The following is a 288,358-nucleotide window of genomic DNA, read 5'->3' as shown; positions in this document are numbered from 1 at the left end:
TCTGTGGATAAGCTGTTGGAACTCACACAGTACATTATAGATTGTTATTGTTTGTCCTTTGTTTTCAAAGGGGACCAATGACATCTCTGGTGATGCCTTGACTCGTGTGTGAATTGGATTTAGGTGAGGTAGAACCGCACCAAGTTGTCAGCCTCCCTCTCTCTTCCTATGTCATCGAAGTCCAGCGGCAGGACAAAAGTCAGGATGACTGGCAATGGCTGGGGATGCAGTGGGTGACCTTGGCATCTTTGATGGCCTCCCAAGTTCTAAGCGTTCCATGGTGCCTGCTGTTGGAACAAATTGTTCTCATCTGCCCATTCTGCCAGGGGAAGTCTTCACATGTTTGAGGTCATAACCCCTCCCAACTCACCAACAGGTTTGAAGCCTCTTGGTTACTCTCAATCTGATTTAGCCCATCTGCCAAGATGGTTTTATCAGCGTATAGCCACCACTCATGCTACAGCTTCTTGGAGCCACAGGTGAGAATTGGGTAAGAGGTGGACACCAAAGGTGGACGAGCAGCCCAGAAAAGAGCTTGGCAAGCCCTCGCACCATCGGGGCCCTCCCTGAACACTCCATACACCCCAAATTATAGATAGCGTTCAGAAGCCAAAATGTCCTTGTATGAGGGACTATGTCATTCTGTTTTATGCACTCGTATCCTATGGAAGACTCATAGGATTTTTGGTTACTTGTTTAGCTTTAAAAAAATAGAACTTGTAGGGGTAGTTAGGTGGCACAGTTGGATAGAGCACTGGCCCTGGAGTCAGGAGGACCTGAGTTCAAATCCAACCTCAGACACGCGACACTTACTGGTTGTGTGACTTGGGCAAGTCACTTAACCCCATTGCCTAGCCCCTCCGCCCTGAAAAAAAGTATCTTTAATATTATCCTGGGTTTGTATTTAAACCATGAAAGTGCCCTAAGCTTCCTATTCATCTAGGTGGTGAAGTAGATAGAGCGGCAGATGTAAAGCAAGCAACACTTGAGTTCAAATTCCACCTCAGACACTTAAGACCCTGAGCAAGACCCTTAACCTCTTTCTCAGCCTAGTTTTCTCATATGTAAAATGGGTACAATAACAGCACCTACTGCAAGGGGTTGTTATGAAGATTAAATGAAGATATAGATAGATAGATAGACAGATAGATAGATAGATAGATAGATAGATAGATATACATACACATATATACACACACATAAAAAATATATACACGTATATGTCTATTTTATGTACAAGCACATATATATTTAGAAAACCAGCATATGCATGCACAGTATGTGCATATGTTAAATATGTATATAGGCTAGAAAAGCACCATATGTATATGTGTACATACACACATATATAGTGCATACATACATATATACATATGGTACTTTTCTAACCTTAAATATGAGCTATTGTTATTATTACTATTATTATCTGTGATAATGAATGGAACTGTTTTCATGAAACAGCCAAAACACCATTTCCCATGACTGCTGTCCCTTTAGTTATTAAGTTCAAGAAGACTGGTCCTGGTGCTTCTATGATGTCTCCACCCTCAGATCAGTTCATTGTCAACAGCCAATAAATATTCATTAAGCACCTACTATGTTCCAGGAGGGCAGTTAGGTGGCACAGTGGATAGAGTGCAGGGCCTAGGGTCAGGAAGACTCATCTCTGTGAGTTCAAATCCGGTTGCAGACACTTACTAGCTGTGTGACCCTGGGCAAGTCACTTAACCCTGCTTCTTGCCTCACTTTGTAAAATGAGCTGGAGAAGGAAATGGTAAACTACTGCAGTATCTTTGCCAAGAAAACCCCAAATGAGGTCATGAAGAGCTGGACACAACTGAAAATGGTTACAGGCACTGTGCCAAGCACTGGAGATTTTTAAAAAAAGAAAGAGAAGAGAGAGAGAGGTAAAAAGCCAATCCCTGCCCTCAAGGAACTTATATTCTAATGGGGAAGACAACCCGCAAACAAATATGTGCAGACAAACTAGTCATGGTATAAACAGGAGATGAGAGAGGGAAGGCTCTGGATTTAAGGGGGGCTGGGAAAGGCTTCCTGTCAAAGGTAGGGTTTTAGCTGGGACTTAAAGGAAGCCAGGGGAGCCAGGAGGAGGGCATGAGGAGATCAGAACTACCTGGTTCCAAGGCGCCACGTGAGAACTCAGTGGTGGGCTGGGACATAGAACTGAACAACGTAAGACTTACTGACTGGTGGGTTTCTTTTCTTTTTTTAAATTTAAAAAAAAATTTTTTTTTTTAGTGGCGGGTTTCTTTTCCAGAAACGTCAGAGGCCACATTTCTGATTTGATTTTTTTCTACCCATTCATAAACTAAGACAAACAGCATTGTCCAAAAGCCCATCAAAAATATTAACAAAGCCAGACTCTACCTCTGGGAACTTAATAACTGTGTGGATTGTTCGGGAAGATGTTGCCACGGCCTGAAATGTGGCTTGGTGAGATATCTTTTCCCCTCACACTTCAGAAAAGCCAGATGCCCAGGCTATCTCTGAGACATATTGAAAAATACTAGGAGGGAAGAAAAAGTTTCATGTTATCAGGGATTATATAGACTAGTAGCGAAAAAAAAAATCCCAAGAAACCAAAGCACACTAAAGCTATGGGGGTGCCTACTTTTCGAATACTGTCTCAAGCATCAGTGGAAGCCTTCCCCAGTCTATCTTCATCTGGATGGCTGGTTTCTTGTTTACCTGGCCCACAGCCGCCTGAGCTTCTGTTTTGTAATTGTTACAATCCATGCCCCATCTCAGCCTGGCCTAGGAGACAAGGAAATAACAACACCCTTAGCTGTGTTGGTGGGAATCTTCATTTTTTAAGATTCAGCAAGAGCCCAACCCCTCTGTCCAGCCTTTCTACCCCAAAGTGATCTTTTTCCCAAGTATTTAAAACATTGAATGGAGTTTTCATTATGCATTTATTATATACTTGGTGAGAAATAAGGTGGAGGACAGTCAATCACTCAATAAACATCTATTAAGGGTCTATTTTGGGCCAGGCATTGAGCTAAACACTGGGGATACAAATACAAAAAGAAAGATAGTTCCTTCCCTCAAGGAGTTTACAGTCTAATAGGGGAAGACAACGCACAAAAGGGAATTAAAAAGTTGGGGGGCAAGGTTGCAAAGGAGTGCAGCTGGTTGGAAAATGAAGAGATGGCTGGCCTGAACCCCACCCCCCCTCAAATGGAGGCTTTGGAGCTCACAGCTCCAACCCTCCAATCAGAGAGCAGAGGTGAGGGTGAGTGCCAAGGCTGATTCAATCTTCCAGGATAATGAGGTTTCCCAATGAGGAGCTCCTGTGGACATGAGGGAGAGTCCAAAGAAGTCCACAGTAGCGTAGCCAAGTGAGAAACAAGGACAGTGTGTCATATTGAAAAGAGCACGTGACTTTGTGTTGGGAGAAACCTGGCTTTAGTGGCTCCTAGCTGTGCCGTCATGAGTGAGTCACAAACTCTCTGAGTCTTGCTTTCCTCATCTTTCAAATGGAGATAATAATGCTTCTACTACACCACAGGGTCGTTGTGAGAATCAGTTTTGGTCTGGACGTGTGATTCTGTTGGTGAATCATGGAGCTTGGAGTGAAGAAACCCCTGGGATGGGAATTGGCAACTATTGCCTGGGGCATTTAGAGTTGAAATTCCTTTCCCAGAGTCACACAGCCAGAATGTGACCATTGCAAGACTTGACCAGCTCTTCCTGATTCGGAGGAGGAGGAGGAGGAGGAAGAGGAAGAAGACAAGGAGGAGAGAATGCACGCGATCTTGCCTTGCAGACTTAAAGAAATATATACACATATATACACATATGTATATACGTATATATTTTTAATTGCTATTTTATACACATGTGACATATATGTATGTGTGTGTGTGTATATATATATGTATATATATATATACATATATATATACACATATATAGGTTAGTTCATTTTGAAAACAACATTTAATTTATTACATACTTTTACAAAAGCAAGTTGTATAGGGGATGGTAGCACACATCTGTGACCCCAGCTACCAAAGGGGTTAAGGCTAGTAGATCTCTTGTGCTCAGGAGTTCTGAGTTGCATCTGGCTAAGCCAAATGGGAGTCTATTCTAAGTCTGGCATTAATATGGTGACTCTCCATGAGAGGGGCCACTAGGTTGCCTAAGGAGAAGCAAACCAGCCCAGGTCAGAAACCGAACAGGTCAAAGCTTCCGTGTCTACAGAGAAAGGCTGGACTTGAGAGCAGCCCTAGCACTTTCAGCCTGGGCAAGACAGGGAGAACTAGTCTTTAAAAAATGAAAAATAGGGCAGCTAGGTAATTGCAGTGGATAGAGCACCAGCCCCTGGAGTTAGGAGGACCTGAGTTCAAATCTAGCCTCAGACATTTACTACTAGCTAGCTGTATGACCCTGCAAGTCACTTAACCCCTATTGCCTCTAAAATAAAAAAAAAAAATACATACAATTCGGGGCAGCTAGGTGGCGCAGTGGATAGAGCACTGGCCCTGAGTTCAAATCCAGCCTCAAACCAAACACTTGACACTTACTAGCTGTGTGACCCTGGCAAGCCACTTAACCCCAAATGCCTAAAAAATTTTTAAAAAAAATTTTTTTTTTTAAATCGTAGGTCTTGTGATGACTGCTCAAGCATTCTCTTGGCCCTCATGACTGAGGCTAGCACTGCCTGTGTCTCCATGCATCGAAGAGGATCGGTCCCTGAGCCAGGAAGAGCCGGCCACTTAGTAAACTTTAAAGAAACAGACAAATTCCATTCTCACCCTCTCCTTGCTCTCTCCGGAGTGGCGGGACATGGAACACCAATGACGTGGGAAGAGACAAGCTGCTAATCTCCCAGTCAGTGCTGACTGCTTTGTGGGAGGCATTCCTTATGGCTGCTACAGCAGATGACCACAGATAGGAGAGTGAGCCCAGATCTTGGCGCGGTTAGCAAGGTGTTCCAGGGGATAGAGCGCTGGGCCTGGAGTCAGGAAGACCTGAATTCAAATCTGCCCCAGGACACTTACTAGCTGGGTGACCCTAGGCAATTCACTTCATTGCTGTCTGCCTCAGTTTCCTCATCTGTAAAATGAGGACAATAACAGCACCCACCTCCCAGGGTTGTTGTGAGAACGAAATGGGATGAGAACTGCTGTTTGTCCTTCTTTTTCTAAGAGGAACAATGACTTCATGGGGTGATATCTTGACTTACTCGTGTATTGGATTTAAGTGAGGCAGAGATGTACAAAATTATCAGCCTTGTTCTCTCTTCCAGAGTTATCAAAGTCCAGTAGAAAACAGACCATGATTGTAAAGCACTTAACACAATGTCTGGCACATGGTACATGCTATATAAATGTCAGGAGGAAGAAGAAGGACGAGGAGGAGGAAGAGGAGGAGGAAGAGGAGGAGGAGGAGGAAGAGGAAGAGGAGGAAAACAACGATGATGATGACAATGACAACATGGACCTTGAGGAAGATGTTCAGAAAGTACAGGACCAAGGTGAAAGTCAAAGGCCTACTCAACAGTTGCAGCTGTACAAAATGTTCCATGTTTTAATATTTTAAATATCAATTTCCTGGGAGAGTAAATAGGAGTTAGAGGTTATTGCATCATGTTTTAAATCTGTATCAATACATTCTTGTGAGTCTTTTTTGGGTATTAAGCATTCCTTTTGTATTGCAGGGGAAAAAATAGCTGTCCCATACTTGATCTGCCTTGCACATTGACTACCTTTCTACTCCCTTTCAGGAGACCCTAGATATCAGCCAAACCGAATTTTTAAGTGATTTTTCTCAGTTGTCTGTGATAACAGGGCAGAGAGTATGAGAAAAAGAGCCTGAGCCCTCTTTTCAGAGGTCCTACTCTACCAGAACTGAACCTTGTTTTCTTCAACCCACATCTGGGGAGCCTTTAGTGGGAGAGGGTAAACATTCCAACCTTTCTGAGCCAAGGTGATCTCTCGTTTTAAATCCAAAGGGTTTTTTCCCTTTCTATTACATTATAAAAACGTGTTGATTGACTAGTCAATCTCTCCCCTCCTTCAATTTCCAGCTACTTGTTCCATAGAATCATGAAATTTTAGGTCAATATCAGGAAAAATGCTGTCACACTTTGAACTGTTCCAAATTTGAAATAACTGTGTTGAGAGGCAAAGGCTTCCCCACTATTGGAGATTTTTCAGCAGAGGATGAATAGAGCTATTTTTTTTTTAAGGATAATGGAGATGTATCAGGCAGCGGATGGGTTAGATGACCCCTAAAGTACCTTCTAAATCCAAGCTTCTGATGATCCTATGAATGTCAGATATGGATGGACACTTCACCATGATGTACAGCAGGACATGGTGGGTAAAGGAAGCACTTGGAGTCAGGAGGACCTGAATGCAACTTTCCATGTGACTCTGACAAAATGGGTCATCATTCAATCTCCCCAAGCCTTGGTGTCCCCATAAATAATATGTGGAAGATACCTTGCAATCCTTCATGCACTCCTTAAGTGGCAAATATGACTGCTTATTTTTACATTTCTCTTTGTTGTTCAGTCATTTTTTCAGTTGTGTCCAACTCTTTGTGACCTCATTTGGGGTTTTCTTGGCAGAGGTACTGTAGTGGGTTGCCATTTTCTTTTCCAGCTCATTTTACAGGTGAGGAAACTGAGGCAAACAAGGTTAAGTGACTAGCCCAGGGTCACACAGCTAGTAAGGTTCTGAGGTTGGATTTGAACTCAGGAAGATGAATCTTCCTCACTCTGGGCACTGCTGTGCCTATCCAGCTGCACGGCCTAGCTGACCAAGTGTTTATTTAGAGCTTGCTATATGCCAGGCATACTTTGCCAGTTGGGATAAGGACAGAGAATTTGTTTTGTGATTTTATTGGCATAGGGAACTCCCAGATGAGAGAGCTCTCTCTATCAATACAAGGTGGCACCTTTTCTGCAACTCATATAGGTTAAGTGACTGGCCAACATCATATAGCCAGTAAGCGTCAGAGGAGACATCTGAACCCAGATCATCCTGCCTTCGAGACTTGCTCTCTACTATGCTACATTGCCTGTCTAACCTTATCAATACAAAGACAAAAATGAAACATTCCCAAGCCTCAGCCTAGTGCTTTTCCCACTACACCACCTTTTGAATGACCAATCCCTGCAGCTTGATCCACAGGACTGGGATTGCCATGTTCAGAGGTTGTCACTAAAATCTAAAGACATCCTTATCCAGCAGGGAAGTATCTTATTATCTGTGATGAACTTGTTCCTAAAAGAGTGGCAATAGATAAATGTCATAGGTGTTAAAGAGGTGGATGACCTGAGAGGATAGGGTGTTAACAGGGTCAATATGTATACTAGTCACCAAGGATGATGGCGAATGTTGGCATGGAGGAGACCAAGAGTCAGGGACCGAAGTCACTGAAAAATGTGTGAGTGACTTGAAGATCAATATTCTTTTCTTTTCTTTTTTAAGTTAAATTATTGTTTAAAGTTAATCCCAAAAAGATAGAAGAGAGAGGAAAAGGACCTATATGTATAAAAAAAATTCTAGCAATTCTTTTGTAGCCACAAATAACTAGAAACTAAGAGCATTCACACCCATTGGGGAATGGCCAAACAAATTAAGGCATGTGAATGTAATGAATACTGTCATGCTATAAGAAATGATGATGGCAATGGTTTTGGAGAAACCAGGGAAGATTTTTATGAACAGATGCAAAGTGAAATGAACAGAACCATGAGAATTCTTTATATTAATAGTTTTCTTAATAGAAATAATTATCTCTTTATATTTGTTGGTGCTTACCAGGTTTCACAAAATCCCAGAATTTGAGAGTTGAAAGGGACCTTAAGTGGCTATCTAATCCACACATACACAGGAAAGGAATCTCCCCTACAACATACCTGATGAGTGGTCCTGCAGCCTTCATTTGAAGATCTCCAAGGAGACGAAGCCTTGAGATCTCCCGCTCAGGACATTAGGATCCACCAGGAGGTCTCCAAGCCACCATTTCTCCTCCCCATCCTGACTCCAAGACTTTATTGTCAGCTTCCTTGAGCCTTGGAAAACTACCAAATTGCTACCATCATCTTACCTTGGTTTTTAGGGGTAATACAGTGGCATCAGCACAGACTTCCCACTTTTCATTGGTCAGCGGAACCACCACTAGCCGCATGTTGCCTTTGCTTCTGTTAGAATTAATGTAGCCTGTTACTTGAAAACCTCGCTCCTTGTTGTCAGTCTGAATCGCTTGAGCGATTGCTGTCATTGTTCGGGGTAATGTGTCTCCAAGGAATGTGGGCTGGAAGAAAAAAGGAAAACAACAAATCCTTAATCATGGACACATTTTAACTTATTGCTTTCGTTATGAAGTGCTAGGCGTTGCACTTAGAAGACAGTAGGATCAAAACCAAGGGATGCATTGTTGCATCACAGATATTCAGGGTAGTGAACAGAATGTAAGCCACGGAATCAAGAAGACCTGAGTTTGAACCTCACCTTACTAACTCTGTGATGTTGTGTAAGTCATTTAACCTCTCTGGGCCTCAGTTTACTCATCTGTAAAATGGAACACCAACCTCATAGGGTTGTTGTGATGATCAAATGAGATAATTCACGTGAAATGTTTTGCAAAGCTGAGAGCACTGTATAAATATTAGCCAATTTATGAAGTAGATTGGGGTAGTCAAAGCATGGTCCGTGGAAGAAAAATTATCCAGGACAGCATGAGCAATGGATTACCAACATGGGCTAAGAATATATTATTTATTCCCCTCCCCTGCTCAAGAAACTTCCATAGCTATCTCTTACTTCTAGGATCCTCTGTTGGTCATTCAAAGTCCTTTCCAACATGGCTGCCAGCTGTGTTTCCAGGCTTATTGTGCAATACTGTCCTTCACAGACTCTACAATCCAGCCAAACTAACCTTCCTTCTGTCCTTCATAAACAGCATTATATCTCCCTTTACAGTAAACAGTGTGGTGCAATGGAGAGAGCAAAGGATTTGAAGTCAGAGGAACTGGGTTCAAATCCCATCCTTACAACTATTCAGGTAGTTTTGGACAAGTTATCTCATTTTTCCAACCTTCAGTTCCCTTGTCTCTAAAATGAGGGGTTGGACTAGTCCCTTCAGCATTAAATTTTTAAAAAATTAAGTACCTTCTATGTCCTGGACACTGTGCTAAGCATTTTACAAAATATCATCTCATTTGATCCTCATAACAACCCTGGGAGATAGGTGCTATTAGTAGTAGTAGTATTCCCATTTTACAGATGAGGAAACTGAGGCAGTTAAACGAGTTGCCCAGGATCACACAGCTAGCCAGTGCCTGAGGCTGGATTTGAATGCAAGTCTTCCTGTCTCCAAGTCTAGGGCTCTATCCACTACACTACCTTGCTGCCATAGATTTATGATGCTATGGTTCCCATCTCCATGCTTTAGTACAGACTGTCCTCTCTACCTGGAATTCACTTCCTCCTTAAGCGAATCTCTTAGAATCCTGTTTCCGCCAATGTTCAGTCAGATGCCACCTCCCTGACGCTTGTGTTAATCCCTCCAGTTTATAGCGCCTGAATCCTTTGCCTTGCGTGATTTTGTAGCTAGGAAGTCGTGCAGATGCAATCTCCTCTGATAGAAGGGAAGCTCCCTGAGGACAGCTCCTATTGTACTGATCCTGTGGATTCATTCTGTGGTTGCTTTTGGTTTGTTTTGTGGTTTTTTTTTTTTTTGACTTGGAAGTAGCAATGAGAAGCAGAGAGAGCACGAAGGTGAAATCAAGTGACTTGGGTTAGAATCCTCTGCCAGTTAATCTCCATATAACCAGGACAGGCCACTCAGTAGCTCCACCCTGACCTATGGAAGCAGACTGCACCCCTCCCCCTGAAAAAAAGGGATGTGTAGAAGACCAAGATCAGGGAGCCTTTGGGGACTCTAGTGGTGGTGGAGGGAAGGGGGAGAGAGAGCGTGTCTGTGTGAGGGGTGAGGCAGGGGGAGACCTTAACTGAACAAAGGATAGAGGAGACCATGAAAGATAAAAGGGATGACTTTGACTACAAAATGTGAAAAGCTTTGGCAAGAATGTAATCCATGAAGAGGGAATTAGCAGAGGAGTGGTAGAGTGGGAAAACAACTGCATTAAATCTCACCGATAAAAGTCTGATATATAAAATATACAAAGCATTGATTCAAATATATACACATATTGTATATCTATATATATATATATATGCCACCAATAGTTATATCTCCAATATTACAAGTAAAAATTGTCAAAAGAAGAATTGTAATCTATTAATAATTACGTGAAAATATTCTCCAAATTACTAGTAGTAAGAGAATGAGATAACATGCAAATTGCTTTGAAAAATTAGCATACTATAGAAATGCTAACTATTAATATGAACATAGACAAAAGTAAAGATACCAATTTCTCCAAATGTTCCCGTTCATAAAGGACATTGTACTAATTGTACACAGCCCTGGAATACTACCAAGTGTTCCATGGAAATCCACTGCCATTTGCAAGAGAACATCCACACTAGAAAAATAAAGTGGATGGAAAAAAAAAACCTCATATCCTTCAGATTATGGGATGCAATTGAATAGGAATCCTATTGAGTTAATCCATCAGTATATACCTGAACACCAACACAGGATAGCAGAGAAAGTGTGGCACTTAGAAGAGTTGAGAGGATGCAGTGGAAATCGAGAACAGAAGAGGGTAAAGGCTATGGGAGGAAAGTTATGAGTTTATTACGGTGGAGAGGAAGGAAAGGTACAGTCAGTCATAACTGGTGTGACCAGTACATGGCCTTTGCTGAATGGAGGGATTCTTAGGCAAGGAAATCTGTGGGATAGGGGTGGTGGGTAGGTGGGTGGGGAAGCTGCCCTGCCCAACAGTAGTGCTGAGAGGACTTAATACCAAAAGACCTTAGGGAATAGTGCTGGGGCATCTTGAGGAGAAATCCCATCCCCTGGGGAAGTTATGGTGTAGGGCAAGGCCCACATGGCTCTGAGATAATCCTGACTCTGGTCACTAAAAGAATTGGAGGGTGAGATTGTTGAGCCTCTGTCAGTTATATTTGAAAGAATAGAGAAAACAAGAAAGATGACTGTATTGAGAGGAGGTCTGTTTTGAGGATCAAGTGAGGGAGAAGTGTATGGAGGGTGCTATATCAATTTCAGCTCATTATTATTATTCTCATTACCCAGATGTCAGGAGAATAATGCTTCTCAAAGAAAAACAAAAAAGATTTTGGCCTTTTCCACCCTGGGTGGGTATCTAGACACTCACTTCTCTTCATGCTGGCATCGACAATCCACTTCAAAGAAACAGTTTCTGTTAGAGAAGTACAGTTTTGGGAAGAAAAGAAGCATATCAAAGATTTGGGGATAAAAGAGAGGAAAAAAAATCAATGTTTCTATGTCCTGCTGACTCGGTAGTTGCTTCTATGGGTGACCACCACCAAGGTTCAGGCAGGTGTTGAGTACATTCTAAAGACACAGGCAATGCTTCATGAATACCTTGGGAGGTATGTAAGAAAGTTTGGTAGGATTTCAGCAACCAATTAATGATAGGTATCTTAATTAGCACATCCTACTCAAAGACGTGCTTTATTCGGATTTTCTTCTACCTATATCCATTTCAGATTAGAAACAACTTACTTGACTCATCATTTATATATATATTATATATATATATATATATATACACACACAATATTATATACACATGCATATGTATATACACATACATGTAATGTGTATATATGTGCTCATACATAATTGATGGGACAAATGAGGTGAGATGTACTTGTATACACATATGTATATGCATATAGTATATATACACATATGTGTACAGATGCATGTATATAGACATGTACATGTGTGTATATATTAATGTTGACAACTAGGTAGCCCATTAGATAGAGTACCAGGCCTGGAATCAGAAAGACCTGAGTTCAAATCTGGCCTCAGATACTTACTAGCTATGTCATACCGGGCAAGTCACTTCACCTTGTTTCAATTAGTTTTCTCGTCTGTAAAATGAGATGGAGAAGGAAATACCAAACCACTCCAGTATCTTTGCTGAGACAATGCCAAAGGGGTCATGAATAGTTGGACACAACAGAAAAATGATTGAACAACAAACAAAAATGTACTGACAGCTGTGTATAAATAGAGCCCTGTATAAATGTTTTTAATTGTCTTAATTCCACCAGCCCATAGGCTATATGAACAGCTTAGAGAATCTCATGATATGTCTACAGGGCTCAAGGGGAACATGGAACAAGGCAGGAAATTTATTTCCTCTGCTTATGATATTCAGAGGAATCCCAAGTATTCCATTCAGCTCCTTACATTACCCACAGATCAAAAAAGTATATAAATACCTTGTCCATTTCTTCCAGTTCTTCAAATGTGCCTCTTTCCTCTGATGATGACTTCTCCGCTTCAAAATGTACTAGCTGCACCATCTTTGCTGGAGCCTCACAACCTGTCTGAACGGCCACTTGTACTTTCTGAATTCCTGGTTCTGTCAGAAGAAAAATGGTGTGAAAATTCCTATTCTTATCAGGCTTTGTTTATTAATTTTAAGATTTGGTGAGTACAGTGGGAAAAGAGACATAGGTTGTAGACTAAAAGTCCTAAGTCTCACAGTCATAGAATCTCACAGCTGGAAGTGACCTTAGAAACCATCTATTCCAACCGTGCCTGAATAAGAAATTTATATCTAAATCTAAGGCAACTGGAAAAAAAATGACCTCTAAGATTCCTTCTATCTCCAAATCTATCTCTGATCTCCTTCCAAAATGCCAGAGAAGTAGTACCAGATTTCAAAATATATTAAAGAGTTGTAATCATAAAAAAAAAAATTCTGGTGCTGGATGAGAAATAGAGAGGATGATCAGTGGAATAAATTGGGTACACAATATATGGAAGTGAATGAACACAGTAACCTAGTGTTTGATAAAACCAAAGATACCAGCTATAGGGCAAGAACTCATCATTTGACAAAAATTGCCAAGAAAACTGGAAAGCAGTTTGGCAGAAACTAGGCATAGACCAACATCTCACATTGTATACTAAGATAAACTCAAAATGGATACATGATTTCGACATAAAGGGTGATATAAGCAAATAAAGAAGTATAGGAGAAATTCCTATCAGATCTTTGACAGAGGAAGAGTTCTTGGCCAGACAAGAAGCAGAGGGGTCCCTGGTAGGTAAAATGGATAATTTTGATTACATAAAATTTAAAAGTTTTTTTTTTACATAAATAAAAGCAATGCAGCCAAAATTAGAAAAGTAAGAAATTGGGGGAATATTTTTTTACAGAAAGCTTCTCTGATAAAGGTCTTATTTCTCGAATTGAGAATTAAATTTGTAAAAATAAGAGTCACTACCCAACTGATAATTGGTCAGAGGATATAAATAGGTAGTAGTCAGAGGAAGAAATCAAAGTTATCAATGGGTCATATGAAAAATGCATTAAATCACTAACAATTAGAGAAATGCAAATTAAGACAACTGAGATACCACCTCACACCCCCAAGATTAGCTAAAATAACAGGAAAGAAAAGTGACAAATTCTGTAGGGGATGTGGGAAAATAGGTATGCTAACATATTGTTGGTGGAGTTGTGAACTGATCCAACCATTCTAGAAAACAATTTGGAACTCTGCCCAAAGGGATTTAAAACTGTGCATACTTATCCTTTGTTTTGGGTTTTTTGTTTGGTTGGTTTTTTTGGTGAGGCAATTGGGGTTAAGTGACTTGCCCAGGGTATCAAGTGTCTGAGGCCAAATTTGAACCCAGGTCCTCTTGACTCCAAGGCCAGAGCTCTATCCACTGTGCCAGCTAGCTGCCCCTATGCTTATTCTTTGATCCAGCAATAGGATTACTAGGTCTATGTCCCAAAGAGATCAAAGAAAAAGAAAAAGGACCTATATTTATAGCAGCTATTGTGGTGACAAAGAATTGGAAACTGAGGGGATGCCCATCAATTGGGGAATGGATGAACAAGTTATGATATATGAATGTGATAGACCATTATTATATTATAAGAAATGATGAAGGGCATAGTTTCAGAAAAATCTGGAAATATTTGTATGAACTGATGCAAAGTGAAATGAGCAGAACCAGAAACACAATGTACATATAGTAACAGCAACAGTGTGAAGAAAATCAACTATGAAAGAGTAACTTTGAGCAATATAATGCTCCACCACAACTCCAAAGGACACATGATGTAAAATGCTATTCACCTCCAGACAGAGAACTGATCGACTCAGAGTGCAGATTGAAGAATATTTTTTCTTTCCTTTTTTTATTTTGCCTTTTTTCAGTACACAGCTAATGTGCAAATACATTTTATATGACTTTATATGCATAATGGGCATTGTATTTCTTGTCTTCTCAATATGTGGGGAGGATTGGAAAGAGAGAGAGAATTTGGCACTAAAAATTAAAATTAAAAACAAACTAATACCAGAGAACTGGTTGTCCTGCTTCAGCACAATGACCTTCAATGAGAGGAAATTTATTACCCAGTGGTATGGTGGATAGAGCTTGGGACTTGGAGTCAGGAAGACCTGAGTTCAAATCTAGCCTCAGATACTTACTAGCTGTGTGTCTTGAGCAAGTCACTAACTTCTCTGTGTCTTGGTTTCCTCATCTATAAAATGGAGATAATAATAATGATGATGATGATGATAATGATTGGTGCCTACCTCACAGAGTTGTTGTGAGGGTCAAATGAGATAACATATGTAAAGTACTTTGCAAATCTTAAAAGGGCTTTCTAAATGCTATTATTATTACTATTATTATTTCTGAGACAAGCCAATTCTACTTTTGTATGACTCTGAATTTTAGGAAATTTTCTCTTAACTTTAGCCAGTATCTACCTCTTTTCAATTTATTCAACTTATTGCTCTTAGCTCTGCCTGCAGAACAATTCACCTTCTCTTTCACATGGCAATCCCTTTAGCTACTCAAAAATGACAATCATATCTGCTCCAAATCTCCGCTTCTCTCAGATAACAGCCCCAGTTCTTTGCCCTTTGACCTATACCGAATTATGGCATTAGTGAAAAATGAGCTTTTCCTTTTTTGCACATAAGTTATTTGGGGGGTTTATACCATGTTTACCTGGTCGAGCAGTCACTATGATAAAATGCTCCCCGATGACATGATAGAGGGGAACAGGCTTGATGTATGCGGCTGAGATGCTTACATACAAAATACAAAGTCGGAAACCTAAGGTGCTCATATTGTAACACACTGTTTTTAAAGCAGGGATGATTTCTCCACTTGAGTTCCCTGCAGAAATATCTAAAGCTGGTGTCACCTGTTAAAGAAGAAGATATTTAATTTCAGAGCTGGTAAAGCTTTGGTATCCTAGACAGGAACCCAATATGTCCCTGTTCAAAAGGCACAAGCATTGAACAGCTCCAGCATAACAAGGAAGTGTGTGTGTGAGCAGGACGCTAAAGAGAAGGAACAGCTTTGCGAACATAAAATGTAAGCATATGGCCGTAAGACTTGTGGGTTGGGGCCAGTATTTCCAAAACGTGCAACATTCTCAAGTGCCTCATTCTCATTATAACTGTATATCTACATACGATTAAATACAGTATTTTATCATTGGAGGAAACTCTAGAGTTCCTATAGGCTAACTACTACGCAAAGAAGAACCCTGTCTATGATATCCCTGACATGTGGTCAGCCAGCTCAAATACCTCCAGTGGAAAGAAACTTAGTACTTTTTGAGGCAGCTAGGTGGCTCGGTAGACAAGCGCCAGGCCTGGAGTCAGGAATTCTAAGTTCAAATCCTGCCTCAGACGCTTATTAGCTGTGTGATCCTGAGCAAGTCCTTTAACCCTGTTCACCTCAGTTTCCTCATCTGTAAACTGACCTGGAGAAGCAAATGGCAAACCACTGCAGTATCTTTTTGCCAAGAAAACCCCAAATGGGGTCATGAAGAGTCAGACACAACTGACCTATTCTATCACTGGGTAGCTGGAATTATTGGGAAATTACTCTTTATATTCAGTTTAAATGTTCCTTTCTGCAAAGGTACCCATTGCTCCTATTTCTGTCATTTGGACGAATCAAAATGTTTTTTGTCATCTGCAGGCTCCAGACCAGGGTGTGCTGGGAAATTAACTTGTTAACAAGTTAACCAAGTCATTGAATGGGTGTTGCCTCAGACAAACTGAGGCCAGGGAATGACCTTCATGTAGAAAGGCCAAGGTCACCCACTGCATCCCGGGCCATCACCAGTCGTCCTGACCTTCGTCTTGCCACTGGATTTGGATGACTCTGGAGGAGAGAGTGAGGATGGACCACCTTGGCATCTTCCATGTCTGACCGAGCTCTAAGAGCTCCCCGGCACCTGCTTCAGCCACCTTCCTGGCCATCGGATCAAGCTGTTCTCATCTGCCCATTCTGCGAGGGAGTGGGGGAAGGTCTTCATGTGCTTGAGGTAGATATCCCCCTCACTCACCTCTGGATGACCACTTACCAGGAGGCTATGGATGGGATTCTTGTTCAGCTATAAGATGGATCCATCTACAAGGATCCATGGCGTCACCGATGGAGAGCCAGCTGTGGATTCAGAAAGATCTGGATTCAACTCCCATCTCTTGACATATATCGGCTATGGGACTCAAGGGAAGTATCTGCCTTGGGTTCGAATTCTGCCTCAGATATTTACTAACTCTGTGACCTTGGACAAGTCACCTAACCTCTCCAAGTCTCAGTTTCCTAATCTGTAAGATAAGGATAATAATAGTACCTAAACCCTATAGACTTTCCTCATGTGGTCTAAGCATTTTGTCTGATAATTCATCTCCTACCTCAGTGTCTTTGTACAGGCCATCCTCCCTTTCTTTGTGCTCTTTTCTCCTCCATCTCATAGAACTCCAAGTCCCTCCAAAACTCAGTTCAGTCGCCACCCCCATAAGGGGCCTTTCCCAATTTCCCCAGCTGTTAGTGCTCCCCCTCCAACCTCTACCCCAAATAACAATGCATTTATTTTGAACATATTGTTTATTGTTATTATTCTGTTGTGTCTGACTCTTTGTGACCCCAGTTGGGGTTTTATTTCTTCTTTTTTTTTTTTTTTTGCTTTTTCATGAGGCAATCAGGGTTAAGTGACTTGCCTAGGGTCACACAGCTAGTAAGTGTTATGCGTCTGAGACCGCATTTGAACTCAGGTCCTCCTGACTCCAGGACCAGTGCTCTATCCACTGTGCCACCTAGCTGCCCCCTATTTGGGGTTTTCTTGGCAAAGATACTGGAGGGGTTTGCCATTCCCTTCTCTGGCTCATTTTACAGATGAGGAAACTGAGGCCAGATGTAGCCCATTCCACTTGGGGATACCTCTTATGGTTGGGAAACGTTTCCTCAGATCAAACCTGCTGCCTCTTTGCAGTGTCTATCTATTTACTCCTAGATGTTACTCCTGGGTTTTGGGGGCCTCAGGACATTGTGGATTCTTGCTCTGATTAAAAGACAAAAAGAACAAAAATACCAGGATTTCTGCCAAATTCACATTACCCTTTTCATCCTCTGGCATCCTTCTGATGCTGTTGTAGAGCTGAATGGATCTTGGTGTGAGTCCTGGAAGCAAAACCCGACCACTGGAGTCATTGTAGCAGATGATGGAGCTCCGATGTTTCTAGTTATTCCATTTGTCTTGGAACTACAGGGAGAATGATTTGGGTCATTAAAATTCTCTGTATATCAGTAATCCATTCAGCTATTCAACGTTCAAAGGGCACCTACTATGTGCAGGGCTGAAGGTACCCTTTTATGGGGTTTTCAGGATTGGTTACTTTTTTTCTGGGTTATAATTCCTGAATATGTCAAATGGGACTAAAACCACACATCAAATTAAGACTCCATTACTATAAGACACTTAAAAAAAGAAAAGAAGAAACCTCAGGATATAATGGATACGTAATACTGTCACTCAAATCACACCTCCCTGTATGTTTGAAAAATGCTCTACTATCCCTGTGCTGTTGAATCCTTATACTAGGGTTGTAATGTAAAGGGCAGTGAGGAGGAGAATGGGGAGTATTCTGGGAGAAATTATTGGTTTTGTCATTCAGTCATTTCTGTCATGTCTAACTCTTCGTGACCCCATTTGGGGTTTTCTTGGCAAAGATACTGGAGTGGTTTGCCATTTCCCTTCTCCAGCTCATTTTACAGGAAACTGAGGCAAACAGCATTAAGTCACTTGCTCAGGGTCACACAGCTAGTAAGTGTCTGAGGCCAGATTTGAACTCATGAAGATGAATCTTCCAGCTTCCAAGCTCCATGCTCTATCTACTGTGTCACCTAGCTGCCCTTACTGCTGAGTAGACCTTGTCTATAAATCTTTTCCTGAAACAGAAATCTTCACAGAAAGTGCAGTTCCCAATTTCTAAAGACTCCATAGAAAGTACAAAGTTTCACATCTCTATGGAGTTCTGTGCCACACATAAAGCCTCACGGTCACCTGTCATGTTTAAGAGTTTGTTAAATATTTGCCTTTATTTCCTTTTAAAGTTTTCTCCTTAAAAAGAGAAAGATTGCTGGAGAAGACAGCATTCCATGCAGAGGGTGCAGAGCAGAACATTCTGAGAAAATCCTGACAAGATGAGAGGATTAAAAAAATCATCTTTTATTTCAGATGATTCATCTGTATAGAAAAAAAAAGACTCCATGTGGTTTTTATTTTGTAAAATCAGTCATTTAAATGAAGTCAGAATGGCTGTTGTCTAGCATCCCAGCAGAAAGCTCTCATATTTGGTTTTGTTTTGGGTTTTTTTAAAAATAGTTTTGTATATTCGTGCACTGTCTCCTTCTCCCAGGGGCTAATGAGAACCAACAATTGAGTCCTCCCTGTTGAGCTCCTAAAGCAGGCAAATGTTGTCTCACGAGGGACACATATCAGTGTTTACAGACTTACACAGCACAGTAAAAATGGGCTCCCATAGCCACCTCTGATACTTTAACAAGAAAAACTGGTACAAAAATTGCTAAGGCATGAAAGAAATTTCACTTTTTATGATCCACACACTGGATGGGAAATCATTTTCCATCTAATAGAGGCAATTTTCCCCCCAGAAAAGTATAAAATCTGGGTATCCACAATGTTAAATGTAGGCAGAAAAATGTTGACACCTAACACATTCCAATTGCTCAGCTCTTAACATGCTATATGTCTGTGTGTTTTAAAAGGAAAGTATATTCCATAGCATCTGCCCACACTTGTGCTTTCATCCTAACGGCCTCCTTTTCCCAAGGTTTATTTACATAAATCAATTCTCTGCAAACAGAGAAGTTTTTAAATGGATTCCGGCTGCCAAAATGAGCAGAGAAGACCAAAGCAATGTGCCGAGAGGCTTGAAAATGGACGAGAAGTTTGGTGCTGTTCATAAAATGCATTCATTTTGATGCCTGATTACATCGCAACATGTCTCGTTTCCATCTGGCATTATATGGGCAGCCAGTAATTTGTGCTGAAAGAGACCTAAGGGAGCAGTGAGTATGTTACCTTATGGGGATGTTGGTCTAATGTGTTCAGGCTGGGGTACTTCTGCCTGATTCAATTCTGGTAAATCTGTTTTTCCATTTCCCTTGTAAGCAACTAGGCAGTGGAAAGAGCCTTGGGTCTGCAGTCAGGAAGACCTCAGTTCAAATCTAACCTCAGATACTTACTAGCAGTGTGGCCATGGGCAAGTCACTTAACCTCTGTTTGCCTCGGTTTCCTCAACTATAACATGGGGATAAAACAGCATCTACGTCACAGGATCATCGTGAGGATTAAATGAGATGGTAATCATACCGGCATATCGTAGGTGTCAGACATATGAATGGTTATTTCCTTCCTTTCCACCAGCACCTTTCCATCAGCTTCTCTCTCAGGGTAGGACTTCACCTTTCCCTCCCTATTAGGAAGCTCTTGAAAACACAGCCAACCAGTCAGTGGTTCTGAGAGTTTAGCAATCAATTAAGATGAAGGATTGAAAAGGAAGGTCAGTGGGTGGAAAGAGTCCAAGAGCTGCTCTAGAAGACTTCATTAAATCAATAACCATCCAGGCTTCAGTTTTGCTCCTAATTCATAGAGGGGTTTGGAATTGTTAGACGCCGGCCTCAATTGTTTTTCAATATCTTGTTTCTATCTCAGTTTCTATATTTCAGCCTTTCCCGGAATTGCCCAAGTGAAATGGTTACTAAACTAGACAGGGTGAAATCTACACATACTGTGGTAATAGGATACTACTGACTCAGTCTGTCTAGATGATGAAAATTCATGGACGTTTCAAAAAACTAAATTACGTATATAATTGTCTCAGGCTCCCTCTCCAGTCTCTCACAGTGGGCTCAGATGGATTTTGATTGTTGTCCCTAACAATGACTATCCACTAGTGTTAGCTGTCACTGTATACCTGGCATTGAATGCACTAAGTGCAGGGAATAGAAAGAAAAAGGGAAAGCCCTCAAGAGACTTACATTCTCAGCATGTCGATAACCAGATAGATGCAAGATAGATACGATGTCAAAGAGAATCTCACACGGAGTGTGCTAGCCGGGGGGGGGGGGGGAGGGATGGGAAAGACCTTTTGCAGACAGTGGGACTTAAAAGATAAATCTTCAAGGAAGCCAGGGAAGCCAGGAGTCAGAGCGAGGAGCGGGGCATTCCAGGCATGAGGGACAGCTGATTAGAAAAGCATGAAGACAAGAGATGGAGTGTTCAAGGAACAGAAAGTTGGCAAAGCTAGATTGTACAGTGTGTGGAAAGGTGCAAATTGTTAAAATACCAGAATAGTGGGAAGGGGCAAGATTGTGAAGGGCTTTAAATGCTAAAAAAAAAACCTTTCATATTCGATCCTGGAGGTGTTAAGGAGTCACTAGAATTTATTGAGTATTGTGGCAAAACGATCACTAAAATGGAGAAGCCTGAGGAAGAAAGACCCATTAGGAGGCTATTGTAACAGTCCTGATGAGGCAGTAGGGTGGTAGTTGTGAGTGGAGAAGAGATTTATATGACAGATTTCGTGAGGGTAGAAAGGACAAGATTTAACAAGAAATCGAACACGTAGGGTGAGTGAGTGAACAGGTGAAGGGAACACTGAGGTGGTAAGCCTGGGTGACTGGGGGAGTGAGGCGATCCTTATGAGAAATATGAAAGTTAATAAGAGGGAAGAGTTTGGGGAAAAAGACACTGAGTTCTGATTTGGACAGAGGTTGAGTTTGAACTGCCTTTGGGACATCCAGTTGGGGATGTCCAAATGACAACTGGTGATGTGGGATCATAGGTCAGAAGGGAGAGTAGGGCTGAATATGCAGATGAAGGAATCATCTGTATAGTGATGAGACCTGAACCGTGTGACCTGTTGAGGTCACTTAAGTGAGAGAATATGAGGGAAAAGAGAAGAGGGCTCAGGGCAGGGCCTTGGAGGACAGCCACAGTTAGGATGTATCATTTTTTTTTTTTTGATTGCCTGAGATGTCTATTATAGAGGATAGGAACTTAAACTTGACATAACTGATACACAGAATTCCAAGATCAGGGAATGCCCTCTACCAGTGCATCCCCAACCCCCTCCAAGAAAAACTCATCACCAGGAAACTCATCATCACAGAGGTTGCATCCCACTTTGGTACTCATGCCTCATCAGTACCCTCAGTTGCCTCTGCCCCTCTGATTGGAGGACTCCTCCCAAAGCCTCCATCTAAGGAGGGCTCAGAAACCAAACCGACTCTTCATTTCCTCTCAGCTGCACTCCTTGGATTCACCTCCACAAGTGTCAAGCCCTTCTCCCCGCCTTCCCTTTCCACCTTCTTCCCTTTCTAGCTTTTTGTGTGTTGTCTTCCCCACATTAGATTGTAATCTCCTTGAGGTCAGGGACTGTCTTCTTGCTTGTATTTGTAGCCCCAGCTTGTAGCACAGAGCCTGGCACATAATAGGTGCTTAATAAATGTTTGCTGTATTGTATAGTAAGTACCTTTGCAACCTAGAGAACTGTCTAGATCATTGAGAGATTAAGTGACTTGCCCAGGGTCTCATTGTATGTGTTAGAAATAAAACTTGAGGGACAGCTAGGTGGTGCAGTGGATAGAGTACCAGCCCTGGAGTCAGGAGGACCTGAGTTCAAATTCGGCCTCAGACACATAATACTTACTAGCTGTGTGACCTTGGGCAAGTCACTTAACCCCATTGCCTAGCCAAAAAACAAAAACAAAAAAAACAAGAAATAAAACTTGAGCCCATGTCTACATGGCTTGGAGGTCACCTCTCTATCTACTATGGCACATTGCCTCTCATACATTACATATAGTTGTATATATGAACATATATATATATATATATATATATATATATGTGTGTGTGTGTGTGTGTGTATAAATATTTGTTTATAGATATAAACTTACCTTATGTAGGCAAGTTCAGTGTCATGAATAAATGGTGGAAATACAAATTTGAAAGATTGTGCCTTAAAATTAAGTGAAGTCATATCCAAAGGGATATCTGCTTGCATTCTTGCATAAACTTCAGTTACAGCTTATAAAAGATGTGTGTTAACTCCCATAATAGCAATCACATGTTTTTCAGTGCTAAGAAAGAAAATAAGACATTCAGGTCACAATATTGGTTATGCCATGACAAAGACTTCCAGCTTCGTATCCAGTGAAAGGGGGCATAGGTATTTACCTCAGGCTTGTATTTAGGTGCATTTCAATGCTCATATTGAATAAGTCCACTAATCTAAAATTTGCAGAAGACAAGGCGAGATCTGAGATCGAACTGTCATAAAGAAAGGCAAAGCAGTGATTTATTGTTATAAAGACCCCCGTGGACATGCTGCATTTTTTTCCCATTGATCTTACCATTTCCATCTAGGCTTGTCACAGATCTGAAATAGAAACTTCTTTCTATGGGCAGCCCAAAGGAGGTTGGCATGATGGTATGGATTTCTGAGAAAAGGAGAGGTTTTACCCAACAATTACTGTAGCCACTTTGAAGACCGTCAAGGATCTTTTGATTATCTGGAGTCTCCCCTCAGATTGCCCAAATGCCTGTAATCATAAAAATGGCCTGTCTAAAATAAGTCCATCTGGAAGATTGAACTCTCATCATGATCACATCAAGAAGAAATGTGGCCAGTAGTTCTAAAAATCACTATCAATCCATAATGAAGAGATGTGATAGACCTGGGTCCATAATGAGACACACATTTTTGGACCTGGCCACCACGGAAATTTGTTTTATTGGACTATTCATATCTGTCACAGAGGTTTTTTTGTTTTTTTCTTTCAATGAAGAAGGAGTGGAAGAGAAAATATAGTTTTGTTCATTGTAAAAAGTTAAATTTAAAGAGAACTATATATATGTATATTATATTATATTTTATAACATGAACCTAACCTATATTGCATTTTTGTCCTTAACAGGATAGAATACAGACTTGTAATTTCATTGGCATAAGCAAAGACTCAGTGAGGAAACTTCCTGACAATGTATTTCAGCGTCTTGCCTGTACTTATGCTTCTCGAGAGCTGCCCAGAGCACTGATGGGGCTAAGTCACTTGGTTAAGTTGTGGGACCCTGGAAAAGTCAGTTCTCTAGGCCTATAATAATAATACAAAATATTATATATGTTATATTATATATAGTAATGATATATTATACAATAATATAAATAATAATCTATTATATAATATAAAATATAAAAATAATATATTGTAGCATATATATAACCTATATCAAATTGCTTACCACTTTAGGAAGAAGGGAGAGGAAGGAGAGAGAGAGAAAAATTTGGAAATCAAAATTTAGTAAAAATGAATGTTAAAAATTCTATTAATATGTAATTGTAAAAAATAAAATACTATTAAAGAAAAATAAGGGGCAGCTAGGTGGCCCAGTGGATAGAGCACTGGCCCTGAAGTCAGGAGGACCTGAGTTCAAATCTGGCCTCAGACCAAACACTTGACACTTACTAGCTGTGTGACCCTGGGCAAGTCACTTAACCCCAATTGACTAAAAAAAAAAAGAAAGAAAAAGAAAAAGAATAATATCATAGATGATCACAGATTTAAAGATGGAAGGGACTTTATAGGCCATCTGGTACTTTCCCCCATAATAACAGGAGCTTACTTTCATAAAGCCCTTTAAAGTTTATAAAGAACTGTATTTATATTATTCCTCTGAATAGTTCACCCTTCCATTTGTACAACTGAAATTCTATCTACTCGTACAGTTGAAAAACAATGACTAGATTGTTATCATTCATTAAACCAACATCTATATATTGATACTCATGACCCTTTTGTACTTTGTATGTATCTACCTAAACTTCCCCACTTGTGGCCAACTCCTTACAATACCTTTTGTACTCATGCACAAAAACACACACTCACAAGTTTGCCAAAGAACAGCCCCTGCCATGCGATGTTGGAGGGAAAATATTTGTACTGCTTGGTTTGGGAGAGGCCAAGGTAGATACAGAACAGTGGTTCCCAAATGTTTTAGTGTTAGGACCTCTCTACATTCTTAAAAATTATTGAGCCCACACCCAAGAGCTTTAGTTTGTGTGCTTTATATCTGTTGGCATTTGCCATATTAGAAATTAAAACATCTCGGTGTTATTATGAAAATGATTATGACTTCACAGACCCCCTGAAATTATCTCAGGGACCCCCAAGAGTCCCCCCCAAAAAATATCTTGAGAACCAATGATAGGAAAGAGTGGAGTAACCCCTTACACCCTGAGGTAGCTCATTCCACTTTGGCTACCCAGTAGCAGTATCTGTGCCCAACGAACCTGAATTACCATCTGGATTTCGTGTTTGTCAAATTCATACCAAAAAATCTCTTGTCCAAATAACTTCAAATACAGAGAAATACGTGATTTATCAGAAGGGATCGCCTTCCAGTCTGGAAGCTAGGAGAAAAGAAAAGGCCAGTAAGGATAACACCCCCAAAATATGGACCAAACCAAATAAAATGGCCCAGGCCTTTTACCATTTTTATGAAATCCTTGATATCATCTACTCTATATGAGTCACTTCTGGACAGGTCTTTCTTCAGGATCCTAGCCAGCATTTCTTGAGTGTGCATTTCAAACCGTAACCAGAAGGGGAAAGACACATTTACCAAAACTTAAATGGTTCGACCTACCTTGAAAAATCCAAGACCAAATAGGGAGACATTATTTACCTCCAAGATATCTGCAGTGTTTCCAAGGAAGTTTGCCTTTAATGCAATAATAATCTCAGGTGGTAATGTGCTGCCTGCTTTATTTAATGAATAGTATTTTAAGGCAAATCCTGCCATTAGCAATTCTGGAGAAGAAGAAAATCGTGCTGTTCAGCAAAGCTCAGTTAGCTTTTAAAAAACAGTAGATACCATGTGGATCTATCGGCTAATTGCCGAATATGATGGAGGCAGAATAAAATGAGAAATGCCAGAAATCACACACACACACACACACACACACACACACACACACACACACGCACACACACACAAAGTGAATCTGATGCCATGAAACCATCAGAGGGAGAACACCCCACATATCTGTTCCATTGATGGGCAAAGTTACAAACCCTTCATTCATTACCTGTCAATTATCACATTTTTCCAGTGCTGCCAGCTAGATTACTTACATATTTTCAGGTCCTGTAACATTGACTGGTGAGTTACATTAATGAGATATCAGTCAATGGGAGGAGCCAAAGGGAATGGAGAGTAAATGAGCTCTCTTTTGCTATCAGTTTAGGGGAAACTGAGGGTCATACAAGGGTCATACAATGGTCATACAACAGGATTTTGTCAGAGCCTGAATTACATTGAGATGCTTTCACAAAGCCTTGTAAATACACTTCCATGTTCTGGCTTTATGCCTTTAATATTAATGTATTCTTTGCTTTTCTTTACTTGTTCGAGTCAAATTTTGTGGGGATGTGCTGAAAGTCTTTAAATTCTGAGATGAGCTTTGTGGAATCTCTCTGCCAGGATTTGCAGCAGAGGGCCAGTTTGTTGGTTTGATGTTTTGTAATTGTAAATTCATTCTGCAGTGAGAGAACGTGGCATATGGGAAATTACGCTTCCTGGGATGAATGAATCGACTTCAGCGTTTCCCCCTGGAAACAATTCCATTCAGTGTCTGGAACGCTGCATGACTCCTCTCCATTCCTGCCGGGGCAATGTTTACCTAAAGCTTACACAGCCAGAGAGAGGCATGGTTTTGGAAATGCTCAACGAGGTTCTCTGGAAATCTATTCCATAAAGGAATTGGATTTTTCTTGCTATCTATTTGAAGTCAATATCTCTTTGTAAAAATCAATCTAATGTTAAATGGTGAAATGGAACCAGGGTTCTAGTCACTCAACCCCCAAGAATGGGGGAACACAGATGAAGGGAGCTTGAGCCAATGGCAGAGAAGAAAGACTCCCTGACCCCCCCCTCAGGGTACCGGAGGGGGCGGGGTGGGGGGAGAAATAAAGTGAAATAAGTATGGCTCTGACAGAATGGGGTCAGAACAACCATGCTACACACACACACACACACACACACACACACACACACACATGTATGTATGTATATATACATGTCTCCCTCATTAGAATGGAAACCCCTTGCAGTCAGGCACTGTTTCCCATTTGTCATGATAGCTATCCCCAGAGCCAGCACCACGTGGGCACAAAGTAGCCCAAGGATGGACTTGCTAATTGATTATTTCCCCATGACCACCCTCCAGATTCTTGAACACAAGAAAGGATTTCCAATTCAGTGCAAAGTAGGAATGTGATGCACTTAACCGTTTTATTAATCTCACATGGGCAGACCCATTTTAAAACAAGAACAACAGCAACATGAATGCGCTACAATAACTGACTTGGAGGTTCACGCCAGGTTATTTCCTTCACAACAACCCTATGAGACAGGTGCTAAGACAGTCTGATCACCCCGTAGAGGAACCAAGAATTTTCTTCCCAAATGAATTTAGTGCTTGCCACCCCCAGGAAGGTTTATCTTGGAGTGCACAGGGGCCCTTACCTGAGAAGCTGTCCCAGTAATAGCTTCTACTGAGTCTAAAGCTAAAGTTGCTTTTATGAGGCATGGGCTTCAGCATTCTAAGAGCAAGTCTACAGGCCAAAGCCCTGAGAAAAAATCAGCAAAAATCAAACATCTGTGGTCATTGCTCCATAAAATCTTCCCCCTAGAAAGATTATCTTCACCACAATGCTCTAGCTGTCTTCTCACGGGAGGAAGATCCTCTTTACCCTGTGGACACCCCTCCCTCGCCACCCCTTCTGAAGAGCCAGTTCTTTCTGGGGCCTTATCCTCCGGCCCTATTCAGTGGTCTTCTCCTATTAGAATGCAAGTTCTAGGAGGGCAGGGACAGTCTTTCATTTTACTTCCATTTGTATTTCCTGTGCTTATCACAGTGACTGACACGTAGTAAGCACTTAATAAATGCTGTTGATTTGTTGACTCAATTACCCCATTTGGGGAAATCTCTTACAGTGACCGATGTTCTGGAGCTGAGCTTCTCCCCCAAGACTTCATTTGGGAGTAGATGAAGCTGGCCACTTGCAAGCTTCGTTCCTTAAGCATGGCATTGGCCATGGTTGCCAATACTGGGACCCCTGGGATCGTTTCAAATATCACCAGAGAAAGAACAATTCGAACTTGAGGAGGGACATTGGGTTTGAGGAAGGCATGAATAACCATTTCTTGAACTTGTGAAAAGAGGGAGACATTTCATAGAGCCTCTAAGTTTTTAATGTTTCTTTGCTACTTCATTATTATGAATGACCCTGCCCCTCTTCCATGAGTGAGCTGGGCTCTGCTTAAATGCAAAGCATTCTTTATTTTTTAAAAACATTTTAAAATTAATTTATTTTCAATTGGCAACAATCACTTCCATATGCTTCTGAGTTTTAAATTTTTCTCCTTCTCTCTCCCTACCTCCCTCCCCAAGATGGGATGCAATCTGATATAGGCTATACATATATATTCCTATTAAACATTTTCACATTAGTGATGTTGTAAGGAAGAATTAGAACCAATAGGAGGAACCAGCCAGGAAGAGGAAACAAAACACAACAGAAGAAAAAAATAGCAAATAGTATGCTTCGATCTGCATTCAAATTCCATAGGTCTTTCTTTGGATGTGGATAGCATTTTCCATCATGAGGCCCTTGGAGATGTCCTAGATCCTTGTATTGCTGAGAAGGGTTAAGTCTATCAATACTAGTCATTGCACAATGTGGCTGTTACTGTGTACAACATTTTCCTGGTTCTGCTCATTTCACTCAGCATCAGACCACACAAGTCTTTCCAGGTTTTTCTGAAGTCTACTGCTCATCATTTCTTATAGCACAATAGTATTCCATTATATTCATATACCACAACTTGTTCAGCCATTCCCCGATTGATGGGCATCCCTTCAATTTCCAATTCTTTGCCACCACAAAAAGAGCTGCTATAAATATTTTTGTACATGTAAGTCCTTTTCCCATTTGTATGATCTCTAGAAGTGCTATTGCTGGGTCAAAGGGTATAAATGCAAAGCGTTCTTAGCATATGGCTTATATCAAAGCTGATTGCCTCATCTTTCCTGCTCACATGGAAACATTGTCATTTTTTTTCTCTGACAATGATAGTAAAATGAATACCCTAATTGAGTGTCTTTGATTAATTGAGAATCTGCATATTTGATTAAATTCAATCCAACAAATATATATTATATATGATAGAGCCCAATCTAACAATATGTACATATAAAATATATGTTATATTTGTGTGAACACATCACATATATATTGTTATTTGTTTTCAAAGAGTACCAATGATATCATGGGGTGACATCTTGACTTTCCTGTAAATTGGATTTAAGTGAGGCAGGGTTACATAAAGTTATCAGCATCACTCTCTCTTTCAGAATCATCGAAAGCCAGTGGCAGGATGAAAGTCAAGACAACCGTCCATGGTCTGGGATGCAGTGGATGAGCTTGGTGTTTTCCATGTCTGACCAAGCTCTAAGCACTCCACAGCTCGGGCTTAGACTGCCTCCATGGCTGTTAGAACAAATCGTTCTCATCTGTCCACTCCACCAGAGAAATGTATATATGTGTGTGTGTGTGTGTGTGTGTGTGTGTGTGTGTGTGTGTGTGTGTGTGTGTGTGTGTGTATGTGTATATATACCCCTATACCTGGAGATAAGGATAGAGACTGTGGTCTCACACATAGAAGGAATTCCTCAGGTGAGGAAACTCTTGCCAATACAGGTAGTCACCTTGTCTTCCAACCACACAGAGTCTCAGCAAGTTGCTTATAGCACTAAGAGGTTAAATGACTTACTTGGGCCCAGGGTCATTCAGCCAAAATAAGACCAAGACAAATGCAAACGAAAACAAATCCCCTGCCTTCTAGGAGTTTACAATCTACTGGGGACCGACAACAAACCTCATTGACTTCTGGGGGATCAATGGAGATTATGTATGTACCTGAAGCTCTCTATCAATATTAGCCAGTAGTAGCAGCAGCAGATAAACAGATCACTTTTAAGGGCAGGGAATGGTCATAGCTGGTGGCAACGAGAAAGACTTCCTGTAGAAGGTGGCACCTGTAGTGAGCCTTAAAGGAAACCAGGGAGTCCTGGAGGCAGGAGTGAGGAGGGAGTGCATTCTAGGCAAAGCAGGGATGGACGCCTCTGGCAAGACAGGCAGACAATGGAATGACATATTCAGGAAACAATAAATACGCCAGCATCCATGAAGAGGAGTCATCTATTGACAAACACTTATCAAGCACCTATATGTGCCAGGCACTACGCTAAGAGCTGGGGACGTGAAAAGAGGCAAAAGACAGTCGCTGCCCTCAAGGAGCTTACAATCTAATGAGGAAGACAGCATAGAAACAAAGATGTACAAAGCAAGTTATCTACAGGATTTAAGAACACTGGTCTCATGAATTAGAACTATAAACCAAATATTCCACTGGAATTGTGATCTCAGAAGGGCAGACATTCTCTCCAGGGAAGTTGATCAGAACCCACCACGCCTCCCCACTCTTCATGTCCTCCCATAAGTCCCCTCCAGGGGTTCCAACCCAAAGTTCTGGGGCCCTTCCTCCCTTTATCTCACGTGGCAAGGATACTAGTAGAACAAACAGGCTGTCTACACCTTGTTTCCACCATAAGAGCAGCTGCGATCTGATTTCTGATGGGAAGATCAGAAGTACCAGATGAATACCCAGGCAGGAATTTCTTGATCTGCTTTAGACTGGCTGGGTGTCCTGCATTTCCTATGGACTTCAGGGCCAGAATCATGCCTTCTTCATCACCCTTGTGCGATGCTTCAGCTAACAAATCACGAAGGGGCTGGAGAAAGAGAATTCAAAGCCCAGAAAAGTGAACAATGATGCTGTGCTCACACCACAGCAGAAACCTCGTGCTAAGTTAGCTAATACCGGCTCCATTTTTCAACTCGAAACCAGGAAGATGAAATAGGATGACCAGGCATAATGGTGGATCCACTGAAATCAAAGAAATCCATAATTTCTTAATCTAATTCTACAGAATTTAAGTGCCTGGTTAGAAATTTCTCTTTTTGTAGTTGTTAATTTTTTTCAATTTTTATTTCCAGTACCAAATTCCCTCTCTCCCACTACCCCTCCCCCACCCATTAAGAAGGCAAGAAATACACTACTCATTAGACATAAGAAAAGTCTATCTTCTCCTACCAAGGGACAAGAAAAAGTTAATATACCATAAAGGGGGTCAGAAAAAGGAGAAAACTATTTGGAAACTAACAGTTATCTTTATAGACCTAACTAGGAATTTCTATATTGAGATCAGTGGTACAAAGCACATCTCTTGTTCAGTGGGGGTTGGGGGAGAACAATACATTGTCTGCTGTTGGAGGGTGGGGTGGGTACAATATAGCTAAATGACAAAAGAGGAGCTCAACACAGCTAGCCATTTGTTAGCTGACAATTTTAATCAGTTTTTCTTGCTAACGAGGCTGAAGTGTCCTGTAAATTCAGTAACCTGAAGCAAAGCCCTGGTTGCCACAACCTAGTTAGGGTCTTGCTTCCATGGTGGCCCAGTGGATGGAGGGGTTGTCTTGGAGTCAAAAAAGACCCAAGTTAAAATCCTGCCTCAGACCCATATTGAGTGATCTTGGTCAAGGCACTTGAGCTTTCTGAGACTTAATTTCCTCGTCTGTAAAATGGGAATAATTAGCTCTGTAACTCTGGACAAGTCACTGAGATTCTATTGTCCTTCATTTTTTTGTCTGTAAAATGAGGAGGTTAGACTTTATGATATCCAAGGTCTCTTCTCACTCTAAATCTATGGTCTTATGGCATAACCCAATTGGGCCAATTCATTCAAACAATTAGCTAATTCAATGGCAAAAATTATTTGTCAGACAGATGCTTGAATGGAACGCTAGTCTAAACAAAATAGTCTTCTAGTGACCTCCTGGGCACATGTTGAATTGAATGAGATAATAATTGTGAAGTGCTTAACACAGTGCCTGGCACAAAGTAGGCCCTATGTAAATGTTGGTTGTTATTATTATTAGGAGAATCCTCATAAACATTCCACAAGGATATTTCCATTGGTAGCATGGAAGAAATTTTTTAAAAATTGTTCTGATTTAATTGAGATCATTTTTATTACTTATTCTGACAAGGGGAGAACTGGACCATGGACAAGCAACAAGGTCTAACAGATGTTCACCAACCAAGCAGAATATGGCTTAACTAATTTATTCTTTTTTCACTGGGTTAAGAAGACAAAGGTAAATTGGAGTTGGTACAGACTTGAAAGAGAAATGGGGAGGGGAAAGGGGAGTACAGCCAGGAAAGGGAAATACAAAATTAGGAGATTCACAAAGGTATACAGTTAGCAGGGCAGTGATGAAATTGTGATGGGAACTTTCTAGGAATAAGTATTGTGAGGTAAGTAGATGCTTTGCATTATCCTGCTTAGAGAGAGCAGGAGAGCAACATTCCTATGGGAATGCATTTCCCAAGTTTCTCCCTCAGCTACCTCGTCTACCCAGAGGCCTTTGCAGGAATGCCAGGCTCTCCAGGCCCACAACAAAGTAAGGCAAGCTTAGGGTTCTAGCTCCACAACAGCATATGGGGAGGTTAAATGAGACATTCGAATAGAGTGGAAGAGAGAAAAGTCAAGAGACTTACCTGGAGAGGTGATTCTGAGCAGTTCATTGACTTAGCACAATGCTTATAAACCAGTGACCCATAGGCAAGAAACCCAGTGATGCGGAGGATATCCCATGGATGTGACTGGGTATTTTTCAGTATCAACTAGAAAGAAAATATTTTGTTTCTGGCAGCATTGATCCCCAGGAAAGGAAACACATAACCAATTATATTGTGTGATTTTTTAAAATAAAAATACAGGAGTAGTCCTATTGGTATAATGGAAATCTGATCCTAGAGAATCTAACTTCCTTCCAATCTTTTACTCTCGGGCTTTGAGTCACCAAATTCTATATCATTCTCAGCATGCTATTTGTTGTCAGGGGGGTTTTAAAACAGCCTGATACTTCTGTGAATGTAAATGGGTATTTCAAAACAGGATTGTGGCTTTTATTTCATTGGAAGACAGTTTGCCTAATCTCATCTCAAGGAGATCTAATATTCAAAGTATTATCCTAGTGGTAAGAAATCTTTCTTATAGGAGGACTGGATTGTAGATTCCTTGAGGGCAGGGACTATGTTTATTTGTATTTGTATCACCAGGACTTAACACGGTGTTGGCACATAGTAAGCAGTTAATGAATGTTCATTAACTGTTCTATTTTATTCACTAGTCTAATAAAGGGGCATCTAGGTAGAAGTGGATAGAGTGCTGGGCCTGGAGTCAGGAAGGCCTAAGTACAAATCTGGCCTCAGACACTTACTAGTTATGTGACCGTGCACATATCAACTACCCTTGTTTGCCTCAGTTTCTTCTTCTGTAAAATGAACTGGAGAAGGAAATTACAAGCCATTCCAATATCTTTGCCAAGAGAACCCCAAATGGGATCACAAAGAATCAGACTCAATAACAATATCTCTTCCCTTAACTAGTTTAAAGACAGAGATTTCACTTAATTAAAAGAGAGATATCAGGCCTGATCTTCAAGACATCCTGAAGCATTATGGATGTAACTAATGCAAAGGTTGTTTCTTCTCAGGAAGACATTGTGGTGCTTCCAAAAAAAATGTTTTCCCCAGAAATGGGGCTCAAGTCAGCTTCCTGAGTCTTGGATAGAAGGGTGAGAAACTCAAGCACTTTAGGGTCTTATCTGAGGGCAGAAGAAACCTTTGAGCCTTTTTCAAACATTTGCAATCTTTCTAAGGGAAAGGAACATGGAAATAGGACAGAGGAAAAATAAAAGCAATACCTTGGCTTCATCAACAGCTTCCTGCGTCGTGGTACAGAAATGCAGAGTCAAAAGCACAGACTGAAAAGTCTCCCAAGCATTGAGTTCCTGCTGGTCAGTTTTAAGCCTTAGAAACTTCATGGCCTGTAGACTGGCCACAGCAGGGATGATATCTAAAAACAAGCTCCTGAAAGTGATCTGAAAGAAAATGTTCAAGTTCTCAAAGGGAGGAACTTTAAAAAAAAAATGAATGAAGTTTGCGAGTTTTGCTACCTGTAAAATGTTTGGTCAGTGTACTTTTTCCACACTGACTCTATGGTGATAACATCAGCCATTTGGAAGAGCTGGACTAGTTGAAAGAATTTTGAGGACATTTCACCAGGAATCAAGTTTTCCCTGTGGACTGCCAAATACTCCATTACTTCTGCTATCTTAAAAACAAGGAGAACATCTGCTGTGGTGAGTCATTCGACTCCATGCAATTAGGCAAATACGTATTAAGTACTTACGGTATGCAACTGGTCAGTCAGTTATTAAGAACCTACTATGTGCAGGCCCTGTGCTAAACATGGAGGCGGGGGGAGACAGAGAAAGGCAAGGCGGTCGCAGCTCTTGCTCACAGTCTAGTAAAGGAGATAACGTGCAAATAACTCTGTACAGACAAGCTATGGATAAGATAAATTGGAAATAATCAATGGAAGGAAATCAAGCAGAATTAAAGGGAAGGAGGAAGGGTTTCTTACAGAAAGTAGAATTTTAGTTGGGACTTAAAGGAAGCCAGAAAAATCAGCAGGCAGAGATGAACAAGTATTACAGGCGTGGAAGAAAACCAGTGAAAATGCAGAGAAGGAAAATGGAATGTCTCCTGTGAGGAACGGCAAGGAGGCCAGTCGCTCTGGATTACAGAATTGGGGGTAGAGGAGGAGAGGGTTAAGGTATAAGAAGGCTGGAAAGGGAGGGAGGTTCCAGGTTGTGAAGAACTTTAAACACCAAACAAGATTTTCTATTTGATCCTGGAGGCAACAGGAAATCACTAGAGTTTATTGAATGAAGGGAGTGGTGTGGTCAGAGCTGTGGATCATTTTGGTGGCTGAGTATAGGATGGACTAGAATGCGGAGAGATTTGAGGCAGGAAGACCCCCCAGCAGCTATTGCAATAGTCCAGGCATAGGAGCCCGCACCAGGGGGGTAACTGTGAAAGAGGGAAAAGCAGGGAGAATACGTGAGAGATATTGCAAAGGCCACATTGGCAACAGATTGGACACGAGGGGTGAAAGAGAATGAGGAAGGGAGGATAGTGCCTAGGTCATTCTTCTGGGTAGTTGGGAGGACCGTGTTACCCACAGTAATAAGGAAGTTAAGAAGAGGGGAGAGTTTGGGGAGACAGATAATTAGTTCAGTTTTAGACATATTGAGTTCAAGATGTCTACAGGATGCCCAGTTCAAGAAGTCCAACAGGCAAACAATGCTGGAAGTCAGGAGAAAGGTTAGGACTAGGTAAGTGCTGAGTAATCGAGAATCATCAGCATAGAGATGATAATTAAATGCGTGGGAACTGATAAGATCACCAAGTGAAGTAATATACGGGGAGAAGAGAAGAGGGCTCAGGGGTCCTATGGGACACCCACGGTTAGTGAGGAGACTGAGAAGGAGCTGTCAGACAGGTAAGACAGAGTAGGGTCACCAAAACCCAGAGAGAAAAGAGTATCAAGGAGAAGAGGGTGATCAATAGTGTCCAAGGCTGCAGAGAGGTCAAGGAGCATGAGAATGGAGAAAAGGCCACTGGATTTGACAATTAAGTGATAACTGGCAACTTTGGAGAAAGCAGTTTGATTTGAATAATGAGGTCAGAAGCCTGACCATGGAAAGATAAGAAGAGAGAGAGGAATGAAAATGGAGACACTTACTGTGGATGTCCTTCCCAAGGAATTTAGCGACAAAAGAGAGAAGAGCTATGAGATGATGGCTAGGGAGCATAGATGGATCAAATAAAGAGTTTTATGAGGAGAGGGGAGACACAGGCATGTTTGTAAGGCAGTAGGGAAACAGCCAATAGACTGGGAAAGATTAAAGTTAAATGAGAGTATAGGGATGATAGAGGGGGTAATCTGTTGAAGAAGACAGAGGGGATGGTGTCAGTTGGGTATATAAAAGGGTTTGCTTTGCCAAGGAGAAGAGTCTCCTACTGAAAGAAAGATTTGGAGAAAGAGACTGTAAGCCAGGCATGGAATTCAGTGGGGAAAGAGGGAAGGAGGGAGGGAGGGAAGGAAGGAAGGAAGAAAAGAAGGAAGGAAGGAAGGAAGGAAGGAAGGAAGGAAGGAAGGAAGGAAGAAAAAGAAAGAAGGAAGGAAAGGAAGAAAGGAAGGAAAAGAAAGAAGGAAGGAAGAGAAAGAAAGAGAGGAGAAAGGAAAGGAAAGGAAGAGAAGGGAAGGGAAGGGAAGGGAAGGGAAGGGAAGGGAAGGGAAGGAAGGGAAGGGAGGGAAGGGAAGGGAAGGAAGGGAAGGGAAGGGGAGGGAAGGGAAGGGAAGGGGAGGGAAGGGGAAGGGAAGGGAAGGGAAGGGAAGGGAAGGAATCACCTGGTAATATTGGTGTATTGGATAGAGTACAGGCCTGGGAGTCAGAAAGATCTGGGTTTTAATCCTGCCTCAAACACTTTCATGCTGTCTGACTCTGAGTTAACCTCTTGCTCCACTTCAGTTTCCTCATCTGTAAAATGGGGGGAATAACAGCCTCATCCCACAGGTCTGGTGTGAGGATCAAATGAGATAATATATGTAAAGCACTTTGCAAACCTTACCTTTCTATATAAAAATTAGCCGTTATTAACTTTAAACTATTTTTTCCCCTTTGATAGGAAGCCTTTATTTACTTGGCATCCATTGGCTTATACATCCAGACCAGGAAGAGGCCCTAGAGACATTGAGTCCAACACCCTCATTTTTTTTGGGTGAAGCAATTGGGGTTAAGTGACTTGCCCAGGGTCACACAGCTAGTAAGTATTATGTATCTGAGTCTGGATTTGAATTCAGGTCCTCCTGAATCCAGCACCGGTGCTCTATCCACTGTGCCACCTAGCTGTCCCTCAGACACCCTCATTTTACAGGTGAAGAAACTGAAACTGAGGCTTGCCCAGGGTCACCCGGCTAGCATAAGTCAAAATTTGAACTCAGGTCTTCAGGCCCAGCACTCTATCCACAGCACCACGAGCTCTTCCCTTTTCATATCTCTAAGGTTTAAATCAGTGAGCACTGTGTCCTGAACATTCTGAAGGTTCTTAAGTCAGTCCCTCTGTATTCTAATCCAATCCTGTCCAATCCACTTCACTCTAAAACAAACCACTGAGCACTGATTAAGTGCCTACTGTGTGCCCCAAAGCAATGGGACAAATACAAGAGACAGACGAGAAAGAAAGGGAGGAAAACCAACCCACGTCCAGAGGACATTGACCAGAAGTTTTTCTTTACCTGACTCTCTATATTTTGGATTTTGAACAGGTGAACAGGCATTTGAAGCAATTCGCTGCCAAAATGGTAGAAAAGGTTTCCCTGATTCTGAAATCTGGTCTCTTGGTTTTCTGAGGAAGCTTTCTGCATATAGATTAGTTCTAGCTTCTGCCTGTAAAGAGTCCCCGTGAATAAGACTTCTAAAAAATTTATTTATTTATTTTCAGTTTTCAACATTCACTTCCATAAGCTTTTGAATTTTAAATTTTCTCCCCTTCCCTCTCCAAGACAGCATGCAATCTGATATAGCCTCTACATATACATTCCTACTAAACATATTTTCACATTAGTGATGTTGTAAGGAAGAATTAGAACCAATAGGAGGAACCACAAGAAAGAGAAAACAAAACAAACAGAAGTAAAAAAAGAGCAAACAGTATGCTTCGACCTGCATTCAGACTCCATAGTTTTTTCTCTGGATGTGGGTAGCATTCACGCATGAGAATTTTAAAATTCACCAAGCAAAGAAAAGAAAGTTTCAGCCAGGTACAAGACCTTCAGGAGAGGCAACAAGTCATAGAAAGGAACAAATATGGAAGCTCAGATAAAAAGCACTGGGTTATAAGGGAAAGAAAATGTCATGTTTCTCTCCATCTTTGTGAAAAAAACGTCCTGATTTGTATACGTGAAAGGACCATATCTACGGATGGAAATCAAATTCTTCATGCTTAAGAAATTCCATATCAGGGGTTGGTGGCACAGTGGGTAGGGCGCTGGCCTCGGAGTCAGGAAGACCTGAATTCAAAACCTTCCCTAACCACTTACTAGCTGTGTGAGCCTGGGCAAGGTGCTTATTCACCCTTTTCAGTCCCAGTTTCCACACCTGTCAAATGGCACCTTCCTCCAGCAGTCATTGTGAAGACCACAGAAGATAACATACAGCACTCGGCAGATCTTAACCTGCTATTTTGTTGTTCAGTCGTTTTTCAATCGTGTCCAACTCTTCATGACCTCATCTGGGGTTCTCTTGGCAGAGGTAATGGAGTGGCTTGCCACTTCCACCTCCCGCTTATTTTTACAGAGAAGGAACTGAGGCAAAGAGAGTTAAGTGACTTGCTCAGGGTCACACAGCTAGGAAGTGTCCAAGGCTGGATTTGAACTCAGGAAGATGAGTCTTCCTGACTCCAGGCCCTGCCCTCTATCCACTGTACCACCTAGCTGCTTAACATGCTATATAGGTGCTGGCTATTATTATTATTATTAAACTTAATTAAACTCAACAAGCATTTATTAAGTACCTACTATGTGCTGAGAACTTCCCTAGGGGCTCAGCATAGGGATATGGATATGGATAAAGATAGAGATGGAGACTGGGCACCTGGAAGGCACAGTGACCAGAGCTTTGGGCCTGGAGTCAAGATGGTTTGACTTCAAATCCAGCCTCAGGCATTTACTCTCTGTGTGACCTTGGGCAAGTCACTTAACTTCTGTTTGCCTCAGTTTCCTCATCTACAAAATGGGGATAGTAAGAGTGTCTACTTCCCAGGTTTTGTTGTGAGGATTAAATGACATAATCGTAAAGCTCTTAGTATAGCACCTGGAACACTGTAAATGTTATATCAGTGTTAGCTGCAGTCATCATCATATGACATCATCATCATCATTATTTTAGGGAGTACTCAGGAGAGGAAACTCCCTCCATTTTCTCTACAACTTGTCATCTTAACAAGTTTCCCAAAGCTCTGAGGGGCTCACTTAGCCTCTATGAAACAGTCCCTGCCCTTGAAGAGCTTACATTCTATTGGCATCCTCGATGTGCACCTGGCAATTTAGTCATGGGTAAGTAAGACCCTCCTGCATAAAGATTCACAAAAGCTACGTGACATGGACATTTCTGAGGTCCTTTCAAGCTCTGGAACCTCAGATTCTATGTAATGTACACGTATCTATACTGGTGTATGCCTACATCTATGCCTGCATCCATATTGGTGTCTGCGTATCTATATGGATGTGAGTATGGTTTCTCCTTGTTGCTTACTCTGTCTTTTGAAGTGATGATCCTTCTGCCTTGGACACAGAGGAAGATGAATAGATTAAAATGTCTGCTAATGTGAATTATCATTGATGGAGTTCCAATTTGTTTCAAACTGGTCATCAAAATAAGCCTCAATAACTACTATGTTGCCACTTTAAGAAGAATCCAGAGTATCATACCATACTTGAGCCACTGCTTCTCCTCCAGTCAACTCATGAAAAGAGGTAAATTGATGTATTTCCTACGCCTCAGCATAAATAATCAAAGGCTGCCCTTTTGAAGTTTTTATCTTGTAAGTGGAAGTAGAGGTGGATCGGGAGTTTCTGTCGGGCTGCAATGAGAGGACAATGAGGAAAATACCACTGCTGAATTAATTTTTGTTATTTAAATACAAGCATTTGGGCAGATCAGATTCCTCATCTGTCTAATCTCTGGAGTTATATAGAACTATTCATGACATCGTTTCTATTCTTTAATACATGAAGGGTGCTCCTTTGACCATTCCCTACGATGGTATCTCCTGGGGTCTCAAAGAGGCAGCATCCAGACAATAGCGATCTTTCTGGATCACTAGAAAATCCCCTAGTGATTGCTATGGATTAGTTTTTAATTGATTAGGCTTCAGTTGGATCAGCCAGGAAGACCAATAGGAAAGAACCAATATGGCACCTGGAGTGAGGAAGACCTGAGTTCAAATCTAGCTGCAGACCCTTCCAAGCTATATGACCCTGAGCAAATCACTTAATCTTTCTCAGGCTCACTCTCCTCATCTATAAAGTGAAAATAAAATAGCACTTACATCCCAGGGTTCTTGTGAGAATGGAATGAGTTAACATTTGTAAAGTGCTTTGCAAATCTTAAGGCACTAGATAAAGGCTAGCTATTATTATGTGGATCATTTCAGCTTAAGTCATAAGTCATTTGGCCAGGCACTGAGTAGACTCTAAGTGATTAAGCTCAGAACGAGCTGAGATTAGTAAGGAAAGCTAAGAACAACAAAGCAATGTTTGTTTGGGGGTTTAGCTGTATTGATGGAAAGGGAAAAGATCAACTAAGAGAAAGGATTACTTCTTGAGGTGAATGTAAGAATGATATCGAGGGACAGATTGAAAGCCATTGGCTTAACTTTTTATTTTTCTTGTGTTCTTTCAGACAAAGAGAATAATCCTTCGTCTGGAAAAGATCAGAACCAAAATAGCTAAATCCAGGTTGAGCTGAGAAACAAGGAGTGGCCAACTGGCTCTGCTGAGTTCAGATCATCTGGCCCATGTGAATTACCATCTAAACTCACCAAAGAGTTAGGTACTGATTGCTGAGTCAGCATCAATGATCTTGGAAAGACTATAGAGACAGGTACTGCCAGACTGGAGAAAAGAAGAAGGTCATACAATTTTTGAATATGGTAGAGTTTGCAAGTTCATCCTAATTCAACTCAACAAATGTTTACTAAGCAACCATCAGGTGCTGTGCTAGACACTGGAGATACAAAGATTAAAAACTGTTCCCCCAATCTCCAAAGATGAGGATTGCTCCTGCCTTCAAGAAGCTTACATCTTGCTGGAGGAGACATTATTTATACAGATAATAGGGGAAAAGAAGGTATTTTGAGAAAGGACAGAGAACTGTGAGCTGGCAGTCCACATTAACGATTCCATATGAGAAGCAGCTTGGTGGTGCAGTGGATAGAGCACTGTTCCTCGAGTCAGAAGGACCTGAGTTCAAATCTAGCCTCAGACACTTATTAGCTGTGTGACCCTGGGCAAGTCACTTAACCCCAATTGCCTCCCAAAAATAAAGACTCTACATCATTCTGTGATAAAATATCTGTGTTCTCATCTCTCTACTAGATTTTGCATCTCCATGATGCAGTGGCCATGTTTTATTGTCTTGTTTAAATTTTGCATCTTTCCTACTGCCTAAGACAGAAGGATGCTATATAGCTTCACCATTCAAAAGATGGAGGAAGCAATGAGGTGAAATTTTATCCCAGATGTAATTCTTTCGAACAGGGAGGCACTAGTTGCTGGCATGGGAAAGATGGCAAACTTTCAGGGAAGTGGTACTCCTCTCTGTGGTTTATGATGGAAGAGAGGAAAGCTGTTCATAATCTGACATATGCCATAGATTGTGAGAGAGTAGATTCAAAGGATTCAGAAGAAAGATAGCTAGAATCCCATGGGCTTAAAATTCTACAAGAGAATTCAGCCCTGGGGGGAGAGGAAACCTTTGAGAATGAAATTCTAAGTGGGAAGATAGGGGTATACAAGAACATAAAGGATCCAAGATCCCCTTCACCCCCAAATACTCCATTGGGACATAGAGATTTATCATTCTTCTAGATATAAAAAGAATCACCCCTAGACTCCCCCACTCAACCCAGGAATTCACAGAAGGATACCCAGACTCCTGCAGCGATCCTGGGATGGACAAGCTGGAGTAAGTGGAGAATAAAGAGCAGAGGGCAAAGTGGGAAGCAGCCCCCAGAGCCTCTGATACAGTCTCAGAGTTCCCTGTCTGCACAGCAGAGCCCAGGTCCAACCCAGGAAGAGCCTTCAGCAGATGGCGGAAGGAGAATGACTTTGGGGCATTCTAGGGAGGTCCAGGGTAGCACTATCTGCCTGAACCAAACAGCAGAAGCCCAGCCCAAGCCTACCTGAGTCCAGCTCTAGAGAAAGCAGCCTCAGGCATTTCAGATAGATGGCTCTGATACAGCACACCCAGCGTGAGCCAACCCAGCCCTATTGGTAGCAGAGAAAACAGCCTCAAGGGTATTTCATGCCTGGTCCATCTGGCACCAGTGGTCTGAACCCATAGAGTCCATAGGGGAAATCCAGCTCAAATAGTCCCTGAAACCTGTCATGGGACCCAGCATTGAAGGAACAACTGAGCCCAACAGCAGGGAGGAAGAACCATAGCCTGAGCCCACAGGAAATAGATGAATACTTGCAAAAATGCAAAATACTCATCTTAACAAAAGAAGTACTAGACTATTTAAATAATACAATATAAAGGGAAAAAAAGAACAGAAAAGAAATTGAACCAACCATAAATGAATTCTCAAAGAAAAAACTCCAGGACCAAGTGGATTAGCAAGGGAATTCTATCAAACATTTAAAGAACAATTAGTTTTAGTACCATATAAACTGTTTGCAATAATAAGAAAAAAAGAAGGCACCCTTCCAATCTCTTTGTAAAATATAAATATAGTCTTGATACCCAAACCAAGAAGAGACAAAGCAGAAAAAAACCCTACAGACCAATACCCCTAATGAATTTTTGTTGTTCGGTTGTTTTTCAGTCATTTTTGACTCTTTGTGACACCATCTGGGGTTTTCTTGGCAAAGATACTGGAGTGGTTTACCATTTTTTTCTTCAGCTCATTTTACAAACGAGGAACTGAGACAAACAGGATTAAGTGACTTGCCCACGGTCACACAGATAAGTAAGTGTCTGAGACTGATTTGAACTCATGACAATAAGTCTTTCTGATTCCAAGTCCAGTGCTCTATCCACTGAACCATCTAGCTGCCTCCTAATGAATACTGATCTAAAACTTTTAAATAAAATAATAGCAAGCAGACTAAAATAATATTATACAACAGGCTTTCTAAGTATCAGAGAGATTATATACTATTAGCAGGTTGGATTTATGCCAATAATGAAGGATTGGTACCACACAAGGAAGATTATAAATATATTAAATCATGTTAATAATGTAAATAATAAAAAACATGATTATATGAATAGATGCTTAAAAAAGCTTTTGACAAAATTCAACACTCATTTCTATTAAAACTTTAGAAAGCATGGGAATAAATCGACTTTTCCTTAATATAAAAAATAGTATTTTTTCTAAATCTAGGAGCAATTATGCTATGGAGAAAAATTAGAGGTCTTTCTAATCAGATCAGGGTGAAGCAAGGATGTCCATTATTAACATTAGTGTTTAATAAAGTACTAGAAATGTTAGCTATAGCAGTAAGACAAGAAAAAGAGGGATCAATTACTGGAAAAGATTAGGCATACACCATATACAAGAAAACAAGCACAGGAACAGTGTTTGATAAGCTCAAAGATCACAGTTACTAGGGGAAAGACTCACTATTTGATAAAAACTGCCAGAAAAACTGGACAGCAATCTGGCAGAAATTAGGTTTGGACTGTCACCTTACACCACACATGAAGATAAGCTCCACATTGATAAATGACCTAGATATAAAAGGTCACATTAGAAAAAAAAAATTTGAGAGCAAGGGAGAAATTCCTTTTCACTCTGTAAAGAGGGGAACAGTTCATAACTAAAAAAGTGATAGGGAAGCTCATACAAGATAAAATGGATTATCTTGATTATATAAAATTAAAAGGTAGAAAGCAAGCAATCTAATGTTATAAAATTTAGAAGGGAAACCAATAACTTGGAAAAAAATCTTTCCAAAAATTTCTCTCATTTCCAAGATAGATAAGGAATTGATTCAAATTTATAAAACTAATAGCTATTAACCAATAGATAATTGGTCAAAGGATATGAATAATTTTCAAAAGAACATATTAAAAGCTATCAACAAAAATGTGGGAAAATGTTTCAAATTGTTAATAATCAGATAAATACGAATTAAAGCAACTTTGAGGTTCTATCTCACACTTATCAGACTGGCAAAGATGACAGAAGAGGAATATGACAAATATTGGGAGGCTGTGGGAAAACAGGTTCACTCAGGTACTGTTAGTGGAGCTGAGAATTGTTCCAGTCATTCTTAAAGGCAATTTGGAACTATGTCCAGGCAGTTACCAAAATAAGCACACCCTGTGTTCCTACTATATCACTAATAGGCCTATACTAAACCTTCCCCCAAAAAAATCAAAGAAAGAAGAAAAGGATCTATGCATACAAAAATATTTATAGCATCTATTATTGTGGTAGCCAAATTGGAAACCAAGGAAGTGCTATTGGGGAATGGCTAGAAAAATTTCAGTATGTGATTGTAACAGAATATTGCCATAAAAGTAATGAAATGGTCAGTTTCTAAGGAAACTGGGAAAAATTCTATGAATTGATGCAAAGTGAGCAGAAATAGAACAATGATAACAGCATTGTAGACAAAAGCAACCTTTTGAAATACTTTAGAATTCTGATGAACACGATGAAAACTTGCAAGTCAAAAAGAACGAAGATGAAACATTCCATTTATCTCCTGAGACAGAAGTGATGAATCTAAAATGTGTAAAGAGACATGTATTTCTGGACATGACAACTATGGAAATTTGTTTTGATGGACTCTGCAGCTATAGACTGAGGGTTTTATTTTTCAATTATTTGTTTTTAAATTTGTTCAATGAGGGTGAAGAGGTAGGATTAATTTTGAAAATGCTTGTTAGATGTAAAATGGATAATTTCAATTACATTAAATTTGTATACAAATAAAACCAATGTAGCCAAGATTAGAAGGAAATCAGAAAGTTGGGAAGAGGGGAATTTTTATAGATAGTTTCTTGGATAAAGGCCTCATATCAAATATATACAGAACTTTAATAAATTTATAAGAAAGAGTCATTCTCCAATTGATAAATTGTCAAAGGATATGAACGGGCAGTTTTTGGAAGAAGAAATCAAAGCTCTATGTAGTCACATGAAAAAAATTCTCTAAATCATTATTGATTAGAGGAATGCAAATTTAAAACTCTGAGATACCATTTCACACCTATCAGATTGGCTAAAATGATAGAAGGGGAAAATGACAAATGTTGGAGGCAACGTGGAAAAATTGGGACACTAATATAAACTGCTGGTGGAGCTGTGAGCTGATCTGCCCATTTTAGAGAGAAATATGGAATTATGCTCAAAGACATAAAACTGTGTATGACCCAGGAATACCACTATTAGGTCTATTTCCCAAGGTGATCAGAAAAAAAGGAAAAGAACTTATATGTTCTAAAATATTTTTAGCAGCTCTCTTTGTGGTGACAAAGAACTGGAAATTGAGGGGATGCCCATCAGTTGGGGAACGGCTGAGTAAGTTGTGGTATATGATTGTGATGGAATATTACTGTGCTGTAAGAAATGAATAGCAGGTTGATTTTAGAAAAACTTGGAAAAACCTGCATGAAATAATGAAGAATGAAATTAGCAGAATCAAGAGAACACTGTGTACAGTGACAGGAATGTTATTCCAAGAGTAACTATGAATGACTACACTATTCTGGGTAATATGAATATTCAAATCAACTACAAAGGACCTATGAAGATACCATCCACATCCAGAGAAATAACTGATACATGGAAGTATAGACTGTATGGTTTTTCTCTCTCACATACACATACACATACACATACACACATGTGTTTGTATGAAATGTTGGCCTTCTCTAGTTGGGAGGGAGGGAAGAAAACAACTTGGAACTCAAAATGAAGTAGAAAAATAGAAGAAATATTTTTAAAAAAGGTTTCTTAGTTGAAAAAAAGAATTGACATTCTAAAAGACCCAAAAGGAAACCATTCAAATGAGAACTAAAAAGTAGAATGTTTGAAGAGATCAATTGATAGAAAGGAATCTTACCAACCAACTTAGATTGAACAGGAGTAGGTAACAAAGGATGAATATGTGTGGTCTGATCTTGCAGAAATAGTGTCATAAGAAATTAACATGATAGAATATAAGCTCCTTGAGGGCAGGGGCTATTTCATTTTTGTCTTTATATCCCTATGGACTACCATAGTTCCTGGTATACAGTAGCCAATTCATAAATGCTTGCTGATTGCTTGAGGTTGATTGCAGCAACAAAGAACATTGGTCTAATAAAAGTAAGTGGCTCAGATTATGGCAGGATCAGGAAGCCAAAAGTTGAATTTATTTGAGGAAAGCTATTTCAGTTGTACCTGCACAAGAAAGGGAAAGTGAAGGACTGTACAATTACCTCGTGATTTGTATCCTTATAGAGAGAAAGTCTGATAATTCGTCTCCCAAACCTGCACTTCCTTTATTAATTATATCTACTTCCTATTCACTGTAATACAATGTGTAATGATAGGATTCATTTCTTTCATCTATCTTGTTGATTAATTCAGGAAATCACATTTTTAATATAGCTAATGGTCTTAAGGTCATTCATGGAGATGGTTGGAAAAAATACTGCATTTACCATGCTGTAGTCAATACTGGGTACAATATCGGTCTAGATTCTTCCCTAAATAAATATATTAGAAAGAATGTCGGCCCGAAAAATGCGGTTGTCCAAATTGTTACGAATTCTATTTCACATCATACATAAAGCAAGACTAATTCTTCTAGGTCTTGGTTTATTCAATTCACTTAAGTTGATGTTAATTAGGCTCCACCTATGTGCGAGGGACTGTACTAGGTGACAGCTATATAAAGACCACAGTCCTGCATTCAAGGAGCTTACAAATGAGATAATACACAGAAAGTGATTCACAAACCTCAAAATAATATATAAATGTGAGCTATTGTTATTATTAAATATAAATTTTATTGAGAAGATAATGGTTACTTTATTCTGCTACTGACATAGGCCATGATGAACCAGGATGACTGAATTTCTCATCCCTAGACCACTTCCCTGTAATCGGATAGCAAGACTTTGGCTTTCTTTCCCACATCACCGGCATCTAACTATTTGTCCCTGGTCCTGAGAATTGGTAAAGATCGATTAGAAACTTAAACATTATAAGTTCACAGAATTAGAATTGGAAGGGACTTTAAAAGAGCCACTTCACCCAACTCTGCCCTTTTACGCATGAGGAACGGTGACCTAGACAGGTTCCATTAACTTCCTCTTACCGGTTTACATTCCTTGCATTTGACGGCATAAGCAAATCCAGTATGCATCTGGACACTTTCCTTACAGTCATTCAAATCTTTTGACTTAGTGACATGGGCCAAGTTGTATTTTTTGTCTTCTTTAATAAAGTACGTTGTATTACAGCGACCACTAATTCCAATCTGCCAAAATGAGAAAAATGGAAAAGATGATCAGCTTGAACTAAACACACAATAAAACACCCAGATTTAGAAGAGGAAGGAATCTTAGAGATCACATAGTTCAATCCTTTTACTCACTCAATTCACCTAATAAGCATTTATTAAGCACCTGCTATGTACCAGCCAGTTGTGCTAAGCACTGGGGATACAAAGAAAGGCAGAAACACAGTGCCTGCCTTGAAGGAACTCATATTCTAATGGGGGAGACAAAATACAGTTATTATGGATATAAGATATTAATAAAAAATAAAAGGAAGGTCATCTTGAAGGCACTAGCATGGGGAGAGAGGGGGGAGAGCAGAAAGATCTACAGAAGGTGGGTTGGATTCATTCTTGAAGATCCATTGCAAGTCATTGTGCTCATTAGGGGCAGGTAGGTGGCGCCATAGTGCATAGAGCACTGGGCTTGGAATCCGGAAGACTCGCCTTCATGAGTTCAAATCCAGCCTCAGACACTTAATAGCTGTGTGACCGTGGGCAAGTCACTTAGCCCCATTTGCCTCAGTTTCCTCATCTGTAAAATTAGCTGGAGAAGGAAATGACAAACCACTGCAGTATCTCTGCCAAGAAGACCCAAAATAGGGTCACAAAGAATCTGATGAGACTGAAACAACTGAATAACAACAAAGTAGAGACTGGATGACCACTTCTCAAGTATGTTATAGTAAGCTTCCTTTCAAGCACGAGTTAAACCAGATGGCCACTGAGGTCCCTTCCACCTCTCAAATGCTCTGACTCTATAATTTTGCTGGAGGCAGAATTAGAACCCTGGTCTTCTGACTTTAAGCCAATGACTTAATGTATTGTCATTTTTGTGGAATCAAAATGTCTCTTATTTCAGAAAACTATGAAATGATAAGATTTAGAGCTGGAAGAAACCTTAGAAGCCACTGGCTTCAAACCTCTCTTTCCCCCCCCCCCTTTTTCTTGTTTCGTTTTTTAATTCTGAAGATCTGGGGGGGAAGCATTTCAATTTATACAGGTGACCACCCAAAGAAGATTTTGTGTGAAACACAGGACCCAGGGGATCTTAGGGTGAAACCAAGCAGGTGAATCACCATTCTACATCACATGCTTTTGTTCAGAAGTATTTAACAAATTCTATGTTACTTTAAAAACTGTTCTGCTTGCCTGTGTTTCCTTTTGAACTTTCTTCTGCTCTCTCTTGCATATTTTTAGAAATGCTTCCATGTTCCCCCCAACCACCTTATCTTTTTTTTTTGCATTATTATTGCTGATTCTAATCAATTTGGGCAATTTCCATTTATAATTTAGATAATGTATAATTTTTTGAAATGTAGTCCCCAGGTTTTCCAGAAATCTAGTAATTCTTAAATTCTCTCTCTCTGACTCTGTTTTCCAGATCAGTTTTTTATATTACTATCTTACATTTTCTTCTATGTTTTTCAGTCTTTTGATTTTGTTCTGATATATCTTACTATCTCAGGGAATCATTGATTTCTGTTTATCTATTCACATTTTCAGAGCAGCTAAGTGGCACAGTGGAGAGAGTGCCTGGGATTAGGAAGACTTGAGTTCAAATCTGACCTCAGATATTTACTAGCTGTGTGACCCTGGACAAGTCACTTAACTGTTTGGCTCAGTTTCCTCATCTGTAAAATGAGCTGGGGAAGGAAATGGCAAACCACTCCAGTATCTTTGTCAAGAAATTCCCTCTGCCCCCAAAAAGGTGGTCACAAAGAGTAGTTTTGAGACATCTATCACTTGGATAAGGTTTTCTCTTCTAAGCTATTTAGTCTCCTTCTAATTTTTTCCACCAGAGTTATTTCATTTTTCTCTCATTGCATTTCCTCTAGGGATTCTAGTAGTCCTTATGGATAACCAACTTTGCTTTTTTCTTGGAGTCCCTACTGGAAGTGGTTATGCACAATAGCTTTTTACACCAATTGGTGTCCTAATCATCATTTGAACTTTAGCTCTTAAATTGGGGCTTCATGCCATGGCCTGGCTCCGCCAACTGCTAGCCTTTTGGGTGGGGTAATTGGCCCTGCTTAGGTTTATCCTGGATCACCTTTATTCCTATGGTGACCGCTGCCTCTCATGGTTAGTTCTCTCCCCCTATCTTTGAGATTCAGTGATTAATGTTCAGAGTGCTCTTTGGCAACCCAAGAGAGAGGGTTAGGGATCTCAGAGCTCCTGAGTGCCGAGGCTGTCCCAGTCCTGACACTACCATGCTTATACCGTTCCCTGCTGTCCCCTGGGCTCACAAGGTCCCAAGCCTGAGACTTTTGGGTCTCTCTGGGAATCTCAGAGTTTCTGGGGATCTCTCCAGGGAGTGCTCTGCTCTTGCTGCTTGGTTACAAAGAACCCTTCAGGCTATACGTGTCTCTGGTCTCACTGGGAGGGCATTAGCTTATTTACCTGTCTTGGCCCTGGCTGTGGGCTTCTGGTTAGCTTTTCGTGTAGCAGTAGTAGAAGACAGAAGAAGTCCCTTACTGTAACTTCCTAATGGATTTCTTTTTTTTCTTTCTTTTCTTTTTTTTTTTTAGGCAATTGGGGTTAAGTGACTTGTCCAGGGTCACACACCTAGTAAGTGCCAAGTGTTTGGTCTGAGGCCAGATTTGAACTCAGGTCCTCCTGACTTCAGGGCCGGTGCTCTATCCATTGCACCACCTAGCTGCCCCCTCCTAATGGATTTCCTGATCAATATTTGGTCGGGTAAAAATTCAAGATTTTTGTTAGGGTTGGAATATGGGAACTCATCAACCTACCTCTCTTTAGGTACTCATCTTGGCCAGAAATCAAACCCACACCACTTCCACCCCCTCTTCAGTTTACACCAAAAAGGAAAATGAGGCACGTAGAGATTAAGTGATTTACCCAGAGTCACACAGCTAGTAAGTTTCAGAGGTGGAATTAGAACCCAAGTCTTTCTGACCCCACATTCAGGGCCCTATCCATTATGCCACAATATTTCTCAGTTAGGAAATGCCATGATTTAACTGCTTCCAAGCCCAGTTTTTGGTATTATTTAAAAATAAAAGTCTAACACTATTCACACCAAGAAATCACCTGGGATTTCATAGGCTCAGTATGTGCTACCTTTGCCATTGGCGTGGAAAAGAGGATGAAGTGAACTTCTGGCCAATTCCAGGGGAAAAAAGGAACAGGGGCCCTTGTTTTTGTAATTAATTCCCTGATTTGCCCTAGGGGTTGGCAATGTGTTTGAGAAGATCTGGCTACCCAGCGACAGCCCGCCTACAGATATGTGGATAATAGCCCACATTTACAAAGTGATCTGAAGCTGGCAAAGCACTTTACAGATATTATTTCATCCTCATGACAGCCCAAGAATGCTGATCGATACAATGGCAGAGGACCACTGATGGAGGGTGCTGACCACTGCCTGACAGCAAAGTGTTGGGCTCAGGGGGGAAAATGAAATATGCATTTGAGGATATGACAAGGGTCACACCTGTTTGCTTGATTATGCATATTTATTTATAAGAGTTTTGTTTGTCTTTAAAATGGAGGAGAGGGAGGAAAAGGAAAAAAAATAAATTTTTGTTAATTGAAAGAAATTTAATTTAAAAGTATTTGTCATAAAGACTGGATCTCTGGGAGTTGAGAGAATTACCAGGAGGAAATCCCTGCAATGTTCAAAATAAGACAAATCAATTCAAATATATTTTTTAGAAGTTCAAAAAAAAGATCTGGCTTCAGTTAGGCCACAAGTTCTGCTATTTGGACAATGCACTCACCTTGGGCAAGCCATAGGTGTTTTGTGCCTTTTTGATAGTCACTTCCAACACGTTCAGGATACCTTTATAGATACTCAGAGCATTCTCTGACACTGATTCTGGAGTGTATATATCTCCAACGTGGCCCTCGCTGTATTAGAACTTGACAGACTGGGTAAGCTGGGATGCCAGGACCTCTGTGAGCTTTGGCGAGTAGACAAATGTATCTTTTGGCCATTCACCAGTATAGTCAGCCACAATAGCTGAGCCAATCTGGAAAATAGAGCGTGTTTGTGGGACTCCTTGTCCTGGAAAGGTTTTAGAATATCAGAACATTTGCCAAGGGTATTTGCTCATATTCTATCTCCCTCCCACCCACACACGCACCCCCCCTTTTTTTTCTCCAAGAATGTGTCTTCCTGTCTCATCCAGGCTGGAAGTGAAGGGGCTACTCACAGGCTGTCTCTCACTGATCTGCACAGAACCTTTGACCTGCTGTGTTTTAGACCTAGTCTGGTTTGTCTCTTCTTAGACAACATGGTAATGTCCCATTCTTCCCCCATTCCCAGGGAATTAACATTCCCATGTTAATGCTGAGATTGGCATAAATTTAAACTAAGAATTTAGCCACAGACCTCCTGAACTCAAGAGATCCACCCACCTCAGCCTCCCTGGCAACAAGGGTGACAAGCCTGAGCCACTGTTCCTGGCTTGCAACCACTATTCCTCTGCTAAACAATTCCGTTTAGAGATTGGTAAACGTGAAAAGGAAAAAAGAGAGGAAGAGAAGAAGGAAAGAAGAAAGGAAGGAGAGGTAAGGAATAGAGGGAGGGAAGAGAAAAAGAAGGAAGGAAGGAAAGAAGCAAGCAAGGAAGAAAGGAAGCATAAAGGTATTCACTAGATTACCAAAGATGTAGTAGCCACCAGTGACCAGCAGAAGGTGCTCTAGTTTTAGCCTGAGTATCATCATCATCATTGAAGAAAAGCCAAGGAATTCAGACCCTCCAAAATAGTCCCAACTACCAGCAGGTTTAGACTAGTTCTCCACCACCAGAAGAAGAAGAAGAAGAAGAAAGAAGAAGAAGAAGAAGAAGAAGAAGAAGAAGAAGAGAAGAAGAAGAAGAAGAAGAAGAAGAAGAAGAAGAAGAAGATCATCCTGAGTTTCTGGGTGATGGAAAAATCCAAATGGTTCTGGGTGATGGAAAAATCCAAATGGCCTGAATTTTATCCATCAGTTTCTGAGGTTGATTGTCCTTCTACTCAAAATGGACCTTAACGTTTCACCTTCATGTCTCTTTACTCCCAATCTCATCATACAAGGATGCTTCAAGATCATATGTCCCATATTAGTCATTTTGTACAAGAAAACAAAGAAAAGAATGAAAGAAAGACAATGACTAACGTGGAAATGTTTTACATGATTGCACGTGTATAACCTATATCTGATTGCTTATTGTCTGAGGGAGGGGGAAGGGGAAGGATGGAGAGACAAAATTTGGAAATCAAAACTTTAAAAAATAGTTTTAACATGTAATTGGGGAAATATCATATATGTTTTAAATGATATTAATACTTTAAAATATTTTAATAAACTGTAAACATGCCTGGGAAAGTTTTTTTTAAAATGATGACATACCCCTTACAAAAGTGTAAATGGAAACAACCACAAAAACAATAAAAACCAAACTCATTCAGACTATAATTATAATGACCTGAAGAGGAGTTAAGAAAATTCACTTCTCTCTCCATCTCTGTCTCTGTCTCTCTCTGTGTCTCTCTGTCTCTCTGTCTCTCTCTCTATCTCTCTCTCTCTCTCTCTCTCTGTTTCTCTCTCTCTGTCTCTCTCTGTCTCTGTCTCTCTCTCTCTCTCTCTCTCTCTCTCTCTCTCTCTCTCTCTGTTTCTCTCTCTCTCTGTCTCTCTCTCTGTCTCTCTTCTTCCCAGAAGTAACTATGGGTGTGGAATATTGCATACACAATCAGGCTTAATGAATTATTGATTAGTTTAGCTGAAATGCAGAGGCAGAGAGCAAGAGAAAAGTTTTGCCTAAGGGACATTGGAGGGGGGCATCCTTCTTTCATAACATTTCATTCCTCTTATATTTCTTTCTCCCTTCCCTTGTTTCATCCCACCAATGCATGCCCAGCTACTCTCTGTCTCTTGCAGCCTATGAATACGACTGAAAGCACTGAGTTGGACATTTCCATTTAATCTCTTTGCTGAGTCATTCATACAGGACTCAGGCAGGTCTGGCCTCTGACCTGAAAGGCCACATGATCTAAAACAGGAGTCCATGGACCTCCAAAGGGTGAGTGGACAGATTTCAGGGGTTCTGTGAACTTGAATAGGGAAAAATGACTTCTTTATCTTTACTAACCAGTAACTGAAATGAAGCATTTTCTTCTATTACTAATTTTCTAGGAGGAGTCCCTAGATTTATCAGAATGCCAAAAGGGTACGTGATGCAGAAAAAGTTAGAAACCCTCATCTAAAGGAGATAGAACAGACCATTCCAAGCTCACATTCCTATCGCACTCCCACTACCCTGTGGGCTACAATTATTAAGCACTTGAGAAAACAGAGGTCAGCAGGTTACACTTTGTCTGGCTCATAGTTTTATGTGTCTCAGAGAGGATTTGAACCCAGCACTTGCCTACTCTGTATATATACACATATATGTGTTTCTCTGTTGCTGAAGCAAATTCTGACAGTGTTCCTTAAATTTCAGTGCCCTGAGGCTAAACCCTGGTTGTGTGTCCTAGTTTTGGTTCCATAAATCAACCAAGCCTTCTGATTGCCTCTAGAACTGGAGCTGAATGAATCTTCTAGACTTGAGAGGACCTTGGGCATGTACTGAACTGGCCTCCAGGGCAGGAGGGATGGAACTAGAGTGGACTATTTTTCCTTTTTCATTTGACATTTGTAAACCACTACTCCATCCCAATCCATTTCTCATGACTCAAAAAGTCTATACAATTTAATTAACTAAGCTCTTAGATACTTAAGTGGATCTGTGATCTCATTGATTTGGCTATTTTTTCCAACAATTCAGAGTGCAGTCCATCTTTATGGATTACCATAATCAAATAATTCAGCACCAGGTGTTCAATCTACTGGTAATTTTACCTTATTGCCTAGGGCCTCCTTGAAACTTTTCCAGTGTGGTAGAACCTGCCAATCTTTTTTTTTTTAATTTTCAAGGGTTTTGGGGGGGGTTTTGGAGGAGAGGGGGTTGGAATGAAGTTAGGGTGAATCTATTGCCAGTGATAGCAGAGTGTTAAAATTAAGTAATATACATCACCAGAAAATATTAATATCAGTACTATTAATTACCAATTAATTACAATTATATATTAATATCTATATTTAGTGGAGAATGCATTTCTTTGCAGAATTATGAAGACAGAATGTCTAATGTGTATGTATCATTTGAAATCATATGTCTTAAGAAATAATGACCAGAAATTAACTGTGAAGTTAGTCAAACTCAACTAATTCTGCTATTTCTTCCTGATTGTTTCCTGTTTATAGAATGAATTGACTAAATAATCTCAAACTTAGAGAATTTTAGAATGTAGAACTGATCTGGTAATGAATAGCTGTGCACTTAAAATCATGCTCTATTGTCTCCCTGAGCACAAAGCAAAAGAAACAGCTCAAGTTCAAAGTTAGCTTGACTTGAGAATTATCTGCCGAGCGTGTCAAATAGAATTTAGGAGACTGTATCCATCATCATCATCATCATCATCATCACCACCATCATCATCATCATTATCATTATCATCACCATCATCATCATCATCACCATCATCATCATCATCATCATCATCATCACCATCATCATCATCATCATCATCATCATCATCACCATCATCACCATCACCATCATCATCATCACCATCACCATCACCATCATCATCATCATCATCACCATCATCATCATCATCATCAACATCACCATCATCATCATCAACATCACCATCATCATCATCATCATCATCACCATCACCATCATCATCATCATCATCATCACCATCACCATCACATCATCATCATCATCATCATCATCATCATCACCATCACCATCACCATCACCATCATCATCATCATCATCACCATCATCATCATCATCATCATCATCATCACCATCATCACCATCATCATCACCATCATCATCATCATCATCACCACCATCATCTCCATCAACAACAACAGTAACACTGGCAATAACAATGATGATGGCAATGCTGATGATGCTGCATTCTATACAAGTAAGCAAAACATAAGAGAGAAACTTGAGTATTGCTTCAAGCCTTGAAAAACGTCTTCCTTCTAGCAAGGTAAAATCAACTTTCCAATTGGATATGTTTTCTTACCTTCATAACTGGGAATTTGAGTTTTTTACCACTGACTTCAACTTCACTTTTCAGGCTTACCCCAGCTCTTCCCAATCCCTTTTCAGGTAGTCCACTTAAAAGGATGCTTTCATAGTTGTAGATATACTTCTTACCCACTTGGAAGTTGGGTTCTGAAAAAATAAAATACAGTTCTGTCATTGGGATAAAGTTCAGTTCTACTTACTACAACTGGAGTAACATCTTTAAGGAATGGACATTCTCTTATTCCTCATAACAAAGAAAGAAACATTTATTAAGAACCTACTATGTGCTGGGCACTGTGCTAGGTACTTAGCTGTTAAAAAAAAAACAGGGCTCATTTTTAATATTCTGCGCATCTTGCCATTGTAATCCCATTCGAATATTCAAATTCTACTACACCTTCTACTTTATTGAGCAGCTAGGTGGCGTCATAGTGCATAGAGCGAAGGGCCTGAAGTCAAGAAGACTCATGTTCCTGAGTTCAAATACGGCCTCAGACATTTATTAGCTCTGTGACCTTGAGCAAGTCACTGAACCCTGTTTGTCTCAGTTTCTTCATCTGTAAAACAAGCTGAAGAAGGAAATGGTAAGCCACTCCAGTATCTTTGCCAAGAAAACCCCAGATGGGGTCATGAAGAGTCAGACACCACTGAACAACTACTTTATTATGATTTAGAATGGAGCTGTAATTCTAATTGAGATAGGAATAATACTTACCATAATTAACTTGTTGACTCCATGAAAGCCCTGAAAGACAGGAAATACTGCAATTCAGTGAAAATAAAAGGAATCATTTATTTGCTAGAACATGTTAGGGAATGACTTACTAAGTGTAATGTACATGCCATGTCAGTTTCAGCTTCTTAGAAATTCCATATTCTATTCTAGTGAACAATTCAAAATAGCCTTTCAAATTAAATTCTTAGCACTCTGACATTTTTCTTAGAGCGGTATTAGGTCTCCATCGATAATACTGAAGCTTATATTGAGGGATGAGTCTAGCTTGCATTTTATCCAAAAAAAAGTTCATATGACAGTGGGTTAGGGTGGGTTTAGAGATGACCACACTTACCAGAAGGAATGAAGAGAAAGAACAGAATCCAATTCCTCATCATGAAGGTACAGTTATTGGGAAGGTCGGTCAGTGTCCCAAGCTGTCTTTTAAATAGACTTTCAGTCGCATGACCATTTTGGAATTTAAATGTGATGAATAAGCATATTTTTAGGGCCAGTATTGATTTGTTCCTTAACAGACCTCTCTCCCCGGTGGGACAATAGGTGTTTGCTGTTATCTCAAATGAGATAATATTTGTTAAGTGCTTTGGAAACTTTAAAGTGTTATGTAAATGTTAGCTATTATCATTTAGCTTTATTATTATTAATATTAATTATTATATTATTAATTAAATATTATTGTTTATATCTTTCTTTTCCTGAATGTGAAATGTTTGGTCAGTTTTTCCTTTTGCATTAAAAATAGTTATCCATCCATAGTCATCTGTTATTGAAAAATGTAAAACTATTTTATTGTTTTTTAAATAATAAACAATATTTTCTCTCACTTTATGGGTAAAAAGATGTCTTAAGTGACCTCCTAAAAGTGACACAATTATAGCAGGAATATCAATAACAGGGATGAGAAAGAATACTTTTTAAAAATAAGCCCCATTCTCATTTATCTTATACCCATACGTAGTACCGTTTCATCAAACAATGTTGTAATACTCAAAACTTTACCAAATGGCTATGGAAATCAAGGGGAGCTATAATTTAATTTATTTTCAGATTACAGTGTGGCTGAGGGGAGTAGGAGTCAGAAGACCTCTGCCACCGACTAGCTCTGTGACTTTGGGCAAATTAAGTTCATTCACATCTCTGAGCCTCCGTTTCTTAAATAATAAACAAGAACAAAATATATACCAAGCAAATACAATTTGGGGAGCACTCTCGTCTGGGAGGATTAGGAATGGCCTCGCGAAGGAAGTGGTATTTGAGGTAAGTTCTGAAGAAAGATTCTAAGAGGAGAGAATCCGTTAGAATATGGAGAACTGACCTAAAGTTATGGGTATGAGAGATAGAGCACCATGTTGGAACAATGGCAAGACGGTCAGTTTTCCTGGACTTTAGAGTTTATGAAATGTCTTTCACTGAATCATCATCTATGTTGTGTGTGTGTCCCGTCCCCCCCCCCCGAAATGTGGTTATAACCCGAGGTTCTCTCCCTGGACCTCTTCTTTCTCTACAATTTCTTACTTGGTGACCACATGAGCTCCCACTGGGTTATAATCTCTATGCAGCTAATTCTCAGACCTATATATCCACTCTTAGTCTCTGCATCCAGCCCTGCATCACCAACTGCCAATGGGACATTTCCATCGGGATGACCTGTAGGCATCTCAAACTCAACATATCCCAAACAGAACATACTCTTATTTTCTCACACATTCCCCCCTTTTGTGCACATTCCTGTTTCTGTTGAGAGCCTCACCATCCTCCCAGTTCCCTAGGCTTACAACCTTGGCATGAGTTCATCTCATGTATCCAATCAGCTGCCAAGACTTTTAAAAAATGATTATACATTATTTTATATTCTTTTTCAATTATAAGCTTCACATAATAGACATTCATAGTTTCATGTACAGTCTTTTTTTCCCCTATTCTTTTTTTTTGCCAAGATTTTTTAATGAAATCTTGACAATAGCTCTCCTGTCTCCATATCTCCCCTGGCATGGTGGGCCATGAGATCACCTCTCATCGTAGCCTCCTAATTGCCCCATCCTCTACACAGCTGTCAAGCTAATTTTCCCAAAACACAGCATTTCTGCTCAATGAACTCCAGTGCCTCCCTGTTAACTCCAGGATCAAATATAAGAGAAGCCTTTCCTAACCCCCTTGTTAGTGTTTAATTCTTTCCCTAAACATCCTATAGCTATTTAGCTGTTTACATTTTGTTTCCTGCCCCCTGTCCACTCTAACTTCCATGAAGGCAGGGCCTGATGTTTTGTCTTTCTCCCCAGCACCTAGCATAGTGCCTTGTATATTCAATAAAATAAATGTTTGTTGAATTAAACTGATGGTCATTTCTCTTTAGAGATAGATTTAGATAATAATTGTACTGATGACTGTTGAAATTCAGCAGAAGGTATTACGTCCTCCTCTCTGTGTCCCTAGTAACCAAATTACAGTGTACAAATGGCACTTTTATATTCTTAATATGCTGCTTAAGGACTAGGAAGGGATTAGTAAAATTGCTCCCAGGCAACCATAATATAATTTCATCTTACCATCACACAGCCAGAGCCTGTAGAAGACATTTGCTTTTATTTCCACATTCTACTGAATTGGGACGACAGTGTCTTCCAGTCATATCATTGATTGAATCTGTGGCATTAGAAAATCCCTGGTTGATTCATCCCTGAGCTGTAAATCTTCAGCTCCAAGAATTCTGTATTTGTAAATGAAAAAATAAAAACTAGATTTACAATTCTCTATGCTGTCTTTAAGGCAAGGATCCAAGCTCTGGAGAGGACCCAAATGCTCTTTGTCTTGATAAAGGGTCGGGCATTTCAAATTATTGTTGTGAAGGGGAAAGAGAGTCACAATATATTTGTACAAAAGAGTAGCTTTGTTCCCAGTGGTCTCCTCATTGCCTCTCTAATCTCTGGAACCGCTCATTACCAGCAACATTAAGCTGTGATGGTGGAGATGCTGGTGGCAGGTGTCCATCTACTCCAGGATTGGGACAGAATATAGTGCATATAATGGGATGAGAATGAGTTTTTTTGGATGAATTTTTAGAAACGGTGCTTACTGATGCTTTTTGGTTTTACATCACAGTAAACACAATGATTTTCCCCTTAACCATATCCACCGCTTTCCTATTGAGTCCACTGAGAGGTAGCTAGATGGTACAGCAGGTTCAGTGCTGGACCTGGATTGAGGAAGGCCTGAGTTTGGATACTTATTAGCTTCAAGACCCTTAATCTGTCTGCCTCAGTTTCCTCAACTATAAAATGGGGATAATAATAGCACCTACTTCCCAGGGTTGTTTGTGAGGACCAAATGAGACATTTGTAAAGCACTTAGCACATTGTAGGCACTTGATAAATGGTTTTTTCCCTTCCTTCCTTCCTTCCTTCTTCCTTCCTTGTAACAACAAAGATATTTAAGTCAATAGATGCAGCAACTATCTTGGACACACATCCAAAGTCTTCAAGTTTCTCCTGAAAGGAGGAAAACATGTTTCCTTATCAGCTCCTCAGCAGTGACGCTATTGGTTACCATTCAACCATACCTAGATTTTAACTTATTTTTTAGACCTGTGACTTGCCATAGTTATATGAATAGAAGACTAGGCATCACCATGACCACTATCAAAGTTGGAGTAATGATGGACTGGCTTGGAGCTTCCTTTGGGACTTGCCTGGAGTGACTAGTGATAGAGAACAGTCAACACAAGTATCGTCAACAGCCACCAACTCTGACTAACTTCCAGCTGGGACTGTCTGTCATGTTGCTGTTCAGTCATTTTTCAGTCATGGCCAACTCTGTGTGACCCATTTGGGACAAAGATACCAGACTGGTTTGCCATTTTCTTCTCCAGCTTATTTTACAGATGAGGAAACTGAGGCAAACAGGGTTAAATGACTTGCCCAGGGTCACCCAGCTAGTGAGGCCAGGTTTGAACTCAGGAAGATGACTCCAAGCTCAGTGCCCTATGCACTATGGCACCACCTAGCTGCCCCTTTCTGTCGTATGCCACTAGAACAATGTAAATCAGGTACATGTTAAGTTCACACCAGTTTGTGGTCAGGGTTCAGTGTTATCAAGAGTTGAGCTTGCCATGGGACAAAATGAACTTTGTAGACACAAAAGTAGCTTTTACTGATCCTTTAGAGTTTGTGAAGGATGAAATAGAAAAATGTAATCATGCCGTTAGTATTTTCTTATCCTGTAGTGATATTCTGGGTTTCCTTTCATTCAAGTGGCACAAAGGGAATCGACCCGCTTGATACCCTCCTCCCTGCTCTCTCTCTGTCTATCATCTTGTTCTCTTCCTAACCCAGCCTTCAAAGTATGCCAAAAAATCTTTTACAGTCTGGTCATGCTATTGCCCTCTAACCTTCAGTGGCTCCCCATCATCTTGAGGACAAAATATACACTCCTTAGCTAGGTCCTTGAGATCTTCTACAATCTGCCTGCAACCTGTGCTTTGTTGGGTTTCCTGGCACCCCTTTCTATTAAGTGGTTTACCTTCTATTGCTTCTCTATGTTTTGTAAATTAATATTGTTCATTTTATTACAACAGATCTAATCTCTACCTATTGCTTCTTTTCCCTTTATACTCTGATAATATCCCTTCAACCACATACCCCCATTCTCCAGCCTTATTCCACAGGCAGCTAGATGGTGTAATGTGTTAAGTGCTCAACTTCAAGTTGGGAACACCTGAGTTGAAATTCTCCCTCAGATACTCACTCGTTGTGTGACCTGGGGTAAGTCACTTTTTTAGCCTCATCTGTAAAATGGAAGTAATGAGAGAGACAGAGACAGAGACAGAGAGAAAGAGAGACAGAGACAGAGAGCCAGACAGAGAGCCAGAGAGAGAGAGAGAAAGCACTCAGTCCTGAGGCAGCCCATTTTCTTTGGAGACTAGGTCTAAGAGGAATGAAGTTTTCTCTTGCATCAAACATTCACCAACTCCAAGAATTCCATGATTGTAAGAGGAATCTGCTTCTTTGCAATCAGATTGTAAGCTCTTTGACAGCAGGGTCTATCATGTTTTATTTTGGGTCACAGTGCTTTACATATAAAAAGCGTTTGCTAATTGTCTTGCTAAATTGAATTAAATTGTATCTGAGCCAATTTTATATCGAAGCAACGTTGTGCTATGATAGAAAAAACACTGGAACGATAGTCACCAGATCCAGCTTCTTGCCCTCTAGTTCTGCCAAGAACTAGTTAGTGGGGCTTTTGAGAAAAGCAATGAACACTGGACCTGAAGGTCCTCTTCTGTTAAGGAGAGGTTTGGCCCAGACTCCTGCTCTAGGAATAGGAATCAACTCATCACCATTATTCCTAGAAAGGACATGTCAATCAATTGCCCTACTCCAGCTACCATTTTCCCTATTAGACTATAAGCTTCTTGAAGGCAGGAATTATCGTTTGTTTTTTAATTTTTATATTCATCTCTTAGCACAGTGCCTGGTACCTAGCAAGCACTTAATCATACTTTTTCATTCATTCATTCAAAGGTCCCTCCTAACTTTGAATTTCTACGACATGGAATTTGTCTATATAGATTTTAGAACAAGAAGGGACCTTGGAAGTCATTGAGTCAAATGTTCATGTCTTACAGATGAAGAAACTGAGGGAGGTCTGGAGAGGTGAAGTGACTTGCTTATCATCACTTAGCAAATGTCCTATGAGTAATTCAATCCCAGATCTTCTTGACTCAAAGTCTATAGGAAATATTTTAAGGCACACTATGGAATCAGCTTTGAGTTGTATAAGTTGCTAAGGTGATCTCTTACAAAATTGCTGGTATAATGAAAGAAAGATTGTTGTCTCCAACATTGGCTGAATTTATTCAATAATCATGTGTCAGAAATAAATGTGAAAAAAGGGAACAGCTAGGTGGCGCAGTGGATAGAGCTCCGACCGTGAAGTCAGGAGGACCTGAGTTCAAATCCGGCCTCAGACACTTGACACTTACTAGCTATGTGACCCTGGGCAAGTCACTTAACCCTGATTGCCTCACCAAAAAGAAAAAAAAAAGGAATGTATATTAGTACTATTGTAATAGGGGTGGTGGGGAAGAGGGTTGTTAAGTAGAAATCAGCATGCTTGGCTGATGCAATCTGCCACAGGGAAGAGCCTGCTTCTGGAGGGGCATAGTGACATGCAATGTGGTCAACTTGCAGAGATTTTGAGCATGCACAGACATTCTGTAACTGGTTCCAATCTGCTAAGCATATGATGAAGAGAAGCTTTTTTGGTTGGGTGTGTCTGGAACTGGAGTGTATTCAAAAGCTCAGCCCAGATCTACTGTATGCCTTCCTGTCTGGATGAGTTCTGGTGAGAAAAGAGAGACAATCCTACAGCTCCAAGGTAGATGATTGTACTCTCCCTCTCCAAGGCTGACATGGGACTTGTAAATATGGGCCTCTATTCTTTGTTTTCTTTCCTGTTTTAAGTGAAGGAAGTTGAAGGTGACCATGACCTCATGAGCTTCAAAAGGTCATGTGAAGGAACCAACATCATGTCCAGGAGGTGAGTTCATGCCGATTTGTGTGGCCAGCCAGTCCAATAAGGAGGTCTTTGATTTTGATGTGAATCATCAGCATAGAGATGATAATTGAATCCATGGGAGCTACTAGGATCTCTAAGTCAAATAACACACAAAGAGAAGAGGAGACAGTTCAGGAGAGAGCACTGTGAGACACCCATTGTTAGCGGGAGTGACCTGGGTGGAAATCCAGCAAAGTGGATGGTGAGATAAGGAGAGATGAGATAGGCAGGAGGAGAACCAAGAAAGTTCTGTGTCCTGAAAACAATAGAGGGGGAACTCATCGGAATGGGGGCCTGAGCCAACGACATTAGAAATATACGCTCCCCAAGCTCTCATTTTGTTCAATAATATTGAATTAGATTCTCCCCTTGATCAGAAGACCACCATAGGGATGTTAACAAAAACCATGCTCACATTTTCATTTCTCTGCCCTCTTCTGGATTCCCCCTGAGGAGGACAGACAGCCCGCCTTGCTCTGAGACAATGAGGACAGAGCCATTTATAGACATTCATATAGTTTGGTGGTGGTGGTGATTCTTATTCTTGTTGCTTTGGGGTTGGGGTAGAATTCAGAACTTAGATTTCAGCAATATAAAGATCTCAAGGAATGAAAAATGCCTCAGCCGATGCAGATCAGCAATTCAGGAGCATTTTGTAGTCTTGGGAAGTTGCTAGTGAAGATTAGGGGCTTGCCTGTGACCACACAGTCAGTAGAACTCAGAAGAAGGACTCAAACCTAGTTCTTCCTAAATCCGGTGCCGGCCCTCTATCCCTCTTCTTCCTAAAGAGAAGGGTGGCCATATGTTATATTTCAGCAAAAATAAATGGCATATCTAAATATAATTAACTAAAGCGAGCAAGAACATTCATCTCTTGGCAGGTAATGTCTTTTCTGCTCTACGTGCTTCATAGTAGCCGTGATTTATTAATAAGAAACTAATCAACAAATGAGCTACAAGTATAGATTAAAAATGAACTTGGAGCTGACATACTTTCACTGACATGACCAGGGCATGGTGACATCAGGTCAGAAGGAAGATAAGATAATGAGCTGAACTTCCATAGTAAGGATGTAAATACTTTTCTGTCAACACAACTAGAGCCTTGACTTTACCCTAGAAAAAGTCAAAATCACATGGTCTTCTAGAAGCATGGTTCACTGTAACAATGGGACTGATGGCTTGTGGAACATAATTATTTCTGTCCTCTGGGAGCCATAATCCTGGTTGGGAGATGGGGGCACCCACTCTAAGATGCCTCAGAGGATCCAGTAGAGAAAAGGGAAGATGGACCTGGAGTTAACATGCACATGGTGGTCTTCTGATCAAGGGGAGAATCTAATTCAACATCATTGGAACAAAGTAAATTTAGGTGTTTTACCTTATCTTTCTTTTTATATGAAGCAATTGGAGTTAAGTGACTTGCCAGAGTCACACAGCTAGTAAGCGTTATGTGTACAAGGCCAGCTGGTGCTGTATCCACTACACTTTACCTTATCTTTCATATTTTCTTTAAAACTTTATATCTGTATTTTATATTTTTGCATTTGTATATTTGTAATTTGTATATTTAAATTGTAGTTTAATATTTTCTTTCTTAAAAAAAGCTTTTAAAAGAAATACAATTAAAGAGAGCCTAAAGTAGCTTCTTAAAACAGAATTGCAGAATTCAGGTAACTTAAGTAACTAAATCAATTCAAAAGGTTTTTTTCTGCCAAAGAGAAAGTGTGTGTGTGTGTGTGTGTGTGTGTGTGTGTATATGTATATGTGTGTATATGTATATATATAAAATTATTCCTCTTTCCTCTTCATTAGGCACTGCTATGTTCCAGACACACTGGCCTGCTGGCTGGCCCCTGTATGCAACATTCCATCTCTCATTTCCAAGCCTTGGCAAGTTTTCCTCCATATCTGGAATATTCTCCCCACCCATCTCTGCCATTCAGAACCCCCACCTCTGTTAAAAGCTCTGATTAAGGATGATCTCCTACCTAAGGCCTTTCCTTGTGTCTGAAACTGTTGGAGCTCCCCTATCCCTCTAATATAATATTATATAATATGGCATGATACAATATGATGTGACATGATATGATATGATATGATATGATATGATATGATGTAATATAACATGACATGGCATGAGATGGTATGGTATGATGTGATATGACATGATATGATATTATAATATATAATAATATAATGTAATATAAGCATCATCCACTCAGAGCTAATTATGTCCACGTTGCTCTTCCTAGACCAATACGAATTGGTGGTGATTTTGAAGCCCACCTCTCAATATTGATTTGAAAAAAGGGTGCGGTGCAGTGATAAGAAATGAATCCATTTGACTGTACCAGTAAAGTACACGTAGGGATGCCTATCCCATGTTGCTATCTGCATAGTAAAATTAGCTCGATATGACACTGTCCTAAGGATGTGCCTGTGGGGAGTCACCACGAGTATTAATAGAATCTCAGCATATAAATCGAGATAGAAATATAATGCCCTGGAATGTGGAGAGACAGAATATTAGGAAGAGAGATAAAAATTATGGAAATTATGATTTTTAAAAGTATTTATTTTAACTGTTCTTTCTGGTGGTGTTTGTTGCAACAACTCCCCCTGCTTATCACAAGTTTTCCACCTTTTGGGAAAGGGAAGAGAATAAATAAACCTTTAACCTGCTTTCACTCTAGGCCAGAGAATGGCAAACAATGTCACCCCTGGCTACACTGGATGACACAGGTCAAGCTGGCCTCCTGAACGTTTGCTTTCAACTGAGGTCAGGGGTAGAAACATTTCTTTCAGTTTAATTTTTATTTGATTTGTTTTGTTGTTGTGATTATCTAATAATATTGTAAAATGGGAAGCTTAAGTAATTGATGGTCCAACTCACAGAAAGTTTGATTGTAGACAGAGCCAAGATGGTGGAGTAAAGGCAGAGACTCACCTGAGCTCTTCTTCAAACCCCTCCAAATACCTTTAAATAATGACTCTGAATAAATCTTAGAGCAGTAGAACCCACAAAAAGACGAGGTGAAACAATTTTCCAGCCCAAGACAACTTGGAAGGTTGGCAGGAACGGTCCATTGAACCAGGGTAAGAGAGGGAGCACAGTCCAGGACAGGCCATGTAGAGCAGACCCAGCCCCAGCAAACCAGGAGCAGGCTTCGGGGTGACTGAGTCACTGGCAGCAGTGGTGGTTTCCAGACCTCTCAGCCCACAGACACCAAAGACAACTTAGAAGGTTAGGAGGAAAGGTCTGTTTCACTGGATAAGAGTGGAGCACGGTCTGCAGGCACCAGCATAGCCCTGGGCCCAGCAAACCAGGAGCAAGCCTTGGGAGTCACCAAATCAGCAGCTGCATCTTCAGCTTCCAGAGCTCTCAGCTCCCATAAGGGGAGTAAGCTCTCAGACCAGAGGGAATCAAACAACTGGTCAGAAGGAGATTACAGAGGTCTCTTTACTAGCACTGAGGGAGGACTCTGTTGCTTTGCCCAAACACAGATCTGGGTCCTAGTCCTGGGTGGCAGTCCCAGGGTGAGGAGGAGCACTAGCATAGCAGAGCTTGCGGCAGCAGAAGGGGGGACCCTCCTCACAATTCCAGTGCAGAAAAGAGTGCTTGTGGTCATTGACAGACCAGATCACAGGCCAGGAGAGTAGCAAATACCTCTCCTTATATCTTACCACATTGGAAGAACAGAAGACTTACAGGTCCCTAGAAGTATCCCTGAAAACAGCTGCACAAAACCTCTGAAGCTTGGGACAGTGTGTTCTCTACCCTGGAAGCAGAGTCCTACTTTAACAAAGAGTTAAAATTCAACTAATAGGCTGGGGAAATGAGCAAACAACAGAAAAAATATTCTAACCAAAGAAAGTTGCTATGGTGACAAGGAAGATCAAAACACACACTTAGAAGAAAATAACAAATTCAAAGCTCCTACATCCAAAGCCTCCAAGAAAAATATGAATTGGTCTCAAGCCATGGAAGAGCTGAAAAAGGATTTTGAAAATCAAGTAAGAGTGGTAGAGGAAAAATTGGGAAGAGAAATGAGAGTGATGCAAGAAAACCATGAAAAAAAGAGTCAATGGCGTGATAAAGGAGACACAAAAAATATTGAAGAAAATAACACCTTAAAAAGAAGACTATGCCAAATAGTAAAAGAACTGCAAAAGGCCAGTGAGGAGAAGAATGCTTTAAAAAATAGAATTGGCCGAATGGAAAAAGAGTACAAAAATTCGCTGAAGAAAAAAACTCCTTAAATAGTAGAATTGGCCAAATTGTACCAAGTGGTACAAAAGCTCACTGAAGAAAATAATTCCTTAAAAATCAGAATTGAGCAAATGGAAACTAATGACTTTATGTGAAATCAAGAAACAATAAAACAAAACCAAAAGAATGTAAAAATAGAAGACAATGTGAAATATCTCACTGGGAAAACAACTGACCTAGAAAAATAGATCCAGGAGAGATAATTTTAAAAACGATTGGACTGTCTGAAAGCCATGATCAAAAAAAAAAAGAGCCTAGACATCATCTTTCAAGAAATTATCAAGGGAAACTGCCCTGATATTCTAGAACCAGAGGGTAAAATAGAAACTGAAAGAATCCACCAGTCACCTCCTGAAAAAGATCCCAAAATGAAAACTCCCAGGTATTATAGCCAAATTCCAGAGCTCCCAGGTCAAGGAGAAAATATTGCAAACAGCCAGAAAGAAACAATTCAAGTATTGTGGAGCCACGGTCAGGGTAACATGAAATTTAGCAGATTCTACAATCAAAGATCAGAGGGGCTGGAATATGATATTCCAGAAGGCAAAGGATTACAACCAAGAATCACCTACCCAGCAAAACTGAGTATAATCTTTCAGAAGAAAAAATGGATATTCTGTGAAATAGAGGACTTTCAAGCATTCTTGATGAAAAGACCAGAGCTGAATAGAAAAATTTGGCTTTCTAATACAAGACTCAAGAAAAGTATAAAAAGGTAAACAGGAAAAGGAAATCATAAGGGACTTAATAATGTTTACATTCCTACATGGGAAGATGATGCTTGTAACTCATGAGAACTTTCTCATTATTAAGGCAGTTAGAAGAATTATATATAGACAGAGGGCACAGGTATGAGTTGAATATGAAAGAATGATATCTAAAAAAATAAAATTAAGGTGTGAGAGAGGGGAATGTACTGGGAGAAAGGGAAAGGAAGAGGTAGAATGGGGTAAATTATCTCACATAAAAGAGGTAAGAAAAAGCTTTTATAGTGGAGGGGAAGAGGGGGGAGGTGATGGGGAGTGAGTGAATCTTAATCTCATCAGAATTGGCTCAAAGAGGGAATAACATACACACTTAATTGGGTATAGAAATCTAACTTATCCTACAAGAAAATAGGAGGTAGGGGCAGCTAGGTGGCACAGAGGATAGAGCTCCAGCCTTGGAGTCAGGAGGACCTGAGTTCAAATCTGGCCTTAGACACTTGACACTTACTAGCTGTGTGACCCTGGGCAAGTCACTTAACCCCAATTGCCTCACCAAAAATAAAAAATAGGAGGTGAAGTAGATGAAAGAAGGGGGATTGATAGAAGGGAGGGCAATTTAGGGAGAGGTAGTCAGAAGTAAAACATGTTTGAGGATGGACAGGATGAAAGGAGAGAGAGAGAGAGAGAGAGAGAGAGAGAGAGAGAGAGAGAGAGAATAGAATAGAATAGAATAGAGTAGAGTAGAGTAGAATAGAATAGACTGGAGTGGAGTGGAGTGGAGTGGAGTGGAGTGGAATGGAGTGGAATGGAGTGGAATGGAATAGAATGGAATAGGATAGGATAGGGTAGGATAGGATAGGATAGAATAGATGAGTGGGGGGAAATAGTTAGCAATAGTAACTGTGCAAAAAATTTGAACGAAGTTTCTCTGACAAAGGCTTCATTTCTAAAATATATAGAGAACTGAGTCAAATTTATAAAAATAAGAGCTATTCCCCAATTGATAAGTCGTCAAAAGATATAATCAGTTTTTAGATGAAGTAATCAAAGCTATCTATAGCCACAGGAAAAAATGTTCTAAACCACTATTGATTGGAGAAATGCAAATTAGAACAATTCTGAGGTACTACCTCATACCTATTGGATTCGCTAATAGGACAGAAGAGGAAAATGATAAATGTTGGAGGGGATGTGGGAAAAATGAGACATTAATGTACTGTTGGAGGAGTTGTGAACTGATTCAACCATTCTGTAGAGCAATTTGGAACTATGCCCAAAAGCCTATAAAACCATGTGCCCTTTGACCTAACAATACCACTACTAGGTCTGTATCCCAAAAGAGATTTTTAAAAAAAAAGGGAAAGGGGCCTATATGTACAAAAATATTTATAGTAGCTCTATTCTGGTGGCAAAGAATTGGAAATCAAGAGGTTGCCCTTCAATTGAGGAATGGCTGAACAAATCGTGATATGTGATTATGATGGAATACTATTGTACTATAAGAAATGATGAGCAAGGTGCTCTCAGCAAAGCCTGGAAAGATTTGCATGAGCTGATGCAAAGTGACATGTACGGTGTACAAAGTAACAGCAATATTGTAAGATGATCAGCTGTGATTGACTTAGTTGTTTTCAGCAACACAATGATCCAAGGCAACTCTGAAGGACTTAGGACAAAAAATGCTATCCATCTCTAGAGAAAGAACTGATGGTGTCTGAATACAGACTGAAGCATACTTTTTTAACTTTATTTTTCTTGAGGTTTTTGTTTTCTTTCACAACTTGACCAATATGGAAATGTTTTGCATGACTACACATGTATAACCCTTATTGAATTGCTTGCCTTCTCAATGAGAGAGAGTTGGAAGGGAGGAAAGGAGAGAATTTGGTACTCAAAATCTTTAAAACAAATGTTAAAAAATTGTTTTTACGTGTAACTGGAGAAAAATAAAATACTAAATAAAGAAATAACATTTTAAAAGGAGAGAGTTTGTTCAATAATTGGTTTGATCAGAGACGCGGTGATAAGGGGGAAGTCAGGATCTGGATGTCAGTCCCTCTTCTGCTACTAACTGCCTGTGTGACCTTGGGAAAGTCACTTCCTATGCCTCAGTTTCCTCATCCGTGAAACGAGAGGGATTTACTAAATGCCTTCTGACATGCCTTCCAGCTCTTCATCCATGATCCTATACTCCTTTCAAGATGAGAAAAACTGAAGTAAACAGGGTGAAGTGACTTGCCCAGGGTCACACAGCTAGTGAGTGTTTGAGGTTGGATTTGAACTTAGGAAGATGAGTCTTCCTGACTCCAGGCCCAGCACTCTAGCCACTGTGCCATCTAGCTGCCCTTTCAAGAGCAAGCACTTAATAAATGCTTGTTGACTGACTTTTAAGGTTATTGATACTTTTGTTATCGTTGTGTTTCTAATTTTTGTAAAGGCAGATGGTGGACATCTATGTATGTGTCTCATCAATATCATATTGCTTGCTGTCTCAATGGGTGGGATAGGGACGGAAGGGAGGGAGAGAACTTGGAACACACAATTTTTAAAAATGAATGTTAAAGATGTTTTAAGTATAATTGGGAAATATTTAATAAAATAAATTTTAAATATATTTTTAAAAGTCTGTTTCTATTTCTAGTCCCATGAGGATAAAACATATATTTTTAAAACTCAATAAAATTTTGATTGATTAAAATGAAATATTTTAAATTCTAATTATCTATTCATAATTATCTAAGCCTAATTTGATGAGGCATTTTTTTAAATCATTCCTCCTTGGTCCTCATATTCAAATTCAATAAACATTAGCCCTCAGTGGTGGGATGACTGCACTTCCCATGGACTCACTGGGCTTTTTAAGAAGGCTTCTAAGGGCCAGCTAGGTGGCACAGTGGATAGAGAACCAGCCCTGGAGTTAGGAGGACCTGAATTCAAATCTGGCCTTAGACATTTGATACTTACTAGCTGTGTGACCTCAGACAGGTCACTTAACCCCAAAGGAGGAGGGTAACAGATGCTCTCCCTATGGCTGAGCTGTTTGCTGCTACGTTCAGGGAGGTAGGATTTCAGGGGTCAGATATTCACAGATAGGTCAGGTGGGTCAGAACTATCTACGAAGTTTGTTATGCACTTTTTGCCTATCTGGGTGGGGGAAAAAAGCAAGTTGGGTGGGTCATGTATTGACAGCAAATGATGAGAGACGGACAGATAGCTGCTCTTGGGGGTTGCTGCTCCCAGTGAATTTACTGTTGACTCCTTGAATGGAGGAAATGAATCCCAGGTCCAGGAGTCTCAATGTGCTCCACACATATACCTAGTTATTTTATACTTTAAGCTTGAGCTCACTGTCCCTAGAGACAGTGTTTGTACAGAGGAAAGAGTACCATTGTAACTGTTGTTATTATTCCCATTTCACAACTGAGGAAACTGAGGTAGATTGAGGTTAAGGGACTTGCCCAAAGACACACAGCTAACAAGTGTCTGAGGCTGGATTTGAATTCAATACTTCCTAATTCCTGGGACAGCTAGGTGGTACAGCAGATAGAGCACCGGCCCTGAAGTCAGGAGAACCTGAGTTCAAATCCAGCCTCAGACCAAACACTTGAAACTTACTAGCTGTGCAACCCTGGGCAAGTCACTTAACCCCAAATGCCTGAAAAACATAATAATAATAATAATAATAAAAAGACTTCCTAACTCAAGTCCCAGTGCTTTATCCACCATACCACCTCGCTGCCACCAACCAAAATAGCATAGAAGAGAAAAGAGGTCAGGATTGAGCCTCAGGGACACTGGCTGTTGCTGGGTGTGACCTACATGAAGATCCAGCAACGGGCTAACAAAAAGCAGTCAGATAATTAGGAGGAGAGGCAGGAGAGAGCAGCATCACAGACACAGAGAGAAAAGAGTATCAAGGAGAAGATGGTGCTGGACAGCGCCAACAACTGCAGAGAGGCCAAGAAAGAGGAGGATGGAGAAAAGGACATTGGCATTAACAATTAAAGAGATCACTGGTGACTTTAAAGGCACCAGTTTCAGAAAAATGATGAGGTTGTAAGCCAGATGAGTGGGAATGAAGACATGTGAAGATAATTTTGATACCCTTACTCAATTTAATTAGCATTTATTCAGTCCATTGTGATTTGATGGGGATCAGTAATTGTATTAGTGAGTTAAGCAGAATAGAATTAAGTATAAAGCAATTATATTAGTTAATTTTGTTAGGATAAGGCTTATGAATGATTAATCCACTATGCATTGATATTAATTGTATTTGATTTATCAGATAGATTCATATTGTTAGCTTAGGATGTAATAAGGATGTAATTACTGCATTACCTCTCTCTCCCCCCTCCCCCTGCCCTCCAAGCACAGTGCTGGTAGTAAGGATCATTTGCCTCTCCACCCCTACGAATCACTATCCCCCACTCTCAAATGACCCTTTGCTTCAAAACCACAACTTCCTTGGTCCTAGAAAACACTATTTCAACTCTCACTTGAGCCATGGAAAACACTGATAAAATGACAGGAAGAAAGCCCCTGCTGAGGTGGCCTGCAGTTGATAGCCTTTAGTTAATGATTTGAAGTTAATAACTTGTGAAAGTGGTTATGACTAATGGACATTGCCGTTAGCCAATCATGTGAGCCACTCTGCTTCTGAAGGTTAACCAATCATAGGAATTTCCACTATTCTGAAGGACCCTCCCAAGCCCTAGGAGACTTCTCAGAGACTTTCCTAAGTCTATAAAATCTCCATCCCTGAATATCAGCATCCTAGGCTATGAGGAAGGTCTTGGATTCAGTTGCTTAGGGATCACTTGTCTCCCTTAATAAATCAATTACAGCTCAGACCCCTGCCTCAGTGGTGTTTTTGTTGCTGATTGGAATTTTTTGGCCCCCAGACAGTGAGAGGAAGTGGAGGGACCCCTCATGGATTACCATCTCAAGTTGTTTACCCACAAAAAGGGCAGAAAAGACATGAAATGATAGCAGAGAAGATTGATGAATTAAAGGATTTCTGAGAATGGGGGAGAGATGGGCATGATTGTAGGCAGTAGGAAGGGAGCATGTAGATAGGGAGAGAATGAAGATCAATGAAAGAATGAGGATAATAGAGGAAGCAATCTTCTGGAAAAGACAGTATGGAATACAATCAAGGGTGCGGGTAGAGGGAAGAGAGCCACTTTATTGTGTGAGACAGAGGTGAAGACAGAGACAGGGACAGAAGGCATCTTGAGACGTGGGAGACGGGGAAGGAAAAGGATATTCTCCATTTTGTAAATAGCCCAAAGGACACAAGGCAACAGGGTTATGGTTACCCTAATAAAGCATCTGTAGCAAACACTGACCTTTCTACTTTGTAAAAATCTTAGCTACCTGCTTCCAGATCCTGGGTGATGTAATTCCTCAAAAGCTGCAGTTCACCTGATGCTGATGCCATGGTATCTCTTAGCACCTGTTAACAGCACCTGTTTTCTAGGGCTCCTCTTCTGGCCATCTCACCTGAAGATGACCTGCTAATGGCCTTCTTGGACACCTGTTGTGAAACCTCTTTACTAGAAAGAGGGTGAATAGTTTTGGTTCTTTTTTTTATTAACTCCCATGTGTGATGCTCTGGGCAACACTTCTTTCATTTGCTTAGGAAACACCATAACCACCATGGCAACCCCAAATCCTCCATATCTGCCCCTCTTCTCTGGTTCCCACCAGCACATAAGTAAGTCATTCCTGCTTTTCCTCTGGAAACTCAGAGGGACAACTCATTGGAGGTGTGAGATATAGAGAATTGTTTGAGTTCTCTGGGTTTGTGGTAATCAGACTTATAGGTCACTTGAGAGACGAAGAATCTGAGATATGTCTAAAGTCAAGGATGACCTGTATGCCAGGACACAACTGTGATTGGTCAGATTTTGTCTTTGGGAAGAAGGATTAGAAGAGTCAAATGAAGAAGACTTTTTTCTTCAATTCTGTTCAACTAATACTTATTTCTACATAGTGTGGTAGGTAGGGTATTGTATTTGGATTGATTTGTTTTTCAGTTGCTTTCAGTCATATCCAACTCTTCATGACCCCATCTGTCATTTTCTTGGCAAAGATACTGGAGTGGTTCATCATTTTCCTCCCCAGCTCATCTTACAGATGAGGAGACTGAGGAAAACAGAGCTAAGTGACTTGTCCAAGGTCACACAGCTAGTAAGTATCTGTGGCTGGATTTGAACTCAGGACTTCCTGACTGCAGGCCAAGCACTCTACTCACTGCACCACCTACCTGCCCATATGGGTTCAAATCCAGTTGTGTGACCCTGACTAAACATTTAACTCACTGAGCCTCTGTTTCCTTCTGTGTAAAAGGAGGCAGATGGACTCAATGGGCTCTAAGGTCCCTTCGAAGGGCCCCAAAGGGCCTTGGCTTCTTATGCAGCTGTCCTACCCAATGCATGAAGGGTGGCATTTACTGAAACATAGAATCAAAAAACTGGAAGGGTCCTTTTGGGACATCTACTCTAACCTCCTCCTTTTAAAGATGTGTAACCCCAAGTCCAATTGCTATGGGACTCTCCTTATTGGAGGAAATGAATGTCCTCCCCTGCATGAGAGGCAGGGCAGAGTTGGCAAGAGGCAAGAGAGCTCCAGCCTTCACCAACCGAGAGCCTCCTTTGGGGTCCTTTTCCAGACTCTCCAAGAAGAGCTTCCTTTGGAGTGCTCCTTAGCCACTGAGTCTTCCTCAAGCGGTTGGCTTCCAGCTTTGAAAGAGAAGGGGGAGGAGACCAACGCACTTCAGGTTTCTGAACGCTCTCCACTGTATCTTTATTCCCAGCTTGCTACTCTAGAGAGTTTAGGGAGTTTCCCCTTGGGTAAGGTCCAAGACCCTCTCTCCTGGTTGAGCTGAGTTCCCCAATTGCCAACGGGAGAGCTCCTTCACTCTGTGTTATCTAGCATATATCCTCCATATAAATGGATAAATGGTTTTCTTTGCTATTTATTATATGTTTTCATTATGGAACTGGTATTAGGTGGGATATATAGAGCTTTGGGTCCCCTCTTCCCCCCCACAATGACAAAGCGATCAAAAGGTAGCTCAAACTTGATCATATCTCCTAGACAAACAATATTGAAGGGAGCAGATAGATCTACTTCTAACCTGGTGCCCCTCTCTTTGAGGAGGGCATAGTGGCCTCTGCACCCACCCTTCTGCGTTCCCTCCTGGCAGGAATTGAAGTCTCCCTTGGAGAAGATGGGGAGAAAGAAGCTAATGAGGTCTCTTCTGCCCCCCTTTGAGCCACACACAATGACAATTCCCCACCCCATCTCTCATGAGTGGGGCTTCATGACACATGCAGGGCCCACACTCTCTCTTTCCTTACATAAGGAAACAGAAGAGCCCAGAGAAGGGAAATGTTCTGCCCAAATTCTTGCAAGCAGGAAGCACCAGAGGGAGGATCTGAATCCAGACACTGGCATCCCTGCTCTTTTATCTGTGGGAGCCGCCTCCCTCTGGGGCGCCCAATAGGAACACATGCAGGGAAAATCCAGAGAGCCCCTGAGAAGGTGAACTTCAGAATGTCTAGTCTTCTTTTAGCATACTCTGGCACCCAAGCGAACTAAGCCCGGTCCTGTTTTAGATGTATGCTGTTTTTAACTTTAAAACAAAACACAAACAAACAAAAAACTCTAGTGTCCTGGTCTGCATGCTCTATGTGACCATTTGATTGTGGGAGGTAGGCCAGGGTGTGTCATAGCTAAACTCCTAAACTTTTAATATATTTTCCCTAACATTTGACCTGTCTTTCTGGAGAGCCTATACAAACAGCTTCCAGGAAAGCAGCTAAGCACTCAGCTGCAGGAATGACCTTTCTCTCAGAGAATGCATTATTTTTGTACATTTTCTCTACTGACTCATTTGAATGAATCCACAGGAAATATGTTAAGTGGATGTTCACAGTCAACATCTGCCCCTGGACTCAGTCTTTTTTTTTTTAATTTTTTAGGCAATTGGGGTTAAGTGACTTGCCCAGGGTCACACAGCTAGTAAGTGTCAAGTGTTTGGTCTGAGGCTGGATTTGAACTCAGGTCCTCCTGACTTCAGTGCCAGTGCTCTATCCACTGTGCCACCTAGCTGCACCCCCTCCCCACCCAGTCTTATGCTGCATTAGAGAAGCTATCCCATGTCATCCTCATTAGCCCAAGGCTAATGAGGTCCAGATGCTCAGCCACATAACTCAGTCTTCTCTTGCATCTCCTAGTGCAGGCTCTGGTGCCCGAAACTGCTTGGCTAACAGAGGAAAAGGGAATTGGTGTGATAATGCCTTCCAGCTTCTCATCCTTGGGTAGAGACCTGCTCACAATCATGATCTGAGTACTACTTCTGCTCATGGGCTCACAGCTCCTTTGGGGTGGGGAATGGCTTCCCAGGTCCTAGCGCTAGGGCCTGCTCTCCAAGGTCTGCTACCCATTCCACAAACTACCTGGGACTAGGCTTGAGGCACCTGGACAGACAAGGGCATCAGTGCACGGCAGCCACCAGGGTTTGCCTGAATCTGCTTTGATGAAAGAGCCTGCTCTCTGCAGATGCTGCTGCTGCTGCTGCTGTCCTTACCCATGGCCTTGTTGCTGCCCCCTTCAAAGCCACAGGGATTCTTCGGGCACTAGTCTGGCTTCATCAGTTCTCCCAGGTGCCAGCAGGAGAGCAGAGTAGAACCACATGTGCCAATCTCTCCCAACCCAAAAACACGATCACTCTAGCCTTTCCCTGATATAGGACAGATGCTTCTCAGCAGAGCCCTCCCGCCAGTATATTGAAAAATGCCTCTCACGAGTTCATCTCTGCAGAGAACCAAGTAATGGCCATTTGCCCAATGATAGCCAAGCACTTCCGGGATTCGGGGCTCTCCAGTTTCTTAAATTCTGCCTGTCTTCTGGAGCCATACAAATGAGTAGATGGAAAAAAGTGGGTGGAGATGAGATTTGGATATTTTCCTGGCTTTTTCATATGCAAATGAACCACCAAAAACTTCACACTCTTTAAAAGGTGAGAAATGAGCAACTTATATTTGAAAGGGGTTTGCGGTTTACCAGGTAAAAATGTAGTCAGAATGGGATTCACTCTCACCGCTCACTTTCTATTACCAGCTCCTAATAACCTACAAATATGCCATGGTTTGAAAGGAAGGTACGCACGATTTCACATCTTTTCAAAGAACACTTCTATGGGCATCCCTCAGTTTCCAGTTCTTTGCTACGCAAAAATAAGAGAGAGAGAGAGAGAAAGAGAGAGAGAGAGAGAGAGAGAGACAGAGAGAGAGCGCAAGTTGCTGTAACTATTTGGGGGCTCATGGGTTTATTTTCCCCTTTTTCTTTGATTTCCTTGAGGTCCATTTTCCATGGCAGTTTTGCTGAGTCAAGAGTTACACAAAAGCTAGGGACTTTTTAGTTATAGTTCCAAATTACTGTCCAAAAAGATTGGTCCATTCACAGCTCCACCAACAAGACATTCATTATTGTAGGCATCTTCTCCAAACTTTTCCCACTTCCCCTGCTATTGTCCTTTTTTTGGCCACCTTTGCCAGTCTGATGGGTGGGAGATGGATAGAACCCCAGAGTTGTTTTAATTTCTATTTTCTAACTGTTAGCGGTTTGGAGTATTTTTTTTTCATGTGGCTGTTGTTAGCTTGAATTTCTTCTTTTGAAAAACTGTTTAAATGCTTTGTCCATTTATCTATTGGAGAATGATTCAGAGAGTGACTACCCTTCAGAATACCACGTCTGGTATTTTAGTTCACACCATATTCCAGGTCCTAGGCTAAGCCAAAAAGCCAAGGTCAAGTCTCAGTCTTCATCTAAAGATTAGTCTCAGGAGAAGTCTGAGCCCAGCCTCATCAGAGCTCATTGCCTGCTTCCAGGGGACTGGCCAAGGGAACAAAAGGTAGCCATATGTACATCTCCTAGAACTTCTGGATTTTGACTATTCAGTGTTCCATGCCTGCAGAAGGGGCAGCGTAGAGAGCTTAAGAGAGGAGAAATGCTGGTCTTCAGACTCTCCACTTTAAGAGAGAACACAAAGGGTTCTAGACTCTCTTCAGGTTCCTGAAGGGAGAAAAAGACTCGGGGAAAAAGCTAACATGGGGAGGAGCGCACATGTTGACCATGTCACTATCTCAGCCTACTAAACTAGAGGTTTCAAGGAATTTCTCATTGGGTGAAATCTGAGAATCTCTCTCTTAGTTGAACTGAGTTATCTCATTCTCAGTGGAAGAGCTCATTGACTCACTATTACCTGGTATATTCTCATATGTATACTCTGGTTTCTATTTTTCTATTGACTTGGTTAAATGGGTTTATTTGCTATTTGTTACATGTGTTCATTGTAGAACTGACATACAGTAGGAAGGAAAGAGAAGGGAATAAACATTTATATAGCACCTACTATGTGCCGGGGACTGTGCTAAGTGCTTTACAAATATTATCTCATTTGATCCTCACAACAACCCAGGAGGCAGGTGCTATTATTATCCCAATTTTATAGTAGAGGAAACTGAGACAGACAAAGGTTAAGTCACTTGCCCAGTGTCACACAGCAAATGTCTGAGGCTGGATTTGAACTCAAGTCTTCCTGGTGCTAGGTCTAGCACTCTATCCACTGCACTGAGTTACGCTCCTAGCTGTAGTAACACTTTATGCAAACAGTTACAATTAAAAATAGTGAGCATTAATATAGCACTTCAAGGTTTTCAAAGAACTTTACAAATATCTTATTTGATCCTCACAACAACCCCGGGGAGATAGATGCTGTTATTGTCCCCATTTTAAAGATAAGGAAACTGAGGCAGACAAAGCTCAAGTGACTTGCCTAGCATCACACAGCCAGTAAATGTCTGAGGCCAGATTTGAACACAGCTCTTTCTAACTACAGGTCCAGAGCTCCATCCACAACACCGCCTACCTATCTCTCAACACATTGATGGCATAATGTCAAATCTGACACAGAATTTCCATATCCAAGCCAGTATTCTTTATTCTTGAAATTTCAAGTATAAGACACACCAAACACCAGAACGCAATTCCTAGGGGCCCCATGTCCCTTCCCGCTGGTGGTAAAGGAGTAACAGATCTAGTCAGTTAAGAATAGGTTGGAGAATATGTCGGAATGTTAAGAATATGTTGGAGCCAGCTCCCTCCCAAATTGACATTCTGCTAACAACTGTGGGAAACTGCCTCATATCATTCTTGAGGATGAGGTGGCTAAAGAGATCCAGATGCTCAGTGATGTAGTTCACAGTCCTCTCCCTTAGCTCCTGGTTCAGCCTCTAGTCCCCATAGACTGCTTTGCTGACAGAGAGGTTAAGGCAGTTGTCATCAGGAATGATATAGAAGAATTCTCCTGTCTCAGAAACACATCCTGATTCTCTATTTCATCCATCGTCTCCTTGGGTTGACACCTGCTCCCAACCATCGTCTCTGTGCTGCTTCTGCTCAGGGGCATACAGCTCCTCATGGGAATCATGGCTACCTTCATCCCCACAATCTGTCATCACCACCACTACCTCTGAACAATAGATGACTTGCTGGCCTTGCTGCCTGGCCCCTGGCACCTTCCTGGAGTCCTACTATGGAATGGCCCAAGTTCAGATATAGGGGGATGAGGAAGAGACAGGAGTCGTCGAAAAAGAGAGAGGTAAAAAGAGAGGATGGAGGTATGGAACAGAGAGAAGGGAATGTGGGTGAGGAACAGATGTGCCATTGGAAAAAGACAGACAACAGCAACAGAAGATATAAATGCATGAGGGCTTATGTTTTATGGATAATATCCCAGGGGGTTTATTAAGAGTTTGTTTTGTTTTTAAAGGAAAGATATTAGGTTAGAAGCTAGTTCAGCCCCAGCACACTTGATGCGCATTTATGCAAATCTGCCACCCGATGGCAGAAATGTATTATCGCAAGATCATTAGGAGGGATTTTAATTTCTTTTATCATTCCTTTTTTTTTTTTACTCTAACTTTGGGCATCACCATTTAAAAAAAACAAACACCCGGATATACAGATATCTAAACAAGAATAAAATGCTTGTACATAACACTAGAAAATCTGCTTCTTATATTATTTTTGCCTTTTAAAAAGTGCACAAAATTTGACTTGATGGTGATGATGACAATCATTATTTGCATAGTGTTTTAACATTCACAAGGCACTTTAAAGTCAATAAACATTTATTAAGCGGTCAGCCAGTAAGCATTTAGTAAGTGCCTACCATGTACTAGGTACTATGCTAATCCCTAGGACTACAAATAAAGGCAAAAACAGTCCCTGACCTCAAGAGGCTCACATTCCATTTCAGGAGACAAAATGCAAACAAGTATGTATGGACAAGATATGTAACCGGGTAAATTGGGGATAATCTTAGGGGGCAGGGACTAGCATTAAGGGGACCTGGCAAAGGCTTCTTGCAGAAGATGGGATGCTGATTTTACATACAAATCATCTCATTTGTTCCTCACAGTAACTGTGTGAGGTAGGTGCTATTATTACCCCCATTTTACAGATGAGAAACTGAGGCAGAGGTTAAATGATTTACTTGCCCAGAATCACATAGCTAGTAAGTGTCTGAGGCAGGATTTGAACTTGTTTGTGTTAACATATGTAGAGGGAATCTATAGACTAACTGAAAAAGGTTAACTTCCCGAAGCAGAATGAATTGCATCATTTTTAGCATATATTTACACTGGAAAGAACTAATAATAATAATAGATAGCATTTTTGTAAAGCACCTGCTACATGCCAAGCATTGTGCTACGCACTGGATACTATCTCATTTGATCCTCACAACCCTGGGAGGTAGGTGCTATTATTATCCCCATTTTACAGTTGAGGAAACTGAGGCAGATGGAAGTTAAGTGACCTTCCCAAGTTCATATAGCTATGTCTGAGAGCAGATCTCAACTCAGGTCTTCCTGACTCTTCTATCCAGCCCAAGCAAGCTTTAGGTGTCTATGTGGAATAGAAACATTGATGTCCTGGTTCGCAAGCGTTGTGACCATTGGTCTGTAATGGTAGGCTACGGTGAGCCTGAAACCCTTAACCTTTTAGAAATGTTCTCTTAAACATGACTGTAAACTTTGGGTCTTCTGCTGAGGCTTCATTCACGGAGAGCTTACACAGACAGTTTCTTCCAGAAAGTACCACATTATCTTCAGGGCCCATGGACCCATTGGAAAAATGGGCTAACATGGTGGCTTCTTGAAGACTGAGGCACAGCCACAAGATGGCGATGTTCTCTTGTATAATGCTGAACCCTTTCAGACTGGCAAATTTGCAGGTTTTCAGTAGTAGGTAACATCATATCATATCATAACATAACATACTATAACACACCACAACACAATATAACATAACCTAACACAATATAACACAGTGTAACATAATGTGTGACATAATAACGAAGACAAAGGGTGCATACCATTCGGACTACATTTACAATTTACAGAGGGAGAGCTTCTTTCAAATTTAAGCAGATCATGTATACCTTGTAAAGGGTACAGCGCTTCCAGTAGGGTCATATTTACTATCCATGGCTATTTTAGCAGTCATAAATGCTATCAAGTCTGAACAGGTATCTGAAAAACAATATCTCATCAAATTTTAAATTATTTATATTATTTAACGTGTATCTGTCATACACCTGGAAATTAAGACTACAAGTTACAGGCAAGCTGCTGATCTGCTTAAGTGAAGAGGATGCCTTACTGGGAGTTCCCCATACTAATGAAATCTTGGGTCTAGATACTTCCCTCCAAAAATAATCATAAAAGTACTTCCTAATATTCACATATACACAGAACACCCAAGAGAAGAAAATATCAAGTTAAATAAATAATAAAAATTAATAATAAAAATCAAGTTAAAGTTTATCAAGTTAAAATTTTTTTAATACGAAGAAAAAGTTAATCCTGTGTTAGTAGAGGGCAAGGTAGCCAATTCTATTGTCTACCAAACATAAGAAACTGCTGCTGAGAAAAAAGGGTTATGTGTCATTCCCTCCCTGCTCTGCACTTTACTTAATTCACTGTTACAGGAGCCTTCTTGTAATTAGGATAATTAATCTCCCTGTTCTATACTCCTTGGCTCTTTAAACCCCCTTCCTGGCATCCCAGGGACAATGTCAGTTTTTGATTCAACCTCTGGGCCTCCCCAAAAAGGGAAGTGGGAGAAGAGGAACTCAGTATACAATATGAATTGGGTATGGGACAGGTAATTTATTCCTACAGAGGGAAAGATGCTAAGCATAAAAGAATCACAGCACACATTACCAGAATGATGAAAAAATTCAGTAAGGAACTTAACTGATAACTACAGTTACAATCCATTAGGAAACTAATAGTTAAAACCTCATCAGAACGCAGACCAGTTGACCAATATGGCCAGCTATTTATTTTACATTTCACCCAGGCTTGTTACTGTCTGATTGCTCATCTCTTGCGACAATGGCTGAATTCTCTGCTGCAGAAGCTTTCCCTGCATTCAGACGTTGTCAGTCTGGTGTATGTCACAGCCAATTATGCTCTCAGTCTTCCCAGGACCTTTGTGCCTTTTGGAACTCACTAAGTCAAGACCTAGAAAAATCTATTTGGTTGTCTACTCAAGAAAATAAGTTCCAAAGAGGTAAGCATAAACATAGCTAGGTTTGGATGACCTCTTTTGAACTTATTTTCTTGAGTAGATGACCAAACCAAGACTTGTAGCCATATTGAGGCTGGGCCAGCTACCTGTACCCATACCCTTACCCCACCTGGGTCTCAGGAGGCAGCTCAAAGCATTACTCATCCTCCTAGATTAAATGGAAGAGCCTGAGAAGGAAGGCCTTGAATTATTTTTTCGTATATCAACTGAGTTCTGGATCATCAGCCAATTAGGGGGCTTGTCTTCACTGCTATTGCAAGCCCCTAAATCAGATGTCGTCCAAAGTGGGCTCAACCCAAGTTTTCAGGAATGATGACTGAGCATGCTCTAAAGAGTCAGGGGGGGGACTACCCAATAATCTGATATTGTTTTCATTGTAAATCTCTTTTAGTTGACTAATTCATGCTCAGCAAATACAATGATAATCAATTCTAAGGCACAGCAAGTCTCCAAAGTGCCACTGTAGTATTATTTTTAAAAGAGAGAAAGACTGAGATTAAATTATGTTCATTGTAGGTTGGGTGTTAGGTACATATTTTCATATTCTTGGTTGGGGAGTAGGCAATCCTCATACGGAAGAGGCTAGAGAGGCTGCTTACAAAAAGACAGGGTTATGTGCAATGGTAGTTCTCTGCTCCCCAATTTGGAGCGTGAGCAGACATCAGTTTAACTGGTTAGTGGACTGGAACCAGTTACACGATGCCCGTGAACTCATCAAATCAGGCAGGAAGGCGCTTTCGTTACCAGTCATCAGGCCTTTCTGGAAGGAGGCTCCCCAGCCCCTATCACGTGTGGATTTCCCCAACCCCAATTAGACTCATTTTTGGAAAGTGACGAGCTATTGTTGTTGTTAATGTTGTTTGCCCTTAGTTTTTAGAGGACCAATGACATCACAGGGTGACGTCTTGACTTGTGAGTACATTGGGTTTAAGCGAGGCAGAGTTGCACAAAGTCGCTGGCCTCACTCCCTCTGTCATCAAAGTCCAGTGACGAGACAAAAGTCAAGATGACTGGTGATGGCCCAGAATGCAGTGGATAACCTCGGCGTCTTCAGTGTTTGACCCAGCTCTGTGCTCTCCACAGTGCCTGCTTCCGCCATTTTCACGGCCAGTGGAACGAATTCTTCTCATCTGCCCATTCTACTGGGGGAAGTCTTCACGTCTCTGAGGTAGACGTCCCCCTAACTCACCCACAAGTCTGAGGCCCATTAGTTACCCTCAACCTGGTTTAGCTCGTCTGCTAAGATTGTTTACCAGGGTGTGGCCACTGCATATGGTACAGCTTCTTGGAGCTACAGGCGAGAGTTTGGTGCCAAGTAGATACCAAAGGTGGATGGGCAGCCCTGAAAAGGGCTCAGCAAGTCCTCACACCAGAGGTGCTAGTTCTCCTTGAACACCACACACACACACACACACACATTGTAAACATGGCAACCAGAATGTTTGATTTGCCAAAATATCGCACTACATGGCCATGCTAGGTAATAGAGCTTACTGTAGTCTCCTTCTGAACCAGAAATTGCCAAAATTTCGAATAGTACAACATTCAAATATTTGTCTACTTACTACTTGCTTTTAGGAACACTCAATTCATGTATTTACTTACACTTGGAATATCAACCACTCAGGTTGTGAATATTCATTTCTGTTACTTTTCTGTGACCCAGAATCAGTTATTCAAACAATGCATTCTTTTAGAAATGGTGCGATGCTATGTAACATTTTCTTCAAGTGCAGGTGGCTGATATAACTACAGTTTGGTGAAGAGAAGAAATAAAATCCTAGCCCAATTTCCTGTGCATTGTTCAAGCATAGAACAGTCATGGAGCCCACCTGGGAATATCTAGACCAAGAAGGCTGAGTTCATAAAAAGATGCATTAACCTAGCCAGCTGTCTTTAATAGCTTGTGATGGTGCATTGGGAGAGGTTGAATTTTTTTTTTCCAGAAAGAAGCACTTTTTAAGAACAAGCCAGGCAAATTCCCATTCATTTTCTATTTATCTCAATGATTCATCCTGGGCATAAAATTATGGCAATTCTTTCTCCATCCCAGCCCCTCCCCCTTTTCTCCTCATTGCAATGAATTGAATGCTCTTGAAAACTTTGGCCTGAACGTTCCACTGTGAATCTATCCAGCTACATTACAAGTGCCACTCACCCAAATTTTAGCTAGGAGCTGCCAAGGCCTAGGGCAGAGATGGAAGCCCATGGTGGTGATGCATAAGTCTAGGATGGTATTGGCATAATTCCTAATGACAACATAAAATTCTATAGAGAAGCACCACCATGGAAAACTGCAACACATAGAAAAGTCAAGATTGATAAAGTCAGAACCTTCTGTGTGAGAAACATGCAGAAGCCAGCTACAACCGTGTCAACTCTTATTCTGTAGTAACTCCCTCTCACCTCCTGGATCAAATGCAAAATCTTCTGTTGCTCCAAGCCCTTCACAACCTGATTCCCTCCTACCTTTCCAGTCTTCTTAGACCTTTTTACTCCAATGTCCTCTCCGATCTGATGACGCTGGCCCCCTGGCTCTTCCTCACACAAGACGCTCCATCTCTTGGCTCTGGTCATCGTCACTGGCTGTCCCCTATGCATGGAATTCTCTCCCTCCTTATCTCCACCTCCTGGCTTCCTTCAAGTCCCAAATAAAAGCCCACCTTCTACATGAAACCTTTCCTGATCCTTCTTAATTCTAGTGCCATACCTCTGTTGAATATTTCCAATTTATCCTATGTATATCTTGTTTGTATGTGGTTGTTTGCATATTGTTTCTCCTTTTAGACTGAGAGCTCCATGAGGGCAGGGACATGTTCCCTTTCTTTGTAGCCTTAGCACTTAGCACAGTGCATAACACATAGAGCGTAATAATGTTTATTGACTGACTATCTACTAGTAGTGTAAATGGCCCTGGAAAGAGAATCAGAGGATCTGGCTTCATATTCTGGCCCTGCTGCTCACTGCGCAACCTTGGGCATTGTTTAACCACCTTGTACCTCATCTGTAAAATGGGGATAATATCCATATTAACCTACCTCATGGGTCTGTTGTAAGAATCAAATGAGATAAAAGAGGGAAAGCACTTTGTAAACCATAAAGAACTATGTGACAGTTATTATTACCAAATGAGAGAACATGTGCAGAATACTTTGCAAACCCTAAAGTGGCATATAAATATTAGCCACTTATTATTATCACTGCTAATATTATTAACTCAGGAATGATAAGGCCTCAACTTGTTCATTCAATCCATGGCCTTTTCATGAACATGGTCCCAATTCATTTCATGCAAATGTTCTTTCGAAAGAACATTTTTTAATCTCACCAGAATTTGAATGGCTTAGCAAAGCTTCCAAAATTTTATCTTAGTTGAGCAATTAATGTAGGGTTTTCTAGTCTAATTCAAGAGTAGATGATTTTTAAATACAACTAGATTTAACTGAATTACTTGCCTTTACTCTCGGAAAAGTCTCTTGTAAAGATAGCACTGATGAACTGGAAAAACATGTTTTGAATGATAGCCTCTGTGAACCAGTTCAAAATTATCCTTACTTCAAGGATGCTGTAGGTTTCTCTCACTGTAAAAAAACAAATCGCATCGGCTCAGAGAGGTTAACTAAGTAGCTTACAGTAAAACAGCATCCCATAACCAAAGTGCCAAGCTCACATCTCCCAGACCTTGGTTCCTGGTTCCGGCTACTCCTAAGTGCATAGAGCTGAGGGATCTAACAAAATCGCATATTAATTTGTCACTGCTCCTTTCGTGTGAGTGCCCCCAAAGAAATATATTTCCAAATACATTGTAGAAGGGAGAAGAATTGGCTTTTCAAAGAGAGCTAAAGGAAAAAAAAATCCTTGCCCTCTGAATATCTAAAACCCTCTCCCAGCTAGGAGTCTAATAAGCTAGTGACTTCAAAAGAAGCAATTTAACAAATTAAGAGTCAGGGTAGACCTTTAAAAAAAATAAAGCCAAAGTCTTATCTTGGCCCCACTTACGTCTGCCTCCAAGAAAGGATGTCTGCCAAAGGTCAAGGAGAGAAGGCCAAGCTGTATGTACCAGAATCTCAGGTGCTTAAGCTATTGAGAGGCTGAGCAGGGAAGATAGACAGAGGTGTGGCAGCCCTGGAAAGACATCTTTTTCATCTCTCACTGGAGCAGACAGGGTGCTCGCTGGCAGTTCTGTGGGGGCATGTTTAGGGTCTCATTAAATAACCAGAGGACTGGCTAGCTGGCATATGGGGGAGGTAGAAGTGGTTGACAGCTGGATTGAGTGCTATTGACATGGAAAGAGAGACAGAATCTGAGTGGCATGAGAGCAGAGGGTGAATAGGAAAAATGGTTCATATTTATATAACACTTAGAGATTTGCAGTGGGTGTAGCAGGGGGAGAGCAAATTGTGGAAATGATCTCAGAGAAAGATTCAGAGTGGGCAACTGAACTGTGGATATGTGGGCTTGGACTCACAGTGATATGTTTAGGAAGTGATTTGATTGAATAATAATAATAGCTTAATATTTATTAAGCACCTACTATGTGCCAAGCACTTTACAAATATTATTTCATCCTTACAACAGCCCTGGGAGGTAGGTGTTTCTATTATGCCCATTTTACAGATGAGGAAACTAAGGCAAGAGGAAGTCAGTAGGGGATTGATGGGAAGCTGTTTCAGTAGCTTGTCTTGAGTCATTCAGCTAAGAAGTGTCTGAGGAAGGATTGTGTCAGCTCTTCCTGACTCCAGGTCCTGAGCTCTATCCACTGTACCACCTACCTGCATAGGTAATTTGGGAAAATGACAGCATGTGAACACGGAGGCTTGGAGCTCTCAGCTACCATGCTTGCTCCAGAACCTCTTTCTTTGTACTGGCATTATAGTCATATGTGCATGGGGTGGGGAGACTCATGGCCTTGTTGCTAGTGTGTTCCTAATGGCATGTACCAGAATGGGGTTAGCAAAGACGACAAGTGAAAGAACGTATTTTTGTCTAGACTGAGCTAAACTCAGCACCGGGTTTCATTTCTAAAAGTATGTACCTGGTAGGACAGAGGAGTCCTAAGCATCCTAACACTGTCCTTTCTCTTTCTATTACTTTTCCTCCAATGCTAGTGGCTTATCACAAAGGTGCCCTCCTTGACCCTGGACTTCATGGTATCTGCCATACCGTGGATTTTTTTAAAGTATAGAGCTATAATTTCATCAGTGTGCAGAATTCTTGGTATGGAAATTTTTCCACAATCCAAATTCACCCCTTCTTTTTAAATTTGAAGTATCAATAAGCTCTCTGTTCAACCATTTTGATCTTTTCAGATTCATCTCATTTTTTCCTTGACAGCATCAGCTGTAACAATGTCGCTAGACTTGAGAGCTTTCTCTCCTGAGTCTAATTCTATTCATTCAATCAAATTCAATAAGCACCAGCTATGTACCAGGCACTGTGTCAGATACCAAGGATACTGGATACTAAGAACTGTAGATTCACATCGATCTCCTCAGATAATTCCTGGTTTTTCCCCTTTATCAGAACTATTTCTCTTTGTGCCTTCAGGATTTCATTCTTGAAAACTTCCCATCAATCCCTTACCAACTTCCCCTCACCTCAGTTTCCTCATCTATAAAACGGGCATAATAGAAGCACCTACCTCTCAGGGCTATTGTGAGGATGAAATAATATTTGTGAAGTGCTTGGCACACAGTAGGTGCTTAATAACTATTAGTTATCATTATTATTAAATCAAATCACTTCCTAAACATATCACTGTGAGCTCAAGCCCACGTATCCACAGTACAGTGGCCCACTCCAAATCTTTCTCTGATTTTTGTTCGTAGGATCCTACCTATCTATCCTTCTTCCCCCACTACAGCCTCTGTTCCAGGCAGTTGTTATCTTAGGATCGACAACTTGCTTGGTTCATCATTCTTCTGAAATTGACCTTGAAGAAGTTACTATTAGAAAATACAAAAAGAAAGAGCATCCATTAAGCAGTAATACACAAAAAAGAGTGCAGAAGGGGACACAAATAGACAGGACAGTTTTGTTACTATCTGGCTAAATTTAATAGACACTTAATAAACAAAGTGTATTTATATAACAGAAATTCGTGGTTTCATATAAAAATCTTTTTGCTGTTCTTTTTTTTGTAACTACTAGTCAATGAGCAACTGGGGTTAAGAGACTTGCCCAGGGTCATTAGCTGGGAAGTGTCTGAGGCAGGATTTGAACTCAGTTCTTCCTGATTCCAGACTCAACATTCTACCCACTGCCGTTGGCACATAGCAGGCACTTAATTAAATGCTTGTTGATTGGCTGACCCCTGTCTTGTTATAATTACATGAATTTCCAGCTTCCCACTGGCATCCTCTATTCTATCCCCTCAAAGGTAATCAATACACAAACGTCTCACAAAGCAGTTAGTTTCAATCAGAGTTCTTATATTATGAAAAATCAGGAAATAGAAATAGAGGGGAGAAAACAACACTATCTCTCCAGGACTAGGATTACCAGAATTGACAATTAGGTTTCAGAGTTTTCAGTCTCTCTCAGAGCAGGGAGAAAAATGCCTTGTCCCTTCTAGACACATGCCCTCTTTTATTTGCCGAAAAATCAAAAGAATTATTCTCTTTGGAAGAGATGGATACCAGAGCAGTATCAGTTACATTTGTATAATGGAATATTCGTGTTCATCGCTGATTGTGAAGTTGATAATGACAGATTTTTAAAAAGAAGTTCTCTTGAGTAGAGAAAGGAAAGGGATGCTGAACAGTTAGGAACCTCACAAAAGTTACAAAAAAAAGATGGGAAAAAATCACTCTAGAACTTTCAATAGCCAATCTAAGAGACTACAAATGGTTATGATCTACTTCCAAGAAAACTGTAACTTGAAGCTCAAGTAAAAAGGGTTATCATATTGGCTAGAAAGGTAGGAAGGGGTCAAGTTATGGAGCATCTTAAAAACCAATCAGGATTTTATAATTGATTGTGGAGGTGATAGGGAGTTGCCGGAATTGATTGAATGGGGTGGGGAGTGACATGGTCAGACTTATACTTTTGGAAGATCGGTTTTTTAGTTGAGCAAAGAATGGGCTAGAGTGGGGAGACACTTGAGTCAGATGGACCCACAAGCAGTCTATTGAGATAGGTTAGATGTGAGGTGTTGAATGCCTGCACCAGGATGGTGGTAATGGCAGAGGAGAGAAGAAGGCTTGTAGGAGAGATATTGAGAAGGTAGAAAGGACAGAACTTGTCAACTGACTGGATGGCGGAGGGAATGAGAGTGAGGAGTGAAGGAAGACACTTGGGTTGTGAGACTGAGGAAATGGGAGAATGGAGGTATCTTCCACAGTAAAAGAGAAGATAGGAAGAGGGTTAGGTTTGGGGGCAACACAGTTTAGTTTTGGACATGTTGAGTTTAAGATGTCCATGGGATTTCAGTTCAAGATGCCTGAGAAGCAGTTGGAGCTATGAAACTGGAGATCGGGACAGAGGTTAAGGTTAAACAAATAAATATTTATATGGCAAAGGTCATACTGAAAGCCAAATCCAGTGCATATGCCATGTAAGTTCTAGCAGGGTTTACCGAAAGATCCATTACACCTAATAGGATATTGGTTGGATAGTTAATATAGGAAATGTGAAAGCTGCCAAGGGCTCGTGAATGTTTTTAAGTGCAGGACATTCTCTTACAGATCTGTAACTTTCTTGGTTCTCTACCAACCACTGACATGCCAATACAAGCACCAATATCCATGTTAGAATCATAAGTATTTGGCAGTAATGCAATTAAAGACCAGATTACTCATGATGTTTTAGAGGGGGGAATGGTCTGCTTCTGATAGACTTTATTAGCAAAGTCTTGCTTCATAAAGATAGGCCTGGAAGATTTGGAAGTGCTAATTGATCAGAGTTTGGATTCATGAATAATCTTCTGTATTCGTGATTGGTCTTTGAAGCAAAACTCACAACCCTCAGTGTCCTCAGAAACGGATGACTATTTTTTTGGGAGGAAACCTTTAACTAGGCAGCTTCTTATAATTAACATAAGGATGGAACATATTCTGTGACCTTGGGAGGCTGCTGCTATTTCATGGTAAGGAATCTGCCCAGTTCAGGTACTAATAATTATTGTGAGAATAACTTTGAAGAAGCTACCATTACTTTAGGAGGGGAAGGGCTCCTCAACATCTTGAAAAAGTTGCAAATAGAAAAATGTTGAATTTTTAGCATGCAAAGTATGCTAAAGTATGTGTCAAAGGAAACTTAGATCTTAACGTGCAAACAAAAAGGACCAAGAAGGTCAATAACAAAAAGAAAGCTCGCACATACATCAAAATATTTATAGCATCCCTTTTTTGTGCGGTAGCAAAGGACTAGAGGTGGCTAACCAAATATAATTGTGCTGTAAGATACAATGGATAAGATGAATACAGAGAAGTATGGGAGGAATTACATGAGCTGATATAAAGTGAAATAAGCAGAACCAGACAATTCAATGACTATAATAGTGCAAATGGAAAAGGCAGTAATTGTCACAATAAAAATGATCTTCAAATTCAATGCCACAAAACTGCAATAACCAAGCTTGGCCACAAAGAAGAGATAGGAAAAGTTACCTCCTCTGTTTCTTTGAAGAGGTGGGAGCACTGCACTGCACATAATGCCAAACATTTTGGATAATTTGATTAGTTTTGCTGAACTTTTCCTTTTTTGCTCTTTTTAATTTTTTTTGTAATGGATTCTCTCTGGGAGGGGGGAGGGGAAGGTATGTGATAGGAAATATAGATGATCTTACAAACAGAAGCAGCTAGGTGGTGCAGTGGATAGAGTACCAGCTCTGGACTCAGGAGGACCTAAATTCCAATCTGCCTCAGACACTTACTAGTTGTGTGACCCTGGACAAGTCACTTAACCCTTTTTGCCTCAGTTTCCTCATCTGCAAAATGATCTGGAGAAGGGAATGACAAACCACTCCAGTATCTGTGCCAGGAAAACCCCAGATGGGATTACAAAGACTGAAGTGACACAAAAACAAAAGATATCAATAAAAATTATTTTTAAAACATATAAGGAAATTGGTTACAATAATCTATTCTTAATACAAATGGGATGCACATGCAGTTTCCATGTACAATGAGTGATAAAAAGCAAAGCCTTATTCTATAACTTAGTTTTACTTTTGCTAATAGGAATTACTTGGTAAGTAGAGCTCTCCCCCAACCCAGACCATACAGTAGATCCCAGAGGTTAAAATATAGCAACCAAATCAGTGACTTATTCTAGTTCAGAGAGTAAAAAGTAGTAGGTTTGATTCCAATTCTTCTGGTCCAAATCCACCAGGGCTTTCACACTTCTTAAGTTTTCTTTTAGTATGCAAACACCAGGGGCACATTAATCCATTAATACCTAATCAATTAGTCAATCAGAGATAAGAAAGTCTATCACCTCCAAGGACCCAAACACAAACAGAATTGACTTGACAGGCAGCTGGTAAATTTCAACAGGGGAGAGAAGAGATGGCTAGGGAAAAGCAGCATAGACCAAAGAGGGAAAAGAGGACTGTTTTGCGTCTCTCCCAGCCCTTCCCCCAGCCCCAACCCTGCCAGTAATCTATTCTTTGGTAGTTTCTGTAAATATCTATCCACCCATATAAATATAGGCTTCCAAATCTTCATTATACATTTTTGACACTAGAAAGTGACTGTAAGATAAATGCACATCACTCCTCAAGGTCATGTCCTCTTGGAAACAATTCCAGGAACATTAACTGAGAGTGTAATGAAATTGTACATTAAGCACATTTTAAATTGCCTGACAAATTCTTTGTCCGGTAAACCGTTCCTAAAGGAAATGCTCCACTTTTGGAAGCATCTGATAGGTGCTCCAGATGCACACCATTTCTGAATTGATGCGTTATATTACCAAGTCAGATGCCTCTTCTCCTGCTCCCCTCCCCATTCCATCTATTTCCTTCAGTTTGTAGGCAGATTTTGCTTAGCAGGTGGTCTATGGCTTGCAATTGACAATACTTGCCAGGTGTGGAATTTACACATAGCTCTAATTTAAATACTTAATTGCTCTCAAGGCTCTCAATTTACAACTCCTAACGCCCTCCTGGATGGGTACAAACCTCCTTGCCCATGATAGATTCTGAAGCTAAATGATCCAAATTGTCCCTCTGCGGGAAAGGGGCTCAATAATTTTATGCTCCTTGAAAGGGAGGGAATAAGCCTTTATTAAGCGCCGACTATGTACAGGCACTGTGCTAAGCATTTTACAAATGTTACCTCATTTGACTCTGGAAAGCTGAGAATGTGTTTGTTTGGAGGGAGAAGAATTTAACATTTGGAGCAAGGTTGATGGAGCTAAGCATATACCCTTTGTCCCTTTGGTGGGTGACTTGCTCTGGCCCCTTCCCAAAGGATATGGATGATCAGCAATTCCTTATTGCTTCCCATGTGTCCCTGTGCATGGGACTATGCCAAAGATGGCTGTTGATGGAGCCAGAAAGGGCTGCCCACTTAGGCTATGGTGCAAACTGATAAAAGAAAAAAAATTCCCCCAATCCCCCTCCCTCTTTGCTTCTTGTTGTTGTTGTTTTTAGGCAATTGGGTTAGTGACTTGCCCAGGGTCACACAGCTAGTAAGTGTCAAGTGCTTGTTCTGAGGCCGACTTCAGGTCCTCCTGACTTCAGGGCTGGTGCTCTATCCACTGCGCAACCTAGCTCCCCCCCCCCTTGCTGAGCCAATTTGGAGCTGAGCTGTATTACATTGTCAGGATGGACATACAGGACTGGCACAAATGGAATGTTTGAGGAGGAGGAAGAGTAAAGCTTGCATTTGGTAGTAATGGACTGAATGCAATGGTGGAACCTTGTAATACTTTCCTTTGCTCTCAGACAGCAACCCAGGGGTTTATTCATGTAAGGCACAGCTTTACTACTGGGAATCTTGAAAACCTTCCCTGCTGTGGGTGCATCCTTGTCTATCTCTCCTGGTATGCAGCCCCTTGGGAAGGTGGCCAATATGTGTCTGTTTTCTCTCCCACCAGAAATCTCATGCTGTAGCTATGCTTGGTACCTCCAAATAGGGTGGCAGTCAGTACTGGGTAGGTGATGTAAAAGAAAAGTCTTGCTGAGACAACATCTCTGCTATAGAATCCTGAGACCTATCCCACCAAGACTACAAGTAGTCTGAGAACCCCAAACAAAAATAGCAGGTTCTTAGGTAAGAAGGCGTTGTTCAAGATTGGAACCTGGAAGCCAACTTAGAGTGTTGTGTGTGCCTTGGAAAATGGCCCTTTAATGTCATTTCTATGTTGCTTCTGCCATTAACTAACCCGTCAACGTAGCTGTGGTGAAGCTGAAAGGCACTAGCTGGTTCAGAAAGGCTCTGGCTAATTTAACACTTAAGTAGTGGACAGCACCAAATGCTTCACTGCTGAAGTCATTGCACCCCAGGGCCAAGAGATCCAGTCAGACTGACCCACTTTGGTGCATCATGAAATTGTTCATAGTATGCAAATAAGATGCAGGCGAGCCTTTGGGGTGTGGGAAATCTACCTCTGTATCATCTGGGTTTCCAGAGAAGCCTCCCAGTTATAAACATGTCTTTGTGTCTCTTCCCAAGTGTAGCAACTCATAAGGATGACATGTAACTGTGTGTCTCTTCCCCAAGTGGCTGGCATATTGTGAACATCTTCAGGCTATCCACGAAATGACACAGAGATTGTCCTAAGGCTTGCCACAAATGATCCAGTAGAAGTTATGTGGTAGAATGGACACAGGTACTGCACTGGAAATGAGACAAACCCTGGGTTCAAATTCTGCCTCAGACACTATGTAGTCCTGAGTAAATCATTTAACCTCTCTGACCCTCAGTTTTCTCATCCATAAAAGGGAATAATAATAGCACTTATCTTACAGAGCTGTTTTAAGGATCAGAGGAAATAAATTATGTAAAACACTTTGTAAGTTATGTAAGCATAAGCCATTATTAATATGAATGTCTGAGTCTATGATGAGAAGGTTTTTCAGTGAGAGCTTTGGCTAAACATCTAATAGGGCATTTTTTGGAAATACTTCCCAGTCACCATACGGGCATATTTTGAGAACTCAAACATAATGTCCTGTGAAAATATTGATTGTGTTATCCTAAGAACTTGGTAGGATAAGATATTAAACCACTTTGCATTAAATATTACTGGCTTACCACTCTTTCTTTGGGTGTGAAGGCTGTTGGTCAACTGTGGTATGGTGGCAAAACCATTATTTGGGAATTAGAGGCCCTTGGTTCAAATTCCCGTTTAGCTATTTCCTGCCTCGTAAGATTTGTTTTGAGCAAATCACTTCATTTGTCTAGGTCCCAATTCTCTCATCTGTAAAATTGAGGTTAGACTAACTGATGTCTAAAGACATTTATGGTGACTAAGTGTTGGCGTGGAAAGATAGAGTGTTGGACCTGGGTTGAAATCTTGCATTAGGCCCTTAATAACTATTGGGTTCTAGACAAAGCACTTAATCTCTTAGCCTCAGTTTTCTTATCTGTAAAATGGGGATAATAATAGCACCTATTTGCTAGGGTTATTGTGAGAATCAGATGAGATAACACATATAAAGCACTTCATCAACCTTAAAGTATGATATAAATACCAGCTGTCATTATCATTATTGTACCTAATTCTCATTGAAGATCAAATGAGTTTCTATACATAAATACTTTCCAAACCTTAAAGTGCTATATAAATATCACCTATTATTGTTGTTATATTATTTAACACGGAGCAGAGATTTAGTAGGTAATTAATCTTGACCCTCAAGTATCAGAAGGGATGATATGTGGAAAGATTAGAATTGTTCTGCTTAAGCCAGAGAGCAGACCTAGAAACCAGAGATGTAAGCTCACTGGATAGAAAAATGTCCTAAAATTAGAAATGTTGAAAAGTAGAATGTGCTGACTCAGGAGTTAATGGGATTTCTCTCATTGAAGGCCTTCAAATGGAGGTTGAATTACCATTTATTGGGTACTTTGTAGAAAGGATTGATGTCTGGGTTCTAGGTTGAATGGGCTCATCTCTGAGGTCCTTTCCAACTCTGAGGTTTTGTTAAATCCTTCATTTCACAAAGTGGGAAACTGAGGCCCAGAGAGAGGCCAGGACTCAAGGCTCTTCCCCAGAACTGGATATTGCAGTTTGTAGGACCCTGGCATCCTAGAGGAAAAGAAAAAAAGAAACAAACATTTATTAAGTGCTTAGTATGTGCCAAGTACTATGCTAAGTGCTTTTACAAATATTAACTTATTTAATCCTCACAACAACCCTGGGAGGTAGGTACTATAATTATTTCCATTTTACAGATGAAGAAATTGAGGCCAACAGTGGTTTAAGTGACTAGCCCAGGGTCACCCAGTAGTAAGTGTCTAAGGCAAAATTTGAACTAAAGTGGCAGGGTGGGGGTGGGGGTGGGGGTGGGGAATCAGATACCTTGCTTGGGATACTCTCTATATTAATCTCCTGACTCCAAATCTTTGTAATTCTTCCCCATTCTTCCCAACTTTCTTATTTATTATTTATAAGCGACCCCCAAAATAATAATATTTATATAGCATTTTAAAATTTGCAAAGAAATATATATAAATTATTCTCATTTAAGTCCCACAACAAGCTGAAGTTGGTACTCTAATGTAGGGACTCTAGGAATTATTACCTTCATTTTACACATAAGGAAACTGAGGCTTAGTGATGAAGTAACTTACCTCACACTACAAAGCTCATTATACAGGGCTTTTCAGGTCTGATCACTACTCACAGACATCTCATTTGAGCCTCACAACAACTCTGTGAGGTAACTAGTACTAGTGGTATTATTCCCATTTTACAGGTGGGAAGCTAAATCTCAGAGAGGTTAAACCGCTTGCCCATGGTCACACAGTTAATGTGTTGGAAACAGGATTTGAACCCAGGTCTTTCTGACTCTTAAGTCTAGTGCTCTATCCTTTATGTCTCACTGCTTCATGAGCTACTTGTGAATTATTTCCACAATTTGGGATGCGATACTGCAGGTGAACTTACAGATGCCCTATTCTTTGTGCAAATCGCATAATACTATATTTATAGTATTATTTAGAGTATACAATATATAGTAATATATTGCATATATAGTATGTATATATATATATATATATATATAGTATGTATATATATATACAATATGTAGTATAGTAATATTTATGGTATACAATAGTACATTGTATCCCAAGCATCATTAAGAAAAGGGGGAAATTGTTTGGAGTTTCTAGTGGTTGCCAACTTCAGTTGCTAATGAGTCAGTCTGATTTATCTCTGGGTCTGCCTAAAAGAGATGGCCATGGTGGCCATGGTCCATGGCCAATATGGGGATTTATTCCGACTATGAATATTTGTTACAAGGGCTTTGTATTTCTTTTATTTTCCCCAAAGGGAGGGTGGGAAGCAAAAAACAGAGTAGGGGTAGGGTTGCTCTTCAAAGAAAAAAGAAAAAGAGGGTCATCCAAGTATATTTTTAATGACCCAAAGAGAGCAGAATTAAGGCGAGAAGGATTCACAGACAAGCAGGATGACTTTGAAAGTTACATGTTGAATTTATTACACATTCAAAAAGAAAAAAACAAACCTTACATAACAGCAGAAGCCCTGCCCTACACCAAGCCCTCTTAACTGTCCTGTTTCTGCCTCTAGCCCCACAGTTCCCCTGTCACCTGGGTTTACAACCTTGGTGTCATCCTTGGCTCTTCGGTCTTACTCATTCCCACCCTGTATCCAATAAGTTGTCAAGTCTTGTCAATTCTACCTCCTGTGTGGGTTCCTTTCCTTCTACTCACAGCCCTGCCACCCCCATCCAAGCTCCTCTTGTCCAGACTATTGCAACAGCCTCACAATTGTTTGTCCCGTATCCTATCTCTCCCCTCTCTGTTCCATCCTCCACAATGGTACTAATCTAAAGTTCAGGCGGCCTGCATCTCTCTCCTGCTCAGGAAGCTTCAGTGCTTACTTATTGTCTTGAGGATGAAATGCAAATGCTTTTGTCATTTCAGACCCTTTATAATCCGATTCTCTTTGCAGAGAGATTACACATCACTCCCCTCTATACACTCTATACTCAGTCAAACTGCCTGCTCGCTGCACTATACAACTCTACCTCCTCCCACTGTGTGCCTCTGTATCGGCTTTTAACTCTATCATCACCTCCATGTCTTGGAACTCCTAGCTCCATTTCAGGCTCAACTGAGGGCCACCTCATTTAAGAAGCCTTCCCTGAGCCCCGCCCCCACCATGGGGTGGTGCCCCTTCTCATGACTGTACTTTTTTTGTATGTTTACTTATCTGTAAAGATGTTCCCTGTCCCTGCTTTTCCATGCGGTAGAATGCAAACTCTTTGAGGCAAAAACTATCTCACTTTTGTATTTATGTCCCAAGCACCCAGCACAGTGCTTATTACGTGGTATTCACTTAATGAATACATATTGATTGACTGAGTGTGTGACCATGAGTAAGTCACTTAACCTTTCTACATACTCTGTGAAACTATATCCTAAATCATAGATGGGTTGCAATCTGCATTAGTGGGAGAAAGCTCACAGGAGGAGTTGCCACCTTGACAAAACCAAAATCCTTGAAATATGGCTGCCCTCTGTGAGTTCCAGGAGCAACAACTTAGCCAGTAGGGATCCTACTGACCACAGTGTGCCCACCACAACCCTTGTAGTCACCTGGCTCATTCTACAAGGATCAGTCTAGCTGGGGGTGGGGAACCTGCAGTGGGGAACCCACTTTAGACCAAGCTTATGCAAACTAAGATACTTGAGATGAGTGACCATGCCCTCCCTTGCACAGTACTAGGAGAGGTTCCTCCTAACACAAGCTCTGTTTTATGACACTTGGCAGAGACAAGGACCCCTCAACCCTAGATGGTCAATGTTTCTATGCTGGTCTCCAAAATCCTCCAGCAGGGGGCCTCTCCTCTGTAATAAATGGTGTCCATCCATGGGCTTTGAATCTAACATCTGCCAGAGCTGGAACATCTCCTTCACTTAACTGGTGGGGCAGTCTTAGAAACAGAGCTTGCAGTATGCTAGGTGTGGGGTGCAACACAAAAATATATCTAGGAGACTAGATAGCTCTACACAGGAAGAGGGTCAGGCTAGGGGGATGTGGGAGAAGGCTCATCTATCTGCCTCCAAAGCAAAGGAGTGGTTCTTGAGGGTTGCTGCATTGCTTCTCTGGTTCAAGGGCAGGACTACCCAGGCTTGGAGGCTGAGAGACCTCCAAGGGACAGTGTGCCATGCCAGAAGATCGGTGTGGTATAGCTAGGACAGTCTGTAGCAAAGATAATAGCTAGCGTTCCTCAATTTACAGATGAGGAGCTGAGAAAAGTGAAACGATTTACACACAGGCAAGATTTGAACTTTTGCCTTCTTGACTCTAAGAGCAGCATCTACAAACTGCACTACACCTTACCCAATGGGGAGCCAACAACATGAGGGGGGTCATCCAGGAATCAGGAATGTACCCTACCCTCAAGATCATGGATGAAAGCTAAAAGGGACCCAGGTCAAGGCCCCTTGGTTAGGTGGTTGGCCATCTAATCCAACCCCTTGTTTTACAGATGAGTAAACCGAAGCCCAGAGAAGCTAATCACCTTCTCCTCTGAAGGCATCTTGTGAAGGTCATCTAATCTTAGGATCCCGGATCTAAAGGTGAAAGAACTTTAGTAGCTAACCAGTCCAACCCCTCACTTTACAGATTGGCTGGGGTCACACAGCCAGGATTCCAACTCAAGTCCTGTGCCTCAGAGTCCAGCATGCTTTGCAATGCACCACTGCTTTCGTTGTCATCCCTGAGGTAGCCTCAAGGTCATCAACATCTGGTTGGAGTAGATCTGTTGCCTTCTTCTCTTCTACTCCCCCCACCCAGTTCCCAAGCATCATTTCCTGCCCTTGGCATTACCCACAGTCCTCAAAACTTAAGACACTCCAATTTCCTCCCCACCATCTCCCCTCACCCCACCCCCCTGCCATTGTTTCTCAAGCCCTCCCATGGACCTCCAGGCTTGTAGATTACCTAGGGCAATTCCCACATCTTCTTGGGCAAGACTGGGAGTGGAACATTCAAGCATGGAGGGAAGAAAGGGAAATTATCAGTCTCTGAGACTTGTAAAATGGGAAGAAGGAATTAAAATAGACATCTAAATGCCTGGCACATAGTAGGAGTCAAGCTTGTTGGCTTGACTTCACTCTAGGGTCCCACAAAAGACTCCTCAACCTTTTCTTTTCTTCTAGGAGAAGATGGATGCCCTGACCCTGTGACTGAACGCCTTTCAGAATCCTCATTAATTCTAATGCCTTCCTCCATTAATTATTTCCTGTTAATCCTGTATATAGCTTCTTTGAATTCAGGTCTTCCTGACTCCAGGCATTCTATCCACTGTGCCACCTAGCTGCCCCACGAAGGAGATACCCTCCACCCATTTTGCTTCTGGGACAGGAGAGCAGTTGTCCTTGGGCCCATGCATTCCCCTCCTGGGCAAGTAGGTGGTGCATATGATAGGGCAAGAAATCAAGAAGACCTGAGGTCAAATCCCACCTCAGACACCTTACTTGCTGTGTGACCTTAGGCAAGTTGCTTCACCCCATCTGCCTCAGTTTCCTCATCTGTAAAATAAGATGAAGAAGGAAATGGCAAACCACTCAGCATCTTTGCCAATGAAAACCCCAAAGGGGGACAAGAATCAGACACAACTGAAATGACCTGTATCTTATCTCTAGTCCCTAGAATCACAGCATTTAGAAATGGGATCTGAAGGAAGATGGAGACAAAGAGGGAGAACAATCCAAGCACGGAGGACTGCCAGTGAAAAGGATTTTACTGATGGACATTATTTACTGAGAAGCTTGATTAAGTATTAATTAGTTTCTCCCTTCAGATTAGGCCAAAGCCTTCAGACCAGGATGATTTTTAAGTGTCTTCTTAATATTTCTAAAAATAAAGGAGTGGGGCAGGACAGGGAGTTTGCTCTGTTTCCGTATAAGCTCCGTCTTTCTCAAAGCTGTTCAAGATCACATTAGGTTTTTTGGCTGCTCCTATCACACTGCTCCTTCATCTTGAGCTTGCAGTCCACTAAAATCCCCAGATCTTTTTCAAATAAGCTGCTGTCTAACTGGATCTACCTCCTCTTCCACTTGCAAAATGGATTTTTTTTTTGCACCTAATCGTAAGACTTTATGCCTGTGGCCTTTCGTCTTGTTAAGATTCAGCCTAATGTTCCCGCCTTGTCGAGAATTTTTTGGATCCTGGTTCTGCCACCCAGTATGTTCCCTATCTCTGCCAGCTTCCAGACATCTGCACATTTGATGAATGTGCCCTGTATTTTATCCAAGCCATTGATAAAAATGTTAATTAGCACAGATCCCTTGAGGATGCCCCAAGAGATCTCCTACCAAGCTAACATCAGAAAGCATTAACAATTGTTGTTTGATCATGGCAGAGGTAGAGATTGTGGGTGTATAACATCGCTTACACTATCAGACTGTCAATGTGTTGGCTGGTTTGGCTAAATTTCTTTCTCTTTTTTTTTAGTTTGTATTAGAAGGGCTCACTCTAGGGAGAGAAATATAGTCAGACATAAATAGTATCAATAATTGTCTTTGAAACAATTTTTCTTTATGTCCAGTTATTCAACCATTTCTGAATACATCTAATGACATTATCATCTAGTCCACTTTTCTCCCTATTTTCCTCTGCCTGGGTGACCACTGTTTCCATGCGTTCATGGACCTGGTTTTATGAACATCTGTACCCAAAAAAAAATCTTGGATCTGTCTTCCAATGTGTTGTCTGCCCCTACAACTACTAGAAGTAGCTAGCATTTATATATCACTTTAAGGTTTGCAAAGTGCTTTACAAATGTCTCGTTTTATCCTCACAACAGCCTTGGGAGGTAGCTGTTCTTATTATTCCCATTTTACCAATGATGAAACTGAGGCAGGCAAAGGTTAAGTGACTTGCCGGAGTCACCCATTTCAGGTCTTCCTTAGTCCAAATCTGGCACTATATCTGCTGTGCCACTTAGCTGTCTTTATTGGGTCTATGTCATCGACAGATCTAAAAAGAATGACATTTATGCTTTATCCAAATCATTGCTAAAGGTAATTAACCAGCATAGAGCCCAAGACAGACATCTAGGATGCCACCTTACAAGCTGTTGTTTTGTTGTATTTCAGCCGTGTCCAACTCTTTGTGACCCCTTTTAGAGTTTTCTTGGCAAAGATACTGGAGTGACTTCCCGCTTCCTTCTCCAGCTCACTTTACAGATGAGGAAACTGAGACAACCAGAGTTAAGTGACTTGTCCAGGGTCACACAGCTAGTGTCTGAGGTGGGATTTGAACTCAGGTCTTCCCTACTCCAGACCCTACAGACAGCCATCCAGATTGACATTAGACCATTAGTGACTGCTTAGATTCAGCCATTCAATTAAGTTACAAATTCATTCAACTATACTATTGTCCAGCCTATATCTTTCCATGGTATAATTTTTAGGGGCAATGAAAAAATCACCATACTTCATCTACCTTCCAATATTTCTTTGGCTTCTAGATAGGGCTGGAGGGTATATGTGTAATACCCTCCTCCCTCCCCCAGCAACAGTGTGATATAGTGTTATGTTTTGCATGACTTCATAATATAATAGACATCATAATTCTTATCTTCTCCAAGGTGAGAGAGAGGAAGAGAAGGGGAGAGAATTTGGAACAAATAAAATTGAATTAAACAATGTGATATAGTAAAAAGAATATTGGTCTTAAAGTCAGAAGATATGAATTTGTATCCCAGCTTCAATGCCCACTAGCTGTATGACTCTGAGCAAATCACTTTCTGAGCCTCAATTACTTTATTTGTAAAGTGGAAATGTGAGAAAAGAACTTCATAAACTTGAATAGACAGTATTTCCCTTCTCCAGCACATCCATCTTTGTGCATCCTAACAACTTCTAAATGGATATTCCTTTTTTAAAAATGTTTTATTCATTTTGAACTTAAACATAAAAAGAAGGGGAAAAGGCATTTCCATGTACACAGCACAATGCAAAAAGAGGATTCAGTATGAAACCATGAATCTCCACTTCACACTGTTTACTTGATTTAAAAAAAAACAACAACTACTACTACGGGCAGCTAGTGGTGCAGTGGATAGAGCACCAGTGCTGGAGTCAGAAGGACCTGAGTTCAAGTCTGGTCTCAGATACTTGACACTTACTAGCTGTGTGACCCTGGGCAAGTCACTTAACCCCATTGTCTAGCAAAAAAAACCCACTATGTAATAAATGCTACACATCATTTTCAAAACTACTCTGCTTTTCTGTGCTTCCTTGAGTTTTCTTTGGTTTTCTGCTGTGTATTTTTTCCTCCCTCCCTCCCCACCCCACACTAGGAAAGACTAGCATTAAACACAGGTGTGTATACATATGTAAAGCCATCAGTTCTTTCTCTGGAGATGAATAGCATCTTCCTTCATGGGCCCTTTTTAGTTGATTTGAGTACTTGTAATACTCAAAATAACTTAGTCATTCACAGTTGGTCTGCTAAGAATATTGCTGTTACTATATACAAAATTCTTTTGGTTCTATGCATTCCACTCTTTATTATTCCATGGAAATCTTTCTACATTTTCCTAAAATCAACCAGCTCATCATTCTTACAGCACAATAGTATTCTGTTACATTCACATATCACAACTTGTTCAGCCATTCCCCAATTGACAGGCCAATCTTCTCAATTTCCAATTCTTTGCCACCACAAAGATAGCTGCTATAAATATTTTAGAACACATAAGTTCTTTTCCCTTTTTCACCTGATAACCTTGGGAAACAGATCTAATAGTGGTATTGCTGGGCCAAAGGGTATACACAGTTTAATAACTCTTTGGACTGATTCCAGGTTGCTCTCCAAAATGGTTGGATCAGTTCACAGTTCCACTAACAGTGTATTAGTGCTCCAATTTTTCCATATCCCTTCCAACATTTGTTATTTTCCCCTTCTATCATTTTAATCAATCTGATAGGTGTAAAATTATATCTCAAAGTTGTTTTAATTTGCATTTGTCTATTCAATAATGATTAAATAAATCTAATGCATTTATCTAATCAATAAAGATTTATAGTGATTGATCAATAATGATTTTTTCATATATCTACATATAGTTTTGATTTTTTCATCAAAAAACTGTCCATATCCTTTGACCAACTGGGGAATGTTCCATATTCTTATAAATTTGATTGTGTTCTCTATATAGTTAAGATATGAGACCTTTATCTGAGAAGTAAATGGGTATTCTTAAAGCACAGGTCTGACCATTTCACTCTCTGCTGATGAAGCTCCGTTTGGCTCTCCATGGCCCTTAGGATGCAATACAAATTTATTTGTCATTTAAAGCCTTTCACGATTTGGTCCCAGCCTATTTGTCTAGGCCGCTTATACATCAATCCCCCTCACACATGCCATGTTCCAATCAAACTTGGTTCGCTTGCTGTTACCCACACATAACATTCCATCTCCCACCTCCAGGTTTTTGCACAGATTGCCTCCCATACCCGATGTGCTCTCCCTCCTCACATCTGCCTCTTGAAGCTCCTAGCTCCTATCAAGGTTCTACTCAAGTGCTACTTCCTTCAAGAGGCTTTTCCTGATTTCCTTTACTTTTTAGCAATCCCCAATCATCATTTATTTTATATACATGTGTTGCGTTTACATATATACATAAATAAGTATATCTAAAGGATGTACAGTGTGCTTGGGAGGACTAGCACCTCTTGTATGAGGGCTTGCTGAGCCCTTTTCAGGAACACTCATCCACTTTGGGTGTCCACCTGATTCACCCAACTCTTAGCTGTTGCTCCAAGAAGCTGCAGCATGTGCAGCAACCACACCCCAGTAAAAATCCTGTCAGCAGATGCACTAAACCAAGATGAAGGTGATTAATGGGCCTCTGACCTGTACATTAGTTAGGGGTATGTCTACCCCAAGCGTGTGAAGACTTCCCCTGGTGGGATGGTTGGAGGAGCACATTTTGTTCCAGTGGCTCAGTGGAGCACTCAGAGCTTGGTCAGACATTGAAGACACCAAGACGATCTACTGCATCCCAAGCCATTGCCAGTCGTCCTGACTTGTGTCTTGCCATTGGACTTCAATGACTCTGGAACAGAGAGAGCATAGCTTTAAGTTCCTTTGTGTAATTCTGCCTCACTTGAACCCAGTTTGCCTACAAGTCAAGACACCACCTTGGTCACCTTCGGAAATGAAGGACAAACCACAAATAGGTATGTGTGTATTCATACATGTAGAAAGAGCCAGACAGAGAGGTCTTGGGGTCCTTATCCCAACTTACATTCCAACTGATGAGCTTGGGCCCCCAAAACAAGGCTGACTAGCTTCATCTATCTGTCAGGATTCTAGGGTTGGATTCCAACACTGTTGGCTAAAGTCTTCATTCCAATGTGTTCCCCCCAATATCAACCCTGAGTTAGTTCTTTGATATCACTCAAACAATGCCAATTAATATCTCCTCTACATAATCAATACCATTATCATGCCAGTCTCATTTAACCAATTAACATCAATTAGCCTTTATAACAGGGATATTTACTGAAAGATACAACAAAACCAGAAGTATAAACACACACCCTCAACCTGAACAGGTACACACTCTTCCCTATAGCACCTCAGTGCCTAGGAGGAGTGAGCTCAAACTTGACATGGTCACTACAAAGCATTCTTCCCACCAAATTAACTTCTGGGTGTTTGGCATAGCTGGTATATGAAGCTGCTTGAAGAAATCATCCCTCACTTCAGAGTTTTGCTTCTCATCGTGCCCACAAATTCTGGCATGTACTCTAGTTCCTAGACATCTGATGACTCACTCTCCAAGCATTTCAAAGCTCACTAGGTTGCAGCCACATTCATTACTCCATCACTTAAGAGAAGGAAAGAAGAGACAACAAGGACAGAAGCAATGGTAGGGTCATGGGCTCACGGCCTGCCAGAGGGCCAAGAGTCCCACAGCAGCTCCTCCTCCTCGCTTGGACCAGCCAGTCAGGAAAGACAAGTTCACCTAGCCACCTAGCAAAATACCTGGAACACGGTAAGCACTTCATAAATGCTTCCTGATTAATTAATTGATTGATCTAAGCTTCTCATCTTTATTAATTTTCTCTGAGTACATTTCTAAATAGGGCAGTTAGATGGCACAGTGGACAAAGTGCCAGGCCTAGAGTCAGGAAGACTCATCTTCCTGAGTTCAAATCTGGCCTCAGATACTTATTAGCTGTGTGACCTTGGACAAGTCCCTTAACTCTCCTTGCCTTGGCTTCCTCATGTATAAAAAGAGCTAGAGAAGGAAATGGCAAACCACTCCAGTATCTTTGCCAAGAAAATCCCAAATCAGGTCATGATGAGTTGGACATGGCTGAAAATGGCTGAACAGCAGCAACAGAAATGTCTAAATCATTAAGTTCATCAAAGAAAACACCAAATGTAAAAATGATGTTAGTGAAATATTAATGAGAAGTATTGTAAAGGTTCATACTGTAGCCACAATCCCATTGAAGTGACCCTCCACACAACAACCCTGTGGTTATTGTATGTCTTATTATCCCTGTTTTATCACTAAGGAAACTAAGGCTCGGTGGGGTCAAGCAATTTGGTCATGGATGCAGTTAGTAATGGCAGCACAAAACCCAGAGCTCTTTATACCATCTCATGAGGCCTCCACAGAGAAAAATCTACATTCTGGTAGCATCTTTTTCTGGCCATAGGGGTCATCTTTTTCATCCATTTTCCTTTGAATGTACTAGCACTATTCTGCAGCTTTCTGGAGGGGAAAGAGGTGAGCATGACCTTGTGTTTTCCCCAGTCATTTGAGAATCAGACTTGATTAGATATCATTCCCACCCAGCACAGTGATTCAGCTCTCCGAGAGAATGGAATTCTAATGTCAATTTCTATTAATACCACTTTTCCATGACAGTTCCTTGTAGTCTAACGTGCTTTATCGACTAGATCAGTTGAAACTCACAAAATATATGATGGAATCTTTTAGGTTATGGAACAAGTTTATTGGGCCACCAAATGTCCAATATCCATTCACATGACAATGAACTGACGCGTGTGCTGGAATTGCCCTGGCTATTGGACAGTGTTTGCAACATTTAGCACAAGTTTTACTTGCTGATTGCATAATTTGTTTAACGTCTAGTTTAATCATTTTCAGGCTGGAGTCTTAGCTAAAATGCATGATTAGGCTAGACAGGGAACCAGAATCATAGCCACAAGTCATTTCTGGTATGTAAATACTGCAGCTTGATCTAGTCATTTAGCCCTGAACTACTTAGAGCTAGCACTTCATTCATGTGCAGAAAAAGTGTCCATAGGAATGAAATCTGAGGCGTTCTGCATGACCTAACACCATTCTCCCCTTTGTCACGACCAAGATTGTATCAGGCACACCCTTAAGAGGGGAAAGGATTCTAAGAGTACTTAATGAGAGGTGTGGCCAGCTGCTGAATTTGAAATAGAGACCAGGTACAGAATGGCAGCACCCTGATTCTGCCATGTTCCATATGTATGACAACAAAAGGAATGATGAGACATGTATGACAATTGTCTTCACAGATGATCAGTGCACTGATAAAGGGCACAAAATAGCAACATGAGGAAAGTGCTTAGTACAGTGTGTGCGACATAATCATGCTTCTCCAGTGTGTGCCAATGTCTTGCCCAGGTCCATCTCTCATTCCTGGCTAGTTCCGACTCTTAAGAATCTCAATCACTTACTAGCTGTGTGACCTTGGGCAAGTCACTCAACCCCAACTGCCTCACCAAAAAAAGAAAAAAAAATCTCAACTCTACACAGCCCCAGCACCTTTTTTTTGCCTCCACTATTCAGTTGTATCCCCAGACTTGCTGGATGGATGCCCTTCTACAAGGTAAAGGTGCCAAGTGTTCTGGGCTCAGGAGTGCAGGGCAGATAACGCAACCTGGGAAGCCAAGAGAAGTTAAGGCAAAGGTAAGCACCTCAAACCCAACTCATCCTCTTCACAATTCCATTTTGATTGGAGCCAATATTTCTTCTAGGTGGGGAATTGGAGTGGCAATGTTGAAAGAATGTGAAAATAAGACATCTAATTAAAGACACAAAGAGCACTTTGATGGTTCATATGGGATGTTTTTGTTTTTCATGACCTGGATTTGTACTTCTTTCCCTGTGAAATACCCATCATGTCTAGTGAAGTGAAAAATCACAAAGTATCCTCGCTTTGTTGGGGGGCTTCCACACAGATCTGGTACCATTACTGGGTGCCTCTCACATCAGTAGGCTGAGAAGTGATTTTTTTCAACCATTTTGTTTTTGTTGTTCAGTTATGTCAGACTCTTGGTGACCCCATGTGGGGTTTTCTCGTCAAAGATACTGGAGTGATTTGCCATTTCCTTCTCCAGCTCATTTTACAGATGAGGAAAATGAGGCAAACAGGGTGAAGTGACTTGTCCAGGTCTTCCTGGCTCCAGGCCTGGCATTTTTATCAACTGTGTCACCTAGCTACCACACTCTGGAGTTAAAGTATCACCTGAATAGTTCCCTGCACCTTCGCTCCATCACTGAGCTGTACTTTTTGGTAGATAAATATGATGATATAATAAAACTTGGAATAAAGATTTGAAGCAAAGCATGCTCATCTTAGGGTCTAAATTGAATAGGATCTTACACCCAGCACTTACTTTTTTATGTGATAAGTATAAAGTGAAGGAGCTGAAGAATGTAGTTCAATTGCCATCAGAGGAAGTTCATTGATTCTTTCTCTCCTTTTCTCTTTTCTTCTTTCACCTTCCTTCCTACCTTTCTTCTTTCTTTCCTTCTCTTCCTTCCTTCTTTTCTTTTTCTTCCCTCCCTTCTTCTTCCCTTTTTCTTTCTTTCTTTTTCTTTCTCTCTTTCTTCCTTCCTTCCTTCCTTTTCTTTCTTTCTTTCTTTCTTTCTTTCTTTCTTTCTTTCTTTCTTTCTTTCTTTCTTTCTTTCTTTCTTTCTTTCTTTCTTTCTTTCTTTCTTTGTTTCTGTCCTTGATTCCTTTCTTCCTGAGTCAATTTGTTGTTCAGCTGGGCTAGATCCTTATAGGACACATGATCACAGCTAGAAAGGTTGTTCTATTAGACCCCTCAACGGGGTCTTTCATCCACTCACCTGGGCTTGTTTCTTTGTGGCAGCTGCAGTCTCCACCACTTCCCAGTATGGGCTAAGCTGAAGCCCTCCACTGAGATAGCACTGTGCCCTTTCAGAAAGGTCAGGTACTTTTACCCAAGGATTGGCAGGCACTTCACCAGTGCTGTTTCTCCAGCAGGGCTCTTAGGCAGTGGAAGTTAGTGCAAATCAGCTACTCAAAGCCTCACATTGTATCCATCATTGCCAATTATGATATATAAACTTCCCAAAATTGGAAAAGGAAATACTATTATGCTCTCTCTGTCTTTGTGTCTGTCTGTCTGTCTCTCTCTCCACCTCTCTCTTACAAACACATACACATATATGTTGACTATAGTCATAATTTAAGGAAATGCTCAATTTTGTTTAGAGGTTAATGAACATAAAGATGTAATTTTTTTCATCCAAATTTATGGACTCCCTGAAATCTAGCCCTCAACCCCCTGGAAGTCTGTGTAACCTAGGTTAAGAACCCCTGGTCCAGAAGCAGTCCATCTTTATTGGGTGAGTTTTTCTGGAGGCCAGATCCAAGAAACATTGGAACCCTCCACCCTTTGAGGGTGCTGCTAATTCATGAAGGACACAGTTCCTGGAAGGTGGGACACCTAAGCCCCGTAGTCAGGGCCATAATAATTAAGCTGCTTCTAGCAGAAGCAAATACTTTGCCCTGAGATGGAAGAAAGGAGATGATCTGCCAATCAGATACAGATTGAGGGTAATACAAGATCGGTGTGTACTCACTGACACAAGGAGCATCCCTGGGCTAGCAGATGAGGAAGGACATTGGGGTTGGGACTGGAAGCCTCAACCTCCAGCAGTCACATCCCATCTGTGAACATTACCAAAATGCTAGCCGCTGCTGATGCCCCGGATACTGCCCATTCTTCTGAGGCCTGAACTGCTGCTACTTCTGGTGTCCTCAGTGCTGTCCACACTACAAGGCTGTGTCACCACCTACTCTGCTGGTGTCTATGCTTCTAGTGCCTGAGAGGGTACCCTCTCTGCTGGACCTGAGTCATTCTTGGTAACCACTGTAAGTGTTGGCTGGGCTGGCAAGCGTGAAAGCTTGTTTTAAACAATGTCCATAACTGTCAGGATGTTCTCCACCCACTTAACTAAGTGGCCTGGTCCCTGGATTCTCTTAGAGTTCATGTCCCATCCCTTGATCCTCATATGGGCCACTATCCAGTCTAAGGCCTCTTCCACTATGACCTCATTTGGCTCAATCAACATTGCATCATCAGTCTAATCATGGACATCAATGCCATGAGGAAATGGGGCTCCTGTCAGATCTCTGCCTACCAGACTGGGGCAGTTTAAAGGAAAGTTCAAATAGTCCTAGGGAAGGACCATGAAGGTATGCTATACTCCTTTACAGGTGAAAATAAATAGTTCCTAACTAGTCTTAGATAAACCAGTCAAGACAAAGGCATTGGCAAGATCAACAATCCTGTCTCACTCTTCCAGGATTTCAACTCACTGGAACACCACATTGACAGATCAGGAACAGCCATAACAGCTGCTATGACAACACTGCTCAGCTTCCTATAGGCCACTATACAGTTTCAGGTGCTACCTGACTTCCTCACTGGCTACAGAGGTTTGTTACAAGGGGAGCTGGTGTAGTGGAGGGTTCTGGCCACTGACATTTCCATCGCTAAAGAGAAGATTGATTTTGCTCCTTCTGGGACCAATATTGTTTGGTATGGGAGCCATGGATGGCTCTGGCAATCCCAAAGCTTTCTATCTGACCTTACTCATGACTTTACATAAAGGTTGTTGTACACACCTATGTAGATACCAACTCCTAAGGGCTCATGATGTCACTTCCCTTGGTGGTCTGCCTCCCAAAAGCTCCCATAGAAATTGGACCGTGTTTAATGACCTATCAGGATTCCCAGGATAATGGTAACCTGACTGCCAGTGTTTATAGTTCCTTATATCCAAATGAGGGAGGAGCTTTCAGGGATGTTAGGCTTAGTTGGGGTAGAAGGGTCCTTTTTGCTCTACCAGGTGACCCAGTTCAGTTTTACTCTCACCCTCCCCACTTAGTCTGATAATTAATCATTTCCTTATCAACCCCATATTTCAGGAAACACATCCCAAACTTCTTGTGGAAGAAGGTATTGTCACTTTCCCCCCACCAAATCAGGCAACGAGCCTCATCCCTTATTCCCAGAATGCCTACTTCCCCAGACAACTGTGTTTGTTAGGCCAGCACTTTGCTGCTCACATTTCCCAGTTGTTCTGGCCAGGCCGGTGTGGCAATACGCCATGGGAAGCCCATAGCTGATGCCTGCTGCTACTCCAGTGGAGCTCCACCTAAAAGCCGGCTCTAATTGCTCCTTATCCGCGCTAGTCATAGGGATAAGGCCAATCCACCAAACCCGACTGTTCTACACACTTCATCTCCACCCTTGCTGATCCCCATCGGAACTCCAGCTACAAAGGAAGCTCATCTTTATAGGGCCACATATGCGAAGCTCCCAATATTAACCACTCCAAAAGAGACAAAAACAATCCCCACCCAAAGCTGATTCAAGTGACTTTCCAAAAACCAATCTCTTGTAAGAAACCCAAACTGATGAAACCAGAGTGAGGGAGCTCTGCATTGGCCCCACCCTCACCAATTATTGCTCCAATGACTCACCAGCAATTTGCTTAAACTTCCCCCGCGACCTCCCAAGATTCTCAGCAGTGAAAGCCTTGCATTGTCCAACCTATCTGTGTGAAAGTCACCCCGAAGACAGGGTGGAATAAGCTAAACCTGAGACTCTCTTACTCCCAGAGTAGGTTCCCAGTGCTTATCTTCACTGCTATTCCCATTCTCTTCCTTTATAACTCTAAGCTCAGTGGAATTCAACCTTTTCTCCACCAAGACCTCTGGGTTGGAGGTTATCCATCCCTCCAGCATCCTTTGGTCCCCATTCCCATCAGCATCACCCCTTTCACTTGTGCTCCTTTTAAGTCTATATGTTGCACTTCTGTTTTCAAAGCACTGTCTTTAAAAACCAAAAGCAGATTCACATCTCTCTCTAGTTGGAGATAGCACACAAAGAATTTACTTTCATTTCTTTTATGCTAACAGCTCAGATTTTGTAAGATCATTGGTAAAAGCCAACAAACCTTAGCTCTTGCTGTCAACCTCCTTAGGTACACAAGAGGGACTAATCCTCCAGGGTCAGTGGGTGCCCCTTCCTCATCCCACTGAGAAGGCAGCACATGCTGCCCAAAGCTTGGGAGCCATGCCAGATTCCTGCAGCCAGCTATCCAATCCCCCCAAGGCTACCTTTCCTCTGTATCACCCTTTCTCCATTTCAACCCCAAGGTCAACTATGAGGTCATTCTGATCAGATGCTGGTAACTAATGCCAAAAGTTCTGGGAATGGAATGCAATGAGATTTTTGTGGACCATAAAATATTTAGCAAAGAGAAATTTACTTCACCAAAAAAGGGGAGTAATAAGGATACAAAATATGACTCAAGTGGATGTGGCTTGCTTCTGCTTCTGCATCTGTCATGGCAGCAATGTCCAATCAGAGAGCCATATTAACTGATAGGATCATTAATCCTGAGGAGCCCCAACTTCTCATAGGCTACTTTTTTATAGTAAGTGGCCAATAAGCTGCAGTAATAGTTCATGCCCTAATCATGCAGATCAATGAAATTCCAAACATAGCTTTCTCACTCCTTAAAAAAAACTTTGGCCCAACCTCCACATAAAACGAATGCCCACTCCTACCATACCCTTTTTTCTAGGTTCATTCTTAAAAAATTGTATCTGTTACTTTCTATAAACTTGCTTTTCCCTCTACTGATTCTCAAAGTTTTATGAGGTGGTGGTTGTTTAGTCATTTTCACTTGTGTCCAACTCTTTGTGGCCTCTTTTGGGCTTTTCTTGGCAAAGGTACTGAGTTTGCCATTTCCTTCTCCAGCTCATTTTACAGATGAGAAAACTGAGGCGAACAGGATTAAGTGACTTGCCCAGGGTTGCACAGCTAGTTAGTGTCTGAGGTGGGATTTGAATTCAGGTCTTCCTGATTCCAGGCCTGGTGCACTTTCCACTGTGCCACCTACCTGCCCTAGGTGGTACTGTTCATAATCTTCCTCCATCTTTCTCCATAAGATTTTACAAATGAATCCATAGCCTAAACCACTATTGCTCTTGGCTGCCATATTTCTCTTCTTGGAAAGATATCGAATGATTTCTGTCTGAGGCAGTTTCTAGGCTGTTTTGTTCTCTTTACTGGGATGACTGATTCACATCGGTTGAAATTCCTTAGGAAATGGTATGAATCTCTTCTGATGTCTGTTCTTTCATCCATTTCCCATTTTTTGGCATCTCAGGTCAGGTTGGAGGTTGCCTTAGTTATGTATTATATTGCTTTCTTATTTTCAATCTTTCTGCTAATTATTGATTCCGATATTTTCACTAACAAGTCAATTGTCTAACTGTAATAACTCTTCCCCTACCCCATTAGTATCTGGCTGTTTCCTATTTGTTAAAATATAATCCGTTTCATTTTTGGTGATGTTATTCAGTGCTTGCTATGTTCTGGCACTCCCAATTCTCTTCTTTAAGAATGTATTTATGATAGACAGGTATAAACTTCTGTATAGTCTACAAGCCTTTGACCACTCTTCTTTCTTACTCTTGAACCTTGTTTTCCAACATATTTTACATTATCTTCCTCTATGCCCCCTTTTTCATTCCAGTCACCTAGTATTAAAGTATATGTTGATTTAATTTGCAAGGCTTTTTATCACATGCTTTCATAGAATGTCTCTACTTCATTATCCCCTGCAGGAGATGTTGGCATGTAAGTTTATAGACCATCTTACAATACTGATCCTTAGCATCCTTTGCCATCTTTTCCTCCTCTCCATCATTGTCACTGAAGGAGTGGAAAGGGAAGCTATCCCCAGCACTTAGCACATGATAGGCACTTAATGGTTGGTTGGTTAGATATCTTCGAAGAGAACCAAAATGACATCACTATGTTGGGGTCAAGGTATTGTGGGTACAATTGTGGCTGATCACAATATGAGCTCAGAAGGCTCTACTGTGATTGAACACAATTAATAAATGTTTATTGATTGATTGATCATATAAGTATCATTTTGTATTTTCTGTTTTTTTTTCCCTTGGGTTACATGGTCAAACTACTGACCAGCCTAATGGTCATGAACCTTTCTGTGGCTAATTGGGCTAGTCCTGGGATTCAGTCTACTACCAGAATCAAACACAAACATGGCAAAAATGCTCCAGAGCCTGTTTTCTGTTGTTACGACGTGTAAGAGTCCAGGGTCACTGACCTCGATGCCACAATGTGACCTTTAACTAGAACTTTGTGGGGAAAAATTGAAAACACTTTTTGGAAAACTAAATTTTATGCTTTTGGTATGAAGAGTCTTTCTTTGTCTCCTTCACAGCTGTTAGCTAACAACACCACCTCTCTGTTCTTTGAAAAGAGGCTATAAGCAGCTATTTAAAGCTTAGCCTCCTCAGAACCAAAGAAATCATCTGCCTGTTTTCAGAGCCACTTGTAACATTATGAATCTGAGACTTCTAGTTTATCCACCTCTGTTTTCCACGTCATTTAAACTTATGTTTCTGGAAACACTGTCTTTTTAAATCTAGGACAAAACAGATGAAAGAGCTGACATTTTTGCATGAGAATCGGGTTAGTCAGCACATTTTTCATGTACAACGTGGTAAAACAGGTTGGCCATAAATCTCTTTCTTGGCCAAAACATTTTTATGACCCTAGAAGGATTTTTGGTGGGTTTTTTTAAAGGCTCCAATTTCAACTGCAAGCTACAAAGATTATTTGTAGAGCTGACAACTCCCTCGGCTCTGCACCAAAAACAGGAGGGAGACAGAGGGAGGAGAGAGAATGAGGGCACATCCTCAGCCAGAGAGGCTTAACGTCTAAGCCAGACATTCAGCTGTGAATCCCAATTTCCTTCTCTACCTCCCACCTCTCCTGAGCAAAGATGGCACCTGGTAGGTGTTTCAAAACTATTGTAGCTCCTAGGTTCCCAAAAATGTCACATCATTTTTAAGCCAGGATAAATGCCAATCTGTTCCCTTGAATTAGAGTAATTGGTTCCATGTACAAAAGATCGAGCAATTTTTTCTGTATTTAGAAACTAGTTATCACACGCTATCCTGTGGCAGAACTGTCTCCTGAGATATGTCATACAGGATGATTAACAGAAGGGTTTGAAGGGGCAGGATCAGGGAGAGGAAAGCCTGGATGATCTCTGAGGTTTCACAGTTCTATGATTTTATGGTAGGGCATGACTCACCTACCTCTCCCTAACCATGCCTCCTCCAACCCCTGCACTTTTCCCCACCCCCACCTTCTTCACTCCACCAATCCAACACTTTAGCAGGAAGGATGTTGATCAGCCTTCATTTCTGAAGAGGACCAATGACATCACAGGGTGATGTCTTGACTTATGCATAAATTAGGTTTAAGTGGCAGGAAGAAAGATAGAGAAAAAAGGAAAGATGGAGGAGTGGGCACCAAGAAGTTTAATGTACGAGGTGTCAAAGTTGCCCTGCATCATGAGTGGAGAACATATTTTTCTATCACAAGAACCAATGACCCATAAAATAAGAACAAAGACCACATAATTAAAAATGAAATTAATGCAGTGTTTTAAAGAGAGATATTCTGTTCACATGCTTTTAAAATTAAGAATGAAAAAACAGAAAATTCTACTGTTAATGTAATAAATAGAATATTATTACAAGTGTTGTAGTTATTTAATTAGCCCTTTGGTTTCTCATTCTTAATTTTATAGGATGGAAGTATTCATATGCTTTTAAAAATAACAAAAACAAACCAAAATGCTATCTAATAAATGTGATACTTGCAAATGATTCTCTCTAAAACTGAAATATTCAAAGGGATAGGGACTAGACCTGTGATTTCACTGGTGTAGGGAACTTCAGGGTAAGGAAACTCCCTCCATCAATGCAAATCAGTACCTTCTCTGCAACTTAGACCACTGAGATGTTAAATGACTTATTCAGGGTCACACATTCAGTATGGGACAGATTTTCAGGCTGGCTCCCCATTCACTATGCAACGCTTCCTCAAAGTGTTTACATGCTTTTAAAATTAAGAATAAGGAACAGAGAATTACGTTTTAAAATATAATACTAACTTTCCAATTCTTCCCTTTTTTTCAGCTTTTTCTCTTTTTTAATCTCACTCCATGAAAGTATAGGATGGCCTAGGTGATATTTCCAAAGTATATACATATATGTACACATACATATATATAAAGTATATTCTAAAGTATATACATATATGTATGTATATATACAATACATATGTATACATTATGTATCTAATATATAATATATACATATGTATGCATATGTATATATTATATGTGTACATATGTTTATATATTGTAAATACACACATACATAGTTCATACTTCCACACAAGTGGACATATATGTACATGTGTGTCATCTGTGTGTATATGTATAACCTTTGGCTTAAAGGACCATTCGCACAGAACTACCCTTATTGGTGGAGAGTGATTGCTCAGTCATCAATGTTCTGTGTCTGCATGAAGTGGGAAGTTGATCAGAACTTATGAGAAGAAAGATCCCATTCTTCTGGTTTCTAGCTTCCAGAAAGAAGACCCAAGTTCCAGACTCTCCCCCAGGACCTGAAGGGAGAGAAAGACTCTGGGAAGAAGTTGACCTGCAAAGTAGCCAGCAGCCTCAATCATGTTGGCTTCTTCCTGAGCAGTACTGAGCAATCAATATCCGCCAATGAGGACAGTCCTGTGCAGATGGCCTTTTTGGTCTCCCTGGTTCACCCAGGCTGGGAGTGTAGGGGTTATTTATAACCCAATACCACTCTGATCAGCATGGAAGCTTGACCCCTTTTTTTTTTTAGTGAGGCAATTGGGGTTAAGTGACTTGTCCAGAGTCACACAGCTAGGAAATAGGTGTCTGAGGCTGGATTTGAACTCAGGTACTCCTGACTCCAGGGCCAGTGCTCCATCCACTGCACCACCTAGCTACTCCCAACCCATTCTTTCTAACATATTCTAGCTCATCTCTTCCTAGGGCACCCAGTGACCTCTGCCTCTCCAGGGATCACCGTATTAATGCCAGTCCCGGTGCAGACACTTAATTGACTTTATCTATTGCATCTCAGAATTTCTAAACTCAAGATTTCCACCAGCCTCGATCTCTCCATAGCAGAGATTACAGGGTGTGTGCAACAATACCTGGCAGAATTATTTTTACTAAATATAATTTTCTATCCTTCATTCTTTTTTTTTTTTTTGGTGAGGAAATCGGGGTTAAGTGACTTGCCCAGGATCACACAGCTAGTAAGTATTAAGTGTCTGAGGCTGGATTTGAACTCAGGTCCGCCTGACTCCAAGGCCAGAGCTCTATTCACTGCGCCACCTAGCTGCCCCTTCTATCCTTCATTCTTAATTTTAAAAGTACATGAGTTGTGTGTCATAAAGAAGTATTCATATGCTTTTAAAATTAAGAATTCTATGTAATAAACATATTATTTCAATTGGTATTTTTAAAAACTCTAGTCTAATTCTTCTTATTCTTGTTTTAAAGACATATCAATACTTACATTCTACAGAATCATAGAATACTAAATTTGGAAAGGACTTAAGAGGTTATCTAGGTCAGCCCAATTTAAGCAGGAATCTCCACTCCAACATCCCCAGTAAGTGGTCTGGACATTTGGTGAGACAGAAAAGGGAAGAAGAGAGACACGTAGAAAGGAGAGGATTGGAGGACCACCTTGGGAAATGATGGAGTAAGGGGTTGCAAGAGTGTACTGATCTTCAGTATAGCTTTTCAAGAACAAAAATTGAAATTTCCCAAAGAAGCAACCCTCTAAAGAAAATTGGGGGTGGGGAGGAACAATTAAAAAGAAAGAACAAACTAAAGAATTCTTGCAAGATGGAAAAAATATATCAATTCAAAGAAACAAAAGCAAAAATTCAAAAGGGAAAAAAATTACTTAAATAACATCTACAGAACAAGTGTTAATGAAACTGTACTTTTAAAAAGATACAGATAAATTAATAATAAAAAGATGTAGCAGTATTGGAATGATACAATGAAAAGTTGTTCAACCACTCTAATTTTGCCCCCTTTACCCTACAATTGAATCATTGCCTAGAGGAATTTCCTGGTATCAATATTCCTGCTTATGCTTTAGGAAGTTTTGTCAAAAGATCCATAATTCTTTATCTTTTTTTTCAGCTCCAACCCCCAAGGCAGAATATAGCCCTGACCAAAACAAAATGAAACAAAACAAAACAAAACAAAACCTTAGCATCAGATCTATTTCTCCCTGTTTTTTTGATCTGAAATAATATATCATTTCAGAGCAAAAAAAAAAAAACAGAAGCAAAGCAATAATATGGACATGAATTATAACTATGTGACCATAATAGAATCTGAAAAAAATACACAAAATGGAAAAAAAAACTTTGGAAGGGGACATAGAAATAAACAGAACATTTTTGTTACTATTTTGCAAAAGATAGTACAAACAATTTTTAAAAAACTTTTCTAAACAAATTATTAATAACAGTCACTTATGGTTTGTGTACATTCTTTTTCATTTTTGTTTAAGGATTTGAATGTTTGTGTTAACGGTTGCTAAGTTTGTGACAAAAATAAGATACAAAAATGAAAGGTACAAGTGGACAGAAAGACAGCAATATCTGCTTGACAGGCAAAGATCTAAAAAATTTATGAATATTACTTTTGGAGGGAAGATATACAACTTCTAAAACATTAAAAATGTTAAACAGCAGAATTTGTTCTAAAAACTTTTCATTGCTATCTAAAGTTCAGAATATAAACATTTTATAAATCCCCTTTTCTTCCTTCAAAACAAAGTAAACCCTTAACTTCCTGTTATGGAAAATCGGGACTATCAGATAAGTGGTCAAAGGATATGAACAGGCAGTTTTCAAAGGAAAAAATCCAGGCTATCAACAACCATATGAAAAAATGCTCGAAATCACTCTAGTGTTAGGGAGTTAGTGGTGAGCGCTAGGCTGCATCCTGAGCAGAGCTAGTCACTTCCTCTCACTTGTCCCCATTCTTTTGTACCTTGGGTTACACCTTCCCAATCATTCCTTTGGCTTCTTGCCTGTGGAAGTGTTGTTTTCCTTTCAAACTGAGTGGTTAGAACAATGGGAAAGAAAGTGGCCACTGACCCACCTCCCAAAGACAGCCAACTCATCACTGTTTCTCCCCACCAATCCAACAAACTTGTTGACTCATTTGCCTAGAAAGTTCCAAGTCTAAGTTTTCTCCTTCTCTGGAAAATTTATAAAAATTGAAACAATAATTCTCTTGTTCTCTCTGAGCCCCCAGCCTGAAAATTAGTGCTCTGGCAAAACACTGGAAGTTTGAAATCTATCTCTCTCCCTTCCTGTGTTTTCCCTCTTTGCAGTGTTTGCACAACGATACATATGATACTGAAAGGACAAAAATAAACAGAAAGACAGTTAAGAAATGGAGATTCACTGGGTCTGCTCCCCATTCTTCATATGACAGACGGTCTCTGCCAGGAATAGATTTATTGGATGAAGTAGATTTCCAGTAGTTTCTTATTAGCTGCCACTGAAGTCAAAACTGACTGGAGAGCAACCAATGGGGTTTTTAGGCCTATCATTCAACAATTGCCATTGGCTCCAGAGAGGGCAGAAGGTTTTATAAATATTGGCTAGTCAACAAACAGGACTAAAGTAAGGTGTATGCAGAAAACACAGTGCAACCTGACACTAGGAGTAAAATACCAATAGGCAAAATCAGTAACTGATCCGTTGCTCATTTAGGAAAGAAAATTGAAGCCAAAGCTGTAGGAGTGATTGAATACATGTAGAGACACAGACAAGGGTATAACAACAACCAAAAATGACTCTAAGGCTGAGTTACGATGAGAAAAAGAGCACTGGATTTCAGGCCAGTGTAAATCCTACTTTCGACATTTCCTGGTTGTTTGACTTTGGGTCTTCATTCAACCCACCTTATTCGGAGTTATTTGAGTAGTAAAATGGAGATAATCGTATTTGCCTAACTTATAGAGTTGTTTTGACGAAATAATTTTGTGAACCTTAAAGTATGCCGTACAAGAGTGTTTGCACATAGTGGATGCTCAATGTTTATTGACTGACTGACTATATAAATATATTATTCCTACTTAGAAGTGGCCATCTAAAATTATAATAGCTATTTTTTCTTTTTTATAATAGGAACTTACTGATACATTCTGTTTTTTTAGTTGCTTAGATTTCCCCCTGTATCCCTCCTGTTCTCTCCTACCAGACAGCCATCCCTTACAGCAAAGAATTTAAAAAAGAAGAAGAAGAAGAAAAGAAGACAAGAAAGAAAATTCAGGAAAACTGATCAATACACACACAAAAAAAGTCTGACACATACAATGTTCCCTACCCACGGATCCTACCCCTGCAAAGGAGTGAAGGGATGTGTTGATCAGTCAATAAACATCCATTAAGCATATTCCGTATGCCAGGCCCAACGCTAAGGGCTAGGGAAACAAAGAAAGGTAAAAGACAGTGAGTGCCTGCCCTCAAGGAGCTCATAGTCCAATAGAGAAAATACGCAAACATATACAAACAGGCTATAGAGCAGACATATAGGAAATAACAGAGGGAAGGTGGTAGAATTAAGAGGAGTTGGGAAAGGCTTCCTATAGAAGGTAGGATCTTAGTTGGGATTTGAAGGACTCCAAGGAAGGTAGGAGCTGGAGATGAGGAGAGAGAGCATTGTAGATGTGGATGATGCCAGAGAAGATGCCTGGAGCTAAGAGACTGAATGTCTTCTTCTGTCTCTTATTTGGGGCCAAACTTGTTCTTTATCAATTTGTAACATTGTCCTTTCCATTTCAATTGCTGTCATTTCCTTTCTCCTCTTTCTTCCCTATATATCATGTCATGAAGTCTTTCCAACCTTCTCTGTATTTAACATGTTCATCCTAAGAGCTGGTATTTACATACCGCTTTAAATTTTGCAAAGAGTTGTACATATATCATCTCATTTGAGTTTCACCGCAACTCTGAGAAATTGGAATGAAAGGCATTATTACTCCCATTTCACAGAAGAGGAAACTGAGTCCCAGAGGTTTGGTGACTTGGCCAGAATCATGCTGCTAATAAATGTCAGGGGAGGGATTTGAACCTAAGTCTTCCAATGCTAGCACTCCTTCCCCTACACCACAATGTCTCTTTCACACACACACACACACACACACACACACACACACACACACCCCATATTCAGAGATTTAAAGAAGCTACAAAATCAGTCACAAAACAGATAGATTCATTAAATAATGACAGACCAGAGAGAAAAGACACGAGAAGGAAGATGTTTTGTTGGGAAGGCACCAGCTGCTTTTGCACTGCCTGGCCCACCAACCGACCTCTTCCATGACATTTTCAATCTCTATCATTTGGGAGAGAGTAGAATTCACAGGAGCTGAGAGACACTCAAAACAAGTATTTCCAGTTTTGGGACTTGGAAGGTCCTTCTGGAACGTCTGACAAGTTTCCAGGTCTCAGACTGAGCAGTCTGTTTTTTCCCCTGAAGGAGCATACAGAGCAGTTAAGTACAGAGAATGGTAAGACCAAGAACCAGCCCAGCAGGATGTCCACCCTTACCCAGAAGATGGGAAAGAACACATAGCAGTTCCAGGGTCATTCAAGGGCTTGGGCCTGCCTCAGGGGATCTGATTACATTTTTTTTTATTATTTTTAGGCAATTGGGGTTAAATGACTTGCCCAGGGTTACACAGCTGGTAAGTATCAAGTGTTTGGTCTGAGGCCGGATTTGAACTCAGGTTCTCCTGACTTCAGGGCCAGTGCTCTATCCACTATTCCACCCGGCTGCCCCTGATTACATATTATTGATACGAAACTTTTCAGAGCCTTAATTTTAATAATACCGTACTACCTAACCTGAGAGGTGAGACAGGGCAATCTTTCCTCCCAGTATCATTTCCAAACTGACTTCAAACCCCTGCAGAAAACCCATAAGCCAATATCACTACCTGGGGGTGAATCCCAAGTAAGTCAAAACTGGGCTTGCCTCAGACTTAAGGAGTAGTCCCAAGCCTGCCTCAATTGGAATGGTTATCTTTAGGGCTGGTTTTAAACCAAAGCATTTTCTAAAAGTGTAGACTAGGACTAGGACATAAGTTGGACAGCCAGTTAGCACAGTGGATAAAGTGTCAGGTCCGAGGTCAGGAAGACTCATCTTCATGAGTGCAATCTGGCCTCAGACACTTAAAAGCTGTGTGACCCTGGGCAAGTCACTTAACCCTGTTTGCCTCAGTTTCCTCATCTGTAAAATGAGCTGGAGAAGGAAATAGCAAACCACTCCAGTATCTCTGCCAAGAAAACCCTAAATGGGGTCACAAAGAATCACACACAACTGAAAAAAATGACTGAATAACAAAACGACATAGCTCACCAAAGCATTTGCCTTGTCATAGGTAAGGTGATAGGAAATAAGGAACTAACAAATCCACATAAATAAATAAGTATAAACACTGGTTTATACTTGAGCTTGTTTGCTAAGTCATCTGAGTTCTCAGGGAGGGTTAACACAGGCAAAGAAAGAGATGCATAGTTGCAAAAAAAAAAAAACGAAGAGACCTATAATAAGCCTTGAGATAAGAGATAAGACTTCCTTATCTCCCTACTTCTCTTCCAGAGTCAAATTTGGCTCCTCTAAGAAGCCTTTCCCATCACTCCTGCCACATTGATCCCTCCCTTTTCTGAACCTAAACAGCATTTAAATGCAGCAATCAATTCAGCACTTAATCATATTATAGCACTTCATCAGTATATTAATATTATCCTCTGCATTTTAGGGAATCTCTGCCAGAAACAATTTTATTTTATCTAACATTAGTCTAATATCCAAAGCTTTTTAGATTTGAAAGAGAAGTGTCCAAACTGGCATAGTCTATCTACCTCCCATCCCGCTAGGACATGTCTCCACTTCTGGACAATTTGAGGTAACATTTATAAGAACTTTGAACAACGAAAATGTCATAATATGGTAACAGTTTGTGTTAGCATTCCAGAACAGGTCACTACTCAATTTCTTCCTTGATCACTACCTCCACAAGGACTGTAAGTAAAGCTTTGCTTCCAGTGATCAATGTCACAATTCTAGATGAATAACAGATAGAGAAGGCACTTCCTGTGGCTAGGTCATAGGCCAACCACTTCAGGGAATGGGGAAGGATCTAAACAAGATGAAAGATAAAGCTTCATTATCAAATTTATCCTCTGTTTCAGGGACTTTAGCCTTGGTCCTTGACCTTACACACATTCTAAAGGGAAAGTCTGGAAACAGTTTTAGGTGAAAGAAAACATTGATTTCTTAATAGTACCAGTTGGACTAAAAAAGAGGTTTTAATATACTTCCACAATGTCCATCAAGAACTGTTTGAACGGCTGATCTGAATGAAGTACTGTGATAAATATTCTCGTAGTCAATGTCTCTTTCCTGTGTCAGTCCACTAATTAATGGCTAAGGCTAGAGCCTCTGAATGCTATGATTCAGGCTGGAGTCTAAGGAAAGACTAGAGTTAGAGGACTTCTCATCATGATCTACTGGTGGCTTAACTAGCTCTGGGCAGAACCCTGATTCCCCCCAGCTCTTCACACAAACACACAGACCCATATCTTCAAGTTAACTCCATTCTCCGAGGCATATAAATGACAAGACATGCCTTTCCTGTACCAGAGCTAGAACCAATCATCCTAGTCAAAAGTAAGACAAGTACAATTCACAACAGCGAAAGAGGAGCCAAAAACCAAACACCATGAGGATGGAGTTCCTTAGCACAGTCTTCAAAAATATTCTGCAGATCATGGCTGGCTAAACTCCAACTCTGAAAAGGCTAACGTAAATAATTCATTAAACAGCAAGGCATAGGGCTGGAATCATAATAGGGAGAGAGGAGGTTCCACCTATGTAGCAATGGCTGGGAGGAAAGGGATAGGAAGAGTAGGGAATGATAATCACCTCTTATATAGGAAGGGCGTGTGTGTGTGTGTGTGTGTGTGTGTGTGTGTGTGTGTGTGTGTGTGTCTATGTCTGTGTCTGTGTGTGTGTGTGTGTGTGTGTGTGTGAGAAAGTGCCAATTCAGCACCTTGGCCAGCAGCCTGCTAAGTGTCTTAGACTGGCAATGGAGGAGATTCATGATGGATAAAATATGTTTCCTACCATTAAAGACCTTGCAATTTAGCTGAAAAAACAAGACATACCCACATAAAAATAAAATGAAAAAATAGCAACAACAAAGTATCATGGCACTGGGACAAGAGCACAAAGCCTGGGGTAACAAGACATCTAGGTTCACATTCTAGCTGACAGTTGCTAGCTTTCAATGTGACCCAACAAACATTTATTAAGCACATTCTATGCCTTGTGTCCTCAATACTAGGGACACAGAAAATATCTCTGAACCTGTTTCCTAAATTGTAAGTTGGGGATAATAATATGTATTGTGAACCTCACAGGGTTTTTCATGAGATGAAGACTTTGCAAGTCTTTAAGTACTAAATAAATGTGAATTATTAGAAAGTAGCATATACTTATGAGTGATATAGACATTGATTGCTATGAGAGGCTGGAGTGGGGAAAGAGATCACTGCATGCTGGTATGGTCAAGGAACACTTCACAGAGAATGAAGGGTTTGAATTGGGTCTTGAAAAAATGGAAGATTTAGGGAGAAAGAATAGAGGATAATTCAGAAAAAGGACAAATATGTGCAAAGATAGCAAGGCCAGAATGAATAAGGAATATTAAGAAAAGAGTGTGGCTGGTATCACTTTTTTAGAAGACATTTAAGAAAGTAGTAGGATATAAGGTTGTAAGGGTATCGAAGAATCACAGAATTTCAGAATTGGAAGGGAACTCAGTATTCTTCTAGTGCCACTCATATAGAGTCCAAAAAGAATTCTTTCTACACATATCCAAGTCATCTAACCTTTCACAGAGGGGCAGCCAGGTGGCACAATGGATAGAGTTTCAGGCCTGGAGTCAGGAAGACTCATCTTCCTGAGTTCAACTCTGGTCTCAGATACTTACTAGTTGTGTGACCCTGGGCAAGTCACTTAACCCTGTTTGCCTCAGTTTCTTAGTCTGTAAAATGGGCTGGAGAAGGAAATGGCAAACCACTCCAGTATCTCTGCCAAGAAAATCCCAAATGGGATCACGAAGAGTTGGACATGACTGAAACCATTCAACAACAACCTTTCACTGAAGACCTCAAATGAGGAAGAACCCACTATCTCCTAGTAGGATGGGGTCAGATTCTGGAGGGCTACACAGTTTGGATTCTGTCCTGCAGGCAATTCAGAACCATTACAGGGTTTTAATTAAAGATGTGACATAGTCAATGAAACATTTTATTTTATTTTATTTTATTTTAGGCAATTGCAGTTAAGTGACTTGCCCAGGGTCACACAGCTAGCAAGGATGAAACATTTTAGAATGATGAATCTGGTGGTTGTGCACACAATGGATTGGAGAGGGGCCAATTAGGAGATGGTGTTAATAGTCTAAGCATGAAATGATAAGGCGTTGGCAAGCAAAAAGAAAGGGAGAAATGCTAGAAAACATTCTGAAGGAAGAATAGATGGGATTTGGTAACTAATTGGATTATAGGATCATAGAGTTGGAGCTGGAATAGATCAGGAGACCACTGATTCCAACCTCCTCATTTTTACTAGCTAGCATTTCCATAACACTTGAAGGTTTGCAATTATTTTACATGTTATGTTATTTGGTCTTCACAACAACCTGTGAATACAGTGCTATTATTATCCCCATTTTACAGATGAGGAAACTGAGGCTTACAGTGGTTAAGGGACTTGCCCAGGGTCATATAGTAACATAGTGAGTTGCTGAGGCACAATTTGACCCCGGTCCTTTCTGACTCCAAGTCCAGCACCCTAACCACTACACCAAGCTGCTTATTAAATTGGATATGGGGGAGGTTTGGGAAAGGAAGGAACCAAAGGTTTGAATCTGGAGGCCCAGGAGAGTGATAATGCCATTGACAGAAGTAGGATAATCAGAAGACAGAGCTGGTTTGGGGTGGGCAATACGGTAAATGGTTTTTCCAATACTCCAGCTCTAGGACCTAAACTTGATCCCTGCAAAGAAACTATAGATTAAAGATCATACTGATAGCATGAGCACAGGCAAGGAAGAAAATGTCAAAGCTGACAATTCTACTTCTAATATGGGCTTTTCATTAGACACATCTAAAGGCTATAACAATGAGATCTGACAAGAAGTCAACCCAAAAACATAGAAATGTTCAAGATCCTTTGAAAAATGGATTTACAACCCACTATTATTAATAACGACCTTTGCTCCATTGTGCCTTGAGATATTGGCTACTAATGGTATGAAGTCATCACAATTAGCAGGTCATCTAAAAACTAAGCTTCTATTGACGAAAACTGGGTTACTTACTAATAAGGCTTACATCTGTCCATTTAAAAAACTTTGAGATAGAATTTCTTGTAACCTGTTTAAAAAATGTTGAAATGAAGAGCTTCAGCAGGTTTTTTTTAGCTTGTGTCAAAAATGTAAAAATGCAACATCTTCCATTAATTTACAAATCAACTGATTCATCAGAGCAGGTGGAAGTTTACTGGCTAAATTTCAACAAAAACCTTGGCAAAATTGATGAACAGGATTGAAAAATGAATGTCTTGGGGCAGCTAGGTGGCGCAGTGGATAGAGCACTGTCCCTAAAGTGAGGAGGACCTGAGTTCAAATCCTGCCTCAGAGCAAAGCACTTGACACTTACTAGCTGTGTGACCCTGGGCAAGTCACTTAACCCCAATTGCCTAAAAAAAAGAAAAGAAAAAGAAGTGTCTTTATTTAGTAAAGGCCAGCCAATGATGTAACTCTTCTATTTCTGTGTGTATATATGTACGTGATATATGCACAAATATGTGTGTATATATATATATATATATATATATACACGTGTGTATGTATAGTATACCTGTATCTATATTTATTTACATGTATACATATATGTATATGTACATGTATTTTGTTATTTATAATTCTTAGCTATAAGAGACATTAAAACCAATTATCATAATAAATTGAATAAGGAACCAGATCTGTACATTATTTTATCACTATGTGAAGCCAAAATTTTCTAACGTAGCACAGGATAAGATTGTAGCTTTAGAGCTGGAAGGGACCTTAGAACTCTACTTGGCCAACCTTCTCATTTTGCACATGAGGAAACTAAGACTCAGGAAAGTGACCTAGGTGATAAGAGTTAGAGGTGGGATTTGAACCCAAGTCCTGACTCCTGAGCCACTGCTCTTACCACTGTACCATCTTGCCTTCCTACATTCCTATGGCAAATATTAGTAATAATAACAAATAGCATTTCATGGGAGCAAAAAAGATTATAACACTAACATGAACAATGAAAAAAGATTTTAATATTCTTCATTTCATCCTTTTTTATTTATTTTTATACAAGCCAACTTATAAATAAATAAATTTACATAGGTCAGGGTACATGCTCAAAAAATATTTTATTGATTGTCTTGCCAAAGACTTTCTTGCAGAATCTTCCTATGAGAACAAAGTAGCACCAACTTGGTATGGTTTCAGTATTGAACTGGGAATGAGTTGGGAAGACCTGAGTTCAAATCCTGACTCAGACACTTACTAGCTATGTGACCTTTGGGCAAATCACTTAACTTCTGTCTGCCTTAGTTCCCTCATTTGTAAAATGGGGATAATAATAGCACCTACCTCCCAGGGTTGTGATAAAATGAGATATTTGTAAAATGTCATATCAATACTAGTCATTATTATTGTTATATTATTGTTATTATTACCCCTCACTACATGAGTTCCAATCCCAACCCAGATACTAGCCAGTTGTGCACTGTCAATAACTAGCTAGTTTTATTGATAGGAGTTTAGAGACCTAAAAAAGGAAAAAGCACAGATACCTGGCTGTTCACTGCCTTGACTTACTTTTTGGTGCCCATCATATCCTGAATCCATACTGGCTACCCAGTCTTTGACCAGTTCCTTTGCTTCTCCTTTGGGATCTGTGCTCTCCAGCTTGACTGCTTGTCAAGTTTCTAATAAAGTGCTTTACAAAGGCTTTCCATATCTGTGTATGATTGACTTCTGTCTACTTGATCGACACAGTTTGATAACTATCACTTAACCTAGACCTTCAGCCTAATTCAACTTCCTTCCTGCTAAATTTCCACGCTCTGTCTCCATTGTCTATAATCTCAACATTCTGAGACTCTGCCTGGGAAACAATATTCATCTCTAACTCCTCAAGGCACTGTTGATTGAGAGGCAAAAGTATAAAACATGAAATTGGCAGTCTGGGCAGAAATCTCTCCAAAAATTCAGAAACCTGTCCCTTGCTTCTTCAGAAGTAAGAATATTTCCTCTAGTCTCTCAGTCCTAACTTTGGGAATTTCTATGGGGCAACTTGACTGTGAGAGGATGGTAGTTAAATAATACTGACAGATGTTGTAAGCATCCTGAAATGAATGATAAGATAAGAAAGAGGAGGTCCAACCAGTTGGGTCTGGGATATCAGAAATCTAGGGGACTGGCCAGATGAGATAAGATAGAATGCAGGCTGTACTGACCTGATTATAGGGAAGTTGGGGTGCTGAAGAGACAACAAGGTAGAGTTTATAGATATAAATTAATAGATTCAGAAACAGAAAATCAAGCCTGTAATTAAATATTTGCCTGAACTAAATAATATTAGATTTGTTTTCATCTAGATACAGGTATAATATAACTGGGAGTCAGTGAACAATTAAAAAGATCAAAATGGGAATGATCAGGACACAGAGACCAAACCAACCCTAAGGATCACGGAAGTTCCCGTTGGCAGACAAAGGCAATAGCAATAATGATAAGAATAGCATTTATATAGCATCTGCTATGTGCCAGGCACTGTAAATAAGCACTGTACAAATATCATCTCATTTGAGCCTCACAGTAACCCTGGGAGGCAGGTGCTATTATTGTCCCATTTTACAGACGAGGAAACTGAGGCAAACAGTTTACGTGACTTGCCCAAGGATATGCAACTAGCAAGTTTCTGAGGCCAAATCTGAACTCGGGTCTTCCTGACTCCAGGCCCAGCTGTCTATCCACTGCCACCTAGCTAGCTGCCCTTTGCGGAGAGACAATCAATATCTAATAAGGGGAGGAGGTAATGCAGGAGTAAGTATGAGGCAGAATGGCCTGACACATCAGCCAGCATTATATGAAGAATTCTGGCAGAAATCCAGAAAGGAAGTCAGCCTAAGTAGTGTTCAGGATCACCTCAAAGCCTCAGTGCAGGATTTGAGACTGTGGAAAAATAAGTCAAGACCCCAGTCCAAAATGAACTGGCTGGAGAATAAAGGCAAAGACTCAAGCATCATGGGATAAGATAGAAGCCCAGGTCCTGAAACGAATTCTGTATGACTTGGAAGGAGTAGTGCCACCCTCCAAGGAAAAGGAGAGAGAGAAAACATGCCAAGCTCTGTCCCACAAGCCAGACTGGCACCACACCCCACTCACCACCCCGGTTGGAGTATATGTGGACATGGCGTTTCCCCCAATCAAATGTAAACTCCTTGAGAGTGGAACTTTTTTCTTTGTGTAAGATGTATGAAAAACTAGCTTCTTGCAAAAATAAGTGACCAGGAATTATTATGATATTCCTACAGAAAAACTCCCATATATAAAGTGTATGTCCATGTAAGTTATATATGTCCATGTGAGTTATCTAAATATACATGCAATAAATATGTACACACATATATACATACACATACACACATATATATGTGTATGTATATATGTGTGTGTGTGTGTATACACTTATATATATACATACACATATTTGTAGCTTTCTCTGGTATCTTGCCCACCTCTCTACAAGGCAGACTGTGATCCCTGCCTTCAGAGGAACAGAAAGTATACCAGACTGGCCACTCTGTTCTCTAGACCCTGAGAGGGATACTGTACTAGAATTATACCTACAATGTATTTATATAATATAATAAATCATAAAAATATTAATATAATTGTTAATTTATTGTTTTATTATTGAAGTAACATTAATATAAATTATAGTAAATATATTTTGTTGTGTTATATTGTACTATATTAGTGTATTGTATTGTGTTATAACATATTATATTCCTCCCCTCAATATAACTGGCCAAGGGGACATAATTTTTAGGCTTAGAACAAAAGCTGCTTCCCTAACTTAGCTCACTTACCCTCACTAGTCTACTTCCTTCCCATGAAGTGCTGGTTACTCAAAAAGACAAATAATGAATAGCAAGTAAACACATTTAGCGAGGCAAAACTGAAAACAGAAACTGGAAAAGTTCTACAGAAAATATAGCAGAAAGTACACAAGTGTGAGCAAGATGATGTCTTAGCTCAACCAATCTCACTCAAGAGGAAATCCTCCACATTCTCTAGGGAGCTCGGCTGGGCATCAGAGTGTCCCCTAGGTGTCTGCAACTTCCAAATCCTTTTTCTTTTTTTTATACTTTCGTTCCATTATGCCTTTTTAAGCTCTCTCTTCTTTGACTGTGCTACAACCCTGGTGCAGACCCTTATCACCTCATGCCTTGACTATTTCAATAGCCTTTTGGTTGACATCCTGGACCATCACCAGCTGTCTCGACTTTTGTTTCGCCACTGGATTCCAATGACTCTGGAGAAGAGAGTGAGGCTGATGACTTTGCACAGCCCAGCCTCACTTAAATCCAATTCACGAGCAAGTTGAGTCATTGGTCCTCTTCAAGAATGAAGAACGAACAACAAGGCTTTTGTTGGTCTCCATGCAATAAGGCTTTCCCACTCCAGTTGATCCTCCACTCAGCTGTCAGATTAATCTTTGTAAAGTACAAGTCTGACAATGTTACTCCCTATTGGATAAATTCTGCTAGTTCATTCTCATTTCCAGGAGCAAACATAAAACCTCTGGCTGTTAAAGTCCTTCATAACCTTGGCCCCTTTTTCCAGTCTTCTTATACCCTATTCACCTCCACAGACTCCCGGATCCAGGGACTCTAGACTCCTTTCTGTTTCTCCCACAAGACACTCAATCTCCCAGCTCCAGGTGGTTTCTCTGGCTGTCTCCCATGCCTGGAACTCTTTCCTCTTCTCCACTTCCTGGCTTCCCTGGCTTCCTTCCAGTCCCAGCTAAAATTCCATCTTTTATGAGAAGCCTTTCCCAATCCCCCTTAATACTATTGTCTCCTCCCTTGTTGATCTTCTCAAATTTATCCTGATTATATTTGTACATCATTTTCTTTTTGTCTCCTCGGTTAGACTGTGAGCCCCTTGAGGGAAGAGACTGTCTTTTGCCTTTCAAAGTGTTTAGTAAAGTGCCTGGCACGTGTTAGATGCTTAATAAATGCTGATTGACTAATGTCTCTGAACCCAATTCTGCCCCTCCCATGGGCACACAACATTTCATCAGCATTGTCTCTACCAATCCAGACTCACACATATTCAATACACAAAACATCTCAGGCTTAGTTGGAATCCTAGGTTACACTGAAGTCCCCAGCACCCAGAACAAAATGAATACTTAACAAATGTGCATTCATTGATTTGTTAGGTAGAATCAGTCTCATTAATGGATCTGTGTGGACTCAGAGTTTTCTGGTACCAAGGATGTTATGCTGTTTAGTATTTTTATCAATGATTTAAATGAAGGCCTAGACACTTATCAAATATGTGTAAGACAAAAAGTAGCAGGAATAGTGCATTTGCATGCCAAATTCAAAAAAGTTATTCATCGAATGGAATGACAGACGGAATTTTCAATTCAATTCAATAAACATTTATTAAGAATCCTACTATGTGGCAGCCACTACACTAAGCACTGGGGATACAAATAAAAAGAGGTAATTTCTGTCCTCGTGGAGCTTGCCATCTAATGGGGAAAGATAACGTACAAAAGGCAGCTGAAACAAGTGAGGGGTGGACAGCAGAGGGTAACTGGCATGAGGGTATTGTGTTCCAGTGGAGTTGAAACCAAGCAGAGCTGCTGATGGAAAATGGAATTTACAGGAAGGTTGTGGGACCTCTATAAAGGAAGGCATTGGGAAGGAGTTAAATGCTGTGCCCTTCAGCCCTCTAATCAGAGGGAGGAAGCAACTGAGGGTGAGTTGAGAAGGTGTCTGAGTATCCAAACCTGAGTCAATTCGCATGGTTTCAGGTGATTTCAGGAGATCGGCTTATTGGGGGTGGGGGGTAGGGGGGGGGAGGCGGGTAATGTTATTCCCTGGAGTGGAAGCCAAGCAGAGCTGCTGATACAAAATGAAATAATCTAATAAGAAATTATGTAGGAGTAAATGTAACCTCCTAAAGCTAGGATCAAAAAATAAACTACACAAGTACAAGATAGGGGAGGTATGACTAGTTAACCTTCATTTAAACTATTTTGCAAAAGTGATCTGGGGGTCATAGCAGACTATAAGTTCAATATAAGTCAACAGTATAGTATCCAGAACAGAAAAGATGATGGTTCTTCTGTAGTTTGCTTTGGGCAGACCACACATGGAGTATCATCTTCAGTTCTGGGGTACCATGTTTCAAGGACAACATTCACAAAGTGGAATTTACCCGTTAGAGTTATTTAATCTGGGTCTTTGTTTCTGTCCTGGTCTCCCTCATCAGAGCATACTGGTGGAGGGACACCCTATTCTCAAGAATAGTAAATAAACAATTAACTTTCTGTTTCTGTTTGAAAAAACCTCTAAGTGTGTTTTTTAATTTGAGTGGCATCCCACACATAGGGAATCAGTGGAGTTTATTGAGTAGGGGTGTGACATGGTCAGACCTGTCCTTTAGGAAAATCACTTTGGAGAACACATAGGAGGTGGAGCCAAGATGGCAGAGTGAAAGCAGTGACTTGCTTGAGTTCTCCCCCAAACCCCTCCAAATACCTATAAAAAATGGCTCTAAACAAATTCTAAAGCAGCAGAACCCAGAAAAAGACAGAGTGAAGCAAATTTCCAGCCCAAGACACCCTAGATGGTTGACTAGAAAGGTATATCGCACTGTGCTGGCAGCAGAGCACAGAGTGGTGTGGGCACACAGGCTGCAGTGAACCTGGAGCAGGCCTCAGAGGACTGAATCTCGGGCAGCTGTGGCGACTTCTAGACCTCTCAACCCACAAACACCAAAGACAACTTAGAAGGTCAGTGGGAAAAGTCTGTTTCTGTGGTGAGAGAGGAGCTAGGTCAGAGCCACCTCCAGAGCACAGAGCACGGGTGCCAGGGTGATGGCTGTCTCCTGAGCTTCTGGCCCACAGACTGAGGGAGAATCGAGTGGCTGATCAGAGGGGGTTTTCAGGGATCTATTTGCCAGTGCTGAGGCAGGAATCTCTTGCTTTGCCCATGCTTGGATCTGGGTCACAGTTCTGGGTGGCAGTCCTGGGGTGAGGAGGAGTGCTGGCATGGTGGAACTTGTAGTGGCAGTGGAGAGGAAACCTTCCTCACAGTTCCAGGACAGAAAGGAGTGCTTGTGGTCACTAATAGACCACAGCACAGGCCAGGAGAGGAGTAAACATCTCGCCCCTTATCTTACCACCTTGCAAGAACTGAAAATTTACAGGTCCCTACAAGTATCTCTGAAAACAGCTGTATAAACCCCCGAAGCTTGGGACAGTACATTCTCCACATTGGAAGCAGACTCTTACCTTAACAAAGAGTTTAAAACTCAAGTAATTGGCTGGGATCATGAGCAAGCAGCACAAAAAGAGTCAGACTATATTATCTTACTTTGGTGACAAAAAAGATCAAAACATACAACCAGAAGAAGACAACAAAGTCAAAGCTCCTACATCCAAAGCCTCCAAGAAAAACATGAATCAGTCCCAGGCCTTGGAAGAGCTCAAAAGGGATTTTGAGAAGCAAGTAAGAGAAGTAGAGGAAAAACTGGGAAGAGAAATGAGAGTGATGCAAGAAAATCATGAAAAACAAGTCAAGCTTGCTAAAGGAGACCCAAAAAAATACTGAAGAAAATAACACCTTAAAAAATAGCCTAACCCAAATGGCAAAAGAGGTCCAAAAAGCCAATGAGGAGAAGAATGCCCTAAAAAAAAATTGGCCAAATGGAAAAGGAAGTCCAAAAGATTACTGAAGAAAATACTTCCTTAAAAATTAGAATAGAGCAATTGGAAGCTAGTGACTTTATGAGAAATCAAGACACTGTAAAACAAATCCAAAAGAATGAAAAATTAGAAAACAATGTGAAATATCTCATTGGAAAAACAACTGACCTGGAAAATAGATCCAGGAGAGAGAATTTAAAAATTATTGGACTATCTGAAAGCCATGATCAAAAAAAGAGCCTAGACATCATCTTTCAAGAAATTATCAAGGAAAACTGCCCTGATATATAGAACCAGAGGGCAAAATAGAAATTGAAAGAATCCACATCTCCTCCTGAAAGAGATCCCCAAAGGAAAACTCCTAGGAATATTGTAGCCAAATTCCAGAGTTCCCAGGTCAAGGAGAAAATATTACAAGCTGCCAGAAGAAACAATTCAAGTACTGTGGAAACACAATCAGGTTAACACAAGATTTAGCAGCTTCTACATTAAAGGACCGCAGGGCATGGAATATAATATTCCGGAGGGCAAAGGAGATAGGATTACAACCAAGAATCACCTACCCAGCAAAACTGAGTATAATCCTTCAGGGGAAAAAATGGTCATTCAGTGAAATAGAGGACTTTCAAGCATTCTTGATGAAAAGACCAGAGCTGAATAGAAAATTTGACTTTCAAACAAGACTCAAGTGGAACATGAAGAGGTAAACAGGAAAGAGAAATCATAAGAGACTTATTAAGGTTGAACTGTTTACATTCCTGCATGGAAAGATGATATTTATAACTCATGAGACCTTTGTCAGTATTAGGGTAGTTGGAGGGAAAATTATATGTATGTATGTAGATAGATAGATAGATAGATAGATAGATAGATAGATAGATAGATAGATAGATAGAGGGCACAGGGTGAGTTGAAGATTAAGGGGTCATATCTGGAGAATAAAATTAAGGGATGAGAGAGGATTATACTAGGAGAAGAAGAAAGGGAGGAGGTAGAAAGGGTAAATTATCTCACAAAAAAACAGAAAAGAAAAGGCTTACAGTGGAGGGGAAACAGGGGAAGGTGAGAGGGAATGAGTGAATCTTATTCTCATAGGATTTGGCTTAAGGAGGGAATAACATACACATTCAATTGGGTATGGAAATCTGTCTTACCCTACAGGAAAATAGGGGGGAAAGGGGACAAGAGAGCAGGGGGATGATAGAGAGGAGGGCAGATTGGGAAAGGGGTAATCAGAAGCAAATACTTCTGAGGAGGGACAGGGTCAAAAGAAAGAATAGAAAAAGGGCAGGATAGGATTAAGGGAAATAGAGTTAGTTTTTCACAACATTCTACTATGGAAGTGTTTTGCACAATTGCACATGTATAACCTATATTGAGTTGCTTGCCTTTTCAATGAGGGTGGATGGGGAGGGAGGAAGGGAGAAAATTTGGAACCCAAAGTTTTAAAAACACATGTTTAAAAAAATGTTTTCACATGCAACTGGGAAATAAGAAATACAGGAAATGGGATACAGAAGTCTATCCTGCTCTACAGGAAAATAGAAGGGGAAGGGGATGGGGGGGAGATAGAAGAGAGGGCGGACTAGGGGAAGGGGTATTCAGAATGCATGCCATCTTGAGGTGGGGGAGGGGTGAGATGGGGTGAAAATTTGGAACTCAAAACTTTGTGGAAGTAAATGTTGAAAACTAAAAATAAATAAATTTATATCCAAAAAAAAAAAAGGAAACTCACTTTGGTGGATGAATGGAGGATAGATCAGAGTGGGGAGATACCTGAGTGCAGGCATATCCACCAGCAGCTATTGCAACAGTCCAGGATGAGGAGATGAGGGTCTGCACCAGCAGGGTGGCAGTGTCAGAGGACAGAAGGGGGGCTTATTTGTGAGATGTTGCAAAGGTCAAATTGATGTCTTGGCAATAGATTGGATATGGGAGGTAAGAGATAGTGAGAAGTCAAGGATGATAGCAGGTTTTGAGCCTAGAAGACTGGGAGAATTGTGATTTCCTGAACAGTAATAGGGAAGTTTGAAAGGGGGAAGATGGAAAGTTTAAGGAGAAAGATAAGGAGTTTGGCTTTGGACATACTGAGTTTAGGTCGTCCATGGGACATTCAGTTCAAGATGTCTGAAAGGTACTTAGAGATGTAAGTCTGAAGATCAGCAGAGGCGTTAGGATTGAATAATTAGATTTGAGAATTATCAGCATATATAAGAAATGATGAACAGGCTGACTTCAGAAAAACCTGGAAAGACTCATATGGTCTGATGCTGAGTGAAGTGAGAAGAATCAAGAGGACTCTGTACACAGTAACAGCCACGTTATGTGATGACTAGTCTTGTTAAACTGAACCCTTCTCAGCATTACAAGGATCTAAGATATCTCCAGAGGCCTCGGATGGAAAATACTGTCTACATCCAAAGAAAGAACTATGGAAGTCAAATCGCTATCACTTATTTTTACCTTCTGTTGAGTTTTGTTTCATGTTTCTGATGGTTCCTCCTATTGGTTCTAATTTTTACTTACAACTTCACCAATGTGAAAATGTGTTTAATGGGAATGTAAATGTAAAGCCTACATCAGATTGTGTGCCGTCTTGGGGAGGGTGGGGGAGAAAAATTTTCAACTCAAAAGCATATGGAAGTGATTGTTGATAAATCAAAATAAATTTTAAAAAAGAAGAAAAAAGAGAATTATCAGCATAAAGATGGTGATTAAATCCATGGGAACTGATGAGATCACCAAATGAAGTGGTATAGAGGGAAAAGGGAAGAGGGTCTAGGACCCTGTGGTACACCAATGGTTAGTGGGCATTGGCTGGATGAAGATCCAGAAAAGGAGACTGAGAAGAAGCAGTCAGATAAGTAGGAGATGAACCAGGGGAAAGTAGAGTCCTGAAAATGAAGAAGGAAGTGAATATCAAGGAGAAGAGAGTGATGGGCAGTGTCAGAGGCTATAGAAAGGCCAGGAAGAATGAAGATTGAGAAAGAGATTATTGGTCACTTTGGAAGGAGTGTTTTCAGTTGAGCGATAAGATTAGAAGCCAGATTGTAAAGAGGGAGGAGAGGAAATGGAGACATTCATTGCAAATTACCTTCTCAAATAGTTTAGCCACAAAGGGCAGAAGAGATGTGGGATGGTAGTTAGCAGGGATGGAAGGATCAAGTGAGGGTTTTTTTGATGATAGGGAGGAAATGGGTATGATTGTAGGCAGTAAGGAAGTGGGCAGTAGACAGGGAGAGATTAAAGACAAATGACAGAGTGAGAATGTTAGAGGGGACAATCTGCTGGAGGTGTAGTCAGATTGAGTAGCAGCAGTGAAGGTACAGTTGAAGCTATGTAACATAAATTTGAAGTGGAGTGAGAATGTTGTTTTTTTTAAATTTTCTCTACTTTTGTTCAGCAGCACATGTGTAGGAGTGAAGGTGGTACATGGTGGGAGTGATCCAAGTCTGAGGCTTGGCAGGGTAAGATGATATGATAAGGGGGCCTGGAACTCGAAAGAAGAGGACTGGTTGACCAAGGGGTCAAGCTGAGAAACAGAGTGGTTTATGTAGGCGAGATGGCCCAGGAGAGAACTGAGGGGTCAAGGAATTGGAGGTCATAGCATGGACGAAAAGTAGGGTTTGGTATCGGAAGGGAGAGGGAGAGATTGGAAAGCCAACAGACTGAAGTCAGAATTTCAACCAGGATGGCAAGAGATCTAGAAACCACCATGCCAAAAAAGAATCAGGGGAAAGAGATGGATGAGCAGAAATTTGGGGGAGGAGGAATGTCTGAGAGGACAGCTAAGCTATTTTTAATTACTTAAAAAGCTGTCACTGTTATACCGAGAAATGAGCGAGTTGACCACCCAAGCTAATTTTAAATTGTGGACTTCATTAGCGCGCGGCTGCCAGGGATATTCACATCCAAATCAAGCAGCCCCCATCAGGGGTTGAGCTAGGGTTTATATAGGGAGTATACAGGACAGGGAGGGGGATGGATCTTTGAAGTCTGGCTGGTCAAGGACACCCTTCTCCCTCTGTGTAGATATGATAATGCTCTGCAAACTTTCCTGAGCAGCCAGATAAGGGTCTTGCTAAGGAATTTGGAGTTTTCCAGAGATATGATCTGAGGGCTAGGACCTGAGCAGCCAGATAAGGATCTTGCTGAGGCCCATGCATGAATACTGCTAGGCACAGCGTCCTTGGGCTGGGGAGTGGTTGTTAGAGATAGTGTTTCTGAGACTAGGGAGGCATTTTGGGGCAAAAGTATAAGCACAAGCACCCAAGCACCCTATCATTACAGGTCAGGGATCACACAAACCAGACCAGGTGTCCTGGTTTCTGGTATAAACATAATTATCTAAAGCCATTGTATTGCAAGTTTTCTTATCCATTTGCTTTGGAGGTATGGGCTGTGCTTAAGCCATGCAGGAGTACATTTTACTATTGTTTAGATTTAGGAGGAAAGAGGTCTGGGGCAAGATTAAGCAGCAACTTCTGCTTTCCATTGCCTAAAGGGCCCTACTACCTAAATGGTAAAATAATGTTCTGCATTACATCACCTGGATGAGGATTTACCCTTGCTCTGTTTTTCCCTACCTATGTGACCTTCAGCAAAATACTTCCCCTTTCAAAGACTCAGTTTCCTGGTTGGTGTCTCTAAAGCTATGCTCTTCTTTTTTTAATTTTTTTTCCTTTTTTTTTGGCTAGGCAATGGGGTTAAGTGACTTGCCCAGGGTCACAAAGCTAGTAAGTGTTATGTGTCTAAGGTCAGATTTGAACTCAGGTCCTCCTGAATTCAGGGCTGGTGCTCTATCCACTGCACCACCTAGCTGACCCAAGCTATACTCTTTTGAAGGCTGGAAAGTAAGCAATACGTTTTCCAAAGATTTTCATCTAGGATGCCGCTTGTTGGGGATGGTTTTTTGTGGTTGCTGTTGTTGTTTTTTTGGTGATGTTGGTGAGAGACTTTTTAAGGTACCAAATGAGCTTTTTTTAGGAAAAGGACAGCCTCCGCGGCTACCTTCAACTTTGAAATTTTGTGGTTCTGATTAGGAAGTTTGGGATGGAGTTTTGATATCTAAAGGAGTAAGTTTCCCTGTCCACTAATTCTTGATGAAGAAGTCATTATTATAGCAAGCTTTTTTGGAAAATCCTGCTAAAGATGTCAAGTAACACTTTCAATAATGACAGCCTTAAACACGTACAATCTTCCAGTATTACATTATGGATACCTATTTATTTTCAGAAACCAGTCAGGAAACCCAGAAAATAAGAAATGCATGCCTATTACTCCAAAGACATTCGCCTGAGTCTGCTCTCCCCAGGTACATCTGTACCCTTGTTCCATTGACTGCATTGGTCTTCCGTTAGTTCAAATCGGATCTTGCTGGAGATTACCAGTAAGGAAACATCTGGATCCTCTAAGATCTAGGCTGGCACTTGAGAAAAATAGTTGTTTCCTGGTTTCAGATAGTCATTCTGATGTTCAGGAGAATCAGGAAATGCTCAGAGCTCTGACTCCTGGGGGAAAAGAATGAGCATCCAATGATCAGCACCTTTTGTGATGCTGCCAACACATTTTTTTCTGGGCTGTGTTTATACCACTTGGCTACACTGTAGAAAGTACTCACAGACCCATGTGTGCAGGGTGTGGGGGGAAAGAGCTAAAACCGTTCTGATGGGAGCTGCCCTCATAATAGCATATCGGCAGACATTCTCAACAATCCCATGAGACCATAGCTGAATCCTAGCCCCAGAGCAAGTTCATGACCCGTTTGATTACGTTCAGAACCTACCCCAACAAGTAACTGCCACGGGGAGAGGATTCACACAGCGTTCTTCTCCGACAAACAGGCTGCAAGCTGCTTTGAATTCTCTATAGAAAGCAAGCCTTTTGCTTCACCTTCTATTAGGGAAATTTCCAGATTAATAGCGTTATGCTTCCAGTAGGGCTAAATTCCGGTACCAAACTGTTAAAAAAAAAAACTATTCCTTTCCTTGGTGACTGTGCTACCATGATGAAGAACAGCTTTTCTTTAGGGTATGTACAAATAAGGAGGGAAGGCATGAAAATTATGTCATTCAATATTCTGTTTTTCAGACTCTGAATCTGCTTTGAGCTAAAGGCATTTTTGTACCCTTCTCGTAACACTCCATCCCTCACTCTTTATCTTCCCTGCAGTTATCTCATCAGGAACAACAGTGATGAGCTGGAGAGTGCCTAAAGGAGGAAAGACCAGAATGATGAAGTGCCTAAAGATTATGGCATATGACGATCAAAGGAACTGAGGGTGTAGAGCCTGGAGAGAAGATTTGGGTGAAGGGAGAGCTCAAGTCAACAAGCATTAACTGTATTGTCAATAAGCATTCATTAAGCTCCTATTAAGTGCCAGGCTCTGTGCTAAGTGCTGAGGATACAAAGAAAGGCAAAAAACAGTTCCTGCCCTCAAGGAGCTCACCATCTAATGGAGGAGACAATGTGCAAACAATTATAGGCATATAAGATGCATAAGGATAAAGCGGAGATAATGTCAGAGAAAAGGCACTACCATTAAAGGAGATGGGGAAAGGCTTCCTTTCAAGTATTTAAAGGGTTGTCGAGTGAAAGGAGAATTAAATCGTTCTGCTTGGCCCAGATAGCAGAAATAGAAGTAAAGTTAGGAAGTTGCAGATTCAGCTTGATGCAAAGAAAATTTTCCTAACACTTCAGAGCTATTCCAAAACGGAATGGGCTGCCTTCAGAGGTAGCAGTTTCACCACCATCACCACCACCACCTCTGATGGTGTTCAAGCAAAGGGTGGATGACCTCTTAACTAGGTATATTTTGATGGGTAAGTTGAGGTAAGTGTTGAACTAGATCAACGTTGGGTTCTTAACCCTTTCTGTGACATGGAGCCTTTTGGCAATCCAGTGACACCTCTGGACCCCTTCTTAGAATCATATTTTTTCTTTTAAACATTCATCATTGAAAGAAATGCAAAATTTCAGCTACAGGTTAGTAAAAATGAATATGTAATTTTTATCCCATCCAATTTTATCAACAATCTACCCCACCCTCCTATTCCTTAAATCCAACCCCAGGTTAAGAATCCCTGCACTAGAGAGATTCTGAGAGCCTTCCCCACTCTAAGATCCTATCATATAGAACAATAAATAGTCATTTCCTTGGATTTGTCTTTCTGTTCTTCCATTTTTATCTCTTCACATTTCACCTATTCAATCATTCAACCAGACCTAAAACCCACCTGTATTTCATCTCTTGCCAACTGGATCTGCTCAGTTGCTTTGGCAGAGGACCCTCTAGGTCCTCAAGTGCAGCTGCAGGTTCCCCACCCCTTGCCTAAGCAAAGAAGGGGAAGCATTGATCAGATACACTAAAGAATTCAGGAGAAGTCTGGTACCCTGTGAGTAGCATCTATGATGACTCTTGACTATGAAAGGATGGAAAAGAAAGGGGTTTTATTTGGAGTGCTTTGGTGTATTGGTTTAATTAGAAATATTTTATGCTAAAGCTCTAGGGTTTTAAATGACTTTCTCTTTCCAAGTGCTTCTCTAAGCTACCTGTTGATCATTTTCCTATGGGGTAGACACAAATATCACTTGAAAAATTTGAGTGACCTGTTGAGATATTTGAGCCAGTTGAATTGGTAACTAAAATATTTTAGCAATTCAGGAGTATGCATAGAGGTTCATGAGGAATTAAGGAATTTCAGATGGGATCAGTTTGAAGGCATAGGTCTTACAGGAAGACACAAATGGAATTCTTGCACTTTGGCAATAATGAAAGGGCTTGGGGAAGTATTCACCATAACTGGGTCCCAATACATATAGTAATATGACCCACTATAGGCCTGAAATTCATCATAACATAGACCCAGTGCTAGTTCTAGCCAAGGGACATAGGTATGACTGGAGGAGTGTCTTGGTGCCCTGACTGCCTAAATATAGACCTTCCTTGACATTTTCACCACTGAAGTTGCTTGTCTTCAGAAAGTTACTGTTAAAATACATATTCCTAACATACATTAACACCTATGAACACATGACCATGGATTAATGAATCAGATTTATCACCTATAACCTTGAAATATAGATTTCCAGAGCCCCTATGGGATGAGGCACAATTTTGAAGGAGTCAGGAATAGAACAGAGAATAAGGAGATAGTCCTCAGTGTAAGGGGTGGGTGGGGAGGGTACCAGAAAAAGAAGCCTGAATGGGTCCATTTGGGGCCCCACTAAAGATTTATAGTTCCGAGAAGGACAGGGAAAACTACCTACAATAAGTACTCATTGCAGGAACCCCAAGGATAGTTCTGTAACAAAGCTTCAGTGTATTCTTTCACAGTTTTATGTGGCATCTCACAGTAAGGCAATTCACCTAAACCCGAACTAAAACAAGATTTAATCCCTCCTCCCTGTTACCTTTCAAGTCAGTACAATACCCCTCCTAGGCTCATTTCCCTAAACCAGACTAACACTAGAAGGTTGGGTCCCCAGATGAGTACTTGCTGCTACTCTCCAGGTTCTAGCAGGTAACCTTGTGGGTAGCTATCCTCTACACATTATAGTTCCTAAGCCCCCACTAGTATGTTTCCTCTTAACAATCAGCCAGTAGACAGTTCTTGGCAAAAGCTTTTACTCAAACAGCATAGCAAGGATAGTAGTTGCAAAGTATTCCCTCCAAAAATCTATGGCATACTCTCCCACCAATATTCACAGAGTCCATGAGAGGAAGAGTGACATGAACTTAAAGCATGACGGTAGTGAAGCACACATAGAGGGAACGCACGCGGCCAAGGCAATTTACCACTCTGGAAATGCAGGACTTCCTTTCTACTGAAGGTAGGTCCTCATGAAGTACAACGGGGAGGGATGGCACTGAGGAGGAACAAGTCATTCCCTTGCTCAGCTGGGTTGGCTCTTCACAGAGTGATGTCAGAGCCAGATGGACCAATCAGCTGCCGGGCTGGGTCAAGCAGCTTGTAGAGTGGATTCTGAGATAGTTCCTTCCACCTTTCCTATTGGAGAGAGGAAGGGTCTGGTGAAGATGAGTGGCTAACAGATAATGCAAGTCTGTGTCCTTGAGGCAAGTTCCTTGTCTCTCTGGCTTCTCCTGGTACAATTGTGCTTCCATCCCTTTCTAATGGGTAGGATGTTCCCTTTGCATCTGAAGGCCTTTTCTTTTCCATGTCTATGTTTGGTTTAGCCCCTTTGACCATGAATACGAACATTGTTTTTGTCTTTGTTGTCTCTTATTTGAAACTGTTTGAACGTTCTTTCTCTCTTCTCTTCTCTCTCCCCCCTCCCCAACACCCTTTTGGCTCAGTCAAACCAGTCTGACCCATTATTATTTTATTTTGGAATAATTTTGGTCATTTGACCCAAACTGAAAATGAATGAAAAATAAATTCAACTGCCAGGATTGAAGAATTAGGATTTAGGGCTGGAAGAAGACTCTTTGGAAATCATCTTGTGCAGCTGGGTGGGCTGGAGTCAGAGAAACTCATCTTTCTGAGTTCAAATCTGGCCTAGAACATTTACTAGCTGTGCCACCCTGGGCAAATCAGTTAATCCTGTTTACCTCAGTTTCCTCATCTGTAAAAATGAGCTGGAGAAAGAAATGGAAAAACACTCCAGTATCTGTGCTAAGAAAACCCCAAACAGTGTCACCAAGAGATACGATCTGGTTTTTTTTTTTTGGCTAGGCAATCGGGGTTAAGTGACTTGCCCAGGGTCACACAGCTAGCAAGTGTTGTATGTTTTTTTGCGTATGTCTGAGACTGGATTTGAACTCAGATCCTCCTGACTCTAAGGCCGGAGCTCTATCCACTAAGGCATCTAGCTGCCCCCCAAAAAACGTGAAAAAAAACTTCAGATTTTAACAGCTGCCCAGAGAGGGAGTCTGGTACAGTGGGAAGAGCACCGGCATTCAGAGAACCTGAGTTCATATCCTACCACTTTCTGTGATGCTTATTATACACGTGGCCTCCAGCAAATCACTCAATCTCCCTGGACCTCTCTGTAAAGTGAGGAGGTGGTCTCTAGGTCTCTTCCTGCTCTAGAGCTATGTATGATCCTATGATGTGTCTGATGTCCCACAAACTTCGAAGGGTGGAGGGGGCATTTCCCAAACCAAATCTAACTCCAAATCTAGTTCCATTTATTTAGCCTAGAAAGTTCTCCCACAAATTGCTGGCTGGCGTCTTAATAAACTTGCAAGCATTAGATTTCTGCTGTGAAATCCTAAAGGAGATTAGATATTGAGATTTAGAGGGATGAGGGTTTGGCTAATGACTGAAATAACTTCTTAGGTCACACTGACCAGGGTCAACAACCCGGCGAAAATGGGATGTAAATAGAAAAGGAAATCAATCCTAAGTCATCCCGAATCAACAGCTGTCACTCCCCATTATGCTGTTTTCCCTTATTTGGACTTCAGGGCCAAATTGGAGACTTGTGCCCCGCCCTGCCTTCACAGGCAGAGAAGCTGTGCCACGTCTCAGGTCTCCTGTCTTCACTTCTGTTATGTGGTTGACTCATATTTCATCCCCCCCCTTCTTTTTATTATTGCTGCTGGGCATTATGAGAAGAATTTCTTTGAAGCCCCTATTAATGATCTTCTCCCGGAATTGAATAAAGAATGTCTTTTAAAAAAAAAAAAGTTTGAGGACAGACTGCGGCTGCCTCTGTCCAAGATTTGCTGAGCGTGTCTTCGCTAGCCCAGCCGTTCGATGTCTGGGCTCCCGAAAGAAGGGGAGAGGGGCCCAGCCCTGGAGCAGCTTTGGCTGCGGGTTCCGAGGCTGGTCTCCCGGCCTATGCCCCCACCGGCATCGCGGGGCCCCGGGGGGGAGCTGCCCTAAGGTCTGCTCCTCTGGCTGGGCAGCGGACTCCGGGCTCCGCGTCCCGCAGGAAAGCTCTGCCCAGCATCCTAATTCATTCAGCCGGACGTGCTCGGCATGAACTTGAAGGAGATGAAGGCGCGCTGGGTGCACGCAACCAGCCGGGCAGCGGGCCAAGCCCGGGGTGCGGCCGGGGGAGAGGGAGGAAGAGGAAGGTGGGGTGCTGGGGCAGCGGGAAGGGCGCACGTGCCAGGCGGGCTCCTGCAGCCCCGCCACGCCGACTCCTCCTCCTCCTCCTCCCTCCTCCTTCTCCTTTTCCCTCCTCCTCCTTTCTCCCTTCCTCCTCCTTCTCTGTCTCCTCCTCCCCCTCCCCTTCTTCCCTCCTCCTCCTCTTCCTTCCTCCTCCTCTTCCTTCTACTCCTCTTTCCTCCTCCTCCTTCTCCTCCTCTTCCCCTCCTCCCCTTTAAGAGCCCAGGCGCAGTCGGATTTGTGTCGGCAGAGGCGCGCCTTTAAGGAGGTCTGACAGCTGCGGCCGCCGCTGCCGGGAGGCCCGCGGGAGGGGGGTGGGGGGACAGCCTGCCTGGGAGGCGCGCGGCCTGCCTGGGAGGCGCGCGGGGGCGCGCGGGGGCGGGCCGGGCGGCGGCGGAGGGGGCGGGGAGCCCGGGCCGCCAGCGCTGGCTCGGGGTCCGCCTCTGACTGCGGCGGCGGCAGCGGCTCGCGGGGCTCGGCTCGGCTGGCTCGGCTCGCACGGCGGGGCGATGTGTGAGTGCCATGGCGAGGAGTCTCTGTGCGGGGGCCTGGCTCAGGAAACCCTACTACCTCCAGGTAGGCCAGCCTCCGCCGCGGCCGCCCCCCCCATCCCTCGGCCGCTGCCCCCTCCCCGGCCCCGCCCGCCCGTCTGTCTGTCTGTATGTCTGTCACCCGCTGGGCTGGGGGCTGGAACAGCACACCCCCGCTTCCCCCTCCTCTCTCGTGTGCCCCCCTGCCCAGTGTGCCCCTTCTGCCCCGGGACCCCCTCCTATCCCTTGTCTCCCCTCCTGACCCATGTCCCCCTCCGCCTCGTGTCCCCCTCCTTCCCCGTGTCCCCCTCTAGTCCCGGGACCCCCTCTTTCCCCATGTCCCCCCTCGTACCCCGTGTCCCCCTCCAGCCCCGGGGACCCCCTGCTGCCCCACATCCCCCCTCCTGCCTCATGTCCCCTTCTGCCCCACGTCCCCCTCCTGCCTTGTGTCCCCCTCCTGCCCCGTGTCCCCCTCCTGCCCTGGGGACCCCCTCCTGCCCCACGTCCCCCCTCCTGCCCCACGTCCCCCCTCCTGCCTCGTGTCCCCTTCCAGCCCCGGGGACCCCCTTCTGCCCCAGACGTGTTCCCCCTCCTGCCCCGCATCCTCCCTCCTGCCCCGCATTCTCCCTCTTGCCTCAGACGTGTCCCCCTCCTGCCCCTTGTCCACCCTCCTGCTCCGTGTCCCCTCCTGCCCCGTGTCTCCCTTCCCTCTCCCAACTTGTCTCCCTTTCCTGACCCACATCTCTCGCTCCTGCCCCGCGTCTCCCCCTCTTCCCACATTGTCTTACCTGCTCCTACCCCGTGCCTCCCCTCCTGTCTTCCGCATCTCTTCCTCCTGTTCTTCGGTCTCCCCCTCGTCCCCCCAACCGGGTCAGCTCCACTTCCTCCCAGGGAGCAGGAGTGGACACCTTCAGGAGGGGCGCTAAGGTGTTTCGATGTTTCTCTCCCTTGTGGGTGATGGCCGCGCCTGGAGCCCTATGCCCCCCAACGCCGTCCCTCCCCACCCCGTCCCACCCTATCTCCTCAGGGCTCCTCTCTCCTGGCGGGCGTTGTAGTTCAGTTTTGCCGGGTTGGACCCATGCCCTCACCTCCCCACTCGATGCATTACCTGCCGGCCTTGGCTCGCTTTTCTCCCTCTCTTCCTTCCCTTGGAGACTGATCTCCCGACTCAAGCCTGGGAGGGCTTCACATCCTTTACTGGCTCATTTCACTGTACGATAATCAACCAGTGTTCATTAGGTGCCTGCCTAGACACAAGGCAGACAATCCCTGCCCCCTGGGAGCTGCCAGTCCACAGAAGGAGCGAGCAGGCAATGCCAGAGTGTGGCATTCTACCACATCTAAAACCCAAACTGTCCCGAGTGCATCAACCTGGCCGTAGCTAGTTTTAGCTCCTATTTAGGGCCGTAAAATTGGAGAGTTGGGAGGGAACCCCAAGGCATCTGGACCAAACCCCACCCAATTCTCTTTCAGTTATATACATTTTCAGAGGAAATGATTGCAGGGAACTGCCAGCCAGTTGTGTGTAGGTTTTCAAGATGTGTACTTAGTGGCTCCCTGAGGGGAAAACCTGATGTACTGATCCAAAAAAAGATGTACACTCCTCTAGCACCACAAGTTCAATTGATTTTAAGACCTGGAGTGAGTGTGCAGCCTTCTGTCATGGATTACTGTGCTTTTTTTTGCTCTGTTTCATGACATGAGGATTCCTTGTGTGTGCTGTTGGTTCCAAGGAACAACTGCCAGGATGTGATCCAAAATCCATCACCACTAGCAGAAAAACAAATGTGATTCAATACTTTTTACTGGGCCAGATGGGTCATCTACGTATACAAGGACAGCCCTTTGAACATATGGAATTAAAGATGTTAAAAGCTCAGAACCCTTAATTGGTGTGCTGTACAGGGTGACCTGAGCATCTGAGTACAGTTAAGGCTTTTGAGACACCCTTGTATGTAAATACAGTTAGAGGGGGATGGTGCAGTGGTGGTTGGGTAAGTGGTCTTATAGTGATTTGAAAAAGAACCCAACAGTAGACATTGAAAGAGAACAAGAGTTGTGGACCTCTCTGGTGAACTTAAAATGTATTATTTTGTATTGTAATTACTTGTGTTTCTGCCTTTTTTCTTTGCTGTGCCTGTTCCTCAATAACTGGCAAGTCAAATGAACAGTCATCTATTAAGTGCTTACAATGTACCAGGTCTAGTACTTATATTTGAATATTTGCTTAGTTGCGATTAGATTTAAATGCTTATTTTAAGATGGTATCTGTAGAGCATGAAACGATACGTGTAGATTTGTGGTCTCAGCCCTGTGGATACTCCCTCAAAGGTGCCAATCTCGACTCAGGTAGGCAATCCAGGCCTCTCTCCTACTCCTGTAAAAGTCCGGGTCCAGCTCATTCGATGACCATGTTAACACTATTAGCTCAAAATGTAGGCACTGATGGACATAGGGCTGCGGACCTAGCTCTGCCCCTCTCATAGTCCGGACCAGAGGCTTTCTTCCTTCCAGTGTGGATAGACCATTGGTTTGAACTGTTTTGAGTAATGATGTATCTCTTTTAGGGAGCTCTGCAGTGCTCTGGGACTTAATGCAGCCAGCACCAGTATTAAGTGGTATCACTGCTATCCCATGAACTGGAAGAATGCATTCTCTTGCAATCCCCAAAATCAATCAGCAAACATTTGTTAGGTTTCTATATGCCAGACCTTATAGTAGGAGCTGTGGCTCCAAAAATAAAGTTGAAATAATTGCTAGTCTTGGGGAACTTACTTTCTATAAATGCATCTCCCTCCATGCGTTTGCACTGGCCATGTCCCATGCCTGAAATGTGTAACCTCTAACTCTAGACTTCCCTGGCTTCCTTCAAGGCTCAGCCAAATCTGACCTAATAGAGACCTTTCCTGGTCCCCCTTAGCTTCTAAGTGCATTCCTCCTAAGATTACCTCCCACCTAGTCCATATAGATCTTGTATTTACCTTCACATGTCTCCCCCGTTAGAATGTGAGCTCCTTGAGGGCAGGGACCGTATTTGGGGGTATCGGCTCCCTGCTAACTGTTTGTTCTTTCATTACCAGTGCAAAGGACCCTCTCCTTTGTGGAAAGTACAGATTGAGCAGCTCTGCCTTCTCTCTGGTGTCAGTTATCCGTCCTATCCACCTCAAGCAGAAGTCTCATCCCTTCTTCTCTCAGCATAACTTAAAAAATCTCTTTTGTCATTCTTTAGCTTCCTCTGAAAGTCTCAATTCATTCTGAGCTTTAGCATTCCTGACACTTTTTTTTTTGGTTTTGGCTAGGCAGTGGGGTTAAGTGACTTGCCCAGGGTCACACAACTAGTATTATGTGTCTGAGGTCACATTTGCACTCAGGTCCTCCTGAATCCAGGGCCGGTGCTCTATCCACTGCGCCACCTAGCTGCCACACTGACACCTTTTTTTTTTTTACAGGACCATACAAACTCTTATATTCATTCTGTTACCCAGCCTTGTTTCCATCTTCTATATGTTTATTATAAAATCTAAGTTGGGTGATGAGTTTCCTGCCCACCCACATTGATATCTTCTGACAAATCCTTTTCTTCTTCCTCATTGCAATTGTTTCCCTTTCTGTTTTTGGCATTTAATTCCTTCCTGGGCTGATTTCCCTCAAAGCATTTTATTCCAAGAGATCTGACCTATGATACTTTTGAAATTTGCCTTCTTAATATGCAGGGTGCATATCAGACTATGCTTGCATTTTCTCCTTTTTCACAGCCTCTAAGAGTAGAATGGATACTTCCCCACTCTGGGTTCCCATCATTTCTACTGTAGCAAGTGGTTCCTCTATTAGTGAGAATCAAATCTAGAATAGAAATCCTTGTTAGTTCTTTCACCTGAAAGAAAGGGTGTAGAGAAAGCAAAGAAGACAGCCCAGGGCAGATCCTTGAAAATACACTTTTAGGGGTGGGCTATGAATATATCCGATAGAGGAGACTAAGAAAAGTTGTCAAATAGGAGAAAAGTTTAATTTGAAATGGCATACAAAAGTTTGGATTTTATTGTGGGGGCAAATAAAAGCCACCTAAGCTTTTTTAATAGGGGAGTGACAAGGTCGGACTTTTGCTTTAGGATTATCCAGTGTGTGCTGGATGGATTAGGGTGGAGAGATGAGAATCAATGAGGGCCTGAACCTGGGGCTGACTAGGTAAGTGGAGACAAGGGGACAGAGAAGGGGACATGAAGGGAGAATCCAAAAGCCTTAGCAATTGGTTGGTTGGTGGGAAGAAGAAGGGGAAGGAGAGGGAAGAGTCAGAGATGGTTGAAGTTTCCTTCCTGGGTGACTTGGCACCCAGAATGGCAAAAACTCGCTACTAAATGACCACTGGGGATATTTTTCACCCACATTGTAGACTGAATCCTTTTCCTAGCTCCACTAGGAACACATTCCAGTAACCTAGTTCTCTAGCTGTGGAATGAGGACAATACTGGTTAGCTTTTATAGTGGCAATTAACACTAATGATAGGGATAAATGTTGAACATGTAAATTAATATTTAGGTTAGACCGAAGTTATCTCTTTGTGATTCTTTATCTGATCAACAAAACTTGTCAGAGTTTGTTCGAAAAATTTTACTGGGAGATTTCTTTTTCATAAAAGTTTCTAGTCACTTATATGTAACTTTCTATGCTTAGGCTAAAAATATTGAATAGAGACTTTTAAAATTATTGTAGTCATGGGGAATTATATATTTATATGTGACTTTCAAATATATCTGACTGGGTGTCTTATTTGTCGTTATGACACCTGGACTTTCATAAAAGTTTTTAAGATAAGATTGTAGTATCACAAATAGGTATGGTTGCTAAAGAACATTATGTCTTATGAGAAGAAGACCAAGACCATTTTTTAAAGTAAAAATATATTCTTTAAAAGTTGGCTTTGGGGGCAGCTGGGTGGCACAGTGGATAGAGCACCAGCCCTGGATTCAGGAGGACCTGAGTTCAAATGCGGCCTCAGACACATAACACTTATTAGCTGTATGACCCTGGGCAAGTCACTTAACCCCATTGCCTAGCCCAAAAAAAAAAAAGTTGGCTTTGATTGCAAAATAGTAATGATGTACACATGCAAAATGAAATAAATGCCAAATTTTCTTCACTAATTATTTTAGTTATAATAAGGATACTTACAATTATTATAAGTATTATAAGAATGTTTCACAAAATAGTATTGTAAAAGAAAATTTTAAGTAGATTATTAGTAACTTTCATATTTAATAATGCTTAAATATAACTTCATAGTAAAATTTAAATGTTATATTGGGCATCATTCTGAAAAACAAATTAACAACCCTACTCATAGACAGACTCCCAGGAAACTGGCTTTTAAAATATATTCATAGGTTGAATTCTTATTCCTGTGCTGAATTTGCTCTTGCTATTTACTCTCATCCCTCTGTTTCAATTCAGCTGATAAAAGAGGCCTTAGAATTACCCGGCTTTCATCTTTCCTCCGTTCCTTCGATGCCCAAGTTTTCCCACCATCTGCTTTTTCCACTTCCTCTCCCACCAGCTGCTTCAACTTTGAAATTGTGCGGACAAAGTCAAAATGAAATCACATTTTCAAGACAAAATATCATTCAACCTGTTCCCTTGCTACTGATAGAAAACTTATAAATATAGTAATTCATTTTGTTATTCTTTCTTGCTGTTTGCTGGTTAAAGTCAGAATAAAATCATGTTGCACCTTAAGCAAAAGCAGCATGTCAGAACTAGAGACCTGGGTTCTATTCTTATCTGTACCACTCCTTTATTAAGACTGGGAGCCATCCTTTAATACCTTTTCGTAACTTAGTTTCTACATTATAAAATTGGGAAAATAGTATTTATGCTACTGTCTTTGTCATTGGGCCATAATATGGGAACATTTAATGAAGCTATTTCTTTTTTTAAAATCTACATTGTGAATTCTTTTATCCATTTGGCACTTCAGCCAAAATATTCTTAGTGCAAAAATCTGTGAATATGAATGAAAAATACTGCATGTGTAAAATGCCTTGGGTTCCTTGGGGAATGGTCCATGTTAAAGGTTACTACTCTTCCTCCTCCTCCTCCTTCTCCTTCTCGTTCTCCTTCTCCTCTTCCTCCTCCTTCATTTTTTAACACAATAATGAAATTAGTGACATTAACAGACTTAAATATTCCAGATAGTTGCAGCTTTTCCCCTTTTATATGCCAGGCTGTTTGAATATGTTTAACTATAATTGATAGACTCCTTCTGAGATGTGTTGCATACTTCGGAGGATCCTGGATTTAGAGCTGGAAAGGGTTTTGGAGACCAGCTTATCCAATTTGTTCAGTTTTACAGATGAGGGAACTGAGGTATAAAGAGTTGAAATAATTTATCTAAGTGAACAGAGGTAGTAATTGGCAGAGTGGGATTTGATTCCAAATCTGTTACTCCTTTGACTCATACAGCCTCTACTACATGATCCAAGACTCTGTGCTTTTGGAGTTCTCAAATGCAAGACAAAGGAGTTTGTACTTTACTGTGTAATTAGGGAGCTAGAAAAGGGTTTTGACCATGCAAGTGGCATGCCCAGAGTAAGGCATAACAAGGGGGATGTGTTCAGAAAAACCTGGGAAGACTTGTATGAACTGATGTAAAATGAAGTGAGCAGAACCAGGAGAATATTGTACACCATAACAGCAACATTGTAACAGTAACCAACTGTGAAAGACAGCCACTCTGATCAAAGTAGTGATCCACGATAGTTCCAAATGACCCACGATGAAAAATGCCATACACCTCTAGAGGGAGAACTGATAAACTCTTGAGTGCAGACTGAAGCACATTTTTTTCCTTGCTTTTTTTCCCCCCTACATGGCTAATATAGGAATATGTTTTACATGACTTCACGTGTATAATGGATATCATATTGCTTGTCCTCTCACTGGATGGGGGAGGGACTAGAAGGAGGGAGGTCATTTGGAACTCTAAAAATGAATGTAAAAAAAATAAAAATTATAAACTGCTGTGTGCTGGTAGTCTGGAGCAAAGTGTGCCAGGAGGCATGGAGGCTAGTCAGAAAGCTATCAGGGTAACCTAGGGAAAGGTAATGAAGGCTCAAATTAGGATTAAAGTAAAAGAAAAAAACCTTGATAACTGATTGCAGAGGGTGATTAGAGAGAAGAGAAAAGAACTAACCCCAAGGTTTTCAGCTTGAGTAACTGGGCAGGTGGTTATTTCCTAGAATAAGGAAGCTGAGAGCAAGACCAAGAACAAATTTGGGGGGTGAAGGTGAAGGGGGGGCTATGTTGAATCTGAAGGGACCCCGGCAGACACCCAGGAAAGGTCTGAAAATTTCTTTCTTCCAAGAGCTTAGGCAAGCCGTTCTGGAAAGCACTTTGGAACCATGCCCCCAAAGCTGTTTTTTTTTAAAAAGCAAACCCTTTGACCCAGAAATGCCACTACTAGATCTGTTCGCCAAAGAGATAAAAGAAAGAGCAAAAAGACCCATATATACAAAAATATTTGTGGCTTCTTTTTATAATAGCAAAGAATTAAGAACAGAAGGGGTACCCATCAGTTGGGGAAATGGTCGAACAAGTGATGCTATAGGAATGTGATAGAATACTATTGGGCTAAAAGAAAGGATGAAGGGGATGGTTTCATAGAAACCTTGGAAATTTTGTATGAACTGGTGCAGAGTGAAGTGAATAGAAGCAACAGAACAAGCTGTATTGTAACAACATTATAAGGACCAACGACTTTTCAAGACTTGACAATTCTGATCAACGCAGCGATCATTCACAGTTCCACGGGACTCCTGATGAAAAAATATTGTCCACTCCTGACAGAGAGGTGATGGAGACTCAGTATACAGATTGATTTTTTTGACGTGGCAAATGTAAGAATTTGTTTGGCTCCATTATACCTGTCTGTAGCTGGAGTTTTGATTTTTCTTGCTTTTCTCGGTGGTGAGGGTAGAAGGCAGGAGGCATGGGAGGTAGCAAGGAGAGAATGCAGTTCTTTTGAAAAGAAAATTTATAAATGAATAAATGAAGGGGACTCTGTACAGTGATTCATGCTGGATATATAAATTTTGGAGTCACGTGCTTAGAGATGCTAAGTAAAGTCCTAAAGCCAAGGGAATACATCATCAAGGGAGAAAATATGGAGAAGAGAAGAGAGCTGGAGTCAGAGTCTTGGCATGAACCTGCACAGAGCAGGTTGGAGGACAGGGGTCAAGTGAAAAAGAAGCAGTAGTCAGGTAGAAAGAGAACCCTGAGAGAGCTGTGCCACAAGTCATAGGAGAGGATGATCAACAAGCGAAGATGAGGAAACATTAAGGAGCCTGAGAAATGAGGACAGTCGTTGGGTTTAGCAGTTGAGTCACTAGTGAAACTGGAAAAGATAATTTCAGCAAAGTAGTGGCCACATTGCAAGGGCAAGTAGAGATAGCGAGTGTTGATTTTTCTTTCTAAGAGTTTAGCAGTGAAAGGGAGAAGAGCTATGGAATCATAGCTTGAGGGGACAGTAGAGTCAAGTTTGAGATGTTTATTGTTTTTGTCTTGGCTTGGAGAACCCTGAGTATGTTTGTAAATAGTGGAGAAAGAGCCAGTAGGAAAGAAGAGATGGAAACTTAGAAATGGGGAATGATCAATCGATGGGACAGGCTCCCAAAAGAAATGTGAGGAGATAGGATTACGGATATAAGTGGAATATAAATCATGGAGAAAGTTGGACTGAATACAGTAATGACAAGTGGTCTTTTCTCAGTCCTCCTGCTGCTCTATCTCCGCAGCAGTTGACTGTTGGCTGCCTCCCTCAGGAACCTCTTTTCCTCTGGTTTCTAATATTTCACTATCCTGGCTCTCTTCCTACCCCTCAGTTGTGAATATTTATCCGAGGTTTAGTATTTAGTCTTTTGTGTTTCTTGACTTGAAGATGACGTTCCTCCTGGCTTCAGCCATCACCCCTTCATGGGTGTTAGGAATCCACTTCGTTACCTCCCTGTCACACTATACTCAAAACGTTCTAAAACCATACCCTTCTTTTCCCTAAACTGGTTCTCCCTCCTTACTGTTCTGTTAAGTCAGTCAGTAAGTCAGGCATTTATTAAAAGCATTTGCTATGCGCCAAACACTGTGGAAAGTGCTGAGGATGCAAAGAAAGAATAAAACAGATTCTGCTCTTAATGAGCCCCCGGTCGAATGGGGGAGATAGCATGCAAACAACTATGTACAAACACATTACATAGAGGCTAAATTGGAGATGGTCAACAGAGAGAGTGGCGTTAAGGAAAATCAGTAAGAGCTTCTTGTAAAAGTGGGGATTTAGCAGGAATTAAAGAAAGCCAGAGAGGCGAGGGAAGCCACGGGGCAGAGCGTCTTGTCTGAGGAACTGCTAATGGTACCACAATCTTCTCAGACTCAAAACTTTGTAGTTAATTTTGGTTGCCTCTCTGTCATACCCCATGAGATTTCACTTCAAATCATTTGTAAACAGTTTTTATTTGTCTGTTTATTTATTTGTTTGTTTGTTTGTTTGTTTATTTATTTATTTGATTTGTTTTTGGCTAGGCAATGGGGTTAAGTTACTTGCCCAAAGTCGTACAGCTACTAAGTTGTTATGTGTCTGAGGCCGGATTTGAACTCAGGTCCTCCTGAATCCAGGGCCGGTGCTCTATCCACTATGCTACCTAGCTGCCCTATAAAAAGTTTTTTAAAAAACATATCTGACTTCATTATAAGCAAGATTCCTTATGCCATTCCTGTAGCGCATGGTAGATTGTGCATACCTATGGAGGTAGATGAGATGTTATGTACATGGAACAACATGTAAGCCAATATATGGAGGATCTAATGTTTGCTAAGTCTGGAAAGGAAGGCTGGAGCCAGAGTTTGAGTGTTTTAGTAGAGGTTAACGGGGAGTTACTAAAGCTTCTTTAACATAGGAAGGACATGGTTGGACTTGCCCCTTAAGATTATTTAGTGACTGTGGCAAGGAGACCAGTTAGGAGACTATTAAAATAGTCCAGGCAGGAGGGAATGCGGACATGAGCCATGGTGGTGGCTGTTTGAGTGAAGTAGAAGTAGATGCAAGAGAGGTTTTGTAGGTAGTATTGATAAGAATTAGCAACTACTTGGATATGGTATCAGTGAAGAAGAGGGAAGAATCAAAGAAGACTTAGAGGTTGAAAACCTGGCTCACTGGAAAGATGGGTTTGGGCTTTACAGAAATAGGTAACTTAGAAGGTCGATGGGGAAAGATAATGAATTCTGGTTTGGCCATTTTGAGTTCAGGTTGCCTACAGGACATAATCTATATGGAAATGTCCTGTAGGAAGTTGATGATGTGTGACTGCATCTAAGGAGAAAGATGAGGACTGGACATGGAGATTTGAAACTCACCTGGATTGAAATAAAATCATTTAGAAAAAGTAGAGAAGGAAGAAAAGAGAAGAAGGCTTAGGACAAAGTTTTAGGATACCTCCATGCTTGTCCTAATTTCCCTATTATTCCATTTGCCAATATTAAGGTCTCCAAATAATTTTCTTGCAAAATAGGTACTTTGACGTTCCTAGCCATCCTGGCTAATCTAGCACTACCCATACACACACAAACAAAATTAATTTAATAGGTGAGTTTCTAGTTATCTTCTTGTCCTCATCATCAAATTTCTCTCTTGACCTTCTAAGCAGTTAATGCTAATCGTCTTAGCATTATACTCTCTCCACGTACTCATCATAAAACAAGGAAAAATTAATGTATGCTGTGATCCCAGTTCTTTTATTATAAAACATGTCCTTGTGAAGAGAACATGCCCTCAGAATCTGCGATATGTACTTAATATTTCTTGCAATTCCTATTTTATCCTCATTCTCCAACTTTTATAAAATTGATAAATTTACCAACTAATACGAAATCTATAGTAAAAAAAAAACCTTCTTCATTAGCCTAATACCATGACAAATTTACTAATCTTCATTAACATAGGTTAAGAGTCAAGAATTTCCAGTTGACAATGATTTTCAATCCAAAAATTCAACTAAAGCTTCAAATTAGACCTCATCATCTTCGTCCTCACAGCTCTATTTATTGTTGTATGAGCTATTCTAAATTTTTTTTGCCATGATATACAAATACAGACTTGAACATTCTAATTTGTCATTAGAAGAGAAGGTGTTGGAATGATATGTTTTCTATTAATTGATGGTATTAAGGAATAGTCATTGATAGGGAAGGGGAAAGGAATAAACATTTATTTAGTACCTACTATGTACCAGGCATGCCATTCTATACACTTTATAAGTATTATTTCATTTGATACTCACAACAGCCCCGCAAGGTAGGTGCAGTTATCTCTGTTTCTACAGTTAAAGAAACTGAAGCAAACAGAGGTTAAGTGACTTGCCCAGGGTCACACATCTAGCTAGTAAGTATCTGAGGCCAGATGTAGACTCAGATCTTCCTTACTTCAGTTCCAGTGCTGTATCCACTACACCACCTAGCTGCCTCTAACACCACAGTACTTCACAGAATTTGCTATAATTGAATTGCAGACATCGGATTTATACTAACCAAGGCATGGCTATCAATCCCCAATAATATCTGAGAATTTGAACCAGTTTTTTTTTAAACTAAAATTGATGCCCTTTCCTTGTTAGGTCTTTTTGCCAACCCTGGTAAATCAGCTCAGTTTGGACTTTACTTATGACCTTCTTCCACTATAAAAGGACCTACACCAGTCTCTGCCCTACTTCATTCAAGCACATGCTGATGGCAGGGATTTTTATACTAATTCACTTTAATCTCATGTCAGAAGAAAATATAATTCAAATGTTTGCTCTATGTTTAGGCCTTCCAGCAACCCTCTTTGCACCATCTTTGCAGCTACACAAACCAAAACAAAAATTGTGGTATTCTCCTCCTGTAGCCTGTCAGGCTTAATAATAGTCATTATTGCTCTTAATTAATCTCACTTAGCAGTTCTCCATATCTGCACTCATGCCTTTTTTTCCTCCCAAATGAGTGTCATTTTTATGTTCTGGATGTATTATTTGTAGTCTAAATTATAAACAGGATATTTGAGGAAAAGAAGGCAGCCTCTTTTACACCATACCCATGATCCTTAGTAACCAGCAGCCTGAGTTTGACCAGATAGATTCTCCTTTCTTGAGGTTTTCTTTTTTAAATAAAAGAATTTAGTATTGAAACTCTGAATATGGAAAAGATGGATCATGATCCCGCATAGGAAACTGGGAAGGAAGAGTCAGACAGGAAAGAGGAGAACCAGGAGAGAGTAATGTCCTGAAAACTGAGGGAAGAGAGAGTTATCAGAGAAATGGGTAGCCTATAGTGTTAAAGCCACAGAGATGGCAAGACGGAAAAGAACTGAGAAAGGACCAGTGGATTTAGCAGCTAAAGATCATTGGCAACTTTAGAGAAAGCAACGTCAGTTGAGTAGAAGGCTGGAAGCTGGATTTCAAAATGTGAAGAAGTGATTTAAAGGGAATGGAACCGATAAATCATCTGAATATCTGTTCGTAGGTACTGCTGCCAATAATAATTTCAAGGATGCGAAGATAGGGGAAACTGGTTCACTTTACTCAGAGTGTAGGCATCATTGTATAAAGAAATCAATTAGCCTAGAACATCCATTTCAGCAACCTTATGTTGGTTTTGGTTACATAGACAGGTCAGGTACAAAGGAATTTCACAGAAAACAGAAGAGGAAGGCAATGACTTACACATTAAAGAACTTATGGCACAGGGACAAGATCTATACCAGGTAAATTAGGATACTGGTCAGCAAACACTAGAGTTAGAACTGCTGTCTCAAGCTGGAATTGGCAAACAGAGCAGAAATTATTTAGATAACACTAGGGCTATAGTTGATGTCTCAGCTTGATTTTACAGACTCTTGATGGTTGTGTGACCAGTTTAACTTAAGTAAATGATAGCAGGAAAATTAAGCCAGAAATTCTCTTAGGACAGTCTCCACTTTGGTCATAGATTACATAAGACATGCATCTTGGCCACATTTTCATACATCCTGTTGCTCTCCTTTCTGGATACCTTGTATTTCCACAGGCAGATACAAGTATTGGGAAGCATTGAAAGCAATAATAAAGCAAAATCAATACAAGTTATTAGTATTATATAACATGGAGTTTTCAGAATTTGTGATTGAGCCTATTCTAGGCAACCAAATACAAATGTCCCAGTCACATATTCCTTCATGTTTAATCTCCTGCAGACCCTTCCCTGACTCCCCAGTGCAATTCAGGTGCAATTAAGGGTTTGGTCAAACGCATATGTGCAACATTCAGTTAATGTTCACTTAAAAAAAGATTTCTTATTTGGTTGTCTTGGGTTTAGCTGTCTACTTCATGAAGTCTTCTGCTTCTGGGAAACATTTTCCCTTAGAAATTCTATGTCAGTGAGGTTTGTTCTTGACCTCTATCCACTTTGGTCCACAAAACTCAGAGACATAAATCCCTGACTCAACATCCTGGTGCCATTAACTGGGTTGTCAGTTGTTAACAGTACCTGGTCCGAGCCTTGTTTCCAGGTCAGCTTAGCAGAGGTGTTTCTTCCAGTAGATTGACTTTCCAGGTTCCATTACCCTCATGGAGGTTTCCTAAGCAATACTGCTTGAACCTGCTAGAGATATGAATTAGTATAATTTAGTAGAGCCTGACAAAACCTAATCACATTGGCCTTACAGTAAGGTTCATTCGATGAAAGCCAGTTTAAACTTTATGAAGTTAACTTTATAAACATCAGGGCTCTAAGAAGAACATCAAATTAGGCTACCCATAATTCATCTTAAAGTTTAGAGAGTTTCATTCTTCATGTGCCACTTATTCTTTCTATCTTTACCTGAACTCTGCATATAATATGGATAATCCTATCTACAGAGAAGAAGAAGGGGGAGGAGGAAGAGGAGAACTTTATAAAATAAGTCCTGTTTTTATGATAATCAGAGAAAGAGAGCACTCAAATAGAAAAAAAAAAAGCAATCTTCCATTTAAGAAAAGCTCACAAAATAAATTACAAAATGGTTTTTTAAAAGTGATTTAAAGCTTTAGTAAAAATTTAGCTACAATAGTAAAACCCACTCTTTATTATTAGTAACTCTCCAGTGTTGCCCTAATTTGAAAATCGGCCTTTTAGCCAAACAATTACACCACACAACAGACCTTTTTAAAAATTTTTTAACATCCACTTAACCATCTTGAACATACCGAAATGTTTTGGACAGTCAGTCCATTTAATGTATGAGTTTCAACAAATTGAGATAAACCTTTTCCTAAAGCTAAATGCTTTAAGATTGTGTGACTGTAAAGACCTATTATATGGTTTGGCAAGAGGCTGCATTTCTGATCATCCTGAGGACCAAAAGTATTTCTCTTCTTTTTCCCTAATGTGTGTGCATATAATGTATGTACTTCCAGGTACAGTAGTTTAAGGTTTGGGTTTTTGTTTTGTTTTTTTGGGGGGGGGGTGAAGGGTGATGGGTAGCATTTATTCCTCTTTGTCTTTTCACTTTAAAAAAATCCTGATTTAGAAGTTTCTTGATAACTAAAACAATTCTATATAAGAAAGCCTGTAACTTGAGATTTCTTAATTATGAAAACATATCCAAAGGCAGTTACGAAGATATATCCAAAACCTATATATTTAGGTGTCAGAATGAATAGGTATCTGTAAAAGTTCAAATGGACCTGAAAGAAATTCAGTAGTTCCCTATTACCTCCAGAATAAAATTAAAACCATATCATTTGGGATCATTATCTTTGCTTGGCCTTTTCCATTGTTTTTTCACTGGCATAGTTGCAAGTTTTAAGGCTATTAATACAGTGACAGCTATCACAAGTCTTTTAAGTATATTCTTTTACTCCAATGAAAACATTTGGAAGTTAATCGCATACATCTGAGTTCTCAAATGAAAACAGTCTAATTTTGACACTTTTCCCAAGGTGAAGTTTGCTAATCCGTTAAAAATTAAAATTTCTACATCTTTATCACATTTGCATCTTTATCCTGTCCTCTCTTTAAGAATATATGTTATCCTCATATCATTCAGAAAAAAAAAATGTGGTACTATACGGCCCTAATCTTATACATTAATATATCACTATTAAACAAACAAGTAAGAAGATGACAAGTCTAATAACTGATTTTCCATAGTTGCCTACATTAAGAAGTTGAATGATCACAAATTCAGAACAGTAAAATCAAAGCAATAGAGTCCTTTAGACTTATATACCATTATAGCAGTTCAGAAATGCTAGATGATTGTGATAAAAAGATCCATTATAAAACATTTGCAATTCTCCTCCCATGGTCAGAGAAATTTGCTATAAAAAGAAGAATGACATGGTTGTAGCAAAATCAGGACTGTTCCTTCTGGCCTCAGCCAAGACTAACCTATCATAGACATGCCAGGAAAAAACTCCTTTAACTCTGTTTGATTTCAAGCAAAAGTCATAGATACCTTTAGGATAGCTGATCATGCAACAAAGTTCTACATTATTCACAGGGTATCACAGCCAGGTTCAGAACCAACTAGATGGGAAATATTCCTGTTCAGAAAGGAAATAGCACAGTGGGGAAAATGGGTCAAGAAGAATCCTACCATTACCTTTGTAAAGACATCTTCTTAATCTTCCCAGTTATTTTACATTTACCGGCAGTATTTTCCAGATTGCACCCTCTCTGAGTAGCTCTTGGCATTTATCTTAAATGATAGAGTACTGGATTAACAACAGTCAACTTGTTATACCTGAATTCAAGCCTCAGAACAAATCAAATTATAGTTCCATTTTGCATAGCAGGTTTCATTGCTTACAGTTTAGGGGAGAATACAGTTTTCATATTTCAGTTAGAGTTGGCCAATGATTAAAATAATACAATAAAAATATTTATCTTCAGTATTTAGTAAGTATATAGAAGATTTTTCCAAAAGCATTCATTTATCATTTTACTTTTCTAATTTAAACATATCCTAATGTGAAAAATCAATTAAGAAGAAATTAATAAATGATTTGCATTCTGAAGTTTTATACACAATGTGAATATATGATAATTCACTCAAAACCTGGAACAAAAAGCACTGGCTACTGTCTACTTGATCTGGCACTTATGCCAATCATTAGGTAACCCCTAAGGCAAAAAGAGTCAGCTAGGTGGTGCAATGATAGGGTGCCAGGCCTGAAATCAGGAAGACTCATCTTCCTGAGTTCAAATCAGCTTTACACACTTACTAGCAGCGTGATCCTGGCCAAGTTGCTTAACCCTATTTGCCTTAGTCCCTCATCTATAAAAAACTGGAGAAGGGGATGACAAACTGATCCAATATATTTGCCAAAGAAACTCAAAATGGAGTCACAAAGAGTTGGACACAACTGAAAAATAATGAGGTAAAAACAATAAAACTGAATAACAACAAGGTAAAAAGAAAAATCCTTTTGAACTGAGGCCTGTTGATACTGAGTTGTCTCAAAGATATACAACATACTATGCTGGCTACTAGTTTCATAATTTTCATAGTCAGTAGTCAGACAACTCATCATATAAATCACTTTTAATCTCAGGGTAGAATTTAGAAAGCTATTATTTGGATACTATTTTCCTGTGGCTCTTTCTTTCACACAGTTAATACTGTTCTATGATCTTTAAAAATTTAGTGGGTCTAGCCAAACCTCTCATAGATAATGACACCTCAAGTAAACAAACCAGAGCATATACATTTAAATATTAAAGACAGTATTTAAACAGTAGGGTCCTACTGCCTTCCAAGCAAAAGTTTAATAGTTCAGAGCTATAAAATCATAGCGTTCAGATCAAAAGGGGAGATAACCTCCAACAAATGCATTATACTCTTGGTATCATCTCTCAAATCCACAGCATTTCTTATACAATGGTTTCTCAAAATCATAATGCAAGAAACTAATCATAATACTTACACAAAACAATATGACAGATTTAGAACTTAGACCTTTAGAAACAAGACTTATTGCCAATCAGATGACATTAATCCAATTAAATATATTTTTGAAACATATTACACAAAAACCTCATTTCATCCATCTATTAATTTAGGCATACTATACTAATTGCATTCAGAGACCAGTATAGAGTAATTAAATTCTAGTTGTTTATAATTACAAAAGTGGCCTAAAGCATTACCATTCAAGACAATTCAACCATGCTATGAATAATGACTTTCTCAACTAATTTATCCAAACCTAAAAAAAAAAAAATTTAAATTGAGGTATTTTGTATGTCAGCCATTCCCAGAGGTATCAATATTACTTAATTTGGGTAGAAAGATTATACTTATAATTCTTATTCTTACAATCTATTAACCTTTTTACCTTACTGCCATGTTTTAAGTGTATTTTCCATCAAGGTCTGTTTGCCAATACAAGGTCAAATATCACAGTTATCCTAATAGGAAAAAACACATCCCGTTTTAAGTGAGATAGCATTATAATTTTGTTTAGGACAAACTAAATCAAATCAAATCTGGATTTACAGTTATAAATAGTACCATATAAAATCTTTAGTTTTCCAAGGGCCATTTCACTGCCAGCACTACAAATTCTAGATACCACTACCTTTAGTAAGTCTACTGCCAAAGATTAACATGGCAGTCTTGAATGTTTTTTAGTGTACGTTCTCAGCGCTTCTTAAACATAGGAATTACAAACATCACCTCTGTTACCCAGTAATGAAATTATGACTATATTCCTCAAATAAAGATTAGAATATACACTTCTATTGGTCCTCCAAGGATAGAATTTTGGTAAGTTTCACTCGAATAATTCTGTGCTGCAAATTTATTTCTATATTGATCACTTGACAGACATTGCAATTGAATATAATACTGTAAATTTTAAATTGTGCTACATGATTCTAGGGGGCAGCTAGATGGCGCAGTAGATAAAGTGTTGGGCCTGGAGTCAGAAGACTCAGCTTCATGTGTTCAAATCTGACCTCAGACACTTAGTAGTTGTGTGACCCTGGACAAGTCACTTAACCTTGTTTGCCCCAGTTTCCTCATCTGTAAAACAAACTGGAGAAGGAAATGGTAAACCACTCCAGTATCTTTGCCAAGAAAACCCCAAAAGGGGTCAAAAAGAGTCAGACACAACTGAAAATGACTGAACAAAAACATCATTCTATTTTTCCACATCAACAAAAATATCCAAATAGCTGAAATAAAACCCAGATATCATGAGCTAATTATAACAAGCATTTCCACAAATAATATTCACAATTTTACGGGCATAGAAAATCTTGCCATTCTCCTTTTATCTCAATAAGATCCAAAATTTCCTTATACTTTCTTTCTTCCTATGGACTTTGATTAAAGCCCTATATCACCTCTCTTTCCACATTTAACCTCCACTACTTTCTCAATCCCTCACATCTTTATGTTTCCCAGGCATTGTTGTTGAGTCATTTTTAAGTCACGTCTAACTCTTCGTGATTCCATTTGGGCTTTACTTGGCACTGGAGTGGTTTGCCATTTCCTTCTCCGGCTCATTTTACAGATGAGAGGCTGAGGCAGAAGGGGTGAGTGACTTTCCTAGGGTCATAAAACTAGTAAGTGTCTGAGGCCAGATTTGAACTCACAAAGATGTCTTCCTGATTCCAGGCCTGACACTCTATTTATTGTGCCAGCTAGTGGCCCTCCATCTAGATATGTAGATGCCCTGCATCTTTATATTCCCCAATCATGTCCCAAGCCTATTCTCAGAACCAGTTTTCTACATTCCACTGAATCTTTCCTTTGCAAATAGCACAAGTATTCTCATGCCTTACCAATTCATTGTGAAATTTTTACTCTTTCCTCTTTGGAATTAAAAGAGAAAACATCTCCCCAGAAAAAGTAACTTTAGAGATCAAAGAAACAGTTTTAAGATTATATAAATAGAGAATGTCTTCACTGTACATTAACTCACTGATTCCATCTTGACCAGACCTCTTGTGGAGATTTCTTGCCCTACCAGTATATTTTGATGGGATTAAGCAGAGGCCTCCTGCCCCAGTTACCTGATCTTTCAACTCCTGAGACTTCATTTTTTCTTTTCCAATTTGGGAATTCTTAAGAGCTTACAAAGAGCAAAGTCTATTCCAGTTCCTTTTAGGTGACTTTGCTTCTTATTTACCTAGGCAATTAAATCATTAACAGAAAAAAACACAGTGGTAAAGTAAAATTTTCTCCTAAAATTAAAATTTTCTCATTCTCAATTTAAACTAGGCTCTTTGAAAGAAGGAAGAGTTAATAAAAGGTGGCACTTAAGCACCAGATAAAACTTAAAAGCTACAAACCAGTTTTGGGGTTTTTTTCCCCTTTTTTCCTTTTCTTTTATTTTGTCTGAAGAATTCTCCAGGAGAATTTCTCCTAAATTTTCTTTGTACTTACCTGGAATTGGTTTCAGTTCTATTTAAGAGCTGAGCATTTTATGTCATTCTCTAGGGAGAAAGAAAATGATAGAAGGTGTTGTGCTGTTCGTGTGAAAATTTCACAAAGTTTCTTTGGGAAAAAAAAAGGCCTAAGGAGCTCCAACCCCCCAAACCCACTCAGACATTTCAGCATTTATAAAAACATTCAAACTACATTTTTATAATTTGGGGGCTTGCATAGTAAACAGATTTCCTTTCAGCTCACAAATTTAGCATCTAATTGGTTTGCAATGCTATACATTTCTGCTAAGGGGAAAGATAGAAAGCTAGGTCCATCTTAGCTCACTTTGTCTCTCTTTGCATTCTCAACCTGGCCAGAATTAGGGACACACAAGATGAGATTAATCCTTTTGAAACCTTAGACAATTTCAACTGAAAAAGTCCCCAGTCTTTTTTCTTAAAACTTGTCTCCCACTGAAACTTTAATCAAAGGGTCAGTACAGTCCTTGTTTGGGTTTCTTGAAGGTAAGCTTAGTATCAGAATTGTAGTAATTATATAGACACCTTGGAGAGCTAATTTGGGTAGGAAGCTTCCATGATTAGTTTAAGTATAGGCAATGTTTCCAATTCAAAAGACCCTCCCCAGACTCCAGAATGCCTAGTCTCAGAAGTTAACCTGGCCCAGACAATTTCAAAGATATCAGAACCAGATTTTAGACAGATTGGGTTCTTTGAAGGGAATTTTCTCCCAGTTAGCCAGGAGACAATCCAAAGGGGCATCTCTAGAAGGGGAATGGATTTGACCAAGAATAATGTAGCCTCTGAATCTACAGGCAAGTTGACACAAAGCAGAATTACCAGAGTTATGAGGATCTGAGGGATCCCAAAATAATCATTGCCTACTCAAGGCAGAATTGAGATATCAGATTGATGTCATTAGTGATAGGCATCCTTATTGACCACTTGAGATTGACTTCAGACTAGACTAGCACTACCCAGGAATTTAGTCAGAGGGTAGCCAAAACAGCATAGTAATTACAAATGACAGAGAGGCAATCAGATAGGAAAGTCTCTTGTTTATTTGAGAGCAGAAAATAAGATGAAAGGGCACACAGCTTAGATGAATCCTAGTGCTATCCCAGGTATTCACCCAGAAAAATGGAGGGGAAAGGAAGCCTTCCTGTTAAGGCTCCAAAGTTTCTCAGTCCAGCATTGTTTTGGACACCTGAATCATGGTGTCATGCTCATCAGAAGAATCAGGGTGAATAACGGACTGGTCCCTCCATAGTTTTTATGTTTAATAGATTATTCAGGTACAAGAAATAGACAGACAGTACAAGTAAGTACACAGAACATTAACCCATCTCTAAAATTTTCTAGATAGGACAGCAACTTTACCAGTCAGTGGATTTTTCCTGCCCATAAGTCTTCTAGGTAAAATCTACTTTGTCCAGCCAAAGAGTTAGTGGCATGGAAAACTGACCCATTTAGAATTGCCAGTAATTGTTTAAAAGATTATCCATGGATCCATTTGCTACCAATCATAATTTCAATGGCACAAAAATAGGGGGAAAAGACAGTTTATTATGCTCAGAAAGCCAGTGTCATATGCAAAAATCAGTGAGCCCAGAACATCAGTTTCATCGGTCTTATGTAAATTTTGGTTACATAAGCATAATATAGGGGAATTTTGCTGAAAGCAGAAGGGGGAGGTGAGGATTTACATATCAAAGACCAAGTGGCAGAAGACAGTCTATTGGGTAAAACAGAATGCCAGTCAGTAAACACCAGGGACTGCAATTTCAAGCCCAGAATTTGCAAATAGAGCAGGAACTAACCAGATAACACCACTCTAGCTAGTTATGTGACCTGCTTATCTTAAGTAAAAGGTGGTAAGAAAGTTAAAACAAAAAGATTAAGTTAAAAACAAAAGGATTACCGTGGAGTAGTGAGGGCTCAGTTGAAATTACATACCAAGAATTTATAAGGGACCTCACTGGCATGGTTATGTGACTTCCTTTATTGGTATTCATCAGTATACAAGCAGGAACGTAGAAGACAGATGTGGCAAGACAGGAGTGGTGAGAGGACAAAGAGAGAGAGTGACCCAAGGGTAAAGAAAAGTATAACGTTGAACTCCTTAGTTCTTCCCTGATTGACTCTGCATTGAGCTCCTAACAGCACCTGTTCCAAACCTCTTTGTTCAAGCCACACACACCACCCCCTCCAACCTCCCCCAACCCCGCCCGCCATGCCCCACTTCTGTGTTATTCAATACCTCAAAATTTAGGATCAATATTTTTAAGAGAAACTTGCAAAGGGGTGATGAATTGGAGGAAGGGGAGGGAAGGGAATAAGCATTTATTAAGCACCTAGTATGTACCAGGCACTGTGCTAAGTGCTTTACAGATATTGTTCAGTTGGATAGTTGGGAAAGCAGGGATCAGGGAGAGGTAGAGCGACTGAGCGTCATAATAAGGCTGGGATTAGGTTTAGGAGGAGTGAAGCAGAGGGAGAGATGGAAGGGTAGGATGTTCTCGTTGTAGAGAGGAGCATCAGAGTTCTGGATCATGGAGCGCAAATGGTTGTGGATGATGGTGAGAGCAAATCTATGACCTTTCCTGTGTTGTCGAGGTAGTGAAGATGCACATCTTATGAATTCATGAAACTGATAAATTGGGAGGCAAGAATATTTGAGGGGCCATCAATATGTAAATTGTAGTCCCCAAGTATAAGGTCAAGAGTTAAAGTAAGGAGGGAGATAGTGAACCATGCCCTAGACTACTTGAAAAAGGAAGGAGAATGTGGTTTTTTTTTTTCAAATAAACCAGAAATAAATAAACCCCAGAAACCAAGGGAAGCATTTATTTTTTAAAAATTTATTTAGTATTTTTTCCAAGGGAAACACTTAAATATGAAAAACCAACAGGAGTATGAAGAAGGCATAGTGTAGAAGGAGAAAAAGAAATGTTTTTGCAGGGCAGAGACAGGAAAAATGTTCCTTAGCCTTCACATAAGGGTGGGAACCTGGGTTTCAAGGGACTGGTAGAAAACAGCAAATAGGATCTAGACAGGATGATTTGTAGATAGATGGAAAGAATGTCAAAGTAATGCTGCTATGGTTATATAGAGGGAGAGTCTGAAAATTGCAAAGAGGATCAAAGGGTCCATTCCTCTCCTTAGCCCAGTGTGGTGGGGCACCTGAGGATGAGTGTATCCCACACCAGAGAAAGCGGTGGCCAACGAGTCAGCATCTTCTTGGGGAAGCATTCATCAGGAAGGCAGTGCCATGAATAAATTTCTTCCTTGTCTTCCAGCCTGCGGCCACTGGATACCTGTTGTGTGTAAAAAGGGAACACGGTGACTCAGCAAACAGTTCTTTCTCTGTGGCTCCTGAGATGTGGGGAGCACCTGGCGTGGAGTATAAGCCAGCTATTTTTATGCATGGGTTATTCATAAACTGGGGAATGTTACAGTGGCCTGCATGAAGTGGGTGTTTCTTTGAATACTATAAGAAGTCACCAAATTTTATTCTGGAGAAAAACATTGAACCTGGAATCAAAAGACCTAGGTTCAGATTCTCTGCCATTTAGCCCTGTAACTCTGAGCCTCAATTTCCTTATCTGTAAAAATCTAATAATAATATTTGCATTCCCTACTCCATCAGGCTACAGTGAGTAGTTATAGGGAGTTATAGCACACTTAATGTGCCATGCAAATATTTACTATACTCATTATTCTAGGAGAGCATTATCTTGAGAATAAACAGACTGACTTATAATAAGCATGGGTGGTGTTCCCCTTCCAACCACCATGTTAAAATCTTAAAAATCTTAAAAAAGAGTGCTTTCTGAGGTAGCCTGATCCTGGGCCAGAATCGTTCAGTGCCAGCGACGTATACCAGGTTTCTCTGCACGCTGTGTAACGTTGCATATTTCTGCTGCTTTGCTTTGCTGGGTGTGGTAACCTAGAATAACACCTACATCTTATCTATTTTTAGGAACTTGTTTTTAGAAATCAGAATCTGCTCCTATTTTAAGTTTGCTACTCGTAGATCTGCAGCCTCTTAATTTCAGTTTAGGATGCCTTCTGCTTTCTTACTGTCATTAAGACTCTGGAAAAAAATGAAATTTTAAAGAAATTAGGATAATTCTCTTACAAACTTTTCTATACAAACAGTACTCTTTTATCTCTGAAAGCCCGACAGTCCTAATATATTTTGAAGCCCTAGATAGCTGAGCACCTCTGTTCAAGGCCTTTAGATTGAAGTTGATTTAAATCTGCCAAGGTTTTCAAAAGGAAAGAAGGAGGGAAGGAAGGAAGGAAGGAAAATGTCATTTTCATCAATTGTTGAATGAATATAAATTTCCTTTGATTTTAAATAAAGTTCTGTAACTATTCTTCACTTAGAAGCCAAAAATAGAACCAGCCTAACCTATTTATTCTTATGTTGTCCACAATCCTAAAAGCTTGGATTTTTGGTTTTCTGTGGTAAACTAGTTTTAGCAAAATACAAACCAGGAAAAAGGCTGCTACAGGTGATAGCCGTATTTATCTCAATTCTCCTACATCCTCTGGACTTGGCCACCATGCACCTGCCGCCTTCTCCCTTTCCAGAACCTCTGTGTTGACAAAGGGGCCAGACAAATGCCTTCTTTATTCTCTGGACTTTGCCACTGTATCCCCATGTGGGTATCATTAAGATGTAAGCTTCTCGAGAGCAGTGACTCCCTTTATTTTTGTTTGTATTTATATCTCCAGCACTTAGAACAGGGCCTAGATCATGGATGAGGAACCTGTGGCCTCAACGCCACATGTGGCCTTCTAGGTCATTGGGTGCGGCCTTTTGACCAAGTCCAATTTGTACAGAACAAATCCTTGTATTAAGGGGATTTGTTCTGTGAAGTTTGGATTCAGTCAAAGGGCTGCACTTGAGGACCTAGAGGGCCACACAGGGCCTTGAAGCCACAGGTTCTCCACTCCTGGCCTAGAATACAGTAAATGCTTAATAAATGCTTATTGACCTGACTTAACTTGATGTAATAAATCCTGTAAGCAGAAGACAGAACTGAATTATAGTACAAGTAGCTGAGTACCATATAGATCATTAGGAATTAATATTTTTATTGATAACCTGAATCCTCAAAAATGATTAGTTTATATTGTTAAAGAATGTAAGGAAATATGTGGTAAATTTCAGATTAACATTGTAAATGATTTAAAAAAATTTTTTCTTTAATTCCTAAACTAGCAAATCTCAAATAAACAAGTCAGAATTTTGGCCCTGTAGAGATTTGAAATAAAATTCATCTGTAAAATCTACTTTAGGCTGTTGTATAAATAGTTAATATTCACTATTATTAGAATATTTTCATATAGTCCTGAAAATACTAGTTAGGAGGCAGATCTGAAGCCAAGAAGACCTGGTTTCAGATCCCACCTCAGACATTTAATAAATGTGAGACCTTGTAATAGTCACTTAACTCTCATGTTAATATTATATGCGTCTAAACATTCCCCAATACAGACTCTGTGTGTGTGTGTGTGTGTGTGTGTGTGTGTGCGCGCACAGTGGGATTTCTGGTGAGGTTACCACCATCCTTCCAGTCACCACCCTTTTCTGTCCTTCCCTGTCCACCCTCCTCTCATGTCCAATCAGTTGGCTGGTCTCACCAGTTCTCCCACCTCAGAATCTCTAGAATCCTTCTCTTCTCTCTACTCGCTCAGCCATTATCCTAAACCAGGTCTTCCTTCCCTTTAACCTGGGCAATTTCTGTTGCTTCCTAATTGTTCCCTCTGATTATCCTTTCCTTTACTTATCTGCCAGATTAGTATTTCTAAAACAGGTCTGACCATGTCACTCCCATCTTCAAAAAAAATAAAAACAACAGGCCCTCACTTTATCCATCCATCCCCACTAGCTACATCTTCTATCTCTTCTCCCTTTCGTGGCTAAATTCATTAAGGAAGCCCTCTACAATCAGTGATCACATTTCCTCTCCTTTCACTGTGTTCTAAACCCTCTGTAGTCTGGCCTTTAGCTTCATCATTCAACTGAAATTGTGTCACTGGGTCGAGTAGTACCTGAGGGAGAGTAAGATTTAAGAAGACTGGGGGCAGCTAGGTGGCACAGTGGATAGAGCACTGGCCCTGAAGTCAGGAGGACCTGAGTTCAAATCCGCCCTCAGACCCAACATTTGACACTTACTAGATGTGTGACCCTGGTCAAGTCACTTAACCCCAATTGCCTTTAAAAAAAAAAAGGATTTAAGAAGACTAGAAAGTTAGGAAGGGGCAAAGTTATGAAGAGCTGTCTTTTGTATTTGATCCTGGAGCAACTGGAGTTTAGTGAAGGGGAATGGGAGTGGTGGGGACGTGGTCAAACTGGGGCTTTAAAAACATCAGTGTTACAGCTGAAGAGAGGCTGCGTGGGAGACCAACAAGCAGGCTGCTGCGGCAATGTAAGCATAAAGTAATGAAAACCTGATCCCGGGTGGCAACAGTATGAGAAGAGTAAAGTGTGACAGGTACGAGAGATGTTTGGAAGGTAGGAAAGACAGGACTTGGTAACCGATTAGACGTGGGAGGGGAGAGTGAGGATGTTGAGGATGACACCTAGGTTAGGAGCCCTGGTAACAGAGAGGATGGTGGCATGCTCCACGATAACAGGAAAGTTAGGAAGAGGAGGGGCTGTAGAGGTGGAGAACCTGTGTGGCCTCTAGGTCCTTGGGTGCGGCCTGTTGACTGAGTCCAAGTTTTACAGAACAAATCCTTTCATTAAATTTGGATTCAGTCACAGGGCTGCACTTGAGGAACTAGAGGGCCACATGTGGCCTTGAGGTCATAGGTTCCCCACTCCTGGAGAATGAAAGATAATGAGTCCAGAATTGAACAGGCTGAGTTTAACATATCTATGAGATAGCCAGTTTGAAAAATCCAAAAAGCACTTGGAGATGTGAAACTGGAGGTCAGGAGGGAGATTGGAGTTGGACAAATGCCCTAATTAGGGCAGCCACTTTGGATGTGCGCAGAGTAATAGAAACACGCATCTTAGAGCTGGCACTGCAGCTCTGGGTTTTTTCCTCATTACTTAAAATATTTTTCTTTCATGATATCCTCTGTTAAAAAATGGGTTGGTGGTTTTTTTTTAATCCTGGAGTTTACTTGTTTTATACTTTAAATTGTTAATAGTTTTCTGGGGACTTCAAGAACCTTTCTGTTTGCTATTAGATTTAAAGAGAAGAAATCAAACCACTGTTGACAGAGTAATTATGGTACTTTTCGTGGTAACAATTGTTATGAAAAGTCTTAGATACCTGCAGGGGGAGGGAAAGAAGATGCAGACACCTACTAAATAAATAAATCTGTCTGGTAATTCTTTAATATCTTTGAAATAGTCTTTTCCTCTTACAAGAAGTAAAGTAAGAGGGGAAAAAATTCCAAGTAAGGAACACAGCGAGTATGAAGGCTTTCTCCTTGTCGCTCTGTGAGAGCCTGATCATACCAGTATTATTCTCCCTATTTTATAGATGAGGAAACTTGGTTTAGCAATGTGGGAGCTTGCCTAGGGTCACACGTCTCGCTGCATTTTCAGCTAGGAACCCAAGTCTGTCCTGGGCCTGGTGCTCCTCCCATTATCCTGGCTTTGCACTCTGCCACCCTGAAAATAAAAATCACGTCTGTTGTAATAAACTACTTTAAAGACCTGTGGAGGGATTCTTCTAAGTGGAAAGAATCCAACTGATGTAAATTTTAAGTCAATTTTCCAAACATTTACCAACCTAGTTCTGTTTTGTTGTTGTTTATTTGCCTGGGGTGTGTGGGCTCCTGTTTGTTTACAAGACTATGGTATCAGTTTAAGCCCAGAACAGCCAATGAATCCGTTCAGTAAAACAAAGCTGAGAAATAAGTGAGCAGCCTTGAAAGGCTTAAAGGGTAGGGTGTGATGACGCAGATTTTTCTGAAATGTTTGGTTCAGGGGTAGCACTGGATATTTAAAGTCACTTCCATCTCCATAAATCTGTGATTCTCTGAAAGCAGTTTACCTTAGCAAGGAAAACTACAAATAAGAGGATTAGGGCCTCAAAAACTCAGCACTAATGGTATACTTTTGCATCTGGTTTTATTCCATAATGGATGATAGGTTAACAGCCCCTTTCCTCTGCTACTCAAGGATTTTTTCTTATTAAGCACAAGACATATAGTATCATAGAAAAACTATCTACTCTTTTATTGTACCTGGATTTCGCATAGGGCCCTTTGTTGCTATAATGGCTTGCCTGATCATTTCATCAGCCCTTGAGCAGCATTTTGGACAAATAAAAAGGCTCATGAGATAATTTATTCCCTGGGCCTGGGAAGAGATAAATAAGCCTATTTAGGTGGTAATAGCAGGATGGTTTAGTGAATTAGAAGTCCTTAATTATTATGCTTCAAGCAACAACTTAATTTGCTTCAATCTGTTCCATTAGCTCTCAAACAGAGCTCTTTCTGATGACAGATCTGGTGGCAATTTTGATGCTTGTCATCTCCCCATTTTCATAATCAAAATGCCTGTTATTAAATAGTCATATGTGGACTCATTAGGCTGAGTGCTGTGTAAATACGTAGTCTTTTGCCCTTTAAAAGCTTTATGTGGTAATACCTTTATTTCCAAAGAGGATGATGTGTTTCTACAGTGTACTTTATCAAAAACTTCATTACAACAGAAATAATGTGGGATGCATTTGAGGATGTCATTTAAGTGGGAGATTGTGGTATGAAAATATCAGTAAGAACTAGAGATCAAAAATGCTAGAAAAGAAAAAATATGGACCTGAGAGTCTTAGAGTAATACGAAGGGGAAGAGTTGAATTAAAGTTATAAGAGCCAGAGGAGGAGATCTAACCCAGAGTTTTCCAAATTGTGGGGTACGTAACCATGGGAGGACCCAAGATCTTGGAGGGAAAGGCAAAAACAAAGGTCAAAATTATTGTATAGTTTTTTGTAATACAATTCCATCAATATATCCACTTTTTTTCAGTAGAAAGTTGAAATCAAAATCAACAAAAACAAAATCCCTTCAAATGATAGTAAATACATTGCACATGTTATTTAATATGGTATGTACAAACAAGGTTAATTTTGAGTCAGTGTTGTCAAATACTGAGGCAGGTATAATCTATCACTGTCACCAACTATTGATCTTGTCTTATGACACAGGTAAGTTTTGTTATCATGTTACTTGCTTCATTCACATTTTGAATGTATGATGCATAAACTTGAGTTTTAAAAATCTTTATATGGAAGTTAAAAGTACAATAAGATCTGTTGAATTTCTCAGTGTCATTCGTTTTGGTATGCCCAATGCAATAAACTACTTTCCCCAAGACTGCAACTCATGAATATATTTATATATAATCATTTTTAAATGTCAGCAACTAAATTGAAATTAAATTTTGTTAATTTTTGGTTGTCTCTAACTGTTAAAGAAAAATAGTATCCCTTCATGTTGAATAAATACATTGTGAATTTTAAGGAAAAATGCTGTGGTGGAAATTGAGCTTTATGCAAATAGCTGCTAATGGTTCCACTTGTAGATAATGCAGTGGAAAAAAATGGCCCACATCTGATGATCTCTGTGATCAATTAACTGAAAAACTAAAATCTTTCTGTTATATATTCCAGATGGCTGAAGTAACAAATGTAGCTAAAGGTGCTTATTTGATTATATTTGTAGGATATGTTGTCAAAAATCAATGTTAGGAAGATTTGAAATTGAAATTTTAAAAATGTTATTTTATAAACCTAATAATAACAGTTCCATAGCAAGAGAAAATTTCAGTGTAATTGGCAGATATTTGCAGATTTTTATGAAAATTATATAATATGGGAAAATTATATTTGAGAAAAGATGATGATGTGAAAATTTCCAACCAAGCCAAGATCCCCCCAAAAAAACTTTTTAAGGAATGAAGAATGACATATGAAAGAAAGATTTAACAAAACAAAAGAGAAACATAATTAAGCTCCTCTATCCAGTCTATTACTGCCCTCAGATAGGGCTTGAAGTTTTTGGACAAGCTTAAAATCTGTGGTCATCCTGTCTGGACCAAGGCAGGAGGTGAACTGAGAGACTGAAAGGGGAAAAAGGACCTGAGCCTAGCCATCCCATCTAAGATTGCAGGAGGGGGCAGAGCCTGACCTTGACAAAAAGGCTTAATCCAGGAACTGAAGCTATTGATATAGGTAAACAGAAGAAAACGCCAGTGAAGAAATATTTTGGATTAAGAGAATCCCAAGATAAAATCCAGGAAGAAAAAGTCCGTACAACTCCCAAAAAATGAATTGACCACAAAGGTTCCAAGAGTTGATGGAATTAATAAAGGAAGAGTTGAAACAAGCGATAAAGATTAAAAATAGAATGGAATTGGAAAAGAATAAATGTATTTGAATAAAAAATAGAAAACCTTGTTCAAGTGTTGGACACTCTGAAAGATAGAATGGAGCAAACAGTACTCAGTAATTCAGTGACATACATGATATTAGAACAAAGTCAAAAGACTGAAAAATTAGAAGAACATTTTGAAGCATTTGCTATAAAAAAAAAACTGACCTGAAAAACAGGATGAGAAGAAATAATTTAAGAATCATTAAACTTCTGAAAAACCATGACCAAACAAACAAACAGAAAAAACCCTAGACACCATATTTCAAGAAACCATAAACGAAAACTACCCAGAACTATTGGGAACAGAGGGGAAAGTAAACATAGAAAGACTGCACAGATCAGAAAGCAAATCGAGCACAGTCAGAAGTGTCATAACTAAAATCCATAGCTACCAGGTCAGAGCATTGTGTTGGAGTCTGCACAGATAAAGCCCAGTCAATACCAGGATGAAACAAAGGTCTGCAAGCACTAAGTAAAAACAGGGTCCCTCACTCAATTCGAACACATTGCTTATTTTACATACACTTGGATCAAGAAATATGAATGAGGAGGTTCCTTCAGTGAGTGGCAGCAGCTGCTTCAGGTATGGGCAAGATGGCACTGTTCATGCTGCTATACTCAGTGCTTCAGCTCTTCTGATGGCTGGCCCTACCACTCTGGTGCTAGGATTACTTCTCTGGTGCCACTCTCCTGCTGGTGAGGAAATTGCCACTACTTTGCCTCAGCTCCCCATGGAGAGGGAAGCCAGGAACCTTTATGTCTTTTGGGAGGTTGAGATCTTATTGTTCCTCAGTGCCATTGTCATGATGAAAAACCTTAGACTGATCACTGTGAAGCAGCACCTAGGTAGCATCTTCATGTTCAGTAAAATGGCTGATGGAATTCTCCTTCTCTTCTGCCTGAAGACCTGCACTGGCCTTATCTGTATCACCTTCTGCATAGTGTTCTTGCTTACCTGTCCCTGACCCCTCTACTGTAACCCCCAGACAGCCAGTGTTTCAAGGACAAGACAGTTGACAGAGTTGGAATGAGATTCACAGTTCACGTGGACTGTGGAGTTCTTTGCCAATTGGGTTAATGAGTGACAGTCATTTGCACCTATCTTTGCTGGCTTCTCCCTCAAGTACAGTTGTACAGAAATCCGTTTTGGGAAAATGAACAGAAGAGGCCCAGGGAGTCCCTCCTTTACTCCTCCCCAGGTTGCACATCTTCCGGCCTCCTGGCCTTCAACACCATGCCTCTGCTGCCATCTCATCCTGGAGGCTTCCTCACTCTGGGCACTCATCTACCATGCCATCTCCTTTCTGGCCTTGGTGAGTTCTTCCTGGAGCCTCCCTTTGGGAGAGGGGCATAAGCAGACCAACTTTTATTTACCTCCTGGCTATGCTTCTGACTTCTGGAATTTCATCACCATGACCCCACTTAGGGTACTTTCTCTCCCCCAGCTGCCAGTGAATCAATTCCTTTTTGTGTCTCATCTCCCCCCATTCGAATGTAAGCTCCTCAAGGGCAGGAACTGTCTTTTTGCTTGGTACATAGTAAGCCCTTAATAAGAGCTTGTTATCTGTGTACAAAGTGAGCGTGTCACCCCCCACCAAGCAGCAAGGAGTGATTCAGCACCCTTAGACTAACAAGAAAGGGTGAGCTGCCTCTTGGACATTCTCGGAGGAGAATGTGGTCCTCTGAGTTCAGCCTGAATAAGCTATACCCATGTGCCAAGAAGTAAACCGAGTCCCGAGATGAATTCCCTGCACAGCAACCTGAGTGCCCAGCCCCTAAGATGGTCAGATGGCAAACGCAGGAAGGACCAATAGGAGTCCTGCCCCACCTGTCTCTTGCTCTTCCCTAGTTGCCTTTTCAAACCCTGCCCTTGCTAAGACTGTCCATAGACTTTTGGTAGTTATGTCTGTGCCTGTCTGGCACAAACCTGGAACGAGGCCCACGTCTATAAGGGAAGAATTAATGAAAACATGCAAGAGAATCCTCTTCTTAGCCAAGTGCCTCCCTCCAGTTTAGTTAGGAAAATCAATTCTTTATCTTGGAAGGAGGATGTTTCCTTGTAAATGTGATTTTTTTTTTACACTGACTTTGGGCTTAGGAGAAGATAGTCACATGTCTTTATCATCCTGTATTTTCAGAGTTCCTTCTAGAGAGCAAATACATGGCCCTTCAGACCCAAACAGATTTCAGGTCCAAGAGGCCAGAGGTCACACTAACTAGATCTCCCAGATGAGTGACCTCTCTTCCCTATACCTTTGTGGCCTTTCTTATTGCAATTTATCCTTGGGAAATAGTGTAAGTATAATAATCAATTTACAACAGGACTCTTTAACTTTTGGGGAGTGTGGAAAGATGAGGCATAAGTTGCTTTTAAGGGGATAGTTGTTGAATTTCAACACTACTTTCCTTTATTGCATGGGAAAGGAGGACCAAGAGCATGCAAAGTGTCCCCTCCCTGTGGTCCCCCGCGTGCCCCCCGCCGTGTGTTAGGTGCTGAGGGAAGAAACTGGAATTTGCAAAAAAAAGAAAAAGAAAGAAAGAAAGAAAGAAAGAAAGAAAGAAAGAAAGAAAGAAAGAAAGAAAGAAAGAAAGAAAGAAAGAAAGAAAGAAAGAGAAGGAAGGAAGGAGGAAGGAAGGAAGGAAGGAAGAAGGAAGGAAGGAAGGAAGGAAGGAAGGAAGGAAGGAAGAAAAGAGAGAAAGAGAAAGAAAGAAAGAAAGAAAGAAAGAAAGAAAGAAAGAAAGAAAGAAAGAAAGAAAGAGAAAGGAAGAAAGAGAAAGGAAGAAAGAAGGAAAGAAAGAAAGAGAAAGAGAAAGAAAGAGAAAGAGAAAGAGAGAGAGAAAGAAGGAAGGAAGAAAGAAAGAAAGAAAAAAAAAGAACAGGTTTTTTTCAAATTACTGCAAGAGTAATCAACATGAAAAGGAAGGCTCTTTGCAAAACCACTTGATGGTGTAGGAGCAGAGCATAAGGCACTTATATATTATTAGGAAGCATATACTTTGCAGTTAAAAACTAAATTGTGATTTGTCTTCATGATAATAACAAAAAGAAAGCAAATCAATTTTATTACAAAAATTTCCCCTTGAAACTTGTGTATACAGTAGACATTTTTTTGAATACCAAATACTCAGATAAATTCATGTAGTGTCCTCAGTTCATGCTCTGATCAGAAAGATAAAATGACTGCATTTGTGAGCAAGTTAGAGCTTGGGTAATAAATTTGCAAAAAAAAAAATCGTTTCTGTGGTTCCCAATTGAAAAAAAAATACCAGCTCAGTAAGTGAGAGAGAAGGAAGGAAAGATCTGAGTGTGAATAACAGAAGCAAGACTTAACTTTATTGGAAAAGACAAGTATTTCTGACTAGGAAGAGATAAAGTTCATTTGCTATGAACCAACGGGCTCATTTGGTCTTATGAATAAGAACAGGTAATAGATGTCTTGTGAGAGTACATTGAAACAGCACTGAACATATATCTTATTACATTTTGACTCTGGATAATAGTTCTCTATCTAAGTGATATAAATGTTACGACTATTTGTAACACCTTATTTGTGTGAAGTGAGTGTTTTAGGGGCAGCTAGTGGTGCTATGGACAGAGCACTGGGTCTGCAGTCAGGAAGACCTGAGTTCAAATCTAGGCACAGACACTTAGCAGCTGTGTGACCCTGGGCAAGCCACTCAATCGCTGTCTGCCTCAGTTTCCTCAACTGTAAAATGGAGATAATAATAGCATCTATACCACAGGTGGTTGTGGGGATCAAATGAGGTAATATTTGTTCAAAGCTCTTAGCTCAGTGCCTCTCACATAATAAGCAATTATTCCCCTTTTCCTGCTGTAATTGTTAAGAAGATAAAAGAATTTTGATTAATGATTGAAAAAAAAATATGAGTATCAGTCTCACTAATGATTCTGAAAAATTTTACAAGAAAAAACGTTAATAATGTTTGTAGCTATTATTTTTATGGAAATTACAAGTAATTTAATCAACAAACATATATGTTGTTATATATTTGTGCTTTGTTATAAAATTGCAATAAATCATTTTGTTCTAATAAAATGAGCTAAGAAAATGATTGCACAGATTATTTAATGAAAAGTGAGATGACATAATGGGGAGGGAGGGTGCTGAAATCACTTGATGAAATTTGGAAACCTGTGATATAATTAATCTGTACTTTGATTAGGAAGCATCTGGAGGGAAGGGACTAGCTAGAGGATTGTAGAGTGAGAGAGACAGTGGGCTCTGGTTCCTGACTCAGTAGCTTCCAAGAGCAGACCTCCAAGAAGCATGGCCAAAGCTGCTTTTCTGCCCGGCAAAAAATGCCTGCTGATAGCTAATTATTCTACTAAGTAATACAGTCTTCCATTCCACATTAAGAGTGTTTAAAATGAGTATTTAAAATGCAGGTAGAAAATTAGTTAACATATAATTAGTTCACAGTAGAGCTTAATCTGTCAACCAATTAATATGGTAATAATAATAACAATAATAATAGCATTTATGTTGACCTATAAGGTTTGCAAAGCACTTTCCAGGTGTTGTATTTGATCTTTACAACATCCCTGTCAGGTGGCTGCTCTTACTAACCCCATTTTTTTGGTTCTATTTTGTTGTTTTTTCAGTCATGTCAACTCTTTATGACTTTGTTTGCGGTTTTCTTGGCAAAGATACAGGAGTGGTTTGCCATTTCCTTCTCCAGCTCATTTTACAGATGAGGAAACTCAGGCAGACAGGGTTAGGTGACTTGCGCGGGGTCACACAGCCAGTAAATGTCTGAGGCCAGATTTGAACTCAGGAAGAGGAGTCTTCTTATCTCCAGGTCCAGCACTCTATCCACTGTACTACCTAGCTGCCCTTTACACATGAAGAAATTGAAGTTTTAAAGAGGTCTCAGGCAGGATTTGAACTCAGAATTTCCTGACTCCAAATCTCTTACACTAGCCATTGCACCATCTAGCTGTCCCATGTACTAGCAAACATTCTTATATAGTGGAAAGAGCCCAGAATTTGGATTCAAGGAGCTTGAAGCCCTGACCTTGCTAATTCTGATCTGTGGGACAGCTACTCCAAGCTTCAGCTTCCTCATCTATTGTTGTTGTTTGTCTTTCACTCTCGAAGAGGACCATGACATCAGGGAAGTGATGCCATGACATGTAAGTGAATTGGATTTAAGTGAGGGAGGCCTGTGCAAAGTCACCAGCCTCACTCTCTCCTCTGTAGCCATCTGGGTCCAGTGACCAGATATCAATTAGGATGACTGAAGATGGCCCTGGAAGCAGTGGGAGGTCCTTATCTATAAATCAAAGGGATTGATAATCTTTAAGGTTTAGATCCTATGAAATAATATTACATTTCTTGTTTTGATGGGGGTGAGGGTTTGGTTAAAAAAAAAAAGCAATTGGAACACCCTGAAGGCAGAGTGCTAATTATATTTAACATGCCTTCCCATCACTGTGGTAAAATGGTAACAATTTCTCAGAAATGTTTGTGTTCCTTTCCAGTTTAAAGACTTGAATCCTACTGCAACTTCTAGCGTGGGGATTTGCCCCAGTGGGTTTGTAGCAGTAATTGAGGTGTTACTTTCAAGCTTGCTGGTACCTCACCCTATTTACCAATACTTAGTACAACAGTTGCCACTGGGTGGTTGGGGAGAAAGTCAGAAGAGGAGGCTGGGAAAGCAGAATTTAGACAGAGTCAACACTTTTTAACTTTTAGTTGGGGCTAGGGGGTGGAGGAGGTACAAATAAAAGCAATCCCGTAAGTATTTTTGACTTACACAAGAAGGCAGTGCTTCCTATGATTTATGAATTTGGGTTGTTGTTTTTTAAAATACAAATGACTTCATTATAGGGTAGCTCCTTTCCCGGAAGACTCATTAATTCTCAAGTAGCCTAAAATAGAGCGCATTAATACACATGAAAGGGACAGGGAGCCCAGCACTAACTGAATACAAGAGGCACTTCTGTTGTGTACTGAGTTACTGCTCCTTAAAGCTAGGAATACTACTCAGAACTTTCAAGGGAGGGCACCTCTGCCACAGAAACAGCAACAGTAACTTTGCAGCTTAGTTAGGAGTTTGTCCTTACAAGTTGCTGTGAATGGAAAATTCCTCACCCTGTAGCCCTGTTGTGATGCATCTCCCTTCCTGGACCAGTCCTCTGCCCTCAGATGTAGTCTTTGCCCACCCTTGAAGTCTTTCCAACCTGGTTGGAGGGACCATTTGTGCTCCACTGGCCAGCAAACAGAGCCCAGTGTTACCTCTAGGCCAAACTCAATTGGAATAGGACTTAAATAGAATAAAATAAGGGTAAACCCTCTGAAATGGCAACATTAAGTGATAAAGGTTTTATAACTAAGATTTAGCAGAGTTCCATTTTGAAATGTAAAAAAAAGTAAAAGTTGTACCAGAATATATAATTTTAAGATTAGAGGTATAGACTGAACTCAAGTACAAAGGATATGATTTGTCTACATGCTTCAGTGTAACTTGGAACAAATCCCTTGGCTTCTCTTATTATTTTCTCCATCGTCCCTGGTGCCTGGAACAGTCCTTTGCACACGTCAGACATTTCCAATGTAGACATTTCATACATTCACACAACAGGCATTTCATACATTCACACAACAGACATTTCATACGTGTTCCAGTGGCAGAGCCTTTAGTGAATAATTTCACTTCTCTTTGCCTCAATTTCCACAAACCAAGGGGATGACATTAAATGGAGCTACTTTTCAGGGTTGTTGTTAAGCCTAAATGAGATAATGCAAGAAAAATACGCTGTGAACTTTGAAGTGCTGTATATAAGTGGTAATTATCATTAGTGGTCAATCAATCAACGTATATTAAGCACCTACTATGTGCCAGGCATTGTGCCAAAGGTATTATTACTTTTTCTGTTCTAGGCAACTGTGATAAGGATAGAACGGATATTATTTGCCTTCCTAAGAAGGCTATTATGAGAATGAAATAGAAGTTTTTAGAAAAATGTTTTGTTGTCCATGTATTCCACTGTGTTCTCTTTTCGTCTTTCAAACTAGTTAAAGTCCCCAGCGTTGCAGTCATTTTTTGTTGTTGACCAGTCATGCAGGACCCTTCTTTTTGACCCAGTCAAAGATTCACACTTCCTGAAGGGAAGTATAAACCATCCTGTTTGCCCATTTTAAAGCTTAAGACCTCACCCTGATTAAATTACATTAAGTGAGGTAGGGGTGTGGACCACCCAATGAGGAAGCACCATCTACTGATGCAGGGCAGCACCTTCTTTGCCATTTAAGAAATTGCAGGTCTAGACCAAAAATATTCTGTGATGCTTTCGTTTTTAAAATGTTTTCATGTCCTTTGCCTCACATGATCTTCATCTTGACTTGGAGATATGTAGGTCCAGCGTTATTATCTCCATTTCACGGAGGAGCAGTCAGTCAGTCATTTAGCGAGCATTTATTAAGCACCTAGCTATATGCCAGGCACTGAGCTAGTGTGGGGATCACAAAGGCACAAAACAAACCCTACAAGGAGCTTCCATTTTGTCGAGGGGACACAGCATGGTCCCTTCGATCAATACAAGGTGATTTGGTCAGGAAACTCTAGCAGCTGGGGAAGAGGGAATGGCCTCCAATAAGAGGTAGCATTCGAGATGAATTTTAAAGGAAAGAGCCAGGTGAAGAGAGAGTGCATTTCAGACAGGGTGACAGAAGATGGGAAGGCACAGAGATGGGGGACACAATGTGTGAGGAAAAGCAAGAGCAGTTTTCCTCAACCGTCGAGTGCCTAAGTCAGTCGGTCAACAATAACAAGCATAGCTAACGTTCACGGAGCGCTCTGTGCCAGGCTCTGTGCCAGGCTCTTTAGCATTATCATCTCACTTGATCCTCACGACAACCCTGGGAGTTGGGTACTATCGTCATCCCCACTTTATAGTTGAACACATGAGAACTGGCAAAGAAACAGGCTCAAAGAGTTTAAGTGACTTACCTAAGATAACACTGCTAGTAAATGGCAGTACAAGGACTGAAACCTAAATTTTCTGATTTTCTGGTCAATGTGTTTTGCCCTGTGCTGCTGCCGTGTTGAATTTTTGCCTCTAGCCTATTTTAAGTAACTTTCTGAGAACTTACTAATTAAATCACCTGGGTTTTATTTTTTTCCCCGTTCAGATTGACTGTCAAATGTATGCTTATCTGTGAACATGGGAGAATCAGCATACATGTTTTTTTGAATGCTGTACTCTTAATGGGCATCTAGGTGATACAGTGGATAGAGCGCTGGGCCTAGAGTCAAGAAGACCTGAGTTCAAATCCAGCCTCAGACTCTTACTTGCTATGTAATCCTGGGCAGGTCACTTCACCTCTGTTTGCCTCAGTTTCCCCATCTGTAAAATGAGGATTATAATAGCACCTGCCTCTCAGGGTTGTTGTGAGGATCAAATGAGATAACAATTGTGAAATGCTTAGCACACAGTGCCTGGCACACGGGAAGCACCGTACAAATGTTAGCTGTCATTATTATTATTAATGTATAGTTTTGTTTAGTCCCATTTGCATAGTCCCAATTACATCAAAATTCTAAAATATTTACTTCAATAAAATTTCACATATGTAAAGTGCTTTGCAAATGTCAAAACTCTGTGTAAATATTAGCTGTTATCCATGTCTTGGCATAGTTGGCAGAAAGCTTAAAGCCTTAGTGGCTTCAAACCACACTAAGACTTTTGGTACACCCTGTATACTGCAGTAATTAAAGATAACTATTGTAAACTAGAAAGTCAACTCTGCAGAACATTTTGGGTATGAAAAGAAGAATTTGGTAGAGTATCGGCTCACCAAAGTGACATGGTTTATTGAGCAAGATTTTTCTAATACTTGTGGAGAGCTTGGAGTAGGGAAAAATATTTTAACTTTTTGTCTGTAGATAGAGCACAGCATTGATCAAAGCAGACCTAAAACAGGAAATGGATCAAATAAATCTTTTGCTCCCTTGTCATCTGCAAAACCCCCAAAAGCCATCCATATTGCTTTTCCCATATCTTATTAAACACTCCCAAGGAATGCCTAAGGTCCTGCTGAGCCATATGGCATCAAAGCAGGCGGGCCGTTACTGTAACTGGTCCGAAGTAACACATGCCAGCACCTGCACCAGGTAATCCCATTCAGGCTAGCACTAGAGGAGTACTAGTCTGGGGGCCTGATCCAGCATGGTTGGCAATTGCTCCATCAGCCTGGGTATGCAGAGTAAATGACTGTCTTGAGGAACATGATTGATTTATTTGTATTTTTCAGAAATCCAACATTTATTGAGTACTGTTTGGCATTTTCATCAGTGATGTACATATGAGTGTAGATGACATACTTATCAAATTTGAAAATGGCATAAAGCTAAGAAGGTCAGCTAACACACTGGACAGTAGGTTTGGGATCCAAAAAGACCTTGACTAGCTAGAACAGACCTTGACGAGCTAGGACAGTGGGCCAAATCTAAGAAGGTGAAATTTAATAGAACAAAGCTTTACACTTAAGGTCAAGAAAATCAACTTCACAGGTCCAAGATGGGGGGAGGTATGGCTAGAAAATCCAAAAGAGATCTGGAGGATCTAGTAGATTACAAGATCCCTGTTAATCAACAGTATAATATGTGTGTCAGCCAAGACAGTTAATGTGATCTGGGACTGAATTAAGGGTGGTCTTATGTCTAGGACTCGGTGCCTGGTGGGCATTTCTGCTTCATTCTTTGTGGTCAGCTCACAATCTGGGGTATTGCATTCAGTTCTGGGATCTACATTTTAAGAACGACCTTGTTAAGCTAGAGAGCAGGTATTCCAAAATGGATTAAGACCTTGAGACAGCACAGAAGAACAATGTCATATCACTAATAAGAAAAGTGTGAGATTTAAAGAAAAACACCTAGGTACAAGCAGTTACCATATCAATCATCTTCGTCTTTTATTAACCACTTCTAGTGCTTTCTTTCCTTTGAGTCCTAAGGAGAAAGGCTCATGCTACATCCTTTTGTGTTTTGTTAGGGACTTTCCTCCAAGATCTCCAGCCAGCTGCCAACTCCTCCAGGTGTTCGATCCGGAACTGTGCTTTTTTAGACTCAGGCTTTAATTAATAGTCCAAGTTTCCTCATTCTGTTAGCTGATGTTTTGATCTCTCTAAATCACCCAGCCTCTTTGTCTCTCTCTGCACAACGAAGAAGCCAGTTTTCTACTCTGTGGCACTTAACTAAAGCCAGATGAGAGAGAGAGATACCTACCCTGTGGGGTACAACCGCACTGTGAATCCCACCTTGCGACCCTTTTTCTACCCAGAAAGTAATTTTCTTCAGTTGGAGCATATCTCTGCCCCCAGATCCCTGCCTCTGAAGCTGTGAGCTATTTAGTATAAAGGCTAATTTGAAATGGCATGCATTTGGTTTATTCATCTGCCTCTTCTGATTTTCCTTGCAGATGTATATCCCTGATCTTCTAGTTTGCAGGGGGTGTGTGTGTGGGGGGGGTAATCAAGGGCCTCTGAAACAGTTTTACATCTTTCTGTAAAAGCCCAAGATCTTTTTTCTTCATAACTTTCTAAGTCATTTTTAAGTATGGAGAAGTTAGTCTCTGACCAATTCTCATTCTACCTCCTACCCTCAGCCTGGAATGTAATCATAAAAAGCAAGGGACAGGTAACAAAGTGTTAAAAAAAAAATTTAACTGTAAAGATGTGTTCTGTATCTCTTGTTTAAGGCCAAAAAAGTTTCTCTGAGACCAGTCCAGCCTGAGAATAGCTTTGTGGAATATGACTCCTGTACCTCCATCAGCAGGCAATAAAGGAGTGGGAGGGGATGATTTCTCTTACTTCCCCTCCCCCCTTTTTAAAATTTTTTTTCCCTTCCCCTCCCCTTTTGACCAGGGTGCTTTGCATTAGTGCTGTTTCACATATTTCTAGAGAGTTTAAAACACATTTGAGATGCATCCATAAGGGAGAAGAGATGCAGGGAGGTAGCAGCTTCAAGGGTTGACCCTGGCAATCTAGTGGTTGTAATGATATGGAGAACAGTCCCCAGGAGCCTACCTGAGTAATGTTCCCAATAGAAATGCTTCATCTAGGGGAGCTACAGGGAGATATCCACAAGGAGAGAAAGGATATCTAGGCCTTTCAGTACTTGAATTGCCTTGGCCACATGTGTTTCCTACAAGTGTGCTTTACTGCCATTATATTCTAAACTTTGTGCCTACTTTTCTCATTGGCATTGTGGTTTTTGGAAAGGAAAAGTAACCCCAAGTTGGGGGGGGGGGGATTATTTGTAGCTACTGATTTTCTTTGCCTTTTAGTAAGCCCTCTTGCTTTGAGCTAATTGTGTCTACTGTATGACTGTTAAGGAGAAGCTCACCAGTGGGGGCTTATGAGCTATAGTCACAGGAGCCCAGACTCTCAGGGTACCCTAGAAATCAGGAGTAAAACAGTCCTGTGGGGAACCAACCCACAAGTACAAGTTGGAGTAACCAAAAGGAAATGCTATGTAAGCAACATAAGGTTCAGTTTAAAACAGAATTATATGATGATCTCAATCATTCAACAGGCGTTTATTTAGTACCTACTGTGAATACAAAGAGAAAGCAAAATAGTCCCTGGCCTCAGAGAATTTGTGTTCCAGTGGGGAAGAAATTCTAGATTCTTGGCCTGGCATTCTAGGTTCTCCCAGTCTGATTTCAGCCTTTCACAGTTTTTCACCCCCATGTAATCTACACATTTAGCCTAACTCTAATAGAACTGCTTGGTGTTTTCAGCTATCCTGCTTTTCTCCTTTACTTCAGCTATTTTTTTAAGATTAGAATTCTTCTCTCTTCTTCCCCTCCCCATCTTCCCCTTTCTCATCTTTTTTTCCCCTTTGGTGAGGCAGTTGAGGTTAAATGACTTGCCCAGGGTCACACAGCTAGTAATTATCCATCTTTTAAGGTAAAGCTCAAATACTATGTCCTCTGTTGAGCTTTCCTTGACATTCCCTCTGACCTCTATCCCTAGATAGAAGTGATAGCCCTCTTTTTCTTCTGATCTTAAAATGCTCTCTGTTCTTCTTAAGCATTTGTTTTAATGTTATGATTTTATTCTATGTATTTATCCTTTCCTTCTCCTGGATTGTAAGCTTCTTGATGTTGAAAATAAAATGTCTTTATCTCTGTAGCTCCCTCATCACCTAGCACTGTGCAAATAAAAGGCATTTAATAAATGTTTGTTGCATGAGTGATGGAAAAATTGGAAAAGATTCAATAGAAATAAAGATTGTAAAAATAAGCTCCATGAGTGTTAAAAGGAATGGAAATATGTGCCTCTGAAAAATGTAAGTAGTCATCTTTATAAACAATCTCATGTTAATTATTGCTAAATGTGAGGAGTTGGGCAGAGAAAGCATATTGTGCCCAGTTTTGGGATATAAAAATATGCACCTAACATTCCTCAATCTTGCTATGACCAGTAGTAGTTACTGAACAGCCAGCCAGAAATCAATCTTCATCTTTAAAGCGGCTACTGTTGTGTGGAAAACATCCAGACTTGACTTTTGCCAAAAGTGTTCTTGGCAAATCAGTATCCCAAGAGATGAATATTTAATTACTGTGCAGTACACATAATTTAGTGGAAAAGAAAATGAGTGTTGAGATATTTGGTTTAAGTAAATGGTACATGTGTTTTCATTTCCATAGGGTCTACATTTCAAGACTTTGGGTTACTACCTCCTCTATTCAACTTTATTGATGATTAATTGGTTATTATCCTTACTCATATCCTCCTACTAAACTGTTTCTTAGGCAAACTTTCTCTTTTTCCCCATTGCCCAACACAGTGAGTTGTGTATTTTTCTTTTTTGCAGGTCTTCCTCATAGAAAAGGGGGAGGGGATAATGAGGTATTGAAGTAATTGTAAAAGTGCCCCCTCTTTAGGTGATCCCTCTATGAAGTCAGAATTAGTACTTCGAGTGAATCAGAGGAAGGAACGCAAAAGGTTGGAGAATACTGTATCGCTCTTCTAGGTGACCTATAGAAGTCTCCTTGGTGAGTCCAGGAGAGGAATTCAAAGAGGAACTGAAGGAGTTAGGTAGAAGATACATAGAACTAGAGACGTGGGTGTCAGGAGAAGCTGAGATGATGGAACTGGGAGACATAGGCAGGCACAGGTCTCCGGGAGCAAGGCTACTCGGGCAGCTCTGGAATGAGCAGTGTCAGGGTCGGAGCTCTATTGCTGAAATTCCCCCAAACTATGGAACCCGAGGCAGCAATCCTGTATCTCTTTTTTCCCTTTGGGCTCCCTCATGGAAGCCTTTCCATTTGGGCACTAAAGAAGTGCTTACCTTTCCTTGTTTTGAAATTGTGCTTTGTCATTGTAGATTAACAGCAGACCTTTGCTGGTCTGAATATAGTGATTGGAAATAAGATGGCAATTGAGAGAACATGCCTGAGAAAAGGAAGAGATATATCTCGATGAGTCAGCATTCTTCAACAGCCGATTATGTAGCAGGCACTCTGCCAAATTCTGGGGATACAAAGAAAGGCAAAAAACAGTCCTTGCTTTCAAAGAGTTTGAGATCTAATGGGGGAGAGAATATGCAAATGAACAAGTATAGAGAGATGAATTGGAAATAACCAACAGAAGGGATGGGGTGGGGATGATGTGTTTTGAATGCCAAACCGAAAGTTTTATATTTGATTCTGGAGGTAATAGGGAGACACTAGAGTTTATTGAGTGAGGGTGGGGGGCATGACATGGTCAGACATATATTTTAGAAAGATCTGTTTGACAACTGAGTGAAGGATAGACTAGACTGGGGAGAGATTTGAGGCAGGAAGACCAGCCAGCAGGCTACTGCAGTAGTCTATCTCCCACTGAGCTGCTTTGCCTGGAAGCTCTCTCTGGCTGGGGACTCCCAACTACAGAAGATAAAGAGAATTACAAATCATTTGGTACAACTTTCTAGGACAGAGGAGTGTTTATATTGGGAAACCCATCTGGGCAACGTGTCAGTGGGAGGGTGAAGAGAGCAAATAGGAGTGGTTGAACCACCCTGCCCCACAAATACTACATATACATCATGCTTAATAAATGTTTGATGATTTGGATTAACAGAAGAGGTGGATTAAAAATAAGATCAAAAGAGAAAAGTGTTTGCTTTTTCTGGAAATTAATTTTACATATTTGCATGCATGTGTAGATACAGATCAGAAAGTTTTCCAGATTTGTTCATTTCCAATTCTTTTTTGCTACCCAGCATTTCTAAAATTCTTTCTGTTCTTTCATGAGAAATAGGTACATCAAACATTTCTGTTGAACTATCAGATGCTCTTCAAACATTTCTGTAAAATTATCAAGTGTTCCTACCTTCTGGAAATCAAGATTATAATATTTGGATTTGGCAACGATCCTTGATTTAACTATGGGATAAAGGTCACATTTAACATCTGGGTTTTAAACCTTGTTTGTGCCAGAAAGTTTCATTTTTGACTGAAAGTAATATGCTGGAAATTAAAGGCTTAGATTTCCAAAGCCTCTTAGATTATAGGGGGGAAAAAGATTGAGAGTTGACTTCACTAAAGACATTTTATTGTGCCCCCTCCTGTCGGTAAAGGACCCTTTATTCAGCCCCAGCTTCTTTGAATTTGAGGTGATTTTTCTATCCAATTCAACAAGAGTTTATTAAGCCCCAACTATATTAAAATCACAATGCTAAGCACATGGATTACATAGACTAAAATAAAACATTTTTTAAAAAACCCGTTGCTCCCAGTGACTTTAAATTCTACTGAGGGAGACTACATTTAACAGATAAATTCGAGGTCATTTGAGGAGGGAGAGTGCATTTGCAGTTTGGCAAGGTCCCTTGTAGAAAGAAGGTGGACCTGAGTTGAATCCTGAAACAAACTAAGGACGCTAATAGATGCAGGTGAGGAAGGGACAGCACGTGCAAAACCACACAGGCGGGAAGAGTGTTTCCTGGCTCTGGACTCAGAACACCTGAATCTAAATCGTGGCTCAGCTAGTTACTTCCTGGGTGACCTTGGGCAGGTCATTGATTTAGCCTTTCCAGGTTCAATGTCCTCTTCTTTAAATGAGGTTGTTGGGTTAGATGCACCAAGGTGCCTTCCAGCTCCAAATCTGGGATCCTGGGAGAGTCTGTGAGTAATGATAAATGACAGTAACAGTAGTCATAGCGTCAGGGGTATCCAGCTGAGGCTAATTCTGGGAAACAGAAGGATACTGAGCTGACCTCATATGCTGGGGACGTGAAAACACGTGTGTGTGCCCAAGAAAGAGAATGCTGCAAAATGGTCTTGGCCTTGGGACTGAACTCGGGCTGCCTCTGTCCTTTCAGCACTGGATCCTTCCACCAGGCTACGTCTCTTACCTTGCGTGTGGAACGCCAGTGCAGACTCCTGCTTCTGAGCTGAATACTGCTTCCCACTTCTGGCCCCTTGGCTCTGTGCCTGGTGACTGACCCCACATTCTGCATGACACACTGGATGCTTTGAAGTCCTCTCTGAGTGAGGACCATACAACCAGAGCATTGTTGTGAGGCACCCCAAACCCATGCAGTTCCCATCCTTAATCCATCTGAGAGCAAGGTTAGGAGGAACGCTAATATTTGTACAGTTGTAAAAGTTGTAAAGAATTTTCTGTTTATATACTGTACAGATGAAGGGAAACAGGTTTTTCACTCCTGTCGTGTGCGACTTTATGACCCTGTTTGGGTTTTTCTTGACAGAGATACTGGAGTGTTTTGCCATTTTCTGCTCTAGCTCATTTGACAGATGAGAAAACTGAAGCAGACAAGGTTCAGTGACTTGCCCAGGGTCACACAGGTAGTAAGTGTCTGAGGCTGGATTTGAACTCAGGAAGATGAGTCTTTCTGACACCAGGCCCAGCACTCTATCCACCATGCCACCTAACTGTTGAAAACAGGCAACAAATGTTATTAAGGGTCTAATATATGCCAGACATACACACACAAAAAATATTCCCTGCTCTTAGCTTAGGTTCTAGGGAGTAAAACAGATGCACATAATGAAGGTAGGAATGTAAGCTAGATGGGTAGAAAACAGTAACCTTATCACTTTAGCTCATCTTTTGTTCTGACTCAAATTCATTTAAGTGCTAACCCAGAGATTAGATTTGGGGATGTCAAACCCTGAGGTAGTTATCTGTCATCTGCACCCAGACCTTGGGTTGAAAGAAAAGGTTTAATTTTTGCTTGAGGCACTCTGCCTGGATTTTGCTCCTGGGGTTTGGGGAAGTGGCCAAAGAGCTCTCAGCCTTGCCCTTACCAGAAGAGACCAGTGCAATGATAATAGTGCCCTGGGAGGTCCCAGGAACTAGGAGCTAGGAGCAGCACCCAGAAGAGAGACTCCATGCCCAGCAGTCACAAGGCAGCATGAGGCCAGTAGAACGATGCCTAGCAAGGGACTCTAGCGCCCAACAGCTACCACAGGCCAGTGGAGCTGCCCCCAGCAAGCAGCACAAAGCTAGCAGGAACATTCACCCAGTAGGCATTAGGACCAATGAGAGCAGCACTAGGTAATCATCGAAAAGACATGTGGTCCTGTAGCTTGGCAGTGGGATCTGCCTCCCCATATGTATGCCCTGGCTACACACATTCCCTACGTGTGTGTGTGTGCGTGTGTGCGTGTGTGTGTGTGTGTTCCTCGTGTTTGATAGCTCTGCATGCATACTTTCCCCCCTGGCAGCGATATGTTTGTGGGAGGGGCTGATTTAGGTTTATAGGGGAAATGTTCTGTAGCAATTTTATTGCTATGCTATTTCATTAAATGTTTTGAACTAATTATACCCTCTAGTTGACTAGAGAAAAAGTAAATGAATTCACAGAGGGCTTGTGAGCCATAGTTTCCAGGGAATAACTTAGGTGAATAACTTAGAAAAATAATTCCAATAAAATTTCAGCGATGAATTGAGAAAGCAAGGTGGATTGGAGCCAGTCTGGGGTGAGCTTCAAGTGCCACATCAAGGCAAGTCAACCAGTATTTATTAAGTACTTAACTAGGTGCCAAGCACTGTCGGAAGAACTGGTAATACAACAAGCAGAAAGAAAGACAGTCCCTGCCCTCAAAGAGCTTCTGTTACATTCTAGTTGGAGAAAACACATAAAAGGGAGCTAAAAGTAGGATGGGGAGCTTGCATGGAGCGGGGAGTGGTGGATGAAAGTATTGCCCAGGTGCAGCGCAGAGCAAGCCTAGTGAGTCATTTGTACAGGTCCAGGAGGAATGAAGACAGATTTAACCTGGGCCTCCTCCTTAAAATGGGGGTTTAGGGAGGAACCAGCCTGTCAGAGGAAGGGCCTTCCAGTGTAGGAAATAGTCCAGGGTGGAGTGAGTTTCCCAGAGTAAAGAGCTTTCTATGGCTTGATAGAGAAAGTGCTATGGAGATGAGTTAGTTTTATAGCCTAGAGAAGAAAGCCAAGCTTAAAACATTTACATTTTATCCTACCAGCAAGAAGAAGATACATAGATTCACAGAATTGGAGAGATGGAAAGTACCACAGTGGCCGTATGAGGAAACTGAGGCCAACAGGGTCAAGTGACTTGCCCAGGGTCACACAGCTAATAAGTGTCTGAGGGCCAGATTTGAACTCACAAAGATGAGTCTTCCTGACTCCAGGTCTGGCACTCTACCCACTGTGCCACCTAGCTGCCCCCATTATATAGTTTAACCTTTAATTACATATAGTCTTGTATTTCTCATGGTTTCATGGAGGAGGGGACACCTGAGGTAAGTCTTGAAGAAAGAAAAGAGGGGCAGCTAGGTGGAGCAGTGGATAGAGCACCAGCCCTGGAGTCAGGAGGACCTGAGTTCAAATGTGACCTCAGACACATAACACTTACCAGCTGTGTGACCCTGGGCAAGTCACTTAACCCCAATTGCCTCACCAAAAAAAAAAAATAGATGAAGAAAGGAAAGAATTGCCATAGGGTCAGAAATGCCTTGTGTTTCTGCTTAATTACAACTAATGCCAAACTGCACCAAGAGCATCCATTTAGAGTCTTCCCTTCCACCAAATTACCTTTGCCAAAGAAGGACTCTGGTTTGAGTCCACCCCATTTCCTCAACCCCAGTGTGACCGGCCACAAGTCACCCAATATGTTCGCTAGGAAGATTACTCGGGCAGTTTTGTGAAGGATGACTGGGGAAGGGAGACACTGTGTTTAGAAAGATGAATTAGAAGACTTTTGCAGAAGTCTGGCAGAGGAGTATTTGAGGGGCCCAAGCTGGGGTGATGTCAGCTTGAATGGACAGGAAAGAGATGTTAGAGTTAGTGCCAAGGTAAAACAGATAAGACTTAGCAGGCAGTTAAGTAGCTGTCAGGGGCAAGGGAAAAGGAAAAGAAGATTTAGGGACTTCAAACCTGACAAACTCGTGGTACAATTAACCGAAACAGGCAAGCAGGAGGAAGGATGGGTCTTACAGGGATGGTGATGAATTCGGTTTGGGATGCATTGAGTATGGGGTAAAGATGTCCGGTAGGCAGGTGAAAATGTGGACCCACACCTCTATGATGAGATCAGGGCTGGATATTTTTAGAGTATCTGCATAAACATAATGAAGCCAAGAGTGCAGATGAAATCAACAATGGGACTGAGAAAAGAGGACCAACTTAAGGATAGAGGGACACATATTTAGGGGATAGGAGGAAAGTAAATTAGGAAAAGATACATAGAAAGGATGACCAGATGGGTAGGAGAATTAGGAGACAGTGGTATCATGGAAACCAGAGGTAGGTAGAATATCGAGGAGGCAGTGGTAATCAACAGTGTCTAAGGAAACAAATATCGATGAGGATGAGGACCAAGACAAGGCCATTGGCTTTGACAATTGGGAGATCATCAGTGACCAGGATTGCAGGAGGTTAGGGGAATTGAAGTGTGGCTGAACCATGAGGAAGTAGAGACAGGGAATATATATTTAGCTGTGAAGGGGAGCTGAGAGAGGATGATGGCTTGAAGGGGTTAAAAGGGTCAAGGAAAGGTTTTTGTTTGTTTTTAAGGACAATCAAAACTTGAGAAGGGACTTTGAGGTCACTTCAGTTCTTAATCCTACAATCTACAGTGTATAGATATAGAAGAAAGAGGCAAGGGAGGAAAAGGAATTAAAGATGAGGGGTAGGCATGAATAAGGCATAGTCCTAGGGAAAGAGGGATAGGATAGGATGGGATGAGATGGAATCAGAGGTTCCAAATGAAATTCTAAAATGCCCACCTGGAGTTTATGATTTAAATATAATTGACAATACAGGCTGTACACAAATTTAAGAACAAACATATGCAAATGAAATTAAATTTGTATAGTATGAAAAACATGTGTCTAAAGAAATGATCAGGAACAGATAGGTTAAAAAGGGAAGACTACGATGATTTGCATAAGAAAAATGGATAACCACCGAGCTATTACCATATAAAAGTACTGGCTGAACATGCCACATCTCTGAGGTCTGGAATTTCTTTTTCCCTCTGCCCTCAGGATCTAAGGACTTTTGGCAAGGAAGCTAAAGAACTTTGCACTGATAGAGCTTAGAACCTTTAGAGAAAGAAATTTGGGGAGCCCCGAGCATCTCTGTTACAAAACAAACTGCATTTCACAATGAGATTCCATGAGCACCCCAAGCTTCTACCTCGGTGGAGCATTGGACCTGCCACTCCTCCTGTTAGGTCAGGTTTACTGAACAGGCTCCCTGCTCAGATTACCCTTCAACCCAGCCTCTCATCCAACCCCCACACTTGACCTGCCACCTTCCTGGTTTGGCTCACCTGGGCTTCAGCCCGCAGTGTACTGATCATCTGCCCAATCCTCCACCTGCACTCTGCCCTCTGCCGCCCTCCTAGAGCAATGCAAACACCAGCTACAGCCAGTTCACCCCGGCTGACCTGCCATGGTGGTCATCTGCACGGGTTTGTCTGTCAGGTGGGGTCAATCCAGCTTGTTCTGGGGCAGCTCCTTGGGATGAAACACAAAACTTATGAAATGTGCTGCTTCCTCGTGTGAAATCTAAAACGTGTGAAATGCACACAACTTATGAAATAAGCACACAGTCCTTTCTCCCTCTCTCCTCTCCTTCCCTTCCTGCATCCCTGAAAAATGGCCAATAAACCATATCATACCAATAAATAATTAACATGGGAGTCTAAATCTTGCAGGGCTTAATAAATGCTTGTTGATTGAATTTCCATTCATGTATTTTTTATTCTTTCTTGAGGACGTTAGCTTGTGTTAAGTGTTTGGCCAACGTATCTAGTATTCTGTTGCTTTTGTATGCTTTTATCTATTTAAATTTGTTGGGAGACTCCAAGGGCAGAATGTTGCATACATTGCATATTATCTAATCTTTGGTTACAGTAATTGCTTTTCTTTGTTACAAGGGAGGTGTGAGTATATCCAGAAACTACTGTGCTAGAAAAACAAAAGACATTTTAAAAGCTTATTAAAAATAAAATAAATAAATTTGCCACAGGTAATAGCTGTTTGTCATAAAGTGAGTCCATCTGTTTACCAAGCAGCCCTTTGAGATCTGTTTGAATTTTGACACCCACAATCAGGCTTCTTTTTCCTTTCACACCTTTCTCAGGCTTTGCTCTTTATTTTTGCAAACACTTGTTAGTTGCACCTCTTTCCCTTTAGAATTTATTCCCCTCCCTTCCTTCCCTTCTCAGGTCTTTGTGCCACAACCCCTGGCTACATCTGTGCACTTATTCTTCTCATTCATCCAGCCAGCTCTGGCTTCTTCTGGTCCATGAAGTCTCTTTAGAAACCACAGCAGTGCTCTCAAACCACATTCTACATTTTAGGAGACTTGGATTTAATCGAGGCCTTAGGATATTGGCATTCTTAGTCACAGCTCAAAAAAAAATCAGGTTTCCAGCTGACTACTCGACAATGTTTTTCTGTCAGAAAGACTCTGTCTGAGCAGACATGAGAGCCTCACAACCTTAGCTGTTCCTCACCTGCTCCCACCACCAAAAAGAAGCTCTGTTAAGGAAGGAAGAAAACTGATCTCAGCTTTTTAAAGGAATTTTTTTTTCTCAAAAGGTGTTATCAAGGAATAAAACACAGAAATGGGATTCCAAGACAAGTTGTAGACTTCTCTTTCTGAGAAATCTTAAAGGGAAAAAAAAAGCCAACTAGACTTGAAGTCCAGTTCAAACCCAGCTCTTCTTCTTCCCACCTTTGTGACCTTGGACAAAGCTATTCAACTCTCCAGACTTCTAACTCTTCGTGAATGAATGAATGAACGTTCATTAAGCATATACTATATACCAAGCACTGGGTATTCATACACAAAAATTAAGACAGTACCCGTCCTCAAGACATTTATGGTTAAGACAACACACAAAGGAAAGTAGTGGCCAGGAGGGATATTTTGTTTTGGAAAATGAGACCATAGAGGAGTAGATTGACATTCTTTCCAGGATGCGTGACAAGGCTGGTTAGATTATGGTTCCAAGGGGCAGCTAAGTGGCACAGTGGATAGAGCACCGACCGGCCTTAGAGTCAGGAGGACCTGAGTTCAAATATGGTCTCAGACCAGACACTTGACACTTACTAGCTGTGTGACCATGGGCAAGTCACTTAACCCCAAATGCCTTGCAAAAAACAAAACAAAACAAAAAGCGCTAATAAAAAAAAAAGATTATGGTTCCAGAACTGGAAAAGTAGAAGGGGGAAGGAAGACGGCAAAAAGAAGGTTTGGCCCCAGCACAGAAAAAAAAAAAGGTAGGGGGAGGGAGTGGAAGAGGATTGATACAATTGATACAGTTGGATAAAAATATTTACATAGAATTTATATTGATGTGTTACAAAAAAAAGATGCCTTGCCTGATATACAAATGAAACATGAGAAAACATATTTATAAGGAATATTTAAAAATAAAAAATTTAAAATGTATAAAAAACTTAAAACATATATTGACATCACATTGTTATAATTAACTTTGCAGCAAATCTCTCTAAATGCAACTTCAAAATTACATTTCACAAATTGCAATATATTTAATGCATAATTCATTATATTTATAATATGCAATGTATTTAATGCATATATAATTTATAATGCAATATATTTAAATTTTACTACTTCCAAAATGTAACTTTTTGTTTTTCACTGGATTTAAATATTTATAATATTGCCATGAGATCTTATTTATTTGAGAACTAAAAAAATTCATTTAGAAGTATTTCTAAATAAGCTATATTTTTTCAAAATATGTGTATGACATTTAACATTTTGTCACTAAAAAAAGCTTAAAATTTTAGATGTCTTGTCATAATAAAATAATGATAATACCCCAAGTTCCTAAATGGAAACTTTATTATTAAAAGCTGCATTTTTTAAAAATATGGTCCAGTAAAGTTGCAACTGCCCATAGAAAGCAGAGACTGCACTATTCTACAGTTGAAGCGTAGATGTGAATGTTTGTATGATGCTGGAGATTCTCAGAAATGCTCAGGTCATAGCACAAGGTTGTAAGCTATTACCCTGAATTGTGCACCGAACATGAAATACATTTAGTTAGGAATTACACTATAATATTATTACATTCTGTTCTTTATGTATAATTAGTAGTTCTTTAATTAGAGTCTGTTGCTTTATTAGAAGAGTCTTCTTAAACCTGGAAAGACTTATATGGTCTGATGCTGAGTGAAGTGAGCAGAACCAAGAGGACTTTGTACACAATAACAGCCACGTTATGCAATGACTAATATTGTTAAACTGAACCCTTCTCAGCATTACAAGAATTTAAGATATCTCCAGAGGCCTCAGGATGGAAAATGCTGTCCACATCCAAAGAAAGAACTATGGAAGTTGAATCGCTATCATTTTTTTTCCCTTCTGTTGAGTTTTGTTTCATCTTTCTGATGGTTCCTTCTATTGGTTTTAATTTTTACTTGCAACTTCACTAATGTGAAAATATGTTTCATAGGTATGTAAACGTAAAGCCTATATCAGATTGTGTGCTATCTTGGGGAAGGTGGGGGGGAAGAAGGGGGAGAAAAATTTTCAACTCAAAAGCATATGGAAGTGATTGTTGATAAATCAAAATCAATTAATAATATTTTTTAAAAAAAGAAGAGCCTTTTTCTTTTTGATTCAATTGAATGGGAAGAAGTGAGAGAAAATGCTCATTAATTGAAATAAATTAATTAAAATTCTAAAATAGAGTATATGATTTGGTAACTGACAGAATTTTGCAGATCATTATTGTTTTCTTATAAATACACCAGTTTTGCAGTGGATGTCAAAAACAATGAACAAATAACAATATTGTTGAGAAAGACCATACGTAACATAGGAAGGCCCCCTTCTAGACTACTCTCCTTGCTGCTCACCTCCCTAGCTTGGGGAATCACAAAGGAGTAAAGTAGAATGTGACTAGGGGGGACCTAGATGAACTTTAAAAAAAAAATTTGATAGCTGTGTTTCAATATAATTGATTTCCTTTGTAATCCTTGTATTTTATTTTGTGTATGTAAAAATATTAGTCTGAGAAGGGGTCCATAGGTATCACCAGACTTCCTGAGGGGTCTGTGGCACATAAAAGGTTAAGAATTCCTCCCTTGGATTATCTTTCTTCTTTCCCTTCCTCTTCTGTCTGGTTAGTGAAGAGCAGGAGCCAGGAACACTTAAATGTTATATGAACACATAACTAATGTAACTGATTCTTGCTTTCTTCCTTTCCTGGGCTCCAAATCCCAGCATCTTGTACTCTACAAAGGTAGCTGTTTAACATGTAATCTACATGAGTTAAACTGGTCATGTATTTCTGATGTGGTTTATAGTCTTTATGCATAGGATTTCCGTTTTGTTTCTCCACTTTTTACTGACCGAAGACTTCATGATGGATAAATAATAAGCATGTGTGGAATGCCTTTTATTTTATCATTGGCACAAAGGGATTGGGAGGGCAGGGGCTCGATAAGGGGTGACATAACACTTTTCAAGCACCCACACGTTGAAAAAAGAATGTTTGGTCAGCCTTCTGCCAGTGCTCAATCTGTATCCAAAAGGATCATAGAACCTGAAAGAAACTTATCTTTAGAGTGTTCTATCCATGGCTGTGTACTTAAAGGATCCCAGTCCATAATTATTTACATATACAAGGTAGAAGAATGCTGGCAGGATGAAGGCAGGTCAGCCCCGCCCTGGCAGACTAAGAAATGCAGACACACTTCTTCAACTCTGAAAGTAAGAAATTTAGTAATACTGTTGAGGTCAGATTCAGGAGAGCGGTTCTGGTGTGAAAGAATTCACTTAGACATTCTCCTTTAGCCAAAGGGAGCTTTATTACATGAAAGCATCACTGATCTTTTTTACTATAGCCATGGGGCTGATTTTAAAAGGCACTGATATTTGTAAGGACCAGGCTTATGTAGACAGAAAGCTATACAGGCTGTAGGATGATGATGTAATTTTAGGGTTTCTTATGGTGGTTAAAGATAAGGGCAGGATAAGGAAGACGGGAAATTTTATGACCCAGGATGAGGGAGATAAGGAATTTTATGGTCCAGGATATGGGAAAGTTTTATGGTATTTCAAGATAAGGGGAAGAGACTTTAGAATTACCTCGAGTTCATGAGGAGCCTCACAAAGTACTAGAAAAGCAACCCTTAATATTCTGCTTAACCCCTAGGGTACCGTTTGTATCCACGTCAAAACCTTTAGCTTTTTGTAAGACATGATGCTCTAAGCAAGGAGTGTATTTCATATTCCTTATTTTGTGTAATGACTTAAGGAAAAAAACCCAACCCAAGACATATAAAGAAACTACTTGTTCTGATTACTTGAGGTACTGGGTTATGGGTCCCTGAAATCTGAACAGATGACAAAACACATAATCACTTGGACTGTGTAAAATGTAAAAGCTTCCCCAGAGCCAACCTCCAATCCACATCATGTCACAGAAGGCCCCCAGGGTTCTGGAGCCTGAGCCAGAAGAGCCCCCCTGACAGAGTTCCCCAGGCCAGAAAGGCTTCTTAGTGTGGCCTCAGCCACCTACTGGTCTGCTTTTGGAGCACCAGCTGGGTGTGAAGAGGCTCCTCACTGGGAGTGGGATCTAAATCTTTCATTTATCCTGCATTTACCTTGCTTGTGCCTAGCAATTTCATTCATATGGTCAATCCGCCATTAGATTGTGAATGCCTTGAGGGGAGGGACGGTTTTTTGGTTTCTTTTGTTTTTGTTTTTGCCTTCTTTTGTGTCTCTGGCTGTAAGCACTGTGCCTGGCACATAGTAGGTGTTTCATAATAAATACTTATTCACTTGACTTGGCCACATAGGGATAAAATTTTGACCATAACAACCCATGAAACAAAAAGTACAAAATGACCTTCAGTCTTTCCCAGGCCCATCCACTTCTGCAGAGAAGAGGTCGCACAGTTTTTAAACAACCTATAAACTTTATGGTTGGTGCTGTAAATAAGATCCTCATTACTGCTAGAGGAGCTGAAGCATATCAGTCTCAACATCCCTGCTGTAAATGAAATCAGACGTGAAAGGCAATTCTAGGCAATAGAAGACTTTCCTTGGCAAGGCAAAGAAAAGAGTTAATGGAATTGGTTTTTTCATACATCCAAAGGTCACCAGAAACATTATTTCATGGGGATATTTGGTATTGATAGTATTGTAGTATTGATAAGTAATTAATCAACCAACAAGCATTTCTTAAGCTCTTACTATGTGTCAGGCACTGAGCTAATTACACACTAAAGATGAAAGAAAAAACAGAAACAGCTGTTAATTCTCAAAGACCTTACATTCCTGTACTTATATAAGTACGTATAAGAAACATACAAGTTAGACACAAGGTATCCTTAGGATGGAAGGCATTAGCAGCAGACGATGGTCCCGAGGCTGATCGTTCAAGGAGACCAGGACTTCAGAGACAGCTAAGATGGAGAGGACATTACAGACCTGGCGGACAAGCAAAAGCTTGACAGTAGAAGGCAGAGTGTGCGTGTGTGAGGAACAGCAAGCAGGCCACTGTGATAGGACCATAGAGTAAAAGGAGGGGGAGTGATGTTTAGTGAGGCTGGGGAGATAGCTGAGAGGATAGCGACTGAATTGAGAGAAGAGAGCAAAGGAGAGATTCTGTGGAGCCAGACCAGGCAGCAGACCAGATACATGGGAGGAGTGGGAGGGAGGTGTCTAGGGGGACAACGAGCAGACAAGAGCTCGGTGCCAGGACCACGCTTGGCACATGTCCATCATTGTACAACCTGCCAGGGCTCACCTTCTCCCGGCATGGCTTTCTGGAGCTTAGGGTCTCGTCCACACCACAGGGAAACTGGGAAGTAGGGTTTTGTAGAGGACCTACGGACTAGGAAGGAAAACAGAAATTCGAGTTATTTTTTAAATATGTCCTGGAAAGAGAGCATCGATCTAACAAAAACAACCACTAGTTCAGGTCAAAGGTAGTAAGCAAAGTATGTTGGTGTTGTCGTTGAGTCATTCAGCGGTGTCCAACTCTTCATGACCCCATTTGGGGTTTTCTTGGTAAAGATACTGGAGTGGTTTGCCATTTCCCTCTCCAGCTCATTTTACAGATAAGAAAACTGAGGCAAACAGGGTGAAGTGACTTGCCTAGGGTCACACAGCTAGGAAGGGTCTGAGGCCAGATCTAAACTCACGAAGATGAGTCTTTCTGACTTTAGGTCCAGCACTCTATCTACTGCACCCCCTAGCTGCCCAAGTAAGGCGTAAGAGTACCAATACAAATCATATGACAGCCCATAAGGGCCAACAGTATGAATTTTTATGCCTAATGATCTGTCTGATACATTTAGCATGAATTGTGTTACGGAGTACCCGTAGCCTTTGTTTAAAGGTAGAAGAAAGAAAGAAAAAAGAAGCTGGTAAGATCTTTACCTTCTGCCATCCCCAGCCGTAGCTACTCAGTATCTAAAGGTCCTATTACCTTCTTCCCCAAGCACCCCAAACACCACAATCTCCCCCAGCAACTGAGGCAGGAGGGGACATATCAGGACATTCCACCTTTAAACATGTAGACCCTCAAGTAGTAGCTGGGTGATGTTTTTAAATGTTATTTTTATAAGCATTTATTTCTCCCACCCACTCCCCACCCCTACCCCACTGAACAATAAAAGGAAAAGAAGGCCCTTAGAACAAATACTTAGAGCCCGGGTAAACAATTCCTCTATTGGCCATGGCCAGAAATGTCTATCTCATCCTGCATTGAAGTCCGTCTCCTCTCTGGCAAGAGATTCTTTCTCTTTGGTCCTCACGAATCAAGCTTTGTCATTGCATTGATCCAAGTTCTAAGGTCTCTCAGAATTGTTTTTCTTTATAATACCATTGTCATTGTATAGACTGTTCCAGTTCTGCTCCCTTCGCTCTGCATTAGTGCATAGAGATCTTGCCAGTTTCCTCTGAAACCATCAATTTTATTGTTCCTCGTGGCTCAGTAAAATTACATTACATTTTCATGCTATAATTTGTTAGCCATTCCTCAGTAGGCAGGCATCCCCTTAGCTTCTAGTTGAGGGCAACTTTTAAAAGAGCTGCTGTAAATATTTGGAGAGAGAGAGAGAAGAGAGAGAGAGGACAGATGTATATATGTGTGTGTATAGATATAGATATATGTGTATGTACGTATAGATATGTCATAGGTATAGATATAGATATATCATCTTCCTCTTTCTTGATCTCTTTGGGATATAGGCCTAGTAGTGGTCTTTCTGGGTCCAAGGGTCTATACAGTGTAGTCACCCCTTGGGGCATGGTTCCATAGTTCTGCTTTCCAGAACACCTGCAAGCAGTTACATGGTTGTAGCTGATGATGAATAATTATGTTTTGCCCTTAAGAGAGGAAGAGACAGTGGGGGGTCTGAAAGCTGTGCCGATCAACCCATCATTTAAAACAACAAACCCACAGAGGAGAGAGGAATCCTCCCTCCAAAGTTATATAATCACCCTTTGCCTTTTCTGACATTTGCTGACATTTTCAGGGAGAAGCTGGTTAAAATTAGAAATAAGAGGAAGGGCTGGTCATTGTTTTCTTCTCAGTTTTAAAGTTATTGATGTTTTGGTTCATTTCCCTAGTAGTATAGCAATATGGGAGGAATTTTCTACGTATGTATCACATATTTAGAGTTATATTCAATATTATCAGGTTCTCGGATGTGACATTTTCTGAGGTTTTTTTTTTTGTGGGAATAGAAAGTAACTTAAAAAAAAAACCATCATAGAACTGTGACTACTAGACTGTACTTTACAGGTACTTATAGTGCCTATATATTTATACATATATACCTATATTATATTTTGCTGTCTGATTTTTTATATTACATATTTCATATTTCATAAATCTATGTTTGTCATGCATAATATTTACACAAATCTATGTCTAATCCCAAGTCTAGTCCATAGGTGTATCCCTACTGTGATTGTGTCTCTGAGATCCGCTCCGTAGAGTTGAGATCCATTTTATTTCTAAGTTCCGTGAAGACCCCGGTGTGGGATTGACCTTGACCTGACCTGCAGTTTCTGAAACCACAGATGCTTGTTCTACTGTGAGGCTTGGGAAAGGCCAAATAGGTCCACATAATAATGCTGTCACTGCTGACATTAGGGATTGTCCTCACAAGGTGCTGATAACCAAGAGGAGGGGAACACTGGCCTGTTTGCTCTGCTTCCCAAAGTTCAGCCTTTAGGCAAAGTGAATACAAAAATGAAATAATAATATCACGTGCGTGCCCAGGACAAAAGCCTCCAGGTGGGGTGCAAGAGCTGAAGAAAGGTGAAACATGACCCAGAACCACCAAAGGAGTAGAGTGTCAAAACAGGGGAGATAAAGGAAGTTACCATGTAATATTAGCATCTGGCATGTTATTCATAGTCAAAGGTTCAGTAGTTAATGCTTATAACAACACTATGGTATAGCATCACAAATACTTGATTTGAGCAGGTATATAGGGTTTTCTATGTCTTCTGTGTAGCTTTTTAGACTGAGATTTTTCTCCCATGTAACTAAGAGATTTTGCTACCACGTAACTAAGAGTTTGCAAAAGCAAACCCACATCTAATATAATTGTTATTCTCAAAGGTATCCTTGAAATCTAGTTGTGACCTTCAGATGTTGTTTTATACTTGCCAATTTTACTTCAAAGCATAACTTGTGTTTTTTAGAGCTTATAATAAAAATATTTCAGTTAGCCATGTTTTTATATGAAACATATTAAAAGCTATCTATTTTGGCATTTTGTATAGATCATCTTATATTGACTATAAAATATTTCACATGTGCTATCAATATTTTATTTAACCAAAAAAGGATTCTATCGAAGGATGTTATATGTAACATATATATAATATTATTTTGCGTTATATATTTTGTACCTATTGAAGGATAATAGTAATAGCTAACATTTATATAGCATTTAAGTTTTGTAAAGCACCGTGTGCACAGGCACACTCACATGTGATCTTCACACCAACACTGTGATCAAGGAGTTATTATCATCCCCATTTTGTAGATGAGGAAACTGAGGCTACGTGACTAAGTGACACGTAGCTAGTAAGAATTTGAGCAAGAAGTCAAACTCAGAGCCTCCTGACTCCCAATCCAGTGTGATTGGGAGCCACTGAACTACCCAGCTGTCAGAATATGGATTTCAATTTAAAATCCGATTTCAAGTGGACTGAAGAAATAGAGTTAACCTTTTGTATTAGTTAATAGTCAATCAATAAACACTTATGTACCAGGCACTGTGCTACGTGTTGGGTATACAAATAAAAAAGAAAGACATTCCCTGTCCTCATGGAGCTTATAATCTATGGGGGAAGATAGAGGACAACACACAAAAAGAAGCTCCAGAGGAGAAAGGGGAAGGTGCCCAATGAGGGGACTAGTGGAGGAGTTCCAGAAAAGTGTAGCCAGGTGAGAAATGAGGAGAAATCTGAGCTGAGTGCCCTCCTGAAATGGAAGGTTTGGAGCACATGGCCCACCCTCCAGTTAGGGTATAGTGATGATGTGGAGTCCCGTGGGTGATGGTATTAAAATTAGATTCTTCAGATCTCAAGTGAAAGTGTATCTACAATGATAAATCTCAAAGGAAATACTTGGGACTTTAATGGGCATGGATTATCATTTGAAGAATAAAATCTCTTTTTCTCTGTCTTTCATTTTACCTTTGACGTAAGAGTTAGAAAATAACAGAAAACACTGACCAAGGCATCAGAAGAATTTTTTTTTAGTTATAATCATAGAATTCTGAAAGACAGTAAATAGCTGAGTGTAGAGTAAGGAAGACTGAGAACCAGGTAGTGCCAGTGACACAGCCTGGCTGTGTGATCCTGGCAACTCACTTCCCTTCTCAGTGCTCCTAGACAACTCTCTAAGATTTAAATTGCAGAGAAGGTGCTACCCTGCATTGAGTGGTAGAGGAAGGTCCTCCATGGAAGCTCCCTAGACCAATGAGATCACTAAGTTCTATCACTCTAGAGAGTTGAAAAAAGACTAAATGGAGTGAAGGAGTTTTAGGTATGGAAGAAAGTGGAATAAGCCTAAGCCCCTTACTTTTACACATGAAGAAAATGAGGACCAAGGAGTGATTTGCCTAAGGTCACAACGCTATTTAGAGGCAGAGCTAGCCTAAAATCTAGGTCTCCTAACTCCTTAGCCAAAGTACTCTTTCTACTGTAGCAGCTCAACGACTTCTTTTCCTTCCCTATAAAACAATGGCTTGGATTCAATGATTTTATAATGTTCCTTTTAGCTAGTAGATTCTAGATATTGAGAAACTAGGCACAATAGCACACACCTGTAATCCCCATCTACCAGAGAAGCCAGGCTAGTAGGATCTTATGAGCTCAGGAGTTCTGAACTAGAGTGGGCTAAGCCAGTCGGGTGTCCACACAAAGTTCAACATCAATATGATGTGCCCTGGGGAACAGAGGAACACCCGGCTAACCTAAGGAGGGATTAACTGACCCAGCTCCCATGCCCATCAGGAGTGGGTTTGAACCCATGCATAGCCCCTGTACTACCAACCTGAGTGAGATGGGGAGGCTTCATTGTGCTCTATATTTTAAAAGTTAGAATCTAGAAGTTTACATATGGTGGAAGAGAATCTGAATGTTGGAGATGCTGCCAGGTGAGCTGAATCTTTGAATAAATATGTGTGTGTACATATATGTGTATATATACATACATACGTACATAAACATATGTATATATATTTAAATTTTTATTTTTAGTTCTAAATTCTTTCCCTCTCTCTAGTCCCTCCCCCACCCATTGAGGAGGTTTAATATATATTTTAATTTATTTATTTATTTTTAGTTTTCAACATTCACTTCCATGAGATTTTGAGTTCCAAATTTTCTCCCCATCTCTCCCCTCCCTCCACCCCAAGGCAGCTTGCAATCTGATGTAAGGCTCTACATATACATTCATATTGAATCTATTTTCACATTAGTCATGTTGTAAAGAAGAATTAGAACCAATGGGAAAAACTATGAGAAAGAAGAAAAAAACAAGAAAAAAAAAGATCAAATAATATGCTTAAATCTACATTCAGACTCCATAGATCTTTTTCTGGATGTGGACAGCATTTTCCATCATTAGTTCTTTGGAGTTGTCTTGGATCCTTGCATTGCTGAAAGGAGATAAATCTGTCAAAGTTAGACACTGAAGGATGTTACTATGTACAGTGTTCTCCTGGTTCTGCTTACTTCACTCAGCATCAGTTCCTTTAAGTCTTTCCAGGTTTTTCTGAAGTCAGCCTGTTCATCATTTCTTATAGCACAATAGTATTCCACTACATTCATATACCACAACTTGTTCAGCCATTCCCCAACTGATGGGCATCCCCTCAATTTCCAATTCTTTGCCACCACAAAAAAAGCTGCTATAAATATTTTTGAACATGTGGGTCCTTTTCCCATTTGTATGATCTCTTTGGGATACAGACCTAGAAGTGCTATTGCTGGGTCAAAGGGTATGCATATTTTTATAGCCCTTTGGGTATAGTTCCAAATTGCTCTCCAAAATGGTTGGATCCATTCACAACTCCACTAACAATGCATTAGTGTTCCAATTTTCCCACATCTTCTCCAGCATTTATTATTTTCCTGTTTTGTCATACTGGCCAATCTGATAGGTGTGATGTGGTACCTCAGAGTTGTTTTGATTTACATTTCTCTAATCAATAGTGATTTAGAGCATTTTTTCATGTGACTATAGATGGCTTTAATTTCTTCATCTAAAAACTGCCTATTCATATCCTTTGACCATTTATCAATTGGGGAATGACTTGTATTCTTATAAATTTGACTCAGTTCTCTATATATTTTAGAAATGAGGCCTTTATCAGAGACACTGGTTGTAAAATTCTTTCCCAGTTTTCTGCTTCCCTCCTTATCTTAGTTGCATTGGTTTTGTTTGTGCAAAAACTTTTCAATTTAATGTAATCAAAATTATCCATTTTGCATTTCATAATGTTCTCTATCTCTTGTTTGGTCATACATTCTTCTGTTCTCCATAAATCTGATAGGTTGCTCTCCCAGTTTGCTTATGGTATCAGTCTTTATATCTAAATCATGAACCCATTTTGATTTTATTTTGGTATATGGTATAAGGTATTGGTCTATGCCTAGTTTCTGCAATACTATTTTCCAGTTTTCCCAGCAGTTTTTGTCAAATAGTGAGTTCTTATCCCAGAAGTTGGAGTCTTTGGGTTTATCAAACAGTAGATTACTATAGTCATTGACTACTGTGTCTTGTGTGCCTAACCTATTCCGCTGATCTACCACTCTATTTCTTGGGCCAGTACCAAGTAGTTTTGATGATTGCTGATTTATAATACAATTTAAGATCTGGTATGGCTAGGCCACCTTCCCTTGCATTTCTTTTCATTAATTCCCTTGTTATTCTGGACCTTTTGTTCTTCCAGATGAATTTTGTTATCTTTTCTAGCTCCATAAAATAATTTTTGGTAGTTTAATTGGTATGGCACTGAATAATTAATTTAGGTAGAATTGTCATTTTTATTATATTAGCTTGGCCTACCCATGAGCAACTGATGTTTTTCCAATTATTTAGATCTGACTTTATTTGTGTGCAAAGTGTTTTGTAATTGTGTTGATACAATTCCTGGGTTTGTTTTGGCAGGTAGACTCCCAAATATTTTATAATGTCTACAGTAACTTTAAATGGAATTTCTCTTTCTATCTCTTGCTGTTAAGCTTCGTCAGTGATATATAGAAATGTCAATGATTTATGTGGGTTTATTTTATATCCTGCAACTTTGCTAAAGTTGTTTATTATTTCAAGTCATTTTTTACTTGATTCTCTAGGATTCTCTAAGTATATCATCATTCATCATGTCATCTGCAAAGAGTGATAGCTTTGTTTCTTCTTTGCCTAGTCTAATTTCTTCAATTTCTTTTTCTTCTCTTATTGCTAAAGCTAACATTTCTAGTGCCATATTAAATAACAGTAGTGATAATGGACATCCTTGTTTCACCCCCAATCTTATTGGAAATGCTTCTAGCTTTATCCCCATTACATAATGCTTGCTGATGGTTTCAGGTAATTGCTATTTATCATTTTAAGGAAGATTCCATTTATTTCTGTGCTCTTTAGTGTTTTTAATAAGAATGGGTTTTATATTTTGTCAAAAGCTTTTTCTTCATATATTGAGATAATCATATGGTTTTTGTAAGTTTTGTTGTTGATATGGTTAATTATGCTGATAGCTTTCCTAATATTGAACTAGCCCTGCATTCCTGGTATAAATCCTCCCTATTCATAGTGTATTATCTTGTTAAGTTGCTGAGGTTTAATATTTTTAAAATGCATTGGCTTCCAAGGCTTCCAGATGTGTGGGTCATATTAAAAACATTAGCACCTACTTTTACTTCATCACTTAAGCAGCAAAAGTGATTCTGTTCAGTATTCATCTTTCCATGAGAGATTTTAGGTAATTCTATTTCAGCTGTTCTCCCAATAGCAGAATGAAGCCAATGATTTGATAGGTGTTGTTGGTATTTTGATAGGAAAGCTATTCAGTGCACCATGTCTCCCATGATTTTCACAGAAATGCAGTTTGCTGATGTAAAAAAAAAAGTCTTAAAATAATACTCTTAGGAGTCAACGTATTTTCTTCTGGGTAAAAATCAGTATTAAAAATAAATGGCAGCCATTTTCCTCATATCAGTCATCTGAAACCTTTCCATAAAGAGCTTTTCTCTTCCTCTTTGAAATGTGTGAGAGAGATGAGCAGGACATTTTCTATTAGCACCTGCCTTAAAAATAACCAAATTAGAGATGACCATCTGGCTTTTATAATTTGTGATCTCTGGGAAATGTGATTTTACTAATTCTGAACATGCTTTCAGGCCTTTCTAAAAAGCTGCTTAATTTTTAAAACATGGTACCTTTTACAGCCAAAGTAAAGGAGTGGGGCTATGTGAATTATGGAGGGCAAGTGGAAACCACATCCCTAGAAAGGATTCTTGCTCTTATGGACTCGAGTGTGGATGAGTGGCCTTCAGGCTTGCTTTCTCAAGACCTCCAGAATTTCCTGTCACTCTAGTACTGTGTTCCAAAGCCCTCCAGAAAATGGTGAATTATTAACTTTTTAAAATTTGAGTGGTAAATAAAAATTCATTTTCTTGCTAAGACTTGGGCAACTGGGTACATCTGATTTTTTAAAAGTATTCATACAAATTATTATTTTTTTTACTTGTTTCTGAGTTCATTTTGTATATTTGCACTGTTACGAGAACCAAATGAAAAACAATTCTTGGACAAACAAAAGAGGAAATTCTTTTTTTTTTTTCAGAATTTATAAGCTGAAATTCACCCCAAGATATCTATAATGGAAATCTCCCTCAGTGCTCCCCATCCTCTTTGGGTAGGGATTTGACCAGATAACCTTCAACTGGTCCCAGTTTTGGAATTCCATTATTCTATTATTGCATTCAATTCCCTGGTAGTATTAGGGTTCATTTCTCCAAGGCTAAGCCTTTTTGCAGCTAAAAAAATATCTTCATTGCCATTTCTAGAACATTCCTGTACGGAAAAGTTTGGGTTTTCTAAGGCAATTTGTCACTTTTTGTATGTTAAATTTCTGTTGTATGTAACTATCAGCCTGCAATAGTCATGTATTCAAATCACCTCCCAAACTTTCTTACACTTTTTTGGCGTCTGATCCAAACCAAAAAAATTACAAACCCTAACTCAGGCGAGTATGAAAATAGTTCACCTCTGGTTCTCCTTGTTATAGGTTCCCCAAAGAACAGACGTGACCTCATCTCACCTCCCCCCAAAAGTAGACTAACTCTTCAGCTTTAGACCATGGTACAAGGGACTAGGCGATTCTCCTAATTAGGAATGCAGTCATCCTACAAACTGGCTAAATCCTGGAAGAATTATACAACTTACTAGTTGAAAAACATGGGTGAATTTTGAGAAATAAAAAGTAGTTGTGAAAATTTTTTCACTATTAAAAAATTGGGGCATCATCAGACACTTTGAAATACCCATTTTTCACTAGTTTTAAGACTTTTTTAAAAAATCTGCTATTTCTATATTTTAAAACTCAGGAAGGTCCGATTATTTTTTTATAAGTAAGAAAAGCTTTCTTTTGTTAGTAACCTTGTATTCTGCTTTGGGGGGCATATGCATTTCTACTGCTTTCTCCAGAGGCAGCACTTTTCATTCGGGACTAGCTCTCATTGTGAAGAATTTTTTCATTGCAACACGTCTAATTCTGCCTCTTTGTTACTGCCATCCATCCATCCTTCCTGGTTCTGCCCCCTGAGCCCAAACAGAGCAAGTCTGATCTCTCTTCCAGATGACAGCCCCCTCACATTCTAGGAGACACCTTCCTGTCCTCTCATGCGCCTCCCCTAGCCTTCCCCAGCCCTTGAACTCACCTTCATTTGGCATCCCCTCGAGGCTTTTTACTGGACTAGGTACCCACCTCTGAGTGGGTGCTCTCCTGCTTGTTCACATCCATCGTTATTTATAACGCCTAGAGCTGAATATAGTTCTTTGGATGTGATCTTACCAGGGCAGAACAGCCTATGCAATCAGGCACCTTCACTCCGGACTCTGCCTCTCTTAATGTTACCTAAGATTACATTAACACTACTTACTCATACCCCTCATACTGCTGACTTATATCAAACTTGTAGCCATTAAAACACTCAGAACTTATCCCAACTCCACCTCCCCACCTTGTACTGGTGAAAGACATTGCTATCAACAAGGTATACAAAATTGAGTTATTATAATTATGTGTAATAATAGTGTAAGCATATTATTATTAAGCATATTATTGTTTTGCTGTTCAGTCATTTTTCAGTCGTGTCTGACTCTTCATGATCCTACTTCGGGTTTTCTTGGCAGAGATCCTGGAGTGGTTTGCATCTCCTTCTCCAGCTCATTTTACAGATGAGGAACTGAGGCACACAGAGTTAAGTGACGTGCCCAAAGTCACACAGTTAATAAGTGGCTGAGGCTGGATTTGGACTCAGGAAGATGAGTCTTTCTGACTCCAGGCCCAGGTACTCTATCTACGGTAACACTTAGCTGGGCCATACAAAATAAATACAACATGATTTTTTTAGGCAGGGAGGGATCAGGAAATGTCTCATGGAGGAGGTTGGAGCATAGCTTTGAAGACTATTAAGGAATCTGAGAAGTTCAGAATTGGAGAAAATTCACTTCAGGCTTCACGTTGCTGGCCATCAAGTTGCCTGGTATCGTGTGTTTTGGTTTCCTCTTTGTTTTTCTTCTTCTCCCCCAACCCCTACCCATCCCTCAGTGCTGTAAACTGCAGTGGTCACAAACTCCTTTGGCCAGGGATCAAGTATAATTTACACATCCCGTAGGACCTAGCACAGCGTTCTGTACCTAAGGGGTCCTTCACACATTTTTACTGAGCCAAATTGAAATCATTTCCTATAAAACTATAACATCAAATAGCTTTTCAGTGAATTAGTAACAGAGGAATAAATCAGGTCCCTGATTCATTGTTTCCCTTTATTCTATCTCTAGTGATTTTTAATGATATAATATGTAATACTTTCATACAGAAATATTACTAATCGCTTAGTTTGTCAGTTCTTCTGTTTATTAGGGGTTAGAGTGAGTTTTCCTAATTTCATTATATAAAATCTTTACATTAAAGCGCTAATGCTTTATAAATTTGATACTTTCCACTTGTTGAGGCAGTCTGCATTGTATTCCTTGGCCAGCCATTATCTTTTCTTCATGTACTCCTTTTAGGAACATAATTTGAAACAAGGTAATATAGCTAGATGGTGCAGAGGTTAGAGTGCGGACTTGGAGTCAGGAAGACCCGAGTTCAAATCCAGCCTTAGACATTTACTGGCTGTGTAACTTTGGGCAAGTTGCTTAACCCTATTTGCCTCAGTTTCCTCATCTGTAAAATGAGCTGGAGAAGGAAATGGCAAAGCACTCCAATATTGGGTTGAATGAAAACCTGAGAAATAGAATCTCTGGGTAATTAATAATCAAACTGTTAATTAAGCTAACTAATAATCAATATGGTCAGTGGTTTCCCTCAGTAACCAAAGACAAAACCATGGAGAGGCTAAAAGTCTTCATATGCTTTTAGAAAAGGGGAAGTCCCTTACAAATAAAAACTCTGATTCATTTTAATGAGACATTTTAATGAGGAGGCAGTCTTGATGTCTTCAGCCCCTCCTGCTGAGAATGTGGCTTGATCATGAGATTCAGCAGCCTTCAACAATCTGGACAAAGGAATCCACTTCTACCCAAACCATTTTGGTTGGTTTTCTCTTTCATGAGCTAAGTCACCCTAAGCTCCATTGGAGAGGTGCGAGTACATGGGTTTATTCCCTTAGGGCAAGAATTCCTAGTTGGGTGGGGTCCTGCCCAATGTAGAGGAGTTCTTACCCCTAGGATCAGGCCAGTCTCCTCTGTCAGCCTTGTCCTAGGAGACTGGCTGACTGACTTATAGGGGCTGGTCTCTGAATGAGGAAATAAAGGAAAATAGAAACATAATCTTAATTTAATGATTGGTTGTTAATATAATAGCAAAATAATAATTTCTTTCAGTACCTTTGCCAAGAAAACCCCAAACGGGATCAGAAACAGTCAGACATGCCTGAACAACAAAACAACAAATATAGCTACCATCATTAGTCTTGTATAAAGCATAGATAAAAGGGAGAGACAGAGACAGAGGCAGACAAAGAGAGATCAGAAAAAGTAAGGACCAAAAGCAAAAGCAGAAATTCTCATCCCTAATCAGAGACTGAAGTGTGAAAGACCCCATTATAGTTATTTGGGCAACAGTCGCAAAAGAAAAATAATGCTAGTAGCCAAAAATTATATTTTGATGATAATAGCTAGTATTTATTTAGGACTTTACTTACGTTAATTCATTTGATCCTCACTATAACCCTGTGAGGTAGGTGCTACTACTGTCCCCATTTTGCAGATGAGGAAACTGAGATATAGAGGGGAAATGACCTGCCCGAGTCTTCCTACTAGTAAGTCTCTGAGGCAGGATTTGAATTCAGGTCTTCCTGATTCCAGGCCCAGTGTCTATCTACTAGGCCACCTAGCTGCATTATAAAAGGAAATCGTTTTTCCTTCTCCTAAAAGCAAAGATCCGTGAAGATCTTAGAGGACATCCATTATTACTTTTGATTGCCCCAGTGTGAACTCTTACCCCTTCTTGTAGCTCTGTTCCCAAAGGTACAGAATAATATTTTATAATGTAAGGATTTGGTGCAGCCTTATTCCAAATAGTCATTCCAAACTCAGAGCCAGAAGGGACCTGCGAGTCTATGTAGCCCAACCCCTACCATGACCCTGGGGATGCAGCTCACCTGAGGAATCGACTAGTGTGCTCGGAGCTCAGCTCAGCTCAGCTTTGCTAATGTTGTCAAGGACGTACAGAACAAGTGTTCATGGTTACAGCCACGTCCTCTGCCCTGCTTCCATTTGTCTGAATTCGTTCTCAGGCAAGTTCAATCTTTCTTACAATGCAGCATCCTCAGAAGCAAATTGCTTTGCAGAGGTGCATTTTCCAATCAGTCAGCATAAAGTGTATCTTTGATGTGCTTCAAGCCAACAAGCATTTATTAAGTGCCTACTGTGTTCCAGGAACTTTGATCAACTATGAGCATAGAAAGAAAAGCAAAAGCTGTCATCTTCAGGTGTCTCTAAGATTGGACTAAATCTTAATATGGAAACAAAAAGCAAATTAGCATGTGATATTTAATGTCTTTCAGGACGTTTGATTCAACAGACTTTTATGAAATGTTGTTCCTTGAGCAAGATACTCCACATCTCTCCTCTCTACACATTTTCACTGGCTACCTCCCGTGCTTAAGCTGCCCCCCCTCCTCATCTCTGCATCCTGGCTTCCTTCAAGTCCCAGCTAAAATCCCATCTACAGGAAGCCTTTCCCAACCCCCCTGAATTCTAGTGCCTTCCCTTTGCTGATTATTTCCTGTTTAACCTATATAGAGCTTATTTGCTCATGGTTGTTTGCATGTTGTCTAGTCCATTAGAGTGTAAGCTTCTTGAGGGCTGGCTCTATGTTTTGCCTTTCTTTGTATCTCCGGCCCTTAGCACAATACCTGCCATGTAGTAGCGCTTAATAAACACTGACTGACCAACTGACTGCTCTGCCAGGCCTCCAGGTGACGTAAAGGACTTAAGAACAGTTTTGTAACAGCTATAGTAGGAAACATAACAGAATGTCCATCAGGAAGGAGTAACAGTTTTGCCATGTGGCAGTGAGTGTGCAGCTGAGATTACATAATGTGAATTTGTAATGATTTGGGCACTGTTCAGCAGCCAGGGATTCAGCATAGAAAAGGCAGATGGGGCTATCCCAAACTGTCAGGGCATAAGATCATAACAGTACTGATGATGGTGAAATTGGAATACCCCACCCATTGTCCCAGCCCTATAATATTCTAAAATATCCTGGAATAAAAATTTGTTTCACTTCTATATGCTTCTGACAGTATACAGTGTCCTACTGGGAAATCCATTACATTTTCTTTCCAAGATTTTTGTCATTCATGTATCATGACAAACATTCAGTGGGTGTGGTAGCCAGTTAGCAAATTCACTGAATATTTTTACTTTAAAAATATATCAGGAGAATGGGAGATAAAATGGATGATTTTGATTAAATGAAATTAAAAGGGTTTTGTACAACAAAACCGAGATAGCCAAAATTAGAAGAAAAGCAGGAAGCGGGGTGGGGGTGGGGGTAGAGGATTTATAGTGTGCTTCTCTGGTAAAGGTCTCATTTTTCAGATATATAAAGAACTGAGCCAAATTTATAAAAACAGGAACCATTCCCCAGTTGATAAATGGTACCAAGATATGAACAGGCAGTTTTCAGAGGAAGAAATCAAAGCTATCAATAATCATATAAAAATACTCTAAATCACTAATAATTAGAGAAATGACAATTAAAACAACTGTGAGGTACCATATCATACCCATCAGATTGGCTAACATTACAGAAAAGGAAAATGACAAATGCTGGAGGGGATGTGGGAAAATAGGGACGTTAATGCACAGTTAATGGAGCTGTGAACCATTCTAACCGTTCTGGCAAACCATTTGGAACTACGCCCTAAGGGCTGTAAAACTGTGTATACCCTTTGACCCAGCAGTACCACTATTAGGTCTTTATCACAAAGAGATCAAAAAAAGAGGGAAAGGACCTATATGTGCAAAAATATAGTAGTTCTTTTTGTGGTGGCAAAGAGTTGGAAACTGAGGAGATCCTCATCAATTGGGGAATGGCTAACAAATTGTGGTGCATGAATGTGATGGAATACTATTGTGCTATGAGAAATGATGAAGAGGATGGTTTCAGAAAGACCTAAGAAAACTTGTATGGACTGATGCAAAGTGAAGTGAGCAGAATCAGAAGAACAATCTGGACAGTAGCAGCAATGTTGTGAAGATAATCTGTGAAAGACTTAGTAACTGACCAATACAACTCCAAAGGACTCATATGTAAAATACTATCCACATCCAGACGTAGAACAGATAGTCTCCAAGCACAGATTGAAGCGTGTTTTTTCTTCATTTCTTTATTTTCCTTGCTTCAGGGGCTGAGGGGGGTGGGAGACATAGCTAATGCGGAAATATGTTTTGTATGACTTCATATATATAATGAGCAAAAATATATTGGGGAAATGGAAATATAACTACTCAAGAGTCCTATAAAAGCAAAAATGCTTAGGCTGTTATTAAATTAGACATGCAAGAGGGAGAATCTATGAAAGCGTATTATCTTCCAAGAGTCTATAAAGTTCACTCTGAATTTTGAAAAGCAGTTTCATGGTACCTTTAGTGAATATTTCTGTAAGACCAGACTTAGGAATATTTTTTGGGAACCTCTCCCCTCCCAAACCCCAAATACCATCATAACATGTGTCAAGAGCCTGATAAAACAGAGTGGCCTCTCTACATCCTGGCATCTCCCAAACTGAATGGCAAAGCATCTCCTATACAGTGAGTTTCTTGTCTTAGATGGCTGTTGTCATGGAAAGTAATGATGATGGCAGGGGTGGGAGCTGTTCAGCGCTAGTGAATTTGGTGAGCCCTGCGAGTAGCACTGACTTGTATAGATGGCATGGCCTGGCATAAAAACATGAAGGTGCTGGGGGGAAATCCCAGTACAGCAAATCAAGGCATCTTTTTATTAAAGGTGTCCAATCTATGCATCCTGCCTTTCCCAGTGTCTCTTGATTTGCCTGTTTGGGCTCTGCTCTGGACCCTGACAGTGACCCTGCTTCTGCTCTGAGCATTCCCCCTTCTAGCTTCTGGCATTGAATTATGCAGTCTTGGTTCCCCAACTAGTGAGTCTTCAACCTGCACCTTGGAATCCGCTCAGTTGCCTGTGTATGTCAATTTTTCAAATGTTTTGTTTTGTTTTGTTTTGTTTTTTGGCTTGGCAATGGGGTTAAGTGACTTGCCCAGGGTCACACAGCTAGTAAGTGTTATGTGTCTGAGGCCAGATTTGAACTCAGGTCCTCCTGAATCCAGGGCCAGTGCTCTATCCACTGCGCCCCCTAGCTGCCCCCATTTTTTCAAATGTTTTAAATGCTTGTTAGGTACCTAGCACTGTGCCAGGTGCTGTTAGGACCACAACAATTATGACATTGTTCCTGCCCTCAAGGAGCTGACAGTCTAGTTGAAGAGACAAGACATGTATGAAACAGAATACAATGCAAAACTAACTAGAATTGTCACAATGTATGGTGTCCACGAGAGTCAACAAAAGTTTCACGTGAGGCTTGAACTGGACCTTGAAGAATGGCTAGGATTTGGAAAGGCAGAGGAGAGGGGAGGGGCATTCTAAGTTGGAGGAGCAGCCAAGATGAAGCTCTGAGTTTCTGGAGCCCTCACTTTTCAAATTTGTTTTCTTCTCCTCATGCCATGTCCTATTCTGGCTATGCCCCTCATGCCTGTCCTATGAGTCTGTCTTCTTCTCTGCCCCCTTATCTGATAAGGCAGCATGGTTTAGTGTAAAGACCATTGCCCCTGGGCTCAAGCTCCAGTTCTACCACTTAATCACTCTGTGATGTTGGCCAGCTAACTTTATTCACCTCTCTGGACCTCAGTTTTTTAATCTGTAAAATTAAAGGGGTGAATTGGATGATTTTTAAATGTCCCATCTAACCCTAAAATTCCACTGTCATTTCACTCTATACTCGGACTTCATCTCCACCTCTTTCTCAGAAAACCTTGGTAAAGACAGAAAAGAGCATCTTCTTGCCCCTAGCACCCATGACCAAGCTCTGCCTATGGAGTCTGTGTTCTTGCCTTAAGTCTCCTGCAGCCTCACCCACCCCACCCAGTCCACTCCCAATGCCTCCTTATCACCCCCCCAACCAACCTTGACTTCTCTATTCTCTTTTTCCACCTTTCTTCTGTTCTTTTGGAACCCTCCACTACACAGAGCAAAGATGGTCCTTTCTAAAACACAAGTACCACCTGGCTGGGACTCTCCAAGGCTGGAGATCTACACTGCTCCTTAGGAGCTCTTACCGTGGTTGTCACTGGAAATCCAGCTGATGTGAATGCCATCTCATGCAGGCATACTGGCCAGTGTGCTACTAGGAAATTTGCTTCTGCCACTGGTTCCACACATATTGTTGGGCACCTGGTCCATCTTTCTCTTCTTTCACACCAGGTGCCTTTCTTCACCAGATCCAGGAAGCTTTCTGGGAGCTCAACTCTTGGGGGTTACAGATCCTAGGGCTGATCATCAATCTTTGGAGGAAGCTTCTTACGTTAACTCCTCGACCATTGATCATACCAAAGAAGTCAGAATCCCCATTTTGATACATGGACATTGCCATTCCATGAAAAAAAAAATAAGGGAGCTCACTTCGTTGGTCTGATGTGGTTAAAGCTGGCCCAGGAAATCTTACATATGTGTGATGGAGTCCCCCGTGAGCGCACATGGAAAGACATGATCTTTACTTTTACAGGAATCCAGAGGAGAGGGGGAAAAAAGGAACAGGCAGCAGCTGCAAGGTGAGGACAGAGGAGTTTCCGGGTGGGTGGACAGGCTACCCTAGCTCCAGAGTTCACGACTGCTCAGCCTGTGCAGATTCATCTGCAGGCATATAGGTGCCCTCGGGGGCTCATTCAGGAGTTCCATGTTAACTAGAGCACTCAGCCTGCTACTGAAAACTAGTCCTCAGCTCTGACTGCTCCAGTCACAGAGGGGATGGGAACTACCACAGAGTGGGCTTAAGGTTTACCCTAGATGCTTGCACTAGTGCCAAAACAGGCTGGAGGGAAATCAACATGTTTCTTACAAATAAGCATAAATAGATAGATGGATGGATGGATGGATGGATGGACGGACGGACGGACGGACGGACGGATGGATGGATGGATGGATGGATGGATGGATGGCTGAAATGGACAGAGCCAGTGCAGTTTATGACCATGATCATTTATTATCATTGCTAGGGGGAACCTGCCTCTAATTAGCTCACTAACAAGCCCCCTCTCCAGAATCCCAGGGATGATGCTAATTATAGTTTGAATTATGGTTCATGTCTGTTTCCTCCACCATGGGATGCAGTGGAAAGTTTGAAGGTAAAAGTCAGCAAGTCAGCAAGCATTTGTTAAGTGCTGCTATATGCCAGGCATGTGCTAAGTGCGGGGGATACAGAGAAAGGCAAAAACAGTCCTGGCCCTTAAGGAGCTCCCCATCTAATGGGGGAGACAAGATACAAAGAGCTGTGTGCAAGCAGGAGAGGTACTCAAGGTACAAAAGAATCAGATATGGGACAAGGAGCTTATTTGTAAACAGATAGAAATGCAAAGCATAAGAATCAGTGAGCATTAGCAGAATTATTAGAACAACATTCACTAACTTGCAGCTATGGGCATAATCATTTGGGAGGCCAATATTTTAAACCTTATCAGAATATAGAGCAGTTGTGTAATACTGCTAATTAGGCATCTTGCCTCAGCCCCAGGCTTTAGCTTCTGTGCAGTGGTGTGCCTCTCTCTCTCTCTCTCTCTCTCTCTCTCTCTCTCTCTCTCTCTATCTATCTATCTCTCTTCTTCTTCCTCTCTTCCTCTCCCTCTCTTTCCCTGTTTTCCCCCTTCTCTCCCTCCCTCCCTCCCCCCTTTTCCCTTTCCCTCCCTCCTCCCCCCACCTTTCCCCCTTTCACTCCCTTTCTCCTCTCATGCAGATGCTTCCGTTGCCATCAGCCAGTGGTGCTCTGGTAACACACTGATCACCAGTGGGATCTCCTGTGGGACCTCTGGGTATCCCAAACTCAAAAGGCCTTTGGGACATGTCCTTCTCAGGGTCACTTACCACAGATTAAGAAAAAGTAGACAAAAGTTGGTGCAACTCATGCTGAAACAGAGTGGCCCGGAATTTTGAGGATCCCCAGCACAGTCTCCACATAATTGCCGCAATCCCCTAGAATTCCTTCTGGTCTGACCCTCCTCACTGGCCACTTATCCATCTGAGGACATCTCCCGGTTGTCCTCCAGTGGCTGAAGGCTGTAGTAGCTACAATAAATACATGGCACATAATTCAAATCAGATCACAGAGTGAAATAAGAATCAGAAAGCTTTAGGATAATACAGGCATGCCTTGTTTTATGGCGCTTGGCTTTCTTGTGCTTCACAGATACTGCATATTTTACAAATTGAAGGTTTGTGGCAACCCTGTGTGAAGCAAGTCTGTCAGCACCATTTTCCCATGGCATGTGCTCTCATCATGTCTCTGGGTCACATGTTGGTAATTCTCACAATATTTAAACTTTTTCATTATTATATCTGTTATGGTGATCTGTGATTAGTGATCTTTGATGTTACTATTGTAATTATTTTGGGGTGCTGTGAACCGTGCCCTTATGAGACAGTGAATCTAATCAATAAATGTTGTGTCGGTTCTGACTGCTCTACCTACTGGCCACTTCTCCTCTCAGTCCCTCTCCTGGGGCCTCCTTATTCCCTGAGACACAACAATATTGAACATAGACTAATTAATAACCCTACCATGGCCTCTAAGCGTTCACATGAAAGAAAGAGTCAATTGATGGGGCAAATTTCATTATTGTCTTATTTTAAGAAATTGCCCCAGCCACCCCAACCTTCAGTAACCCCCACCCTGATCAGTCAGAAGCCATCAACATCCAGGCAAGACCCTCCACCAGCAAAAAGATTACAGCTTGCTGAAGGCTCAGATGATGGTTAGCATTTTTTAGCAATAAAGTATTGTTAATTGAGGTATATGCATTGTTTTTTTAGATATAATGCTTAATAGACTACACTTAATAGACTATAGTATAGTGTAAACATAACTGGGAAAGCAAAAAATTCATGTGGCTCACTTTATTGCAATGTTTGCTTTATGGCTGTATTCTCTTTATTGAAATATTTACTTTATTGCAATATTCACTTCATCATGATATTCATTTTATTGTGATATTTGCTTTATTGCAGTGGTCTGGAAACAAACCCTCAGTATCTCCAAAGTATACCTGTAGAGCTGACCCCAGAGAGGATAGCAGATGTTTATAGCCTTCCCATACCCTAGGAGAACAAGGGCTTTGGGGACAATGTCTCAGGATAGGAAACAGGACTTAGAAAAGTTAGTGAAGAATTTCCTCAGTGTTTCCATGTCTTTGCTCCAATCTGGAAGGCAAACAACTTGGTCCATGGATCTTGTCCAGCTAAAGTCTAGAGGAAGCTCAGATGAAGTCCCTATCCCAACACCCAGGGAAAGGGAAGGAGGAAAGAGAGTAGGCACTTATTAAGCACCTACTATGTACCAGGCACTGGCTAAGTGTTTTACAGAGTAGGGCAGGAGCATGGTAAAGAAAGTCCTGTGGAGATAAATCAGCAATACATCCTAGAGAAGAACATAGAAATGGTACATGGGCCTGCACCTTAAATCAGAGGGCCTAGGAGAAACTATCCAATTGGAGAGGCCCCAGGGACAGGAGGGAACCTCTAGTGTGAGAAGCAGTCTAGGGATGGAGTGAGCTTCCATGAAGAAGAGTTTCCCATGGGCACAGAGATGGGTCAGTAGGACAGCCTGGAGAGGAAGAATTTGAAGAACTGTGGAAACAAGGGCAGAACAAGTGAAAAATGCATTTTAAAAAAAGCAACAGTTGGGGTAGGTGAGTCAGGGGCAGGCGTGATGTAACCATACCACTAAGAAATGTACGTTAGTATCCCCTTCAGATTCTCATGTCCTGATTTTTTCTACCCCTCTTCACCACAGCACCCTTTCAAGGTCTGAAATCTAAGGCATCTAATAATTAGTCATTTACATTTAAAACTTTCAAAGTTTTGAAACTAGACAGGTTTGGACTAATGGAGGCTTTTTATTGAGAGGCCACCTGGCAGAGCAGGAAGAAGGTGGATTCTTAAAGTCAGAAGACTTGAATTTGAATTGTGACTCTAACATTGTGTGACCTCCCAGAGCCGCATCTGTAAAATGGAGATAATGATACAATATCTTACTTCCAAGGGTTGTTGTGACAGAAATGCTTTGCAAACCTTAGAGATCTGTAGAAATAAACGTGAGTCATTATTATTGCCTGAGAGTGTTCAGAGGACCATGGGATCCTTATATTCCATACTATACACTGTTATTCTATGTTTTTAGTTGGGTTATTTTCTATCATTTTTTTATTGCATGTAAACAGTATTTTCACTACTTTAGCATTGCTCATAACACGATTTTATGAGAAAATATTTTCCAACTTCTGAGCAAGTGCCAAACTTTGAAAATATAACAAGATTATTGTCCGGGGACAGTCTTTATATGTATGCTGATTAGTTTGTCTCATTTTAATTATTATGGTCTTCTAAAGGGCAAGAAGCTGTTGTCTAATTTATATTATAATCCCAGAGCACTTGATGAAGAGCTCTTTTTAATTTTTGTAAGATGAGAAACTGCCAAAAAAGAAATTGACAGTTTTGAAAAATTAGAATGATTTTTGTAAACTATTGGGGGAAAAAATCTGTGAGGAGAGTTTCAGAGTAATAAATGGAGAAAAATATATTTGTTCAGGAGCTATTCAGGACAGAGAGAGGCCAGCTGGCTGCTCAGCCTGGGTTTTGCTTCACAGCAGCACCCTGTGGTTTAATAGGGTCATCTCAGGTAGAGTAGGAAGCCTTAGCTTCACAGGCTAAAGCCTTCAGTGTCATCTGTTCTAGTGACCGAGAGGTTGAATTGAATTGGCTGCCAGACAGGAGTGAAAGAAATAGGTCTGAACAAGAACTGGCCCAAGTCCAAGGATGTAAAATCTGATAACACGCTTGCTGGCTTAAAGGGAACTGAAGGAATATTCTCTATCCTCTCCTTCCCTAACCCTTCCTGATAAGGAACATGGGGAATGCTCTAGGGAAGGGACCAAGTGTAGTGATGGCTGGAAATGAATAAGACAGAGCTTTTTCAGGGCAGCTATGTGGCACAGTGAATAGAGCACCAGCCCTGAAGTCAGAAGGACCTGAGTTCAAATACGGCCTCAGACCAAAGACTTGACACTTACTAGCTGTGTGACCCTGGGCAAGTCACTTAACCCCAGCTGCCAAAAAAAAAAAAAGAGAGAGAGCTTTTTCCAAGAGATAAAGTGATGTTGAACAAAGAGTAGTTTTAGGAAGAGTGAGGCAGAGGAAGAGAAGAACTGATGACACGTAATGATCAGAGGAAGGAATTTCAGAGTTCAGAATCATGGAAGTGGTAGAGTTTAGAGTAGTGGTAACCCTTTAGATGGCTGAGATAGAGTGAAGATGGAGATCATGGGAGTTGAGGAGGCTGATGAACTGGAAGGCCAGAGCATTTGAAGAGAACTCAAAATTAACATTTAGGGCCCCTAGCAAGAACACAAGGCAGTAGATAAAGTGCCAGGCCTGGAGTCAGGAAGACTCATCTTCCCAAACTTAAATCTGGCCTCAGAGACTTACTAGCTGTGTGACCCTGGGCAAGTCACTTAACCCTCTTTGCCTCAGTTTCCTCACCTGTAAAATGAACTGGAGAAGGAAAAGCAAACCACTCTAGGATCTCTGCCAAGAAAATCCCAAATGGGGTCATGAAGAATCAGACACAACTGAAATGACTGAACAACAACCATGACTACAGGGGCTTGGGGTGGAGAAGACTGAACCAAATCCCGCAAAACAGAAGGGAAAGTGACCAGAGGCTGGTAGATGGCAGCAACAAGGATCTAGTTTAAGATGATACAGACAGAGTGAACCTCAGAGGAGACAGAGCGGGGTCTGGAGGTGGCAGGGCTGAACAAGGCTTATCCCAACTTCTCCCCAGTTAGGATGAGGGCTTCTTGAGGGTAGAGACTGTCTTGCTTTTGTTTTTATCCCTAGAGTATAGTACACTGTGTGGAATGTTGTAAGTACTTTAGAAATGCTTTCTCATTCATTCATGGCCTGAGAGAAGGAGCCACTACTTCTAGAGAGGGTGGTGAGGATGAAGTCTCGTATGGAGAAAGCCTGATTTCTATAGGCACAGGAAAATCAAGAACAGGAGAGAAAAAGATCTTAGATGAAGAGAGCTTGATAGTAATTGAGTGGAATTTCCAGGAGCCATAGTGGAAGGGGCAAGCAAAGAATGATGGACATTAGGGAGGAATAGAGCTGGCTAGGAATAGAGGGAATAAGAACTAGATAGGGATGAAGGTATATGGAAAGGTAAAAGGAAAGGGAGTTTACCCCTTACAGACAGTGATTCTAAGTCATAGGTATTAGAGAATGAGGAAAGAAACAGGAATTGCCTATTAATTGGAGTGTTCACTTAGAGCAGAAGAGGGGAGGCTTCATGGTAATGGTGATCAGAAAGGTCATGTAGAGGAGCAAGCCACTAATACTAGGACCACTGAGTGGTTAGGAAACCATCTAACTCTTCTGTTCCTCTCTCTCTCTATCCTTCAGAAGGTCTGGTTCTGGGGCTACTTCCATTTTATGGCACTGTAATACTCCATTTCATATACTATAATTCACTTAATGATTCCCTAGTACATGGTCATCCACTTAGTTTGGGGTTACTATGAAAAAGTGGCCATAAATATTTTTGTACATATGGGTCCTTTTTCTCTTTCTTTGGTCTCTTTGGGGTATAGGTTTAATAGTGGTATTTCTGTGACATAGGGTATGCACAGTTTAGTACATTGGGGGCCATAGTTCTGAACTGCAATCCAGAATGGCTGACCAATTCACAGCCCCACTAATGGTGCGTTAGTGTGCCCATTTTCCCAAAACCTCTTCAACATTTGTCATTTTTCTCTTTTGTCATCTTTGTCAGTCTTATAGAAGTGAGCTGGAACATCAGAGTTTCTTTAATTCGCATTTCTCTAATTATTAGAGATTTGGAGCATTTTTTTCACATGGTTGTTGACAGTTTGGATTCCTCCCTTTGGAAACTGCCTGTTCACAGCTTTTGACCATTTATTTATCTATTAGGGAATGACTCTTAGTCTTATAAATTTTAACCAGGTCCTTACATAGCCTACATATGAGATCTTTTTTCAGAGACACTTGCTACAAAGATTTTCTCACAGTTATTTGTTTCTTTTCTAATTTTAATTGCATTAGATCTGTTTATGTAAAAACTTGCAATTTTACATGATCAGAGTTGTCCATTTCATCTTCTGTGTTCTTTTCTGTCTGTTATTTGGTCATGAATTCTTCCCTAATCCGTAGATCTGAAAGATATTTTCTCCCTTGCTCTTTAATTTTTTTCTGTTGATTTGCCCCTACATTAAAGCAAAATACACATACATACATGCAAATGGACATATGTTGGTTGGCTGTTGGCCTTTGTTCTCGAAGTGGACCAAAATGACATCACTATATTAGAATCAAGTTACAGTGTGTCCAACGGTGGCTGATCAGACTAATTCAAACTTGGAGCTTGGAATGCTCTACCACAGAGTTTTGGGGTGGTTTCTCTAAATCTTTGCATTTTGCATTTCTTTTGAGTTACTTCAATTCTGCTTTGCTCATAGCTCATAGCATCTTCTCTAATGAGGGCACGCCATATTGTGCCAGCATCTCCCATGTCTCACAATCAATTCCAAAGTTAAGAGAGACCTTGACAGTGTCCTTGTATCGCTTTTTCTGACCACCATGAGAGCGCTTGCCCTGTGTGAGTTTTCCATAAAAGTCTTTTTGGCAGGCGTATGTTTGGCATTCAATACATTGTACAGACCATTTGGCACATGTACAAACCATTTTTGATGGTATAGGGAATTAAAATTCCTTAGCAGGGTCTCTTTCCTAGTTCTGGCAACTTAAATTAAGATGATTCTTATTTCAAGATCTTATATACCAGAGTCATGCGAAATATGATAACTGAAAGCCAAAATAACAGCCTCAAAAAAACCCCAAAAAACTAACATCCCTTTGCATTCTGACTTTTAGAAAACATGGTGACCTCCGGCCCAGGTCACCCTTAGAAACAACTTTAAACCATGGTGAAGGGCTCTGTGTTAATTTACATTTTGCTTAACCTTGTTTATTTGTTAAATTGTTATTGATTTTGTTTTTCTCTCACCTTTATTTCTAAAAATATCTCTCCTCCACGTCCAACGAGCCATTCCTCATAACAGAGAATTCGAAAAAGAAAGATTAAAGACAATTCAGCCAAACAAAATAACATCAGCCCAGTCTGTGGGTGGCACAGCCATAGTCCCCCATCTCTGCAAAGATGGAAGGAAGAGGTACTTCTTTGGGGCCAAGATTATGACCCCATTATTTAACTGCTGCAAAAGGTTTTTTGGAGGAAATGAGATGCTTATCTTGATACTAGCAGGAAACCAATGCCCAAGGCTCTTGACAAGTGATCTGTTGTGCAGCTGTCAGTTGATATGAGTTTGCCAAAGGCCCCAGAGAGCCAAAATTCCCCAGGCTGAGGATCACTAGAAGCAAAGCTCATTCATTGTATGACTCCCTAAGTTTGATGTGCAAGGAACTATTTATTCTAAATTAACCTGGGCCCTCCTTTCTCTGTCCTTCCTGCTTTAAATTTTAACATTTCTACTGTTTCTAATATCACATTTGGGTCAGGCATTAGATGATTGAATAAAAAAAAAGTAGCCTTGGCAAATGAAATGAAGGGATAGGAATACATGATCCCATTTCTAATTCTGGTTCTGCTGCTCCGTGAGACCTTTGGCACACAACCAGATTCCCTGTCCCTGTTTCTACAAAAGTGGTATTATCATCCTAATTCACAAAATCCCCTAAGATCCTTGTTTGAAACAGCCCTTTGTAAGTGCTTAGAAAGCCAGGACTGTATCTCCGTACCTGATGTAGCCCTGTGCCCAGCCCAGCCCGGTGCTGCATACTCATGCGTAATAAATAATACCTTTGGCTGGTGATAGTCTTTGAAAGACTCTGTGATTCAAAGAAGATTTTGTCCCCTTTTCTTTGTTGGGGCCGAGGGGCTTCCTTTTCCTAGCCCCAGCTCTGTTTGCTGTCATTGAAAGTGCACTTTGTCCTAGACTCGCCATATGAAAGACTAGAATGTATCCCAACCAACTGCCTGAACTCTTCCAGAGTAGAGAGGAAATCATGTTGTAGCCCAGCTAAAGCTGACCGTCCCTGCTGAATAAATGAGTGTTGTTCCCTCTTCTTTTGTATACACAGGCTCGCTTTTCATACATGCGGATGAAATACCTTTTCTTTTCCTGGCTGGCAGTATTTATTGGAAGTTGGATTATATATGGCCAATACTCTACTTATACAGAGCTATGCAGAGGGCAGGACTGTAAGAAAATAATAGTAAGTATTGATCTTTTATGATTTAGAGTTTATTGAATAGCCTTTTAATAGCCTAAATACTATTTAAGTATTGTCATTTAAGTCATTACTTTCAAACTATAAAGATTCATTCTATTTACTGGAATTTTATTTCACTAAATTGTCCTAACAAGGATTTATTCTAAATTATAGGAATAATCTTACAATTTAGTGGTAGTTTGGCACAGTGCATAGAGAACCAGCTTTGGAGCAATGAAGACCTAAGTCCAAGCTGTGCCTGGACACATACTGGCTCCATGGTCCTAGATTTAACCTTTCAATGACCCCAGAGAGTTCTTCAAGATTCTGGGTTGCAGAGAAGGTGTCATCCTGCCTGGGGGAAGGTGAGGAATCCTCAGGAGTATCTTGCACCGATGAAATCTCAGGCCCAGCCCGTCCTACATCTATCTACCTTAAAAAAAATACATGAGATCAATTTTTGCAATAAAAATAAAGGAGGGTATGATTATTCTTACTATAAAAGGATTCTTCTGAGGGCTTCTGGGAAGATGGCAAAGACATCTTAAAAGTAATAATAAAAATGCCAAAAAGAAATAATTGCTGCAAGTTCTCACAAGAAAATTAAAACTTAGCCAAAAGAAATAAATGTGTTGAATAAGAGCTATGATATGATAAAAATATTATGTAGTCAGAGAGGTAAAGCAAAAAGTCCCAGAAGTGCACACTGAAATTTCAGAATTAGCATCAGACATGGTGCAGGAAATCTGAAGAGACTCCAGTTGGGAACTCCAAGAATTTAACAATGTAGTTAGAGCATCAGCCACAAACAGGAGCAAATGAGGACTTTGCCCTCATAGGGAGTCTCTCTTCGGCTGTTTGAGAAACCTTACCTGTGGCAATAAGTCACGAATATGATTAAAGGGTTTCATACATACCCAGATTTTCATAACAGCCCCTTTGTGGTTGCAAAAAACTGGAAACAAAGTGAATACCCATTGATCGGAGAAATGGCCGGACAAATTGTGGTATGTGGATGTAAAGGGCTATTACTACTGCCCTGTAAGAAATGATGGATATAAGGATTTCAAAGAAACATGAGAAGACTTACGCGAACTAATGCAGAACAACAACAACAAAAAAAAAAAACAACCCAGAATCAAAAGAATAGTACACAAAATGACTAGAATAATTTAAATGAAAACTATTTTTTTTAGGCAATTGGGGTTAAGTGACTTGCCCAGGGTCACACAGCTAGTAAGTGTCAAGTGTTTGGTCTGAGGCTGGATTTGAATTCAGGTTCTGCTGACTAGCTGCCCCTGAAAACAATTTTAAAAGGCAGCTGAATTCAGATTAACTGCAGTGATCAGAGCTGGTCCTGGAAAGGGGTAGGGGGATGGAAGAAGCATTTGCATAGCACCTACCAAGTACCAGTCACTGTGCTTAGCACTTTACAGTTATCATCTGGTTTGATCCTCACACCAGCCCTGGGAGGTAGGTGCTGTTATTATCCCCATTTTACAGATGAGGAAAGTTAGAGGTGAAGTGACCTGCCCAGGGTCACTGCTAGTTAAAAAGTGTCTGAGGTCACACTCCAACTCCAGTCTTCCAGACTTCTGGCCCAGTGCTCTGAAGACTGTAGCGCCACCTATCTGTGAATGAATCAAATTAAAATGTAGGGAAATGTTTAACAAAACAAATTAAAATACAGCACAACACAGATATTAATACAGTAAAAAAAAAAGCACAACATGTTCATTTGTGGTTTTCTAAGTCAATATATATCAAGAGGGATCTGTTTCTATTTGAGTTTTACACCCCCACACACAGCCCTGATTCTCTCCCCCTCTCCCCCCAGCCCCCAGCAATTTATTAAGAAACTTATGCTCATGAAAGTCAAATGATTTCCCAAAGTCCCACCGGTAGAAAGTGGCAGAGCTCAGAGCTAATCCCGGGTCCTGTGATTACAAATTTAATGTTCTTTCCATTGCACCGCTGTATATTATTGGCTGACCCAGGCAGATAAAGGCATCCTGTTACCAGCTTAGACAAATTCTAAGTTGGTACTACTACCTTTTCGGAGTGTGATCTAACAATATATAATGAGCTACCAAATTAATCATACCCTTTGACCCAGTGACTCCACTTTGTACGAGTACCACAGCCTGAAGATGGGAAAAAGGAAAAAATGACTAATATACACAAAAATATTCACAGCTTTTTTATTTATAATTTTGAAAAAAAATAGAAACAATCTGTACGTATAATTTTGGGGGAACAGCTAAAGAAAGGAGGGCATATAGGTGTAATAGAATGCAGAGAAATATGGGAAGACCACAAAGTGATCCACATCGAAGAAAGTAGAATTAGAAAAACAAATAGGTCATAAGATTTTTTTTTAAGCAGCAGCACCAAAACTTTGTAAGTTTCAAAAACGAGATTGGGACCAATTACCTGCTATTATTTTGTTAAAGCTTGGTCTTTTTTTTTTAATGTAAAAAGTTTGGTATTTTATTCCTTATTTCTCTTGTATTTTTAAGGTTGTTATTAAGTTTATACTAATTTTTTAAAAAAACTGTAAAGAGGCATTTAGCAGAACCCTCAGTGAACAACAACATAGGTTTTACTGACATCTCTCTTTTAACTAGTTTTTTCAATCTAATTTGCATATTAAAATTTTATTTCCACACAATTTTCAGAATTGTATGTACTGCATAAAGCAAGGTGGGCAGCTCGATGGTGTGGTGGGTGGAGAGAGCACTGGCCCAAGAGTCAGGAAGACATGAGTTCAAATTCAGCCTCAGACACTTACTATCTGTGTGACCCTGGGCAAGTCACTTAACCTCTGTTTCCCTTAAGCCATTGAAGAAGGAAATGATGAAGGACTCCAGTGTCTTTGCCAAGAAAACTCCAAGTGGGGTCACAAAGAGTCAGATATGACTGAATACCAGCAGCCCAATGTAAATATCCACAACTAGAAAACATGTACTTTTCAGATCCAGTTTTGTCGCCCTTCCCGTTGATCGGGTGTCCCGAAAACTGTCTGTCCCACGCTGTTGCTGTAAGCCCTGCCACAGGATACACTGTCTCTTTGGCAATAGGACAGCTGATGTTGGGGATGTTTACAGAGCTGCAGAGTAAATCCCATTCCTTGCTTTTTAGTAACACCTTCACAGGGGACAGAAACAAAAGTCAGTCAGGGAATTATATTTGGATTAAGATGCCTTGTGATCACACTTATTCTAATGGCGTCTTACATGAACACTTTTCAAGACTTTCAGGCCCATTGTTTCATATTAGATAAAGATCAGTTTCATGGTAGACAGTCTGTCAATCATAAAGTTAGGCATATTATTCCCTAGAAGCATCAGACTCCTGAATTATCCAGAGAGAAAATTAAAAAGGGAAAGGAGTATTTGAAGAGAGATGATTTGACAGTCACATGGTCCAGAGACACAGAGATTGTATGGCCTAGGCCGGCAGTATCCATGCCCATCTCGCTTGGGCAGTTCAGATTTCCTGGGATTCTTCAGGGATGTGGAGAAAGAAAGGATGGAAGCAAATGACTGTCAAAAATTGAAGAAAAATACCATGAGGCTCCCGTGAGGAAAGGGGGGTGAAGAAGCAGAATGACAGTATGCCAACTTCAGGAAGGACAGAACAGCAGCCTTATATAGCACTCAACCTATTTGCGGTTTTATTTCACAGCTTTGTGATAATAGAACTAAGATTAAAGAGATAAGCTGCCCTCCAGCTTCTCGTGTTAACCACGTCACAGCCTGCTAAATACTGGGCATGTAGCATGAGTCCAGCCACCAGCCAATTGCCGGTGACTGGGCCAACAGATCAGCCTCACTGAGGTTGAGCCGGAGGTTGGCGTGTGCCCGGTGAGGCAAACCCCTGCAGCCACCTGGACAATCACCCTCCTTAGATTGGCCTGGACCCTGAAACCAAGAGCCCTGGGAACAGTAGTGCCCTTGGACACCCAGTCCTGCATGCAGCTAGCCCTAGCAGCCATCATCCAGGGGAGCAGTGCCTGCAGAGAAAGCATCCCCCCACCACTACCACCACCACCACCACAGGGCAGGCAAGCTGTCCTAGCGGAAGCAACAAGACGTGTTGAAGAGGCAGCATGTGCCAGGTGGCTCAGACCACTGTCACCACTTCCTCTCCGGACCCTATGCCTAAGAGCTCTGAGAATAGCAGCGTGCCCCAGAACACCGATCCCTGCTTCAGCCTGACTCACAGCCATGGTCTCACCGCCAGCACCATCGGTATCATCAGGTGGTTCAACAGCAGAAACAGATGGTTTTGTGAATAGAAAAAGCCTTTAGAGAAGATGATCACCACCTGCTTTGCTTCAGCACCGTATGGATTCCTGGGTGATTTCTCCTGCCCTGAAGTTGAACTCTCCCATATGTGTTCATTTCCCTTCCCCTACACACACACACATTAGAATATAAGCTCCTTGAGGGCAGGGGCTGTTTGGCTCTTTTACTTGTATCGCCAGAACTTAGTACACTGTGTTGTGTACATAGTAAGTGCTTAATAAATGATTTTCTATTCACATGTTCCCAAAGTCTATGTTGAATGAATCCAGGCCATTATCTTCACACAGGAATTTTTGCAATGACTGGTTTGTTTTTCTTCACTCTGTCCCCCGCACACCATGGGCAGAGGATTTAAAGGAGGAGTGATTTCTGAATGGACACTCCCTTCCCTGTGGCAACCCATCTCCCCTCCGTGCATCACCAGCTGACAGACCCTCTTTGGACAATCATCTCAAGTATTCGAGTCTGCTGGACCTTAAGGATCCCGTTTGGACACCCAGATGGAGCGCTGGCCCTGGAATCAGAAAGATCTCAAATCCTATCTCAGACACATACTAGCTGTGTGACCCTGGGGAAGTCACTTCACCTGTTTGCCTCAGTTTCCTCATCTCCAAAATGGGGATAATAATAGCACCTACCTCCTAGGGCTGTTGTGAAGATCAAACAGGATAGTAATTATAAAGCACTTAACACATAGTGAGCGCTCTACAAACGTTAGCTATCATTTTTATTATTTTTTTTTATTATTCAGCATCACTGGGTACTACTCTATCCCATTGTTTCAGGTTCTCATATGATCAGTCAGCAAGCATTGATTAAGCCCCTACTTGGTGCTAGAGATACAAAGAAAAAACGTGAAACAGCCCCTGCCCTGCTCCTGTACATACATATGCAAGATATATTCAGGATAAGTACTTGCAAGGTGTTTCCAGGAAGGAGGCATTAGCAGCTCCAGTAATCAGGAAAGGCTGTGCTGGAGCAGAGGTGTGCAGCAAACAGGAGGGAGTGAAGAGGCAGAGCCTCCCAGAGATGGAGGACAGCCCCTGCAGAGGCCCACAGAGATGAGGAAGTCTCAATTCCCCGACTAGACTCTGAGCTTCTTGAGAAGAACAGGGATCTGGTGTCCGATAGTTCCCTTTTATCACCCCGGCAATGTGGTTCTGTTGTTCAGTCGTTTGGGGGTTTCCTGGCAGAGATAGTGGAGTGGTTTGCCATTTCCTTCTCCAGCTCATTTTCCAGATGAGGAAACTGAGGCAAACAAGGTTAAATGACTTGCCCAGAGTACAAAGACAGTATCCATCTGAGGTCATATTTGAACTCAGGTCTTTCTCTCTCCAGGCCCCATGCTGTATCTACTGCACCACCTGGTGGTGTCAGACAGGGAGCAGGAGCTTAAGATAGTTCCAGCAGGCACCATGGCCCAGCCTTCCACAGCCCTGGAATCAGACTGGGCACACGTCCAGACTCCCCCTCCTTGGGGCAAGGTGGTTTCTAGGGTTCCTTCCAACTAGAAATCTCATGATCCTGTAGAAGGAGACTTACAAGGAGGCAGGACACAGAACTTAAGCAACAAGCATTTATTAAGTGCTTACTATGTGCAGGGCACTGTGCTAAGTGCTGGGAACACAATATAAGGAGAGAGAAAGACAGCCCCTGCCTTCAAGAAGCTTACATTCTAATGGGGGAGACAGCACACTTTGGTCAGATCTTTGAGATCCCATCAGAAACTCTGAGATGGGTTAGATGGCCTGGGAAGGGCCAGAGAGGTTGGGGAAAGCAGGTGACTTCATTAGAGAAAGGTTTTTATAGATGTAAAAGAAAGGGCAGGAGGATTTTATGGTGGCCCATGCTTTGAAGTGGTTCTCTACAATGAAGTTTCTGAAGAGTAAGAAGTTTGACCTTCAAAAAGGCATACAGTAGAAAATTTAAACAAATAAGATAAATCTAAAATACTTGAGTCTAAGCACCATGGCATCAGAAACAATGCCCCTCTGAGAACCTGAGCCCCAGCCAGATCAGAAGCAGACTGTGTAAAGGGGGAATAGAAAGAATGGCTTAGTGTAATATAAATAAATCGCCATTTTAGAACTTGAAAAGATAAAGCTTTGGGGCTCAAAAATATCCTTTTTTCAGTAGGCTTGCTCCTACAAATATAGACTATCTGAATTATTAGCTTAAAATAAAAGCACTTGACAGTGGTTTTCATAAAATTTCCCTATATTCATACACAGTTGGATAGGAAAATAATCATAACAGCTTACATTTTGATTCTTCCAACCACACTAGGAGATAGGGAGCATAGGTATGCTTCAACCAGTAAAAAACTGAGCCTCGGGAAGGCTACATGACTTCCCACTGTCAGAACTGGGATTTGAACCAAAGCCTGGGGGTTCCTAGATCAGTGCTGCCAGAGCATCAGTCCCATTTCTTCCAATTGTGAGCTGTGTGACGTGAGGCAAATGACTGCATTTTACAGGTAAGAAAATTATCTGCCCTGTCTACATCCCAGGACTTTTGTGAGGGTGAAATAAGACATTTCTGTGCTGCTCTTTGTGCGTGAAGATGATGGTACTGATCTACTACCAGTAGGGCATGGGATTTTTTATTGGTTTTTCCATTAATGGTATTAGATTTACACTCGCATGCATATTAGTTCACCTATTACCCTATGTGACTAGGCACTGGCACTTAGAGGATGACTAGCCAAGGTCTATGGCCAGGGGTCAGAATGGAAGCAGCTGACCCACAAAGGAATAGAATCCATGACCTTGACCCAATTGGCATAAAGCGTCTTCAGCTGTAATTAATCTACCCCATGACAGATACTCTATAGGAAGCAATATAGCATAGTGCTTTGAGCCTTGGACTTGGAGCCAAGGAGACTCCATTCAGATCCTGCCTCAGCTGCCTAAAATCTGTATGATCTGGGGCAATCTGCTTAATCTCTCTTAGCTTCAGTTTTGTTGTTGTTGAGTTGTGTCCAATTTTTGGTGACCCTGTGAACCTCTGTCCATGGAGTTTTCTTGGCAAAGATCTTCAAGTGGTTTGCCATTTCCTTCTTCACTTTACTCATCTATAAAATGCAAATAATGATAAAGCACCTACCTCACACAAGTTTTGTATCAAATGAGATAGTGTAAAATCCTTTGCAAACCTTAATATATGTGTATACATATATATACATATATATATGTATATGTATACACATATGTATGTGCTACATAAATGTCAGCTATTTTTATTATCCTGTGATGTTGTTCTGGCCATAGTATTATAATCTGACATAATAATTTCACCCTAGTGAGCAGCTGTGATTGAGCCAGTCAGAGTTCCGAACTATGAACAGTGGACTAGGTAATTTTGAATGAATGAATGAAAAAATGTCATTAGTGCTTGCTGTGATCTAAGCACTGTGCTGAAAGCTGGGATAAAATATATGTGAGAATTGTACATTCTAATGGGAAAGATACATATAGGGGAGTGTTGATCAGGGGTTGTTGTTTGGCTTGGAAAATCACAGGATAATAATAATAATAATAACAACCTATAGGAAAGTTGATTGGTATGATTTTTTCTGTAGCATTTGATTTGGGTCTCAGAGCTGTAAGATAGAAATGGACAGGGAATACTTGTGCAGTGGTGAGGTGGTCCAGGGAATACAGCAGCCGGCAAGACAGATAGAAGGCCCAAAAAAAAATGGCAGCTGTGGAATGTGAGGCATGTATTTCAGGTATTTCAAGAAATTATGATTACAAAAGACAATAATCTAAGGGCTGAACAAACAGCATAGTGTGGCAAGAAATTTACCCATAATTTAAGAGTCACCTTAGAATCTGTGGAATATCTCTCTTCCTCCAATCCACAGTCTGTCTCCCATACCCACATTCACTCTCTTACTGTATTTCATACTCACTTTCCACCAGCTCCCCATTCACTTCTCCCACTTTCCTTTTCTTCCTTCCCTCCTCCTACTTCTTTCCTGTCTTCTCACCTCCTTTCCTTGCCTTCTTTTTCTCCCTCTGCCCCTCCCCTATAATGGAATGGGAATAGATATATTTAGTAGTCAGTGCATCTCAACAAATAAGATAATATGTGTACATCACTTTGTAAACTTTAAAGCTCTATAGAAGTGCAGTGATGATGATAAGATGATGATGGTGGTGGTGATCATCATGATGATGGTGATGGTAATGATGATGGTGGTGGTGGTGATGATGATGATGGTTTTGGTGATGATGACGGTGGTGGTGATGGTGGTGGTGATGGTGATGATGGTGGTGGTGGTGGTGATGGTGGCGGTGGTGATGATGATGGTGGCGGTGGTGATGATGATGGTGGTGGTGATGGTGATGGTGGTGGTGGTGGTGGTGATGATGATGATGGTGCTGGTGGTGGTGATGATGGTGGTGGTTTTGATGATGGTGGTGGTGATGATGATGGTGGTGGTGATGATGGTGGTGGTGATAATGATGATGGTGATGGTGGTGATAATGATGGTGGTGGTGGTGATGATGATGATGATGGTGGTGGTGGTGGTGGTGGTGGTGATGATGATGGTGGTGGTGAGGATGGTCATGACAATGAGATCATCAGGTCCAGCTTCCTCCTTTGTGTTACAGAAAAGCCAGAGAACACTCAAAGAGGCTTTGGGGTCTATAAGAGATCCAACACTAGAACGTCCAGTGTTCTCTATTATACCACACTGCCTCTCTTTATTGAGAAAAATTGAATGTTTCCCTTTATTCATTTGCATACCAACCCTGTGAAACATTTACGTATTTTAATGTACATAAAACTCTTTGCAAAATTTTGAATGCTTTTGAAGCCTTCATTATTACCATGCGTCTGTAGAGCCATGTCCCTCTTCTGTTCCAGTCATTTAAGTTCTCTGGTTCTTATTTTGCTCCTGTTAAGTGAGGGTCTAGATCAGCAGTTCTTAACCTTTCTTGTGTCCTGGACCCTTTGGCAATCTAGTGAAGCCTATAGATCTTTTTTCAGATAAAGGTTTTTAAATACATAAAACACAGGATTATAAAGGAAGCCAGTGATTTTAAATAAAAGTCAAGTCAATAAGAATTTATTAAAAACTTACCATGTGTCAGGCCCTGTGCTAAGTGCTAGGGATACAAAGAAAGGCAAAAAACAGTCCCTACTTTCAAGGAGCTTACAGTCTAATGGGGGAGACAACATGCAAACAATGGAGGACTAACAAGACATATAAAGGAGAAATTAGAGATAATCAACAGAGGCTAAAGCACTAGCCTTAAGGGGAATTGGGAAAGGCTTCTTGAAAAAGGTGTGGTTTTACCTGGAACTTGAAGGAATCCAAGAAACAGAGATGAGAGAGACTTCCAGGCATGGGAGACAGCCAATGAGAAGGCATGGAGCCAAGAACTGGAGGTCTTGTTTGTGGAATAGCCAGGGAGGTCTGTGTCATGAGATCAGGTTTTGGGTAGTCAGCTGTAATTAGATTGGAAGGTAGGGGGGCTCTGAATGCCATACAGAATGTTCTATATTTGATCCTGGAGGCCATAGGGAGGCACTGGAGTTTATAGAGTAGAGGGGTGTCCATAAAGGTCAGTTTGGTCTTTAGGAAGCTTATTTTGACAGTTGAGTGGAGAATGGGCTGAAGTGGGGAGAGACCCACCAGAAAGATATTTCAGTAGTCCTGGCATGAGGTGATGAGGCCCTGCATGGTCACCATGATGGTGGAATCAACAGGACTTGGCAACAGATTGGGTGTGGGAGGTTAGAGAATGAGGAGTCAAGGAGGACACAGAGGCTGTGAGCCTGGCTGGCTGGGATGATTCGCCCTCAAGAATAACGGGACAATTAGGGCGAGAGGAGGGCTTGGGGGGAAACATGGTGAGGTCAGTTGTTAATGTATTGTGTTTAAGGTGATTTTGACAGGATACCCTCTTCTCTCATTTTTCATGACCCTCCTCCCTCCTGCTTCTCCTCATGTCTGATCCATCTAGTCCAGTCTTCTTTCCTGGATCTTCATCCAAGTCACATACATCCTTTAGGGGAAAAGGAACAGGCATGTACCAAGCACCTGTTATGTACCAAGCACTGTGCTAAGCACCTTACAATCTGATCCTCACAATAACCTTAGGAAGTCGGTGCTATTATTATCCCCACTTTACAGTTGAGGAAACTGAGGCATACAAAGGTTAAGTGACTTGCCCAGGGTTACACAGTGTCACAGGATTTGAACTCAGGTCTTCCTGACTTCAGGCCAGCACTCTATACCCACTGCCTCTGACCTGGAAAGTCTCTCAGAGTTCTGTGCTGGGCCTTCTTCTCTTCTCCCTCTTTGTTATTATATTATGGATTCAGTTACTCCATGCTGATTGTCAGAACCACCTGTCCTAGCCTGCAAGCTAGAATCTCCGGGTGCCTATTGGCTGTCTCAAACTGAGTGTCCTGTAGACATCTTCAGTCACTCAGTGAACGTTTATTAAGTGTCTGCTGTATGCCAAGCACTATGCCGAGTGCTGGGGATACAAAGGCAGGACAAAGGCAGTCTCTGCTGTCAAATAGCGCACAGTCTGTTGAGGGGGACACCATGCAAACAACTCTATGCAAACATACTATAGACAGGATTGGAGGTAGCCAACTTCATGACTCAAGTACATAGCTGATTTTTATAACTGGCAAAGGAGGGGTATGACTGGGCACTCAGAGATGCCAGCTAAACTCCTTACACATAGAATTTATAATATCCTTGCCTCCTAAGAGGATTTGGTGGAGAAAGGAAAAACCTTGTTTTGACCAGTGGACCAAGGGACTCAATTTCCTAACCAGTTCTGAGAAGAGGCTATAAATAGGAGCAAATGTATTGAATTCATTGAAATTGGAGGCAAATGGTACCATACTTTTTGTTTGAGAGAAGAATCATTTTTTCTAGATTTTATCCCTTCCTTTTCCACCAAGCTTTATTTATCATTTTGCCTGCATGTACATTTTCCTCGGATACTGGAAGTAAAGCGTTTTGCAGTTTGCTTGCCTGGGTGGCTAAGATTGTAATCCTCATTTGGCATTTTTATTTTTATATTCTGTGGCAAATATTTCATCTCCTAGAGTTTGAAAAAAACAAATGTAAATGTCCTTTTTTCCCCTGGGTGCAGGTCTCTAAAGCTAAGCATCACAGATTTGGTTAATTTCTCCACTCATTTTCCATTGCAACCTAGTGCAGTTCTGCTAAGGATTGTTTGCATGCACAGTGAGTCACAAGTGTGCACCTTAAGTGAACTTCTGGAACTTCACGATGAGCATCCCAGTGAAAGCTAAATTGGCCCCATAGCCTCCAGCTTTTATAGCAGGCTCCTCTATGATTCAATCACTGGAAATTCTGGTATGTTTGATGAGGTGATTAGCTTTAGCTTCGCGTGTATTTAAGCCTTGAGATATTCCAACCACATCTTCCATTATGTGGAAATGAGTAACTAAATTTCATTAAATTTGTATTTGCTTATCACTAATTATTATTTGGATAGCCTGGGTTTCTCTAGTATTGTGCATTTACCTATCTTTAAATTGCTAGGTTTGCTTGCAAGAAAGATAATATTTTCAAGTCAGATCTTTAATAGCTTTTTCAAAATTGAGTTTTCCCCCCTTTGTGACAACTAAGTATAGATCCCCAGTCTTTCTTTTATGTAGGTTTTTGAAAAAGAAAGAAAGAAAGAAAGAAAGAAAGAAAGAAAGAAAGAAAGAAAGAAAGAAAGAAAGAAAGAAAGAAAGAAAGAAAGAAGGAAAGAAAGAAGGAAAGAAAGAAGGAAAGAAAGAAGGAAAGAAAGAAGGAAAGAAAGAAGGAAAGAAAGAAAGAAAGAAAGAAAGAAAGAAAGAAAGAAAGAAAGAAAGAAAGAAAGAAAGAAAGAAAGAAAGAAAGAAAGAAAGAAAGAAAATAAATCAAGATTAGGACATTAAAAGTCACAGAATGGATGTGCTAGGTTTACACCCTGGTTCAATCTTGGGCATGTATTAGCAGTCACCTTTATTATTTTTTTATTGTTATCACCACCTAGTGTTTCTCCTTGGAACATCCAAAATTTAGCTACAACAGAAGTGATCTTAAAGGAGCCTAATCTATGCAAACTCTGAGACTAACAAAATGCTGTCTATAGGACAAGCTTTATTTAATCAGACAGAAGCTCTAAGAACCTGCACCCAAGCAACCCTTCCCTCTCTGGGGAGACCCCCTCCTCAAAGGAACTCTGGGTGCTCCAGCCTCACAGTATCATGACCCAGGACGGCTCCCTCCCCTTACAATGGGAAAGCTCTGGGGGTTGCTTCCTTCTGTGTGTTGTCTTCTCTCATTAGAGTGTAAGGTCCTACAGAGCAGGGAGTGTCTTTCTTATCTGTGTCCCCAGAGCTTAGCATAGGGCCTGGCACATAGTAGTCATTTAATAAATATTTATTGAGTTGAATTAACTACTAGATCGGCAATGCCCTAGAATCCTCCTAGAATGCCCCAGTCCACATAACCTGCAGTACGAGTGAAGGGCCAGGCCCAGCGTCGCTTCTCATGGTCCAGGAGTCCCTTACTGCTCCCCAGCGGGCTGCCATCTTGGTGACATGAGTGGGCTTCTCCTCAGTCTGGGAATCTCTCTGCAGCTTTCCCTCCGGATCTCATGATCTCTGACTCTGCTGTCCTAGTTAGGTAACAAGTGCAAGCATATAGCCCAGGTAAATTATTCCAGCTGTGACTCAGTTGTCCTTAATGTAGTATGAATAGGGTAATGGGAGTACCGCCCAAAGTCATACCTTACCAAAGGACAGTCAGGGAATGATTAGCACTTGGTTGTGGAAATAGAAGAAGGATTAAGGAGGGCCTTCCCAGACTCCTCCTGGGCACACCTTCTAAATGTGTATTTGTATGTGAGGGGGAGTTGAATCTGGAATCCCAAAACCTAGATTTGACTCCCAGCTCTGATACTTACCTAGCTCTGTGACCTTTCTAAGTCAACCTTTCTGAGATTCACTTTTCTCACCTGGAAAATGGGCTTAATAATACTTGCATTTCCTACCTTAAAGGGGTTATTGTGAGCCTCAGGCAAGATGATACATGTGAATATACTTTAGACCATAAAGTTCTAATATTTGCTATCATTTGCATTTTTATGATTACTCATCTAAACTCAGCAAATTGCAAGCTGTCCCCAATTTTCAGTGCCTCTCGTTTCACCAATATGCTATCCAAACAATACCCTAAAGTCACTACCTTTATCTGCCTTTAACCTGTTTTTGAGTACAGCCTAGAGAACTCAGCTTTTAGCATTATTAACTCAAAGGCACCACCTAGTGACAGAATCCAGTCATGGACGGCTAGACTAGATTAAAGGTGGCGTATTAATTTTTTCCTTTTTTGCCCTTCCTCTTGCTAAAACACTTTTCCAGAACACATTGGGCTAAAAAGAAAGGTCCTACTTTTAGTAGGTTATGACTGTGTTTACTCTTTAGTTTACAAGCACATTGATTATTTGTCCTCATTAAGGGCTTTATCTAAGGGTCAGAAAGAAATAGCAATTAGCATTGAGGACATCTCAGTGAGCCAAAACATAGGTGCCCATCCTGCTGCGCCCTGAGCCTGCCACTCGATATCCCAGTTGGGATAGTGGCCATTAGTTACACTGTGAAGGCAGGAGCCCAAACATAAACAGTTACGATCTATTTACGAACATGTTGGTTTGTTGATGCTTCATTCGCATGAAAACTCTGTGTGTGTGTGTGTGGGTGGGTGGGTGTATGTGTGTGTGGGGGGGAGACAGAGAGAGAGGAGACAGAGACAGACAGAGACAGAGAGAAACAGGAGAGAGACACAGAGAGACAGAGACAGACACACAGAGAGAGGGATGGGGGAGGAGACGGAGAGAGAGGGGACAGAGAGAGAGAGGATAGAGAGAAAGAGAAGAGGAGAGGACACAGAGAGACAGAGAGAGAGAGGACAGAGAGAGAGGACAGAGAAAGAGAGAAAGGACAGAGAGAGAGAGAGGAGAGCAGACAGAGAAGAGAGACACAGAGAGAGAGGAGACAGAGAGAGAGAGGAGAGAGAGGAGACAGAGACAGAGAGAAAAGAGAGAGAGACAGAGAAAGAGAGGAGAGAGAGAGAGAAAAGGTGGAGGGAAAACTACTTTAAAACAAAGCTATTCATAGACAGAAACCATGGTTTGGTTTGGCTTGGTTTTTCAGTATTCAGAGTATCATCTAGTACGGAGTCTGCCACCCAGGCGTACGTGCTACGTACACATGTGCCCCTCTGGGCATTGCACTTAGTCTGCTGTGCCTACTGTGGTGCTCTGCACGCAGTGAGTGTGCATGCACGATGCCCGAGGACACTAGACACAGTCCCTGCCCACAAGATCATTTGAATTTCAGTACTTACTCTGCCCCAGAAAAGGAAACATGAGCCCTCAAAATGCAGTTTTAGTCCTGGGAAATTAAAACGTTAATATTAATTTTAATCATTCTAATTAAAAGACAGATACTAAAAGGCTTTCTTTAGGGATTTCATCATGGTAAGTGAGCATTAAAAACAGGGATAATGGGGACAAGTGAAAGGGTGGCAGATGATAAATCTATGAAAAAAGCTCCTAATCATTAATAATCAGAGAAATGCAAATTAAAACAACTGAAATTTCATCTCACACCTAGCAAACTGGAAAGATGATGAGAAATGGAAATAATCGGTGTTGGAGGAGCTATGGGAAGACAGGGAAGCTCCCAGTGGAGTGGTGAGCTCCATACTTTGTTCTGGGAAATAGTTTGGAATTCTGTGAGAAAAGTCACACAAACGTCCATGCACTTCACCTCAGGACCGTAGCTGGGAGGAACATGTCAGAAAGGACCTGAGATGCCGGGACATTCGCAGCAGCACTTTGAGGACTACAAAAACCAAAGCATATACTTACTAATTGGCCAAGAGCCGAGCACATTGTGGCACATAAATGTAACGTCCTCATTAATTAGTATGGCCCAGACAAGCCAAACCTTAACCATCCTCTCCCCCCCGGCCCACCAGAGCTGCTTCCTGTCCTTCCCCTCACGGCCATTGTTGAGGGGAGAAGTCTTTGTGGAAAAAAGGGGAAAGGATCTAAGCATTTATAAGCACCTACTATGTGCCAGGCAGGGCACTAAGTGCTTTACAGATGTTACCTCATTTGATTTTCAAAATAGCCCTGGGAAGTAGGTGCCATTATTATCTCCATTTTACAGATTAGGAAACAAGTGGGGGTTAAATGACTTGTCCAGGGTCGCATGGCTAGTAAGTGTCCAAGGCCACATTTGAATTCAGGTCTTTTTGAGTCCAGGCCTGGTGCTCTATGCAATGTGGTGCCAGCTAGCTGCCTCAGAAGGGGCCCATCTTCCTCATCACCATCAGTAACAATGACTGAAAGGCAGAAAGGCAGAGGAGCCCTGGGAAGGGCAGCACCCCCAGATTACCAATCCAGCTCCCAGCTCAGCCCTCGCAGCTCCCATCCATGGGATCATCTCCTGTGGGTAAGGAGCCAGCCATCCTTACCAGCTGTCACCTCCAGGGCAGATGGGCCAGCCTGGCTGAAGGAGTTGGGCACCCGGGGGATGAGACAGGAGGCAGCATGGGCCAGACAGGTCAGGCACCAGCTCCACCTTGACTGCCATCTCCCCTCGGGCCCCAAGAGCCTTGGGAGTAGCTGTGCTTCCCCCGCTGCCCAGAGCCACCCCGCTGTGGAGATGTAGCCCTGCAAGTGCTCTTGGCCCTGTCAAATGGCTAACATCAGAAACTGACGTTTTATCAGTGGAAATGACCCTAAGGAGAGGCCTGACCCTCTGCTTGGCCACTGTACCCCAAGGACCAGGGGATTTTCCATCCTGGAGGGCAGAAATTGTCTTTTCAATTTGGGTACTCCGCTCTTAGTGCGGGTCTTTCTTTGACGGTGCTAAATAAAGGCTTTATTCACTCATTCACTCATATTGTCGGGCCATATCACAGATAAGAAGAATTCAGAGAAATATGGGAAGGTTTGTTTGCACTGATGAAGAGCTGAGGAAGCCGTGGAAGTGGCTGTTGGTGAGCTTGGAGCTTCCCGGGCCAGACAAGCCCAGAGTAGCCCTGACCACTGCTGAGTGGATCATTTTTTCACTGGCTGCCTGAAGGCCACTGTGAAGATTATTGTGTGTTGAATCAACCTGATAGAATGTTGCAAAATTTAGAAAAAGACTGCCCCCTTCTGGCACAGTGATATAGAGTGAGGAGGAAGGCTCATTCCTTCAAAGGCCATGTAAAGACCACTTTATGGACAGGGACTCTATCCTACGTCATCTTTGCACAGTGCCTGGCACATAGTAAGTGCTATATAAATGTTAGCTGCTATTATTATTATTATTGTTGTTATTATTATTATTATTATTATTATTCACTTAGCAGATCAAGTCAGGGAGGCTACCATATTCCTTACAGATACACTCAGATGAAGAAGAATGTATTGGGTCCAGCCATGTGGGAGGATGGCTGATAGAAACAAATGAAAATTGTTCTACTAAAACACACATTTTGCAGGAAAAGCCATCCACTAAGGGATGTGGTGGTGGTGGTGTGCTGACCAGCCTCCATTTGGAGAAAACAAGGGGATTATTGACACAAGAAGGATGTGAAGGAATCATTTAAATCCATTAAGAACTCATCTTATACATCGTGAAGACCAAGAAAATCAAAAGGAGCATCAGTTGGCATGTGTTAAAGCCCCAAAGAGCACACTTGGTTGTTTGCATTCTTGGAATGGGCAGAAGTCACAGTATGAATCATCTGCATTGCCAAGCTGAGTAAGCAATGGGTCAGCCTCGGTCTGGGCCCGTTCAATAGTGGTGATCTCTGCCTGCCAGTTTAGTCCCACTGTCCTTGGCTGTCTTCGCCTGCTGCCTCGTAGACTGACTCTTCCCAACCATTCCCCTTGCTCTTCCCACTTATTCGGACAAATATAGCACCGTTTGGGACACTGCTAGTCTCCCGCTCAGTACGGCCGGCCTCACTGCTATGTGCTTCTCTGTATATCGTGTGGCCTAGTGGACAAGGCATCAGATTTGGAATCAGGAGTATCTGGATTTGAATCTTGCCTCGGACGCGTACTAGCTTATGTGACCCTGGGCAAGACTCTTAACTTCTCTGTGCCTCAGTCTCCTTATCTGTAAAGTGAGAGGTTTGTACTGTGTGTCCTGAAAGTCCCCTCCAATTCTTCATCTGTGATTCCATGGTCCTAACAGTGTTTTCCAAATGTTTTAGTCTTCTTTGGGGATCAGTCTGATGGAATTAAACATCCCTAGGCACCCCTTCTTGCTGCTGTTTTTTAGTCAAGTCCAGACTCTTCGTGACCCCTTTTGGGGTTTTCCTGGTAAAGATACTGGACTGGTTTGCCAATTCCTTCTCCAGCTCATTTTACAGATGAGGAAACTGAGGCAAACAGGGATAAGTGACTTGCCCAGGGTCACACAGCTATTGAGCCTCTGAGGCCACATTTGAAGTCAGGAAGATAAGTATTCTTGACTCCAGGCCCAGCATACACTATGGTGCCACCTAGCTGCCTCACACCACTCCTTCCCCACCCTACCGCACACACACCCCTCAGCAATTTATTTACCATCAGCAGAAAACTCAGGGTGTTACAGGGATTCTTAACCTGGAATGTGTTAATTTGTAGGCAGACAGAGAGAGAGAAGGGCAGATGGATTGATGGATTTTACTGTAATTGGCTTCTATTACAATCCTGTGTATCCTATTTTACAAATTTAAAACATAATTCTGAGAAGGGGTCCACAGGCTTGCCCAGATAGCCAAAGGAGAGGTCCAGGACCCACAAAATGATAAGATCTTCTGGGGTAGTACGTGTTGCCACAACGACTCTTGATTTCTTGATCCTTGTTTCATACTGTAGATAGAGTCAGAGTGGAGAGGCAGGTCATAATGCAAAAAGAATGGGAATGGGGGGAGGGATAGACCAGAGTGTCATCTGCTGGGCATTAACGCTCTCGGTACCTCCTTGGGTGGCACAGTGGATGACGTCAGAAAGATTCATTTTCCTGAGTTTCAAGCCTGGCCTCAGATGCTAGCTGTGTGACCCTTAGCAAGTCACTTAACCCTGTTTGCCTCAGTTTCCTCATCTGTAAAATGGGTTAGAGAAGGAAATGACAAACAGCCCCTGTATGTTTGCCAATAAAACCCCAATTGGGGTCACAAAGAGTCAGACACGACTGAAAAGCAACTTAACTACTCTGTATCTTACTTTCCTTCCTTTATCCCTGGGCTGGTTTGTGGTTTTTTTGGTTACAAAGGAGGTTTTGTTTCATTGCAGAGCTGGTATGCTGGGAAATGACTTATAAAGACAAACTGTATCCATAAAAAAAGTGGTAAAACATGTTTAATGTGAATCCTGAGAGATTTGCCCGATGTATCATGGAACATTTTAGGTTGGTTGGTTACAGTTCTGTTATTTTCAACCTACCTCTATCTGCTCATCTGTCACCTGGAAAATACTTCCCTTAGATAGCAACGTAGCATCGGGTGTGCAAAAATGTAGTAGGAAAGAGTGCCCTCTTCTGAAAAAACTGTGTATTTATGCAGGTGTGGTTTTGTTCTATCAAAGACTGCGAATGAGATCGTAAACTCTTTGAGAGCAATCACACAGCTAATTGAATTTTTGCATGCTCAATTTACAATAGCCTAGCACAGGGGTGAGGAACCTGCAGACTCGAGGCCACATGTGGCCCTCTAGGTCCTCAAATGTGGCCCTTTGACGGAATCTAGGTCCTCAAGTGCAGCCACATGTGGCCTCGAGTCTGCAGGTTCCCTCACCCCTGGCCTACCATAAAGTAGGCATTTAGTGATTGTTTGTCCAGTTTTTGTTGGAATGTTGAAGTTGGGCTAGAAAACACCCTGAAGTGCTGAACACTCACTCCTAACTTTTGTGGTCTTTCGTTTTTTTTAAATGATGTTCATAGAACATAGAATTTAGGGAACGGACAGTCAAGGCCATCTTGAGTAATCCCCTCATTTTACAGATGGGGCGGAGGGTAAATGAAGACACAGAAATACTAAGGAGCAACAGACCCAGGTTTTGAACTAAGATCCTCTAAGCTCAAATTTAAGCCTCTTTTTCACCTCACAAGTCAAATCAACAAGCATTTATTGAGCACTTACTGTGTACCAGACACAGGGCCAGCTGTTGTTGATGCAAACACAAGCAAAAAGACAGTCTCTCCTCTCAAGAAGCTTACACTCTACCTAGAGAAGACAACATATAAAAGAGAGATGAAGATCAATAAAAGGAGACCAATAAACATTTTTTAAAATTTCAAGCCATAGGGGCAGCTAGGTGGCACAGTGGATAGAGCACCATCCCTGGAGTCAGGAGGACCTGAGTTCAAATCCGGCCTCAGACATTTGATACTTACTAGCTGTGTGACCCTGGGCAAGTCACTTAACCCCAATTGCCTTTAAAAAAAATTTAAGCTATACTAATCAGAAAAGCAAACAGAAACAATTTTAAGGTCCTATTTTACATGCAAATTGGTCAAAAAAAGTGTTCAAAATTCAACAGTGATGAGACTGAGAAAACAGTCACTCTTCCATTTTGGGTGGAATCGTAAATCGCTGCAATATATTCTAAGAGCAATCTGGGAACATGCAAAGAAGGGTCATGAGCCGGATGATAGTTCTTGCCAAGAATAATCCAGGGAAAGAACATTACCCTCAGGTGTAATAGATAGCAAATATGTTTATAGATGCTGTATTTGTAATATTTATTTGTAATGCTGAGGCAATAATCATGAAAACTTCATCTCTAGAGGATGAATGTGGTGGTGGAAAAATTTGCGATGTAACAACTCAATGCAATACTATTCTACCATTAAAGTGACAGATGAATACAAAGAAAGAAGAAAGATGCAAAATAATTCAATAAAAACAGAATTGGAAACAGTATAAATATTCACCATACAACACTCCCTCTTCCCGGTTATGATTACAATTCATACATACAGGACGTTCTGAACAAACCCGTGTGTTAAGCAGGATAGGCAAACCTCTCACTTCAGCTGACAAATTGGCTATGGCCGCCTCCCTTCCCCCTACCAATCTGATGGGACCAGGATTCCTGGGATCTTTTAGGCCATGGCAATGAAGTACCTACGAAGCTAAATCCCACATAAAAACTTCACAGTTTTGCTCTAGGGGAAGATGTTTAATGGGGACCGTGATGTACTTGGACTAGTAGGAAATTCCTAAGTAAATAGAGAACCTACAATCAAACAAGTATGTTATTAAAATGTTAATAGCAGTGATTTTATGTATATAATACATATTTATAAACTTTATATATTTTATGTAGCGATTTAAAGTTGGCAGAATGCTTTGTATTTATTATTTCATTTGATCTTTACAACCATCCTGTGCTTCTAAAGTCAGGCTGTTGTTTTTCCATCCAAATGTAAAAAATTTCCATTTGTCTCTTTTGACCTTCAGCTTATTAAATTCAGCTAATTTTCCTAGCCTGTCAAGACCTTTTGGGATCCTGACTTTGTCACCCATTCTGTATGCTGGCTTTCCCTCCCAGCTCTGGGTCATCTTAAAATTGGATATGCATGCTTCAATGCCTTCATTAAAGTTAATAAAAATGTTAATAAAATAAGCACAAGATCCCTGGGAGACTCAAGTGCCCATTTCTAAGTTCACATCAAACCACTAATGCAGGGGTGGAGAACCTGCAGCCTCAAGGCCACCTGTGGCCCTCTAGTTCGGCCCTTTGACTGAATCCAAACTTCCCAGAATAAATCCCCTTAATAAAAGGATTTGTTCTATAAAACTAGGATTCAGTCAAAAGGCCACACCCAAGGACCTAGAAGGCCATTTGAGGACACATTCCCGTCCCCCAACCTGTGTGACGAAGGACTCACCGTTGGTCATCTAACCACTTCTCATTCATCTCAGTGGTTTTGTCATGTAGCTCCTAAGTCTTCAGCTTATCCACAAGAATGATTTGACATACTTTATTAAACATTTTTAACCCTAACAAAAAAAGAAGTGAGGTGAGTCCAATGTAACGTGGTCAGGATAAAGCCTTGCTGGTTCTTTGTGGACCTCACTTTCTTTTCTAGATGTAAACCATTTCTTTAGTAATGAGTTTGAGTTGGGAACTTTGCCAGGCATCCACACCATGCTCAGAGGCCTACATCAGTGGGGTCAAAGCTCAAACAGAAGCCGGGCCAATGCTCCATGCATAAGGATCCCTGCAGATAGCATATTGACCTAGTCTTTACACGCAGTATTATCTCTTCTACTGTATTTTTACTTATTTTGTTAAGTATTTCCCAATTACGTTTTCATCTGGCTGGGGCTGCAATGGAGAGTGTTGCAGCAGCGTGGGACCTCAGGCTGGGCAACACCTCTGGCTAGAAACAAGGGTCAGCCAACTTCAGCCTCTCCTTTTTGATACTGCTCACAAACTAAGAATGGTTTTTGCATTTTAAAATATAATAAAACTTTATTTTAAAATATAAAAAAGTATTTTTAGCTGACAAGCCATACAAAAACATGTGGTGGGCTAGTTTTGGCCCTCAACAGTAATTTGCCAACTCCTGGCCTACATTTTTCATATTCTATTTTCTTCACTTTTAAAAAATCAGGACGTGCTAATACATGACTGAGCTGGGAATTGGTCCAACGACTCTAAAAAGCAATTTTGGAATCGGCTAAGAAATCAAAAATACCCATATCCTCTGACCAAAAGAACTCGCACTAGACATATAGAAGAGATCATAGACAGAAAGAAAGGTACAAAATATTTATAGCAATATTCTTTATAACAAAGAGCTGGAAACAAAACGGGTATGCACTGAGTGATGCGTTATGAGAAGTCTTATGTGAATTGTTTCAAAATGAAGTAAATAGGGGCAGCTAGGTGGGACAATGGATAAAGCACAGACTCTGGAATCAGGAGGACCTGAGTTCAAATTTGACTTCAGATACTTGACACTTAACTAGCTGTGTGACCGTGGGCGAGTCACTTAACCCCTATTGCCTCACCACCACCACTACCAACCAAAAAAACAAACCCAACAACAACAACAAAATGAAGTAAGAAAAACCAGGAAAACTATGCAAGATGACCGCCATCTTGTAAATGGAAAGAAGGGAAAAGGAAAGAATACTGTGCATTATAAAGACAAAGCTTGGCCCCACAGGCTAGCTATAGGACAGTAAAATTAGGCAGTGCTTCAGAACTGGGCAATGAGCACTCTCAGAGAAGCCACAAAATGAGGCAGGTGCCATGATTAGGTAAGAGCCCAGGGAAGGAAAGAAGATGCCTTTGAGAAGAAGACAGTGCTTGCCCACTAGGAACTGATTCTACTGTATTCTAAGTTTTCTTTGGAGCCATCTAGGAAGAGAATTCTTATAAGACAATTGAAGCATTGCTTAGGATTTAGCAGAGATCTCCGATGATGTACAGGTTTCTTATATTCCCCATCATCCATGATGGTAGATGGAGAGCAAGAAGGAACCTCAGAGGTCAGTCCAAGCCAGTTAAACTGAAATAGAAAACCATACATGAGAATTCCCACAGGCCACCTACTGGCTTAGAAAATTAGTATTATCTATATTCTACTGTATTTTTATTTATTTTTACTGTGATTTCTTTATTTTTTGTAAATCTTTTTATTGTACACTTAAACACAAATGAGAAAGGAAAACAAATATTGCCATGTACACAGCAGACCATAAGAGAGGATTCAATATAAAAGTCAATATAAAACAATAAGATTCAATACAAAACAATAAATTTCCATTTCAAGAAAACCGTGTAATAAATACTACACATTGTTTTCAAAGCTGCCAAGCTTCTCTTTGATTCCTTGTTGGTTTTCTTTTGTTCTCTGCTGTGTACTTTTTACTTTATTTCCCCCCACACCCTAAAGAAAGCCACAATTAAGCGTGAATATATATATACATATACATAGATATCTATAAACGTAGACCTGTATACAGATATACACTCATACATATATATGTAAGACTGCACTATGCTTATTTCCTCCTATCATCTGTTTCTCTGAAGGTGAATGGCATCTTCCTTCATAAGTCCAAGAATCAGAAATGGGAAACCTGTAGCCTCGAGACCACATGTGGCCTTCTAGGTCCTCGGGTATGGCCTTTTGGCTGAGTCCAAGTTTTACAGAACAAATCCTTTTCTTAAGGGGATTTGTTCTGTGAAGTTTGAATTTGGTCAAAGGGCCACACTTGAGGACCTAGAGGACCACATGTGGACTCAAGGCCACAGATTCCCCACCCCTGGTCCAAGTCTTTCCATGTTTTTCTAAATCAACCAGCTTATCATTTTCCACACCACAGCAAAATTCCTTTCTGGATTCAAACATCTTCCTTCATAGGGTCTTTTAGTCAAAATGACTTGGCTGCTCAAAGTTGTTCTTAAAACAATACAATGCTCTCTTGGTTTTGTTCATTTCACGTTTCACTATTTCATGGAGGTCTCTCCGTGCTTTTCTAAACCATTGAGCTCATTTCTTATAGCAGAGTAATATTCCATCGTGAATATATACTACAATTTGTTTAGCTATTCCTCAGTTGATGGACATCCCTGCAATTTCTAGTTCTTTGCCACCGCGAAGAGAGCTGCTGTAAATATTTTAGAATATGTAGGTTCTTTTCCATTTTCTGTAGTCATCTTGGGGAAAGACCTCATAGTGGTATTGCTGGGTCAAAGGGTATAAGTTTAATAACTCTTTGGGCATAATTCCAAATCGTTCTCCAAAATGGTTGGATCAGCTCACAGATCCACCAACAGTGAATTAAGATCCCAATTTTTCCACATCCTCTCCACCATTTGTCAACAAATGTCCAACACTTCCCCTTCTCTCATTTTAGCCAATCTGATAGATATAAAATGATATCTCAAGTTGTTTTAATTTGCATTTATCTAATCAATAATGATTTAGAGCATTTTTTCATATGACTATAGCTTGTTTTGATTTCTTCATCAGGAAACTGCCTGTTCATATACTGGTTCATATACTCATTCATATTACAAAGTCTTTATGTATTTGAGATACGAGACCTTTATCTGAGGAGCTCTCTATAAACATTTTCTCCAGTTTTCTGCTTTCTTTCTGATCTTGGCTACATTTATTTTATTTGTACAAAAAGTTTTCATCAAAATTATCCATTTTATATCTCATAATGCTCTCTACCTTTTGTTCATAAATTGTTTACCTATCCACAAGTCTGATAGGTGACATGTTCCATGTTCTTCAGATTTCTTCGTAATATCTCCCTGTATGTTTAAGCCCTGTATCCATTTTGACCTTATCTTGGTAAATGGTGTAAGACATTGTTCTATGCCCAATTTCCACCAGACTACTTTGCAGCTTTCTCAACAATTTTTACCAAATAATGAATTCTTATCCCAAAGACTTAAGTTTTTACACTTGTCAAATACTGGGTAATTAGATTCGTTTGATGCTGTAGATTGTATTTCTGTTCTGATCTACTGATCTACCTTTCTTTTTCTTAGCTAGTACTAGATAGTTTTGGTAACTACTGCCTTATAATATACTTTAAGATCTGGTACTGCTAAGCCTCCTTGCTTTGCAATTTTTTTTCAATTAGTTCCTTTGATATTCTTGACTTTTTGTTCTTCCAAATGAATTTTGTTATTTTTTTTTCTAGCTCCCTATTTTTGGCAATTTAATTGGGATGGCACTGAATACATAATTTTGATAAAATTGTCATTTTTATCATATTGGCCCTACCTACCCATGAACAATTAGTATTTCACCATTTATTTAAATCTGATTTTATTTGTGTACAAAGTTTTTTTATGGTTTTGTTCATATAGATCCTGGTTTGTCTGTATTCCCAGATATTTTATACTGTCTAGGGATATTTTAAATGGGGTATCTCTAGCTATGTCTTCCTGAAGGATCCTGTTGGTAATATATAGGAATGCTGATGATTTATATGAGTTTACTTTATATCCTGCTACTTTGCTGAAATTATTATTTCAATTAATCTTTAGGATTTTCCAAGTATATCATATCATCTGCAAAAAGAGATAATTTTTTATTACCTCATCCCCTATTCTGATTCCTTCTATTTATTTTTCTTCTCTTATTGCTATTGCTAGGATTACCAATACAATACTTAATAATATTGGTGACAGTGGGAATCCTTGTTTCACACCTGACCTAACTGGGAAGGCTTTATCCCCATTACAAATAGTGCTTGCTAATGGTTTTAGGTAAATGCTTCTTATCAATTTAAGAAAAAGTCCATTTATATCTGTTCTTTCAAGCGTTTTTAGTAGAAATGAGTGTTGTACTTTGTCAAATGCTTTTTCTGCATCTATTGATATCATATGATTTTTGTTACATTTATTATTGATATAATCAATTATGTTAAGCGTTCTCCTTATGTTAAACCATCCCTGCCTTCCTAGTAGGAATCCTGTTTCGTCACAGTGTATGATCTTTGTAATATAGTGTTGTAATCTTTTAGCTAGTATTTTATTTAGGATTTTTGTATCCCTATTCATTAATTTTTATTCATTTTGTTTTTACAAGTAAGCCATATTTTGTTTTAGTTTTATTTATTTTGTTAAACATTTTCCAGTTATATTTTAATCTGGTTTTTCAGGCCATACCCTTGATCCTCCATATTACAGACGAGAAAACTGAAACACAGAAAGATAAATGATTCCCCAATGCCACACATTTTTAAGTGGCAGAGCCAAGATTTGAGTGTGTTAGATTTAGGACCTAAGACCTGGGTTCAAGTCCCAGGTCTGCCATTTCCTCCATTATGTGACCTTGGATGTAAGTCACAGGCCCTGAGCCTTAGTTTCCTCATCTATAAAATGGGGAGAGGGTGTTGGACGAGGTGAAGCACTAAACCTGTGATCGTGTGATCCAGAGAATTCAAGTCCTTGGACTCCCAACCTAGGCCCATGGGTGCCATGGAGCCCCAACACTCTTCTGTCCACTCACACATCTGTTACATAAACAAAGCTCTCACCTTCAGATTCACGATTGTGCTTAAGTTTACATTGCTCATCTCAAAAAACCTCTCCACATGTAAATATCCATGATGGTGTCATGACTGTCACTTCTTATATGAAATGTCCTATTTTCTCTTTTCTGTTTTGCAGTGTGATAAATATAAGACCGGAGTCATTGATGGGCCTGCATGTAGTAGCCTTTGTGCTAAAGAAACTCTTTATTTTGGAAAATGCTTATCAACTAAACCCAACAACCAGGTATAGACTTTTTGAATAAAAATTCCAGTTGCTAAGTTTTTTTGGTTGGTTTTTTTTTTCAAGCCCAGGGCTGGAACTGAAGTCAGAAAGACCTGAGTTCAAATTCCGCCTCACGCTTACTAGCTGTGTGACCCTGGGCAAATCGCTTAGCCATCTCAGCCTTAATTTTTATTTGTAAAATGAAGAAAATAATAAATAGCACCAACCTCCCAGTGTTGTAGTCAAGAGCAAATGTGATAAGATTGGTAAGGCACTCAACACCCTTAAAGCACTACAGAAATTTGAGCTATTATTATTATTATAATACCAAATTTTAGCTATTATTATTATTGTACCAATATTATTAATAATTTTACAAGAAAACACAAATCTGTTTTGAAACAGTAGTGAAGTTTTTGTTATTGTCCAATTATAATATACTGTACATTATAGTATTATAATAATTCTATTACAGTAACAGTGACAAGATGAAACTAAAACTAGAACTAGTCATTGAAATAAAATTAAAATTTTAAACTGCATACAAATTATTTAGGGTGATCCGTCTTCTGCAAAACATATAGTCTAACCTGTCCCAGTCTAGACACTTCGAGAATACCCACTGTGCTCCTAGGTAGAATAGAGAGGAAGGCTGCTTATAGACTCTATTTTTCCAATGGTAGAGAAGTTCAGATTAATAGAGAATTTTTTAAAATATTGCATACCTGCTAAGGCACAGGACATTTCCTGGGCACTGTGAATAGAAAAATGACTGGGGTTGCCCTCAAGGAGCTATCACCTTGGGTTAGGGAGTGAAGGGAAAGAAAAGACAAGTATGCAGATAACTCTGTAGTGTAAAACTGGAGGGGATTGGTGCAATTAGAGAGAGAGGTGGCAGTCCTTTGGGTGGCATCCCAAAGAAGAAGGCCAGCTACTCAGGGAAGATAAAAGAAATGGCACTTAGCTGGCGCCTTGAAGGCTGGAAAGAAATATTCTGAAAGACATAATTTTTTATTGAATATTCTAAGCCCAGAGAACAGCATGGGAACAGGACAGTATTGGGCATGTTTAGAAAAAGGAATGAAATCTGGTTGGAGGGTCATGTGGAAAGAGTCATGGTGGAGAAGCTGCAATGTCTTGTTCTGGCCACAATGGGGAGAGGCCTGACTGCCAAGCTGAGAAATTTGGACTTTATTCTTGTAGATAGTATAATGTTTGAACACTTATAGCTTGTGGTCATTTAAAGTTTAACAGCCTTGAGAAAGGCAGAAATGAAAATAAAAGAATTTGTGGTGGTTACCACTGTAGTCAGGACAGCTAGGTGGCCCAGTGGATAAAGCACTGGGCCTGGAGCCAAGAAGACCTGAGTTCAGATTAGGCCTCAGTCACTTCCTAGCTGTGTGACCCTGGGCAAGTCACTTCACCCTGCTTGCCTCGGTTTCTTCATCTGTAAAATGAGCGGGAGAAGGAAATAGCAAACCACTCCAGTATCTTTGGCCAAGAAAACCCCAAATAGGTCACAAAGACTCAGACAGGACTGAAACAAATGAACAACAAACCACTGTAGTCATAAAAGAAGCATTAATAAATACATCTTAGCCTAAAAACATCTTAATGTCATTTTATTTAATATTCTAAAATGAGTTATTTTTAAAACCATTTTTCAGAGCACCCTATCTATAGCAAAATGGACAAAATCAAGTTCTAGTGGTCTGATTCAGGAATCTTCGCTCGCTCCTCCCGTGTTTAAAGTGGCATACATCTTTTGTGTTGATTTAAGAGAATGGAAAAACAAAACCAAATCTGGTTAACATAGACACATACACTTATAAACACACAACATGTGTTTGATATGGAATTTTAAACTTACTCTACTTGCATCTGTAAAAAGGAAGAACTTCTTACGCTGACAGTATTAAATAATGGAAAAGCTTAATGCTCCCTATCCCAATAAGTGCTTCCCAACAGCTCAAAATAATATAAATAACCTATATTAAAACTTTAAATTACTTCTGAAATTCATGTTTCACTTCCTTTTCATTAATAGCATCCATCAAATTGAAACATTTGTTTGACTTCCTCAGCTTCCATTGCTCATGAAGCACTATTACTATCTTGGGTTTTTTTTCTTGTTTTTAGTAGTAATGGATTCAGAAATTTGGTAATGGGCACTTAATTTATTCATTTGTGTATATACAAATGCATGGTGGATTTTAGACTCTACTTAAAGACTCCACTTAATAATAATAAATGGCTATTTTTACATGGTAACTTTATACAAGTATGGGTCGTACTAAATCACCTCAGAGATACGTGGTTTCCAATTCTGTGATTGACACCATTGCCTACATATACATGAGTGGGGCTAAGAAACTGACATAAGCTTCCCAATATGGCTTCTTAGCACTTCCCTTGTTAATGGTCTTTCCTGTAGGGTGGAGGATTGAAAGGTAGTCACAGTTAGAAGTGAATGCCTTCTTTCCAGGTAACATCTCATGGTAGCAGGTAATACTGTCTAGGGCAGGGTTCTAGGTATTTTTATTCTTCATCACTGGGGAAAAAAAATTAGGCAAACTTCACATGAAAAACACTACGTCAAGCACTAGAAAATGGAAGAATAAAAAGAAATAATGCTGTCAGCCCGTCTTCCAGAGCTCGATCTCTGCTGCCTGTGTGACCCATCCATCCTCATCCTGGTCCTCATGCTCGCACCTGCAACATCAGCCAGATAAGTGATATGCTCTGCATATCCTGGTTAGCTCTTTTCAACATTCACATTAGGAAAGGTGAGCTGTAGCATTCCTTAAATATTACAGAGGCTACTGTGACTGACAGGCCTCTGTTTCACATGAGATGTACTTAATATTTGCAAATATAAGGACTTGACACCAATTGTCATTTTTTTTTTTAGTCAGTGCTACCCAAATGTAAGATGCTCAGGCACGGGGTGATCTCTCCTAAGGCAAGTGCTATGTGGGTATGGGGGAATTAACATGGGATGCAGATGAACTCTCAGCCCATCATTTTCCCTGTAACCAGGGTAGGTCTTAGATCCACATTGAAAATTCACACTAACACCACAGAGCCAAGTCAACAAGCATTTATTAAGCACCTACTATGTGCCAGGTACTGTGCCAAGCACTGGGGATACAGTGAAGGGCAAAAACCAATGCCTGCCCTCGAGGAGCTCACAATCTGTCTACTGAGCTGAGCAGAACTGCTTATGCTATGAATCATCTTTAGCTTTCCTGAGTTCTAGCAAAAGTTGCTAAAGCAATTGGAAACCCTTTAACATTTCAACAATCCATAATTTTACTTGTGTGATTACACCACTGATGCAGATCATGGCTCTTTCAAAACTCAGGAAATGGTCTTCAGGTCTGCAGTGCCAAGAGGGTGATGAGAGATTCTGGGTGTAGATAGGGTGGTCTGCAGGCAAGAGCCACACAGTCTAGGTATAGAGAATGACCACAGCCTCTCTAGAAATAGATTTCAGGGGAGTTTTGCAGCCATCCCCAATCTCTGCCCCAAAAAATATTGGTTTATAAGTGTTTTGAGGAAAAATTTCATATTTACAACCCAAAAGGAAAAATTCACAGCTCAGGTCAAACAAACAACTCTCAGTCAGTAGAGAAAGGACAAAAAAAAAAAGCGATAGTATTTTCAGAGTAATAAGATCATGTGTGAGCCCCAAAAGATCGCCCAGCTTTCCATGTTTTTCACATAGATGTACTTAGGAGTTTGGGGAAATCTGCAGGGCGTTGTGAAGTGTCAGATGGAACAAGCCCCTCACCTTGATTTCGGGACCGAGTTGGAACCAAGAAAAGAAGTGGTTTTATTTGAGAAGCCGACTCGGGGAACAACGGTACAGAAATTCAAAGAAATGGTGTACAGCCTCTTCAAAGTAAGTATGACATTCGTCAACTCTTTCTTCCCTTGGGTTGTATTTGGTGAAAGACTTCCTAGATGTTTTTTCCTAAATTTCTAGGATACTTTTTCAGACTCCTTTATGTGCTAGAATGACTGGGCATCTTTACAATTAGGCCCAGAAAGAACCCTAACCTCCATTAGCAGAGCAAAAATCCCAAGGAATGCGGCTCAAATAATCCTGAGACAGCTACTGCAGCCCTGGCCAACATGGCTCGGTCTAACGCTTCAGTTTTATGAGAAGCTTTAATTTATTTGAGCTGAACTCATCCAGTCTAGTATTGAAGCAAGATGTTGACCCCTAGTGATACGTGTTTAAGGTAAAAGATATGGAACTCATTTGGAGCAAATGAGTGAAATGCTGGCCGTGATATCCAGTGCACACAGTGGCACCCAAGACAAGTTTGCACACGAGATATTTTCCTAGACCAAGTAACAGCTTTTTGGGTTTTGTTTGGTTCTGTTTTGCTTTCAGTAATTTTACTGCCCAAGGAGGGGGAACATAGAGAAGCCAGGATTCCAGTCAGCTTTATTAAATGTTCCATTTTTATTTACAAGGCTTTGCAAATTAGCTACCTTGAACTACATAAAATACATGCCATTAAAGCATCATAAATACCGAAGGTTAAGTGAGGTTCTTGTACTTTAAGGATCTGTAATGTTCTCGGGGTGGGTAAATTTTGCACAGCTATGTATCAGTGTGCCAGCGAGGTGAATGGCAGAGCCAGTAGGACGCTGAGCCTGGAGTCAGGAGACCCAGGAGACCTCACTAACTAGCTGGGTGATCTTAGCCAAGTCATTTAACCTGGGTCACCCTCCATATCCTCATGTCTACATGAGAGAGTTGGACTGAGTGACTTCTAAGGTCCTTTTCTGCTTTGCATTTAAGATCTTATGCCTTAGGATATGGTATTCAAGATTTGTTGTGGCCAAAATGATGCCAACCTTCTGGTGACCAGTGGAGGTTCCTGTATTGAAACAAAATTAAAGGTAACGCTGTTTCAGCACAGTATTAAAGTACACCTGATATGGTGTGAACACCAGAACTTAATGCTTCCCAACATATATGACTGCTTAGACATTATTTTACATATTTAGAAATTAGCCTGTAAGTACTGAAATGAGACAACTAGCAATGTGAAACGTTGGCAGAACACTGAACTTTCATGGTAAAAACGGCATGAAAGGTTTAGAAGACAAAGAACGAGTATGATTTTTAACATCTACCTCTTGTCTTGAGATAAGCTTTGAGCTGCCCCTGTGGTCTCTATCAGTGAGTGCCTTATAGTCCAACTAAAACTGGGGGTAGGGGTGGAATGCAGGGGATAGGCGTTAGCCATCATGCAGATCCTGTTGGTTCTGTTGGCCCTAACAGTGGGAGATGGGGACAGTGCTCAGTTCAGAACTGGCTTCTCAGTAGAGAAAGGAGCAAGCATTTATTAAGCTTCTACTGTATGCCAAGTACCATGCTAAGTGCTTTATAAATATACGAGAAGAATAGGAGAAAGTAATCAAAAAAAGTTTGAGGAATGACTTCTTTATAAAGACGATAACCAGGTTCTTCAAGCCCCACCCCTTACCTTCTACCCATCCAAGCAAACACTGTCAAAAGCAACATTTAGGGCAAGTCCAAGGGAGGGCTAGAACAGTGATGAACACATGGTGTCTGACTTGTGTAGAACACAGAGGCCATTACATAGCGAGTAGCAAAATTGTCTCCCTTGGCTCAAGAACAGAAGTATCTCAGATGCTTTAAAGCTCAGTCGATGTGTGTGTGCGTGTGTGTGTGTGTGTGTGTGTGTGTGTGTGTGTGTGTCTTTGTGATTTTAATGACAATGGCTTTGTCATTACCAGGCAAAGTTGGGTGACCAAGGAAACCTTTCGGAGTTGGTCAATCTCATCCTCTCAGTGGCTGATGGAAACAAAGATGGTCGAGTTTCCTTGCCTGAAGCCAAGTCTGCGTGGGCTCTTCTTCAGCTCAATGAGTTCTTGCTTATGGTCATACTTCAGGACAAAGAGCACACGCCCAAACTGATGGGCTTTTGTGGAGACCTCTACATGATGGAAAGAGTGGACTACACCTCTCTTTATGGAATAAGCCTTCCCTGGGTGATTGAACTTTTCATTCCCTCTGGTTTCAGGAGAACCATGGATCAGTTGTTCACACCCTCGTGGCCTAGGAAGGCTAAAATAGCCATAGGACTTCTAGAATTCGTAGAAGACGTTTTTCATGGTCCCTACGGGAATTTCCTCATGTGCGACACGAGTGCCAAAAACTTGGGATATAATGATAAATATGATTTGAAAATGATGGACATGAGAAAAATTGTGCCAGAAATGAATCTCAAAGAACTAATTAAAGATCGACACTGTGAATCTGACCTGGACTGTGTCTACGGTGCAGATTGTAGAACTAGCTGTGACCAGAGCAGGATGAAGTGCACTTCAGAAGTGATCCAGCCCAACCTGGCCAAGGCTTGCGGCTTGCTCAAAGACTACCTGCTGCGCGGGGCGCCCTCTGAGATCCGGGAAGAGCTGGAGAAGCAGCTCCGATCCTGTGTCGCCCTCACAGTCACTGCGAACCAGATGGAAATGGAGCACTCTTTGATATTAAATAACCTAAAGACATTACTGTGGAAGAAAATCTCTCATACAAATGATTCCTAGTTAATCTGTCAGACACAGGAAACTTGCCACTTTAAGTCATCCTGACCATTCAAAATGAGCCCCTGCCCATCAGTGTCCCTTCCAACCCCTTCCCAGAAACCCAACTTCCTATGCCCAGTCCCCTCTGGCTAAGGCCTTAACCAAGTCTTGGTGGGGGCTAGAGTCTGTGCTCTCCAAGCCACTTTTTGGCAGATGTGGGTCTTCTACTTGTACAGTTTACAAAGAATTTTTACATAAATTCCCACTTAATTCTAACAATCCTGTGAGGGATGCAGGGCAGGATGATTCCCATTTCTTGGCTCAGGAAACTGAGGCTGAGTGCTGCTTGTAAGTGGCAGCCAGGACTCTTGCTCCCGGCTTCAGCTTCAGCTCCCAGGCCCTTGATGGTACCAGAAAAATTAGGACTCCGTGTATTTCATCCAGTCAGAGATGTGAATACAAGAACCTCTGGTCTGTTTCTCAAAGGCACCTAGTTGTTCTTCATTCCTAATGCTGTGAAAATCCTCATTTACATGTGAACACTCATGTTAATGAAAATGGTTTTTGCAAGTAATTCTTTGTTAGTCAAGAGGCCACTGCTGGAAACATTTGTGGCCAAATCCAAGCTGCTGTTTTAAAAATTAATTTAACTTTCACATAGTTTACTAATATTTCAGCATGGCAGAATTTGCACATTAATGGGAAATTTAAATTGCTAAGCAAATAAATTATATTCCTCTTTGGCATAAACAGGTAGTGGGGCTTACCTTCAGTTTATTTATATTCTTACCTCATTTATTCAGATCTTGAATGCTCTATCTAGCAAATTATGGATGTTTCCTCAAATAGTTCTATAACAGAACCTTGGAGGAACTGGAAATTTTGTAAAAACTCAACTGACCAACTGTGTAATTGCTGTCATTAGTCTATTTTTTGCATCAGTCATTAAATTACAAAGCATTAGAAATGAAATATTTAAAAGGGCACAAGTTAAGACCACGTCTTAAAATCTGGCTCTCCCACAATAATTCTAAAAGGCAGAAGACATTCAGTATTTAATGTAAATGTAAATGAATGTAAATACATTCACTATTTACAGTGAGATATCTCCAAACCAGGTACTACAAGCAGAGTATCCACGGGGAGTTGTCATATTTGATCTGCAGTAGGAAAAAAAAAAAACAGGCCAACTGACCTGTTCAAACACTTTTAAAAGATACCGAACCAGTTTTCTTGTTTTTGAGGTGTAGTAGACATGAATTAATCATGGAATCTTAATGAAAGGACCTCTAAATTATCAATGAAAAAACACTAAGGTACAAAATGTCTCCAAATGGCATCCCCCACGGTCGATGGGCATGCACGCTGAGAAAGCCTTCACCCAACAGTCTTTCCATATACACTCAGGACAAAGGGTTAGCAGCAAAGTGGATTCCGAGTGCATTTGACCTGTATATACTTTGTTCTGGCATGTAATTTCAAACCTTGCGCACAATGACAATCTTTTTTGATGTCTCCATAAAGTAGAATGGCCTACTTTTTGGAGGAAGAGCCAATGTTTGCTGCTGGAAAAGATTCCAACTGGAATTGCTTGTGTCCTCCAGCTGTGTCTAACGTACATGGTGTAATTGGGCAATGGACTTTACTGATCACGGCGTTGTCACAATATATTTTTTTCAGTTACAGTTGTACAGTTTAAGGTCCTTTTCCTTTCCACTACACATCTGGTTTCAATAAATGGCTGGAAGAATATTTCCTAGTCGTGGCATTTCCTTGATCCGCCTGTCACAGCCAAAAGGTAATCTTAAATTATTTTACTCATGGCTGGCTATGCAGCACACATGCCTTGTTCCATTATCTATGCCCAAAGCCAGAACAGGCTATTAGGTCACGTTAGTAGCATTAGGGACTAGTTGTAAATAAGCATCATGGAGAAGCAGGCGTCAGTCCCATATTGCTGCAGTCAAGTTCAACTAAGGCAATACCTTCGGAAAATAAGCTTAGATACCACCACCACTGCCACCATCTTGGAAAAAAAGGACCACTGCTCCATCCTCCTGGCTAGTACTTTATAAAGCTCCATTAAGAACAGACACGGGTGATAATCAATAAGTTTATTGCCTTAATCTGAAAATCTTCATAGAAAATTACAGATTTTGATGTTTTAACTATCAGCTGCCCGTTCCTGGGCTCTGAGGAAACTCGCCTTCTTCTGGGCAACCCGATCTTTCTTCTGGGCAAGGGACATTTTGGGGCGGTTCCATCTACCAAGCAAAAAAGGCAGAGGGTCAGAACTCACAAATGCAAACCAGAAAGACTCTTTATCCCACGAAATAGTCCACGCTACCGTCAGTCCCGAAACAGCTGCTTTTCCCACCAGTGCCCTCGGCCAGCACTATTTGCCTTTCTTTACTCCAGATGTTCGTGTGGGCCCTCACTTGGCATCTCTTTTATTCCTTTTTGTATCTCTTGCTATCTTTACCCCAGGACCTTCTCTTCCCAAACGTGTCACACCTCCATCTGCAGCAAGTGACCTTGACTGCTTCTCAGACTGTTAGGGTTTTCTTTTGGAGTCTTGCTCTTTCAAGCATTTCCCACTTTCATTTCTAACCTATGTCTCCTCTTCCTCCAGCTTTCCCCTGATCTCATTACCAAACCTGTACGAAGGACAACTAAGGTCACTGCCTCCACTTCCTTACTAGGTACCCTCTTTAACCCCTTGTAATCTGACTCAAACTACCAAGCCGTGTCACGAATGCCTCCTTGTCCCCCAATCCATTATTTCTCAGCTCTCATCCCCTGGATTCTCTGACACTACATGCACTCCACTGGGCTCCAAACAAATTCTCACACTGCTGTTCTCCCCTTCCTCCATCCTAACCCATGGCATCAATGTCACACCACATCAGTTGGTAGCCCACAACACCTGTGTTGGTCATCTCTAAATACCCTCCAGTCTGCAATTCAAACCGAACAAATTCTGACACTGAAGTCCTTTCTGTTGATGACATCACTACCATTACCCCCTTGGGAATCAATCAGTCCGTACTCTGCTCCCCCCTCTCCCCACCACATCCGAGTCCTTTCTTTCACCCCAAGCAATCTCAAATCCTCACTCTCCCTTTCACTCCCACCTACCCTGGCCTTCAGTGCAAGCCCTCCCTGTGGGCTCCAAGACACTCCTATTTCAACTCCTTCCCCCTGCTGTTGATCCTTTTGGCTCCAATGTACATTTCCAGTCCACATTCCTCCCCTTCACACAGTCCACATTTCAAGCTAACCCGACCCCCACAATTCCACCCCATGCCACTCTACCCCTTCCCATTCTTTGTACCCCTCCCTATACATACTGTGCCACCCCAATCAGCTACCAAGGTCCCCTCCTTTCCCTCAAGGTCTAGCTCAGGTGTCATTCCTGACACTGCCAGATTTACCTAATTCTCTCCTTTCCCCCATGTCACCTGGGAGGTGACTATATTATAGATGTACATTGCGCGTGCGTGCGTGTGTGTGTGTGTGTGTGTGTGTGTGTGTGTGTGTGTGTGTGTATGTGTCTTCCACATGGTTTAAGTTCTTAACTACTGACCTGAACCATAAGGGGACAACAAATAACCCTAAGTGCTCAGTTACACAGGAACTTTCAAGAGAAAAGTAACACCCAGTTATCTTGTCTTAGGACAGAATGAGGTGCCTCAAAAATGTCAATTCAATTCCAAGGCAAATAAGCTTCTATCACCACAATTACTTTAGCAAACCTGGTTCCCCTTGCTTCTGCAACGTCATGCAGAGCCAGTGATCGAGTTTGCAAATTCACACTCCGGTAGAAAATACAATCTGTAGTAGAAGCCAGCTGTTTTTTTGGGTTTTTTGCAAAGTGCATTTTCAAACCATTGCATTTGTACAAAAGGAGAAGGCCGAGGCAGCAAGCAGACTACTTACCTTTTCTTTTTAACTTCCCTCTTGGGCTTCTTTTCATACACTGGATTCTCCCGAATACCAGCATGGGCTTTCTTGTACATCTCCTCCATCTGAAATAAAGAAAGACAAACAGTTTTTGGTCCCCTTTCAAATGCCCCAGCCAAACCTTATGCATCACGAAAGAGCAGGAAGATTACCACTGCCCTAACAAAAGCAACCCACCCCACCACTTTACTAATGTTTAAAGGGAAAACAATTTGAGATACAAATCACATCTGCTCAATGGTCAACTATCTGCTTAATCCTTACACTCACATAAAATAAGAATGCAATTTGTAATTGGTGCTAGAGTTTTCAATGTATTCATTTTTTTCCTTTCAGTTCAAACCTGGTTTGTGTTATGTATACACAGAGGTTTGAATACTCCTTGTTAGGAGGGAAATTTGTTTTTGTCTTTAAAGCCTCAGAAAAATAGCTTTTCCTTTCAATGTCTCAACTTCTTTCAAAGAGACTTTATCTTAGTCTACTGAATACAATTTCTACAAAGATTTTTCAAAAGCAGTTAAAAACTCAAGGGTCGTTCTTCCCAATATCTTAGAATTCACAAGTCAAAAACATTTCCAGACTGGATAACAGGCTTAGTTCCTGGTCAACTATTTCAGCTATACTTTCTAAATGAAGAACAATCACTCAAGGGTTTATTAAACACCTCCAAGCCGAGAACCAGGCTATGCACCAAGGATACAAAGACAGAACAGAAACATGCCCTCCCTTCAAAGATGCTAACATTCTAACTTGTCTGTGCACACAGGGATATACAAAATACAACCCAGGTACAAGGGTCCAAGAAGGCTTCCTGCAGGAAGCTTGGGGGTAATCCAAGTACTGCAGGAGGCCAGACTTTCCAAGCATGAGAGGATACCCAATAAACTGGATTCTTTTATGGACAGCTGCTAGATTTCATGGTAATTAAACAATTCTATCCTAACTCAACAAATAATCTTACCACATGAATAGCTTTTAATATAACACCCAGTAATTTTGTCTTAGGATAGAATGAGGTGCCTCAAAAATGTCAATTCCAAGGCAAATAAGCTTCTATCACCACAATTACTTTAGCAAACCTGGTTCCCCTTGCTTCTGCAATGTCATGCAGAGCCAGTGATCGAGTTTGCAAATTCACACCAAGAGCTTGGCTTTCACTCTGGTAGAAAAGACAATCTGTAGCAGAAACCAGCTGTTTTTGTTTTGCATTTGTACACTGGCCTACTTTAATACTGCCCAGACTTGGACATTAATAGTGTTAAATAATATCACAATTTAGAGGAATTATGAGTACATTCATTCTTGCCATACCATCATCAAATGCACCTGGTTTGTGCCTCTACCAATTACCTATGGGTGAAAGGGAGGTACATTGGACCTTTTCATTAAGGGGTTATATTAAACCTAAAGCATTTTAACATTCATAGTTTGTGGCTGATAAGCAAAGAGCTCACACACTGACAACTAGTGAGGTAGATAGTGAAATTATCACCCCCATTTTACGGAGGCGCAGGAGAGCCACATGCGCCCCCACCCCCACGGTCACACAGCCAGTAATTTTCAAAGGAGGTTCCTGCTTACGTCGAGGTTATCCCACTACTCTACCTTGCTCATTCATTAAAATTGTTATGAGTAAAACTTCAGGGTCACATTGTTTCTTTTAAAAAGACCAAGTGCTTCCTTTTATAAAGTAATGCCTAAGCTCACCTGCACCAGTATCATTTCATAGCAAAGGACAGGCAGGGACAGCAAAAAGCCTCTTTTTGTGACTGGGAGGGAACTTCTATCACCCAACTTGGCTGATTCTACAACATGATGTCCAAGTCCACAAATGTGCCATTTCCTCAGCAGAGAAACCCTGCAGAAACTTTTGGGATCCCCATCCACCCAGGGTGGCCACTACGCTCACAAGTAAGATCTAACAAGGACCCCCAATCTTCAGAGACCAGTGGACTTTAACACTACTTCTGTAAAGTCACATGGCCCCTGCAACTAACTGAAAAAAAGTTGCCAGAACTGGAAAACAACCTACCTCGACTACACAGATCACAAAGACACCCAAGACTGAGGCTATCTAAGGTCTGGGGTAAGCTATTTTTACGTAGCAGTGGTAAAAATATTTTATTTTACCGAAACAAGAAGAGCAAGCAATTACTTACCTTGCCCTTCTCCTACCTACTAAATCATAAACCGCCTCGCCTGGTAGGCGCTGGGATGTGAGACACTACAATGATTTATCAGATGTGGGGCTTTTTTTCCCTCCTCTTCTATCCTGAGAATGATCAGTACCAACACACACACACTAAGAAAAAAAAATTTAACTAAGTTGAAAATGTATCTATCAAACAAGCTAAGCTTTCTTTTGATCTCAAGTTTTGCCTTTGCATGAAAAAAAATTCTACCTGGTACTACTCAAAAACCCCTCCTTCTTTACATAACTCCACACGTTCAGCTTTAACGACTACCCAAGGTGTCTAGGAGATTGTGGCTGGTTCCCCATCTACCAATGCTGGAGGCTAAGGTCTCAGGTGGCAGCGGCAGGGCCCCCCATGTCCTCTCTGGGAGTTCTGGACCTCTCCCCTTGCCCAAAGAATTGTACCTAAACATTCGAGTAACCAAAGGAAGTCACAGGAGACCCCTACGAAAGACCTCCCGACAAGAGTCTTCGTACAGTTCCCTCATTCACGAAGAGGACTCAGTACCACAAACACCAGGATCTCCCCATGAAGTAGGAGGAGAAGCTATACCATAGGCAAACTACAACCCAGTCAAGCTTTCACTCTACCAAGTTATTTGGGGGTTGGGGAAGAGACCAATTAATCCCCCATACATCAGAACTATCTGTAGTAGAGAGCAGAGTTCTATCTGCTTCCACTTTCCTCTTTAATCAAGTGTGCATGCTCACATCGATGCTAAGTCCCAACACTTACAAATGCCTTCAAAAGAATGCATGGCCCAATTGGGCCTGTTAAGGCAAACTTCTTACCATGTCGGGGGTTATGTTGTTCTTTATGTACTGTGAGAACTGCTTTTTATAAGCATCTTCATCTTCTTCCATGAGATAACGCATGTAATCTGCAACATTTTGGCCCATGATGTGTTTACGATGTACTTCAGCATTGAATTCCTTGCTTTCTGAATCATACCCAGGGAAGCGTTTGGTACTAAGACAAAATTTTAAAAGTTAGTATTTCCCGCAGAACTCAGTTTGTATACAAATACTACGTAGTATCTGCCATCAGTCCCGTCTTGAAACAATTGCATCAGAAGCAACTCAGTGAGTGGGATATCATCATTCAGCAGCTAAGCCCTAGACTCCAAGACAGAGCTATGGTACAAAGTCCCAATGCAAAAACTGCAAATAGACCTAAAACAATAAGGTCTAAAAAAATAAGGGAAAATTGTAAAATTAAATATGGTTCAAGAACTGCCAAAGATTCCAATATAAAATAAAACTAATCAATGAAAATTCATCTTAAACTCCTCCATACAATCTTACAATCTTGCAGTGTCATGACACTGTAATCTTGAGGAAAATCAGCATTGCTCTATCAATGATTCAAAGTTATACCTAACTCGCCAAATACAAAGCACCAAACCCAGACCCCCCCAACAAATCCTTCAACACCCACTCTTTATTCTCTCCATGCCCTGAGCATCTTTAGTTCTTTGTTTCTATGGGGGGTGCAGGGGTGGAGAGTGAACGCCAGGTACCTTTAAGAACCTCTACCTCCCACACCTTTTCATTTACCTGTGAGGAATAGACAGACCACCGTCCACAGCTCCTTTCAGGGCCCCAAAGACTTTGTTTCCAGTGGTAGTTCTGGCAAGACCAGCATCCAGGTAGCACGTAAAAGCACCAGGCTGACCATCAATGCTTTCCACATTGTACTCATCTCCAGTCACTTCCACTTGACCTTCATAGATCTTGTCCATGCCAAATCTGTTAAGAAGCTATTAACAACCAAAAACAAAGGATTCCAAAATGTAAGCTTTCCCTTCGCTTTGAAACAGTCCTTTTATAGGACCTAATCTTTCTATTAGCCTCAAACATCCCCTTACATAGCTAAACAGCTTCTTGAATGCTATTTTCTGAGCACAATGCACAAACATGTACTCACAACAAAAACTGCTAACCCTACTGTTGTATCTAATCAAAAACATGGGCTATATGATCACATTACCTACCTACCTCCAATTTTCTGAAATTAAGTGCTGCCATCTAGGGGCTGATAATAAACCCACCTCCACCCCCAACTGGCCAAAAATGTTTAGGACACATCCATGACACATTTGGGCTCAATTACACCCTCACTGCACAGAGTCCAACCAAAGAGACCCCAACCCTGCGATATTCTCATTGCCACTTCTCATGTTCTCAAAGGCCACTCCCACCTTGCCCTCAGTGAGGCTGAGATTTTAAAGAACCAAACCAAATCTTAAGATATATTATAAAAAACTCTCCACCAAATGGCTATAAAATGCAAGGCTATAATAAGCAAGGACTGAGGGGAAAATCAAAGTCCACCCCAAACATCGATGAAGTCACCACAACCTACCCTGCGGGCCAGCAGCAGGCCGGTACAGTAAGCCGCAGCATAATTTGTCAGGCCAACCTTCACACCATACTTTGGTAACTCATGGGCATATGCCGCACAGACAATCATATCCCCTTCTATACGGGCATAAGCAATCTTTAAAAAAAAAAAGAAAAAGAAAAGTCAGATATTAGTGTCCCCATAGGAACCACAAAATGTCGCAATTCAACACCTAAGTAAACTTTTATAATAAATAATCGTGTATTAACATTGATTAGATTTTCATAATATAGAAAGGCTAAATAGATGAGCAAGTCACTATTACTAAGTAACGTTACTTGTTTAACACCAGTGTTCTTAAAAAAAAATCATTTTTTCTAGGCAACTATGGGGTATCATTAGCTTTGTCTATTTAAGGTTTAAATACCAAATCTTTGAAAAGAAAGTTACTAAAACTTACAAAGTATACATTACCTTCCAAAATAGTAAAGACTAATATCTAGTGGATTTAAAAAAAGAAAGGACTCCAACCCTAAAAGCTAGTCAACTGAGGTCAGGATGATTGGACCAGGTCAGTAAGAAAATAGCACTAAGATGACAAATATCTGTAACAATAATTTATGTCAAAATATAACACTGTATAGTTACTTTGTAACCATATACCATCTTTTAATGTTTTGTTTATGTATTTGGTTTTTACATTAAGTATGAATAAAATGAGATATTTATGTAAATGCTTTGCAATCATAAAACGTAATATAAATGTTAGCCATTACATCTTCCCCAAATTAAACCTCTTGTAACAAGGAAAAAGTATACCAAAATCAATCAATACAGTGGCAACTTTTGATGATAATACAACATTCTGCCCAAATAATTTCCAGCCTTTGGAAAACAGGGGTAATGTTTCACTTACTTATTTTCCGGAACCAACATTAAATCCAGTCTCTCTTTTATCCTGACAACATGCAAATCTTATGATCCCTATTTTACAAATAAGAAAACATCACCCCCTTTTAAAGCCTCCTTTTCTTGAAGCATAAAGTGAGGCAGTACAACATGATGACCCCCAAATCCTTTAGGTTTTAAACTCATGATAGTAGAAACCAGTTCCAGTGATATCTTGCTACTTCTTTTCAATCTCAACTCACAAACTCATTTGTTTGTCATAGACTTGGGTACAGTGAAAAAATGAGAAATATCCAGAAAACACATATATAAGGGGCAAAGTATTTGTTTTCATGAAAGGGAAGAATGACCAAAAAAATATTAAAATGATCGAATGTTTCTCTATCATACTACACCCCAGAGTCAAGTTTAAAGCAGAAACAACACGGCAACTTTTACAAGACTAGGCCTAGTTACTCTTACTAATTGGTCATTCGGCCTCTCCTGGCCCCAATTTCTATAATTCTAAAATGAAGGAGAATGACAGTAGAGAATACCTAGGAGAAAATGAAGTGGTCAACAGTAGCAAATGCTATAGAAAGGATGAAGAAAAAAAACACATTGAGATTGGCCAAGCAAGGTATTCCTAAGGATGAAGTCAAATGGTGTGAGCAGAAATCAGACAGCAAGGAGTAAAGTAGCAAGTTGGTAGACAGATGACAGTGGCACAGACTGCTTCTTTCAAGATACCTCAACAGGGAAGAGAGGACACTACTTTGAGAGACATCAGGGCTCAGAAGTTTCTGGATAGCGTTTTCCCCTTCTACTACCTTGGTTTTAGTTACCAAGATTGTAATTTCCCTGATGAAGTAAAGAGAAGAAAGAAAACCTGCTTCACCCTCAAAATTTCTCAAACAAATTCTTAACTCAAAGTTTTGTACCTTGTTAATAGGAAATCCCACCCCTCAAGAGTCTCACAAATCTCAAAAGTACTTGGCAGCAAAATCATCTAAATAGTTGGATCCCAACCAAGTTCCACTTCTTGCTGGGGAGGGCAACTTGCCTGGCAGATGATATCTCTGTTGGTGACTCGGACTATCATCCTGTATTTTGGTGTGTTATATTTGTTTTTATCTTGGATTACTAAACGTTTCCGTGCATAATAATCCGTTTTTCCCTCTGAAAAAAGAGATTTTGATTAAGAGTCCATATCCGTTATGGATAAAATACAAACTCTTTTGCTATTATTTATGTTAAATCACTATACCTCGTCTTCTCCGGAATTTCACTTGGTACCTCTTGAAGTAGGCCTTATTCTTGACAACTTTAACGAACCCCTTGGAGATAAAGAGAAAACTTTAATGTGATAAAGACTGACAGACCAAGTCTCAGGAGAGTAAAGTCAAAAAGCAAAGAAATGTTATCTACAAACTCCTCCAAACCGTAACCAAGCAGGTAAATGGCAGTGCCTTTTTCTAGCAGCCAGGGTCTGGCTTTTTCGAGCACCGCAGCCTTCCTTCATTCATTTGCTGGGCAGCATTACTACAGGCCCGCTCCTCCCGGGGCTGCTGCGGTGCATTCCCTGCAGGAGCTGAGGACGGTGCGCCGCCAGCCTGGGGCGGACCAACGCGAGCCGGAAGGAAACCGGGGCCGCATCAGGCCGTGCCAAGCACATGGAAAGCCCGCGGCGGCGGCCCGAGCCTCGGGACCCTCCGAGCGCAGGCTCCGGAGAATCGGGGTCCGGGAGGGGACTGCTTTGGGGCCGGGCTGCGGCCTGGAACCGGACAGGGGGCTTTGAAGAGGAGGAGCCCGAGGCCGGGATGGACCCCGGAGCCCCCAGAATGGCCGGGACGCCGTTCGGGGAGCACCAAAGCCCGGCCCGGGGTCAGCGCACCGTCCATCCCCAAGCCTCGCTCCAGCCCCAGCCCCCGGCCCTCCAGGCAGCGGCCCCCAGGGGCCGGCAGGCCTGAGCCCGGCCCCCTCCTCCGGCGCCCCGCGCCCCCGGTCCTCCCTGACAGGCCCCAGACCGGGCTCCCGACGCTCCCTCCCCTCGCCAGCGGGTCCCCCAGGGCACCCCGGCCTGAGCCCGGGCCCCTCGCGGCGCCCCCCAGCCCTCCCGGGCAGGCCCGCGCGCAGCCTCCCGGCGGCCGCCATTAGGCCACGCTGGGAACAGGCAGGGCTGCCGACTGCGGCCGCTCCGCAATCGGAATCCATCCGCCGCTCAGGGGGTTCGGACTGGGCTCCAAGCAGGCGTGGGAGCAAGCACAGGGGACCCCCGAGCTCCTTGGGTGCCAACGTCCAGCGGGTACTCACCATCCTGCAGAACGAGACCCGCGCCCTCGGCACAGACCGGCAGGCCTCGCAGCGCTAGGGTGAAAAAAGGGCCTGCGCCGGTGCGCAGGCGCAGTATGTACAGCCGGCGACTGAGGCGGTGCTACGTGGGAAAGAGAGGCAGTTCGGTAAAGGGCCGAGGGGAAAGACTTCTTACTGCCCCCCAGTGGCCCGAAGGAGACTCAGCACTTTCCGAACGAATCAAGCATGAGACGTGTGAGTTTTTTCCTTTTCTCCCTCCCACAGGTTACAGGTCATAAACTTTGCTTCCCTAGCTTGACTCTTTACAAAAAAACTTTTTTAATTAACAAAATATTTTCTTTCTCTCCTACCCCATTGTTAAAAAAAAACAACACCACACCACAGCACTTGTAACAAATACACAGTCAAGCAAAAGAAATTCTCGCATTGACTGTGTCAAAAATATCTGTGTCTCCATGGACTTTCCTAATGTTAGTTTCAGGGCCAGGCTGGTTCGTTCTTGGAGCGCTCTTCCCAGGGGCCAAATCTGCGCGACGGACTCCAGTCTTCCCCCATACCTTCCTCAGACTCTGACTTTAATTGGCATTCCACTTATCAATAATGATTTGGAGCATGTTTTCCCTAGGATCATTGGCAGAGATTCTTCTTTTGAAAATTGTTCATATCCTTTGACCACTCATCTGTTGTATACGTTCAGATGGAACCCTGATCTCCTGAAGGGGACAGTCCCTACAGTTATCTGGCAAGTATCTCTATAGTGTTTTAAGGTATGTACAGCACTTTACACACAATAGGTAGGTGCTGTTATCCCCATTTTACAGATGAGTAAATCAAGGATAAGAGAGGTCAAAGTCACTTGCACCTTAACTGTAGGAGGCTGGATTTAAAGTCTTCCCTAATACAGGTGGGCTCCATCCCTTCCACAACCTAGCTAACTGCCTAATTGCAACGTTGCTGATAGCATCTTATATGTGATCCTGGGTCACTTCCTTGACCTGCCCCTCTCAATTCCCACTCTGAGTGGAGCACATTGTTAATTGCTTGGAGATTTGTGTTCCAAGACTCCAAGCCAGGCATCACTGGCGCTGACGGCCAACCCCCGCAGGGTACTGGACCTCACCCGGGTGGGCATCTTGCCATCTGTCTCACAGGCAGTCAACTATCTCCACATGAATAGCCAAATTCCCTTCTCCTCTCCAGTCCCCGGTCCTCCTGCCCAAGGTACTAATCCACTGAGTTCTTTCTGGGGGTTTGCAGAAGAGCTGCTTGATATTGGAGAATAAGTCAAGCCTCAGCTCAGTACTCCCACAGAGCATTCCCCCCAGCCGTCTGCCAGGCACTGGGCCTAGCCCATTAGGGTATTTTCATCAGTCCACCTGGTCCCTGCTTCCACCTCTTGTCCAGAGCACAATAATGCCATTGCAAGTGAAAAGAACATAAGCACACGAGTCCATACTCACAACCCCTGTAAATGCTGTTGTGAAACACCATCACTTACAAAATGGGTTACATCCACCTGATAGAATGTAAACTCTTTGAAAATAGGAATTGTCTCCTATTTGAATTATTTATACCCTCAATGCCTAACAAAGTGCCTGGCACATAATAGGTGTTTAATAAATGATTGATGGTTCATTTAATTGACTGAAGGTATTATTAAAAAGATAAGCCTTTGTTTCTGGGAGAAATTTTTGACTCTAAAAGTTTTCTGTGTTTTGTTAATTCCATACATATTTTGGATATCAGACTTTAATCAGAGATATTTGATGAAAATATTTTTCCCAATTCATGTAACTGAAATGACCTATTTTAGCTTTTAGCATCACCTCTTTGACTAAGAATTCTCCATTAAAAGTAGCGACAGTGCAGGAATTCTACAATGCAGGTAATCTACAATTAGATTACCAAGAGAGATGTTCTGAAATTGACACAAGACAGAATCTGTGGAAGGAGTCAGCAACAAAATCCGCAGCATCACATGATTATAAAGTATGAGTAATAAGCTGGTAAACTGGCAATCGAAAAACTTGAGATCATAATTATAACTGAGGCGGTACAGTGGGTAAAGTGTGGGCAGGCATGGAGCTAGGAAGACCTGAGTTCAAATCCAGCCTCAGATATTACTAACTGGGTGATCTGGGCAAGTCACTTAACCATTATCTGCCTCAGTTTCCTCATCTGTAAAATGGGGTATAATAATAGCACCTAGCCTCCCATGGTTGTTGTGAGTATCAAAGGAGATAATATTTGTAAAGCACTTATTACAATGTCTGACACATAAGTGTTATATAAACGATAGCTATTATTTTTGTTTTGTTTTGTTTCTTGCTAGGCAATGGGGTTAAGTGACTTGCCCAGGGTCATACAGCTAGTGTCAAGTGTCTGAGGCTGGAATTGAACTCAGGTCCTCTTGACTCCAGGGTGGGTGCTCTATCCACTATGCCACTTGACTGCCCCATTAGCTATTGTTATTTGTTGCAGTGGGACCCATACATAACTAGAATGTGACTCTGAACTGATATACCTTATTCAAAGGGAATAGAATAAATAAAAGAGAGATTGAGAGAAGGGAAATATTTAGGGAGGTCAGGGGGTTGAGTTCCAGAAAGGGGAAGAATTTAGGTGGCCCAAGGGCCTGATTTAGGTGGAAATCAACATCTAAAGAAATGGGAGCAATATTATAATTAGTCTGCAAACATTTATTAAGTGCCCACTATGTACCAGGCACCATGCTAAGATGCCAAAGATAGCCCCTGCCCCTGTGGAGCCCACAATCTAATGGGAGAAACAACAATCAAACAAATACGTATAAACAAGCCACATAGACAGAACAAATAGGAAATAATTAACAGGGAGAAGGCATTAGCATTCAGAGAGGTTTGGAGCAGGCTTCCTGTAGTGGATAAGGTTTTGTTATTACTGTTGCTGTTTGACCTTCATTCCAGAAGAGGACCGTGACTTGCAAGTGAATTGGATTTAAGTGAGGTAGGGCTGTGCAGAGTCACCAGCCTCACTTTCACCTCCTCAGCCATCTGGGTCCAGTGGCAGGATATAGATCAGGGTGACTGGAGATGGCCCAAGATAAGGTTTTAGTTGGGACTTGAAGGAAGCCAGAGAAACCAGTAGGTGGAGATGAGGAGAGAGAACAGAAACACCCCCTTGGAGCCCAGAGATGGAGGGTCTTGTTGGTGGAACAGCCTGGAGGCCAGTGGCACTGGATAGAGGAGTGCCCAGTGGGGAGCAGGGTGTAAGAGCAATGTGGTGAGGAGGGGGGATGGCTGCCTTATGAAAGGCTTAAAGCCAGAGGGCTTTGTATTTGATCCTGGAAGTGATAAGGGAGCCTCTGGAGTTGGGGGGAGGGGGGATGGGCCATCAGCCAACCTGCTCTTTAGGAAAATCTCTTTAGTGGCTGAATAGAGGATGGATCAGAGTTGGCAGGATTTCACTGCCTCCTCATCCTTTGAAACAGATGTTGATGCATAAGAAGCAATTACCTTCATGGTGGGGTTTTTTTTCAAACAAATATTCATTGAAAGCATTGAAATATGAGAAGACCAAGTGTTCCATTAAATGATACTTGTTAACTTTGAATTCATAATGAAACCAACTCCTTTATTGGCTTCTCCAAGGGGAACCTATGGGCCATCTTTCCTTGTAACAAAAACTTCTGGTTTTTGATTTCATTAATATCAAGAATATCAATATCAGGGCAGCTAGGTGGCGCAGTAGATAGCATCGGCCCTGAAGTCAGGAGGACCTGAGTTCAAATCCAACCTCAGACCAAACACTTGACACTTACTAGCTGTGTGACCCTGGGCAAGTCACTTAACCCCAATTGCCTTAAAAAAAAAAAGAATGTCAATGTCAATATGGCAAAGTTCTGCCTGACAACTCACTGGTTACTAGATAAGGAGTTCATATTTAAAATACCAACAGTTAAGTTAATATTTATGGACAGTTTTACAATCATGTGGTTCTTGGCATCCCCCATCCCCTTGTTCTGGTACTTGACCTCCATCATTGATGTCTTCTGTTCTTGGACCAACCAATTTCAATCTTCCTCTGGTTTATTTCCCACCCTTCCCCTTCTCTCCCCCCAACTAAGCTTTCATCTTTTCTTGCCAGGAATCAGGTTTCACTCTACCTCCCAGCCATCCCCTTACCCAGCTGCCATCCTGAGTTCCCCACCTCCTTGCTCCACTTCCCAGTGCCCCTTTATATCGTGTTTTTCCCGTTTAAATAGGAGCTTTTTGATGGTAGGAACTGTCCTGCGTATGTTTTTATCCCCAGCACTTATCACAGAGCTTGGCACATAGTAAACACTTGATATATACTTTAGCCATGAATCTATGTACCATATCTACTTATCTATCTATCTATCCACTCATATATCTCTCTAGCTTCCTACCTACCTATCTACCTACATCTACCTACCTACCACTATCTACCTACTTACCTATCTACCTACCTATATCTATCTATCTATCTACCCGCAATATCTGGCACTTTGGTTGAAAAAAAATCCACTTTACAAGTACATAGTAGAGAGGTATGACTTGATAGCAATTTATCTGAAACAAATCATGGGGTTCCAATGGATTTCAAGCTCAGTCTGAGTCAATATGACATGGTAACTAAGAAAAGACAACCCTGTGATGTCTTTAGGATAAGGAACTCACAGTTCCTCCACCAATGCAGAGCAGTAAATTATGTGTAGTTTATAGTCTTACAGAGCTGCCTGGGAGGGGGGAAGGGAGAAGTTGGGGAAGGAAGGACAGTAAGAGGTTATATGACGTGCCAGGAAACACACACCTAGTATGTTTGGTCAGGACTTAAACCCAGGTATTTCTGACCCCAAGTTAGCCTAGTATCTGCTAGAATATAGGATCTCTAGAATGGATTATAATCTTCACCTACATTAAGAAAGGCCTAGTTTCCAAGAATAGGAAGGTGAGTGTTCTACTATACTCTGCCCTGGTCAGGTCACATCTAGAATATTGTCATCTTTTTAGGGTCACATTTAACAGGACATTGGTCAGTCCAAGGATGAGTTTTTAGCAGTTATTATGCCAAAAGAAATCCTTTGTGTGGATAGTAGTGGGGTTATGGAACCCAACTGAAAAACAACAAGCTTAAGGAGTTAAATTTTAATGAACCAAAAGCCAGAAATAGTAATAGTACTATCAGCTGAGGCTCTGATGTTTGCTGGGGGCCCCACCCAAGGTAGCGCCCATGTACAGTTAGCGATGTTCTGGTGAATGTTTAACAGCATTGTGGGAATATATGCAGGACACACGTTTCCATTTACTCTTCATTATTAACTTCATTATTTTCTCCAACACTTTCTGAAGTCTAGTCAATTAACAAAACAGTAAATCAAGCCCTGATTGATAGCATCTGGAATTTCTGAGGTGCAAGTGGTCACACTGAAAATTAGCCTGCAAGCCTTATTCAAGCTGGCTCCAATACATCTCTGTCCCAAGAATCCTACAGGTACCTACAGGTAGGTTGATTTATTGGAAAAGAGTATCTCCTGACACTCTATGGGTGCAGATGTGAAATCTTACTTTGCCCTTTAACGTGTAAATAAAACTATTTCATATTTTGAAGCCTTGTGAGCCTGACTGCTTGTAAGATGAGCTGGTGGGTAACCATATATGGAAATTCCCTTTCTTCCTCACCAAGCCTTTCCCTCTATCTAACTTCTCTATTTCTCTTGAGAGTACCTGCATTCTGCCAATGACCTACGTTCCCAATCTAGGTATCATCCTCACCTCCTCACTCTCTCATCCCACCTATATCCAGTCAGTAGTCTAGTTCTATTGTCCTATCTTCATAACATCCCCTTCTCTCCTCTGACACTCCCCGCACCCTCCTGCAGGTCCTCAGTTGGTCTTCCTGCCTCAATCCCTCTTCATATCAGTCCATCTTCCACTCAGCTATCAAACTGATCTTCCCGAAACACAGAGCTCACTATATAAGTCCCCTACTCAATAAACTCTGGTGGCTCCCTATTACCTTGAGGATCAAATATAAAATTCTCTGTTAGCTTTTATAGCTATTCATGACTTGTACCCCCACATATTCTGCAATCCAGTAACACTGTCCTCCTTGCTGTTACTCAAAACTAACTTCTGATTTCCAGTGTTTTTACTGGCCATCCCCCATAAGGAACTCTCCTTCCTCATCTCTGCCTTCTGTCTTTCCCAGCTTCCTTCAAGTCTCAGCTAAAGCCATGCCTTCTACAAGGCTCCTCGTACCTTTCTGAGTTCTTCTCAAGCTTAGAGCCTTCCCTCTAAGACTGCCCTCAGTTTATCCTGTATATATGTTGTTTGTAAGTAATTGTTTGTATGTTGTGGCCCCACCCCCACCCCCACCCCCCAGACAAGCTCACAAAGAACAGAGACTGCCTTTTGCCTTTCCTTGTATCCGCAGCACTTAGTATAGTGCCTGGCACTTAGTAGGCTCTTAAATACCAGTTGACTAATTCTAACTAGATGGAGACAATGAGTCTGGCAGAGCATAGCACATCCAGGGAGAAGAGGAAGTATTAGATTTCTTTTTCTCGGTCCCAGGGAGCAGAACCTGGAGCAAGAGATGGCCGCTGAAAAGAGGAATATTTCCAACTACCTCTGAGGAAAATCTTTTCGATTATTAATGTAACCGTTGGCCCAAAGGAGCAATTATATGAGATTCTCTCCTCATTGATGGAGATTGATTACTTACTGCCTCTTGCTTATGTGCAGGGCAGGCAGAGCTGGAGAAGTCTGAAGTGAAAAGAGATCTGGGCCCTTCTGGCTTCCAATTTGAAGAGAGAAGACGTGCAGTGCCAACCTCCCTTCAAGGGGAAAGGGGTAGAAAGACTATGGGGAGAAATCAACATGTAAGAGGAGCAGGCGGTCCCTAGCATGTCTCTGTCTTTAGCTTGCTACCCTGGAGACTTCAGGAATTTCTCCTTGGGTGAGATCTGGAACACTCTCTCTCTCGCTAAGTTATCTTGCCAAGGTGAGTTATCTCCCTCCCTCCCTCCCAGTGGGAGAGCCCATTCTTTCTGTATGTCTTTCTATCCCCAGCATTTCCTCCTTCCTTCTTCCTCCTCCTCCTCCTTCCTTTCCTTCTCCTTCTCCTTCTCCTTCTCCTTCTCCTTCTCCTTCTCCTTCTCCTTCTCCTTCTCCTTCTCCTTCTCCTTCTCCTTCTCCTTCTCCTTCTCCTTCTTCTTCTTCTCTCTCTCTCTCTCTCTCTCTCTCTCTCTCTCTCTCTCTCTCTCTCTCTCTCTCTCTTTCTTTCCCCCTCTCCACATAGAGTACCACATCCTTAACTGTGGGTGCTCTTCTTAAAGGGAATGAATGTAAATTCTAATCTCTGAAATTTTGTTTTTGTTTTTGTTTTGGTCGTTTTTCTTAAAAACCAGCCTAACCTCACATCACTCTGGCTCTCATTGATTAGCCAACAATAGGGCCCCAGCCCTGCTTGGTCAACGTTTGGGCCCAGATTGGCTCAGAATGAATATAAGTAAGTAACAATTGTTTCAGTTTTGGCCAGAAACCCTGAGGATTTTCCCCTCCCAGATCTTTTTTTTATTTTAATTTTAAAATTTTCCTTAAAGAGGCCATTCTCTGCCTCATTTCTTATTAAGTCTTAATCACTAAATGGGTGTTGCCTCAGTCAAAGTGAGACCTGTTAAAGACCTTAGCTTGACAAGGCCAAGGTCTCTCACTGCTTCCTGGGTCATCTTCAGTTGTGCTGATGCATATCTGGCCACTGGACCCAGATGGCTCTGGAGGAGGAGGTGAGGCTGGTGACATTGCACAGCCCTCCCTCACTCAACTCCAGTTCACTTGCACGTCATGGCATCACCACACAAACAGCCTTCTATCCCCAGCACTTAAATGCTAGTTGACTCACTGGCTGATTCCTAACTAGATGGAGACAGTGAACCAGGTGCATCCTCCTGGGTACACTTTGCCCTAGTTCTGTTTCGCCATAAATGGGCTTGTTTGCTGTCTGCTATGTATATTCATTGTGGAACTGGTGTCTGGTGGGAAGGGAGTGGAGCTTGGGATATCTCAATTGGGCCCTTGTTTTCTGTGAAGGGACAGTGATCAGGAACTTAGCTGGGACCTAAAAATTATTTCTACTGGACTATGTAAGGGAACAGATTTGAAGCTAGGAAGGGCTTTGGAGACCATCCAAGTCCAATCCTCCCATTTTAAAGATGAGGAAACTGAGGCTGGGGGAGACAAAGTTGGAGGATCACAGGATTTTGAGCTGGGAGGGGATGAATTTCAACTCCATTTTACATCTGAGAAAAATGAGGCACAGAATTTGGAGAAAGTGACTTGTTTCCTATTAAGGGATAGTGATCAGGAGCTTGGTTTAAATCTAAAAAATTGTTTCCCCTAGACAAACTATTTAAGGGAGCAGACAGATAGAATTTTATTTTATTTATTTTATTTTTGCTTTTTGGTGAGGCAATCGAGATTAAATGACTTGCCCAGGGTCACACAGCTAGTAAGTATCAAATGTCTGAGGTCAGATTTAAACTTGGGTCCTCCTGACTCCAAGGCCAGAGCTCTATCCACTGCGCCACCCAGCTACCCCCAAGACAGGTAAAATTTTAACCACATACCTCACTCTTTCTAAGGAGAGCAGAGTAGCCATCCTGGACTTCCTGCTTCCCCTCCAGATAAGAATCAAAACCTCCCTTGGAGAAGGGTGAGGGGAGGAGACTCTAGAGAAGTCTAGCCCTGCCTCCCTGAAAGCCATTTCTAGACACGCCCATGTGGGCATACATGACCTACATGGTGGTCCAAACAACAACCCCACCACATGCCCCCTAACATTAAATTTTTCTGAAAATGGAATGAGCTACTTCAGAAGGCAGTGCGTTCCCTATCAATGGAGGTCTTCATGCAAAGAACGGATGATCAGTCTTATAGGATATTGTAGAAGAGATTCATGGTCAGATAAATTGAGTGTGACAAGCCAGGACTGGTATCACATTCTTGGGGGAGCCATGAACTGGTGTGGTCTTGGGGAGCAATCTGACACTTTGCTATCAACATGGGAAAACTGCTCATCCATACTTAGACCCAGTGATCCTGTTACTAGGACATATCCTAAGACTGTTGTTAGAAGGCAGAAGTTTGGGGGGAGGCAGGCGGGGGAATCTACCTGTACCCAATCTCTACCTAAACCATGGCTTATCAATAGAGTGCAATATTATCGTGCCATAAACAAGTAGCACTGAAGAACGCGAAGAAATAATGTGGAGATTTATAGGAAATAATTCAGAATGAGAAAGCTGAACCAGGACAGCTGCTTATACAGTCAGTCAGCTAATAAACATTGTGCCAGGCACTGACCTAAGCAAAGAAAGGCAAAAATCAGTCCTCTCTCCCAGTGGACTGATGGACACAGTGATTGTGACAACAACGACAATGAAGATGATAGCTACCATTTGTGTGGTGCTGACTATGTGTCAGGCACTGTGCTGAGCACTTTACAGTTATTATCTCATGCAATCTTCACAACCACCCTGAGAGGTTTTGTTGTTCAGTTGTGTTCAGTCGCGTCCAACTCTTTATGACCCCATTTGGGTTTTCTTGGCGAAGATACTGAGCTGGTTTGCCATTTCTTTCTCCAGCTCATTTGACAGATGAGGAAACTGAGGCAAACAGGTTGAAGTGACTTGCCCAGGGTCACACAGCTAGGAAGTGTCTGAGGCCAGATTTGAACTCAGGAAGATGAGTCTTCCTGACTCTAAGCCCACCACTCTATGCACTATGGTGCCACCTAGCTGCCCACCCTTCAAAGTAAGTGCTAAAACTGAGGCAAATAGCAGTTAAGTGACTTGCCCAGGTTCACACAGCTGGTGAGCATCTGAGGCAGAATTTGAACTTGGGGCTTCCTGACTCAAGTTCTGCTGGTATTCCATCCACTGAACCACCTCCCCACATTAATAATAAACTACCACTTATATAGCACTTTGTTTGCAAGGCTGGATGGTACAGTGGATAGAGTGTGGGCATGGAGTCAAGATAGCCTGAGTTCAGCTCCAATCTCAGATATTTGTTGGTGTGAACAGCTGTCACTTATGCCTGGAATTCTCCCCCTCCTCCCCTCTACTTCCTGGCTTCCCTGGCTTCCTTCAGGAAGTCCCAGTTAAAATCCCACCTTCTGTAAGAAGTTTTCCTTGATACCCCTTAATGCAAATGCCTTCCGTTATTAATTATTAATTAATTGTTAATTAATTGTTAATTATTAATCAGCCAAGTCTGATTATCTCCAATTATCCCATTATATTGTTTATACATAGTTATTTGCATGTTATCTCCCCCATTAGATTGTAAACTTGTTGAAGGTAGGCACTGTTTGCATCCCATAGCACAGTCCCTGGCACTTAGGAGACATTGGGGAAGCTTGTTGACAGTTGACTTACTGTACTTTCATATGGGGCCGCTAGGTGGCGCCATAGTGCATAGAGTGCTAGCCTGAAGTCAGGAAGATGAGCCTTCCTGAGTTCAAATCCATCCTCAGACACTTACTAGCTGTGTGAGACCCCGGGCAAGTCACTTAACTCTGTTTATCTCCATTTCCTCATCTGTCAAATGAGCTGGAGAAGGAAATGGCAAATTACTTCAGCATCTTTGCCAAGAGCACCCCAAACGGGCTCACAAAGAGTTGGACGTGATTGAAAAGAATTGAATAATAACAAACTTCCATATTGCTCCTGAGGTGAAAGCAGACCTCGTAGGTGACTTGCTAGTACTAGTGTGCAGAAATGTCCTTTTTTATACTCCCTGCCCAGAAGGCAGTGCAGAGTGGGGAAGAGATTGCTGTGTATGGAGGTGGAGAGCCAGGTTTCAGTCTCATCCGCATCACTCAGACTCCCTGCGGGGGACTTTGGTGAAATCACTGTTCCGGGCCTGGGATTCTCTGCGGCTGAGCATGCTATGGAAAATCCATGAGTCGATGGAGCTAATTCCAAACCCTGACCCCACCACTTAATACTTTTGTGACCTTGGACAGGTCATCTGATCTCCATAGGTCTCTTGGATGAAATAGTGAGGCTGGTCCTAATGGTCCTTCACAGCCTTTTCCAAATGGAAAGCTATGATCTCAAATCTTTGATCCTTTAACTCTGATGTTATTACCTATTATGCTATAAGCAGTGAAGATATATACTCACAGAAATATGGGAAGACTTCTGTGAATTAAGTGAAGTAAGCAGAGCTAGGAAAATATACTACAGTAATGTAAATGAAAAGGATGGTAAAGCTAAACTGAATGCTCTATAATTTTGGTGACTAAGGTGCCCCCCTCCCAAGGAGAGATGAGGAAACACATTGTCTTTGATGAGACAGGTGGGAGTTTCAGGGGGTGAGACCTATGAGATGGAGCTGGTGTGTCTAACTTTTTTTCTTTTTTTTTTAAGGCAATTGGGGTTAAATGACTTGCCCAGGGTCACGCAGCTAGGAAGTGTAAAGTGTCTGAGGCCGGATTTGAATTCAAGTCCTCCTGATTTCAGAGCCGGTGCTCTATCCATTGCGCCACCTAGCTGCCCCAATGTATCTAACTTTTAAAAAATCTTGTATCTTTGTTACAAGAGAAGGCTCAGCGGGTGTGATGTGGAAAGCGAACGGCATCAATAAAACTTTATTTTAAAAGCAGATATGGATCCCAAAAGGTATACTCATATTGGTTGGTGTTGTTGCAATACCGCTACCGACCAGGAGGAGGAGCACGATTATAATCTCTGGCCAGAAGATTCCGAGCCAGAATCCAGGAGGCCAACCAGCTGTGTTCCATAGAAGAGGGGAGAGACAGGAGAGGAAAGGAAATAAGTACCTACTATGTGCCAGGCACTGTGCTAAGTGCTTTACAGATATCTCATTCAAGCCTCACAATAACCCTGGAAGGTAGAGGAAAAGGATGAAGGAGCTGGGGTGAGGTTCTATGAGATTCTTATATTTCCAATTTAATTGTGATCAGGTCGAGTTTCAATTCATTGAGTGGCCAAGTTGCTGATGGGTTCCGTGGAAGGTAGTTCTGGTTCAAAGCATCACATATTTGATAGATTGTCACCCAAAGAGGGATTAGGCAAGGGAAGTCAATTCGAGAGTTCAGTAAATACTTATATTATTTATTAAATTCCCACTGTTCAAATCTCTCAGCAAAGGTTCAGAAAAATAAGATAAATAAGTCCCTCAAGGAATTATAATTGAAGCATATATATATGTATGTATGTATAATAATCAAAGCATGAATAGAGTGTTCAAAGAGATCCTAGAAATTATTGAGTTTAAGCCTCTCATTTTACAGATAAGAAGACTAAGGCTCAATGATGATAATGATAAAATTTATATCAGGCTTTAAAGTTTACGAAACTCTTTACAAATATTATCTCCCTTATTCTCACAATGACCCTGGGACATAGGCGCTGTTATTATCCCCATTTTACAGATGAGGAAACTGAAGTAAAATAGAGGTTAAGTGACCTGCCCAGAGTCAAAATCCTATTAAGCGTATGAGGCAGGACTCAATTCCACGTCTTCCTAATCTCAAGTCCAGCAGTTATATCACACTGCCTCTCAAGCCACATACACATGACCTTACAGCTATGACACAGGTCATATGTACACTTGATTTTGGGTTTGACTCTGAGATATAGGTCATTATGTATCCTAACTAACCTTCTTAAGGCAATAAGATAAGTTGGTTAAATAAACAATGAAAGATAAGAGATGCAATTGATGGCCGGATGAATGGATGGCTGGGTATGGCTTGGCCACTGTGGGCTGGATTGAGTCTCCTGAATTCCTTCTGCTATCTTAGCCACATACCCTCCTGGGAACCCCTTTTCTCCTATTCTTATCCATAGTTTGGGCTCCCAGACTGAGTTGCAGCTGATCTTTAGGCAGGATGTTCTTTTAGTGAGAGTCCAACTCTGTTACTAGTGAACCTGAATGTTCTGAATGGCCCATATCTGTCACAGTCCCTGGGGGGCTAATATGGCAGAGCAGGAGTCTTGGGAAAGGTGTGACCAGACCAGCTCCAGGGGGTCACTCACTAGGCTTGTCAGGGTTGTCTAGGCTAGAGCTTGCAACATTTGGTTTCGTGGCCAGGCGGCCATGTGATGACACTTTTTGGATGTGGGGCAGTTGAGGGCCTCATGGTCAACTTTGCCTTGCTTTCCCAGGGGTTGACAAGGAGTCATAGTGATTACGCATCAGGCTTCTTGAAGAGGAGCAGAAGGTCAACTTCCTTCATTAACAGGCATGTTTGCCCTTGGTTAATCATAGGCACAGCCTAGCCATTTCACTACTCATTCCAAGACTCCGATGTCTGTCTGATCTCACTGATGTGGGCAGTCCCTCTAGTGATGCAGAGTGCATGCCATATGTGCCAGCTTAGCTCATTGCCCATGAACTCCAAAAACTGGCTACAAGGGTTTCATCCAATGTGCTGACGTCATGTGGATACCTATGGAACTTATCAACTATTCATTGCCTTTTCTTCTCAAGCCCATCACTTCCCTGATCATGTATTTCTGGTGTGTTTTTATTTTTTAATTGATGCCTTTTATTTTTACCTCACCTTCATTTCCAAATATTTTCTTCGTCCTTTCATTAGCCAATGAGCTTCCCCTTGTAACAAAGATCCTAAAAGAAAAAGAAAAAGAAAACTTCAGTAAAACCAAATCATATGTCTGCCAGTAGGTGAGATATTTCATATTATGTCGAAACCGAACTCGAACTCGTATCCCTGTTAATTCCACCCATTGGTCTGACTTCTGACCTCTAGGGCCCAACAAACATCAGCTTAATCCTAGTCAAATAATGGACATTCAAAAAAACATTTGAATGCAGATTATACTCCCTCCAAGCCTCCTTTGCTCCAGATTACCCAGATCCGGGTCCTGTAATTTATCTTCTGATGGCATGGTTTGGAGTCCTTTCACCAACTGGACCAACGTCCTCTAGATGGGACTGCTCTGTCGGAAGAGTGTACATTATAAATAAAGCATGCAAATGTTAAAAAAGAAAAGAGAAAAAAGATGATAAATTATAAAATAGAAAAGAGATGCTCCAGCTTGGCAGTGTCTCCCCCAAAATGTTACACCCTAAAACTGTGTGCTTAGCATAGCATAGTAGGTTCTTAATAAGCGTTTGTTGACTTGACACAACACTCTAGAATTATCAGAGAAGAATTATTATTATTATTATTATTATTTTGGCTAGGCAATGGGGTTAAGTGACTTGCCCAGGGTCACACAGCTAGTGTTATGTGTCTGAGGCTGGATTTGAACTCAGGTCCTCCTGAATCCAGGGCCAGTGCTCTATCCACTGCACCACCTAGCTGCCCCCCAGAGAAGAATTATCATCATCAAAACTTTCTGTTTCAGCTTGGAGATTTCTGTTTCCTCTAACAATGACTCTAACTGGATTTTTTTCTTTTTAATCCTGAACTTAATAAACTTCAACAGACATGAATATTTCATAAAGAAGAACTGAAAAGAGGATTATATACTTATGAAACTAGGAACTTCTCTTATATAATTTGGGTTTTGTGTGTGTATTCAATTTAATGCCATAGTAACAAAAACACCCTGCCTATTTGTTCCACCTTCTGAACTTCCCTTCTGCCCTTTTCCATGTCTTTGTAGATTTGTAAATACTCTTTGCTGCCCTTTTTTGTATGTATCTCCATTACTGCTGCTACTTGATTCCCAGGAACCCCAAAGTAGGAGCATGCCCTTGTCAAAAAAAGGTATGGTCAAAAGAAACAAGTATGCTCCTGTTCCTTCCCTCTGCCAGAGCTAGGCAGGCTACCCCTGCCCCTCAAGGCTGAGGGTACCCCAGGGGTTTGGGGCATCTCTCTTGTCTGCTACCATCTGCTTAAGCTCCTCCCAGCTATGGTGCCAGTTGTTCCTATGCCAAGTCTAATTAACCACGTATCAACTAGCTTTTATAAAGGGATATTTACTTTGAGATATAGCATGAACAAACTTGTATTTTCCTCCAATACCCCAGGGGTATACTTTCCCCTATATCACGCTGGTCTCAGGGGAGAGTAGGCTTACTCTCAGCACTGTTCTTACATGACTTTGGTGCCACTAAGTTCACATCCAGATGCGTCATGACTACCAAATGAGTCCTTATCTCAACTACTCTGATCTGAGTCAGGATCTCATCAGAGCATCAGTGATTCACTGGCTGAAAAACTGTCCTAGACTCTGGACCCCTGGAGTCCTACGGCTCGACCTACTGACCTCTAGGTTAATCTTCTAAAATGAGGGGGCAAAAAAACAACAAAGGCAGAGACCAAGGCTAGAGGGCCCTTTACAGGGCTACATGGCCTCAGAAGGGAGAGGGCCACAAGGCCAGGAGCAAAGGAGTCACCGAGATCTCTCAAGAGCACAGCTTTAGATAATGAGAAGAAGAGATATGGCAAAAGCTTTTCAGATGCCTCCAGAGACAAAGAGCATTCACCATGTGCTTAGCCAACTGGAACAAATTACGTATTTGTGTCCTCCAAAGCATTTCCCTTACGCGTCACTGTGACTCTCCCAGAAACAAGTTCCTAGGCTTCTTCAGGTGGAGAGACACAATCTAGACCCTTGTTCCCTAGTTATAGAAGCAAAACAAACACACTGGCCATCTCTGAAAATGTCTCATTAGATTCCAAAGTCTCTCAAAATTGCTTTCTTTTACATTATTGTTCTCATTTTGTAAGTCATTTGTCTGGTCCTGCTCACTACGCTCTGTATCTGTTCGTACAAGTCTTCTAGGGTAACTTCGAATGTGTCATATTCATCATGTCTGACTAGCAGCTTGGGCTGAGATCCATCTTCTTCGGGTTACCCATTGCTTGATTCTGGGCAAGTCATTTTAACCTGAGTTCCATCTTAGTTAGCTGGATCTGCTTATCTCTAAAGTCATTTGTTCAGCTCTAAATCCTATAATCTACCATTTATCAAGAGAAGTCTAGTGTTTCTGCTCATGCCCCTGTTTCTTTGTATGGTTTCTCTATTTACTTCTTGGTCCACATCCGCATTTGTCCTGGCCACCCATTTTATGGCCCACTTAATGTTGGACTTTGTCTCTTTACTTAGACCTGGCGGAAATTAGGCAAGACAAAAGGGTGTTCAAGGAAAACAGATCAAGGCTTCAGTACAGAAGACATTTCTCCTTAAGGTCAGCCACAAGCAGAGCAGAGAAACATTTTAAAGACTGTCCCTCTATTCCACTCTCCCTCCCCAATACTGCGTTAGCAGTTATCTGAAATTCTATCCTTAGAAATTAATTTCTCCAGCTAA

At 41.0% G+C, this 288,358-nt stretch overlaps 2 protein-coding genes, 2 long non-coding RNA genes, 2 other non-coding genes and 1 pseudogene across 8 annotated transcripts; 2 read left to right on the top strand and 5 right to left on the bottom strand.

The window, feature by feature from the left end:
• Nucleotides 1–26,830: 26,830 nt before the first annotated feature.
• LOC110200237 (uncharacterized) lies at nt 26,831–33,697 on the bottom strand. The gene is made up of 3 exons (XR_013487406.1): nt 33,433–33,697; nt 32,222–32,347; nt 26,831–30,392 (listed from the first exon to the last, which is right to left on the bottom strand). It is a non-coding gene; the product is annotated as an uncharacterized LOC110200237 (long non-coding RNA).
• Nucleotides 33,698–94,896: 61,199 nt separating this feature from the next.
• On the bottom strand, nt 94,897–146,520 carry LOC110200193 (uncharacterized). Of its 2 annotated transcripts, XR_013487405.1 has the most exons (4): nt 146,134–146,511; nt 142,215–142,425; nt 103,922–104,123; nt 94,897–95,107 (listed from the first exon to the last, which is right to left on the bottom strand). It is a non-coding gene; the product is annotated as an uncharacterized LOC110200193 (long non-coding RNA). The 2 variants fall into 2 exon arrangements; XR_013487404.1 differs by lacking the exons at nt 94,897–95,107; nt 103,922–104,123 and adding an exon at nt 138,616–138,927 and having other exon boundaries at nt 139,203–142,425; nt 146,134–146,520.
• On the top strand, nt 144,894–262,087 carry DIPK1A (divergent protein kinase domain 1A). 2 transcript variants are annotated; one of them, XM_020975391.2, is made up of 5 exons: nt 144,894–145,071; nt 227,047–227,181; nt 253,676–253,783; nt 257,490–257,666; nt 259,544–262,087. In XM_020975391.2, the coding sequence occupies exons 1-5, from the start codon at nt 145,018–145,020 to the stop codon at nt 260,354–260,356; spliced, it is 1,287 nt and encodes a 428-aa protein (XP_020831050.1). In that variant the 5' UTR covers nt 144,894–145,017; the 3' UTR covers nt 260,357–262,087. The 2 variants fall into 2 exon arrangements, with proteins under 2 accessions (XP_020831050.1, XP_078012708.1); XM_078156582.1 differs by lacking the exon at nt 144,894–145,071 and adding an exon at nt 225,023–226,118.
• Nucleotides 175,402–177,381, top strand: LOC144457431 (thioredoxin-related transmembrane protein 2-like; annotated as a pseudogene).
• A 347-nt stretch (nt 262,088–262,434) lies between the features above and the next one.
• On the bottom strand, nt 262,435–272,150 carry RPL5 (ribosomal protein L5). The gene is made up of 8 exons (XM_020975392.2): nt 272,038–272,150; nt 270,992–271,061; nt 270,788–270,903; nt 268,858–268,992; nt 268,050–268,252; nt 267,285–267,462; nt 264,275–264,363; nt 262,435–262,599 (listed from the first exon to the last, which is right to left on the bottom strand). Exons 1-8 carry the CDS (start codon nt 272,038–272,040, stop codon nt 262,500–262,502), a joined length of 894 nt encoding a protein of 297 aa, XP_020831051.1. The 5' UTR covers nt 272,041–272,150; the 3' UTR covers nt 262,435–262,499.
• On the bottom strand, nt 264,001–264,143 carry LOC144458070 (small nucleolar RNA SNORA66). The gene has a single exon (XR_013487622.1). It is a non-coding gene; the product is annotated as a small nucleolar RNA SNORA66 (small nucleolar RNA).
• Nucleotides 265,293–265,430, bottom strand: LOC144458069 (small nucleolar RNA SNORA66). Its single transcript, XR_013487621.1, has one exon. It is a non-coding gene; the product is annotated as a small nucleolar RNA SNORA66 (small nucleolar RNA).
• Nucleotides 272,151–288,358: the final 16,208 nt, after the last annotated feature.

The sequence above is a fragment of the Phascolarctos cinereus genome, unplaced genomic scaffold (genome assembly GCF_003287225.1).
Source record: "Phascolarctos cinereus isolate Bilbo 61053 unplaced genomic scaffold, phaCin_HiC Scaffold_5;HRSCAF=322, whole genome shotgun sequence".
NCBI classification, from domain to species: domain Eukaryota; kingdom Metazoa; phylum Chordata; class Mammalia; order Diprotodontia; family Phascolarctidae; genus Phascolarctos; species Phascolarctos cinereus.
This window is presented reverse-complemented; position numbering and strand designations above follow the sequence as displayed.

Bases quoted from the DNA above. Each gene is read 5' to 3' on its own strand.
- DIPK1A (XM_020975391.2), top strand. From the start codon at position 145,018: ATGGCGAGGAGTCTCTGTGCGGGGGCCTGGCTCAGGAAACCCTACTAC. The intron at 145,072-227,046 runs GTAGGCCAGCCT...TTGTATACACAG, and splicing joins GGAAACCCTACTACCTCCAG to GCTCGCTTTTCATACATGCG. The intron at 253,784-257,489 runs GTATAGACTTTT...TTTTTCACATAG, and splicing joins CAACTAAACCCAACAACCAG to ATGTACTTAGGAGTTTGGGG.
- RPL5 (XM_020975392.2), bottom strand. The intron at 268,993-270,787 runs GCAAGTTGCCCT...TTTTTTTTAAAG, and splicing joins ACAGAGATATCATCTGCCAG to ATTGCTTATGCCCGTATAGA. The intron at 267,463-268,049 runs GTAAATGAAAAG...ATTTTGTCTTAG, and splicing joins GGTCTGTCTATTCCTCACAG to TACCAAACGCTTCCCTGGGT.